The following is a 280,565-nucleotide window of genomic DNA, read 5'->3' as shown; positions in this document are numbered from 1 at the left end:
TAGAAACCAATTCTTTGTACTGCTCCAGCCCCCAATGACAGTCACCACCTCCTTCCCTCCCTTTCATGCGCAAGAGCATTCAGGACAAGACCAAGAGCAGGACCATTTTTTTTCCCTCCTCTTACAAGGTAACACCACCCCAACACACAGGGGTCTAACTTTCAAAGTCAGAACACCGTCAAAATGAAGAGCAGTAGGTGGAGAATCCACAAACCTATCATTAGTACAGATATTGGACCTGGTTGTCCCACATCAGACTCCTGCAGCACAGCTAAACAAGTTTTAAACAAATACCATTTTAAACAGCTATGTAGAGGATAGATTTTACTTTATAAGAGAAATGGTTGTCCCTCAAGTTGGTAAAATTATCTCCACAGGCAGCAATGTCCTTAAATGCTGACTTTTAGTATTTCATCTGTTACCTTATCTCTCCCTTCTCCAATTTTCTGGCAAACATTCTCAACACTATTCCATTTGTCTAATTCTTGGGCCAAATGTTGAAGTCCTGATACAAGCAAAGTCTTTAATCTGCCTTTGACGTTACCAGGAGTTTTGTTCCAGAAAGACGTAGCTTTTAACTTGCAATTTTTCAATTCATCTATTTTTAGATTACATTTAGACTTCCTCCATCTCATCTCAGCACTCCCCAGAGGGGCTATCCCCTTTTTACAGACAGGGGAGGGAGGCAGAGGAAATACTGAGACGTGGACATAGAAATGAAGGCAACACAAGGGCTGAGCAGGGAGCCCCTGCACATCTCCACTTGCTGGGGCTTGATCTCTTTCTGGGTCATGTCTCTCTTGGGAAGCTCCCACCAGCAGCCCTGCCTTCTGAGTCCCAATTCTCTCAGTTTTGAGAAAATTGAGGGACCCCACGCTCAAATGTCAGTTGGACATTTGAAGAGCATCCCGATTTCAGAAGTTGTGTGCTCAACACATTTTAAAAAAGCAGAAGCTGCCAAAAACCACCTGGAAATCATTTGCCACCTTTGAGGAGGACAATGGCAACTTTTTCTGATTTTTAGTGGGAGTTACAGAGTAACGCCTAGGGAGAAAAAGCCCTAAAAGGTTAGGCGCATGGTAAATTGGTTACTTAGAAGCATTGGCAGCAGCAGAGACAGATTGTGGAGCAACGTATCATTTCAGCACTTTGAAGCAGTTATTTCAGAACTTTCCAAGTTATTGACAAAACAGCAGGATCACCTCCAATTTACTCACACCGGTATTACAGCCCAGGCTGTGGAACCGGCGCTCGCAGCAGTGAAGTCACACGCAGGCACACACGCATCCCTTCCCAAACCTTCCCCGCAGAGCCAGAGAAGGAGCCAGGGGGACCTCAGGAGGAGCCGGAGGTCTGCACCCCGAGGAGCTGCATCGTGCTCAGGATTGGCTCCAAAGCTGCTCCCCAAGTCTCACAGTCTTGTTTTCCTCCTTTAGGTCCCACTTCTTGAACTGCTACCCTAGGCATGCTTTCAGGGCAAAAAATGTCCTGAGCAGCCCTTGCCAGCCAGTGGTGATTATCAACTACATCCTGACTAGCAAAGCATCTGATGTAGGACCTCCTCTTTCTCCTCCACTGCCCCCTCCTGCCTGGCCAAGGCAGTCTAGAAGAGGCTACTAGGGCCATCAGAGTGAGAGAGGCAGAGAAAGGCTCCAAACGCATCTTGAGACACGACTGAGAAAACCAGCAATCGCTCGTCCCTGCCGTTTCCCCACGGCAGCCCCACTGCAGTCTGCCAGCCGCTGACACATCGCCTCTTTGCTCGAAAGAGCAACTCACCAAAAGGTGTTTGTTCCAGAAACTAGCAGAAACCTTTGGCGCTTTGCACCGCACCATAATCTTTAGCAGGGTGCCCGCACCCCCAGCCCGCTCCCCCTCCTCGCCCCTTCCCAGGGCAGACCCTTCCCTTCGCACCGCAGCCGCCCGCGGCACTCGCCAAGGAGGGCGTAGGGATCGGCGGCACATGGGGCATGGCTTGGTCCCAGGGAAAGGTGAGGCCAACACTCAGATTTGTCAGCGTTTCTCCCAGAAAATGAGAAGGAATAAGAGAAGCAACCACACACAGAGATCAGAGATGCAAAAAGAGCCAGGCCTGAGAAGATGTCAGTGCTAAAGCACGTTTCCCTGCCACAGTGCTGAGCTTGTTCCTCTGGTAGGGACAGTGAGAGATGACAGCCTCTGGCTACACTCCCCACTACCCTCTCCTCCTCCACCAGTGTGCAATTCTCCTCCACAACATTGGCCACATCCATCTAATATCATCTGGCAAGGAGTTTTAAGATCATGTCTTTGTGCAGATAAGTATAATGATCCCACCTGCAACAAACACTTTGTATCTGCATCTAAAAGGCAGCCACTGTAAGAGAAAAGCAGGGCAGCAGCCTAACTGTGCCTCTGGACTAGGGCAAGGACAGGCAGATAAAAAAAAACACCACTTCCCAGCTAAAGCAGTGGAGGAAAATGCCTGCCTGCCATTTGAAGAGGATGCTGGAGTTAACATCCCTGTCATTCTCTGCCAACGTTCTCATTTTAGACTCCGCGAAGTCAAACTGCACGAGGGTAACCACTCCAGGCAAACAACAAACAGCCAAGGTCTGGGAAAGGTTCCCATGACTTTCAGCTCCAAGGGACAGACCTCAAGGCCACCTCTCCAGTTTGAATCCTGGTTTGGTGAAGGGGTGAATTACGAGATTTCCAGAGAAGCAGCTGCCTTTGCATCACCAGCTTAGAGTTAATAGCAAAGCTAAATAATAAATACAGGGCACCCGCTGTGCTCTGCTACGTGAGCGGCAGGGTTGTAATTACCTAGAACATGGAGCACAGAGGGATGCTGCGTTCACCTAGCGCATTACCCTCTGCTAAGAACGGCTTCCCAGCACTTTGATTTTTGAGCACGAACCCAAGGAACAGCTGCCAGCAATAGAAATACACCTTGGGGTTCGCCAAACAGCAGAACCACACAGACTCCTACAACCCGTACCCATAGACCATCTGGTTGATAGAGGTGCTTGCAAAATACCCAGGGAGTGCAACACAAGGACACTTCCCCACCTTCACACCTGCGCCACCGACCAGTGGGAACAGACACTGGAATTCAAGACATAGGATGAGAGGGAAAAGAGAGAGAAGATTTTTATTCCTAGCCTAACGTCAAGGTTTCTACTCTCAAAGAAGCAAAGGTATTTCAGTCCTCATGGCTCTTTTCATCTTCCCAGTCCCCAAGTTCCTCCTGCCTCCTACTCTCTGAATTCGGGCACGAAAGGGTGGTAAACATAGTTCAAACCCCTTCGTTGTAAAGTAATTTTTGCCTTGCTGAGCTAGCCATCCTCCCAACAGCTTCTGCTTCCTTACAGCTACAAGGTGCATCTCGCTCTCTCTCCTATCTCCCCATGAGAAGCCATAAAATGTGCTTTCTGCCCAGGTGCAGTAATGAATCACAGGTACGACTGAGGTATCAACTCCAGTGCAGCCCAAAATTCCACACAGACAGGGAAGGAAGATGACATTCTTCTTTCATGCAACACAAAGCAGGAAGCCTTAGAAGCCAAGAGAACACTTAAGAGAACAAGGATATTTAGCAACTTGCTGCACTAATTCTTGTGCATGTGAAGATGACTTATCCCAACTCACCCTCACCACAGCTTGCTGGAAATAAATCAAACCAACTTCCTTTACTAAAGTTTCCACCGAGAACATGAGAACTTTTGTCAGCCTGTACATTTACAGCTCTTGCTTTAATGGTTTCTCTTTATTCTACTGGCAGTGTGCTACAATAACAAGCGAGCCTGGTTGATGGACAGCTGTTTATAAAGCAATCTGAATCTGCTACCCCCAAAAGGAGTGGGCTGACTAGAAAAGAGTTTCATAGGTCCTTCAGGGTGGTGAATTGCTGAATAGCTGGTGGATCACGGGCTGGCCCCTGGCTTCTCTCTGCGCAGCACAAGTATGTAATTCTTTTTCTGTTAAGCCCTTTTTCATCTTTAGCGCTGAAAATTCAAGAAAATAAAATAAATCAAGACTATACTGAATAGTTTTGAGTTCTCTCTGGAGATAAAAGTCTCTAAATACCAAGCAGAATTATGGACGATTTGCTTCTCGGAGGAAGCAACTTGCTTCTGAAACTACTTATACATTTTTAATGACTGTGTGAGATGGTACTGTTCTTCGTTGCTATCGCCGCATCTTCCTGATATTTTGAGATATCTGAAGAAAAATTCTTAGACGATACAGTAAAAGCCAAAAGGCAGAATAAAATGATAAATCACAGAATAAAACTTTCCTGAAGCTGTCACACCAATAGCAAAGATATCTCTGAACACCAGCCACCTCACTTCTCACCCTCTTGTTCCCTCTGCCCAACCTGCCAAGAACACTCAAGAAATCCAGGTGCATTGCTATTTCTGTTCACACTTCCAAAGATCCCACCACCCTGCAAAATCTGTTTGCCACCTTCCCTGCCACATCTGGCCCCTGCAAGTTGGGGAGCCCTGGAGATGGGCTGCATCCCAGAAAGAGAGAGCACAGCATCGCCAGCTGCACTGGCACTTTGCTCCACGGTCCTGGAAAGCAGTGCCAGGACCAGGCTGTCGAAAACCCCAATGTGTGCTTTATCCTGATGCAACCTCCATTTACTTCTACTGCAAAACCCCTACGCCATCGTCTGCAAGCTCACTGAGAAACCACAAACACCCTTTAAAAATTGGCAGCAACTTCAATCTTATCCAGGCAATTGGGAGGCAGACTTTTACCCAACTGCTAGTTTGGAGGTGGCTTTGGTGTTGATGGATCTTTCTGTGCATCACCAGAAGCTTGATGAATGGTGAGAAAATGCAGCTCAAGCAAAGCTAGAGTAATCCTCACAGCTGAGACAACAAATTTAACAGCTGCAGAGCAGCAAGGAATTCTGAAAAACTGTCAGGAAATATCAACAAACAACTTAACAGAGCCTTTTTCATTCTTTCGACAAGCAAAGAGAGCTATTTCCTTTTGCAAAGCTTCATCTGCAGAGAGGCTCAAATTTAAATGGAACTGACAAGAGGGAAAGAACCTGAAAAACATTTCAACAGGTGACTGTTGCTGGGCTTGAGAAAGTGCCTGTGTGTCTCAGGGGGAGGGAAGGAACTAAATTGCCAGCCTGCCCCAGGGATACAGAGATGTAAGTTCAATTAAACTGAAAAATCACTCCATTTAAAGCTACGAACAATATGTTTTCCTCTGCAAAATGCATAATTAGCATGGGTAAATCATTACCACTAGGTATTGTTGCAGTCAAAACCTCAGTAAGATTGAGAGAAGGATCAGACATTTATAAAGAGAAGGAATAGCTAGAACTACAATAGTAAAGTTTAATAGAAAAAGAGAAAATAAGATTTTGGATGGCGTGTAAACCCTTCACGCTGCAAGGCACTGGCTAACTCCCTGTGTTTGAGGGTTAGAAGAATCACCCCTTGGGGCAAGCCTCCTCACACTGCTTCTGGAAGCAGCCAGTACTAAAAAAGGATACTTAACAATATGAAGCACAGTTCTGTTCCAGTCTAGCAATTTCTATGTTCCTATAAAAACCACGTCTCCTTTTAGATTTCATCAGCATTAAGGAGCCTGCTTTACTTTCAGCCACCATGCCTTCCCTCTTCTCGCATTGTCCTCACAGTATTTGCACTGTGGCTTGCCAGGGATGAATTCAACTGAGGTGAGAGACAGACCGGTGGTATCTCTCTTCCCCAGGTGTCCCCAGGGGATAAAAGGACCTCCAACTCCATCACACCACAGTGACGGCACAGCTCCGTGAGGGTCATTCAGTTAGCACTGGAGTAGGTGATATTCAAGGGAAGGTGATATTAGTGATAAACACCTGCTCAGCTGATACATAAAATGGATTTTTTTTCTTAATTCTCCTAGCTGTGTTCTTTTATCTCTCTCTTTTTCTTTTTTTCCTCCCCTTTTCATGACTTCCAGAAAAAGAAGCAAGAAACTTCAAGGAGAAAAGAATTCTGGAGGCAGTGAAGCAGAAGGACAAATGTATTCCTGACATTTCTCATTCCTGTGGATTATTTTAACTTTCTCTCTCCACAATCCTGAGTTCTCTCTTGTCTCACCCTCCTCAATCCTCCCCAGCATTAGCAAAGCCTGATCAACTTTTCCTATCATTGTGCAGAGATAAAAGCAATATCTACCCATCCTAATTCCTCATACAAGCTGCATATAGACTCAGCTATCTCAAAGTTAGATTTTCCCCAGCATTATCAACCACAGACCTGTGAACTTCAGCAGTTACAGTTTCAGGCTGAGTCACAGGACATCTTCATTCAATTATCTCTCCTTTGCGGGTTTGTCACGCGACCTATCAGGCCCCCCAGGGCCGGTCAATACTTGAAGGCTTTATTGGCACCACGAAGTGATTTATGAGTGCGAAAACCTCACCTGCCCCCTCACAGTCACGCTTACAAAAGTCCCATTACAGACATCGACTTCATAGCATTAAAACTCATATATTGGGGCAGCTTATTTTATTCTCGGAATGGGTTTAAGCTGAAATTTTGCCAGTACAACCACACTGGCAAACCCCTTCGGGCACAAAAAAGGATCCCGTCTGCATGCTGCTGTCCCCTGTCTTTCTGCCCTGCAAGGCACAGCAAAGCCTTCAAGCAGCACAGCAATGAAGAAAGTCCTACGGCTGTTGAGAGAATAGACACCATGGCGCATAACACGATTGACGCGCGCAGCACCATAAGCAGAACACCCCGATATATGAAAGCGCTAGGACCATTTGACAGGGCTGTTTAGAGTCACCCTGCCTCACCCTCCCCGGCAGAGCCACCTGAGCCACGCTTCTGCAGCAGGGAGCTGTGATGGACGAGCTCTGGGCAGCTTCACGGCATGACAAAGAGGATGCTGCCTTCGGCTGCATCGTCTCTCTGCCAGAAGTTACTGCTCCCGGCAGCAGAGGCAGCAAAAGGCCAGCTTTGCCTGTGCCTCAGCCCCCTCCGGTTCACAGCCCGGCATCGAAGCTTACAGGCGATGATTTACACTGCACACAGAGCGGCCAAGCCAAGGAGATGGGGGGCACACATGCAAGGGGACTAGGGGACAAGTAGCCTTCCAAACCATCCCAGCACGACCCTCCCGAGATCATCTGCCACAAGCCTCCCTGGCTGTGACAATTCACTTCTCACTGGGAAAAAACAACGAAAAGAGAAAACTAACATCACGTGGGATTTTCTCACTCCCCAGTGCCCACAATTTATTTTTATTAACAAACAATAGCAGTTAAAAGCACTGTGGTCTCACACGGCGATGTCTGCTCTACCCACTTCAGACACTCTTAATTGGCTTGAAGCTGTTATCTTAAAGGAAAAAATCACGACAAGCCTGGGGGAAGGGGAGTGTCTGTGGGTGGAAGGAGAAAGGCAGATTTTTTTCCAGCTGAGGACAGCAAGCTGCCATTAAACAGGGGCAGAGCTGTCCACACCAGCACTGCTCCTCTAATCTAAGAGCCGTATGTCGTGACATCACCTCAATTTTTTAACCATTTCAAGCATACTGATAGTGATCATTACAAGACCAAGGGCTGTTTACCTTGGATAAAGTTTCTGGACAGGTTTGACTTGTTATCATCTAAAAAGCAGTAAGAAAAGCTTTGTTTGCCTCCCCACAACTGGCACTCACGAGAGTCTCGGCGTACATCCTTGCACCAGCCGTTTCTCCCGTATAAAGAGGCCAGGGCTCTCGTATCAAGCATTATGCCACATTTATTCAGCAGAAGACTCCTACCTACTCTGCAGGTCATCACTTCTATTAAACCACCTCTGGTGCAGGAGAGAGCGGCTAGTTTGCACTGCATATAGCATGCAGCCAAGTACAAGTGAGTATTTTCGGAAGGGGAAATACAAACTGATCTCTCCAGCTGAGGTGGCACAGGGAAACTCCTAGGTGAGCAGAATCTCAATTGCTCAACAACTATCTTCTTGCAAAGAGGCCTGTGGGACCCTGAATAAATAAAAACAGTCAGAGCCTTGGCTTCATAAAAAGCTTAACCTGGAAAAAGAAAAAGCCTTTAAACTAACAGTTGTTTTACACTAATAAATAGATAAAAATGGAGTTTTGAAATTTCAGTTTTGTTCCAATAGAGAACAAACCCAACACAAACATGTGAACCGGGGACAAGCCACTGTATGAAATTGGGGACATCAGCTCTTTTGCAGAAAATATCCCCCGGTAACTCTCTTGTCCTACAGCAAATGTGGAAACGCAAAGCAAAGAAGTTCCTTTCACTGGAGGGTACACAGAGCCCCAGGTCAAAGCGTTCCTCGAAAGCAGGTGGCAGAATACAAGCTCAGCCCAAATACTGCTTTCTCTTGTGTTGTGTACATGGGGGTGAGAAAAGCCAAGAGTAAAGTAAGACTGAAGAGTCAGAGCAAGTGCAAAAGCAACCTGGTGCCATTTCCTACTGTGCCACTGGCTCTCTTCCTGGTCTGAGGCAAGTCAGCCTCTGTCCGAGCTCTAGTACGGCCAAACATTGACCTGACAGGGGCAGGCCAGAGACACAGACTTCATCTAGCAAATGGTTGGAGATCACAAGGCAGCCAGACAGCAGAAGAGGCAAGCCAGGCGTCTACATTCTGCCAGTGCTATGCTGGGGAAGGACACGTACACACCACAGAATTTTAGCAATACTGTATCTTTCCTGGGCAGTGTAAGACCCAAGAACCCAGCTGGCATTAAACCTTCAGTTCTTCAAACTTGCTTGTCTATTTGTCACTAAGCTGTGATGCAAGTGCACACGCTGGAAGAAAAAAAAACAATCAGCAGGACCCCAGCTTTACAACGTGCCGAGGACTGTGTTCAGAATGAACTGCTTTAAGAAACCCTTTCCATGAGACCTCCTTACACTCAGCGTATACCCTTTCACCACAGAAAACAGAGCTGCTCAGAAAACCATCTTCTCCTCCTCAAAACCGATGATTTTTCCAGTCCTGCCACACTTCTTCACAGTTCTGTTTTGATAAGTATATATGCTTTTGGAAACCTGCTTTCAGCCGTTTGGCTCGCAGCAATTGAACCTTCTTGAAGACACACTGTCTTGCAAAATACCAGCTTTTTCTTTTGAAGCAGATCTTCAGGTTTTGGGTGGGTTTTTTCCCCCCACACATAAAGACTGATATTTTTCCACAAAATTTCCTTTTATCAAAAACGCTTTGATGGAAAATTTTCAGCTCTCTCAGAAGAAAAGAAATCCAACAAGCACTAACCCCTATTTGCTGTTAGTGAAGAATTACTGCTACCACTGAGTCTCTTTACACATGAAGGAAGTTCTAAAATATGAACCGGATCTGTGAACATATCAGGAGTCTAGGGGGAGAAAAAGCTCTTAAATGCATCAATCTGATCTCTGGGCTACAGAAAGAAGATTAATCTATTTATTTCACTTAAAGTCTCTGGCAGATTCAAAAGGGAAAAGAAAGGAAAACAAAGAAGCCTCTCCCCAATCAACCTGCAAGAAGTGGTTTATGGCCAAAAAGCTAGTTTTGCTTCTTTTTATAGCTGCCAAAATTGTAAGTGAAATAAATAGATTAATCTCCCATCTATCACCCAAAGAACATTTTGATACATACAAGCTCAAAACCCCTGTACTTTCAGGCTAGGAGGAGGTAATTTCTGAATGGCTGAAGATGGTGTTTGTAAGACTTTGTGTATTTTAACGGCACAAGAATTTCTGGGTGTGCATTTGGAAGACAGTAAGCATATGCATTTGAAAGGAGGTGGGAAAAAGGACAGATGCCAAGCTAAGAATATGCACAAGAAAGCACAAGGGTGATAGGCTTGAGAGCAGACAGAGGAGGGGCAGAGGAGAAAAGTCTGCACAAGAGAGCAAGGAAACCTGCAAAACTAAAGGTATGCAAGGAAAACACAGGAGTTAGGAGATGCACATACATGCAACAGTAGAGCTGCACGCAACCACCAGAGACAAGAGAGCTGCTGGAGTAATGGAGTGGCTTGTAGCCGTAAATAGTCTTGCACAAGAAAGCAGAACCAAAGTCCAAACTGGTAAGTGATGTTGCATTTAAAAGGCATTAATTTGCATGAGAGAAGCTTTTAATCCTGCTTGTAGGCAAGTGACACAAAAAAGATTTCAAACCAGAAACCTATGTGTTTAATTAACGGTTTAACAGCAAAAAGCATCCAATTAGAGGTGCAGTGCTGCTGTGTTACCAAGATGAAACATCCAAGTCCCAGAGGGATGGAGGAGAACGGGCAGCTCTGGCATTCCTCCTCTGCTTGTTGCAACAACACACCAAATCCCACACCAAGCAGCAGCAGAGAAGTGAGGGGAGTCCTTGCCACAGGCAGAACACCACCCAGACAAGTGCAGGTATACAATGTTTTGGGGCAGCGCTGAATTTGCTGACCTCCCTCACAGGGTCAAGGCAGGGGATGTGAGCCTGAGGGAACAGGCTTTTCATTTAATCCAACAGAGATTTTTAAAAAGAGCTCACTGGGAAATGAGCCCTCAACCTTTCTGGCTCAGCAGGAGGAGCACCCTTGTAGCAGTGATGGTGAAAGGACATGAGAGGCAATGTTTGCTGACAAAAGGAAATTTCTTATTAGGCCTGTCGATACATTACTGGGCGAAAGACCAGAGAAACCCTCACACACACACATCCTTGGCAAAAAGCTGCTCAGCTTTTCCCTTCATGACAGCACAGAAAATTCAGTAAGAGACATGACTTCTCTCCCCAGTCTTGGCTCTGGCATGTCTCTATTTCTCACCATCCTCTTCTCTCTGTCTCATGGCCTTTAATGTATTTATTCTAAGGCTTGAAGAGTCTTCTGCGTAACGGGGAATATGGGCACAAAGCAGCTTACCTGATGATACAAGAAGTGCTTTTGAACAAAGCACCACTCAAGTTGCATAAGCCTCAAGATAACCGCTCTATGTCTGGCTTATCCTTTGTTTCTGGCCACTTCGCTTCAGATATGGCCATAACATACACAATTCCTGGACAGCTCCAGAATTCACATATGGTTTTGCCTAAGTTATTTACCATTTCTCCCTTTAGCAAGCCAAATGCCATTAGCCCTCTCATTTGCAGACACCTTGCCCAGACAGAGTCACTTCTGCAAGAGATCTAAGCTCTTCTACACTAAAGCCCAGCAGAGATCTCAAAGTGCCGATAGGACTTGCACTCCCAAATTGCCATGAAAACTAGCCTTAGGAAAGCCCTGACTAAAACCCCACACCCAGCAACGAATTTCACCATTGATTCAAACGGACCCTGCGTTTTACCGTCACTGTGAAGAATTAAGCATGGGATAAATCACACAGACACTTAACGGGCCTTTAATCCATTCTTACCCAAGCGCAAGAATTCCCTTCCTATCTGCAGTGTGATATAAGCAGAAGAATGATGCCACAGTTGCGGACTTTATCCAGGGGTTCAATGTGCAGCAAGCAAAGATCACTTGACTTCATTAACGAAGGATAACACACAGGCCTACAAAGGCACAGGGCATTGCCTCGGTGTGAAATATAAATTTGTTCACAGAACAAATTCATTCTGATCACCTTGCCTTTCTGTTGCTCCAAGTTAGCTATAATCAGGCTGTCTGTGCTCCTGATTTAGCAGCATTCTCAAAACTGCTCCCAGAGCACCCATCCTCATCAGCGATATCCAATTTCCAAACCGAGCAAGGAACAACCCTTTCCAGAGTTGGCTTTTCAGTTGTTCTCATCACTGGCTTAACATCAATTTCAGTTAACTGAGGAAGGTACAAAGGGACGATAAGCACTCTGAAAACCCTGATCACATCATTCTCTTCCAGCTATAAGCATAAATTGTCCTCATTAACCAGCCTTATCCCAGCTTTCATGTTTGCGTCTTGACCTATAATCCATCCAAAATCCAGCACCATATTCTAATGCAGCCGTTATCCTTAAGTCCAAATTCACAGCCTTCCTGGACAGATCAGCCAACAAGACTCAGACATCTGACATCCTGAATTTGCTCTTTCTGATCCAGACACTTCTGATTTGGTCTCAATACCAGAGAAAGCAAGTCTTACACAGTTGTGCTTTCAGTACCCATTGATGTCCCTAATCAACATGGAATATGATGGCCAGTTTCCATCCAAATTTCATGGGGATGCAGACTCACAAAACTATCAGTTTCTACGTGTTTCACGAAATAATAGTCTAGTAGAGGAGGGAAAGATTTCTCCACAGAGGGAAGAACTGCAAGTTTAGCTCAACTCCCATTAGGCACCAAGGAATCCACAAGGGAAAGATGTTATGCATGCCCCAAATACAGGGAAAATCATCAATTAGAGCTTACTGAACTCAGTCACGAGGCATAAACTGTACGCCAGGCTGCCTGAACTCCCCAGATCACAGGAACCACTTGGGTTTTCTCCCCCCACCCTCTGGGACTCACTTCAGCTCAGATACACTCCAAGCAGAGGAAGTTTTGAGCAGTTGTGAATCAGCGCAACTCATTTTGAACCAGTTTTGAGCCCAGCAGGCTTCCAGCTATTCCAGCTGCCCAGTAGCCATCAGCCCAGCTGATTATTGCTAACTGCTGTCAAATGGCAGCCTGGCAGCCTCTGCACCTTCTCCTGCCCCCAAAAGAAAAGCTATTAATGCGAAACTCCACATCACTCCTTTCCAAAAGTTGCTTAGATACTGCTGGTTGGAGAGGGACAAACACCCAGAGGGACAGATAACACTGAGCATTTTGAAGGTGAACAAAGGCAGTCACTCGTCAGACCTCCAGCCTAAGCTCTTCCCCCAACCCCACCCCATGCAGAGCAGCTCTTCCTCCCCTCCATCTCTCAGCCTGCTTTGCCAGAAGTTAAATCACTAACATTAGGGGGCCATTTTCTCTCTGCCACCCCCAACAAATGCTGTTGCTTAAACAAGAAATCCTCAAAGAGTGCAGTGAGATGGTGACCCCAGTGTGCAGATGCCGTTATTAACCGAACAAGGACAGCCTGGTGTGTGCAAATAGACCCTTAAATTAAAACCAAAACCAACTGCCATCACCTCGGTTGCTTCCTGTTATACGAATAGTCCCTGCCCTGAAGACATGTCACTTAGAAAGCTGTCTGCATCCACCATGCCGCTGTCTGCGCTCTACCAAAGCAGCTCTTCTGCTGAGACAACACGCAAATCGGGAAGGCTATTTCACACCTGGATTTCAGCCACTGATCTGAACGCCGTCTATGGGGGCCCACGGGGTTCATGAGGGACTCTAATTTCACCCAGTGACGCAAGCATGCGTCGGCACAAGCGCCTGCAGAGCGCAGGAGATGCGATGTGGGAGGAAGGTGGTTTGATACCGACACAAGACAGAAACGGTTAACTGCACAGCCCAAACTTCTGCAGTGATACCATGCAGGAGCCTGGCCAAGTGCACAGCACAAACTCCTTTTCCTTCAACAGAAGCTTTAGGGAGGCAATGCAGCAAAGAATGATCAGTGCAGGAAGTCTTTGACACACCAAGGGAAAAAAAAAAAAAACAACCAAACAACATTCTCAGCAATAAGCAGTGCATAATTTCCTATTACTGAAGTGCTGGATTAACTCTGGCCCCTGAACAGCCTCAGACATACCACCCGACAGGACCCCTCCCGAGAGCACTTCCAGGGAGCTGCTCATTAAGGGCTGAACAAACGCAATGCCCCTTCAGATCAAGATTCTCTCTGAAGTTGCAGTGCCTTCTCCCTCTCTCCTCGCAAGCGGGCTGCACAACTGCAGTCACTCAAGCCTCCTACAAACAGAGTTCATTTCTCTAGATAGTTGGTGTGGATGTTTATCCCAATGGCTCTCTCTTTGGGACCGTTTCACCCATGAGCCGTGCGAGCTCAATGGCTCCCCAAGCCCGGCAGCAATCACTCAGGACAACAGGCTGCTGAAAACAGAGGCAGCTCAGTGCCTGTTCTGCCTGATGCAGCCAGTTAGATGTGTGCCTGTCCTTCTTGCCCTGGCTCCTACCTGAACTGAGCAACCTCCTTTTCCCATCCCTATGGCTACCAATGCTGCCTTTTTGCCAGTTAACACCCATCCTCGCAGGCAGGAGAAATGAGCACCTGCCCTCTGCTGCCATATAATGCGGTCCCTGGGGAGAACAGTGGGATCCATTCCCATCTCACCTATTTATCTAAGTTAGTTAGCTCTTTCCCACTCCATTGCTATAAACTTACATGGCCATGTTTATCCTCAGAGCATCCCTGCAGAGGAGGGCAGTGCTATTATCTGATACACAGGTTGGTGTGCCAGAGCAGACACAGCAAGTCTCAGGTAGGGCACACGCAGCCCCCACAAAGCCCCACGCAGTCAAATCAACATCAGGACCACTCGCACCGTCAGAAGGGATGGTGAGAACAGACATAGCAAGGAAAGGCATCCTGAAGTTTAATGGGAAATACCTGGTGCTACACAGCCCTTGGGCTGTAGGTAATCAGGCAAGACTCCCAGTTTCATTGGAACACTGCCATTTCTGACTGCCATCCTCCACCACAGCCCAGGAGCACAGTACATATCTGCAGGAGTGAGAGCAGCTCTGGGCAGCAACCCGAAATCTCTGGGGGCATGGTCCTGCCTCCATGCTGGCTGCAGCTTCCTGCAACACCATCAGGCCACCCTCCTGGAGAGGTGCGTATGGAGGTGGAGAGGGGTATCTCAAAATGGCATTTCTGGGGAAGAGGAGGAGTCAAAAACACTGGGCATTCAGAGCTTGAAGAGGCCACGTTTCTGCCTAAAGGTGAGCAGGCTGGAGACAGGAGAAGAGCATCCAAGTCCCAGGGAAAGAATGGCCGGTCTTCAGATACTTGAATTTATGTCAACCTGGAGACTAGACAAAGACCCATTAATTCCTGGGCTGTCCAAGCAAGACTTGGATGAGTGACAACTTTAGCATTATGACTTCAACAGACCATCTCCCTGGGGTGCCTGGGAGAAGATGCTCTTTCTGGCTCTACTGTCCAAAACGCCAAGAGAGATCCAAATCAACCACAGCCCACCGTCCCCACGTTAACGGCCAGGAGCCCTCTTCATCCTACGTGCCTTGTGAAGGCTGATAAAGAGAGCTGCTTGGCAGCACTGAAGTCTTTGCTCTTCCTTCACCCGCCTCCTCGCAGCTCCCTGGCCTTCTCTTATGAGACTGACTGCCACTCATGCAGGAATTGGTCTCTGGGGAGGATGGGGGGCACAGGATTTTCAAATCCCTCTTTTTGAGCTGACAGCAGCCTTTCAGCCCAACAACAGCTCAAAACGCTTGTGAAGAGAGATATTTTTATGAAAGCTCACCCCCTCCAAATCTTTCCAAGCTCCTTTTCTTAGGCACTTTGAAATAATTAAAGTCTTCCATCAAATTATACTGAAGATCTCTATGAAAAGCCTTTAATTTCCATTCGCTTAATGTAACTCCATCCACCAGATGAACTCTGTGGGGGGCTTTTTTTGTTTTGGGTTTTTCTTTTCCCGTCTCTCTCTTATTTTTTTTTCCCCTCCTAAAATATCATGCTGGGAAACTTTAATTTGATTTTAGCCTGACTAGAATTTTGGGCTGTGCCACATCCTGTCAGCCGATCACAGCTGCAGTGGTAATCTCAAGCTCTCTTTAACTTCGGTGCATCGCATTTAATCAGCTCATGGTCGGCAGCAGCAATCTCTGCACGTACGGTAGGCACGTGAGTAAAGCCTCCAAGTTAGCAAGAAATCTAAAAAGCACCAGAGTATCCCCGATCCATTGCTCTCTCCTACGGGCAGGCTGAAATACCAAAAAGTGGTCCAGCAAGCGTAGGCTTACAGCAGAGAAGGGAAGGTTTTGTATCTTAGCTAAATAGGGGAGATTGCCAAGTTGACCTTTAGCTCACAAAATGAACGGCAGGGATTTTCCACAGGGCAGAAATAGCTCTTTCCACCCCAGTGACTTTTTCAACTGATAAACTCCTTAATGAACAAGAAGTTTCCCCAAAGAGATCCAATATCCCCTTCCAAGTGACTATCAGCAGACGTTGGACAAACCATGACACAACGCCACAGTTCAGAGCAAAACCGCAGGAGCCGCTGCGGTCAGAGGCAGCTCAGGATGCCACTGAGAAAGCGCAAACGTGCAGAGGATTTCCTCGCATGTGCCAAAGCCTCTAGCTGCAACTGAAGGAACCAAGCCTAAGAACGAACCCAAAAAAATCTGAATTCCCCTGTCACTACTGCTGTAGCAGTTTAGTCACTTCAAAGCCTATTTGCCTTTACACAAATGAAGAGAGTCTGCTCCCCAAACTGTTCAGGCCATCTGTGTGCTGCACGTTAACATCTCGGGAGGGTGAGCTCACCGGCACTAAACACAGGGAGCCACGGAGTGCAAAGGAGGGATGCAGAGCCCGCGCTCTCCCACGCGCCTCCGGCTCTGCGCTCCGGCAGAGAGAAGAGGCAGCCACCACCTACACAGCCCGGGCTCTCCGCAGCGGTGGCAGACTGCCTGCGCAGCCGAGAGACGCAACTCTTCCCCGGGGCGAGGAAGAAGCTGAGGGAGCAGAGCCAACCCCTTTGAATTGCACCAGGCAATCGAGGGGAAGCCAAGGAAAACAGCCGATCAGGAGGGGCTGCTCCCGGAGAGGACACTGCCAGGAGGGCAGCACGAGCTCCTTTCCAACGCAGTGGGAGTTTCCCCCCTTTTTGTGGCTTTCTGCAGGGTCCTGCTCCCACTGGTACGGATTCACCCCTCCTTGTTGGGTACCCGGCTGCCTCACGGCCCAACACATTCACCCTGGCACTAGGGTAAAAGCAATGGTATTATATAAAGGACAGAAACCAAGGCTCAAATGAACCCAAGCGAGATGCCCACAGCCAGCCTGCATAGCACACAGCAGAGGAGAGGACCAAGAGAACCGAACCCAGCCTGGGGGATGAGAAAAATGCCCACAGTTAACACATGTGCTTGAGCGAGTGTGGCACAGTGTTAGCTGCAGCCAAAAAGGAGGGAGAGAGCCAGGTACACACTTGGCAGATATCCGCGTTGGTGCAAAATGCCTTATGCAGGAGAAAAAAAAAAAAAAAAGAAAAAAAAGGAAAATCCCACAAGCTGCAAGAAACAGGCTTCAACTGTTAATAGTTGAGAGCCACAGGGCAGGGAACAGAGAAAAGGCAGAGGGTCACAAAGCTGCTCTGCACCCTAGGAGAGGAACCAGAGAGGGAGAAAGGAATACAGATGCATTTCAGGAGCAGCCAGTGTGGTGGACTCCCCACTGATATAATTCAGTCCTTAAACTTGGTTTGACCATACTATTCTGAGGATTATATCCCAGATTACCCCAGAGCCAGAAATAAAAAAAGGGATGCCTGTGTGCCTAGAGTCACTTCCTAGCAAAGAATGGGACCAGACAGCACTGCATACAAAAACGTGACCCTACAGGGAGCACAGGGCCATGTCCCAAAACAGCCACGGGGCTCGTTCTTTTCCAGGGCTTTTCAGAGTGCTGCAGAAGCTCTCGTGTCCCCCAAAAAAGCCCTAAAAAATTTGCAACACCTCTGCCCAGGCTTTGCGAGCAATTTATGAGAGTTGAAGCACAGGCATGCGGTATTCACAGCAGCTGCTCAGCAGAAGGAAGAAGATGATGATAAACTTGTGTTTGATTTTGTCATTGTAAGCACACAGCAGATGCTGGGAGATAGGGTTAAGAGCACTTTACAGGGTCTCACTGAAGCTAACAGACAAGCTAGTAAGTATGCACGAACAAGAGGTATAAGCTTGCTGACCTTCCAAAACAGCAGGACTTGACTTGGTAATCAAAGCACCAGCAAAGTCCAAGAGCTGGAAAATGACTCCTATGAGGCAAAGCATGACACTGTTTCAGGACACCAAGGTTTCATCCGCAGTTTTCCTGCTTGGCTAAACTACTTTATCTCTTAATGCATTAATTTTACCACGTCTGCCTAGTGAGAATAATGTTGCACACCTCTTCAGTGAAGGGCTTTGAGGTCTCAGGATGAAGAGTGTTCTGTAAGACTCATATATCATCATTAGCTCTAGCCAGGAATAACCCAGAGGCTGGAAACCTGGAGCAGCATTTTTCCGGCTGCATTTGGAATGCATTTCCCTCCCTCCAACCTCAGTAAACCCACTCCTCTGCCTAGCTGGACTTTGTCATTTATTTGAACCACAGCAGCACTCCAAACGAAATCCTCGAGGCTCCAGATAAAATCATTGTCCTTAAATACCAAGCTCCTGTCATCCAAACCAAGACAAGCCCTGCTCTGCACAGCAAATCAAAGTCAGGAGGGGAACCCGAAATAGAGCCCAGCCCTCACAATGCAGTGCTGTGCTCACTAGAAGATGCTACCATTAACATTTCACACCTTAAGTTTATCGCCAGCGCTCACAGAAAAGACTAATATTTAGTAAAATGAGAAGATAACATCTTATAACAACATCCTCATCTCCATTGAATTTCATAGAGCTTTTTGTTCTGTGGTACAGTCAGCTCAGCCATTCTTATTCCTCTCCATAGTGGAACACGACATGTGAAAGTTACTCCAATAGTTCATTGTAAACACAAACCAAATAGGTAATGCAAGGCAACTTTCTTCTATAGAGATGCTCTCTCTCACACCAAACCAAAGCAGTCGCCAGTGATTTACCAGTTCAAGCGATTCTAATAATTCTCCCGCTGACAGCTCAGGACAGGCGACACAGCGTTGGTATCGTCAGGTCACTGTTCTGCCTCAGAGCATCGTCCAGAACAGTGCTGTGATGAAGGTAATTAACGAGGTGGTAACTAATCTGTTTAGTCATCTGCTGTGTCTACAATTCACTTCTGTCATGTGTAAGCAGAGGATCAAAGCTTGGCGGTAACGGCTGTCAAGTATCCCACAGCAGGTTTGCTGGGGTTTAGAGAGGGGTCTAAGTAGCCCTCTCTAAACAGCCAGGTCCAAATAAACCCGGTACTTGTCACCAGCAGGTCAGAAGGCAACAGATGCAAGGACCCCTTCTCAGCCCAGCTACACACATACTGCTTCTCCTCACAACCCCTCAGTACAATTATCCATCCGCACTTCGCAGAAGGGAAAACCGAGACCCAAAGAGACAAAACAATTTGTCCAGAATCACAAAGGGAGCCCATGGTTAACAGGATATTGAACTGAAATCACTGGGTAACACTGCAAGCCCTGAAACATCCCATCCTCCCCCTAAAACAAACAAACAAAAGACACTACAGACAAGATTTCATGAAATGCAGCTAGCAAACTTCTTTCAGTTTTGGACCTCCCAGTATCTGGACTCTGTAGGAGTCCAGGAGGTCCAAGGAAAAAAAAAAGAAAAAAAAAAAAAAAAATCAAAGCATTGTCAGTGCATTCAGACATGATTTCAGTTTGGCAGTACCTGATCCACCTGCCAACAAGGCAGGTTTGGGCAAGTACAAAGAGGATCTAGTCTAACCTGAGTGCTCTAGATGGCTCAACAAAATGTGACCCAGATTTTTTGCATGCTCACGGAGAAGAGGCACAAGTTTCATGGTTTCATTCCCATTTTCATCTCTATATGGGACCGGAAGGGACAAAAATCACAGCTCAACAGTCTGCGGGGGAATCCACTTCCCAGGAAATTTGCAGCTAGAAATAACAGATGCTTCTCCAAGGGTTCCCAGCTCAGTTTGGTAGACCCAAGGGGTGGACGTTCTTAGACTAACAGCCAGGGAAATTTTGGCAATGCCTCTAAAATTGCCTCATGGAGTTTTCAGGGTTCACCCATCAGCAATGTCTGACACAGCAACTGAGATTAAAACTGTGTGGGTGGGTACATGTTTGTGCCTGCTAGTGAGCCTGTAAAAGATAACACACACAGCGTGATAGTTTGGTCTATTGAATTGGGACTCCAGAAATCCATTTTTAGCTCTGCAACTGCCCTGTTCCCTATCCTTAAATAACTCACCGTCTCTTCTTCGCACTGTTTCCCCCTCTATAGTACTATTCCCTACTAGGTCTTCTTGCCTTGGTACTGCATGGATCTACCCAAATGAGCTTCAAAAACGCCTTTTCAGTTATGCCATACACTTGCCTGGAAGTCCCAACATGGATTCAAAGGTTGCTTGTAATGACTCCTTACCAGCTACATGGAGAGAAGATGCCTTCAACTCTTTCTCAGAGTGCACAGCAACATATGTATACACTGACAAGGTCATACCTCCCTTTGTAAGAGGATTTGGGAGCTAGAGCCGAGAAGCACCACAGAAAAATGAAATATCACTATTAAAAAAAAAAAAAGCAAGCTTCTCATATATACACACGCACCGAGCTCAGCTTCAAGGTGGAAAACCTATTTGTTTGCAGAACATAAGCTTGTAGAAGCTTGATTCAACAAGATGCAAGGTACGGTGGCCCTGCTCTAGCAAAACATTTAGGCATGCACTCACCAGAGAGCTCACTTCTGTGCCTGGCTTTTAGGCTCGGACAACTCTTACTTTGGAAGCTGGGGGGCATCCAAGCATTTGCCTGGGTGGGAATCACAGAGCTTGACACCAAAATATGCCAAAACCCCAACACTAGATTGACTTCAGCCTGCACAGGCCTTTGCAGCACACAGCCAGAAGACTTGAGAACAGCCAAAAATGCCCTGGGAAGTTACTGGTCTCCTGAGACTAAACTCAGATGCTCTCTCCTTCCCCATCCACCTCCATTTCTATCACCATTTTATTGTGAACATTTGCAGTTTAATTTCTGCCTCCCCCACACCTTTTTGTCTTTTCCAGCCCCACTAAAACCTGGCAGGTTTTAAAATCCCTGTGTATCTTGATGAGAGGAGGGCTGGAACGACTCCTTTGGGGACAATGGATTAGATTCTCCTGCAGTGTGCCTACAAAGTCAAAACCAAATTCTTCCTTTTTATAGGAATTCATTCAAAGCCTATTGATCTGAGCCTTCATCCTGGTCTTAACAGTCTCAGAGTCTGATTTTTTTTTGATCAAGGTTTCTAAAATGACATTCAGGTCTGTGCCCTTATCTGCTCAGTCAGCCAGCCCAGTCCCCTTTGCCTCCTCCTTGCCCCAGTGCTGTTTCCCACATGCTGTGTCTGACTACGGCAAAAACCACATACTGCTCCATCTCCCCGAATGCCGCCCCCAAATTTGTACCTTCGCTGCCCACCAACACCACTGCATTCAGCTTTTCAACAAGGGACAAGATTGCTGATGACACAGGTGTGGTTCCTCCCAGACACTACTATAGAAGGTGGGTACGGCTAGGAGGATTATGGAGGCTGAAATCACTCCCTGGGAGTCATTACAAGCTGTTACTAAGCTGAACCTAGGGACTCCTTATTACCTGAGTTATTGTTCTGGAAGCAGCTCTTGCAGTCTGCTAAAGAGGTTGTACATGAGGACTCACGCTTATGGATTATGACAGTTTGGATTTACTCTGTGCTACTGCATCAAGGTGTGAAAGAGAAACTTCCGTACATGAATAGTTACAAGAGCAGTCACTTATGGCTCCTGCCTGACCATTCCAGCACACTTGAACTGCTGATGTCAGCCATCAGATCATCCCATCTGATCTCAAGATCATTGAGCAATGCCATCAGCAATCCTTACAAGCTTTTCAGAGCTGGCAACCGGGCCAGCACGATAAAGACACTTACAGAGCAGAGAAGGATGGCCACCAATTGTGCCAAAGAAAGAGGGTTGGGAAATCTTTGACCATCAGCAGCTGAGCAATTCAGGACCTTACATCTCCTCCTTTAAAATGGTTTGCCTTATTGGAAATAATCAGCTGCAGCTCCTGCACTATCTCTTGGAGTTTCCTACACCATCTCCTTTTTCCAGTCCACTGTAACGCAGCCTCAGCCAGTCACCCCTCATCCATGTTCCCAGATCCAGCAAGTTTTGTTCAGGCCACATCAGGTTACACACCAGATAGGCTGCTCAAACTGTGAAAGCATAACCCTCTCCCTCATGTGTCTCTCCAGCGCCCTGCAAGCCACAGATAAGCAAGGACACAGCTCCACGACTGCAAAAAAATCGGGATCTGAGCACAATAGGAGAGGCAGGCAGACAGACAGATATGCAACAGCAAGCACAAGGCAGCAGTGAGATCACCAAGATGACTGGGAGAAGCAATAGCCCCAGATTTATGTCCAGGCTCGAATGTCTGCTAGAGCAGAAGGTCAGGGGAACAGCCCTGCCTGCCAGCGAAGAGCAGCAGTAAATCCTGCCTCCTACCACAGCTGGCCTGGAAATTAGAGAATAAGGATAAAATTGTTCTATTACACAATCCTGAAAGATGACATGGTTTTTCTTGGTACCATCACTCTAAATTTGAGATCTTTCTGAAATCTGTAGTTGTATCTTTTGGGCTGCATTACTAATGGAAGATTAATTAGACCCAAACAAGGAAGCTGTTTAAGATACAGCCAAGCCACAGTAGGTTAAGATCATATACACAGCCACAGGATACTGCTCCTAAGGCAGAGAGACAGAGCCAAGCAAATCAGGTAGAACATGCCATCAAGAAGCTCAAGGGCCTTAATTTGAGCCTACTATCATTTCAGGCAAAACACAGAGAGACGGAGCTAGTTTCATGCAAACACATGGCTTAATGACAGATAAAAAGAGTTAAGGGGTAGCAAGAACAGGAAAAATATGTCAAGTTCTGAAAAAAAAAAAAGGCATTTTACATGTTTTAATAAATAAAGCACAATTCCATTCATCACCATTCAGAAAGTCGATAAATACTGAACTTGCAAAGCAGTAATTACTATGGGCTGATTTCCCACCCCTACCCCCCCCCCCCCCCCCCTTTTGAAAAACACATCAGAATTGGGATTCTTTATCACCAAACCGGTGGTAACAGTAGTGCCCGGTGCTCTTGATAAGAAGCTGCCTACAGCTTGGAAGAACTCAGCCATTCTCATCAGGACTTTCTACCCATTCTCAGACTTTAGTTTTCATTCATCAAAAAATAATAAAAAAAGGTTTCAAACACACAGAGTGGATTGATACATACACGTTTCCTCCCTCCTCCCCCCCCTTCCCCTTTAATGACTTTGCCAAAGGAGAAAAATAATTCAATTGTGGCCAAGAACGGCATTTAAAAGGGTTTGTTGTTTTATAGCCATTCATTGTACTTAATTATAGACGTGTTATAGCTCGTGTGATCTCCTTCCCTTCCTGGAGTGAGTTACATAATCAGCCACCACCACATGCTTCCACCTATGACAACAATATTACAGCATAAGGGATGGATCTTGCTAAATAGTAATTTCCCAGAGCTTATTACTGTGAGCAGTCTGAGGGATGCAAACACGCAGATGCTCATCACCTTTCATGGTCCTCAGGAAGTCCATGAGACCACAGGAAGAGGTAAACCACCATGCCTACTCGCAGACAGTGGCTAAAGTGATCTGCGTGACTTGTGAGGCTCTGCTCCCCAGGCTAGCCAGAAGGGCTAAGAGATTTCAGACACTGCTTCAGCTGCCAGCTGGTGCTGAGGTTTTGATCCATCACGTGGTTGTGGACCCGCTGACTCCTCTTGCATCGTCTGATACTCAAGCCCTCCAACACCAACATCCTACCTTCCCACCTGAAGGGCTTAAGAGGCGCTCTCAGGTTACAACTTCACTGACCCCGCAGCTTCATGAGAAGTTCGATGGATGACACACTTCCGTGTGAGCGCAACTCGGCACTGAACTGGACACATACTTCATTATGAAAAAAACACATGCCTTTCCATCATAAATGACCCCAGCCAAAACCACAAGCAGAGCAAACAATTCCAATGTCACTACACAAAAATCCCACTAAAAGTAACAATGCCCCAAACCCATGTTACCATATGAAGTAACATATGAATACCAACATATCTGGCATTCTCAATTTCCTTCTGGTTTCTGACCATGCTTGTTCTGCCTAAGGTTTGTTTCACAAACAAGAGACTTAGTCTGGCTTTGAAAAGGAAAGCAGAAGTTGCATGGAAGATGCAGGACACCAGGAACTGCAACTTTCTTGCAAAACTACAAATCCATTCAAACATCTGCAACAAAAATCAGAAAACTTGGCAACTTTTGAACTCTTCTAGAATGCAAAGTTGCAGAGCGAGCAGGTTATCGCTGCTCGTCCACAGCTCAGCTGAAGCCTCCGCCGAGGCTGCAAGCGGGTTCTAAGTCAGGTGCGCGGTGCCAGCTACACTGACGCCGGTCGTTACTGTGCCAAAGACCGGCTACCTGGCCTGTAATCACTGCTGCAGAGAAAGCCCTGCCCTCTTTAAAGCCCTCCTGGAAGCAAAGAGGTTTTGAAGCGTGGCACAGGCAAGAAGCCAGGAGAATCAGATAGCAAGGCTGGGGCCAAATTCCCTTAACCACAACAGTGTCCAAGTCCCAGCTTAACTCTGGAAGGAGATATGCCTTTGAAGGGTAGACGGGCATGCACAAGGAAGCATGCGCATGGGTGCTCCAGAAGTCACGGGTCACAGCAGCCCAGTTAAGACAGCAGTTGTCATTCCAGTACCGACCAGGGACAGAGGAGACTGACTCTGGTTGTCACATGGATGTGCTCGGTGCATCCAGCTGCCTTACAGATTAATCAAAAGCTTCAGCCTCCAACCATGCCAGAGACTTCATAAGAGCAATTTATCATAATAATTAAAAAAAGTATTACAAGGATTCTGGAGATAGCTATCAGTCAAGGAGCGGAGGAGGGTAAAAAGCTTTCCCTGGTCTCTAACAGGTTATCTTTTGCTAGCCTTCTCTCCAATAACAGATCATTTCCACCAACATCAAGAGGAGACAGCTTCAGGAACCTGTCACATCACTGGCCTTTCACATCATCCTCTTAGCTTTTCTTTCCCCTCCCTGCCTTCCCCACATCTCCATTCACTCCGTGCATTTTGTTTCAGCTGTCCAATCAAAAGGGGAAGGAAGAAAGGATTAAGACATAAAAGTTTATTGATTGATTTAAAATTATGCTTTGAAACAAAACCCTCTGGATTGGAAAGCTTGTATTTCAACGTGAAAAGGGATGGTAGAACATAGGAAACACACTGCGAAATAAACAACCTCATCTCAGAGCATATATTTTGTCTTCATTATGCCCCTGAGAAGGTGTTAATATACAACGTACAATGTATTAATCACCCCTCTAACTTCCAGATGCGAAATGCATCATTAACATTCATGTTGTTTTCAATTAGTTTGCTGTATGGGAAGGAGGGGAACAAAGACAGGTTCCCTCACTAAATTTTGTTTCATTTGCAAAGCATGGGGATCATAAAAAGCAGCCTGGGTGAAACTCCTGCACTCCCTACCGTACACAAGGGCCTGCTGACAGCAAGATGCAGAAAGGCTTTTAATTGATGTGGCTATTAGAAAAAGACAATGCTATGGATAGTGTTTTCAGGCAACCAGGTAATGTAGAAGTGTAAGTTCCATTTTCAGGAGTGATTCAAGTACTTTGAGACAGATTTTCAAAGGGTATCAGCCACCGAAAGAGGCAGACAAGCACCTAGCGGGATTTTTAAGACCCCCTAAACTAATAAGGCTCCTGACTCCTATTGATACTTTCATTTAAAAAGAAGGGCTTTGAAGCTTTTTTGATCCAAAGTCTTAGAAGTTCTCTAGTACAAATACAAGCTCTCCTATGGAGAAAAACTGTTTATCATTTGTGAAGCTCTCATCTTTCACAGACTCTTTTGCCAATGGACCCAAGGTTCAAAGTTACACATTTAGGGTGCCATGCCTTGGTGACTACCTGCCCCTAAAGGCAGCTAAGTGCCTGCCCATTAGGAGATGTTATCACTTAAACTTGAAAGGATTTCATTTCTGTGTGCTGACCGCTTCTGAAAGGAGATGTGCACTCTTGAGAACTGGAAAGGCAACACCACCAATAGATTAGCTGTAAAATTTTCCAGCCAGCCAAACTCTTCCACATCTCGTGGCCATTCTTTCAGGAACTTGGCTTCAGTGGCAGAGCTGGAGCAGTTCAAAAGAGCTTGTTGAAAAACTTTGTGAACACTGGACTCTTGTTAAACCAGTTCCCACTTACAGATCAGCAAGGACCCCTGTGGTTGTCCAGGCCCCCTTCCAAATCAATCAGCCATGGGCCTTCTTGACCTCATTCCAATTTCAACTAAAGCACGTCTTTCAGGAAAAGCATCCAATCGCAATGTAAAGTTGCCATTCATGGACAATTGACCGCAAGCCTTAGGGGAGATATTACAGTTTCTAATTACTCTCACTGTTCAAAAACGTCTGTTTTATTTCTAGACAGAGTTTCTTGAGCTCCAGTTACTTGCAAATGGCTTTTACTGTACTTTCTTAGACAAAAAAAACTGGAGTCACCTTGTCAGTAGGAAGAAAAAGGAGGATTTTTGTAAAGAGAAAAAGTCAGACACCCTGAGCCCAGGAGGATGACTTACAACTGAGATACCACCTCCAGAGGGAACACGGTCCAGTTCCTCTATGTTGACTTAAGAAGGACATGAGACACCTCAGTGAAGGTAAGTGGGATGGATCCAGGGCGAGGTACGTGTATGAGAGTTGAGTTCTCCCCCCAAAAATCTTAACCCCTAGCCAACACAGACATGTCACCACTCAGCCTCCACAGAGCCTAGCTGTTAAAGTAGTCCCATAGAAACTCCTTGGCTTAACACAGAAATTTAAAAGGATGCACCCAAGGTCCAACAATTGAAATAGGATCGAGCCCATGCTTCAATTACAAAGATGCAGGACTGGCTCTGCCACATCCCAAGCTGCCATCCCTACCTGCAGAAAAAGAGTCACTGTGTACTGGTGACTCGATACAGAAGGCAACAGGATTCAGCTGTTGTTCCCCAATGTGAGAAGCAATAATCAAAAAACTCCCACACAGATCAAGGCAAAGACAAATATCGAGCCCTTCCTAACTAACAGGAGTTATGTGCATCTTCCTTTAACTGTGGCAGCAAATTCCACTTAATCCTTCTCATTATATCACGTGAGCTGTTAAACAAAATAGCCTTTTATTTAAAAGTGACAATGCCAGTGACAGACAGCTTCATGCCTGCCATCCTCTATAGATGGTTACTGCACAGCAGCCCATGGGGGATATGCCAAGCCAAAAAGTTCCCATGTTCTCGAGACCTGAAACCACCCAGTGGAATAGGTTGCTATGGTTGCCAAGATTTAATCCAAATTGATACAGGTAAAAAAAAAGAAAAATGTAGTGATTAAAAATAAATAAATAGACAAATCTGGGCCTTGTGCCATGAAAAATGTGAAGTTGTCCTTGACTCCAGTAGCAAATGAGGCATGAAATGTATCAAAATGTGGTATTGAATATAAGGATGTATTTAATATTTTACAACACTGGAGACCTTGTTACAAAAGAGTTAGATAATAAATCAAGCTGAGAGGGGCCAGTTCTTCTCTTCTCTCCCCTCTCTTTACCTCTAATTGTTCTTAGAAAAGTTTGAGCAGCTGAATCATTCACTGGAGAAAAGAAAGCTGAACATCACTCACAAGAAAACTGGAGGTGCTTCATTTGTCCATCAAGAGCAATAAATTCTCATTAATCATCTTTTCTGCTTGAAAGTCGCTGTTAATTTCTGAAGATGTCTATCCTCCACAGCTATTCCCTGCAAGCCTTGAGAAAGGGCATAAAGACTTGAGGCAAACCTCTACATAAAGGAGTTCTCTGCCATCCGTTAATTTAACCAATTGTGTTAATTGTGTACCTGGGCTACCAGTTATCAGCTTGTCACTTGTTATTTGTACAGAAAGATTTGTCACTCTGTTCTCCCATATTGATTTTGCCCCTTGATTTTTACTTTTTCCTTGGATGCTAAACATCAAAGCTGGAGAAGGCCGGCACCACCCCATCAGCTTTAGAGCCAGGGGAATTCATCTGGCAAACCACAGGTTCTGCAGACAGGAACTCGCCTGTATGGCTCCTAGGCGAGAGATGAAATACATATTTCACTCCTCTTCCTTCTCATTGCCCAGATGCACATACACTTTTCATTACTGCTTTTGTTTAAACACACTCCAGAAAATGACTAACACTGAAAAGGTAAAGTGATTTTAGGAAGATTTCATCTACAGTGGAGAAATGGATCATTTTTTAATACACTGCATGCCATTTAACTAACCCTCTGGTAACTGCAGATATGGGACTCGCCAAACACAAAAAACAACGCATTTCAATCCCATCCACTGGTCATGGTTAACTAGCAGTTTTAATTTAAGCACTACACTTGCCCACCCTGCACGCCAAGTCCTGTCTGTCACCGTGTTAATGGACATGTTTATTCACACACTCCCAGAAGAAACCAACTTCCAAATGGAAAAAATGCTCCTTCCTCCTCTCAGAGTCCAGAAACAGCATCACTGACTCCACCAGGGTCATATCAAAGGTACATCTTCCAAACTGATTTTTAACCACCTATATTTCTAACCTGCTTTCCCATGGAAACAAGCTCCCCTGAGCAGCTGTCTATCAGCCTCCCACAACCATAAATGAACCCACTAGCCACCTGCAGCCACATTTGACAGAGCCAGCTCCCTCAAATACTTCAAGTTTCACAAAAATAGCTGACAGACAATAGCCAGTCTCTCAGCATCCTCACGGACAGGCAGGATGCAATGCAAGCTCACTTTTTATTAGAGAATTTACACACAATACAACTTTTCTGAAGCTTTTTCCATGGCCGGGGCATTCAGTCAAAGCTCGCACTTATTTAGTTATCAAAGAATCCAACCATGAGAAAAATCCATAGGAAACCAGGCTTCATTACTTCCACCGCTGATGATACTACCTCGAAGACCAGGAGAAAAAATAAGAACATTGCTACTTCAAGTGATGGAGCTTCCAACACTTACCTTGAAATTTATTGCCCAGAGTAATTGAATTGCTGGACTGCAAACTAACACCTGCTCAAGGCTTAAAAAAGTCCAGCAGAGACCGAGAGAGGCTTTGCTCAAATCACCACCACCGCACGCCAACAAAGCCCTGCGTGCCTTTCCCACCGGGGAGCAGCACAAGCAGTCTCTCCTGGGGAGCCCCTCCAGCTCTCCGGAGACACCCTGCACCACACAGACTGCTCATCAGCTATCGGGGAAAATACAGAATTGTTTGTTTCAGGTTGAATAAAATGCTTTGTTCCAATTTCAATATTTATAACCTTAATAAAAAGATGAAACATTTCAAAACAAAAATATTTCTTAATGGAAAACAACCAAAGCACGTTTTTTATAAGATGCCAAACTAGCATATTTACTCATTTCTAGAATTTTAGCTTTAACATTCGAGCATTTCTAAGCATTTGTTTTGTGATGAATTTACTGAAAACTTCTGACAAGAAGTTGCTCTATTCATCAGACATCAAACAGCACTTGTGGAGCCCATCTGTACTGTAATCACTAAGCCAGAACCCCAAAGTGGTTTACATGGTTAATTCCCACCGTAAGCAATGACAATTAGGGATGGAGGTATCTGGGCTTATTTCCATTTGTTTCCTTCCTTGGGAACAAACCGTGAGCTACACGGGAGGAGGCTGAGATCCGAGGCGAAGCAGCGAGCCCCTCCGCGTCACGCCGCCGCGCAGGTTCTGGTGCCTTCCCGGTGACTCACCTTCCTCCCTCCCACGGCGGCTGTTTTGCAGAACTGCTGCACCTTCACTTCACCGCCACCCACCACAGCCTGCAACAGGCTCCTTTCAGCAACTGTTTCAAACCTCCATGCAATTTCCTGATTTCAGTAACACCTCTGTAAACCTAAACGCCACTTCATGCATAGATAGGGTCGACATTTGCTTGCTCTTCCTTAAACCTCTGTCCTGCATCCCTTCTGACAGCAACAGGCTCCTCTGTCCAGCATCGCTCATTCCCCACTGGCTGGACTCAGCTACTGCCACAACCACTGCCCTTTTTTACTTAAATTAGTCAGAGAAGCCACTGTGCAAGAAAGCTGTAATTTGCAGGGGAGAGCAAACTGTTTGCTGTCTGGCTTTACAGCAAACCCATTCGGCTGTCTGCAGTCTCTCAATGTGATCTTCCGCAAGCACCAGTTCACCACAGTTTTGTCCTCTCTACGGAACAGTATCCTCTCCCCAGAAACCCAGAAGATCCCACGTATCAGATCGACGACTGCTTCTAATCCAGTGTTCATGCAGCTCTTGCTGGAATAAACACAACCCCCTTCTCCTCAAATTCAAAGTGCCATCTGACACCTTTATTTCAATTTTTCTTCTTCCTTCCCATCTCCAGAAGACATTTCCACCCAACATTCTCTGCTTCAGCAACTCTAAGTAAAGCATATGAAACAGTGTCTTTATTCACTTCTCCAAGAAGTAATTAGAAGCAAGAACAGGAGTCAAGAATGTAGACGTTATCTTTCCTAAAGGAAAGCAGATTTCTAATTAGTGAAGGAAGCAGCTTCTGTGGGATTCTTTCTCCAAACAGCTGTTGCCGAGAGATCATCCGTCTTTCTTCTTTTCCCCTTTTGCAGTAAAAGGTTCATTCATTTTAACATATATAATTGTTGCAGTACCCAATTAAGGCAGACATAGCAAGACTAGAATCAAGGGACACCGTAGCAGAATAAAGACGACTCGATGAATCCTAAACCACTGCAGGAAGAAGGCAGCCAGCACCCTAAACTCTGCAAGCTGGGACAGAAAGCCGAACGGCAGTTGCTGCCTCTCGCCTCCACACAAAGCACTGCTGATACCCCCGCTCAGCCCTCCACCAGCCAATTTCTATAGCTGGCCCTCGATCTCGCACATACATAAACCACTTAAACCATCCTATTTTTTCTGTGCCCCGTTAAATGAATACAAAAGATGGGAAAACAGTGCAAGGACTGGCTCAGCTCAAGAAGAAACCAAAGGACAAAAGTACTCACGATGTTGTTGTGGCAAGGGACTTCTTTCACCCATTACTGAGCAAATGCCTATACTGGCATTAATCATACACAGTTAAAATAACTATATAAAAATCCCCATACAACCATGACATAAAAAAAACCCCCAAAACCCACCAAACCAACCCATCAGAGTCATGCTGTCTCCATGGTGAACATCGCACAGCCAGGACAGGTGGGCATTCTGGCCACACTTTGCCATGCCCTAGGGCCAGACCACGCTGTAGCTTGCTGAAGATGTTTTATAAAAGCATTCAAATGAAAAAGTTTCTCAAATATCAGATATAGGAAGATGACATTTTTCCAGCCATCTTTTTTAGGCCTCAGTCTAAAAGCTGCAGGCAGGTGCGTGAGGTGCGTGACTGACTGTCCCTCCTCCGGCCCTCTGACAGAGGTCAGACAACTTCCACCCAAAGCAGCAGACACGCTTCTTTCTACTGGTATCATTTCCTTTCCTCACTTCTAGGACATGACAAAGTTGATTGTTTTTAGACCATGCAAAAATCAAAGCTGTGGTATTATTTCACACACACACAAGCTTGTCACATCAAGAAAGACATTTTCCATTAAAGAACATTTTTCAGAAGATATCTCTTTCTTATCAATTGTATTTGGTTTTCTTCATCATCGTTTTAACCTGGGAAAGTTTGACAAGTTCTTTTGAAGGGGGACTCTATGGAAATGTAAATCATCTCATGCAAAGCTGAAGTGGCAAGGGCACCTTTTTTACTTCCTGCTGAAAGGGACTCTCAAGCAAAACCCAGCCCAAGTAAGCTTGCACACACATGCTACTGTGACGTGCACATTACTGCACAATTAGAGACGAAGATTAGTTCAGTGGACAGCTCCTCTATATGACTATTTATGTCCAAGGATAATAAAGACACAAAAACTAATGGGGCTAAGCAAGTTCTGAATTAATTTAGGCTGGCATTCTGAAGGCGTTCCCATCCATTAGAGCAGCAAGGATCTAGAATAGCTTTCCCAAAAACTAACATGGGGAAAAAACCAATAGTAGCTTTGAGATGGTGCTTGCTATGTTTTACCGAGGCAGGTACCTCGGATTGCAAAGGCTGTGTCTCATAAGGTCCCCGTCCGGGCTTACATCCAATATTCCTTCAACACATCACACAGAGAGAACAGAGCAACGCGTACATATGTGCCACATGCACAGTGTTTTCAGCCAAGCCCTCTACTTCTTCAAGACGAAGGTGGCTGTGGCATACACAGACATATTGTGCACCTAAGATACCATATAAACAAACACACCTACAAAGGCATTTCATGCTGAATGGTTTCTCTCCAATCTGTATGCCACAGCTTCCTAAAGAAGCCCTACAGAACCGGAACAAACAACCCAGCATCAAGTGTTGAAATTCAAATGATCACTTAATAAGCCACTCAAATTCAAGCTGCTTCACTTCTATCGGGACAAACCACTCACTCACTCTTGGTAAGGCTTGGGTCCCTTCATGGACTGCTTTTCCTTGCCTGGGAAGGCAGGTAAGGGAGCTTGCAAGTGTGAAACCAAGGAGAAACACGCCCCCCTGAAGGACGCTTGCTATTGCCGATGCAATGCAGGCCTGCCAAAATAAGCCCCTTTCACCAGCCCAAAGCTAGAGATTCACTCAGACACACAGCTAAGAGAGCTCTCGTATTTGACTGCTGGAAAAGGTTACACAAACCGTATCCAGTGGCTGACCTCAGAAAGCCCATACGTGCCTAAAGGCATCCAAGCTCCATCACACACATGTTCCTGTTTGCAGAGAAATGCTCACGTGCCCACTTGGAGAAGGGAAGGAAAAAAAAAAAAAAAAAGAAAATCAGAAAATCTGTAAGAGTAAATGCAGTCAGAGATAACTCCCAAGCACTCAGTTACACATGAGCTAGTACAGACACACAAATAAAAAGATGAGATCTGTATCAACACTCTGGGACTGCTGCATCACAGGTACCACCTAGAAACTGATAAAGCCAAACAAGGGGGAAAGCAGAGAAAGCCACAAAACAAGAGGACCTAAATGCCAAAGGTAGAGCAGCCTAAAAGGAGCGCAACAGAGATGCTCTTCCTCTGCACAGACACACACACATCACAGACGTCTCCTGCCTTAGCCTCAGAGAAACACTGACACTCTGCAATCATGCAGTATCATTGGCTGAAAGGGTCAAGAGACAGAAGCAGCTAGAAATTTTCCCAATAGCTGAAATGGTGTTTGATCAAAGGAATGTCTTAGAAATCACTGGTGCATTGCTAGGAGAGAGCACAGGAACAGACATTTCAAAAGTAATTCTTCGCTCACATCACACACCTCCTGCAAGAAGCCAGCACCTGGCCTCCCTCCCTCCCTCCCTGTCTTCATGGGCTGCCTCAACTCCACTCCTTGTTATTCAGCATATTCACATCAGGTTTCCTTAGCATTTCAGTGCACATTATACCATCTCATTCCAGTGTTATAAACCAGTCCATCATAAACATCAGCTTGATTACAAAGACTGCTGCATATAATAAATGTGTATAATGTACACGTAGGAAGCAAAAGACACCTCTATATTTTTGGTTTTGTAAAGACAAATAGCCTCAATTGTTTAATCAATAAAAATGCCTCTCCAGCTCCTACTGTTATTACAAAGCAATTTCAGACAGAGTGAGAAAGAACCATTGCATCTATATTCGTGTTAAAGGAGACAGTGGCTGATCGGCCAGCGAATTAACTCCCTGGACACATTCTCTGTGCTACTCTCAAACTCCTGAATTCTAGCACTAAGCAAGCTGGATCACCACTGCATCCCAGTCTCTCCCTAGTACCACGGCTTCATCCAGTTTAAAGCATCCCATTAACCTAACTGGGGATTCTTCCAGGAAAGGACATCCAAAATACAGAATCTGTGAATTATTCAGCAAATGGCAGTTACAGTGAAGGGGGACATGCTGGCTTTGAAGGGTTATATATGTTGACATCAACAGAGGAGCAGCTGGTGGTCCCAGAGAGCTGGGAGATGGGGAGCTAGGGAGGCAGGTGGTGATGCTGTGCAGGCAAGCTCTGCCGCAGGTCCTGGGGAGCACTGCTCCTGCAGCAGAGGCCACCGGGACCCAGCTGCCGGGAAGCCTTTTGAGAGGCAGGGAGTGCTGGAGCAGTTGTTCATAACTGCCAGCAATGCTTTCCTGGTAGGAACAGCAGGGACCAGCATGATGGGAGGTGTGTCACCGTATGCCTCACAACTGGCTCACTCCAACAACTCCAGCTTAGAGCTGTAGGGAACTCGCAACTCAAGGACAAAGAAATTGCATTTCTTACAGCTTGCTCTCCTCTTCCCCCTTGGCACATCTTGTCTTTAGGCTTCTTGCTGCTGGGGACACATGCCACCTTCAGGAAGAATGCAAGGTTCTCCATCACTGGATACACACGACCCATTTTATCCCTCAAAACCTGAACTCAATACACAGGTTAAAAGTCAACCTTAGCTCTGAAGTAAGCAAGCACAACTCCCAGCGGTTCTTTGAGGAACAGACCCTGGAGTGTATTTGGGCAAAGGCTCAGCAAATCCAGAAACTCTATTGTACAGAAAGGCAGCAGGAGAAAACAGCAGCAGGCAAAGCTTGAAGCCACACCAGAGGACAAAGTGCTGTCCCTCTCAGGGGCAGAAGCAGACACAGAAACAAGAAACCACACTTCCCCACACGTACACATGCACACGCTTCGATCTCAGTGCTGGACAAGGGAAATGGGCAGGTGCCCGCTGCGGGGGATGACCCCCTTCAAATCCAATTTGTAGCAAAACCAGATACCCCAAGTCCCAGCTTCGCACTGTAACTGCAAACAGCCTCCTGTTCAGGGCCCAGCTTCAGCTCTTGTATTTCTTCCATCATCTTTGTCTAACCTAGAACCTCCCCGTGGTGGCAGGGGAGAGCTCCTGGACAAGGGTTTCCCTCAGATCCTCAGGAAGATGCGATTTGCCCTGACTAGGACATCTAGGACTACTGCAGTAGAAAGAGGAGAAAACCCAGGAGTCAGGAAGATGCCACATATTTCCACACCATCATGAACTCTCTTCCATATCACTTGCTTCTTTGCAACAAAGACATTTTTTGCCTTTCCTTTTCCCTTGTCTTTCCTGAAGACTGTGAATCAACTGTCAGTTCCCTGGTATTTTGTACACTGCTCTTTCTGGCTCTTTTCCAGATCTCCAGGGTGCCTTTTTTTTTTTCCCTCCTCCTTGCTGCTCTCTTTTCTTCACCTCTCCAGTTCACCCCACTCTCCCCTGAGGTTTCTTTATCTCCACAGCTCCTGGCTGATGGACCCATGACCACCAATGCCCAGCAAGGCTGATCTCACCCATGCCCCGGTCAGGTCAGTGTCTCCCTCCCCTTGCTCTTTGCACTCTGGGAATGGAGCTCGCTTGCCCTTTCTTCTGCAGGTGGCAAACTCCCAGAGGAAGGGAGGGGGAAAGAGGGAAATATATCAACACTGCCCACAATATCCCAAAGATCCCCTGTCAATCACAGCCTGAGCAAAACTACCGTTCAGCCCTGTCCAAGTAAAGCTGTTGCTGGCTGTGGAAAAGAAGATCTCATTTTACTTATCAGCACAGGAAGAGAGATTAGAGATGTTCTGGAGTCTGAAGAGAAAAAAATCAGTGAATGGAGAAAGAAGAGATACTTGCAGAGAGGTAGAGGAGACATTTGGTTGTCAGGTACAAGTAGTAGCTAAGGGGAGAAAATGGGTTGAGAAGTGAAGAAGGGACAGGAGGAGGGGGAAACCAGACTACAAAGAGAAGATACTGCAAACTATTCTGCCCTGTACTTCAAACCGATTTTGAGTAAAGAGAAGAAACCGAAGGCACAAGCTTCTTCCTTCTGATGTGAGCAAACAGAGCTTGAAGCACTCTAACATCAAAAAGAGAGGGGGACGAGGGGAAATTGTATTCTCTCTATCATTTGCACTCCCCATTGCCATGCCCTCACACCACCCATCCACCACAGCCCACCTCCCTCTCCCCATACATACACACATGGGCACACACTTTCTCCATGGCTCCTGGACCACAGTTTGGGCTCAGGAGGTTTTGCAGCTTGCCAAGACGTTGAGCAAGTGACAGACCTAACAGGGACAGGTCTGCCCAAGCCCACCCACCCGGCTCTTGAACAGTCTCCTCTCCATGCCATCCTTCCCAAAGGCTCCCCCAGAGTCCTGCTATTTCTCAGCCCTTCCCTCTCCCCTCCCAAGAAACCTGCAGGGACACACACAGATTCCTACCCCGTTCCTGCCCCCAACATTGTCCCCTCCTCCCCTTCAGCCCACTCACCTCCTCCCAGCTCCCACACCCCAAAAAGCAGCCAGCCTCCTCCCCTACCACATGGGATGCTCGCTGCTGCGGGTCACGGGTACCGGGAGGATGTCCTGGCTGCGGCTGCAGTCTCCAGGGCCGGGGCTGCACATGCTGCCCCATTTCCCAGCAGCTCAGGCCCTGCTCTGGCATAGCTCTCCTTCATTAAGCTCCTGGCTATGCTGAGATACAGGCAGCTACTCATGCCTGGCTAAAAGCTCAGCTGAAGCACAGCCAGAGTGAAGAGGTCTTGCTGACAGGTGAAATACAGCCCCTGGGATGAGCCAGGAGCAGGAGAGCTAAGCCATGCCAAAGAGAGGGGCAGGGGGACGCAGGAGCTGGAGGGAGGAGGGGAAGAAGGGTGGGCAGTTGTGAAAGCAGGGGATGCATTTCTGCCAGATGTTAAGCAGATGAAGACAAATGCCCGCTGAGGAGCACCCTGGTAAATATCTGAGTATTTACCATATCATTCATTCATATAATTTTCCATCTCGCTCTGTTCAGCATCACCCATCTCAGCACCCACAGACTGGGCAGAGGGGTTCCCAGCTCCGCGCACTGCCAGCTCAGACAGCCCTGAGGGAGCAGAGAGGGACACAAAAGCCCCGATGCTGCGCTACGGCCGGGCAGGTGGCCCCAGGACCGCTGCAGCCACATCAGCTGCTGTACTCTGAGCACACCAGCCTTTCACGAGCTCCCCTCCATCCAAGATGGCCCTACAAATTCCCACAAAGGAGTGATCAGGGAGGAAAGGAGCCTACCTCAAAGTACTTCCAATCAACACAGAAAACTCATATAAAAGGAGAGAGGAAAACAGAGAGGTTGGTAGCAAGGCCTGGAAGGGAAGAAAGTGAGCGATGTAGGAGATTTGAGCCACAGTATTTCTGCAGAGGAGAGGGGAAAACAAAAAAATCTAACCTCATGCTTCTAAAAAGGAAGGAGTGGATAACACTTAGCTTATGAAGACTTCTTCTGAAAAATTAATCCTGACAATACAAAGGCATACACAAGAAAGGAACAACTCTCTGCAGACCACCCATGAAAGAGGAGGCCAAGTTTGGTCAGGAAAGATGATTACTTTAACATAATAATGCCCCCCCATGTATTTTGAGAAAACCTGTTCTGTTTTCTTCTACTGCAAGGCTGTAATATCCCCACAAATACTCAGTCAGCTACAGTAAAAGCCACATCAGAACAGACCAGCCAAAAGACCATTATAAGAAACACATTTTCAATAAAATAAAAGAGAGAAAAAAAACAATAAAGCCAACATTTTCAGAGCAAAACCTCAATACTTCTTGTCCATCACTTTCATGGGCACACTTGCAAATTGCCTCAGTTCTTAAAGACTTCTCTGTTTTTCACTTCAGGAATAGTTTTTTGCAGGTCATTAGCAGTCCTCAGGGAAATGCACTTTCCCACAAGCCTGCATTCCCAGGCAGTGTGTCTGGATGATGGTGGGAAAGGGCAAGGCCTTATTTTCTTGACCAATATACTGATATGGATGCAAACCATCCTTAACCAGCACAGCAATGAGAATGGGGCATGTGATTTGTGGCTTGATGGGCATGGTGCTGTGTGGTTGGGTGGGTTGGTTTTTGTGGTGGGTTGTTTTTTTTTGTTTTGTTTTGTTTTTTTTTAGGTTGGACTTGATGATCTTACATGTCTTTTCCAACCTTAGTGATTCTGTGATTTTCCTGATTCTTCCTCGGTTGTACATCCCATCACGGTGGGATGCCTTGAAAGGCAGCATCTTCTGGGGTGGAGGGCCGGCAGATCATTAAGCTGAATGTAACACTTCCCGACACAGACCCAGCCTCCCTTGGGATGGACCAGCGGTCTCTTTGGTCTGGCTGTCAGGGTCTGACAGCAGCCAGCACCGAGTACTTGAGAAGAAAGTGCAAAGGCAGAGGAGAAACAGCTTGTCCTGAGGTTAAGTTTCTGCTCAGCTCTCATTAAGCAGAAGTTAGGTCATATCCTGAAGCGTAAGAATTTATAACTTTCTATTCATTTATGCTTTTACACTTACAACTGCGTAAAAAGTCTGATAAGTCACATAAATATCTACTCTCAGCTTCAATTATACTGTGTGACAATGAATGCCACGGGCTATTTTTCCATGATACTTAGGCATTAACCCACGTCAGCAACTCAAGTTTGACTTTAAATTACCTAGTCTTCCCTGATGGTTTTGCCTGAATGATCCATCCACACGTTTTTGTCTGCTCATCATAGAAGAAACCTTGCACATCAAATGCAGCAAAAGGAATTTTTTTTGTGAACTTGTCTTATCATGTAGGGTTTGGTCTCCAGATCCCATTAGCAAATCTCATTGCTAACACAATCACCCCACACAAGTACCACAACCAGTATGCCACTGCGTGCCGTTTCAGAGCGTGCCTCATGCACACCTGGCTATCTGCAGAGGAGCTAAAGCGCCCAGAGGAGTTTGGTCCACAGCAGACAGGAGCTTCAGCAGCATCGTGCCCCCTCGCACCAAGCAGAGCAAAGTCACGCAGCAGCCAGGTCACCTCCTGCACCAGCACCATCCATCGCAGCACCACCCTCCTGCACTAGGTTTCCTTGCCCAGGTACTGACCCTGCCTGACCTTCCGTAGGTCCAACACAGCCACCGTGGAGAGGGAAAGCATGACGAAGTGAAGACGAGCATTGCACATTGGCAAGCAAGAGTTGCACGCTGCTCCTCCCTCCATGCTGTAGGACTCCTCTCTCTCATGTCATCCCAGCGGCAAGCTCTGCTCTGGCACCTGAGGCTGAGCCCACTGCGGCTATTGCTATTCCAAGCACACCTATTCACATGGCTGCAGAGTGGCAGAGCTGCTCCTTCTCTCCTACGACATTACTCTGATGCTCTCCCTAGCAAGGCCAGAAACTTCACTGTAAACATCCCATCTTCTAGAACAGGGAAGGGCAGTGGAGGAGAAAAGAGGGGATGGGGGACTACAGTTCCCTCGTCTCTCTCTGCAGTGCTCCGTGTGTCAGGAGAAAAACTCATTATGGCCTTTTATTATTCCTTCAGTTTTAAAGTTAATGTCACAAGTTCTTAAGACATCAACAATGAAGAATCCCATTGTTCTCCTAATTAATTCGGCAATCTCAGTGAAATAATACAAGCTGCAATTGTAATTCCAAGCTCACCCCTCGACCACTGGAATCAACTAATTAAATAACAATCAGCACTACCGTTTGCATTTAGAAGATGGACTATTCCTTTTTATTGCTGCAATTAGGTAATGCACTCAATAATCGGAATGAAATACAAATTTACCCAGGAGCCCACTAAATTATGACCATTCATACTTTGTTTTCTTTTCATCCTAGCAAAAAGATGGCAATTTTCCCCCTTCCCTGCCTCCTCAGTTAGAAAGGGCACTCTGGAGATGTAAGGCGGGTTACCAGCTGCAGACAGCCCTGCTGTGCAGGCACCATCTTTTCTTCCTCCCAGTTAGGATAACCTCTGTCTTTTTGATCAAGGTCCCTCATAATCACCTCGGACTGCATCCTTTATTGAATAAATCAGCATGGGGCTGCAGACACATTCACACAGAGATTTCGGCTGAGTAGGGAACTGTCCTAGTGTTACTGGCAGTATGCAGCACATGTGTGCTCGCCACCCTGCTGCAACTACCCTCGCTCAGATCTCGGTAGAGGCAAGGCAAGGCAGAGATCACTAGTACAGTGACAATGGCTGGAGAGACAGGAGTCCTGGATGCTCACCCAGGGTGCCTTCTCCATCCCTGGAGGTGCCACCACCCCTCTATGCCACTGTGTCCTCAGCAGCAAATTACAAGTCCTTGCTGTTCTATCCAGAATGGTACCTCCAAGTGCTGGCCAGATCACATTATTTTATGCAAGTGCTAAATACTATGCACAGAGCAAAAACAGTACTTAGAAAAATAGCTGGGGGATACAGTTACCCATTTTAAAAGGGGACACATGGACATAACTGTCACGCTTTGAGTCGTTTTCCTTCTTCTACACTACACCTGTACCTCAAGGTCAATGGTTATGAGGTCCTGCATATTTCCACAGAGCAGTGCCAACTCTTCCCCTCCCATTTCTTCTAGCCTTGTTCCAGCTGAGTTGGAAAAACCCTCTGTGGAGACAAGGCAGAGTCCTACACAAGTGACTGCATCCTCTCTAGTGTGGCACTGGACACTAAACTGAAAGGGAATAGGTCCCTCATCTAGCGAGGAGCATCCTGTTTGTTATTAACCTCTGGTTGAGGATTTCCGAGCACCTCGCTAAGGTAAAAGAAAGGTGCTCAGAAATCCTCAACCAGAGGTTAATAACAAACAGGGTGCTCCTCACTAGGTGAGGTTGTGCAAAACCCGCTGCCCTTCTGGGCCTTGCTGTTCCGACTCTGCCTTCCCAGCCCTGTTTAAAAGGTAACAGCAGTCTGAAAAATTGGATGGTAGAGCAAGCATCCCTGTCGACACATTAGTTACCCTGATCAAATGAGCCCAGATTTCTCTGTTAAGAGCACATCACTCTCTCTTTCTCTCTCCTCAACTGCCAATTCTGCAAACTCAGAAGGGAGCTGGAGATCCATGCTGGGTCCTTTCCTTTTTGGCCCTTATAAGTCATAAAGATGATGCAAGCCAAATGCAGCCTGTGAGGCCACTGGGCCCAGGAGAATCTGGCTCCATTTCGGGGTTATAGAAGTGCAATTGCCTGGCCCTTCAGCTGAGATTTCATTAGCACTTCTGGTGATGCCCAAGCCAAAGCGATGATGACTTCTCCTCCAGCTGCTGTCCTGTCTCTGCAGGGCTAGCAGGAGCAAGGAGGACAATAAACACAGAGAGGTCTGACTAAAAGCAGACAGGTGACATAAGGATGAAACCACACTAAAGTGACTATGAGATGGTCACTGCCATCAAGAAGAGCTGCACATGTCTAGGAGAATTGTTAGGTACCGTGGTTGAAATGGAAATGGCTATACCCCACTAAGAAACCCCATGCTAACCACTCTCCCCACATTCACAATCAAAGCTTCAGAGAGAGCTGTTAAAGATGTTTTAGCAATAAAGTTTCTTCTTCTTCCCAAACAGGGTAATCGGTACCCAGACGGATGCCTTTGTGACAGCAGCTGCTCGACAGCAGCCACTAGACAAGTCCACAGAGGCAGAGGAGGAATGTGCCGTTCTCCCCACCGTACCCGTGTGGTGGTAACACACAGAAGACCAAACTGATGATGAAGGGACTTGTTTATATTGAAATCAACACGACTTCAACACAAATTTGAAGTTAACCTTATGCTTTAGTACTGTCTTGGTGGGGATCTGAGGTGTTTTGCCCCAGGGCAGAGGGAAGCTGTGGCAGTCAGCTCTGGGACCAGATCTTCTGGGCTCACAGAAGCCGGTTTGGGATGGGATGGGAGTCTTTGAGGCAATCGCTCCAATAAAGGAAAGAGACACCCACTGCAGAACCACAGAGAAAACTGGCACGGACACAGAAGCAGCAGGAGGAGGTGTGAAAATTAAATTGGATAAAAGGCAGGTGTTTGGGGAGGACTGGAGGCTGAGGGGAGGGGGAAGGCAGGAGAGGTGGAGTAAGCAACTAAACAGAACGGTACCAGTATTGTACTGCTGTCACTGGCACTTCAAAACATTTGCAAAATGCTCATGTCTGCTTCAATGAGAAGAAATAGAAGGAGCTTTAAACTGCATCGTCAACCCATCACCAAGAGTCAAAGAAAAACTATGTCTTCGCTCTGCTGTGGCCCTGCTGCAGAGGTCAGGCAGCAAGGAAGGTGGCAGCAAGGTAGGGAAAGACAGTAGCCGTGCTCTACAACAGAGCCAGGTCCAACCAGAGCGCCTTGTTGCTTCACAGCGCAACCTCAATAGTCACACTGCTCTGGCCAGCCCATGCTCTGCTACACCACAATGCAGGTATGACCGGGGGGGTTGATAGCATCCCTGTGACCCTGAAATCTTGCAAAGCCCAATCTCCGCCAGGCAAAGCATGCCGTGTTTTATCGAGCCATCAGATTGTTCCTGGATTGCCTGCAGAGCTGAGATGTCTGGGGTAGAGGGGAGCCATAGCATCTTGCCAGCAGGGTCAGAAGGGGAGAGCAGGTCTCTGCTGCCACCTGACTGAGGCATAATCATTCCTCACGTGGGAAATATTTCAGATGAGGCAGCATCCGTGCTTCAAAAATAATGAACTGTGATTACACAGGATGGTGGCCAAAACACATTATAGCTAGAGCTGGGGAGAATTTCTCAAATAGTTTTTGTCAAAAGAATGGCCTTCTTCCAAAAATTGATAATTTTTGCAATTCAGCCCCCTCACCAAGAAGTTTCCAATTTTTCCCACAAGCCCCTCAAGTAACACACTCAGTTTCTATCTCCTTTATTAGGGGTTACTGGGGAAAAAAGCTCTTACCAAAGGTGGGGAGGGAGAGAAAATAGGGAAAAAAAGAGCCAGGACAAGGCAGAAGAGCAGAAGGGAAAAGAGGCCATGAGAAGGAGGAATGTGACTTTTGTTTTTCATTTCCAAAACTGCAACTATTTTTCCATGTATGTATTTTTGCCATTTTGGAGCCTCCTCCAACTCTCACGGGTTTACTCAAGCCTACACAGAGCAGGAGGCAGATGGGATAATTTAGGTTCCTCTGCATCACATGTGCTTTTCGGCTGGGTCAGCCCCAGGCTGGGGCAGAAGAGGTTCCCCTGCCCACAGGGGCGAGACTGCAGGGTGATGGGGATATACATTTCCAGCACAGCGAGACAGGAGAGCCCCTTCCAAGGAAGGTGCCAAACATGCTCATGGCCAGCATCCATCCCTGCCCTATATTTGCACACAAATTAGAAGAGCAGACGGAGAGCGAGGGGGCTGACAAGCAGCAGGGACATAACCCGCATTTGTGTCCTCTCCCCAGTGCAATTGTTCCCGTGACCTAGAAGGCAAGTGCCTCAATTCAGGGGCACAGCAGTACTTCTAGCCTGCTAATATGAGGTAATACTCCAGATGATAATACTATTCATATATTTTTACATATAAAATTTTACTGCTTTCCCTTCCACTTTAATGGCTTGAAGAAGTTTCCTTTAATAACTGCTCAGAACCTCTCTCCTCTGCCCGGATGCTGATGCTCAGCCTGGCCCTTCTTTGCTACTGGGCTACACACCTCCACATTTTGACCCAGGAAAAGTGTCAACGGGCAGACTCAGGTTTATTCCAGATGCTGTCACTGACTTGCTATATCTTCCTTAGGATATTTTCTTTCCTTTATTATCTATTCACTACTGGCAAAAGGTGCAGCAAACAGCAGAACTGCAAGAAAAAGCCCAGTCCTATGCAAGAAGCAGCCCATCAAGGGTGCTACGTACGTGTGCTCATGTCTCTAACAGCCGCTTCCCTTCTCCAACCCAACGATCACACCGCCAGTCACCCTCCCCCTGCGCCAGGCACTCCGAGCCCGGGCAGACGTACACTTCCTTCAGCTCCAGGACCAGTTTCAACTCACTGGCATGGCCAGCGGCGAGGCAGTGCCACAAGCACAGGCTGCCTCCAGATCAGCCACGCCTGGCCTCTGCATGAATATGGGTGGTTTTTTACTTTGGTTTGTGTCCCCTGTTATGGAGAAAGACTCACAATCTACCCCTGCTCCCTGCCTAGCAGCTCTGAGCTTCAGTAGATTTGAAAGGGCATCTATTAATTACCCAACCATAATGAACTAAAGCAGTTTGTAGCAGAGCTATGTTCAAGTCAGGAGTCTTTTATCTTATGAATCAGTGACCTGAACGTTTTGGCACAGAGCACCAAAACCCAAGGGATGCAACACCAGCATTGTGCTCCCAGCAATCCTCTGCCTATGAAAGAGCCTTCAGATAAATGGGATGTCACCTGTTCACATCACCTTGCTTTTAACAGTAAAGCCACCCAGAAATTCGCTGCAGGCTTTTCCCATAAAAGGAGAACAAGCAGTTAGTCTAATTGGAGACAATTCATCCACTGCACACAGTTTGTTGTAAAGCTGGTTTTATAGCTACCAAAGCTGGAAAGGATTTCAAGATTGTTTCCTTTGCCTGCTGCTTATATGAAGTATAGTGGCCCATGAGTTTGCTGGATCTCAGTTTCTAGAAGCCAAGAGATCACCATCAAAATGTATAAATTGCTCCACAAGATTAGAGCACCGGTAGATCTGGTCTCCAACCAAACCAGAAGATCTGGAAGAAGTTGCAAGGAAAAACAGATTAACCTGGCCTGAGGGAAAATTATGCCTAGCCCTTGCCATGTCCAGCATCAGAAAGATTTCCATCCTTAAAAAAAAAAAAAAAAATCTTGACTGCATAATACTTGCTTTTCTCAGTTTTGATTCTCCCATTATCCCTGCGAGTGCCCAATCTGAATGACTTTGAACTCAAGGATATCTTGTAGTAACCAGGTCTGCAGGCAGACGCTGCGTCACATGGAAAAAGATGAATTCATTGCTCACATGGAGACTCAACAACAGAGCAGAGGAACACACTCCAGCAGAGCCCCCTCCCTCGTTCACAAGACCCCAGCCAAAATCCTCTGAGGGGACAAGCGGGGGATGCTGGTGCTACTCGCCCTGCCCTGCTTCTGCAGAGGATACGTAATCCCTGGCACATCAGCTCAACACATCTCCTCATTGCCAACCGCAGTTTCAACTAATGAAAGTGGAAAGTAAGAGAAGCTCTCAATTCATCTCCAAAATTAGTAAAGACGATACAATTTAGATCAGACTAAGGTTCTTCAGTCCCACAGCAGGACAGGGGAAAAAAACCAAACCAAAACAAACCTTCAACAGTGATTCAAACTGTTGCATCCAAACCCAGGAAATCATGATGTTTCTTCTTTTCCTCTATTTTTTTTTTCCAGAAGGAAAGGACTTTAATTTTTTTTCCTATCAAAAAAATTGAAAACCAAACGTTTTCCAATGCAACATCTTTAAGAAAAAAAAAAAAAGTCATTCTCAGGGGAGGGGAAGCAGGGTACCTCTACAAGGAAACCAGAAGCACAAACCATAGGAAAGGTGCTTCTGCATCAATGTATTGAAAGCTCTAATCACAATCCCATAAAACGGTTAACTTGATTAGCCAATCATGATTTAGGCAAAGTTCCCCCACCACTATTCTTTGTTTCCCTGACAGGGTTTGATCTGTCAAATGCTTTACATTCCCTTTGCCAGCGAGAGGGTGTTTCAGCCGGGCAGGGGTTGTTACAAATTCAGGAGACATTGCACACCACTCACCTCTCATGTTTCACTCACCCTCTCTCCCTAATAAAGTTTGCCACACTAATACAACGCCAGTTTTTAGCAGTTTCTTTCCCCTTTTGCCCCCACTTATGCAGTTGGTAGAACTTGTCCCATTTCCTGCCTACTAATTAAATAAAAGGAAATCTGTAGATGACTGGGGAGATGTTCTCCTTGGGTGCAGCATCAAAATTTTTGCGGTGACGTTGTGCTTACTGTGACATTGCCATAACCCCGTACCATAAACCACACTATTCCAGCCCTAATGAGGGCACATTTATGCTGCTAAAAATCAAACAAATAAGCAAACAAAACCCCAAAACCAAACCATTCCCTCTGGACCTGGGGCAAGGTCCCCCGAGCACCAGGACACCCCGTCTCCAGCCGAGCCCAGCACCATGGACAAAGCTACATCCCTGGCAGGTGGGAACGGGGCTGGAGCTGCCAACAAGCCCCAAAACCTGCTTGGTGGCTGTATTCACAGGGACACATTGGCAACAAGTTTCTTCCCCTGTGTCTACAGTATTTCATCTGGAGGATGGATGTTCTGATGACATACACTGAGCTGTCAGGGAAAACGGGCTTCTCGCCTAATTTTTAACACGTCTCCTGGGATGCTGATGCTGGAGGACAATATCCTCCAAGTCTTGCTGGACAGACCGACATCAGCGCAGAGCCAATAACCTGTTACAAATCAACACCAGTACTTCACCCTTGTTTAGGACAGACTAATTGCACAATGCAGCACAGTCCAGAGGTGCCCAAGCAAGCTCCGCATGAGCTGATTGCCAACAGCCATGCCCTCCACTTCGTGTTTTATATGCCTTTGGTATCATGTTGACAGGCCATCAACTGGGAGGGTACTGCTGTAGGAAGTGACAACCACCCCACAGATAACTAAACCTGTGGAGCTCACCACCACAAGAAGCCAGCAAATGGCAAGAATTGAAAAGACTGACACGTTGCACGGGAAAGACCCAGACATTTGAAGGGACTAGTTAGCAAGTGTGGGAGAAACACGCCTTCCCTGTTTAACCAAGCTCCACCAGGCAGGACCAAAATAAGCATTTTGATCACCCATTACAGACAACTTGAAATAGATTCGACAGTCCCAGAGTATAGGTAACTATCTAAAAACCGGTTGGATTTGGTACTGCAACAACCATATTTTTTTCAGTCCTCTCACACACTTGGTGAGAAATTACCCCTTAACATGCACAAAGAGAAGATATTCTGCATAGACAAAATTAAATACACACGCAAGCCAGGAGGTACATTGAAATCCTGGCCTTTTTGCTCTCCCCTGCATCATTTGGCTATCCTCACAGCCATCACCAGACACCTGCATCATATGCAGCTATCAAGATTATTAATTTTTTACAGTCTTATTTATTTTAGCTGCTTCCCTGAAAGCTAGCCCCAACTTGGAGTCCTTCTGCTGACACAAGGCCTTTAAAAAAAAAAAAGTGCCTTATTGTTGCTGTCGACATTTACAAATTCTGCTGTATCCATCTGTCCAGTTAATTACTTTGTGCAATAGCCTGTTAGCTTCTTAAAAAAATGAAAAAGGACCCAATTATCATTCTGGGCAGCTCCCTCGATCCCAGAGAAGCAGCACATCCCCAGTGCCACAAATGCCTTTGTTACCTTTGTAAGCTGACAAACAGGCAGAGAGAGAAGTGCTTTGCAAGACTTTCTTTATTCTGGCGGGATGAGGGCAGAATTTCCATCTCCTGCTCACGTCGAACCCTCTGTCTTGGTGACAGTTCCCGGTGCTGCCAGCGGGTCTCCCTGCTCTCACCTCTTCCCCAGCATCTCCCCCCTCTATCCATCCCCAGCCTCTCTTGCACTCTTGCCTCCCCAAGCCTTCGTCTCCTTTCCACGTCCCCTGGGGCTTGGCTACCTCCAAATACCAGGGACATGGCACAGGGCGAGCGACTCGGTGGCCCTGATCAGGATGTGGCTGTGCCCACCACTCCCCTCACTGCAGGGCACCTCCTCCCGCACTCCCCACCGCACACGCTAACTAATAAGTGCGCGAATGGATGTCGGTGTCATTCAGCAGAATGAAGGCAGGAGGGTTTTGCTCCGGCTCGGCTTCAATGAGAGCATTTTTCCTGGAACAAGGGGCTGAATTCAGCTGCTTGGTGCTGTCTGATCGCAGTTTGTTGCCAGAGTAACGGAGGCGCTGGAGCTGCCAGGGCCATACTTCAGGGGAAGGAAGGGGCTGCTGCCCGGAACCCCGACTGCCACCACCCTGCCGAGAGCTGGGGACATGGGTAAGGTGTCCCCCAGCCCCTCTGCGAGGCGAGCTCGGCCCCCAAAGCTCCCGCTGAGGAAAAGGGAGAGGCCCCTGGAGATGCAGAATCAGCTCCTGGCATCTCCTGGAGATGTCCTCAAGTGACTCTGGACCGGCTGCTCCATCCCCCTGTGAAATGGGGATACCAATGCTGCCACTTTGTCACCCTGCTCCAAGCCCACCCTTAGGACCCAGACAGAGCTTCACATCTCAGACCAGAGTCTCTGACTGGACCAAATCACCTATCTACCCCTCGCGGCAGTCCCAGAGATTATAACCCAGGTTTTCCAAAGGTTTATCCCCATTTGAGGGCCTGGACATACAACTGAACACGATCGCAGTAAGGATGCTTGACAGATTAATGCGTCAGCTAACTCTCTGAGAATGTACTTCAGTCTGAAATAAAATGCAACGATGTCTTCTGTTTTATATAGCAAAACCTGGCCTTAGGGATCCAACAGACCAGCAAAGGCTGAACAGAAGTGGTTTTCTTAGACAGGGAGGACATAATTTGTGCTTTGTACATTGAGAGTGCGAACACAGCCCTCTAAGACAGAGAACGCAGTCTCTCCAGATCAAATAAAACACCCTGTGATTTTCCTTTTAAAGGGAGGACATGTCAGAAGTTACCCCATTGCACATCTGATCCTTAAGCTCTACAGTATACTCCAGCACTTAGCGGATCACCAGGCAACTCATGCATTTCTCTCCTTTCCCTCTCCCCATGCTTATATATTTGTAAATTGGTTTTTCATCTGTAACCTACTACTCAACTCACTCCACAATTTATCTTTGTAGAGATTTTGTAGATTAAAACAGACAGTGAAAGGACACAAATATATGCCCCCCGGTCTTCTCAGCACTCTCGTATCATAGCACTACAAAGACAAGGGAAAACACTCATAAGTAAGGCAAGTAACTATAGACACAAGCAGGGTCAGCATTGCATGGTAAGAGCTTGCTGTTATCCTACACATGCAAACAAAGACCACAGCCGTGCCATAGCAGAGCTCTTAGACTTCTCCGAATATGAACGAGCTCTGTCTCTCTGCCGATTCCCTCACACGCTCTCTGAAGTCAGGAGACCCAGCCAACCCTACCACGCACGCTGACTTGCTCCCTTGCTGCCTGTTTTGCAATTTCAATTTCTCACCTTCCTAAACAGCAAAAGATTTATCATGCTTTTGACAGAAATATTTAATTTTCCAAATGTTTTTGGTTTTTTTTTCCTTCCAGGGGCCTTGAAAGTCTTGAGGTAAATGTTTTCATATAACACCCATCCCATTTACATAAAAACTGCTTGAAAAGGAAGGACTGCACACCACGGGGAGCAGAACCACTCCCAGCGCGTACAAGAAGGGGTGCAGAGATATTGATACAGAGCAAAACCAGTTTATTACTGTAATGTTTGGCCCTGCTTTTATTCTCAGGAATCATGGGATACAAGTTGAGATCTTTTCCACTTTATCACCACTATCTCAATCATTCATTGACTGTAAAAGACCGTAACTCATCTCAGGTCCCTAACATGGATGCCTCTTCTTGATGCTTAAAGTTTGGCCCGTGTTCAAGAGGTTAATCTGACTTGCCCAAGGTTACGTGAGAGTTCTCTGGCACAGCTATGAGTTAAACCTGAGTTTGCAGTAGCCCAGGGCTGCTACTCATGTATTATTGTCCATACCTGGTATGGACTCCTCAGTGGTCAGAAGGCTAAAAATAAGGTACTAAGGAAGCGCAAGGTAACCCCAAATTCCCTGCCTCCGGGGTCTGTATGCCCCAGAACCCGACTGTGCCCAGCAGAGGTTAAGTTAAGCGCTCGCTGTACAGCCTCAGCCAGGCACGGGGAGAATCGCACCCGCCGCCCTGCCTGCCACTGGGGCGGCTCAGGCTGCCGTGACACTGAGGAAGGAACCGTGGGAAACAGGGAGTAAATGAAGAGCTCTGTTAGTCCTCTGTCCATCCAACAAGCTCAATCCTTCCAAGCCATTTGTCTAATCTGTTCTTTAAAATCTCCAGTGACAGATACTCTGCAAACTCCCTTAGCAATCTATTTCAGTGCTTCACTATTTTTACTGTTCAACAATGTTTCCTGATGTCCAGCCTCAATTTTTCTTGCTGCAATTTATGCTGTTGAGAAGAGTTCATTCCCTTTCTTTGAGACTGTTTCTCTTTGATTCCTGTGGGCATATGTTCAGTGCCGAGATGGCTGCAGGATCTCATGCTTTAATAAATCAAACATTACAGAACAGAATTGATGGGCCATCTTATTTGAACTGCCCTCTGCAAGCCCAGCTCAGAAATTTGCTGTCATTGTATCTCCATCCAAGCCTATGCATATGGCACAGCTAAAGCAACAGCACAAACAGGAGCTCTGTGTATTAGAGTCTCAAACTGGCAACCAAAATTGAAACAGTTAGAAACAGCCACTCTCTAAAGGCACTGGCCTCATTTTCCCTTACGTGCTGGCCACAGAGAAGGCAGACCCCAGCACTCAGACTCAGGCACCCAAAGAATCAGTTTCTGTGTCAGACAAGCTAATTACCTTCAGAGATGCAACAGTTGAAGGGCTATTTTTGTGCTTAAACTGCGGACGTTGGAGTTCAGCCTTAAGTTCCCAACTTGGAAACATTGGCTTGTGGCCTTGGGAAACCAGAAGGAGAGGAAAGCGGTGCCGTGCCAGATAGCCGGGACCTAGCAACCGCCAATCAGGGCCAAGGCAACACAAGCTAGTTTTTAAACAAAGCAATAGATGGAAAAAATCGGAGCATGCTGGGAAGCACATGAAAGAGAAGCAAAGCTCTCTGAGTAACCACAATGCAAATGAGACGGGCACAATCTCACACCTGTTGCTGAAGCAGAATTGCTGAGCAGCCTCTCTGCTCCCAACTCCTCCCTCACGCACGGAGATCTTCCTTGTTGATCCAGCTCTACACCCCCTTCCTCAGCTCTGAAAGGGATGCGACTCTGCCGACCCGGGCTGTACTCCAGCCCCATAGCCAGAGCTGACTTTGACAGTTTTGAGTGTGCTCCTGCACACTTTCTTCTTTCCCAGCTTCTTTCTGCCACCCTTTCTATTTCTCCACAGACCACGAAACAATCATTGTACGAGTCTGCATCTCATCCGTGAAGAAATGGTGGTGCTTCGCTGACCCCATCGTACGCAGACACCCAAAGGCAGCCTGTGGTCCTTGTCCTTCTCCATCAGCCCCTACTGAAGACTGCTGAGGCCACTGTGCCCCAGCGCAGGGCAGAGCTGTGGTCCTCAGCCTTGGCTGGCCCGTAACACTGAGCAACATTGCATTGCGTGTCCTGCAATTTCTTTGTCTGCCTCTGGGCTCCAGCATAGCATCCCACACCAGGTCAATACAACTCCAGGGGCAGACAGGCAACCTAGCCCACACCCAGCTGCACCACGCAACTCGTGCCACAGCTCGGCTGGCTCCGTGGCCCCTGCGCTCAGGTGCATCCACCAACACAGTGCTGCTTGTAGCTTCAGCAGGGCCCAACTGACTCCACAACAGCAACAGGATTTTCCCCTGCACCAGAGCTCCCTTACCAGACACTGGGAGCAAGAACACGTCCTCAGCATGTAATCACACATTCCTGTATTTGCTGTTTGTGCAACCCTCACCACCTCTCTGCAGCACTCTTCTGTTCAATGACATCTTTGCACAAGCCTATAGGATTGCTCTAGCAATTCAGTTTGTCCTGCTCATTTGTAGCACCCTTCCGGCAATCATTTCTGTGCCATGCTTTAAGGTCAGGGAAGACACCCACCAGCTCCCTACAGCAGACACCAGGCACTGTGCTTTTGGACAGCATCTGAATACTGCTCCTAAATCAGTCAGTCCTGGCTTTCCTACGCCCAACACTGCAAGGGCCACGGGACTCAAAAGCTTATCATCTTCATAGACAGAAAAAAAAAAAAACACCAAGGCAACAAACTGTCTTCCCCATTTTACGTGCCGGAGGCTTGCTTTCACACCCATACACTAGACATCTCACCAATAGCTGCTTGACTGCAGGTAGCTAGAATCCAGATAGATGTCTCCATTATAATACTTTCCTCCTCCTTTTCATTCTTCCAGACTGCTCTATAATGCTGTTACACCCTTTGTGTCATTTCTTTATCTCTCTCTAGTTCATGCAACCTTCTTTTTACTTCTTGCAGGCACTTTGCCCAAGAAGAATGGGACAGCAGGCCCTAACTAATCACCCGAGACATTAACAACTGCATATGCAATTATTTGCAAGCCCCGTTTCCCTGATGAATTCCATCCTGTGCCTCTGCAGGCTGTATCCATTTGTTCCCTGCCTTTTGCTCCCAGATCCCATAAAGAACTTTTCCCTGCCATCATTAGGGCTGGTGCCTTTTTGTATTCACTGACTAACTGCTCCCGACGGTTCCATGTTACACTCTGCCTTTTAAAAAAATTCCATGTTACTTCATTTCAGTTGCAAAACAACAATACCCCAAATACAAAACAATTCTGAGCTCTCTTGGACAGGAGCAGATACACAACGTGAAAACATACACACACACAAGTATACCTCATTCTGCTAGACTAGACCAGTAATGGCAGACACACCAATCAAGCCACAGTTACATGCTCCCTGTTGTTTAAATTAAGTAGATACATCCACACCTAGGAAAAAAAAACAAGCCAACACATACACAGCAGCTGGCTTGATAATTCTCATCCACTGAAAGCCATTTCTCCAATAATTAGAGGTTTCAGATGCTCTAACAAGGCTAACACTAGTTCCACCCACAGGGCAAAGTTCAGTAAGAGAATCTGGAAAAAAGTGAACAAAAGATGTGCAGTGAATTAAAACTCAAAAGCTAGTCATCTCAGTGGGAACATCCAAGTACACAAGCCAACAGCTTCCTTTAATTAACAAAAGTAATCTCAATCGGTTTTCCACTGCCTTTGTGGGGTTTTGTTAAGGATAGGAATTGTATTTGAAATTTTTAATGGAAATTAAGTAACACCTGCTTGTCCCAAGCTACCTGTTTCCACATCCCAAATTATTCACAGCTAAGAAGGGTGACATAGGCTCATACGGATCCAAATTCTCACAAAGAAAACATCATTTACGAACATACATAGTCATTGTTCTTTGAAGATGGAGTGAAAGACCATTCAAACAGTATCCACTTGCTGTTCCTAACACTGTCAAGATCCTAAAATGCCATGACCCCAAAGCATACCACAAGTGTTAGAGAACCCAGCTTCTCTATCGTTATAAAACTGAACTTCATAGATGTTTTCTAAACCTGAATTCAATTTTTTCCAACCATTTAATCCTTCATATTAGGATCCCATACAACCAGAGTCCCTTGCTGGTGCTCAGAGCTCTCTGGTTTTATGTGCTCTACAGGTACAGGGCAGCTGCTGCCCAGAAAAACTCATGGATTCATGTCCCAGTTCAGAAGAGCTTCCCTGTTCAGAAAAGATATTCAAAGCATAGCACCTGAACTCACCCGCTCACGCACTTTTCTGAATCAGGGCTTCAGAGACTGCTTGCACAAATAGGAGAGTGCAAGAAGCATGGCTGGGTTTCTTCGCCGAGGACCAGATTATGATCTCATGCACATCCAGCAGGATTCAGAAGCTCCCACAGCCTGGCCATGCATGCTTGGCCTCTGCCCCTAACCAAGCTGATGCTGCAGCAGAATCAAAGTGGTGAAGGGGACCTTCCCGGTCTCCACCAAAGCTGAAGTCTTTATGTAGAGAGACTCTGGCTTTGCTCAGCCCTGTACTGTTGTAGCCCATCTCACTCAGGGTTAGGTCATTCAATCTGGCTGCTAGAGCTGGTACGCATGAAGCAGCTAGTGAGACAGACAACAAGCAGCCAGAAGGCATTTACAGTCGGCCGAGAAGGTCACTCCTATCCAGCAAGCTTCTTCTGGGATGTCACTTCTCTACCTGGATCCAGGTTTTCACAATGACACCCAGGAACTAGCCTTTGTAGACAGCCAAGCCCTACCTGTGGATATTCCTTCTTTTTCCCACCCCCAGGCCTATTTGTCCTGTAAGTGGATACTTGGCTCCATATTTATCAGCATGCCTTGGCCTTGAAAAGCAGCAGAGCTCCTGCTCTCTGGGATGCCTGTGACATCCACAGACCTCTTAATTACAGAAAGGTTTAAAAAGCCAGAATACAGAATGGAGGCACATGGGGCCACCCGGGGTTAGCACGCTACACATGCAAAGCGGTAATTACAGCCCTCCCAGGTACAGTTATCACCTGCTCTCGTGGGGCCCTCCTACCCTCACCTGCACTTAGAGGTTAGACATGAGCCTGGTATCTTCCCTGTCCCTGTGCAAGCTCCTCTCCTTTTGTCTTGCCATGCCTTCTCTGCACTTTTAAGTTTGCATCAGTAAGTGGCCTTTAAAAGTCTATTACACAGTTCTTGTTAGACAGGCTATACATGACATAGAGAGAAGGTGGTACAGGAAAAAAAAATGAAATAAAATTAGCTAAAGGCTGGCAGAAGAAACACGCACAAAAATTTAATTTCAGAGCAGTGACTTCATGTTTACAGCAGGGGGTTGGGAGTTAGCATCGCAGGTTTGTGGGATGAGCAGGGCTAATTTTGACAGATCAAGAGACAAGCATTCAACTCTCAGTTCTGCCCCAGGGTTTTTAATTTTGTCCCAGGCAGATCACTTCCTCCTCCTGCAATGTCTTTGTGAAGAAAAGGGGTAAGGGCAATCCCCTTATCTAAAGGCAGCACATTTTTCGCAGCTCTGCACAGTGGCCAGTGCTGTGGCACCAGCCACGTTCCACACCTCAACGTCTTCTGCTTGCTAGCCTTCCCCAGCCCACAGGCATCAACGCTGAGCAGACAACAGTCCATCTTTTTCTCCTTATGCACTGTCTCCATCATAAATTCAATGACTTCTAACTGGGAGAAAATGCCCAAATTTTAGTCCAGGGCCTACTGTTCAAGGCACCTCCAGTACAAAATGTTCTACTCTGTCATCTGAAGGCACACCACCTCCAGCAAAAAAACAGCTACTGCTGCTTTCTTGCTGCTCAACCAGCTCAACAGGTTGCCATTCTGGGTCACTGGGAAGCACCTTTACTCCAGTTCTCCCATCAGACCAAGAGGGGTTTCCTGCAGAAACAATATCCCCATGACAGGCAAGGCAGAGCTGTCCAGGCAAAGCAGCTGTGTTTTAGGAGCAGGGGAGAATTATTCATATTTAAATTACTGTTAACTTCTCTCCTCTTTTTTTGTTGCTCACATCTTATTCCCCTTCCCCAGGAGAATTCCCAGGGTTAACTGACTTCTGAAATACATGGTGCCAAGAAAGCATCAGTTCTACCAGCAAGAGTTGGGGGCATGGGGACGTGACCCAAACAAATGGCATAACAGACTCCAGGTCATCTGCTGAGCTTCTCAGTGTGGAAGACAAAGCCTTGCATTAGAGAGGCAGAGAAAGACAAAAATCCTGGCACCAACTCAGCAGTGAGGCAGAAATAACTCAACTGTCCCCAACACAGGTGTAGGTTCCTGCATTTGACCTTGCCAAAATGTTCAGGGCCAGTGCTCATGACTGTGGCCACTGCTAAACAGAAAACACCAATAGCGTTTGCATTAAATGATCCCAAATAGGTTATCAGCTATGCTGAGAACAGGGAGAACGTGCAGCGACACCAAAGGCATCCCAACGGCAACAGCTTGGGAGATAATGACCCTCACACTGCAAAGCCAGGTCAGCTGCTGAGAGGTTCAATGCTTCAGATTTTCACTTGAACAAAAGTTCATCCCTTCACCAAGAAAGAGACTAATTTCTTTACCAGATTGGAGCTCTTCATTAAAGCACAAACACTCCAGTAATGGAAATAAAATGAACTAGAAACCCTCTTGCCACTGGTCCAAGAAAAGGTAGCACACTTTCTCAAACCCCTGCCATCCATCATGAGTCCTAACGGTCCCACAAAACACAGCTCTTACTCGGTCAGGGGCTCCCAAGGTATAACACAGGCATGGTACTTTACCAAGGGATGCACGAGTCCTGACTAGAAAGACCAGTCCACAGCATGCCGCATCCAAACTGGGGACACCACACCAGCACTCCTGAACCGTCCCCTCCTGGGCTGGCTGTGGGGGGAGAAAGGAGTCACAACTGCTCAGCTTGCAGCTTCCCACTGAAAGCACCAACTCTTCAGTATTAAATCTTGGGGGTGGGAAAGGAAAAGAAAAGGCATCCCTTAACCCACCTTGAGTCTCCACACCATAAAAGGGCTGCAGCAAAACTCTTCATTAGTCATGGCTGGCAAACTTGAAAGGAATAAAGGCAACCAATGAGTAATGAACAGTATAAAAACATAACAACCTCAATAATGGGAAAATCAAAAGCCAGCACAAAACCTCCACGTAAACAAAGCTACAGAAACAGGAGTGCTTGAGCCAAGGTATATAGCTCAAAAATTTCATCTGTATAACTGCATTTTGAGCATTTCATCTGAAGCGTTGCTATACACACCAGCTTGGAAATGGTGGTTTTCTAGTCCTGACATATGCACAAATGCATAGATATAACCATCGTCTCCATCATCTCGGGAATCCCTTCTAAACATTGCCATTCCAAGAAGCAGCAGGTGAGGGGTAGTGGCTTTATCTAGCATAGGTGACAGCTTTAAAAGCTGCATTTATGCAAGCAAATGGAGCACATCAGCTGCACCCTATTAACACCAGTGTCTGCAAATGGGCCTCAGATATTTTTGTTCCTGAGACTGGAAGTTTGCTCAACATACAGTCAAGGAGAAAACTGCTTTGAGTTGTACTTCCAGAACTGCATTTCTGCCTCCTGTAGCATCGACCCATCTTTACCTGCCACATTGCAGGAGCACAGGCTGGCCCATGCTTTGCACGCAGAGAGAAGTAAGGAGAGACTTTCCAGTACAGTGCCCCCCACCAAACAACCAGCAAATCTACCAGCACAGAGAGGAGAACAACCCAAACTGCTGTAATTTGCAGCAGGATGAACCCTGCAGACCACTCCTAGCAATGCAGAAATTCCATCTATTACCTCAGCTAAGGTCTATAAAGAGCTTTAAGCCAAAGCTGATTTGATCATTCAACTCACGATTTCTGATATATTGCTAAAAGCACCGGATCCCCAGCTCAAGAGTTTGCAAGAGAATTTCCACCTTCATTTTAACAGGCTGGTGGAAAGCAAGTTTCTGATTCTTGTGACCCTGAAGAAAAGTATAAAGCTGCACATTGCCAAAACTGAATAGGCAGAATTAGTAATAAAAAAATAAAATAATAAAAAAAGAGATGGCACTGTTTTCTCTTTGAAGCTTTAACCTCCGTGCCACAGGTTTCTTCCCAGCCTTGCCACGCTGGCCATGCACACACACTGCCATACCTGCCTTCCCCACGCTACCAACTCAGCCCACCTGAGCACCCTGCTGCCACGGCACTTTCCGAAACGAGGCTGGCGTCGGGACATAACCACAGAGAGGGGAGGAGATGGGCACCAGAACACACCCTGGCCATGAAAGATAAACAAGGCTGAATTAATTCCTTGTTTCTAAGCTGATCGGCTCTTTCAGGGCCTTTTTGGGAAGTGGCAGCACTCACATTCTGCAGTCCAGGAAATCTCATACAAAGACCCATTCTCAGAGGACACCAATCAATATTTGGGCTGACCAAGCTCATCATCTTTGCAGCAGTGAAAGACGGTGATGTGAATGCCCCACCTGAACAGTCACTTTGCATCGTTTTCCAGCATCTCTCCCTGCCCTGCAGCCTCTGGAGGAAGACCACAAAAAGGGAGTCAAAAGTTCAGTGCAATGGAAAGAGAAGCTGAAGAAACAACACTGGGATGAGGGATGTAGGAGCCTACGGTCCTGTAAGGAGTCCCCTTTCCTTGCTTGTGTCTGCAGAACGGCTGAAAGCTGGCCCTGCTAGCAGGAGGGCTGACATTAACAGTGCAATAATAAATCGGCAGAGAGGCTGACCAGGTAATCCTCAGTTCCTCTAAGATTTTGACTGCACGGCTATACTAATGAAATCACAGTAGGCTAAACCAAAAAAAGTATTTGAGAACAAATTTTCTTCCCCATGAAAGCTTTTCCATAGAACTTAATGGGTTCTAACTTAGATATTTTAACACCACACATTTAAGTCATTTTCCTATTCCTGAATGCTACCTATAGATATCTCTTAACTTGTGCTTTCCTCCCAACTTTATAACAGATGGAATAATCCCTGCAGGATTTTCCTCTTGACATGATGATGTTCCCAGAGACCTAAGAGGTATAGAGTGAATTCTTATACAATATGATAATTGACTCAGTCTCCAAAGGATAAACACATCAAGATACAAAAATAATTTTTTTCTTACCAATGCAATGAAGATGTGATTGAAAATGTCGTGTTCTGCGTGTATGAGCAATATTCTCATAACTCATCATCTAAAATAAATTGTTCTATCATTTGTACTAGTTAGAAGATATTCCAAGTCAGACAAGCTGAAAGCAGAAGTTTAAACATACTCAGCATGGCAGGAAGAATATTAATTTCTGCCCCCCCACCCCCCAAATGTTAAATCATAGTGTCTCACCTCGGGTTAATTAATCTTTCAAAAGTGCTTGAGTCCACCTAACACACAGCAGAGAGACCTTAAAGACCAGCCCATGGCTTCAGGAAAGCCCACTGCAAATCTTAAAAGATTTTCTGCAAAATCTGGCAGAGAAGAAATAATTGAATATGCAAAACCACACCATGTTATGCCACGAGTCTCATTCTTTGAGAAAAAATGCAATTACTTTGGACACGTTGGATCACACACTGGATACAGAAGAGGAGCATCATTTAGTGCAGGGGATTACTGGAATGTGCTGCCAGCTCCTCGTCTTGTGTTACAGAAGTACTCGGAGGACTCAAGGACTTGTGAATCTGGGTGCTACGTCAAACCCTCCTGCTCTCCTGCCTGCTGCATCTGCCTGGCCTGGCTGCCGACGCACTGCGCCAGGGCTCAGCCAAGCTGCTGCACCAGCCCTTGCCGGTGCTCACCAGTGTGCGTATCCTGCACAGGAACCTTCCCACGCTTGTACACTCACAACCTTCCCAGGGAGCCTGAAGAGCCTCCCTGAAGCACTGGAAAAGGCTTTGACAAGTCTCCAGTGAAAAGCATTACATGAGCACACACACAGTCTCATTGCTACATACCAGTTACCCCAAAGAACTTGTCCGGGATTACCTGACTACGGAGCCATTTACATGAAAGACGCCATAAGAGAGCTAGGTTTTGGGTTTTCTCCCCCGCCCCATTCCCATAAAACACTGTCCACTTCCATAATTGAACCTTCAGCAACAAAGAACCTCTAAAAAATGAAGCAATTTCTAGGGAAACTCGGACCCTAAATCCATGCAAACAACAGCTCTTGGACTGAGTTCAAATGCATCCCCTGCTTAAATTCTTGTCTCAGGCCACTTAAAAACCCTGAAGTATTAGGTGCATTAAAGGTACTTGGGAGACAACAAGGATGGCATGCAGGCTGAGATCACTCCAAAGAGGAGATGATGCTAATTATACTGCTGGTAAAATGGAATCACTGAGGGAGAAAAAAAGAACAGTCAAGACAGTTAAGTGGTGCAAGAGCAGCTATACTATTTAATCAGTGGTAGGCCATCCGCCTGAAAGGAGAATAACAGATTACATCAAGGTAGTGACAGACAATCAATAAACACTCAATTAACAATTACAATATTACCAACCTAAGCAAAATGCGGTTCTGCCAATGGTAATCTCTCCCTCGTACTGATACAACCCTAATTTAATTTTCTTCAATGCACCAACATCGAAAGAAAAAAATGTAGATGCCACCATCTGAAAAGAAACACCCTTCGATTCTGCAAAGAGCTGAGTCAAAGGGGTGGAAGGAGACAAGACAAGGTTGCAGGATGACCACCTGGCAACACTTTCCAACTACAAGGGAGAAGCAGCACAGTCCTACAAGACAGCACTGGCTCAACAGCCTGGAGACACAGACTCAGCCACCCCCATCACAAGCACTTGTGAAACACACTTTGTTCCAAGGTGCAATGTGTCACTGCATTTTCTTGCCATTGCTCCTTTTCCACTTCTGCCTTCCTTTGCAGCTTTAAAGTCGGTGAGGAGCTAGGTATTAGGGGAAAGTAACCTTCCTGAGCATACCGCGTGCCCTAATTAACATGCCAGCCACCAACTGAATGGTAATGATGCCTCTTAATCTCTCTCCCTGAGTTTGCTGAACATGTCTCAGGTGGTGGTATAAGGGGTTTGTGGTTGCAGCACTCTTTGTTTCTGTGCAATCACATGCTGGAGGCTTTGAAGGTTGGTGAGTCTCATGGAAGAGTAAGAGAAAAGTGGGTCTGATGGAAGAAGAACCCCTTCAGCCACCCTGAGCATGTCCGAACACCAGCTTTTTCAGACAGAAGAAAACCAGGGGAAGGGCAAGGGAAGAGGGAGGAAGCTTGGTGGAGAAGTCAGTCGGGGAAGGTAGACAGCATTCCAGGGGTAAAAGAACTGTTTTGAAATTTAGTGCACTGGAAACTCTGGGACTCTGCTCTACATCACTGTCCAAAGGAACAGAACTTCCCTGCCTCATGCAGTAAATATAGGACTCCATTCATCCCAAGTGCCCTACAGTGGTAACTGCAGATTTCTAGCCACCTTCTGCCCTCCATAGGCAGCAATTCTGGCCAAGACATTTCAGGTCCCAGCCATAAAGTCATGGCAGAAGCAGGTCAGGTTTTGGACAAAGCTTATGCTGCCTGTTCCTGTCCTAACAGCAGTGGTAAGAGGGGATTCTTTTATTGTTCAAACAAAGGAGTCGTCCTCACAAACAAAAACTGAGCAAGGGTGACCGTTTCGCACGTACTAGGACCCCCAGCACTGTGCTATTATGCTCTGAGAGCTTCTGGCCAAGACCTAGAAATGGGCTCAGCTGACACCAACCCAATCCCTTCTAAATGACAGCCCAAAGCCCTGCTGGGTTTTGCTTCCCCCCCACCCAAGAAGAAAAAAAAAGAAAGAGAAAAAAAAAAAAAGAGATTCATGACTTAACTGAAAGATTTGAAGGACAATAATGACCATTTTGAAAATCTTGTTTTACTTGTTACTGACTCATGCTGAGTTTTCCCACACCAAGCCTCCATAGACTGCAGTTGACCTAAAGGAACTCCGCAAGATGTATAATTTCAATTTAAAAACAGCAAATGTACCAAGTCCTGGGTAATTTGCTCCTGTGTTTAAATATAAAGGTGTACAAAAATAAAACACACATTTTTCTCATCTGAATTTGTCTAGTTTGAGCATCCACCCACAGAACCATGTCCTGCCTTCGTACCTTTAAGTTATTCTCTTCCCCTGGTTAAGTACTTACAGACAATAATCAAATCACCGTTAACCTTCTCTCCATTAAAAGAAAGATTGAGCTTCAGTCTCTCTCCCTCCAGTACACTTTACAGACCTCACATCATCCCTGTAGCTCTTCTCTTATCTCTTGCCAGTTTGCCAACATCATTTTTAAGGTATAGATACCATGACTGCACACAATGCTCTTCCTACTTGTATTCATTACTCCTTTGCTTAGACAGCCAAAGATAGCATTAACACTCCTGAGAATTCACAACACGGCACAAGACCAGCTAGTTATTGATAAGATAATGAAATAAAGCTCCAACTTCTCACCTTGACGTGGCGACTCCCAGGGGTTCCTCTCTCGAAGTGTGGGTTTTACTCCCTGCTCTCGTTAATGTGGATTAGTAAGTTATCACATGGCAGCCCTGCTGCAAGAGCTGTCTGTACATTTACCCTTTTTCCACTATAAATGCAAGATAACCTGATTAAACTTCACACCTTTCTCAAACCCTCACATTTGTCACAATACAGGAACATGGGTTGCCTCAGCTCAGGTGACACGGGTAGTGGTTATGCTGCAGACACCCCAAAACCAGAGCCTGGTCCACCATCCATGAGTGAACCTGAATGCCCTGTTTCTGCTTGGGATCCTGACAGCACTCATCGCCCAGACGCAGCCACAGGTCCCAAGCCGCGCTTTGTGCTCCTGCAGTAAAACCAGCTCCCAGGAGCCAAACAAGCTCCATCGGTCAAAGCCAAGCAGTGCCAGTGTATCTGTGCTCCAGGCTCCAGCCAGAACAAATCTACCATACAAGGACTACAGCATTTCACAGCCCTTCCAACAGAGCTACCCCTACAACACGGCACTGGTTCAGATGTATCTCAAGACATAGCTCAGATCCTCCTTCCAGAGACACGTTCCTGCTGCTCTGACACGCACGGGACAAGGAGCCAGGGCCTTTGAGAGCCAGCAAAGCCCCTCTCCCCACGCCCACCAGCCACGAGGTGCGTCTGGCACTGGCAGACGCTGGCACCTGACGCCAGATGGAAATCGCGAACGCATCCAGCGTTTGAAGGGATCTGGACCCAGGGGTTTGCTTTAAGAAGCCTTTGCTCTCCCTATCCCCCTACCAGTTGGAAGCTAACGTGTCTGGATTTTTCACCAATAGTCAGAAAAAAATTTGTCACAGAAAATGTGCAAGCACTGACATCTTAAGACAAAAAAGATGCAGATTTCTCAACTGTTCACAGCACATTATGGAAATACATTCTTAGGGACTATTAAATATGGGGATTATTGACTAGATGAGCAGCAGCTCAATGGACTAGCTTGCAAATATGTCTTTAGACAATTCTTAAAATGCAGATTAATTATCTAACAGACCAGAACATTTTTTTTCCTGCAGACTTTCTAATGATCTGTTGCATAAACAAACATCCAGACAGTTTTGTTTGCATTTGTGTTGGCTGTGATGTTCTTCAATAACTAAATAGTGACTGAGGAGACTTAAATCTTATTTAACACTCAGCAGGAACAGAACAAAAGGCATGTCAGTCCAAATCACTGAAAGACATGTCTCTCTAAAGACCCTTGGGAAGTCCAACTACCATAATACCAAAAGGCCCCGTTTCCCAAACACAAAACTTCAGACGTACCACGTAGCATTAAATGCTTTCTATGTTTATGCTGTTAGGTTTCATTAAAGAAACTACAACGTCGACATCCAACATTTAATGACTAGTATTCCCACCAACCCCTTTTTAAATGAGCAGGGCATATTATGCTACAGAGATATTGTTCAGGGCTTTCTGCAGACTCAGGGAAATACCACTGCTGCCCAGCCGTGCTGGAGTTACGTTCGGAAGATTAGTACAGCATGAAAAGGTTGAGGTTGGGGGAACCATTGCACTGAGCTCTGCTGCTGCCTGACACCGGCCCTCACCCACTAATTCCTGCAATATGATTTGAACCCTTAAGTTAGAATTTAAAAATCCCATCTTGATTTTAAATTTGCCATTGATACAGCATCAAGCACAGTTGTCATTTTCTCAGTAAGGGTAATTAACACGTTATTTGTAGACTGTTTTTAGCTTCCAACTACCCAATCTCTTTATGCCTTTTCTGATAGGTTAAAATGCTGTTGGATATCAAAACCAATGTAAAGCAAGTGTGAAACATTATTATTCCAGCTTCACACCCACTTTCCCTTGGTGTGAACAATAATGCAAACTGCAAGACAGTGATGAATTGGACCTGGAGAGGACCAGATGCTCTGTGAACATTAGCACAGTCTCTGCCCCAAACATTTTTCAGTCTAAAAAGAGATGTGATAGCCTGCTTTCAAAGCTGTCCGTGCACACATACAATCTTTTAACACCAGATGTTACCCGATCACACACAAGGTGGAGCAAAAATGGAAAATAAGCAGGGACCAAACAAGAAAAGAGCAAGGGCAAACAATGAGTACGGGTAGAGTTAAATATATTTTGATCAACCTTTTGGGTGAAAAAAGCAGATTTGGCACATGTATCAGTTTGCAGATCAGCACTGGTTTCAATGAACTGCGTACTAGCAGTACTATACTGCACTAGCGTGTTTGCAGCCAGGCTCTGCCCATGGCTCGGTTACTTCCCAGCCTTGCCACTTCACCCGAGGCAAGCCACATTACGAGCAACTCTATCAGACACAGCAATTTGCTGCTTCATCATAGCCTACAAAGAGAAAGCACAGGACTGATGCCCAACATGAATCCCAATACAGACTCCAACATCAGTGACAACTAGCCTTGCAACCCCTCTGTCTCTGAGTGGGGCCAGAGAGCCATTAAAAAAAACCCTCAGCATCAAAATGCAACACATTTTTCAGAAAAACATCAACTTCTGTCATTGAACCAAAAACTCTCTGGTTTTCAGTAAAAAGTTAAAAAAAAAAATGTTAACGCTGAAAAAAATGTTGCAGGGATATTTAACAATCCATCCCCTCCTGATCAGGACCAGACTATCTTTGATATCAGATTCAGATGTCCGTGTAGGAAGGGGAGAGAAGGGTGCAGAGCCACGATCACGTAGAAAGAGCTGATTTTCTGCTGAAACAGCTGAGGTGTGATCACACAGTTCATCAGCCTGCAATGTTAATGACGTAAACCCCTTCAGCAAGAGCCACGGGAAGGACCCACAGTGACTCTCCCAAGGGAGGCGATGCAGGGGAACTGGCGTTAGGCTGCACAGAAAGAGCTGTTCACCACCAGTCATCCTCCCCGCCCTCCCCACACACACACTATGACAGTCCCAGAAAGGAAAAAACTGCTTTTTAAAAATAGCAAAATCTTTAAGGAGCTGAACACATGCCTGAGTGGGCGGGAAATTAGTATTATTATTATTACTTTGTGCTCACAGGGTCTAAGACCTCAGATGACTTGTTTGTGCCCAGAATGAATTTTTGCAGACTCATTATAAATCCTTGCAAAGCAGGGTTTATAAGGTCACAGAAGAATTTCCATTAACTGTAGCCTAGCTAGGGATTGCCAGTATGATCTATTTCTCTCATTTATGCATATGCAATAAGGCCAATATGAAGCTCCTTTGCTTTATTTCCACATCATTGTGCTGATGCTGAGCTAACCAAATAAACAAACCGAAAAGCGAGTGGGGAAGGGGGGGAGGAACAGAGAGACTCAGGAAAAAACGTATGCCTGGCTCTCTCCCTCATGAAGGATGCAAATAAATTCCGCAGACTTTGAAGCCAAGAGATCTCAGCAGAGATGAAAATCCCCTCGTGCTGGATGGCTCACCGGGTGCTCAGTTGAGACATTGCTTGGGTATTGCGTTACGCAGCCGCTTCCATGCAAAGGATGGTCAGAATAAATATTGTTACCCTGCCACCCGACTGAGACCTGACTCAGGGATTTACAATCAAGCAGAAACACAAACCCTCTGGGCTCTCTAATCTCCCTCCCACCACTGAGAGACCACAGCTGCTTCAAAAACTGCACTTCAGACACGTTAACAGTAACGCTCCCCTTCAACCACTGTAAACACTTCCCACGTCTCTGGGTAAGCGGCACTGCGGATCTGGGTAGGAAATCACCCATGCAGATGGACAGTTTTTACATCTTGGCTCCTTCTTCCCTGATAAATCAGTAACGTGGTACCTATCCCCTTGGAAAATCCAGGGGAAGGTCCCGCCAGACAGTCAAGGAGGAGCTCACCAGGACTCAGCAAAGTTCCGCTTGATTCATTTTAAAGCCAGCCAGTCCAGCGGGATGCCGGCACAGGCTGGATGCCGGCACAGGCTGGATGCCGGCAGCCCCTGCTCCAGCCAGAGCAGCACCCTGGCCCCAGCAGCGATGAATCCCTGGTCTGGCATGAGAGGCTTTGGGAAGAGCTGCCTGTCACTGCTACGACACAGCAGACACTGCTCTCCTGGATCACACAGTGCCCACGATGGAGACCACTGTTTGCCAGACCAGAGCATCTCCTGGGGCTCCCCTTCACCATGCCCGCACAGCCACCGGGCCTTGTAAGCAGCGCACACAAACCACACGTCCCACTTCATGCCCCTGCACGTTCTCCTGGTAGAATCCCACAGAAGCACCGCTGGCTACATCGTTAGGAAAAGTCTCACCCAGGTTTTTCCTTTTTTACATGCTTGTAACACTCAGGTCCGAGTTACGCCCTGACTGCTGCTACGCTGGCCGAACCACCGGCACGCTCAAATCCAGCAGCCTTGTCTCTTAATTCCTCCTAACGTTTAGCAGCAAAAGCAAACCCTTTTTGTTGGCACGCTCGCTCTCTGTAACCCAGCTCTGATCCATTTCCACCTCCAAATCATTAAAGATAATAAATAAGCCTAGCCTCCGTGTGAGAAACCTTCACATAATCACCTATCTGTGCTCTGATCAGCACTCCTCCATTACACTTCTATTTTCTACAGCTTAACTGGGAAAGCTGGCACCAAACTCTGCCCTTTACCTTACAGCTATTTATTGCCCACATTCTGCTATTTATTTCCTAAAGTAATCTCTTTTGGGTGGATCTAATGAAAAATCCAAATAAATTAGGTCCATTGGTACATTTTCAGTTCCCATTCTACTAGCCTTCCAAACTGCAAGCAGCATTAGGAAGGTAGGTTTCCCTACTGCACACCCATCCTCTTCATATAAGCTACGGTGATTTGACCCCCAAGGTTAGACCCATCCAAGTATTTGAGTGATAATTAGACCCTCCCAGCTGGCACAGAACAGAAGCAAAACTCACCTGCCCGATAGCCAAGCTCTTCCTCAGGTTTGATTTCTGTAAAGGCATCATGTGGCAAAACCACTCCTGTTTTATCCGGCAGTTCCCTTTGACCGCTTGGGTTCCTGCCTTGGTAAGGTCCCAGCGAGGAGGAAGACTCATCCCTTTCATGTTAACACCTGCTGCTATTTCACACTTTATTTACTTCAGGGCCCTCAGATGAACCATCCCCAGTCCTACTGATTTACGACACCCAGGTTTCTTCCTTTGGTCCATTACTTCCTCTTTAAACAATTCAATCACTGCTAATTTACTGCAAATGGGGTTTTCTTCAACATCCTGGTGCAGGGAAATGACTCCCCTTTTCCCCCAGCCAACTTTTCTCTCTGCCACAGCTCCTTGTACCTCCTGAGGCTCAGGGAGCCTCTGTTCACAACTGCTGCCCTTGGAGGCATTTTGGCACCCTGCAGTTGCTTAGCCCTGTTGGACACCACTTACCCAGCGCTGCTTATGCCACGCCGCACCCAGGAACACAAGGAGACTTTTCCCAGCCCCAGCAAGGTCTCCCACAGAGACAGAGCGATGAGCAAACAAAGCACAGCACATTACTGCTGATGGGTCCCATGTTCAGCTCACCTCATTTGGCATAGTCACGGAGAGAAGCCCAGATCGACAGAGGTGCGTAAATCACAGCTAAGTCTCCTTTCTCATCTCTCTTGTAAGGCACGTGGCTGAAAAGCACCCGAGGAGTCCCATGCTCGCTTCTTTTTTACATTAGCTCCTACTGACACTAGTTGAGCATTTTAAGGTACAGGAAGCATTTCTGGTTTTACTGCCTTGATAGCTTCTGAACTGCTTGAAGCTTGCCAGCTCTGTTATACCCATCAGCCACTCACTGTTGACCCACATGGAAATAACCCTGTTCAAGCCGGTCCTCGCTACATTTTCCTCCACCTTCATTAAAAGTAACTGCCACAGCCACCCCCATCTACTGTAGCACGCTAAGTCTTCCACAGGCACCAGACATGAAAAGCACTGTTATGTTAACACCACAAATTGTTCCTCCAAGCCATGTCCCATAGATCAGATGAGAAGTTATTATGGGGATCCTTAGAACTGCTCCACTACCTCCTCATAGGTTTTACAACTTCTTTTAGCTCTCCAAGTCCCCCATTTCTCTCGTCAGAGAACCCACGACAGCATTAACAGTTCCCCTGAGAGGGTACAGCCAGACAAACCGGAATTTGTCATCTCCTGTGCACAGGAATGACTCCGCAGTAGTACCGCAGTCTCTTTTCTGTATAAATCTGAAAGCTAAATTTTCCATTCCTATACAAAGCTTTCATCATGGAGTCACTAATATCCCATGGATTTCTCCCTATCATTCCCTCAGGTCTAAGAGACACCCTTCAAGCTGTTCTCCTCTTGTTAGACCACAATTTCAGTGTGTTCCTCCTGTTCACACACAGCAAGAGGTTCCTTGTATTAATAGATACCTCAGCCTTGTATAAGCTGCCTTGGAAGCCTCTTGCCCAGAGCAGAAAACACTTCTGAGAAGACCTGCAGAAACTTTTGTCTCACCTTCTGCCTGGCTGCCTAGAAGCATGAAAAATAAATAAATACAATCTGACCCTAACAAGTGCTGCCCATGAAGATCTCCCTCCAAAGTCAGCGAGAATCAATATGCACAACCCAGGCACGTCAGCAAGCCTTTAAAAAGGGCAAGACACTGACCATCTGCACATGCTTAGTCCCGACTGAATACAGAAGAAAGCTTAAACCACCTTCAAGGAAAATGAAGTTTCTTGAAGGGGGGAGTACTCCTCTGTCCATACGGCCCAGCAATATCCGATTCTAAGCATGCATCCACTCCTTCCCAGTCCCTTATCACTTCTGTCATCCCGTGCTCCTCCTCTCCCCTGCTTCCTTCTACCTTGATTTTCCCTCCTTCCTCTTCCTCCGCTGACACGAAAGCCCATCCTTCCACCCACCCATGCAGGCTCGAGCACCCCCCACTCTGCATGCACACCCAGTAAAAACACACAGCTTGCCTCCCAGCCAAAGGGGCCCAAGGCCTTTCCCGGGTCCCCTCTGGCCCTATCGCACATGCAGAACCAGCCGCTTCTCCCACAGAAAGAGGAATCTGAAACAACGTGGTCAAAGAGGCTGTTGTAGCAGGAAGCAGAGATCCTGCAGATGCTTTCTTACCAGAACTCATGCCATCAGCTAGCATCTACCTGAGGATCTTCCCCAAGTCCTGGGTGAGTTTTAAGTTCACTCACTGCTTTTCCATCAAGCAGAGAAGTCAGCGTGAGCGCACACACGCAACGGTGGAAATGGGATTTTCTGACACACTTCAGAATAGTTTGGAGGCAGCACTGCACATACCTGCCTTGCTGTTCCTTTGATGAGCTCTCTGAAGACCAGCTCCCTCAAATCACTTGCCGTTCACCCACAGATTGCTGCATGCTCCTTGGCATCTGGGTATTTAGGCCTTTGCCAGCCCACATCACTCCTTGGCTTATTTTCCTTGCACAGTTTGCAAAAGAAATCTCCAGCAAGAAACTTGCAGGCGGCAGCAGCACTGTCTCTGTGTCTCTCTCGCAGCTGCAGGCAGCGGCTCTAACCCCCCCCTTTAGAGCCAGCCTTTCGCCTTTCACAGGTGACTCTTCTCAGGGAGATGATGATGCCTTTACCAGCCTTGCTCGCTCCCCTTCCCACCCCCCGGGCAGCGCTCTGGGAGCCACACTGGCCTGCACCCACCCACAGCCCTTCATTTCGGGGTTCACCTTCCTCAGGCACCCAGTTCCCACGCCCAAGAGCAGAGGCACCATCCCCACAGGAATCAGCCCACAAAGAGTCAGGAGAAATGGCCATTTAAGGAAGAAAAAAGAATTATTGGCTGTGCTGACACTCTAAAGCCCTCTGTCTGCTCAGCACAGCTGCCAGCTCCCTCTTCCCGCACCCCAGCACAGGTGTCTCTGCTCAGGGCGTTAATTCACGCCAGGCCTGGGGAAAGAAGCACCTGTGAACCGGGAAGACCCACACAGCAACTTTCCCAACTTCTGGCTTTGCTCATCAGGCCCAACCCTGAAATGGAAACCAAGCGGGAAAGGTTCAGCCACTCACCATCTATTCCTCTACCCAGATGGTTCCCTTCGAATACACAGCCTAATGTGCAGAAATACTAAAGCAGACTTGCATGAAGACACTTTAAAAATGCCTTGGCACGGTGGGGGCCTCGCTGCGGATTGCTGTCAGAGAGCGCGTTTCTAACCCTGTGTGCGATGAAGGCTAAAGCAAGCCACGGCAGAGAAGCACCGAGTACAGTTAACATCCCCCTCCTACCTGCGAGCGCACGCGTCCAAACACCCGGGCACTGGTCGCACAAGCAGCCGCTGGCTGCTGCCGGCAGCTCTACAGGAGCACCAGCGACTCCATAGGGATGCTCGCCCTCCGATGCCGTAGACCCCAGCTCCCTGTCCGGGGAAGAAGGCTCTGCTCTCGGCTAACTGCAGCGGTCACATCCAGCCAGGATGTGCCTGCTGAACGTCTTCTCGGAGGAAAGGCTGCCTCGCCTCGGAGAGACAAAGGGACTGGTTCCTGCTGGGGGCAAGCAGGAGACTCTCCAGCTGCCACAGTGTGGGGCAGCCAGAGCCCGCCAGCGCTCCGGCAGGAACGCTGCCGAGGATGCGGTGGCAGAGCGAGTGGTCCCTCAGCATCTCCTGCTAGCGGAAGGCCCCAGGGCGCAGCTCTGGATCTCCAGCAAGCAGCACCTCGCCGCAAAGGTGGGGGAGACGAAGCGACCCTCACGTGTGTTAGATTAACTCTCCTGAGGGTCACAACCTTGAGGGTCGCAGCCTACAGGCTAGGAAAGAAGGAAACCTGATAGATGATGAGAACGGAATAGCACTCGCAGCATCTCTCACCTATGCAGAGCTCCCGGTCTGAGCTGCAGGCTCTGCCATCGGTTATGCATAAATAACACAGAGTAAAGTTGGGCCTAGGAAGAGGGTTCTGCATGGAGTTTTCCCCCACTGCCCAGAATCAACACCGCTTGTTCGTTAAGAGAGAGTGTCAGCATCAAACCCGTACGTATACGCATACAATGAGTACCTCATGTATTGGAAGACAGATTATTCACAAGCAGAACTCCACTGAAACACATTCCAGAACAATGAACCTTTTCTTTCCCATCCAAAGCCTGAGAAAAATATCTGTTGAAGAGCATTTTCCTCCCCGCCTGTGACTGTAGCACGCAGGCTGCGAACACAGCAACGCACAAGTAGACGGGGAGCATCCATTCCAGCCAGCCCCGCTCCCGCACAGACGTCCACCACACACTCTTCCGCGTACCAGAGCCATCCCGGGAATCCTCCCCAGGTAATCCGTAGGAGTTGTAGCCACCCGGCGTGCCCCCCTCCCCGCACTCTTTGAACTTCAGCCACCCTGAAAGCTGGAGCATGACGTTTTGCAACTCTTGCTACGCTAAAAACACTGCGGCCGCCGCCAACCCCCCGGAGGGCTGGTAGGAAAGTCCTTCAGCGAGTGCTGCCCCGAGAGCGGGCTCCGGGGTGGCGGCTGCCGGCCACCATCGAGGGGCTGCCGGATCCCGGCTCCGGCTCGCACCTCGCTCCCGGGCACCCAGGCTGCTCGGGGCCCCGAGCACCCCCCGCCCCGCGGCCCTGCAGCGCCGGGCGAGCGGCTCTCCGCGGGGGCCGGAGCGGGCGGCGGAGCCGGGGCGGGCATCGCGCGGGGGACCCCGGCCGGCGCTCCCGCCCCCGGGGAGCGGTGCCGCCGGGGGGACGCTGCCTCCGAGCGGCGGGGCCCCGCCGCCCCCTCCCTCCCTCCCTCCCTCCCTCCCTCCGGCAGGACGCGGGGACGCCCGACCCCCTCCCCGCGGCGGCCCCCGGGCGGCTCCTACCTGGGCTGGGCGGCGCGGCTCTGCCCGCGGCTGCTCCGGCCCCGCTCCGGCGGCGGCGGGCCCCCGGCGGCGAGCGGGGGAACTGCAGGGGGCGGCCGCCGGGGCACGGCGCCGCGGGAAGGGGCTGCCGGCGCGGGGCCCCCCCGCGGGAGCGCGGCGGGATGCGGGTGGGAGGGGAGGGGAGGGCGGGATGGAGGGCGGGGGGCGAGGGGCAGGGGGCCGGGACGGGGAGAGCGGGAGGGAGGGAGGGGACCGGGGATGGAGGGAGGAAAGGGCAGGGTGGAGGGATGCAGGGAGGGCAGTGGGGCGGGGATGGAGGGAGGAAGGAAGACGGGGCAGGGAGGGCAGGCGACTGGGGATGGAGGGAAGGTAGGGGCTTGAGAAGGGAGAGGGGAAGGAGGGCAAGGGAAGGGTGGGGAGTGGCAGGAGCCGGGGGACAGAGGGAGGGCAGGAGCCAGGCTGGAGGGAGCGCGGGGATGCAGGGAGGGCAGGGGACGGAGGAGGGAGGGAGGGAGGGAGGGAGGGAGGGGAGGGAGGGGAGGGAGCAGTGGGGCACGGGAACTATTGCTTCCGCAAGTGACCGGTTTTCCTAAGCCCAGGCTGAGCACTGCCGGGAGGGACATCTGATTTTTGGAAAGGCTGTGCCTCCTCCCCACACATCCCAAATCCATAACTGCTTTGAGAGTCCCTGCTGTTAGGCAGGGCCCTGCTCTGCCCCTCTGCCCTCTCCTACACTGCCTGAGGAGGACACAGGGTGAGATACTTTTGCCCACAGCTCCTAAAATCTTCATATTGAATGTCAGTCTCCTCCTCGGGCCCTGATGGCAAGAGCTATCCCCTAGCACTGGGAAACTGGCAGGGACGGGCCGGGCAGGACCTGTCCGAGGCTGTAATGCTCCAGCCTTCTCTGCTACACCGCAGTTTTGTTTTCCTGGTTGTTTGTTTGTCTTTAATAGCGAGAAAAGCAAAGCTTTAAAACCATCAATTAACTGGACTCTTGCATTAGGAGCAACGAACTATTATTTGACAGAAATTCGTCTTCCCCTCCTGCTGAGAAGAAATAAGCTGGAGGAAAAGAATCAGCTTCACAGGAGACAAAAAAAACCCGCCTCTGCTTCAGAGACAAATTACTCATAAGATACATAGGTAACAAGCACAGGGTGCTTTGAGCTCATCCCTTTTACACATCATCTCCCTTAGGACAACAGCTACAAGTCAATTGCTTTGTGAATGATCCCTGCGCCTTTGCACCAGTGACCCTGCCCAACGGGCCATTCCAAGCATTTATTATCCTCCATATAGAAGAGCATTTCCCTATGTCTGGGCTGCATTTGCTTTTAATTTATGGTTGTGGCCCTCAAGGTCCAGATTCACAACTGTCTGGGCTGCAGCTGAGTCCTGCACAGAGCGGTGCTTTCTGCTCATCCCTGCGGACGGGCAGAGAGGTGGCAGCGGGGGGCTGGGGGACAAGAACCCGCCGGTCTGGCTGACAGAGCTGGGATTGCTTCCACACCAAGAGCCGCCTCTGTGCAAACTCCAGAAGTGGGAGACAGACAGATCCTTCCTCTTACCTCAGCGCTGACCGCACCTGAGCCAGGCAGGGCTTCCTCTGCACACCCCTCGCAGGCACGGTCCTGCCAGATGTTGCATCCTCCTCATCGCTCCTGCCCTCTCCTGTCTGTGGAGGGGTTCACTTCTGCACCCATACTGCTTTCTTTTAGACATCTTTTGCGTACTTCAGGCACATCTCTGCATAGCCCTAAGTCCTTCTTGCAATTATTGGAGCCTCAGCCTTGTTGTCGTACTCATAGAAGGTAACTTAAGACCTGGAAAGCTAATACAAGGCCTTCGCCTCAAAATCTCCGTGAGCCACCCTCTGGCACGGTATAAATCAGTGCAGAAACACAAAAGTTAGGGCACCCTTGTCAGCCAACAGCAGGTGAGAGCTACCTCAAAGAAAGCAATTCGGAGGAGACAGCTATCCAGATAGTTGTCTGTGGTCTCCAGGGACCTGGTAAGCAGAAGGCAGATGTGCTGCCTGACCCTGCTGTCCAGATGGGCAGCGCGAAGCCTTCCTTTCACCTCACCTGTGATGGGCAAACCTCCAGCCCAACGTAAGGCGGGGGAGCAGCACAGCGTGGCTGCACACCCTCCCTCACCACGTCATCAGGACCGGTCCCAACCCATCAGTCTTGCGAGACAGAGTGAAGGACAGCACGGCTGAGCTCAGTCCTGCTCCCTTTCCTCCCGCTTCTTTCCTTCTCCCCTGCCCTTGAAAAGCTCAGGCTCTCCTGCTGCAAGTCTCACCACTAAGTTTGAGCAAAGATAGCTGGATTCCAATTATTCCCAACTTCATTTGCTCTCCCCAGTTTCTGAGACCGTTGTGTTTTGTTTAAAACCTTTTGGGTCTTTGTGCTTGAGATAATTCAGCAAGGGAATAAATGGGGTAGAAACTATCTGCAAATAAATCTGGTTTGGTTTGGAAATAAAAAGGATTCTAACCATAAGAGAGAGGTTCCAAAACTGCCTTCTGATACAGAGCGTGTGTGGGGAGAGGAGGGGGAGGGAAGCCATCCAACTAGTTTTAAAATAGTTTGGTCGTTTTATGAATGAGGTTATCTGACACAGTTGCCTGCAAAAGCAAGGGGGTTTGATGACCTATAAAATCCTGTTTGTGGAAGGAACTATTGTTGTAAGACTATAAATCCAAAGATTACAGAGGGTTGGGGATCCTGCTTACACTCAGGGGCACAGAAAGACATAGGGAAAAGACACCGATACTCCAGAAAGCCAGAGAGGCAGCGTCTGGCCCAGGGCTCAGAAACAAAGGTCCCTCTGGGGTGTCCAGGGCAGAGCACCGGTCCCCGCTGCACCAGACAGGCCTGAAGCTCCTTCTCTGGGAGTCGCTGCTAAGATGCTCCCTAAGGTCAGCAAGGCACGGGGGTAAACCAGTGGTCTTAGAAAACAAGTTAATTGTCCAAAACAGGAGCTCAAAACAATAGTTGTACTATTGCAGGTCCAGCTCGATCCAGACCAAAACATGCTTTCCCCAGCAGCAGCTTTACTAGCTCTGTCCGTGCCGGGTGTAAGAAAGCCTGCAGGGATGCATACGGATCAGTCTGCCCCTATTTTCACAAACAATAGATAATTCCATGGAAGAAACAGCCTAACGTCCACAGATTCAAACATCTGGGGGAGATAGCCACCATCAGTAATCATACTGCTTACCTCATGGCGTATTATATATCTAAGCAATTAAATTATCTTTTCCCTCTCAGTTGCACTAAGAGGGGCTCTGATCTCAAATTGACATGAAGTTGAGTCGTGAATCATTTAAACAACTGCTACATTTATCTTCATAGGTGGCTATATTTCAGCAGAAGAGTAAATAACAGTACCACCATAAAAAAAAGAGTCAGTCAAATGCATGAAGTACTGAGAGATTTCTGGGAATAAAAGACGTTGCAAAAGGCAAGTTTTCTCATTTGATTGAAATATAAAAAATAGATCTATTATATATGTGCCAGATTTTTTCTTCAAGGCTCATAACAACTTTCTATTGGTAATAGAACATGTCCAAATTAGATAATTTTATAGATAAGAACAGCTTTGAAGGAACCGGTTAGCGGAGTAAGTATCTTGTGGTAGTTACATAAAAAAGCCCATCTAATTATATATATATATTTTGATGGCTCAAAGAAGTTAGTAGGACGAGTTAGATAAATAGGGAACATTTTGTGGAACAGTTTGTTTGCTTTCTTTTTTATGCAAAAGAAAATGTGTGTGAATTTAAGAGAGCTAAAGTCAGAAATGGCATCTGTGATCCTCATGCAAAATTTGGGGGATAACTAGTAAACCCATCTGAAGAGGCTGCTCCACACCCTGTGTTGTATAATTCCCTCCCCCTGACGCACACGAAGGTCCAAAGCTTTTCTCTGGGTGAGGATGTGCCCCCGCCAGATTGCTGACGGCAGTAAAACACAAGAGGTGCATATGAGGTTGCAGGATCCAGGCCATGCGAAATAAGGAATGTGGAGGCCACCACCGGCTTTTCGTTGGTTTGTTGTTCCGCAGCCAGGGATGCGGATTTCCCAGGCACTCTGGGGAGACCTGACTTGCCTTACAGCCTCGTTTCCCAGATGTGCGGAGACCCCGCTACCACACTGGCATTACTAACCTTTGAGCAGCTACTTCTACAGTCACAGTGACCATTTCTGCTTGAAATGCAGTGATACGCCCCCGTTCACTGAAATTCCTGGCTAGCACTGTTAGGCTCCAACCAACAGCTAGGTCACTCGGTCTCAGGTCCTTTCTAGGCCATATCTTACCTATTAACAGACTCCATCCTCACACTTCTACTTATCCCTCATTTTGAAAGCAACCCATTCCATTAACTACCATTTAATCTCATAAATATATATACAGTCATTGCCTATCACTTCCAAAAGGGATCGATTACATACCCTCTCAGGTACTGTACACACAGGGAGACAATCCCGGAAGATCAGAGCATTTAAATGAGGTTCAAAAAAGCCCACGCGGTGCCTTATCATTTTAGAGATGGGAACGGAGGGCTGGAGCAATGACACAATTTCAGTAAGGTCACACAGCCTTGCGTAGCAAATCTCAGAACTAAACCCAGACCACCTTTAGTCGCAGCCCTGTGCTTTCACAAGGAGATCTGTCCTCTTCAGACAATAATAAATATCGGACTGATTATTTGCAAAGTGTTTATCTTCACTTGCATCTTAAGTTTTCCTTGCTTTTTGATGTTCTCTTCCTTGTAATTACTGCCATCAAAGGATGTTTTCTCCTGTATGTATTCCATTCACACACCAAAGAAAAATAAAAGCAGTCATTTAAAAAGCAAGGCAAAAAAAAAAACCAAACAACAAAAACAACCCACAAAACCCACCTGTCTCTGAAATGTGGCGAAAGCAAAAGATTAAGAGACTTTCAGGTGAGAAATAATTAAGAAAAGGGAGTAATGAAGAATGAAACTGACTTCAGAGATCTCAGCAGCAGGTTGGTCCAAGGACTAAGGACACAGCCTGGGGAGGAGGAGACGCGGGTTTGGCTGCTCTAGGCTCTGACATCGACTGACACACCCTCTGAGCCTGGGAAGAGCGCTGCGCCTTCCCCGTCTTTGCGAGGGATCCGGGGAACCCCAGCCCTGGAGTCTCTGCTCCGGCTGTGAGTCACTCCGGGGCAAATTAGTCTGCCCTTAAATCTCCACCAATTTATAAAGCCTCTGATCTTCAGGGAAATAGCATTCCGAGATGCAAAGCCACCTTTTATCTCTCCAGTTTCCGAAGGAACTGTAGATGCCCTGGACTCACTTGTCCCTCAGGGCTGGCCAGCCCATGTACCAAGCTGTCTCGAGCCAGCGAACGCTTTTCCGAGTTGAGCTCTGAGCATCTCGTTCTGATTTTTCTCATCAGCACAGTACACAGTATTTTCCAGCAGTAATACTTCTATGCAGAGTTAAGTAAAGCAGAGAAGACAGAAGGCTCAGGCCTAGGATGGTGTGCCTCAGCATGGTCACCTGAACAGAAGGATTTAGATCTGCTGAGAACCCAACCCCTAAGTCTCTTAAGCATATTCCAAGTGCAGAGCAGAGTCCCAGCGCAGCAGCTGAAGCAAGGCAGCCACCCCAGCACACGCTTCTGATGGGAACGCTGGCGCGGGAACATGCGCCATTGGATGATTGTGTTTACTGAGAAGAAAGACTAGCCAAAGACTGGAGTCTTGCCCTGCTCCTTTGCTAACACTGGCTAAACTGCTATGAGGTCTCCTACCCACGTGACTGACGGGGGACATCCACAGTCACTGCCATTCCAGGTGGGCTGCAGCCGCTACCTGCAACAGCATTAGCAGCATGGAAGAAATACTTTTCGGGCTTTTTTTGTTTGTTTGTTTCTAAGGTGGACTGATACTGTCCTACCTCACATAAGCATTTTCTTTTTGCCAACTCCAGACCAGATGCAGAGTCCATCTTATAGAGAGAGACAGATGAGCAATAGCTCAGCAGTGACAAGGGTAGTTTTATTATAGTGGAATAAAGAAATTGCAGAGGAAAAAAGATGAGTTCAATATAAGATAGAATTGAGCCTATTTGACTTCTGCTGCATGCATCCACTAAAATGATGATGATGAATGGGTCAGAGGGGCTTTCAAAACATTGTGAACCTGTTTCTTCCAGGACAGAAGTTTCCAAAAAAAAAAAAAAAGGCTAAAAATATGTCAGTATTTCGAGTTGAAACACTAGGTAAAGGGCATGCACAGCAGAACACAGAACATAGAACAGGCAGTTCTATAACCAAGTTCTTGTGTTGAATAGTAAACAAACACCAGAACTGCTGGAGAAAAGGGAGGGCATCTCTTCTGCTCAGTGCTGTCTAATTACAATTCAGAGTTTTAAAAGGAGAGAGTAGAAGTCGGAGGAGTGGAAACCTCCAGCAGGATTTAAAAATGCCACGAAGACCCACAGAGTTTCACCACCTTCTCATCACAAAGGTCAAAGGGAAACAGATGGAGCTATATCAAAACACATCTTTATAAAACTAAGGAGAAAGCGTTCTTTCAAACTGGAGCTGACAAGAGGCCAGCACAAAGCCTTCTCCTTTCCATGCTAATTCAGAACTGAGATGTTTTAGCACCAGAAGTGGGATCTGAATTGAAGCTTCAAGCAACAGGAGGAAGGAAGATGTGCTCATTAATATCCTAGTATAACAATAAACTCAGATAATATGAATTATTGCAAAACCTCCAGAGAGCTGATAGAAATGCAGATTTACTCTCCCATCCATGGAGCTCCACTTAATACAGTTTATTCAGCAGCACTGAGTAAATATCAACAAGAAGGTTAAAATATTGATCAGGGAAAATACTTCACACTGAATAAGCTGCAGACATCTGGAAATAAACAAACTGGTGCAAGAAAGCAGCAGAGATATTTTGGGCATTTCATTCTGCCAAAAGCCCGACTGATGATTTGCAGCTGTAAACTCCCATCTGGTGAGGAAGAAGGGGAGAAATGGATGCACCCTGACTGAAGAAGGAAGTCCTGTCAGTTCTTCGGTTTGTGATACGGAGAAACGCAGGCAGGATCTGCACAGTCATCTCAAGCAAGGAAGACACTTCTCCAGAACTATTTTCCAGGAAGCGGTCAAGTCAGTTAATGAGGCTGGAAACCAATTTACAACACTTCCAGCTCTGCAGAATGGCTCTGAAGTCTCTTGCGCAGCAGCAGCCGTATTTTCCTGCTTTGCTGCATCTCTCGCTGTCTGGGCAGCACTGCTCCAACCTTTCCAGTCTAGAGCTGAAAGTTGTATCAAAACTTCTGGGTGCCTAAGCCTCTCCTTCAGAAGCTACCCTGATCCTCCTTTCTAAATAACAGGTGTCTAAAAAGTTTTGAAGATTTGTTAAGCCAACATCTTAACACAGACATGCTAGGTATCAATCCCATACTGTAGCATTACACTCATGTGCTTACCGTCTACATGTTGGATCACACTCAAAGCAAACACATCCAAGCTTTCATTCTGTGTGAACTGTGCCCTGCCTGGGTCCATTGCTCTGGTGATACATTTTACCCTCACGATAATCAGACCGCTGGCAAAAAATACAGGCCAGGGACTGGACAACTTCCATTTTACGCCAACCTTCATAAATATTTTGGGAAAAGAAAAACAACAACAATAATCTAAAATCCATTGACTAGTTGATAAAAAGAAAGGGCAATTTATAGACATTCTTCAGCAAACACCAAGGCCACCCTTGCCAAAAGACGTTTCCTGGAACAAAATGGCATAAATAGTCATCTTTTGCCATTTGGGGTGGTGGGTGGATAGAACTGCCACCCTAATTGCTCAAAAAGACCCTGGAATCACTGGGTGTGCAAGCAACAGTGGAAAATACCTCCAGGTGAATACCCCTAGACCTAGGTAAAGACTAGGAGAGACACTTCACAAAAAAGCCTGGGAGATGGCACAGAAGATGCATTACAAAGTTAGCACTGCTTGCGTCTCAGGCTCCCAAAACACTCTGCAGCTTCACTTAGACTCCAAGCTCTCTGGCCCAGATATTGGTCTTGTGAAGTTCCTAGCACAGTGAAGTCCTCAGCCAGAACTGTCAGGCATTACCACGTAAGATACATTCACAGACAAGTACTACCAAACACACCAATGCTTCTGGGAGCTACGCTGCATGACCGCAATACTTTAAATAACATAACCCAGAAATGACACAAACCCATCTGAAATAAGACTCTTTGAATCCACTCTTGTGTCTTCCTTCCCTATCTACGGCAGGCAGCAAAGAGAGATTAATTCCATGACCATGTATGTGAGAGAGCTCTAAAAGATGCAGTATGGCTCTCTCCCATGCCTAGCTGGGATTCAAGGGCATGGGCTGCAGAAGAAGACACAAAGCTCAGATTTTTCTGAGCTGTTTATTTTGAATCATTTATTTACAGCAGCACAGTAAAGGGAATGTATAAAATAACATGTAAATAGGCAAAACACGAACAGCATCATTAGGAAAGCATAATAGAGCTCAGATTACCAATTATAATAAAATCATCTCTCAAGGAGCTTCACATACATACTGCGAGGTGGGGGGGGGGGGGGGGGAGGAAAAAAAGAGGACTCAACATTCAGAAATAGATCTGATTTAGTTTGTTTTCTGGTTTGGTGCTTGTTTTTTATTAATTTATTTTTATCAGCTTGTCTATCAGAAACATGAGTGCATCACTTTCCAGGGAAGTCAAAAGCTAAAGATAGGAATATCCCTAAATTATAGGGATTCATGTAAAGCATCCTCTGCAGATAATACAACAAAACAGAGGCCTTGGCACAAAACTCTTAGCACAGATGTTCCCTATTAAAAAATTTGCAAGTTCCCTCAACAGCAAGTTTCAATTTCACTTCTCTTTCAAATTTCTGTTTGATCCTAGTGGAGGGGAAAATATCCAGCAAAAGAAGGGAAATGAAAAGCCTCCAGTGCTCCCATGCACTGATACGCAAAGCAGTATAATATAGCTTCTGTTATGTGACTGTCCCCATAGGTGCTCTATCCCACAGCTTGTAAAGGGGAGGCAAGGGCTGCCAAGCACAGGGTGAAGTTTCATTTTCTAGAAACTAACTTGGTAAAACAGAGCAGGCTAGAGAGGAAAAACAAGCGTCTTGTTCTGCTGCACACATCACTTCACACATACGCACCGTCTTTGTGAACACTCTAGAGAAGGCAGTCTCAAAAAGAACTTGCTGGAAGAAACCAAACTTCTTCAAAGGTATGAAGTTTAAAACCAAAAGACATATATAAGGAAGAAGATTCACTTTACAGAACACAATCAAACTATTGTCTAAGCCCAATGGACACTGGCTAACATTTGACACAAAGCTGCAGCCTTTTAGTTGAATAGCAAACGCTTACAGTTATGCTTCAGGTGAAAAATTAGTGCAGCAAGACTTAAATGATAAAAACTTGCAAGAAACTAAGCTTGTATCTTAAGTTTAGTATAGTAAGCTTGTATAAGCTTGTACGTAGTATCATGTTGAAAGGCTACATACCGACCGTTCCTAACCATCAAAACAGATTCCAATTTAAAAATAAGAATAAGCTTCTAAGTTAATAAAGCCAGCTTACTTAATTTCATTGGATTGTGGTTCTGGCTGGATTTAAAACTACAATGCTAGAAACTTTAAAAGTAACGCCTACAGCAGGTAAAGTGCTGGAGCACGGGAACACAAAACTGACTTGAAATAGAAAGCGGAACTCACTGCTCAGATTTAATTGTCAAACATGCTCAGATGAGCCAAAGCATTAACAGTGACAGCTATGCTGGATTTTTTAAAGTGTTCATTAAATTGCTGTTAGTGACACAAGGAGTGAAATATCAGCGAACAAAAAGCATTCCAGTGAATGCAATAGTGGGTGTTGCACCCAAGTAGGAAACCACTATAAAGGGCAAAATTCCATTTCCAAATCACATCTAGCAATCACAGAAACAAACAGAATGGCCACAGGTGCACTACAAGCTATGCAAAACACAACCAAGGCATCACTTACCATGGGGAACATCCTGAAGTACCATCCTCAGCTGTAGGTCAAGTGGCAGATTTGTTTGTTTTCTTGTAGTTGATGTTTTGTGCTAACTCCTCCTTACTGGTCAACACTAAAGGGAAAACATAGGGACATTCTCCCCTGTACAATAAAGTAGCATTTGGCAAGGAACCAACCACCACCATCCTTTAAAAGGCAGCTCCCAAACAAGCACTCTTCTGCTATTTTATTTCGTGAGTTTTCTTTTGCCCTGGTTTAGCATAATGCTTACTATATTATATACCTTATGCAGACACCGTTAGATTATAGCCTTCAGATAAGGCTGCTGTTGACAGCAACACAGAGAAGCAAAGAAGTACAAGTCCAGAATGAGATGGGCGCAGAAGCTCGATTACCTCCTGATCTGGGACTTCAATTCTTCCAGGGGGCACATTTGACTTTAGAATAAGACTAGATATTCACTAACTCACTCTGACCAGCAGAAATTTCATCAAGGTGCTTAAGCATCTGTGAAAACCTGGTGCCTTCAATGTCAAAAATTTTAAGAGTTGATTAAAATTTCTTGACATTCAGTAGATATTTTTTGTTTCCCCCCCCCCGGGTATTTTTTTTTTAAAGGATCATCTTGGGCACAGAGCTTTGGAGAAGACACACAAAATGAGATATGCTGCTAGAAGCAGCTCTTTAAGCAGAGACTGCTGAGTCCAGAAATACTCATTTCTTGCACTGTTTATTCACAAGGCTAGGATGGGGATGAGATATGGATTGTTACAGTGAACTCATCAACTAGAACCAAAGCTGCTCAAGTGGCCCAAGCATTTCCTCTGAAACTAGCAGGAGACAGCACAGCAGGAGGAGAACCAGTCGGTGCTTGGAACTACAGGACCCTTTTCCCTCAACCAGACGATGACAGCAGCATTTTCGCTCCCTTTGCCAGTCAGCTGGTCACAGCCAGTGCCCACAGGAGAGCTTGGCAAAGAAGGGCATCTCCACTGCTGCTGGCAGGAGGCTCTCGCTCTCTCCTCCAGGAAGAACAACTGATTGATAAGAATTGTGTTAACTGTGAGAATTGGGGGTCCTGCATTTGCAACAGCAACAACAGATTCTGAAAGGTCATTTATACCAAACAAAAGCTTCCTTTGCCAATCAAGACAGTTTGTCCTGCCAAATGCTCCAGGCAATTAAAGCAAAACAACCCCCAAAAAATCCAACAGACAAAATTTATTTCCTTTAAGCTTATTTAATGATATTTGAAACGCTTAAATTTTCTATTTTCCAGATCCTGAAAACAGATTTTTTTTAAGTGACCAATATTTAATTCCAGAAACATACAACCTTATCAGCTAAGTCATAAAAGAGCTATTTTACAAACATACATCTGGATAATTAGAACAATAAAGTCTTTTTAGACATTCAAACATGATCAGTAAAAATACAGGATTATTAATAAAGATTTTTGTGTATTTTTTAAAGAATACTTCCAGATTTTTTTCTTCTCTTTAAAGTAAATCTCTGTTAAGAGTACATGATTGTATGTTGTACAAAGAAAATAAAAATATTCTACTATGAAGAGAGCTCCACAAGACTTAATTCAAACTAAAACAGCAGTGTTTTGGCTGCAGTATCCCTTTTGCAGTACATCTGCTTGTCAGCTGGCACCTTTGGGGGGGCGGGGGGGGGGGCAATTAAGGGATTTCTTTGGGCAACAGAGGGAGAAAATACCAGATACCATAATGCACTGAAATTATAATCAAGGGTTACCTCCTGAAGCATCAGACCCCTCTTCTAATAATAGGGACAGTATCTGTAAATCAGAATACTTAAGTTTTATGAAAACACTGGAAACAGGCATAGTGCTGTCTGAAAGCTGACCAAAACCATCTAGACTTCTTAGCTCTTGAGGATTACGTTCCTCATTCTTCTTTCTGATCCCACCTATAGGATGTTACAGAAATCTCCCCTCCCTATAGGCAAGGTATGTTCAAGAAACCAGAGTAATCAAACACCAGTTTAGCATTTGCTCTTCCACCCTTTCACAGGAGAAGGAAATTCCCCTTTCCAGAAAGTACCCATGAGACTTTTTTGCTTGCCCATGAACCATACCCTGTAACAGCAGAAGAGAAATCACTTCTCAGGAGGATATGAAAGAATGGTTGCTATACTACATCTTTGTTCCCAAGGTAAGAAACTCTTGTCCATCTTGTATTTGGGGAAGAAAAAAACCCCAACAAACTATTGGGGAGGAGGGGCTGGGGCAAACAAACCAGAGAACGCCGTCCTGCTCTGCTATCCAGTCTGAATAAGGGAATGTACAATCAATCCATCACCAACCAGGGACAAATTAAAATGCTTCCTTACACTGGAAACTGGAATTTTTAAAAGGGTAATCTTACAGCTTAAAAGGGAAAAAAGTGAGAATCCTGAACAGTGCATTTGAGTTCCAGCTCCTTCCACACAGCGAGACATAGTCTGAGGTCTGCCATACAGTAGATGTGCTACAGAGGGATAAGAAATCCCCCATTATTTCAGGTTACTGCTCTCAGAAGATAATGGATCCCTGACCCCACCATTATTTTTCTAGAGGAGTAATGCCCTATTTGTAAGGATGATCAATGTAGTATAAGGCGGTCAGCTGAAACAAAAACCAAACAGGACAGAGCACAGTGTGCCATTTATATTGCCCATAAAACTGGGTTCAAATGGGTTGGTCTTCTCTAACATCCCTTAAAGTTCTCTGCAATCTCCTGCTCTGGAGACTGTCCATTTCATCCAGCACAAAGGCTTCTCTGCCATCATCGTTAGCCTGGCACAAAGTGTGGATGTTTCCCCTTATACATCTAGAGAGGTGACAGGGACAGAACTGCACTTGACCTCCCAGTGGATTATGTCCCAGGTAGCATTAGGGAATGGTGGGGAAAATTCCACTCCAACAGCTAGAGAGGCAGAAATGTAAGGATGACATGGCAACTTAAAAGACTCTGCATTCCCAGCATTTTCACTGGTGCTACATCTATTAGAGATGAAAAAATGTAGTGGTGGATGATGCTACAAAATGCTTATGCAAAGGTGAAAAAGTCGAGGCAGCACAGGCAGATTGCTCCCCCACTGGCCCATCCAAACAGCTATATGCTTCTCGTGCAGTATGTTGCTCACCATGAACCCTGAAATTCATGCAACTTGGAGGAAACTAGAGAACCAAGGATTTTGTCTTCAACCACAAGGAAGGAGGATTAAGCATCCAGGCCTTCACAGGTCCCATCTTTGCTGGACTTCCAGCATACTCTTGAAAAGCCAGACTAAAGGTCTCTCTGTCAGAGTTCAGTGGTAATTTTCAATCAACCACAGTAGCCTGCTGGAAAGCTTTTAGACAGCTATAGTCATAATAACTGCTCCTGCTTCTGCAGTGTGTAGACTCAGGCAAGTATCATGCCAACTGATGAAGGGGAGTTGGGGGGACAACAAGCATGAGGCAGCATTCTAGTTTTAGGGCTTATCAGAGGATGTCTAGATGTATAACCAAAGGAACCGTATGGCTGAGGGTGAGGAGGGGAGATCCCACCCACTAAGAATGGAAGTGCTCAGCTAATACTGACGGCATACTCATACAGGTGCAACAGGACAGGGCTTAGTGGGTCCCAAGGAAGAGGAAGCTCCTGCCAGCCTGCAACAGATCACTTTGGCTTGTGTTGGCAGTGTAATGCTCTGCTGGTGAAAAACAATACTTTGTGCAATTGGCTCTGAAAACGAGAAACACCTCCCTACTCTATAAGGGCTCATGGCTCCAACTTTCACATCAGGCCCAAAATCATCTCTGCTCAACCTCTGTCAATCTTTATGTGAACTTACCCCTTGCATATATTTCTAACGGAAAGAACAAGAACTGTTTTTTTCCTACGTAAGTAGACAAAGGACAGATCTGATTTCTTGCCAGTAGCTAAAGAGAAAACGTTTGGTTTAAAGGAACAGGGAATATGATCTTTACGCTGACTAAAGACAGATTCTCAGCACTTCATGATGCAAACAATGCTATAGCAGTTCTGATGTGTTAATGGGATTTACAGGTTTGGCGTGCATTAAATACCTAAAAACTTGGGAAGAGGGTGCAAAAAAGACTGCCTTACACACCTTCCACTAGCAGTTGCATTCACGGTATCTGTGATACTGGGGACAGCTTAAGCCAGCCTATGCCAAGCAGGAAGTGCCTGTCTTAGGACCAACTTCAGAGCAAAGGCACTGCCAGCTTAACCTATCCAGTGCTAGCTCTGCTGGTAGCCTGATATTTACCATCTTGTTCCCAGACTGGAAGGAATTCCAACAGCAAAACCCATTAGAACAGGCCTAAGGAAGTACTAGAGAGCTGTTTCAGCCTTCTTGGTTTTGCATATCTCTGTTTCAGTGAGAACACATTGGCACAAATCAGGTTGTTTTTTTAAAAGAAGAAAAAAAAACAACCCAAACCCACCCCCCAAAAAAACCCCAAAACCCACCCCAAGCCCTCAGCAAGACATACTTTCAGGTACTAAAACTTACTGGCCCTATAATCAGCAGTACCTGTGGCTAACTCAAATGGCAGCCCTTATTCATTCAGTAGTGAATCAGGGGCAGATCTGCCCCACATCTTTGAAACACTTCTGGGTTTGCATTTTTTCTTTTTGATCCAGAGAAGAGTTACAAAAGTGCTGCAGGTCCAAGTATTTTTATCACTTTACAAAGGAGACAATGATCAAAGCCAACAAAGTCAAGAAAAATTAAACCTATCTTTCTCCTCTCCCAGTCTCATCTTGCATGTCAACAAAGGAGACCCCTAACAGGAGAGGGGAAAAAAAAAATTTGCCCATCTCAAGTGCCTGGCTATTTAGTGCATGGAAAATTCTTGTTACACATGTGGTGACACGAGCAGTTCCCATGCAATTGTTGAATACAGATAGCTCCAGCCACAAGTCATCCTAACACCTTCATAAGTAGCTCTTCGCATGGCAGTTTGATTGCCAGCAGGGAGTGCAGAGTCCAGTCCAGTGAAGTAAAGATACACTTGCACATAAGCACACCCTCTCCCCTCAGACCCAACTTTTGGTTCAGGAGCAGTGGCAGGTAGGGTGTACTATATGCAGAGGGCTAGAACTGTCACTACCCAATTAAAATAGAACAAAAAAGGCAGATTAAAAAATTAAAATGTGCTTTTGATACACGGAATGAAGTCAAATAAATACATTGATTTTTTTTTAAATGTCTAAATACATTTTTATATCCTACACCCAAAGCTCTGTACATTTGGTTTGGTTTTTCTGTTCTGAAAAAATGAATTTCTGGTAGCAAGGAGAGGAGCAGAATAGAATAGACTCCCTCACTGACAAGATAGTGCAGATGCGCCACAGGAAAAGCACCCCATGCCCACTTTGCTAGAGTATAGTTCATGTTTGGATGGTCCAAACCCTCTTGTCTCGGAGTCCACAAGGAAGACAGCGGGTGCTGTGTCCTGATACTCTTCATCCGATCTTCAGCCACTCCTGAAAACATGACTAGCTTTTGTCTGAAGGAGGAAAGGAGGAAAAAAAAAAAGGTGGTGAGAGAGAGGGTGTGCAATGAGAGAATGAATGCCTAACATTTCTGAACACTAGTACTAGCAGAGAAAGTGTGTTATGTGAGACAGCTCACCCACTTAACCTTAAGACCTTTGTTAGTAATTCCTTTGTTAGTAATTCCAACAATTGCATCTCTAGGATGCCTAAGGCCAATCTAAAGGGACCCATGGCAAACACTTTACATCATATCAGAGATACCCCAGAGAAAGAAAAGACAGATTGTAATCATTTTACACATTCAAAAATCCTCCTTTGGGACTTTACATCAATCCAGGCTTCTTTGAAAGAGAAGTTGTACATCCTGAGAGGCAGGTCTTTGGCAGGTAGGGGTGAGACAGCTTGCAAACAACCTTTTCCGAGGAAAGAACAAGCTCCTCTGCACATGTGAGTCTCAATGGATTCAACTGACCTTTCTTGGAATCAGCATGGTCTCACCCTATGAGAGCTGCTGAAGTAGGTGAAACCTTTTGTGTGTGTGTGAAACATTAATAATTGACTTTGTGCTCTTTGTTTAATGTCTGAAGCCAACGTGGTATAAGCTACCAATTACAGACAGTGTGGTTGCGTACCTGAGTGCTCTCCCGTGGAGGCTGATCCAGCCAGCCCTTGGCGTCGGAGAATGGTGTAGTCTTCCTCAACCTCCTAAGAAACAAAAACACCCCCAAAACTCAAGTGGCTCTTTCTCTATTTAACAAGTGAACAAAGATGGCTTCAAATAAGAAAAGAGAAGTTTCGCTGCATGTGAGTGGACTGGAATCACCCATGTTGCTACAGTGACCCACAATGGATTTCAACTCCTTATCAGCACCTTTATCAGGCCTTCCATGTGCATGCAATATTCCACTTTCTTTTCAGATTTCAGTTAAATTAAAGGCTGGCTACTCACTTCACATGTAGTATGTCTCATACATCAAGATGCTATAAACCTTCTACAGCAATGGCTATTATGTATAGAGAATCCCCATCACATACAAAAAAGTAATTTTGAATATACTGAGGCTAAAAACCTCATTATTGGTCTACTGCAACCTAGCACCTTCATTTGACATTAGCAGCAGTATGCAACAGATTTGATAAGTCTTTTTATGTCAGGAACTCAAATTCCTTAGGTCAGCGGCCCCTTCAAAACTCCATTGTTGCAGACTTGTGTCAATTTTGTTCTACCCCCAGGAATCTCTCCAAATTCAAATCAAACCAATATACATACCCGCTAGCTCTAGCGGAACTATTTGCTTCTCGTAACCCACAACTTAATGCAAGCAAAACAGCACCAAGTTTCTACTTCAAAAAGCTTCCAGAGATAAGAACTAAAGGCAAAAAAAGGCATGGCTGCCCTTCTTCCCCCTCAAAATTATTTTCAAGCTCTTTTCTAAAACTAAACTGAAGGAATATGAAAACCCTGATACTGCAAATAGAAACATAGTATACCTTTAACTTTTCAAGGTCATCCTCTATCTTCTGAATATACTGCATCATCTGCACACGTGACTCTATAGAGAAGTGAGGGCTTGCTACAAATGAGCAGGACTCTTCCACTCCCCCCCAGCGTGAGGCCATCATCTCCTCAGCAAAGGGGGAGCTTCCTCCATCCGACTGGGTGTCCCGCGGGGAAAGTGGCTGCTGCTGTGCAGAGTCCAAAGAGGTGCGGCCACCTGCAGTGCACTGGAGAACTAGAGACGATACCTCCTCATCTGTGGAGCTCTCCTGCACTGTTCCATATCCATCAAGGATCAAATAATTTCCTGTTAAGAGAACAGCTTTTTACTAACACCTCCAGCTCAATAATCACCAAGAACCACTGAACTGTAGACAGTTTAAGGAGACTTTAAGAAAGATAAGTGGTGAGAGGCCCATCTCCTGAGACATTTTAAAATGGATAAGAAAAAGCATTTATGAACACTACACAGAATAGTGATTATATCAGACCAGACTAGTTTGGTTCTGAATTGGGCTTCAGAGATCATGGCTGGTTTGTGGACTGCAGTTCGAGAATTACATTATTAGATGAGCTAATCACCTACCTTTCTGTTTTTCCAAAATCTGTGTTTCTATTACAATGTCTGAAAATCCTGCACTTAACACTAATGGTACCTGACAAATCAGACTGCTAAATTTCTAACCTCCACTAACTAGCTATGGTACTGAGGATGCTTTTAAATGGGTTAGCTTTAAAATTTAGTTTGCTGATGATATGTTAAAGATAAAGCGATTATAGATCCAAATGCTTTCACAACGTGCACCTAGCAATAGGATTATACTAAATAATTTCTCTACAGTATTACAGCAAAGCTAGCATGTGGAGTCAGAATTGACTAAAAACAGGTCAATCTAATTTTGATGTTCCTGCACAGTCAAGAAAGTAAACAGCGTAAGAGGTGACAAATAAATTAGATGCTTCAAGTTGTTGGCGCAGCTTTAATAATTTAAAATGTCTCAGTAATTCAGGAAAATAAAAATTATTTTCAATATGTAGTTGGAAGGCAGCATTCAGAGAGTCACAAATCGGCTTATACACATTGACAGAATCCAATTTTTAAATAAAAGCGTATTTATGGATAAAAGATTTCAAAGACAAGTAGTCATATAGAATCTACCTACTAGTAGCTACTTCTACTACAACAAGCACATGCGATAAACCTCAACTTGTGTGCTAAATTTAGTGCAGTGTCACCATGTTGGCTGATCAGAATTGCAGGACTTTCCAAACATGGAGCTTGCAAAGTCCCATGAAAGTGCTCACAGCTGCTGTCTTAGAGCTAGTTTTCTGCTGAGTTTACAGCTCTACAACCTTCTTGAAGGCTAGAATAGATATACTTTGAGATGCTGCTCAGGTAACTGCCAAATATAGCATATGTAGTAATAATAACAGAAATAACAAAAATAATAAGCTTTTAAGAGCTTCAGACTGGGGTAAGGTCGCAGGAGACAATTAACAATGCAAAGCTAAACTGTAAGTTTCTCTTCTGAAGCTTGATCAGGAGAAGACAATACAGTATCTACAAAATAGCATCAGTCATGGTGGCTCTTCGTGGACAGACTAAGGAAGTGCTTTGCCTTCAGGGAAAACATTTTCCCTACAGGTCCCCAACAGTCAATTGAGAGATAAAGTGGTCCAGTGGCAACCGCAATCAAGAGCTTGCATTGTGTCTGTGCCTCTGTAATTACAGTCTGTCACAGTGTATTAACCCCACAGTACTTCAGCTTCTCCTTTCATAAAATAGAGAATTCATTAGGTACATGTTTTCACAGCTCTTTTCAGGGCTAAAATGACTGTCAAGGACTGAGAGTTAACTTTAAATGTCCTATACCATGTAAGCAAAAGAGAAAAACATACTGTGATTTTCTTTAGTATCTTCTATTTAAAACTGAACTCAAGTCTCTAATACAGAATCTGGACAGACTATCGTGCAATGAGTGAATGAGAAATCCTCACCTGAGATCCGTATTTGCACATCCTCTTCATCCTTCCTTTCCATAAGTTCACTTTCAGACGGATTTTCATCACTGTGAGCTTCTCGAGCATCAAAAAAATGCTCCCCACTTTCATCAGCACCCACCCCTTCCAGCTCTGTGGTTGAGATCTCCAGATTCATACTCATGCGGTCTATTGCTAAGTTACTACTTGATCTGGGGTCTCTCGCTATCAGCTGCATGGCATCCCCTGAAGCTGGCGATTCAGCTGAAGTCCGGAGGCCATAACTAGCTGTGGACTCATTAGTTCTGGTTCTCAGAAGCATTCTGTCTGTTCCAGGCTGGTGAAATTTGTTATTGTCACAGTGCTGTAGTCCAGGCTCACTTCCACTCTCCGTTTGGGCTTCTTGAGAAACGGTCCTAAACCTGGGAAAGCGCTGCCAGTCTTCAAGGGTCCCCTTCTCAGAAAAGCCAAGCTGCTGTACCAACAATTGTTTCAGCAAGCCCACTGCAAGTAGAGATAATGTTCACAAGGCTTCACAGACCATAACCTCCCTAACAGTGATTAAACTAGACATAAAGGCCACCCTTTCAAAAAGGTGTATCTCATAGCAGCCAGCCCTCTCATTGTTCTTGGCAGGAAAAACAGGGATAAAATAAATATATAAGGTCTGAAGCCTTACTCCACATTTTACCCTACCAGCAAGAGCAAACATGTCAGTACAAGTTCCATCTTGCTTCGGGAAAAACAGAGAAATCATCTACTAAAATTATCCAGCAAGTGAGCTGGAGCACAGGTGAGTGCCCAGGTTTTACCCATGCCCTCAAAGGAACTAAAAACTATGGCCGTAATAGGGGATTCCCACCTGAGAAACAAGCATATTGAGAATATTCCATTCAATTTTGAAATGACAGATCAAAAAAATTGAAGACATTTTCCCCAAAAGTTCATGCAAATTTATGCTTGTTTGCACTTCAATCCACATTCCTTTATCTCTCAAATTACCCCAACCAAATACTTCATAATAAGGACACATTGTTCAAAACAAAAATAGGATACTGTCAAGAGCATAGGAACACTGTTCATTCTCACCATATAATGGCTCACATAACACTCAAGTTAAGGTATGATTTCATACAAAAGAGCAGTCACTCGTCTAAGTGGAAGGCTCTTGTCAAAACGTGAGTGACCCACTGCTGCTTTTAGTGGGCTAGTCTTCTACGTCTTTTACGTCTGAATAGTCGTGAGATGCTAGGTCACTAATACTATCTTCACACACCTTGCAGACTAAGATTATCTTATCACTGGTCTCTGAAAACAAGTACCAAGAACATTTGTACAGCATTCAGAATTAGAAAAGCACTTTGAATCCTATAAGAAGGAGAAGCATAAATGGATGAAAAGATCCAAGATAAACTATTAGTTTGCAGAAAACTGTCATTGCTTGTAGAGAGATAGAAGAGGGAATTCAGGCCAAGAATACAAGTGCTCTGCATTTTGGCAAAAGCAAATGACCCACAGAGAAGCAATACAGACTATTCCCTCCAAGTGCAACTGAGGGACTTCGTGTCCATTTCAGAGTTGCCAGGAAGAGATATACGGATTAATGAATTCATCCAAATTTTAGGAAGTTACATTTAGGAATTGCAATGCTGGATCTGATCAAGTAGGTTGCATAGCCCTGCATTCTTCCTCTGAAAGGAGGTATACCAGAGAACAGAGGAAGTGATTAAAAATCTTCTATAAACAATTTTACAGAATAATCTGTCCATCAGCAAAATTTCTTTTCAACACACACAAGTCCTCAGAAAATTTGAACCTAGATTTTGTCAAGTGCACATATATCCAAATCTCATTTGCAGGGTTTTACAAAAAAACATGCAAAATCATATTCTGCAACTCATGCAACCTCTCCTATTCTGCTCCAGTGCTATGAAAATAAGTCCACAGGCTAACTGCATTGTCTTTTAAAAAACTGCTGACTAGCATTGGCACTGTACAGCACTGCACAAAGTTCTGCAATATAATTTCATCAAAGCACTTCATGGACAGGATGTAACAATTCATTACCACAATCATTTTATACATGGGAAAACCACAGAGAAACAATGAGATGCCTAAAGCCAAAGAAAGGGCCAGTATATGAATTCAGAACTTAGAATTCCTTGCTGTCAGATCCACTTTGTTTTGCTATGCTGTGATCTACAGCACAGAGAGAATTGATATTTAAATCAAAATGGGCTTTAGATTTTATTTTAGCTCATTGATGTAGATGGTTGACCTAGCAATTTCCATCTCTACATCACATCCCATCAGACACTGCCCACAGATACTTACAGTTCCTTAATGCATCCAATGCCCACTGCCCTTCTGATACTGAAGGTAAATTGGTGGTTGTGTGTTCATAGCACGCGGAAGAATCTTTAAGTGTCAGGTCTGCCTGCTGCACTTTATCAAACTGTCTTTCTGACACAAGAAGACTTTCTACCTTGGACTTTTCAGACATGATGGGCGAAGACGACTGAGCATTCAGTATTAAGGGAGATTCGAGGCCCAAATCTTTATCTAGTAAACAGAAAACATACATTCAGGTTAAACAACCATGTCAAAATAATGATAAACTGCAGAAAATTCTGCTTCACACAAATCTCTGAAAACACTAAAAAAATACAGTTCTTGAGCATGGGTTTGGTAAAAGGCCAATTCTTTCCAGGGGAAAAAAGAATCTTCCCAGAAATTTATAAAACACACGGAAATAGTAAGAGGTACCAAGAGGTTCGGTATCACTTCTCTACATGACTTGTTAAGAAATCATTCCTTTCCAGAAAAACATCAAAGCTAACAACAAATCCCCAAGCCACAAGGAATATGGCTTGGCACATTTGCACTCCATGTAGCAAATTTACTGATACCATTTACCTGGACCACTGTTTTACCTGGACTTTGCAGACTACTGGCAGGAATGTCATGCTGCTCTTTGAGCTTCTGCTGCTCCTCTTCTTCACGCTCTTCTCTGCAGGGAGGAAAGAATGAAAACATTCTTTTAGTCACATATATCTGAATTGCTGCATGAGAACCAGTGCTTTGGCTGGCAATCTTTGAGCAGAAGAAGGGGTACTGGAAAAAGAAAAATCAGCCCTTCCTCCTCTGGCTACTTTTACTTACTCGCCAGGTCCTGACTGTGGTAATGGAATCACTCTTCTAGTACTCCCCATTTTTACAGTCCCTGCCATCTGAGCTATAAGGTCCTGCCACCTGCAGTAGAAACATCAAATAAAAACATGCAAGGCATGAAGCATAATTAATACCTCTTTATTTAAACACCACTTAAATCCAGCTAATATTATTATTGCTTTTCTTATCAAGAGAAATATCTCATCTTTTTTTTTTTTTCAATTCTGTTACATTCAATGCAATATCTTGCAGCTGCAAGTGAAGCACCACAGCATAATGCTCACCTCACCACTATATTCTTCAGCAGAAGGAAATGAATGACAGGACCTTAGCAGGAGCTGTCAGGTGAGGCAGTTATTTTATACATAAATACATACAAAAGCATTAAGTAACATTTCACATATTACTGAAGAGTTTCATATATGATACACTAGAACAGTTGCTATGTATCATACAAGTAAGTCTATGCGCTGCTTATACTTCAGGAGAAAAACATTTCTACCAAAGAAAAAGTGTTTAGCTAGTCTATGCGCTGCTTATACTTCAGGAGAAAAACATTTCTACCAAAGAAAAAGTGTTTAGCTAGGGAATCAAATTCATGCATTGGGGTGCTTATGATGCTAGTATCAAAGTCTGCAAGGCTAACTGGTTCTGCATAAAGATGCAGAACCAATTTCAGTTACTTATGTGGCAGTCAGTCACGTAAGACCAGAATTGCAAGGGTAAAGAAAAGCATTTTTGAGGTCAGAAAAGGGGTTGGAGTGAGTGAGATAGCAAGCAACAACACTGAGTGTTATGTACAATTTTTTTTTTTAATACATACACTAATGTGTGTATACACCCTCTCCCTGCTTTTAAGAAGTTGGGAGAGACTATCCTTGGATACTTCCTACATAGGTCAACATAGCTATGTTTTCAGCTAAGCTTAGAGAAGGAACTCAAGTAATTCATGGACACCTGCACAGTTACTACAGGCAAGCAAATGTAAAAGATCTCTCAAGTACAACAAATCAAGCAGCAAATGGAGCTGAACAAATTACTTACACATTCTTTTCTGAAACAGTCTGTGCCACCAGTTCATAAATATGAGCGCCATTTTCTGACATGGAGATGACGAAGAAAGCTTTGTTATCTGAAGCAACACAGGGAGAGAAGAATTTAACTAGAAGCCTTGTCCCACATAGCTTTCTGAAAATTCCTAAAAACTGGGCAAAACCCCAACCAGAAGCAATGAAAGAAGAGTTCATGAGATAACCCTCCCACACTATAACACACAAAACAACAATCTTTCCCTATCCAGGAAATTTGACTATTCGTCCTAAAAGAAAAGAGCCATTACCACCCAAACCACTTTGAAACAGATTTATTTCTCCTCTTCTCCCTCCCAATAATTTCTAGAGTACCTTTCATCTCATACAATCGGAGTGCTTTAATTTAGAAATCTAACTCAAGCTATGCCTGTTACAGATGCAAAGAGGTTAAACAGCTCATACATACAAAGCAAGATGTTGGACAACCAAGAATTAAGCCTACACATTTTTCCATGTTCTACTGTGGAACTCTAGACAAAAACAGCTATCCTCAACTGATCTAGTCTTCATTTTTGCCTTCCTCTTTTGCCTTCCCAATTGGTTACACTGACCTGTTGCCACCTGACGAACCAGAACGGTGTTCAATTTGATGATAGGACTGAAGGTGTGTTTACTGTCAGCTGTTGATGCCAAGATTTTACTGTGACACTTCAGTACCAGTTTATCATCTTGTTTCTGCAACAGCACCAGAATGTCCTCCAGAAGCAGAGTGTAGAGATCTGCACAGAGTGCAAAAGAACTCAGAATGAGTTAAAGATTCATAATTTTGTATCACATCCCTGCAGAAAGAAAAAGGCTGCATTTTTGATTACTCATGCAGAGGCAGTAATCAGTGCTATGCCATTCTAGGCAAAGCTTGCAAATCTTCCTCATCAAAACTACAGCAGAAAGCTACAGATGGGATTGGATCATCTCACAACTGACTGCTGTGTCCCTGCATGGCCATAACGATACTTCAGCATATTTCAGAATTTACAAGAATAATTTAATCAGCTCTGAGAAACACATAGGCATTATTATAGGTGGCAGTAAGAATCATAATTGGAAACTGCAGAAATCCTTTCTCTTTCTCTCCTTCTCAGCAAACACACATAAACCCAAATTTAAGTCAGTTGATGGAACAGGACTCACCAATAGTTTTGTCACGATTAACCTTCCAAATTAGAGGTCCTTCATGAAGCATTTTTCTCTTTGTTAGATCCAAGTTCTGTCACCAGGGGAAAGAAAAAAAAAAGTAGTACTATGAAATTTCTGTGGAAGCAAGTAATAGTAAAGCATGGGAATGTCAGAGGGAAGGCTGGAACAGGCACTCCAGTTTGGAGATGAGCAGCTAAACCCAGTCTGGAAAAAGAAATGTGGCACAGGAGCAGGGTATGCTCGTAAACCAAAATCTTGTGAGAGGTGTTTGTTATCACTCTTTCTCATTCACTGCTCTTTTGCAGATGCTGGGGTCACAGGGTAGAGAATTTTTGTACTAAGTCAAGCTACTAAGGCATTAGGACGTCATCTGATTTCTAGGAGTTTTTCCAATATCCCATATAAAGTTTGCATTTCTAGTATTACAACTAATTAATGCTTCAGCACTTGATTTGCAAGTCAAGTGTGCCTACAAATGATATATACTGATGTACAAATCATTCCAATGATCTGATGGACTTTATAATGTCAATGGATTCTTCAGTCATTTCAGTGCTTGTGACATTTAGATCTGCAGGCAAGTAAAAGTGACAATTTTCACAAGTCGTTCCTTCCAAGTCGCAGAGTCTACAATCAATGACAGCAAGATTTCATAACTGCCAGTAAGTTCTCCATCTCCTAACTAAATGCTTGCAAGTTTATTTGTGGAAGGATACATGACAGTTTTATAGAGGAGTCTTCATATAAAAATTTCTTTGGATACACCCTGATGTTGGAGAAGATAGGGCCACCTATTTGGAACATGTGTGAAAGAAAAGAAAATATTTGTTTCAAGTTGCAAGTGCCTATTGGTGCTCATCATTCACTTGAAACATGGAAATTTCATAAAGTTAGTACTGTTCCAAGGATGTTGACAACAAGCAACCAGCTTCACTAACATAACTGCAAGAATTTACAGGGTCCTGAAACACAGTACTTTCAGCACTGGACTTAGAATTTATTTGGCTATACCTGTGGATCTCCTATACAAATCAGCCTGTGTACAAGCTCTTCTTTTAAAGCCAGCTGCATTGCTACAGCTCGTGGCTCTCTGAGGCCTCCCCAGTTCCAACAGCATACCTAAGACATGTGATCATGTGAGATATATATCCATAGTAAGATTTATCGTCCAACAGCTCTCTCTCATGTGATACAGAAGTGCATTAGCTTGCAGACCATTAAGATTTGTTTCGCAGAACTTACAAGCTTCATCAACACTTCTATGTGCAGAACCAAGTTATTACATCCACAGAGATGTTCAGGAAGGCAGCAAAACTCAAATTCCTGAGACTAATGGTTTTAATTTTTGTATAGCAATAGCTATCTCCAAAGACCATTTGATTGTACATCAGAAGACTGTAGTAGAAAGAGCCACAAACTGAACAACAGGGTTGCAATCACAATTTACATAGAAATTGCTTCAGTGTTGTCTCTCACCCTGAACTCATCCATCATGGGATCCTCAGACTGCTTCAAGTAGGACAGGTCAAGACGGCGCTGATAATCTTCCAAATGCTGCAGAAAATGCAATGAAGATGGTCACTTTGATTAGCAAAACTCACTAGCATCAGAGTGCAGGCAGTCATGAATACCTCCACACGTTCCCAAATGCCCAAGATTCCTCCTGTTACAGGAATACTTGTGTCACAAAACATCTTTAAGCGCAGCATAAAGTCATTAGTACAGAGACTCTAGGTGTCTTAAACAGCTTGCTGCCCTTCAATGCTCTTCTCCCCAAACCTTGATGCTCACTTCGTTCACCTCCTACCTGCTTGTTCTCAGACTCTTTGACAGCCTGGTTCACATGGTTAAGGATCTGACGACAATGATCTGCTGCTTTCTTCACCTTCTCTTTTTCTTCAGGCAGTTCTGCAAGAGAAAAAGGATGTGTAATAATGCTTTCCAATGAAGGTTGAAAAAGTCAGACATCTAGTGCAGTTTACTGACTTCAAATTTGAGAAAGAGAACTTAAATTCTCAGAATAGCCTACCAACAAAAGCACTGCATTTCAAAGGTGAAATGACAAAAACAGATTTGTGACAGGAGAGAATTCATTCTGCCCTGCACAAGACACCGGCCTCTGATGATCACCGTACACAGCACAGCACTTGCCACTCTCCCTTTTTTGAGGGGCTTGTGACAACTATTCACTCCAAACATCAATCTGAGAAGTATTCTGAGAAACCTAAAAAGTTTAATAAGACTCCACTGTGGTACAAGGAGAGTCGGCGTAGGTATTTAAGATCGCACACAGCCAGCTAGCCAAAGTCCCGCAATTCGGCAACTGACTACTGGCTTCTGCATTTCTCCCAATCCTTTTTATTTATTTTGGAAGAGGGAAAAACAGACAATGAAACATAACACAAAATATAAAAAAAAAAAAGTGTTTTATAATAACTTTTTTCCATCCAGATACCCTGTATTTATTTTAACAGCTTAGGAAAAAAGTATCTCTGGCTACTTTCATGCAGCCTGATTATAAAAACCACTCTTCCATTACACCAAGAGCAAAGAAGGGTTATCTTTCCAGGCAATGTCACTTGATCCCATGCAGACACAGGTGAACCCCACCAATTCTCACTACCACAAGCCACATTAAGAATTTAATTAACAGACAAATAAACAAGTACATCAAGGATAATGGACTATCACATGCTTTCCTAATTATGATTAGAGTGATCTTGTAAATGCAGTATATTTTTTATGAGTAATGAAATTACACTGCAGCAGGTATCTGCTAGTAAACCTGACAGGGCATTTTGTGGTATTATTAGTCATATTTTTGCCTGTGATGCTGGAAATATCTTTCAGTGTAACACATCCTAGCTAAACTCAACCCTCTGCAAGAACATGAAAACATTCTGTAGTGCCTTAGAGATTCAACAGATGAGGAAGATCAAGAGACTGTTGGTGTCTATTGTGTAGGAAACTATTTATTTCCAAGTTCAATCTGCTTTATATTCTTAGTTGACATTATATTGATAACATCCAAGATGTTTAAATGAAGCTTGTTTTGTATCAGACTTTAGGGGTGTAGGTCAGATTGTGCTCTGAGTGCATATTTTTCCCAGATATTGGGAATTTTGAATAAATAGTACTGAGAATTGATTAAAAAAACAATGACACAAAACCACCCTTGGTCGATAACAAGAAAACCTTGACCTTAAAAAAAAAAATCAATTTGTTCTGTATTATCTGCTTTTTGTTCTCTTCTTAAAGAAACATGCTGATTTGCCATAAGCCTTAACACTACATGATTTTTGCTTAGGTTCTATAATACTTTCCATTTTTGCCTCCTTGTTCAGAAGCATGTCCTATGTCTATCCAAGCCTGTTTAAGCAATGGCATAACTTGATAGGTTTTTATTAGATTCTTCATTCTTCACATTTTTGTGTTAGTAATGGACGATCAGGGATTTCTATTATTGAAGATCTTATTCTTTTTCTCTCTCAAATGCACCTACATGGAAATTGGAATTCGCTTAAATGTGTTTTCTCTTACTAGTTTGATTTAGCTATCTTTATGACCTGAATTCAAGAAAAAATTGTGTTTATCAGAGCATATTTCTTATTGAAAAGTGATTTATTGAAACAAATAGAGTATCATCTTTAGTGACTGAATTCTTTCTAGTTATTTCCTTCTTCAAGATTGCAGAAAGGAGTTAAATATATCTTGAAAGTTACAGAAAGAACAAGCATGCTAATGACTATTCAAAACAATAACACAAATGCAACTTGCCTCTTAGTAAGTTCCTAAAGTTTTGGTTGCTAAGACCATGTACTAAGGAAGAGTTACACAATACCCGCTCTTTTTCCTCTGTTTCTTTTTCTTCTGAACGTAATTCCAGCTATTGACATTATCACATACTCTTATACAATCAGAAATGTAAGGATGCAGACAAAATATTTTCTTCACTTCTGTTTGATTGTCATAATCATTAAAAACCATTAATAACAGTAATAGTGTAAAACTAAGAAACCGGCTAGGAACTGGAGGGTGGAGAGGAGACAGTCAGGAATTCCTGGTTTCCTTCTTCAAAAACTAAGAGCAAATCAAGTTGTTTTGCCAGTAACTTTCATAAGCAGAGTGGTTTGATTTATCTTCAAAACTTCAGCATTCCCCTCCCCTAACTTTTTAAAACTATATTTAAATGATTATATTGCACTCTACACACACTGCAACCCAACGCAGACTGTCATTCACTTTTTTCACATAGAAAAGAAAAAAAAAGAAATTCAAAGAAGGAAAATTAATTTAATTTAGAAACAAAAGACTGGATTTTTTTTTTATTATTATTAAAATTTTTTTCAACCTGCCCTCCTGTGTCAAAGGCAGCAGCGAGGTCACAATGAAAACAGATAGTGACCGATAAAATTGAACTGTTCTTCAACATATGCTTTGAAATCACATTTGCCTAAAAAACCTGCTGAGATGCATACATAAACCCTAGTGGAAAGGCTTTACCTGTGTACTTAGCAATGTTATCCAGCAGAAGGGGGTACTTAGTCAACCTCTGCATCTCTGTGGGAATGATATCCTTCAGCTGCAACCGGCGACACAGTGGATTACTCTCAGCATCCTAAAATTAAACAGCACAATAACTACATTTGTCATTTTTATTAAGACTATAATTACCTGAACATGTAAAATCTATTCATCACATAAACGTCTGTTACTTCACTTTCCAGTAATTAAATACAAGACAAGAAATGCCAAGATCTATCATTCAGACAACACATCCCCTCTCCATTTGCAATTATGTATAGGAAAGGCTCATCACAAAACCAGCAGCTTCCTTCCCTCATTACTTCAGAGACCTGGTACCATCTCCAATCAATCTCAGTCACCATCGTTCAGGGAAGACATCAGTTTAGGCTTCCACGCTGTAGAAAAACTACAGTACATTTTTCACTATAACCTCAACCCTTGTATTACCGGAGTTCTTCCCAGCCTGTGGTAATGATGATAATGTTCTCTCCTCCAAATGCCACGTGTAGTCAAGCCCCTTTCCTGGCAGACAGAATAGGTGTATATCATCTGTCTTCTGCCCGTGGCATGCATCAAAATTGCACTACTGTAAGTAGCTTTCCCCACAGAAGTACTCATCCTTGGGAAAAAGCCACCTCAAGTGAGATGCCATCTCCTGTGCTTTCCTGTATTCTATCAGGACACTGTGTTCCCCAGAATTAAAGGCTCCTCCCTCCAGAAATGATTAGCAGAGATAAATACAGTATTGGAAATTATCCCAATCTGAAGACAATGTTAGACATGATGTCATTAATTATAACAACTTTATCTACAACCATTCATTATGCTATGCTGGCCACCAGCCACATCCTCAGGCAACTCAAACCCTTGCATATAATTCACCTGCACAAAAGTCTGGAATCGAGAGTCCTTCTTCTGGCGTGACTTGATGACCTCTAGAGCAAAGGGCTGGTTACTGCAGAAAGTGGCAGTTGCATGTTTCAGCTTATCCTCTGCTGGTCCACTAAACTGTGCCAGAAAGCCAAGAAAGCCAAATTTAGATAGACTCAAATTCAATACGCATCACTTTCAACAGACATATAGCTGTGTAGCCAAACTGATCTCACCAGGGAAGAAAGGAATTACTAGCGAAGTATGAGAAGTCGTTTCCATCCTGGTTTTAAGGCCTTGTCTTTCCAGCCTACTGAGGAACCCCTTTACATCTCAAACTCTACAGTTCTCCTGTCTGCAGCCCTAGCACATCCAATCCTTTTATAACTGCACTGATGATTCAGAGGGAGAATACGGTGTCATGTCTTCACTGTCAGCCATAAGGAGAGCAGAAAAAACTGTACTCAGATGAATGACAAGGGATTACTTAACCAGCCCATTGGTCAGCAAAGCCAAGACCAAAGGCCATCTTGTTTCTTGGGGACACCCATGCTTAAACACCAGAATATAACATAACACCTTATTTCCTGAACAAAATTATTACAAAAACATGGCTAGGGGGAACTATAGCCATGAGCAGGGCTCAGAAATATGCCGCAGATGACAGATGGTTAATCTGTTACTGCAACTCTTCCCATTTCTGCTACCCAGTCTGTGATGCAGCGTAGTAACTCCCGAAAATACTCACTCTGGAGAATGAGATCCTGGTTTTTTTTTTTTGTTTTAGCCACTTAGCCCGAACACTATGCAAGGACATAAAACTATAAGCTTAAGGTCTAGCTCGCTCTAGCTAGTATTCTCTTGCTTTTCCTAATACACAGGAGAACTGAAAGGTGTTTCTTTACCAGCCTCATCTGATTTTCATTTGCTTCCTTTTTCATGGAACAGTAGACAAACAGTGGGATATAAAAACAACACCACAAGAGATGACTGCATGAAGAGTTGAAAAGAATAAGCAGATCAATCTTCAATCCTAAATTAAGTAGGCTTGAAAACAAAAAGCAAACTGGGAGATTCCAGAGAGAGAATTTTTTTTTTTTTTTAAAGAATCTACATCACTCCTGCTCCTGTCATTTGGATCTCAGAAAGGAAGCCTACAACAGTGCTATAAATTTGAGAAGGTTCAGCTATGTAAATTCTAGGATTGGAAACCAGTATTTTTAACTATCTTTTAACTGCACCACAGGCAACATGATTTATATTTCAGTGTTACTGAAATAAATTGTGCTATTACATTTTTCAAAATCCTACTCTCACCTTCATGTCTCCAAAACTACCTTTCTACTCTACCTACACATTGTAAGGAAATTATTTTTTCTTCCTTAAATTACTCTTATCTCTAGCCAAATGAAAAGCCTATGAATTCTTCCTGCTTTCCTTCAACTCTCATTCTCTAGCTCTGTATTGGCTCCATAGAAATGACAACTCTAAGACCTTCAGTTCCTATTAGCTGGGAATTACCTTCACTAACCTCTGACTCTGTCATTCTATGAAACATTATTTTCAAGTACAAGAAAGCAAAAAAAGATTTTACTTACCCAAGAAAGCAAGTCTTCCCCAATTTGACCAATAACAGAAGTCTCGTTCCTTTTTCGGACAGCTTTCATCTGATCGTTCAAAGCAACTTAAAAAAAAAGTAAATTTTATTAATACTGCTTAATTTGTTTGCTTAATTTTTGGCATTTATTTTAAAATAAAAGCAATGTAATCAATTTAGCAGAATATCTAAGAAAATGTTACATAACTCCTTTGCACTTCTGTCTCACCTGTCTTCAAATGACCCCTAAGAATCTTTCCAGTCTTATCTTTTCTGAGGCTCAATATCACTGCCCTTTTAAAAACATAGGAATAATGTAGAACACACTTTAAGCCACCTGCATAAAATTACACAACTGATATTCAGCGGCAGAACTGAAATGCTGATTCTGAACAGTCCTTTCTCTAAACAATTAGGAAGGGCCACCCTTCAAAACCACCTGCAAGACATCAAGTCTTTTCAGATTTGTTTTCATATTCTCTTCAACAACAGTTGTAATGTTTTGAACATTGACCCATGAAGACCATTCATCAAAGCATTGCTCCTTTTATCAAAGCATGAATCAGCACAAGACAGTCTGTGTACACAGGTAAGAAAACACAAGTATCTGAAACACTGGACGCACACATTCTTTATCAAAATATCTTTGTAAATCAGAAATCTAAAAACTGTGTGCAAAAGGAAGAACAGCTGTAGTATGCTTTTTCATCTGAAGTGTTGTATGAGGTTGCCTCTTGTTTCAGAGTCACTTGCTTAAATTTTTCAGATATTTGTATCCAGAATTCCAGCTGAGACTACAAAGCTGAAAGGCACCTCAGCTGCTCTTACCATGAAGCCCAAGGATATCCTCCAGATTTGAAAAGATTTTCCGTTTGTCACTGGAGTTCAGGATCCCTTCCCGAGTGACACGCTGGTAGAAGACATTATGCAGAACCTTCAGCGTGCGGACATGAGCTCTCTCGGTGTAAAACAATTCTGAAGAGAGAGGGGAAAGCACAATTGTAACGTAACTACCTACTTAAAGAGGTGTAGCAACGTGGATCCAAATGTGAAGCAAGCAGAAGTATAAACTTACAAAAGTCTACCTCACCACCAACACTTCCTTTGTTAGCCCGTACTCCAGCTTGCTCCAGAATGGAGCCACGCTCTGCTATGCTTCCATGTTTGAAAGAACAGAGAAGCCAGTTGATTCGTGACTCATAATTTACCCCAAAACAAACAGTGAGCTCTTAGCCGCTCCTATAGCTACGCAGAGTGTTCTGCAGGATTGCAAGACCTGAAATTGAGACGAAGCTTTTAAGACGAAGTTTGGCAGTAGCTTTCCATTTACATCCTGTGCTTTCCAAAGGTCCATACAGTGCCTCTTGCTTTCTTTTGTAGAACATGATATTGCGAACTGGCCTTTCAGTGTCAAACCACTTAATATTGTTTATTTCTTCTCTAAGGACTGGATAAGTTTCATCTCAGGATACTTTTCAGTAACAAGTTTCACACACACGAACTCTGCAAACCAGAAGTAATAGATGGCCACTACCTTGAGCAGATCAGTGAAGAAAGACCTAGTTTTAAAATTTAAGAACTTCAGAGCTCCAGAGGACAGATTTCAACTTTGTGCTTGGTAAGCTGGGAAAAAATATCCATCTCACCATTAATCACTTCTTGGCGCTTGATTTCATAGGGTTTCAGCCCCATCAACACTTCTCGGCTCACAAGTTGCTGCCAGTTGGGAGGGTCCATGTCCATGTCAAAATCATATAGCTCATCTTCACTTTGTACATCTGCGAAACCAACGCTGTCCATCCTAACATGAAAAAATATGTCAGATACTTCTCATTTTAGGCATGGATGTAAGGAAAAAAGAAGAGAAAATCTAAGTATATATATCAGTTGCAAAACATTATGCATATGCTCTCCATAACAGCTGGAGGCTGTTAGATATCTGAACCTATAAGGCATGTTTTCTAATTTTGCCCTTTACAGAACAACTAAGAGTGAATATCTGTTCTTACAATATTTCCATAACCCTCCTTTTAATGATACAGATAAAATAATTTGCCTGAATTCAAATATCAAGTCGGTGAAAGGGCAGGTTACAATTTCTTTCCTCCATCTATCTGCAGATACAGCAATACACAGATTTAAAACAAAAATGTGGAAATCTCAACTCCCTAACCTATCAATTCAAATCAGTAGATATAACAATCACTATACTTCACTTATAGATCAAAGGGCTTATCTGCATATGATTCACTCTACCTGTCCTATATTTGGATGTCAGTGTCTCATTTCATACATGCGTTATTTAAGAAAAGGAAAGATCATGCAGACAATTGTACTGGCTCAGAACAAGGAACACTACTGCATTCTACTTCATAACCTATTACAATCTAAACAAATTCAGTGAAGTTCAAACATTCATAAGCATACTCACTTGCGAAAAGGCTTTGGTGTTCCCATGTCAACCATTCTGCAAAGAATGAAAGGAATTATTCGGGAAGCTTATGCAAGAATTTCACTCCACTCAGACATTCAGCATAACTTCAGAGTAAAGGCCTAACCTCCTAACTAGAACGTTTTGTCCATCTGTCAGCCTCACCCTCCTGATGCATAGTTTTCTAGTACTACCATAGTAGCAGACACAGACCAGCATTTCCTACTTCTACCAATAATGTTTAATACAAATGATGTCACTAACAGTTTTACGGACTAAGCTTCAACAGCCACTGTCACATCAACCGTCTTCCAAGGCTCAAGCAACCAGGACACCACAGTTACCTCTCTGATTCTCCTTCCTCCTCCTGCAAGTTTTCCAAAGGAGATGGGAATTCAAAGGTATTATTAGGTGTGCGGGGTGTGCCATCCATACAGTCATTAGCAGGTGGAGCTTCTCCAGTCTGCTTCAAACCTGGACAGAGAATAAGTATGAAATGTCAAGAACTGTACCAAATTAGAGTACATTAGAGAACTTCACAGCTTCTTCATAGCCTCTTGATTCACAGCCTCATTTCAGCTTAGAGCTGAAGGAACTGAATTCCTAGGTTGGTAAAAAAATCTCAGTGACAAATGTTTCCAGATGACACTGACTTGTGCTTACAAAAGCAGGCACCTGAGAATGTTTTTTTTTCTCCTGTTAGATGATCCAATGCCACAATGATAGAACCCACCTAGCAACAATTTCTGGCCATGATAAGATTTCCTAATTTGAACCAGAGACTAAGTCACAAAAGATGACTAAGGTGAGGAAGATCATGTCTAATGACATAAAAACATTTCCTAATTTGTCAAGTTTGTTGCATCAGAACTGTGCTTTGCATATACTGTTCACAACACAATCTTCAGTCATTCCTCTTTGCTAGTATCATCCTACCTGTTTCGCTGTCCTTGCTTCCCTCTGGAGATGAAAAGGGACCCACTGCCAAAGGAGACATTGGGTTGGTAGGTGGGTATGGCGCTTCTGTTCCATCACTGGAGGACCCACTCTGGCGCATCTTGCTAGAATCTGGTGGCTCTGGGCTAACAGAAGATGCTGTAGGTAAGTGCTTTGGATGGCGGGGCTTCTGCATTTCCATGGCTCTGCCAACTAAACAAACACAGAGCCATTATATTGCTGAAAGAGCTTTTACCTGTTTTTAGTGATGAAGAGAGGAAGCATTTCAGGACAAAATTAGGTTTGTGTGTCTTCAAAAAACATGTTTTAAAACCAAAAAGTTTACTGAGTCTTTTTAGCACAGATTTTTAAAAGACAGCAGAGACTATCTGGCTTTCAGACTAATAGTTAGGGAACATATATTTCTTTGTCTGACATACTTGCACTGCTATCATGTCGACTCGGTCTCCTTGGTGGGCCCAGAATATTAGGAAAGCCTCTTCTCTTTCCTTTTTCCTCTCCTTCTTTCTCTTTCTTGATACTTTGCTGCAGTTGATATACAACAAAGAAGAGCAAAGCAAACAGATCACTCATTTCTTCGAATTCGGTTATTTACTGAGATATTGACTAATTCTTTAAAACTGCAGGAGTTTGGTATAAGAGAATTTTATTTCTAGCAAGTTATTGAGATGTCAACATCCTGCAGCATCATAGGCAAAGAGCCTACAGACAGACTATGAGTGGTGCGTAACAGGGTTAGCAGCCAGGAGCCACAGCATCTTAAGAGATACATCTGTTATAAGCAAAAACTCACACACCCTGTTTTTAACTGAGCAGGAGCTAGAAACCACTCTCCTCCCTAGGGTCAGAGACCAATTTACAGCAACCAGTAGCACCTTGTTTCTCTAAGGCACAACATCTTGTGACTCCAAACCTCCACAAGCATACAGACTCTAATCTGGGAGAGAGAAATACAACTTATCTTACCACTTCAGGAAGGTTGCAAACGCTTGATCTAACCTTTTCACAACCTCAGTACAGAACTGCTAGTAACGGTTAACATTTCAAAGGAAGCTGATGAAAATAAGTAGCTACTGTGACCAGATACACCCCCATACTGTGGGAGACAACCGAACACACCCACAGAGATGGGAGTTTTGGTGGAAAATTTCATTATATAACTGGGAAAGTGTGGGTGGCACAAAAAGTAGCTTTCCTGCATCATGAAGCATGAGTTTTTGGGCAAGTTTCTCAAGAAGAAAACTAAAGTCTACAGGCCAACAGGCTGATTAGCCTTAATGAGATCCTCAAGTGATTCAAGGTTGTATTATATGAAACATTTCTCACCCAAAATTTTAATAAGGCTAGAACTGTGCAAAACAAGCAGAATTCAGGCATACATGTAAAGGAAGAAAGAAGGCAACTCATTTCTAATTCATGTGTCTGAAAACATATGTAGAACCCAATTTCATCTGTTAGGTTTTATGTGCAGCTCAGTAACCCCGTATCTTTTTTGATGCAGCAATGAAGACTGTAAAATAATACCAACTTCTAACGTGTCATGCAAAAGTGGATTTTCAATTCTAACAAAGCACCCATCCTGGGCAGCTTTAAACAAACGCACTCTGGCCACAACACTACTACCTTGATCTTTGGCAAGAAACCAATACGGCCACGCTTCTGCTCCAGGTTCCGAGGTTCTTTAACTTTGACTCCCAGGTGTTTCATGTAAGTAAGAATCACATACTGCATTGTGGAACTGCCAAGTATATACAAAAACAATAAGATGGAGGATAAGGAAAAAGGTATCGGGGAAAATATATTTTGTCAAGAAAATTAAAAAGGTCAAATGCAAAAGTTCTATTGAGAAATTAACCATTTTTAGAGTAAAAGAACTTGGCATCTTTTTTTTTTTAATACGAAACAAACTATCACAGACAATGGGAAAGATTCAGTCAATATCAGAATTTGTCCTCTTGTAAACAAAAGATGGAGCATATAAAAAGGCATACCAGCCTACAAGGTAAAAATGTAATTTTGAGAATTACACAGAAGGTCCTAAAATGATATACTAAATACATATTTGAAGTCACAGTATAGTTTTGACTTATGATAAAAATAAGTAACAGTAAAAAGTATGGTTGCTGTAAAGAGTATAGTAAAAGCTACCCAGACAGTTGTATACATACATACTGAACAAGGCAAGGCACATACAGAAAATAAATGTTAGACCAGATTGAAAATAGCTACAAAACAAAACCAAAAGAAACACGAAGTCTCAGCAACAGTCATTTTTTCAGATCTGAAACAAAGGCAACAAACTTCAGAATAAGAAGTGTCTGAGAGCAAGAGGCTGATGCTCTGAATTCAAACCAATTGTGCCAGGGGATTTAGAAACTGAGAGTTCGCGGCTGCAGCCAGCAGAGGGCTGTCTTGCTCTGCTCAGCAGAACACAGAGCCAGCAGTGGGGTTCTTACTTCACAGACCAAGCCCACACAACTTCCATTACCTCTTGTCTTCTTCCAAAGGCTGAGATGTCATCCTAAAAACAAAAAAGAATTTAAAAACGAAACTCAAAAACTATTTAACACCCAGTCACATCCACCCAAACATCAGCAGTTGTGTTCAAAGTGTCCTTTAGAATGTTAGAAAGTCGGGGCGGGGGGGAGTAGTAAACAAAAATGAAGGTTCAGCTGGGAAAACTGGATTCAGCTCACATTAAAAACAAAAATGGGTTCTGAAGCTATAGGTTTCTACAATGCAAAACCACGACTCTGACCTAATAACACACAAGCTGACAACAGAAGCATTACCTCTGCTATTTGAACAGTAGCTTCCTGGAAAAGATATATGGACTTGAACTATTAGCTTACTTTTGGCTGTCATTACTCAAACATATGCTGACAGCAAACAGGGGAAGCAATGTAAATGTAGTGATGTCAAATTGCTTCTAGTTCCTAATTCCTTGCTCTGCTGTTGTCAGGTTCAGGGTAGAACTTTTTTTACCCCCACAATTATACTTTCTGTTACTCACAAGACTTCCTCAATTTTAGCAATAATCTGTTCTGCACATGCTCTTTCCTTCTCCACTGCATTCCGATCACGAACTCTTTCTGCATCCAGCTTGGTTAGCTCTCCTTCTGCCAGAGTCAATCCCATACTACGTTTCTGCCTGAAAAATGGGGAGAGGGAAGCATCACTTGGAATTGAATACTGACCTGTAACAAGGAAAAGCAACCTCTTGACATTCAGAAGGTCAAACAGGTTTCATTATTGGTTTCTATATGAAAATCGAGAGGTCATGACATTTCTCCATAACATTTGCACTCCCTGTAAAACATACCTAAGATAGCCTTCAGAGGGATAAAGTTGTATGATATTTACCAAGAGAGGCAGCCATTGCAAGGGTCAAGAAGTAGTTACTCTTTTTGCAGCAACTCGGGTTGTATATTTGAAGCATATACTTGAATTAAGACATTTTTAGGTATGAAAAAGTCCATTATTGAACACTTATCTGGGTATAATGTCTCATGGTGGCACAGAGCTCTTTATGACTCCACATGGAAAGGCATATTAATTATCAAATTCTACTACATGCTCATGACAGCCTTCTAAAGCGGATTATTCCATGCCCAAAGGGGAGAGGGAAGGAAAAAAGGAGAAGAAGAAAAAAAAAAAGATGTAAGCTGATTATAAACACAATTAGTAAGAAGGATTTATATAACAGCACCTAAGTAACAATATTCTGAAATTGCCTCAAATAGCTTCAGGGAATGAAGAATCCAAGCTCTAAAATTGATCTTGCAAATTGATTACTTGCAACACAGTGTCAAAAAACATTCAAGGATAGGTCACAGGGTGACCCTGGAGGCTCTCTCCAGTGGTATCTTCCTATTCAGTCCAAGATGAATTACTATGTCCCTTGAATTTGGACTTCCCCTGTATTGGACATGTTGACTGAGGACAGGTATGAATTAAATGAAAACTACACTGACAACTGTTGTTACCTGAAATCTTCCAGATTTCTTTGAACTTCTGGACAGACTTTATCTTGCATAGTTTGTATAAATTGCCGATGAAGCTCTTCAGGAAGGAGTTCTGGCCTTCTTCTGTCTGTATGTCAGAAGAGAAAAGTTAATAGATTATTCTTTTGAGAACAGTCCTCTCCACCTCAGAATAGTCACTCACACATACACTTTGACTCATCCAAGAGTACCCTTTTGCCTTTCACTTGCTGATAATACGAACTTCAGTGCAGTAAGTGTAAGCAGCCTTGGCCACTATCATACTAAAAAATGTACATGTCAATGCGGCCAATGTTTCCCACCACTTACGCATGTATCGGAGCACGCATTATGCCCTCCCTAAGAAACATAAGTAGTATTTATTTGTCTCTCCCTGTAACACATGAGACTATATGTTTGAAGTAATCCCAAATGCATTTCAGAAACTTGCTTGGATTGCCTCAGACAATAGAAACTGCAGAAATAGATACCTGAGGCAAGAGCACCTTACCTAGTTCCAAGGAGATTTCATCTGGAACTGGAACTTTTAGATTCTGCAAAAGAAAAGGAAGGCTGGGAGAACATACACAACAAACACCACACCAATAAAACACACAGCACGAAACATACAAGAAAAACCCCTCAAAAGCCAAAATCATATAACCTGAACACCTGATGGTATTAAGGGGGAAGACTCTTATCCTGAATACGTATCATATTACACAAGGATTATTTCATCTAAACATGCAGTACTAGCCTCTGCTACACTAGCCAGTAGTCCAATTCATGACAGTAAAGAAGTTTCTCAGGCTTTCCAACAGACACATAAGATTTCCCAATCCTTGCAATAGCCACATCAATATATGCAGCAATTATTAACTAAAAGGCAATGTATAATAGCTAGAGCTTGCTTACATATCACAAAATTATTTCTCCTATCAGACAATGCATTCCCCATGATTTATTGAGTTAACAGGCATCTGAAGCTACACACCATTCATTTTGCCATATTCACTGGTAACATTTAAACAACGAAACTTTTTATTTTGGAGGACTTAAATAACTCCTTAGTTTTTTTCCAGTTCAGGAGAGTGGAGAAAGGTAGAAGTCAGCTTGTTAGATATGCTTGAAAATGAGAGAAATGACTAGAACCTACTGCAGCTCGGTCCAAGAAGAACTGGTAAAACTCGAGGAAGACACGCCGGGTCTCTTTGGAGTTGGTCTGCTTGTACAAGTCTGTGTAAAGGTAGCACAACTGTGGGAAACAGGAGGGGAAGAAATCAAGCGATACCATGAGAACTCTTCTAAACACCCCTAATTCCAAGTTTTCTTTCAAATATTTCAAGGAATTCAGCATCGCTGGATTGAAACTCTTCCTAGCTACCTTCAGCCTTCTAGATTGCAAGGAGATCCTGATAAACTCTGGTTAAGACTATTAATTTGGGCCAGGGAAACAATTCCAGAACATCTTACCAATGCTGCAGGGTCAAACTGGGACACCACATGATGCAGAAGAACAGCCAGGTGAGCTGGGCGAGATTTCAGGAGCTCAATGTTTTGGAAACAGCTGCATTGTCCGTTAATCTGTAGAGATACATATAAACTATTTGAATTATTTAAGAAAGCTACTGTGAGAAAAACCAAACAGCTTAGCTCCTCATTTGTTTAACTAAAATAAAAACTGATCAATTCCAGAACATTTGCAATGCCATTCTAACATCCCAGGAAGAGCTTACAATAGGAACACTTATTTTAATTACTCTCCTGAACATTGAGTACAATATACTGAAATACAATTCAGAGCAAAGGACAGCTAAAATAACTCAGAATAAATACATCAAAAGCCACGGCAGCTCTACTGCTGTGACAATAATGCAGAACTTAATAGAAACTAAGCAAGCAAAAGAAATTCAAACAAGGCAAATGAATTTCTAGAAAGCTTGAAGTTATGAGAAGACAGAAAGAATAACAGAAAGAATCAAAGATGGCATATTGTCATAAACTCCCCAAGCTGCTCAATAAAGACAAGTCATAGAGCACTTGTAGTTTAGGCACAAAGGAACAGAATTTTGGTTGAGGGGGGAAAAGGGGTAGCTGAGGCTAAAAGTCATTCCCACCTGCTCCTGCTCAGTGTCAAAGTCATCATCCTCTGCTCCAATGATCTGAGGCCCCACTCGGGATAAAGGACTTCCAACACTAGGCTGGGAATCCTGGGATGAGTCGGGAGTGAGGGAAGAGAAGGAAGAAATGTACAGTGTTATTACTCTCTTGGCACAGTAAACCTTCTTTACCAAACTAGAGATGTTACTATAATTTTTATTCTCCTCAAAACTCAGTGGAAACCCATGTGCCTTTACTCAACCTTGTCCAAGTTTGCAGTTGTGAGATACCCTTACGAATGCTCCTCCCAAGTTGCAAGCACTCAGAAACATTAAATCAGATGATTCAAAACCAACTGCATCATCTACAGACATGAGCACACTAAGCATGTGGCATATGACAAATGCCATCTTAGTAAAACTGGAGAAATATGTCTTTGGGAAGTCAAGCGGATGAGGGGAAAAATACTTCAGAAGTCATCCTAAGGAAGATAATAATATGTTCAGATAGGTCTGCACTTTCTGCTATGTTTCACTTTTACCTACTCTTGAGGCCATCCCTGATAATGCCAGCCTTGTAATGACTAAATATCCTAAAGAAAAAACTGTTTCATTTACTCCTGGACTCACGGAATAAAATATGTACAACTGCTCTACCTATTCTAGGTCCAGCTATTTTACTGCTGAGTATATATTTCTCGCCTCTAAATGGGCCTGCTATTAAGCTCCATAAACATTTACTCAGCTAATTAACTTCCTCTGCACAATTTTAATTGCATTTTTTTTTTTCTAAAGCAAAGTTTATGCATGCTCCATCTAGAAAGCAGGGGAAAATCAGCAAGGTTTTAAATAGGCCCATTACAAGTGACACTATGTTTTGTACTCACAGCATCTTGAACCTCAGTCTTTTCTGGGCTCTCATCCTGATAAATCCGCTCCTTCAAGCCACTGCGAGGACTCTGGGAAAGAAGGAAGTTCAGTTCTAGTGAGTACCAGTAAATTCAGGAAAATGAGAAATACACAGTGCGTTTTTCAGCCACAACAGCCACAAATTCTCCTTTCTCACAGAGTAAGCTGTTAAAACAGCTGAGGTATGAACCACCAAACTAAAATGTCTGACCTACATGCACAGTTTTTTTAAAAAAAAAAAAAAATCAAAAACCAACCAAATGCAGAAGCAGTTTTGGTAAGAAAGCTAGTGACACTGAGTAACAGCAGAGCTGTAAAATCTACTAGTGCCCCTGTCCTTAGCTTTCTCTTTGCCCTCTCCACCTCTTCTGACAGTTTATGTAGTACCCATGTTGCTAGGACTCTGACTAGGCCCTTTTCTCAACATCCCCTCTGAAGAGGGGCTTCCCAGTAATGAGCTCAGTATTTCAGGTGTAGTATCACAGTGCCCAGCAGAAGGGGCTAGTACTTCTCTCCACTTGCTGCCAATCCTCTCTCTCATGTAGCCCAGCAGACACCTGGCTTTATTTGCAAAAAGCATGTCCTGTTGGCTCATCTTCAGTGTGTCCACAGTAACAGCCAGCTAGGCTACTACTCAGCCTGTTGGTTTCCAGGCTGTATTGATGCATGGAGTTATTTCACCCCAGGTGTAGAACTCTGGGTTTCTTGTTAAACTTCAAGATGTTTCTATTGCCCCCAATCCTTAAGTTCCTCAGGGTCACTTTGGATTGAAAAATCTTGAATGTTTCGTGTGTCAATCACCTCCAGTGATCAAATACCATCCACAATACTGACAGGACTAAGTTTATTAGGAAGACAACTATGAATTTTGTTCTGCATATATTATCATAAACATGAGTGGTATCTAGTCAGATTTGGAGTTGGAGGAGGAATGTTTCAGAATAGAGTCATGTATGTTCACATTTGGGAGGTATATCTTACCCATCTTCCTTTCACTTCCAAATGCTAGTACAAAATTTAGCTCCCACATCCTTAAGTTAAACAACAAACTTAGGCCAAAACCCAAGTACAGAGTCTCAATTCCTCTGCACTTATCAGATAGAGACTTAATTAAGGATTAGGTACCAAGGCATTCCTATAGGGAGACCATACGAGCACACAGATTGATAACTAATGAGTGAACAGACTAAGAGCCTTTATTGCTGGCAATAATTGAAGCTTATTTGGTAGAAGTGAGGCTCTTCCCCCTTTCATGGCAATCTGCCCACTGATTGGATCTGAGTCACAGCTACCGCAATTAAACATTACCATACTCTTAAAAGATGCTCTAATTGGTATTTCCGAGTTCTGAGAAAGATGCTGGCATCTATCTTTCTTTGTCTGGTTACAGGGATTGTGCCAGGAAAATCTAACCCTGGATAAAAACCCAAAACCCACACTATTTCTTTCCCAGTCCCTAATGGAAGTCCAATATAGTATGCTTCCTCAGGGAAGTACTTTTGGTGTGTACTGAGAAGCCTATTCTAATAATACACAGCATTACTGAGACAGAGTACATATGTGTGATACACAGGACAACACAAACATAAAGAATCTGCACAAGAAAACCAAATCCAAAAGGTATAGAAGCAAAGTCAGGGAGCTGTTTAAAACTCACATCAGCAATGTCACTGTTTGGTCGGGAGGGGCTGTCACCACTGTAATCCAGTTTGGTCACACAATCCCCGCTCTCTGCCTCCACTTCACTGATCTGCAGCGATTCCATCACAGACCTGGAGGACAAGACTCCATCCTAAAAAGATAAAGTGAGTTGGGAGACAGCACAGAGCAAGTAGAATATTTCAAGAGACAATCCTTAAACATTAGCTGTTTCAAAACCCAGTTACTTCACATTATTTATAAAACTTTCTTCATGTATCTAGAAAAAGCTGCAATGCTTTTCTAAGAGAAGACAGAAAAACACACTAAGTTTTCAGGATTTATAACATTATAGGCAGTGGGAAAGGGGGAAAAAATAATACCACCACTGTTTTTTTTTTTTCCAAAAGCAAAGCTGTTTTACACTTCCAGTTATTCATTCTTCACTGTAAGAATTAAGTTGTATTGACAGACAGACTAAAAGACACATCATAGTTTGCGCTTACTGTTTTAAAAGCAGTTTTTCACAGATGATTTGAAAGTACATTGTAAAGTCTACTTCATATACTGACCTTGCACTGTATTGCTTGACAGGTTCTGCAAGCCTAATTACAAGTCTCAACTCTAGAGGGTGCAATTTGCCTGTACAAGCACAGAAGAGCATGGCAGGGAACTCCTGCTTGCCCAGAACACCACCATCCCCCAAGAATTTTCACCCGGAACACACCACAGAGAAGCCTGACACATTCCGTTACCTGAGTACAGCCTGTGGCTTTGGACAACTGCTCTTGCAGCTGAGGAATGTGCTTCTTTGTTTCCTGTATCTCTTTGAGCAGTCGTGTGGTGGGTGATCGGCTATACTCTTCTTGCAGAGACTGAAATAATTTTATGAGCTTTCATTCAGTATTTCCTCAATATCAAAGCCTAGAACTACAACCTACTACTAATCTTCATTCCATTTACATATTTTAAATAATAAACAGCACATCTGCACACCTACCAAATAGATGCTACAGAATGTCCATTTTATATAGCTCTCCTCTGTCTCCTGTGCCATATGAAAAATTGATTGAAAAAAGACTGAAATCTCTCAGTAGGAGTCAAAGATGCTTACTTGCCCAAGGATTAGATCAGATTGATGGATATGTACATTTCCGCTTAGGAAAGCTCCCACGAATTTTTTCTTACTCTGTCAAGGATTAAAAACTCAAGAGCTAATAAGTAAGAATGACTAGATCTCTGGTGTTAGGCCAGTATGCAGAAAAGCTAAGCTGAAACACAAGCTATGCAAGGGAATATTGAAGATGCTACTAAGTAGTGATTCAACAACTGATCTTTGTATTTGCACCATACTTCCCTCCAGCCCTCTCAAACTCATGCAACTCCAGTACCTGCAGCCGCTCCTGCTCTTTCTGTAGCATCTTCCTCAGAATCTCCACCTTCTGGTTGTGGACAATATTATTCTCCTCCTAGAAAACACGGAGAGATTAAGGGTCAGATTTTTTGATGGAGCTGGGAAGAAAGATAAGGAAAATGGATATGCCCACTTTTCATCTACTTCCTAAACATGAGCTCCAAAAAGCTCTACAAGAAGCAATTCAAGTTTCTAAATCCTATCCTAGGCATTCTTTCCTACTTTTGAACATAGCTATCAACATTTAAAAAAAAAAAACACAAAAAAACCCAGACTAGAAGTGTTTGCTTATTTGCTTTCCCTACTCTTCTTTGCCACATGTCTGCACATCTTATAACCCACTTTTTAATAGAGGTTACAGCATGACTGGCTTGGACCAAACAATGTATAAACTCACATCATGCAAATTCCAGTGTATCTCAAAGACAGACTGTGAATAACTCTCAACTGTATTTGTATTATCTCAGATAGGACTGGATATTTTTACTTGCAGAATGTTCTTCCCCATGTCATCAAATGCCCACTGGGTGGCAGGATAAATATTCCAATTCGCGATATGTGCAAGATGCACAAACCAATTCAAGAAAAAAATACTTGACCACATTTCTTTCACTGTTACACTGGTTCTTTGGAAAGAGATCTTTAAATCTTACCCCCACAAGCACTGGGCTGGTAATCCTTTCTGCATTTCCTGATGTGCCAGGCGAATGGGGAGATGTCATGATGGGAGACATATGCCCAAATGCTGCCAGATCCACTTCAGAATCAGCTAATGGAATCTGGGGTGACCCCGGTGGGCGCCCCTGAACAGTGAGAGCTACATAGGAACCCGCTGCAGGGAGAACAAGAACAATTCACATTTCAGACACACTTGCAGATTTCCGTGGTTGCTGTTTCTCTGGTTGCCATTTCGCTCTAGAGACAAAAAACTCAGAACATTCTTCACCCATTCATTCTTCAAACCAGAGAACCTGAGAGCACTGTCAACTCTGTTTTAGAGATCTCTGTTTAAGTTTCAGGTAATCCAAAAACTTTCATGGTTATTATCCTTAATAAAGGCACGCAATCCAATTTCTAGTGTATCAGGTTCCATTTACCAGGTTGCATTTACAGTATACATATGCTCATGCCACAAAATAAACTGTGCTAGGGTGGAAGGAACCACTACACCTCCTTCCTCGTACAAGAAAATCAACCAAGAATGCACTTCCTTTAGAAACAGCAGTACTTTGCAAGCATCATACAGTAATCTACATTAAGAGTGCCTGAATAGCTATGGTATTTAAGGTGGAATCAAAAGATGGGAAGACACGTAGGCAAGGTTTCATGGTAACTTTGAACATCAAGCTAAGGAGAAACCAGAGAAGCGTGTATCAGCTCAAGTCCAAGATGTCAAAACGACCCCAATTTCACTTCACTGTTTCATACACATCCTTTATCTCCCAGCACAGGGCATGGTTAGACCTCGTCCTTGTCACTTGAGAGCTTAATCCATCATTGGGCCTTTAAAATTATGCCTTTCATCCTTTAAAGGAGCACAGTGATGAAAATAGTAACCTGCCTTTACTTACACTTGATCAGCTTTACCACCTCCAAATGGTTTGAGTGTGTTACAAGAGTGCCATTCACCTGGGGGTAGGGAGGAAGAGAAAGTTAACAGTGTTTAGCTACTGATTTCCAACCAAAGGTACCCACACACTACATAATAAGCATGTACAATGAAGAACAATATTTTGGTTTGCCCTCTCATCTCCATTACTATGTTTTTCAAGACACTAACAGATAAGCATTTTATCCTGCTAACAGTTTATCTCAGTAAGCAGAGCTCTGCAAAAAGAAAACTATACACATGTACCGAAGAAAACCAAGCAACCAAACAAAAAAAGCAATGCACCTCTGACTGGGCAGAAAAAAAAATTAGGGTAGCTAATTTAATTCATCAATTTAAATGCCTAGTTGAAATCCCAGCTCTATCTGTGTCCGTAGCTGCTGTAGCACAACCATCATTTTTCAGCAATAGTTTCAATAGTCTTTTTAGTTACTGACTTGATTTCTTAGTTGTTTGGGTCTAAAAGAGAACACTGATCTGGGGGCAGTTAGGGGACAAACAATAATCCAAGAAGACTATTTATTTACAGGTAATAATTAATAACTTTCTGTTCCTTCTTTCCCCTCACACTTCTTTTCTTTATCTTATCTGTGATACTTAAACTTTGCAGGATGCTGAACTCACCCATAAAGTTCTGAAACAAAAGTGATCTCCACAACAAAACCAAGTGGGCTTCCAGTGGTTACTGTTCTGGTATCCCCAGAACACAGAAACTGAGACCATTCCTCTATCCCACAGGCAAATGCAAACATCACAGCAGACATATCAATGACATTCTTTCTATTAAATGAGCTCTTTCCCTGAAAGGATCCATTTCTCTGATGATTTGAATGCTCTTACCTTGATAATTCTATCACCTGTTTGCACTCCAGCCCGCATGGCTGCTCCATCTAGAGAGGCAAGAAATTATTTAGTTCCAATTTCAGTAGAAACATTCAAAGCAAAAATGGTTTAAGCACTTCTGTAGTTCCACACAAAGCTACCTCCCATCCTCACCCAAGCTTTCTCTGTCTCTATCAGATTAAAATCTCTGAGTATCTAGACTAGAGCAGTTCTATGCTCGTTTTGTAATGGATACATCAAGCCACAATCCCACCACATTTCAGTAAGTCATTTACTTCCTCTCAGATACAAGAATCAGTTTCCAAATACATCAGACACTGAGGAGGCAATTCACTGCATCCCAACAGTGCAACGCTCTTTGTCCTTGCACATCCACTCCAAAGCTACAGCCATCCCACCTGTGAGGAAGGCATTTGGGGTTTTCTCCTCCAGCTCACGCACATGTTTCTTTGATTCACATGAAAACCCTCTAGGCTGCTCTCTGGCTAGCACATTTCGCAAATCTGCTTACCTTCTTTGACGGACTGCACGAAGACTGGATTGTCTCCGCTGACTGTCAGCCCAAATCCGTTTTCATCCCGTTGGATAACAACACACCGTTGAACAAGACCTGCATAAGAAAGGTGGGGAAAGGGCAGAAGAAAGAGAAGGAGAGAAATACAAAGAGACACAAGCTAGGCATCAGTCCAAAACCTTATCCTCCTAGATAATCACAGAGCACTGAAAGAAACTGGTACAATACAACAGAGGGAGAAATATATGAGAGACAGAAACAGGGCATCAGTCCAGAAACAGATAGGAATGTCAAGACTGGTCAAGCTTTTTGCTTCAGTTACACAAAACAGAGATATACAACAGCAGAGATGCAGACAGCTCTGGCACATCAGACACAACTTGAGGTAAAAGCAGCTTTTAAAGAAAAGCAGCTATGTACACAAACCAATGAGCACAATTTCCCTTTGTCTGTATTAATAGCTCTTCAAAGTACGGCAGAGGGCTGTCATGTTCCAGTACACCATCAAAAACACCAAACAACTTTTACAAGCTACTCTAAAAAATAAGCCATAAATCTCTCGGACTACCATCAGTGGGCTGGACTAAACAGATTTATTGATCAGGAAAAGTTCTCCCAATTCTCAGCAAAAATTTCATCTCGGGGCACCTTCTGTTCTAGATGAGAATATTGCACAGAACCCCAACAGCAGCAGTAAAGAAGTACAAGCCACAATTACTACACTGAACAAGATTTCTGAAATCAAAACCATGCTACTGAAGTACAGGGCCAAAATCCCAGGAGATGTGAGTTTGAATCTGCTCCTCCTTCAACTTGCTGTGTGACATTCAAAGGGAACTTGTTTTGCTTCCCGGTGTTAGGATAACTCAGTACAATGTGAACATAAATACTGTTGCAGAGATAAATGTACTTAGTAGGTGCAGTATTTTGAAAAGGTAAAATGCTTCATGGATGTTCTTTCATTTACCCAGCAGAAACTACTAGCTACTAAACAGCATCCTTATTTCTAACAGCTTGCTTTGCTTCTTCATTTCTAAAGCCACATCAGGCAAAATTCTTACACCAGCATCTTGAAAAAGAATTGGAGTTCTCCATGATAAGATACCAAAATTGTGGCAGTTTAATTTAGTATGGAGGGAAAGGGAATTGTGACGATGCTGTCCCAGCAAGACTGTCTTTTCTGGAATCATTTTAAGGAATGAATGGTAACAGAGTGTGGAGTCATACTCATGTCTTAAATTACTCTCACACCACTACAGCTCCTTTCACTTCTCTGGAGCAACTCCTAATGGAAATAAGGAGCCTGAAGTGGAAATACTGTCTGCCCAGTCAGCCCTGTTCTCCTCGAGTGTGGCACATATGAAAAATGGGTGTGGGAGTAGTGGAAAAGGTTGCATTCCAGCACTTCTGCAGCAGTCTGGTCACAGTATCATATCCCAGTAACTCCCCTTCTGCTGATAAAGTAGAAGCAAATTATGCTATACATAGCAGTCTGCAGTGAGCTGATGGAATGGATGCAAGGTGAAAGCAGACAAGAGGAAAAAACCCACCACCTTTCACACCCACTTCATATGGTTAAGTGAAAGAACATGCCTCTCCCTTTTGTACCTCCCATTTTTCTATATGACCAAGCTTCTTTAAGTCTCACTTCGCAAGAATGATGCCCCAGGGTGGGGTGTGGGAAAGAGAACATATGCTATTTCATAAAAACAGCTCGTTTTAAACCCTGCTGCCAGACGTACAGGTTTTATGAGTAACACAGTAACTAATCTTTTGACTCATAAGAACTGTCCTTGTTTAAAGACACAGTATAGCTCTATGTACTTGTTTCTCTTTCACTGAATTTCTTTCTTTTCCAGAACCAATAACTCTTGGATCTACTGATAAGCTTCCTCCTTGAATGAACCTGATGCCAAAGCAGAGTCAATGCAGTAACAGATGCAACATAAACCCTCCTTACAGAGTATAATTTAAGCTCCAAGAATAATCAAGTTAAACTGTTTCACACCACAAGTCTCAATTTCACCCAAGACCACCTTTTGATTTTTAGAATGGGGAGTCAATTGAAATTGGGACAACTCAAACCCAAATTAGTCCATTATTGCTTTTTCCCTGTATTTGTTCACTTCAGACAAGAAGCAGGCACTTAATCCTTCTCCCAACACAATATAAAAGGCTGGAACGAGGTCTAGGTAGGTCGTGATTGATGGAGATACACAGCAGCTTTCTAGTGATTTTAATGAAGTTATTTGAAAGTTTTACGAAAGTAACACTATTACCTGCAGAACTAGATGGGCTTTGATAGCACTCCTTCTCTGAACCAGGTAGACTAAAAAGAGCAACCTTCAAGTGTTCCCTTTTACTCTGCTGTGAGGAAAAATTAGCAAAGAAACCCCCCAAATCTGTTATTTGCTCACTTTTGTTCTTTAAATAAAATACATTCAATTTGAAATCTGCTTAGTGGCGGAATTTTAAGACCGGAGCAGCAGTGTTTTCATTACCCACGTCTTGTACCTTGAACACCTCATTAGACACTCTGGAATGGACTGAAAGGAAAGCCACAAACCACTGAGAGCCCAATGACACGCAATGTGAAGTTTTCAATAGCTGTTACTGTCACACCTGGATATCACAAGTACATACAGGAACTCTTACATTAAATTACTAAAGCAACTTCACCCACTTTAATTAAAGTCTATGAACTTGGGGCAACACTGAAGAGTCCATGTTAGCAAGTGGCAATCAGCTTTTCATTAACCTTTTTGGCTTTCGTGTTCCAATTCTTAGTGTTTCCTGGATGGAAATCATGAGTCATTCATTTTGAAATATCTTACCGTGATATTTCACTTTTTCCAGCTGAAGTTTAGTAAAGATTACAAAGTCAACAGAACCCATCATTGATAGTATTCCAAATCAGTAATAATCTTACTGCCACATTCACTTTCACGTGACAGGATCTTGATGGCATGAAATGAGGAGACATCACTGTAACTATGCTTTAAGTAAACAAAAATCAAACTATGTGTTCATATCTTGAGCGCATTCATAAAATTCTGTGAAGAAAAAAACCAAATCTTAAACATCCTTTTTCATCCTCATGCCTATTATAATTCCCCAAACTCATTGGTATAGCCTCAAGCCAAGAGTACAGTAAAGCAGACTAACCATGTGCTGTAGGTAAAGAGGTTTAAGATCAGAAATGAAAGCAGTTAGAAATTACCAGTCTCAGAAAAAAGGAACTGCAAGAAAAGCTAAGACCATCAACTCTTCAGCAGGTGGCACTATTCCCTCTGCGACATCGTGGCTCTGTTCTCCAGCCCCGTTAAAAGTGTGCCTTTTGGATAACAGGGAAGGGTGAAGTCCAAACTTCTCAAGGTCATGGACACACCACGGTAAAAATGATTGCTTCAAACAGTTTTGCCAGATCCATTTCGATTGTCCCAGAGCTTCTCTAGTAAAGAGATCATTCACCTTCTTCTCTTCTACAGATCCTAAATACTGGGAAGTCACTCAATAAAATAGGAAATTTCATTTCCCTAGCAGTGCACAACAAATAGAGCAGGGGTTCAGTCTAAAAACCTGACTCACTAGAGAGAATGGAGACATGAATTACATCTCCCATAATACAATGTAGCTTTTCCTCTGATTAAACTGTGTGGGACATGGCATGGGAGGAGACTGGTGAACTATAACCTCCCTGGAGGCATGAGGCCACAATGGGAAAATGCAATTTAATATAGTGATTTGAAATGAATCATTCAATAAACAAGAACAAACTCCTTAGGGTTTAGAGAATGTCCAAATTTTTCACTTCATTTGGGAAGCTTTATTTCTATAAAATATTTTCAGAAAGCCCACTCCACAAAATAAATAAAACATAGGATGAAATTCAGATGTTCACTTAATTCTAGTTATTACCATGATCTTCATACCAAATGCCATATTAGCAGCATTCTTCAGATTCTTCCACTAACCTGGTAACAGAAGTCACGTAAAGTCAGAGCAAAAACTGTATTGTTTGAAATTAGTGCAGCATATAGTGTCTTGATGAAACTGCTAATAACAACAGCACTGAATACCATTCATAAAACAAGGCTTGGTAACCTTTCTAGAAAAAAAGCACCATGTATTTTAACCATGATAAATAGAACTATCTGCTCCCATGGCAACGACACATTCAACCCCTGTGGTCGAGTGCCCCTTGCACTCGCAGCCGTTTCTGGCTATTACAAGGGCAGTGATGAGGGGCTCCCAAGAGTCCTTTCAACAGTCTGGAAAAATGGTGGCCACAACATAAAGACACAAAGCTGACAAGAACTGCAAGAAACAAACCGGGAAGAGTAAGTTGGATTTAAAAACTTCTCATCAGGGGTAAAATGTGGGGTTTCAAAACAAAAGGATTTAAAAACCTGTCCCAAAGTTGAAGAGAATATGTCAAAGAATATGTATATGGTCTAGGCTAATATTTGGGCCAGAAAATGATCATTACTAAATAAAAAGGAAGGTATCTTTGGAGAGTAACAAAGTCATAGGGAAAAGGGAAGAGTAACTGATATCCCACCTACCACCCTGAAAGCTAATTTCAATTTGAAGTTCATTTAATAAACAAGAATTCTACTTTGAGAAACAGGTATCAAGTATTGTGGGAGGTTATGGCACAAATTAGTAAATTACAGCATATCTGAAACTACACTCAAACTCTCTCCTGATCATCTAAATTTTGTTCCATACACAGATATGAAATAGTTGGATTTATGGAAGAAAATATCACACTCACTATAAATCAATTTCTGTGTATCAGAACAATTTCCCTACCTAACCACTCTGCCCCCCCCTCAAGCCACTCATATGCTTCAAGAAATTCTGGTCTCTCACTCCTTAATTAAGAATTTCAAGAGGCAGCAACAAGCATACACAAAAGCCACACCTCCTTTTCCTGTTGTCATTCAAGACTTTTTTATTATTCACTTTCCAATGGCTAGCCAAAGAAAGACATCCAGTCACCAGCGAGAAAAATATCAGTACAGTATTTCTACTTGTAGGTTTTTTAAATAGTTTGGTCCCATTCAAAGCAAACAGCAGACTTCTCTACACATACCAGAGAACCTGGGAAAAGTAGAGGGTAGAGACAAAAGGCAGGGCAAGGTCCAACATTGCAAAAGCCACTGGAAAGGAAGGATGAGTGAAAACTGCTCCCATAGATACTGGACATGGATAGAGCATCTGCAGGAAGCTTTGGGGGAAGTAAAGGCTTACGTTAGGAAGTCATGTTTCTTTCTGCCATACATGAAAAACCAGGACACTGTACAGACTGAGGGAGAAGTATAAACACAGATACATTCCATCAAGCATACCAAATGTTTCCTGTAATTAACCTACAATAGTTTGACAGCACCTTCAGTGTATTATGGGTAAGCAGCATTACACAAAAATTAATGCCGGTTCAAGACGTAGGGATCTAGTCAACCTGACTGTGCTGTCACTAACCAGCATCTACCTGGCAAGGGGAAGAACTGGTCAAGGCTTCAACACAAGCTCATCAGAAGCATCATCCCAAAATACATGTTTTTCAAGCAGGCCATTTCCCTGTTCGTTCTCTCTGAGCACGGGAGGGGAACATACAAGCTGCAGCAAGCCAGCTCTCCCTAAGACAGGTTTCCAGCTCCACTGAAGCGAATCAAGGCACTCTCAAAACCTGTTTACAGTTTCTGAGGAACAGTCTCACACCCTGAGGAACATGACTGCCATATTACCTTTTTTTCTTAGGGGGAAAAAAAAAAAAAAAGTGTGTGATTCAAAATTCCAGGGAAAGTTAAGAGATCTCATTTTCACAGATGGAACAGATCACACCTCCCTAAACTGCACCAACTAAAGGGCTTTTGCCAACATGCCTACGTTGGTTTAGAAGGAACTCTTCAGGGTTGGTGTTTTTAGGTTTTAGGGGGGGGGTGCTTTTATTTTTTTAATGTTCCTTACAACCAGAGCTATGACAGCATCATTTTGTATTACACAGGTGGTTTAAGAAGTTGCATTACAGCCATTAACACCTGGCAGTTTTATTTTAGTGGAATGATAAAGCTGACACTGGAGGAGTCATTGCATCTGTTCGGAAGCCCACAGCAGCTTACACAGCAAGCAATTTTCTCTACAAAGAAAAATCAGAAAGTACCACAGACTGTTCTAAATATCAAGGAAAAAAAGCAGGAAAGGAAGAGAAAGGCAACTTGTGGCTAGAGTCAAGACAGAGCTGGACATGTACACTTAGAAACATGAAATGTAGCGGTACTAGCCAGATTCAACCTAGGTCCAAGGGTCTTCAGAAGCTGGTAGAGGCCAAAAGACCACCCACCAACTTGTGAAAACTTACTACCTTTTAGTTTCTAAAGATAGGAGTGCAAATCTCTTTAGAGACTGGAAATTCAACAAGTCATTAACATGAAGGTAGGATGGGGAGAGTGTCACAGCCCAAAGAATGACATATCTGACGTAAGCTGAAGGAGGAGGATGAGCAAACAGGCTGTATTTGGTAGACATTGTCTCCAACAGTACCCGTCAGGGTATACTGACAACACAATGATGTGTGGGGCTACTCCTATCCCAAACTGTTACACGCCAATTTGTTCCAGTCTACAAGCCCACAACACAGTAGTGATACACAACAAGAAAGGACTGCCAAGAAGTTACTCCCTCTTCAGAACAGAGAATGGTGAAGTTCATATTGTTACATTTTTTAAAATCGTTTACAGATACATTTTTCCACTTCTGTGAAACATGAAAAGGAACTGACACAAGATCCTCTACAAATAATGCAAAAAAGATTAATTGCTGGTTCATCCAGATTAACCTCCACAGTTAGAGCAAGACACAGACTTTTCTACAACCACAAAACCTCTTATGGAGTCCAGCATGAGCTGTGTCCTCGTACAATGCCAAAAAAACCCAGTGGCACAAGATCTCCAAGAAGCTCAGCCCCAGCAAGATTTCCCAACTATTAATAGGTAACAGGAGAATCCAGGTGACAGCCTACGCTTGCCAGGTATGGGTTAGTTTCCAGCCACTACAAAAACTACAAGCTGATACACTGAAGCAACATTTAAACCCAGTTTCCCACTCCCTTCTGCAGAGCCAACCATGCGGATCACATAAAGGATAAAAGCCTTGGGTGCACAGACAGAAAGCATAGAGCAGACTGCAAAGGTGCAAGGCTGCAGCAGCTGCTTTAGCTTACCATATGTCTCGGATCTACTCTCCTCCGAACTAGACTTTGTCTTCTTGGAGGAGCTATCTGCACAAGAGCAGGAGAAAAGGAGAGAGAGATATAGAAAATATGGAGACCAAACATGAGAAAAAAAACTTCATGAAAAACACAGACTGATTTATTAGGTTAAATCGTGCAAAACACAAATAAGATGTGAACAAAACATAGGTGAAACACTTGGAATAAGGGGTGAATAATTTGAGCATGAAGACACAGGTAACAACACAAAGAATCTGTTACAGAATCTAAGACACAGTAAGAGAAGTTCTCTGCAATGAACTACAGAAAGTGTTCTGGATAAAAAACAGTCCAAGCATAGAAACTCTGGTAATGTCCGTCTTCAGAGTAAGTAATGGACATATGCAGAGTAGTTCAGCATTCTGAATTCACCCCTTAAAATGAAAGGGATTTTATGAAGGCTACAGTACAGAGTTCATCTATAAGACCAGATCATAAGCATTGTAACAGTGGTGCCAGGTAACAGCTCTCAAAATTGGAATGACTTCCATCAGATTAAGATTAGAGGATTCCTGAAGTTTGCTTCTGAAGAAACAAATTCCTTCTACAAAACAGGTTCGTAGCCTGAGACCTCCCTGGCCTACCCCCAAGCTGAAGTAATTTTACGTTACCTATTCCCAAGGACAAAGGCAAAGACGACCAGCACTAATTCAGGTTTTCTCCCTTATGGGTTGTTGGTTGTTTTTTTTTTTTTATTTTAAACAGACCTTAAAAGCCCATTTTAATTTATTTTGTGCACCCTAGGAAGGAGTCATGCAGCTAGTGGTACAAAGCATTAATGAACAGGACAGTTTATAAACATCAGCTTCAAATGCCTTGTACAAAAACACATTCTACAAGTTCTACCACCTCTACATTCAAAACTCATCTCTTCCACAAGCCCCGGGGGAAGAGTGGACTAAACAGCAGAATGCACAGACATGAAAAACGCACGTTGCATGGGGCCAGGAGGCTCAGACAAGAGCCTGTCATGCATTTCATGAACGCACACAGTAGTCGCTGGGTTAGCGTTTCAGAGAGAGAATGAAGAATCCCTGCGTGCATCCTAATGTCCAAGACAGCACTGGACAGGCTTACCAAATTGACCCAGATTTAGCCGTTTGGAAGGTTAAAAAAATAGGATAGCATATCCTTTAAAAATAGACCTTTATCTTAAAATGCATCATGTTGGAAAGTATAAATTCACTTTACAAGTGACAGAGATGGATCAAAATCCACTAAGGCTCACAAAAACCACCCCAACAAGGAATACCAGCCCTAGTCAAGCCTATATTATCTCCAATTTCACACTTCAACTAAACTACTCACAACTAATTACAGTATTTGCCTACTGAAACTTCAGATTGACTTTTCTGAAAGAGGAAGTTATAATTATTCACTGATACCACTAATCTAGGTTTATTCTTGCACAGTTAACAGCTGCTTTGTAGATGAGCATGTTTAAAAGCAAGGCCATATTCATTTCAATGCCCACGTGCTTCAAAAATGCTTTGCAATCACAGAACAACACAATTCTGAAAACCACATTTGCTGACACATTAAAATCATTTTTATTCTGATCCCCAGTACTTTTCAAACTGAAGACTAGATTTTCACCTGTGAAGTTTTAGGACTTTACCTGTCGGATCAAAGTCGTGCGTACTACTGCAGCGTTCAACCTTCTGTTTCTTGTCAGCTGGAGACTCTCTGCTCAGAATGCTGCCGTGTCTGCGTCAAACCAAAGCAGAGGATCCTGACTACCGTACCACAGAAGCATTGCCTACCTGGTGAGGCTCTTGGAAATAACCTTAGCTAGTAGTACTTGTTTGCTAACAAGGAAGTTAGATTAAAATGTCCACATTAAGTTCACCTAAGAAATTTATTCCCAGACTGAATTCAAGTGGAAAAATGATCTCTCTCAGAATCTTTGGGAGTGCATCTAAGGTTCTAGAAACAGTCTCATTAACCTTTGAAATTATTAACAGCAAGTGCATTCTCCTTATTTAACACCAGGCCGTATTTTATTTTAAAAACAAAATAAATTTAGGTTATATAAAACTGAAAGAACTCCTGAAATCTTAACTCTACCTCCTCTCCCAGCAATCCTTAAATATCTTTGTATGCAAAAATTAAAGATTTATAATACCCCACCACCCCCCCAAAGGAAGTGTCTGTACATCATGCATCAACAAACAGCGTCACTTTCGCCGACCATCTCAAATCTCAGGTAAGACAACCCGCCAGTGTACGTAACAGAAATGCAAATGGTAACACAATGCCATGCACTTTAAGTACACCACCAACGATATTTTTGGCACCCTGTCCTGATCTGGATATTAATTTCCTCACATCTGTAATGGGTACTCCTATCTGCGGCTGTACGTATTTTTTCCTCTTAAAAGCATTCCTCCTTCAAAAATGTTGTATCATAATTTGCAATACAGATAAACAGTCAAAGTTCAGTAACTCACCTTGTAGGTTTTTTGAGAGGAAACCTGAAAAGAAAGAACATAAGTTTAATGAACTTTCTTTGTTTCTCAATATTACGTTTGCTATCAACACTAATGCTTAAATACAAAGTTATTTTACACTTCTGTAACGCCTTCACAAAAGAACAAGTCTTTTTTGTTCTTCTACTTCAGCCAATTATTAGTCCATTTACAATTGATTCAACTAGGTAAAGAATTATTATCAGTATGCTTAGGCTTCAAACAGAACTAAGAACAGAAGCAGAATCTGTGCTCTCAAATCCAGCATCTATCTTTCTTAGTAGAGTATAATAGCTCATGGATCATCTTCCTCCCATAACAACTAGTTCCATACACTAAAAATTAATGTAGCTTGATTGTTTTGTCCTGCTAATGGACTGAGTACCTGGTACCTAATGAAGGTCCAAGCTCTAACTGAAAAATCTCCTATTAGCTGATACATTCCAGTTATCTCCATCCTGCATGGGTGCTGTGGTACCTAGTAATACAGGAGCACATGCTGACATCTCCTCCTAACAAGATTTCTAATTATTTTCATGAAACTGTATGAACTTGCCATCTTTGAGACAAGCACAACAGACTAAAGTTAAGCTGAAATTATATTAACTATTCCAATTATTACTGGGACATACAGATAAAATAGGCAACACAAACCCAGTTAAAGGGAGGAAGAAGTGTATACACATTTTTTAAGTAAGGAAGAGATGTGGGACTTATGAAATCGGAATTTTTCTTCTTTGAATTACTACAGAAAAATGACAGAGCAAGGTGTATGCCACCCAGCTTAAGGTACCAACTTCTACTTTCACAAAGCAGAACAAGTTTTTTCTCAGAACTTTTCAAAAGTTTAGCTCCATTCCTACTTGTCAAATGTTTTTAGATCCTTTGGCTGGAAAGCAATAGAAACATTTAGAGCTGTGTGTGTATGTATAAGAAAAGAATAGATAATTTAAAACAAAAAGGTGACTTAAGACATCTACAGTGATTATAGCTGATAATTTCCTCCATATACATAATAGTTATCCTTATTGCATTCAGTTTCTCCTACTTATACAGGTTTTCCAAGAGTAATGGGGTGAGGGTTAGAGGGAGGCAGGGAAGAGATTCAAGTAAAAGGAAATCTAATACCACAAAAGTTAACAGGGCATCAAACAATTCCAATTTTTTTTCTCATTTTCCCTTTTTTTAAAAAAAAACTCAGCTTAAACAGACCTATTTGGTAAAGATCAATAGTCCTGTGGTAAAACTGCATTAGAAAAAGACAGCATCAGTGCAGGATAGTCCCAAAGACACCACCTCCAAACCCAGACTCAACGGAGCTGAGCGATGGCCCTGTCCAGCCAAACTGGTCCAACACACAGAATCAAATGATTCTCTGAGAGCATTTCAGAGCATTGCAACAAAAGATTCCTTGAGCACCGCCAAGAAGACTGCACAAGACGCACATGTTGTGTTTTAAGCTCCTTTCTCCAAGGGAGGGACACCTTGTCACCTATTCTCTTTTCCTTGATAACTATACACAGACTTGCCCTGAAGAAATACCGCAATCTTAGAGCTACAGTAACTCCCTCCCCATTACCTAAAAAACATAACTGGATACACAGCAGAAGTACTCAACCTAATCCCTCTCTTTGAATAACAGGTATTCCATTAAATGCGTATACACCCAAAACGCTGGCCAGCTCACACACGTCAATCCCCTATGCAAGCATGCACTAATATGGCAACTCCAAAACGAACATCTGATGACATGTTATGCAAGCGAAATTAAAATGTTGTCTATTACTGAAAATAATTACACACATCAAGACACTTGCCATCTTTTAGATAACAGCCTCAAATTCAGTTGAAATGCAACAACGGCTTCAAAATTAAGGGGATAGATAGGGCCTTTGATTGCATAAGCCTTAGGAACCTATGGGTAAAGCAGCACAGAAGTTAATTAATTAAGAAAAAAGGTTGCATACAGACTCCACAAGAAGTGGTAGTCCTCTTTCCTCCTCCCCCCAAAAAGCACTATTTTCATCCCAGAAGTCTGGGAAACCCACTCTGATTCAAATAAGAAACGTGTAACTCATCGAGCCTCTCCTCATTCTGCTCTACTCGCAAAGCCAGATCTCTTCAGCATTCAGTCCTCCCATTTACAAATTTTAGCCAGTAAAGAACTACTTTGTGCAAGACAGACAACCTGAACCCCAAAGCAAAGAAAAATGTCATCTCAGGCCAACCTAACCCTGTCCGAACACTGTATGGTAAACAGATGCAGTAGTAATCAAGTGTTTCATTCAAAAGCAGAAAAGGAGACAAAGGAATCCTGGGAAAGACAATAAAGGCAGGAAAACATGCTTAAGATGAATGATACCACACTTTTTATCTAATGCATTTGAACTTCTGAGCTAATCCTAACACTACTAACAAATATTTTAATGAAGCATTTAAATGAAAACCTTTATCCCATAGTGTTTCTTACCAGGCACCCAGAACCCCCGGGTTATGCTCCTGCAGCAAAAGAAACCATTTATGAAGAAAATAAAGTTAGTTCACTGTTGTACCGTTTTGGTTGGTTCAGAGCTATTTATTGTCTGTTCAAGGCTGAAGTGCAAATGTTCTATTTTAGAGGTCTAGAAAGTTGTGTAAAACCTTTCTACTTATTATATGGAAACCACTGACATTAATTGTTTAGAAAGAGAACCCTAAAGATTTTATATATAAAATGGCACTGAAATCATCAGGAATTTTTTCTGTGCTTTGACGTTAACGGTGAACATCAAAGTCGCTCTGAGGAACTGCCAAAATCCCCCAGCTTCCTAGTCTAAAGCCGCAACTGTGCTCGCAGTTGTAGGCATGGCACTTCAGTACAGTCAGGACTTGCAAGGAGCAGGCTAGCTCCAAAGAATCCCCACCACATTGATGCTGACACCCATGGGAAGAGACGCGCAAGCCCAGGTCCAGGATGGCACAAGCGCAGCGCTCGCTCCCCTTGGGCTCCGTCGCCCCTGCGCCCACAGGCGTGCAGCTGCGGAGCACGGCTGCGGAGCACGCCGGGAGTGGCTCCCGGAAGCTCTGGAGCCCCTTGGCCACCCGCCAGCTTCCTGCGTTTCTTTCTTCTCCAAAGCACAGAGGGAGGGACATGGTGGGGAAGCCGGCCAGGCAGCAGGTCACCATCACAGCAAAGCCTCTCGGGCACACACAGCAGGTTCACTAGAGGCCGTGAGGCTGAGTGAGCTCCAGGCCCTCTCCTGCACTAGCTTTACTTCAGAGGTATTCCGTAAAACCCACGGAGTAGGAAGGGGGTGGGCTGTGTTCAGCTAGGCTGGAGGTGAAGCTCCCCAGCCCCCCCCAGAAAAAACCCCCTCCCAGACCTGAAATCGTTCCAGGCCACTGAGTTACGAAATCACAGAAATTAGAGATGGAAGAGTTGGCTGAGCTAAGACTGCAACTGTGATTTAACGTTCTTGCTAGCCAGACTGTGGGGAGCACTCAGTATAAAGTTCCTCCTCTTTTCCCAGTTTCCTACCTGAATAGTACCTAGCATTTCTTGATTTGCTGAAGATGTTCTTCAGTTCCCAAACGCTATGTCAACTTGTATACTACAGCAGAAAGCAGAGTATAAGTGGATAAACGGCGTACAATCAAAGAACACAGAAGAGCTCCCATGAGTTTATCCAACAACTATTTGTATTTCAGTGCAACTTATCTTCAATTTGAAATAGTATTAAGCTTGAAAGTAATACTGAAACTCCCCTCACTGTGTTACAGCATCCAGCACTATATATAACATATAAAATGTATTTCACCTACTACTGTAAACACCACGCAAGCTGAAGGCACAGCAGGGTGCGGTTAACAGCTGGAGACTTAATTCCAAATCTAGCTGGCAAGTTTAGGCTACATGATAAAACCCTGTAGACATTTTGTCTGATAACTGATGAACATCAGCACATTTTCAAACAAGTTGTTCCACTCTCCCAAATACCAGGAACAATTAAAAGCCAAGTCACATTTTGTTTTTAAAATACTGGGTCAAATAATTTAAGTACTTTAAATGCATCAAATTACTAAAAGTATGTCTCATTAGTCATGCTGCATTTGGAAAATCTATTTACTGTAAAGCCAAGTGAGTAAAATACACCTACAACTAGTAACACTGTAGATTAGAAATTATACTTCTCCAAATTAGCTCACACATGCATGCACCATTCAGTACTGGACCAGCGCCTAATAACTACCTTAAAGCCAAGACAGAAGAAGATAGTTTTAAGACCTGATGTGTCAAAAAACACCAGAGCAAAGAAGGATTCCCAGCTTCCAACAGTACAAAGCATTCCATTCTAGCCTGGGAGGTTGAAAATACATCTGACCATAAATAGCACAGCATTCAGATAACCATGTTGGGTTTTTTTTCCTCCCATACTAAAATATTACCAGAATTCAAGTATCTGCTATCTCAAAAACTGATCAAAGACAAAAATATTTAGATTCAGACAAGGGCCCCAACTTTGGAAATATTTATTCATGTGCCTAACTTTAGTTCCATTTATTTCAGCAGGACTACTCACAAGCCTGAAATTAAGCTTGTGTGTGTTTGCACGATGCAAGTATAAATTATTACAACTTGTGCCGAGATGAGTAAGAAATATTGTGAAACCCATACAAAAGAGAACAGCCAAAAACTGCTTGCTTGACAGAACTAATCTTTAATTAGGAGATGAACAGCTGCAATAGAAGCTTCTTCATTGCTTTATTAGTTTCATTTAAGTAAGACATTGCTTGCTACAGACAAACCTTCTTACAGAATTCTAAATTGGAAAGAAAAGCAGCAAAAACACCTGATCACCCCAAAACCAGGAGAGATGAGAAATATTACGGGTTCACTCATTCGTCTTTTTCACACACTTAGAAAGAGAAGAGGAAAACCAAAGGTTAGCTCAAAGTCCAATCTGCCCCCCCAATAAAAACCCCAATCCATGTCTATCTAAAATGACATCATCCTACTTCAGGAGGTTTTCACCTAGTAATTAGTCAATGAGAGGCCTTTTGCCAGCACCACTTCCATGGATTTTGGTGAAAAAGCAAGTTGTGTAACTGGCAGCTACCCTTCTGGAAAGCTGAGCTGGATTGTACTCTCCTCTTGCTCATACATACCCAAACAGATCCTGTAACTGGAAGAACTGAAGTCTGTTCTTAGGTGACAATTAAAAAAATCACTGAACAATTTCATGACTACTAGGGCATACAACTCCTTTGGTACCTATTAGCCTTCATTTTCAACACCCTGATTGGACCCTGCACTGACAGTAGTCAGAAAAAAAAGCTACATTTTCTGTTTAAATCTAGCAGGTTTAAGTAGTAAGTGCCTTGAAAGCACAGTAAGCACGGATGTCTTAAATGCCGTTCTGCAGATAATTCCCAGAATTTCATCTTGAAAGAGACGGGAAGAAACAAAAAAAAGAAAGTCTGTTTGTTTTCCCAGTTTGCAGATGTAGATATCCACCAGAACAGTTTTTTGCAGGGCTTAAAAGCCCTGAGAAAGGCATTATGGGAGAGTGCTGACATGACCTGAACAAAAGCAGCACCAATGTGACCTTAATATAGAGCTAAAGGCAGTCTTCTGTCACAACAAAAAGGGGTAGACATGTTCTGTATAGGACAGCGGGTGAGTAAAAGGAACTGATGAGATAGCAAATGACAGGCGGATAGAGAGAAACACAGATGCAGCAAGTAGGCAACTATTAGCAACCAAGAAAAAACGCAGACAGAAGTCTGCCATTTCACTGTACTGCCCACAAACTACCGCTGTAACCACATCAGCTATTCTGTGGACAACACCGATTCAATGCATCAAGTCTATTTACCTTAGCATTAACCCACTTGAAGAGCATTTTTATGCAGTGTCATCTTTTCCCCTATCAAAATACGGAAGCCCAGGAAACCACAGAGTTTTCTTCCTCAGAAAAGCCCCACTGCATACTGCTGACAACAGATTGTAACACAAGGTGGAGGGAACAGCCAGGCTGAGGAAGGGACCCAAATGGCATGGATTCCTGGGAGCTGTCAGAGCCTACAAACAGATCTTACGAACTTGTAGCAAGTGCACAAGAAGGCAAAACCGAGCAAGGCAATAAAAGTTTCCACGTTATTTTTGTAGGAGTCCAAGGCAGCAACCACAGCTGACGCAATGACTCATGGAAGAATCGTTCATGGCATTATTAGCTTTCAATTACCGGCAGCTTTGTGAACAGGCCTTCTGAGAAGGAACATAGGAAGTTTAGTGAAGTGACTGGAGAGCCCATATAGCTAATATCTTCTTGTGTCGACTCCACACAGTCCTCCCATCTTCTAAACATTCCCAGCAACTTCAGTGTTGGATTTGCCCTAATAAAGCATCAGTGAATACCTCCAACTCAGTCAATGTTATACTGTTTTCTGGCTCACCAGCATTTCTATACATAACTAGAATATGCCATTCAATTTTCCTTTTAGGTTAGAAAATGGAGAGTAGCCAATGTAGCCCATCAACATACTTCTTGATGGATCAGTACAAGGATAAATGCAAGGGACCAGCGCTATGGCAACCGAAAGTGCTGAGTTAAGCACTTAACGCAAACTAGGTTAAGATAAATTTGATAAAAATCAAGGAAAAAAAATTATGCTTTTTCATATGTCTGGAAAGCTAGCAGGTTTCTGATGGTCTTTAAGAAGAGAAGGTCAGGACTCCAGGAGGAAGGTATTTCTACAGGGAAAGAGCATTCCACTGGTGCTAATGAGAGCACCTTCCCATCACAGGGATGCTTCCTCTTCAAGCTTTAAAAATAATATATCTCTCTCTCTTTCATTCTTGCATTAACCGGATATTTATTCCGGGTGAGGGTTTCGTCAAGAGGGGTGAAAAGAAGACAGCAGCATGAGAAGGAAGCAAGAAAAAAAAATGAGATTATAAAGATGAAAGAAAAACAGGACACAAAGATAAGTCTTCTTCATAAAATGGATTACAAGAACATGGAGATTTTGCCTCCACACAAGAAAGTACATGGAATTTGCTGATGATACAGGTAGTATGTCCATCCAAATGAACATTGCTCCCTCTGGGAAATACTCCTTTGCAGATAGATGTGACCAGCTCTAAAAGGAGCTTGCAACCGTGTCTGTTAAACAGACAAAATAAAAAAAAAAAAGAAAAAAGAAAAATGACAAGCAGGATACTTTGAATATACCATAGCCAAGTAGTTCTTTCCTTAGCACCCTTTCGCTGTAAAACTTTCAGATGGGAAGGGTTTATATTTCTCTATGAACAGTAACGTTTGGAAAGGGTAGAAGAAAAGCATCTCTACAGAAGTTTCATCCACAGTTCAGTCATTCAGTCCCAGCCCAAGCAAGTGCCTCAGCTATTTTCCATGACACAAGCACTTGGATTTTTCCAAGAGCTGATGTCAGGGCTTTTCATGGAGAAAGAACTGCATTTACAGGGCAGGCAAGGAAGGAGGGCTTCCCCAGCAGCTATTCTCAATGTGGCCTTTGTGCTGCTCTGCTGCTGAAGCCAGGACCCTGCAAGAACTCTTAGTCCCCACAGAAACTCTACAAAGGGGAGGGGACAGAGACATTTTCAGCAACCAGTACTGTTCTTCCACTCCTGACTGACTTCCAAGGCTCAGAAGCATCAGCCTTCCATCTACAGGGCCTGAAGTTACAGCCTTTTAAGACAAGGACACCTATTGTTTAATATCTGTACAATGGGGTAGAAGCAGACAAACAAACTAAAACTGGGGAGGGGGCAATGGAAGAGAACATATATAAACTAAGTTGCTCATGTTTCCCTAACGCTACTTTTAGATTCAGCCTAAAAGCAAGATCTGAGCAATAGGGATGCAGTTTGCCCACAGAACGTAGTTCAGAGCAGGAATAAACTCTGCTCAGAAACTGATGAAGAACAGAGGTCGACAAATCACAGGTGATTTCCTACTAGTTTCCCAACCTGACTGGTTACAAGTTACTAAATCCATCAGTTTCCACCTCTGGGAAAGAAAAATTGACAACTTTGAAATGGAAAAAATTAAATGAAGTAAACACCAGAAATACTGGAAAAGGCCAAGTATTTTTCTAAGATGACCTTCAGAAAACGTTATCATAACAAAAATTTAAGCAAAACCCTAGTGCACTGCAGAGAGGAAATGTCCATGATTTGTGCATTTGCTGCAAGCTCTTATTGCATGACCCACTTAACAGAATTGACCAGGTACAGGAGAAAGGTCAAGCCTTGTGATCTAAGAAATTATGACCCAGTTTTCTTGCTTATTTATTTATTTTTTAAGTAGGCTATAGACAAATATTTCCAGGCATGGAGAGCTCAAGCTTCCCTGAAGCAAGGAAAAGCAACTAATATGCACAGTTGGGCCATACTAGAGGAGCTCCAAAATAGCCTTTTTCTCCACATTTTCCTATCATCTTGGCAACCTGAGCTTCAGCTCTTTGAGGGAAAAGAAAAAAAAAAAAGTAGAACATAGGTGTTCTGATTCTTTTCTCCAGATTTCATTTCTGAAAATAATTTTAAATCCCTTTCCCCACAGACAGATCCTCTATGAAAGAATCAAATAAAGCAACAAGGTTTCTTGCGCAGACAGGGCGTGGCAGTCAAAATTAACCTGCCTCCCTAAACTGGAGCTAATTACGGGGAAATGAAATGTTTGCTTTGCTTGCCAATAATTGCAGTACAGAACTGGCTCAATGGAAGCAGCCCTACTCCCCGCCTCCCTACCACCACTCCTCCTACACGGCGTCTGGAGAAGCTTTCTAGTTAGATGCACACAAAAATCAAAGCAAGAGACAAAGGAACAAGAGCGCTGCGCCAGACAATTTTATTTTCCTAAACCAACCATAGAAACCTAAAGCCATCAACTGCCACGGGATTTGCTTTCACCTGACACACACATAGGGCTTGGAGATCACTCGTTGTGCCCCAGCGCGTCAAGCAGTTTTTGCATTTCATTAGGCACACAGCCTAGTTCCTTATTAATGCCATACCTAGCTTGTGGTTGTTATGAACCAGCAACGAGGCTACTGTGGAAACAGTTCTTAAAAACAGCAAAAGACAGCAATTAGAAAGGGAGGAGAAAAAACACAGTGCACGTAATACAACTGGAAATGTAGCTTTCAAAATACCGTAACACTAACTCCAATTATCCAGCTTTAAGTTTTGCAAATACATGTACAAGGTTCAGAGCCGCATTTGAATATTTGGCCCAGCACTCACATTTCTGGTGAGTAAGTGAGTACAGTTGCCTGGCACAGGAACACCACACCTCTGTAGCTTGTAACTAATAAATGTAGCTCGGGTGCTAGATACCAGTATGAAAGTATCCTTGTTAAGACACATTTACTGTTCCTCCAACATGTCTTTCAAAAGATGTTTTAAAGAACCAACAAGGCTAAGTTGCTCTTCCGCTCCTTAGCATTATGAACTCTCGCCTGACTTAGTATCTCACTGTAGATTTACCTTGATACAGATGTTACTACAATTTGAAAACATTAGCAGAAGTACATAGCTCAGCAACACCTTCACCAATGGATTTATATATTCAAAAGGTATTATCAGTTTGTCTGACCTACTGTACAATGCAAAATTTCGTTAAGTTACCCCTATGATAAATAAGGTCAGCATGACTAAAATACTTAGCTCCAAGAAAGGCATCTTGTCTTAATTTAAGTTTTCCTTCAATTCTCTCGTTAACTTGTTTTAAAGGTTAATGCGCATTTACTGGTCTAGAAATGTAATGCCAACACTTCAAACCCAAGACTTGCCTGCTCATCAGAACTACGAGCTTATCAGTTCAAAGCTAAGCAGACACTCAAGCAAAAAGCATTTTCAGCCCTGCCTTTCCTTCTCCCACCCAGTCACGACCCTCTGGTCAAACTACAGGCATTCTTCATGGGATGTGCAGAAAACATCCACCCTTACGACCTTTGCAAAGCTTCTAAATATTTGCCAGCTGCAATAAACTAATTTACAGCTAATGTGTCTTAAACTACCCAAAGGCAAAGTGCTCCCAGTGGCCTAATTTACACCAGAGAAAAATTGGATACACAGTTTTACCAACGAAAGCTGTAGCATAGAGAGGACCAAGAAATCATTACCACATTGTTGCTTAACCTGTATAGTGTATTATTAGCTCTCAGCCCTTCACAGCTTCCAATCTAGCTAATTCTGCTGGTGAAGTTTTACTCATGTAGATGCAAACACCAAGGGCAACAGAAATCTAAACTATTTAAGACTAAATTAAAAACATGCAACTAATTGAACATTTCACCTTACTTGCTTCAAAGCCTCCCAAGAGGGTTTCTATCCTAGCATTGACTCCTATTTTAGAAGTATCCATGGAAAGTTTCTCAACCATACATCTCAGTTTGTCAGAATTTACAAAAAAGAAAATATGTGGTGTAAACTGAACTATAAAGAGATTAACAACACTACATGCTGAAGTTAAAGCTATCTTAGTTATTTACATGGCCTAAGAAAAATAGACTTCTGTGACATGGAAACCTATTATTTCTCCACTGAAATGCAGGTCTCACCTATAAAACACAAGACAAAAGATGCATATAGCATATATTGCACGAGAAATGAAAAAATTTACACAGGCTTTCATGACATGCTTTGCACCTTCGCATTTCATCTTCCCCTTCATCTAAATTACAGGATAAATCCAGAAAGACCAACTGTAAAGAACTGGAGCAGAACACAGGATTAGGATTTCACAGCAACACCAAGTCCTGTTTCTTGTACTATAAAATGGAAGAGAAAAAACAGTAGCAAAGCCATGGTACTTGTAAAATGGCTCAAGATCCTGAGAACAGCATGTGAGTCAAATACATTGCTATTAATAGGCCTCCGAATATGTTTGTATTAGTATTTTCCTCTTGGGTCTCTTAAAATAAATAAAAATACAAGAAAAGAAAACACATTTACTCAGGAAACCTACCAGCTGCTAAGAGGTGATGGCAGCAAAATTCCGCAAGACATGCGGCAGCAGTATAGAGATAACCAAGCTATCAGAAATATCAATACCAGTTTTAAGTTGTTTTTCCACCCCCTTCACTTACACCGGTTCTTGGTACCTTCTCCTCATACAGGCACAACGCTGAGAACTGCCAGCTCTCACTGACTTTGGTGAGAGCAGAGCTGGCAATAACTTGCAGATTGTCGCTCAGTATTTTAGACAGTTATCTCTTCATGTCAGAGCCACCTACAGTGTGGAAATGAGCATCTGGCCACAAAGGGAAGTAACCACTTTATAGCATATCCACTCAAACAGAAGAAAAAAACAAAAAGGCTTTTACATATCTACTGTTATATATATGTACATATGTAAAAACCAAGTCCCCCCAGCAGCAACTAGCATCTCACTGCCCTTCTACATCAAATCCTCATACCCATATATAAGCAGAAATTATTGCAAATGGAGAGAAGTCTCTCAATGCTCTGACGGCTGTCACTGTATTAACACTGCTTCTGCATTCTGCACCAACAGTACTGTCCAGACCATCATTGTGACTATCCTCTACTGATGCAATTTGCTTAATTTTTAGAACACTTTACAATAAAATCAAAAAAAATAGGAAACGTCAGTGAAAACTGTATTCAGAAAAAACCACACACAAACCACTCAAAGATGGTTTCTTGAACACCAATAGCTAATTTAACATCAACATGCATAAAAGATCAGCTTATCAAAAAACACATTCATTTAGAATGGAAAAGCTGGTGAGAAGGTTCTGCTAACATGCTGGTATGTAATTCAGCATTGGGAAATGGAAAGAAGGTAGTGCTGCCAGCATCTACATCTGAAGCATCCTCCTTAGCTGTCAAAACCTTTGTTCTTGAGCTGAGACACTGAGGCACAGATTTTCACAGCAAGCCTATTTAATTGGCCATTTTCACAATGAAAATACAAAAGAGTAACTAAGGTTTACATAGCAGCTATTAAAAGAAAAGAGCAAAAAAAAAAAACCCTAAAAGAGGAAAACCTCCCCTCCCGCCCTTTTTTCCAACAGATATTAAAGGAAAAATCCTTTCTCTCTCCTCTGCATTCAAGGAAGCTATTTTCTCATCTTTCAGTATATTCACATATCACAGAATAGGAACAAAGACTCTCAGATATTACCTGTTTCACAGGGCAAAGTCAGCTGAACAGGGAGATCCCAAAGGCCCATTTCCAGAGGGAGTACACCGAGACCAAGTCCTCTCCAAGGAGCGCAAGCTACCCCTCTTGGAAGCTTTCTGGTTTTTTTACGCTTATCCGATATCCTTGAAAGGCATCTGCCTGATTGTTTCACTGACCACTTGAGGGAAGGGAAGAAACTCCACCTCTTCTCTCCCACCTCCTCCCAACCACCATCCGCCGTGGCCCAATGCTGCACTGCCAATGGACACAGAGAGAACAGCATCCATGTACATCCCCCAGAGACTGCACACAACAAGAAAGCAGAAGAGAGCTAGGATTTTAAAATTTAGCTTTGCCAGCTGTCCTGAGGGACAGAACAATATATACCTATATACATATTTATGTATATACAATATATAGATACGTATATTTTATATGTATTTATGCACGTATGCATGTATGTGTATGTGCATGCATGTCATTAAATCACATCACTGATCAAAGAAACTGCATCACATGAGGCACATGAACAAAGGCTTGGCATAGGGCAGCGAGATTTTTCCTTCAATCCACTTTCAGCCTTTTACAGGGTCACACTGTGCCACGTAATGTATTTTGTTTTCAGGCATTTTGAAAACACCCGACCACCGTGGCACCTGAAAAGCACACAGTCTCAGAAAAACAGAGCCTCTGTATTGTTTTACAAGAGAAGAGGGCAGGGAAGAGGGCGAGAATGAAAGCATGCCTCTTTCTGTCATCCAGGGAAAGAAACTGGGAGGTCAAAACAGGGGGGCAATAAGCTTACTGCTCTTATAGCTTATATGACTGGTCAAGCCCTGGGGAAGAAGGATTGGAGGGTGAAGGGGCTGTTTTCTTTTTCTGCCCCAATAACCTAATTAAGTTTGTGAGCACTGCTAGCGGGATAGAAATTTCTTCACGCTACACTGTCTGTTTGTGTTTGATGAATGTAAGTCTTCCCAGGGCTCTAACCATGCCCCAGGCAGTGCAATGCCTGGCTCTCCATTAACAAGCATCCAAGCTGCCACGTACAGCAGGATGAGAGAGAAAGCAAGATCTCTATTTTAGCATTTGCCACAAAACCAGCTAACTCAATCAAAATAAGTTTTGGTGATTTGAATTACCATTCCTAATTAAATTCCACCTTTTTCCCAAATCATGGAGCCTATTAAAAAGATGAAACTGAAGCAAACCACTTAATATATTAATAGTAGTCACTTACTTCTGCATTTCCTCAGTTCTCATGACAAAATTTTTTAGACTACACTCACCACAACTTCTGTGCTGCCCAGTCCAGTGTGTGCTGGTACCAAATATAATCTCCAAGCCACAACTACATCAAGGCTACAATTACACAGCAGACAGGAAGCCAAAGAAATCAGCTTCTACCCCTACATCTATCTGCTCCATGGTTCTAAGCATGCAATAAGATCCCAGCCAGAGCTTGTATTTTCCATGCTTCTATCTTTTCCAGTGGCATGCATTATAATTTTCTAAATAGTAGTAAGCTGTATTTCATTGGTTCGTATTTTGAAACATTTGCCCAGCTCCTCATTTTCTAGGAATTTCACAAATCAGAAAAGAAAATGTCAGCTCTCAAAAAGAAAATGGTAACCAGAAGAAAGCAAAAAACCCAGTACATAGCCAGCTGCTCAGATATTCACTGGCTAGCACCCCTTCCTTTCAGAGTCCTGGTATATGTCCCGAAGCACAGAGCAAAAGATGAACAGTATGTTTTTTTAAGCAAACATGAATTTACAAAGAGTTAAGGAAGCGAGGGAAAAGTTGTTGCAAATCTCAGAGCAGAGCTTCATATCCAGTTTATTCATGCCTGAGTGAGAATCACGTGCACCAAACAGCTACTGCTAAGGCATAAAGAAGGCGTCAAAACAGAGATACTTTTAGACCTGGATAACATTTTAAAATCAAGTATTCCCTAATTCTTCTCCCTAATACTCCTCATCATTAAGTGAAACATAGACGAAACAATGTGAGCAGGCCAATATGCCTTACTTCGCTAAACTACGTTTTGCTTAAAAACACTGTTGTTTCCCCGTTTCCTTCACTGTGCCAAGTACTCTTTTTACCGACTGCAGCAGTCCAAACAATGCACTCCAACAAGAAGAGCTCAGAATGGATGGTCAGAAGCAGATCTGCTCCCTTCCACAGAAATTCACATTCCCTAGCTGCGTGCCTCAGTTTACCCTTCAGTAAAACTGCATATTACCCTACTCCAGGGAAATACCACAAGTTTAAGATTTGTAACTTGCTGTACAATCATAAGAACAAATATGTACAACATTGTAGAGTATTTTATTTATTATATTCTTGCAAAACTCAAATTCCTCTGAGCAGAGCTTGCTTTTTGAAATTTGCATGTAAAATATTTAATTTGAAACCATTCAGGTCAGTGAACAAATGGAGGAATACAACAGGAGTATGTTTCAAGGCTGTGTTATGCCTTTACCTCAGAAGGGACATTTTCAATCCCCTTAAACATAAAAACTCTTACTGGCATCAACACTTGGGAAAAGAAACGCGTTTGTACCATGAAACAATCTTAAAAGCTTCAGAAATAGATATTGCAGCCTTCTCTTTATTATGACAAAGTCAAAAATGCTTTGAAGAAACCAAATGAAATTTCAGCCTATCGGGAAAAGTATCAAGTAGAAAAAGGATTTAAGCACAGGGCACAGCAACAGCACTTCTGGAAAACTATTACAAGAATGAACTCTTCAGCCCAACATTGAATTTGTTCATTTCTTGCTCTAAGGTTTCTTTTACACTGCAAAAACAATATAGAAAGAACTGGTGTAAGTAAACAGGGCTAGTCTTGTAGATTCCTTCTTTCCCAAAATACTGAATTTCTAAAAGAACATTGCTTTCTAAAGCACCAAACACCTTTTGAAGCCTCTTATGTCCAGACTCAAAATATCACAAAGGTGGCATGCATCACGACTTGAGATAAAGTTCTCTTTCTTTCTTACAATGGGGAAGGGCATACGAATAACTGATTTAAGAGCATTATTACCCACTATGATCATTGCAGAACTACACAGACCAGTCACATAAGACTTAACTGCAGTTTTTTTGCTTATGCACATAATAAACTTACAATTTTACGAAATTAATTTTTAATTTATATTTTATCTCCAGCTTTTGGGAAAAAGCAACACAATGCATTCCTTTCAAGTACAAACCAATGCAGCTGCCAGGAAACAGTGTAAAAACAAGAAAGATTCAGGAATGGAAGCTTATATCTTGCTTCCTACTCTGATTTCCCAGATTTCCTTCCCTTGGTACTCTCTCAGCCACAGGACATAAGAAGAAAACAATTTGGAGGGGAAAAAAAATAAATAAATCTTTGACAAAAAAAAAAAGCAAGAAAAAGTCTGGTGCAACCAAGATTTTAGAAGAAATTAGAGATAGCTAAGATATGGCTAGGACTGTAAATGCAGCATCACTATTTTATATCAACCAGGATTTCTACAGTCCTGGACAACAGCAGGGAAGGAGGATAAGGAAAGAAAGCATGGAAAATTGATACCACTTTCCACATCATAAAAAAAAGAAATCTCTCCTAAGAACATAGGAAAGATGGTAAAAGATTAAGTAGGTAACACCTCCACATTTAGCCAGATTTCTTTGTCCTTTCAGAAGAAGTGTAATAAAACATAAGACAAGTTAAATAAGTGCTTCCAAAACATCACACTACAAGTTACAAGCCTGTAAATTTCAGGTTTCACTTTCCAGAATTTTCAGATCTCTTTGTTCCATCATTCATTGTCAAGTAACCTCAATTTTGGTCCCTACTGCCTTCCTTAAGACTCTCTATTGATTAAGGCATGCTTTACTTCTTGCCTATATACAAACCACACACCCTGCAAGCAACATCAGCAAAGCTCTTCTTGTTCAATAACAGTATGTAGTAGCCCTCAGCTGGTTAGGCTGGGATATGGTAAATATTTATGCAGAATTCACAGACCTTTACCCCAATAAGGACCCAAGCATGGGAAAAGAACAGCTTCCCAGAGCTCCATACAGCGGAAGCAAAGTGGTCCCCAAGGAACGGAGTCCACACCCCTACAAGAAAAATCCATGGAGCAGCAAGAAGAGCTCCGCACATGATTGCTACCACTGCTGGTTGAGTTTCTACAACAGAAACTTAAGGCCTCAACAGACCAAGCGCTAAGCATCCTGTTTGTGGCTTAGCTGAAGAGGCCAAACCTCGCTCACAATTTTTGGGAATTTCAAAGAGGCACAGATGAAGAAATCTATTCTTGAAAAAGGATTTAGTTCAGGTGCTATCAGTATATGGGATAGATGGATACATGCATTTTTAATCAATGAATCCCTAACATTATAACACATCACATCAACATACAAAAAGCTTGCCAATGCACTTCCTTAGCCCCTAAAATGATCAGTGATAGGCAGACAGGCTATCCAGCTCCCCCATCAGAGTATCTCAATAATTGATAGAGCCATATGTTATAAGCACTGACCCTCATTCTCTCGATTTCATTTGATGGGCTCAGGATGTTAATTTCTCCTGTCTTTCATATAAAGCAACAAAATCCATCCAGCACATCTTAAATAAACAGGAACTAGCAAAAGGCTACTATGCTTTTCTTTTTTTTTTGAGAAAGAGAGAGAGAGAGAGAAAGAGTATAAATATAAAAGTACAGCCAAGAAGATATGAATCACAGAATCATTAAGGTTGGAAAAGACCTGGAAGATCATCAAGCCCAACCATCAAGCCAACCCCACCATGCCCACTAAACCATGTCCCACAATGTCACGTCCACACGTTCCTTGAACACCTCCAGTGATGGTGACTCCACCACCTCCCTGGGCAGCCTCTTCCAGTGCTTCACCACTCTCTCAGGAAAGACATTTTTCCTAATATCCAGCCTAAACCTCCCCTGGCGCAACTTGAGGCCATTTCCTCTTGCCCTGTTGCTAGTCACTTGGGAGACGAGACCAACACCCACCTCACTGCAACCCCCTTTCAGGTAGCTGTAGAGAGCGATGAGGTCTCCCCTCAGCCTCCTCTTCTCCAGACTGAACACCCCCAGCTCCCTCAGCCGCTCCTCATCAGACTTGTGCTCCAGACCCCTCACCAGCTCCGTCGCCCTTCTCTGGACAGATTGGATATTAGGAAAAATTTCTTTACTGAGAGAGTGGTGAGACACTGGAATAAACTGCCCAGGGAAGTGGTGGAGTCACCATCCCTGGAGGTGTTCAAGGAATGTGTGGATTGTGGGACACGGTTTAATGGGCATGGTGGTGTTTGCTGGTTGATGGTTGGACTCGATGATCTTACAGGTCTTTTCCAACCTTAATGATTCTGTGATTCTGTGTGATCTGAGAAACATCCGAGTGTTTTCAAGCACAAAAATAGTGGACCACTATTTAGAATATAGATACCTACTGAGAAGTCAAAGATGTTAGAGGCACTGAACTTCACTTTAGTGGAGGAAAGTATGGCAAATGTCTTTTTTTATTTTCCATACAAAGAAAGAGGTCAGAACTCTCATACTTCATTCACAATGGCACTTCTTTCCTGTCACCAAGAAAACTATAAACTATACCTTTTTTTTTTCCTCTATGCCTATGCTGCCTTATTTTCAAGTCATGTACATTTTACTTTTGCTTTGGACTCATCTTGGTCTTTGACCTTCTGTCTTTACAGAACTGATATTGATCCTTCAATGCAGTTTCTGACAGCAGCAGCACACAAACGTTGCCCAACCTGCAGCTGTTGTCCACACACTTGTTCCATCGCCTACAGACAATTCCTTTCTGCCATGTGCAGAACTCCACAGACGTGACACGCGCGGAGTGGGTAAGTTCACCCTCTCCGCCTTCACAGCATAGATCGCGTTCTTTCATAAACTTTTATTGGCCTGAAATATCAACAACTCACAAGCAGAGTACGACTAAGAAAATCTTCTGTTTGGCTACTTTCAGCATGCTTTATGGAAAACAGAAGACAACTTGATGAACAAACAAGTTAATATTTCATTTGAGTATCTGAAGTATGTTGCATTATACAACAGGCAGTGGAAGTTGAAGAGACAGAAACTTCCTCTTAGGAATTTCTGCAAGTCAGAGTGGGCAATTTAAGGAGAGCTTACGTCAGATAAAGTAATAATTTTACAAAACCACCACTTCACATATACAAACCCTTCATTATTTCAGCCCCTTAGAAACATGCCTTAAATTACTGGAACTTAGTTTGAAAAATAGGAAACTGAGGTACAGAAACAGGAAATTATTTTTGCAGTAAGAAAGCAGATCAACAATTGCTGAAGTAGAAATACTATCCAGATTATTTGACCAGTACTCAGCCATTCTATCTTAAATCAGTACCATAATTCCTCTTTTAAAAGATTGGTAGGAGAAGTCTGTGTGGCACCCTGTGAGGTACAGAAACCAAGCCACAGATACGTGGGATATACAACATATTTGGGAAGGAAAGTTAAACTGAGTGCTAGCAATGCACATGCAAGTAAGCCAAAAGACCTGCAACCTTTCAGGTTTCAGAGCATTTTGCTACATACATGAGAGTTAACCAAATGCTTTTAGGATCCTAGGTACCAGACGAGAACCTCTTAAGAAATACCCCCAACTTTCCAAGTACATTAGTGCACACAGCTTCAGCAGTCACTAAGTGAAACTCAAGGGACGGCATCTGTAGAATGTCAGGCAAAATTCAAATTAAAAACTGGCATAGTAGAAACAAGAGGAGATCAAATCAAATGTAGAACAAACTTCAGAGAAGTACTGCCCACAAAGGAAAAAGCAACCATGATTTAGACATAAGAGAAATTAATAAACTGAGCAGGGTGGGAATATACAAAAGCAGGGGTAGAGGATAAGAAAATATAACAGCGCTCTATTGCTTGAGATACAACCCAATTTATTATTACACACCTCACTGAATGATTCACCATACAAATCCTCTAGCTCTGCTCTGAATAGAACCCACCTTCTGGGCTCCAGCCAGCTGACTAAAAAGCATGTATCAGCACAAGTTAGGATTAGACTGGCAACCTATTTTACAGAGTCAATCATTACAAGACTGAACCACATCTGTCTGTTTTTAATGCATGGCTGCATTAACCCCAAGCAAAATGCAGTACTTAAAAAAATCATCTTCAAAAAAGAAAACACTGAAGTAATTAAAACTTTAAAAGCAATTGTAAATTGCAAGCATTTGCTAATAATAGATGTTACTGAAGTAAAGAATCTGCTAACCAAAGAAAAAATTACAGAAGGACCCACCATTTTCTACTGTGACACACAACATGCTACTGGACAGTCTTCTACAGACAGTAATTAAAATAAGAAAGATCTGGTACAAATATGGAAACCGATTAAAAGACAGCTGTAAAGTCTGCTAAATCTGTGATGCAATAAAAGAAATACCTATCTGTAAAAGCAAAAAGTGAAAGATCCTTTATGAAAGGGAACCCTAATTCTTTCAGTCTCTCATTGTCTGGGCTGACTTCTGGCATAGGAAAATGGGATATATGGAGCTTCATTTAAAAGGTCATACTGTTTCCTTCCTTGATCTTTTACCACGAACAATTTTAGAAGGCATTAAACATTTCAGAACAGCCTATCTAAACAAATTTTTGCTTATCCTGTCATTGAATTAAGTTCAACCAATTCCAGTAAGTCTGCTATGAAAAAAAAAGCCCCCAAGACAGTTCCAAACTATGATATTTATGCCAGTCACTAAACTCAAATTTGAATCAATGCCAAAAAACAGCATACTAAACTAAAGAGAGAGACAAGTAATTACTGTCTAGTTGACAATTTGAAAAGAGAGAAAAACAAGAACAGGGATACACCATTTTCTAAGACAAAAATCTACTTAATTCATAGCAAACTGCTGAACATAGTTCCTAAAATTGTGTTATAATTCAAAGAGATAAAAACACAATATCAATAACATGGATTTAGGACTCAAAACCTTGCTATGGTACACTCTAGAGCTGGAAATTTTCAGCAATTAAAAAACCTCAGGCTTAAAAAAACTCTACCAACTGCTCACTATATATCGAGAACCAGGGGGAAGGGGGGAAGCTTGACTTATTCTTTCCAAAGGATTTTGCAGGTCATTCTCAACCTACTGTAGACTTTATCACACCCCAGCTTTACAGTACCATACATATAAAAAAATTAAGAGACATGAACTGGATCAAAACATTGACTGCATAAGCAAGTCAGCACTGGCTTTATCACTACTATATTCTGCATCTGTAGCCTTACACTCCCAAGTTCTAAAAGCAGGGAAAAAAACCCAAAATGCAAGGTAGCAATACCTGTATTCATAGCTCCAGCCTCTGAAAATGCAGAAATCCATTTCTTTAACGCACTAGAACATACTTTCATTCTCTCATCGCTTCAGTGTGACAAGGAACATACAACCATTGATATTCAGAGTTTGCAGCGTTTCCAGACATTGTCTATGAGCCAAATACCAGTTTGAGCTACCTCCCCTAGAATTAATTTTATTTCTGAGTCTGTCCTATTGACAATTCTCCTTTGCCCTCAAGCCAATGCATAATCAACAGTCTTTTCCAGGGCTCTCCATTTCCCCCTTCCCAGAAATCATAATGCCTAAAGCGCACCACCGAAGCCATGCAAGGGGTCAGGGGATGGGCAGGGAGAAAAAGAAGATTTTAGATCTTGCCAGAAAGCTTTACCATTGTAACTACAACCGTGCATCTGCCTTTTACTTTGATATTCCAAAGCAAGAGCATTGACATAGCTAGTTATACCAGTGTAATTATGACGATACATTTCCTCAACGAGGCAGACCAGCACTTTAGTGGGGCCTAGTAGCTGATTCATCTGAATTTTTGAGTGTTTCCTCACAAGCTGAGTACTGCTGTGGCCTCACGAGACACTTCCTGCTTTAGCCTCTGGAGAGGCAATAGTGCTAAAACCAGGCAAATTTTAACACAGTAACTGTAGCTGCTTTTCAGATAACATTTGATCATCAAATATACAAAATCAGCTATTATGATTTCCATTTAAGCAGAGCATGTATGCAGCCTACCTATATAAACTTTAATATACTTGTTGTTCTGATCAGCTAGATCTGAGAGTCATCCATGCTTGCAAGAATCCACAACTCCCTCGGTGTTGTATCAAAGCATGCTCCAAATGCCAATATACAGACATCCCTATCTAATTTCCACTATACTGTATTAACTGAACACATTCACTACCCATCAGCAGTTGTCCACAGTCAAACATCCTCACAGGATTAAACAAAACATTGTGTTATCACCATAACCAACAGCTGAGTTTAAGTAACTGAGATGATTCAAGTCACCACACATGCAAGAAACTTGCAAACATAAAAATTAAGCACTGGTCACCAGCAAAACATCAGTACTCAGTGCATTAAATCAGTAAGGGTAATATAGTTTTCTTTAAATTTGTGAACAGCCTGCAGTAAGGCAATTTCTCCCAAGGTATTTTCTGCCCCAGGGTTCTGAAATGGAATATATGTAATCAGACCCACTGCGGCATGGAAACCACCAGGATGCCAACAGAAGTGCTTTAATCTAAAGCAAACATCCCCATGTGATGGAAGACAGAAGAGGGGGAGAGTAGAGGCAGCTCGCAATCCTACAAGACAAAATTCATTTGCTACTGGGCATTTCTTCCTGCACGTTATCATGCAAGTGAATTGGGGTGACTGCCATTGAGAAACAGATCCTGGGGCCACGGTGACAGCCAAAGTATGACAAAAAGGCTGCCCCACAGATCTGTTATTCCTGTGCCAGATTCATGCAGCTTGACATCTATATCCAGTGTGCACACAGCTGGAGAGATGACAGAGACAAAGGGAGGATGCAGCACTCATGGATTCTCAGAGCATGCAACCACCTTCAGGAATGCTACCAGCTTTAGCATGACTGAGAAAGTATTTCTTTAAAATCCCACAGGAAACAAGCTTTCTGGTTTGGGGTCCCAGATATTTTGAGTAGGCTTCTCATTGCCATACAGCTAATAATTGTATTTCAAATTTACTACCACAGCAAACTGATCCAAATACAGCTTTAGGAAGAAGATGAAGAGATTTCACATGGGGATTTAAATAAACAAGGTCCCCTTGTTGGAAGTGTCCAGAGTCCTTTTGTGCCTGTCCTGACAACCAATTACAATTTTTTTTGTTTTAAACAAACAAAAAAAACCCAAACCCCACCTCATTATTTGTATGTTCTTTGTTATTTTTTTCCTCTTTACCTAGCTGTTGAAATGCTCTTCTGGAGCCAACTGCAGTTTTAATCTAAAAGACATCTCATTTAAAAAAAGAAAAAAAGAAAAAAAAAGAAAAACCCTAAATCCCTCCATACACTCTAAATGAACATTTATTTTTGGGAAAATATATTCCCACTTCCCAATGAAAGCAGAGGAACCAACTTATTTTGGTGGAGTAAACTTCGGCAAGTTTCTGAAGCCATTTGCTGATCCAACAACTGATCGAACCCCATGAATATTCCAAGAACCATGTTATAGATCTGAAGGAGCCATTTTCTCCCTATATGAAGAACAACAGACGGAGCAAGGTTTTCAGCACACTCCGAGCCACTGTGATGTTCTTGTCATTGCAGTAAGTAAGCAGGCTCAGTGAGGCTGCCTCCCAGCAGCCGCAGAGCCACGATGATGGAAAAATTTAAAATAAAAAGGGGGGAAAGGAGGAAAGGGGCAGGTTCTCTCCACCTGGCTGAATTCCAGCAAGAGCACTTAGATTTGCAGGCTGCCCAAAACTCAAACCTGTTGCAAGGCTATTTCCTCTCCCCCTTCCAGCTTAAGCTTAATTATCTGCTTCTGCTTTACACGTGACCCAGGAGCTCTGCTGAGAGAGAGAGCCTCCTCCAGCAAGGCTGGTGCCAACTGTCAAAACAAGCGCTGATCAGCACACAGCGATGCTTTCCCTTCGCCTGGCACCCTCCAGGCAGCATTACTGTGTCTCACAACCGAGCAAGCATGTTTCACACTACCAGGAAAGAAGTGTTTTTCTGGCCTAAACCAGGGGCTGCACATCTGGATTACTAGGGCCAGAGCACAGCCAGATACCCCATCTATGGAGGGGGAGTCAAAGGCACGGGTGAACAGGTGCAGACACCAAAAAACATAGTTAATGTCTCACTGACGAGGGCAAAACCTGATAATAAGTCTACTAAAAGGAAAAGGGAGAGGAGGTCAAGGTTTGCTATGCAATACATAGAGCTGCAGTTGCACTGGTTAACATCCAAAGTAAACAACACTCTAGTGTTTAAAGCTATCACCAACATTCCTACATCTTTCCACACTGGAAGAACAGAAAAGTATGCTTGCCTTTTCCACACCCCTTCCCCCCCACCCAGTATTACAATATTTTATTCTCACAACAATTTCCATAATGTGAGTGGGCTTAACATTTTACATAACTTCACAGACCTGACATATCCGAGTGTAAAACTTGGAGCTTTCAATACTACTCAAAGTGCTGCAGCGCTTGACAACATTATACTTCCCAACCGTTGAGTAAGTATTATCAAACTTGTACACGAAGGCACCCGCCACTGAAGCGACTAGACCAGACACAGAGCAAAGTTCTTTTAGATCATGTGCTCATTTCCAGACTATTACAAGATATTTTCTTTTACTGCTGAAGGTTCTGTTATAACTCAAGGGTAGAGAAGAAGTCTGCAACAAAGGTATTCATTTTACCAGTGCCCTACAGACTTTGACGCAAATCCCACAACAATTGCAAACGGCTCTCTCTGCAGTATTCCCATACCACCTTCCCCAGCCAAAATGATTGAGCTTGTTGGTTTGCTAAGATCAGATCTGCACCCACATGAACCACTTCCGCTATAGAAACCGCAGGGACTACGCAGGGCAAACCACAACCTATCATTTTGTGTCTCTCAACAGACAGCAAGAACAAATTGCCAACTTAAGAGCTGCAGTTCATCATTATGAGATCTCTAAGCTAAGAACTTTTATCCTTGACACAGAAGTATTTCTGATTAACCACCATTCCCCCCCACCCTTACATTTAGGGAGTTCACATCATGTAAAGTCATCCCCGTCTCTCTATTACAGTTGCCCCGGAATATTTTTTCAAAGTTGTTATGATGCTGCCTACCTAAGTCAGGTTAGATGGCTATACAGCAGTCCACTGCAGTGGGGAAAAATCACTCTTTCAAAACCAGAAACGATCCAAGAAGAACAGCTTACTTTTGGCTGAAGTTGCTGCCTAATTTGGGACATCACATAATCATAATTTTTCAGAAGGTGGAAAAAGCTATCCTATCAACACAGATCAGAAAACCGCATTATTTTTTTACTTGCAAGCATCAACTCTGAAAGCCACTTAACGAAAGAACAGGAATTATCACCATCATGCTGCCAATACTGTCATATAGGACTTGCCGTCACTCAAACCAGAGCAAAATTTTAGAAGACATTACAACGGCTGAAAGAGTTCTCTGGTCCCAAACAGTATCCGCACAGCCTCCTCAAGAAATAGATGGGTACTCTCAGACGCCAAACACGTCTCTTCAGTCCTCCACAGATAACTCAACATAGTTGTCAGGGTTTGTTGCCTTACACCAGCAGGTCTTAGTCCTTTACGGCTGACGTGTGCCTTCAGAATGCACTGGCAGACAGGAAACCTCTCTCCTATCTGGCAGCTGCCACCACCTCTCCCATTTCTCTCCCTGTCACTCATTTCCTATTGACTTTCTCATGTCTTACACTGCAGCTTTTTCCTATTTCCTTTTTCTCTTAACTCATTATAGCTTCCCTCCATCAATTCTCTTCTTTTCCCCCTTTTCCAACACTTTTCTGGTAGTTTTGATGTCAGTCCCTACTCATCAGAATATTCTTTTGCAGCTGGGCATGACAGAGGCATGCAATGGTGCCTCTGTGCCACAGGAGTACTGAGAGGAGACGCCTTGTCTGATGTGCTGCCAATAAGCTACACTAACAGCCACTATCGTAACAGGGTAAAAAGACTTTCAAGCAGCCATCAGATACTTTAGGTAAGCTTGCAGGTTGAAGCTTGTATGTTTATGGGAGTGGTGGACTCAGGATCCTGTACCTGTCTCAGATCAGTCTAGTGCTTTATTAAATAGATGGGTCTTCTCCTCCAGACTGGGAAATGCTTGCTCAGGTCAATTCAGGTCCCACCTAAGCTTTCCAACCCCCTTCCAGCACTACAGCTCACTCAGGACTCCATAAAAGAGTATCCGACTCTTCACAGGTTACTGGTTCATCCTGAGAAGTCACCCAAGCTCTTGGTAAAATGATTGCCTGTGATACCACAAACCAGGATTCACAGTATGCAAATAAATTCAAGATCAGCTTCTCATATAAACAAGAATAGTTGTGCTGCTACTCACAGTTTCAAGGAAGAACAGCACTTGGATAAAATTAAGATTTCCACCAATATCTCTGAGGACTTCCAATATATATTTCAAGAGCTCAGGAGCAGATGCAAACCAGTTCGAGTCTTGCCCTTGCGTACGCATTTCTTGTGCCAGCTGAGAGCAACCAAGAACTCCCATAACTGTGGGGATTCTCCCTTAGGTTTCTAGCATCAACACTGCAACTTCTTTATAACCACCAAAAGAGGCTTTTTTGCTCAATTCACACGGTTCAGTCCATCTTTTACATAGCGCTGCTCCCTGATTGTAAAAGGTTTAGTTTTTCTGAACCCTTAAATGAACTGAGGCCCAAGTGCCGCTTCCAGGACAGTACACACTGTTAGCATACCAGTCCTGCAAGGGACACTGCCTATCTTCAGCAGGACATTTGAACTATCCAAGTAACTAATACGACAATGATCCAGACAGAGTACAACTAAATTATTTCAAGTACAGGAACTCATGTGCTATGCCTCAGGTATTAAGCCTCAGAAAGGACACCACTCATTTGCATCGCCAGTGCCAGAGCAATTTAGTGAAGTACCTTACCAACTGACATCACAGAGCGCAGAAGTTTCAGTGTTGTCAAAACAAAGCTTAAAATAGCCATGTAGATAATATTTAAGCATTTGCCAACAAACGTAAACAGCAACATTTCTTATTTAGCATCAGACTTTGCTAAATGGTTTGACTATGCAAGAAAGGGTTCTTGCCCATTCGTCTTAGAAGTCAAACAGACACAATACTGAAAATACTCAAGGAAAGGATGCAGAGTAATAACAAAGCATAAGTGATGTTTAGTAGACGATTTGTGAATGTCACAGTCTGAACATTGTTTGTTTTGTTTTTACTATTTATACTTATGCTTACATTTTAAAAATAAGGACATTGCTTTTTCCTGTCATTTTTAATATATTTATTTTTAAATGTTTTCTTTTAAAAGAGAAATAAGTAAACTTTGTTTCTTCCTGTCTTTTTCTAAGTGTGCTGTTCCTATTTTGTATGTATCCTGCCTTGTATTTTATCCCTTGTACATTCTTAATCAAACACTGCAGGTTTTACATCCCTTTTCATTTTACTAATTACTTTGCTACTGCTTCCCCTGTCCTTATTTTGAGCCCTGTCTTCTGACGTTAAGACATTATCTACATCCAGGCTCCTGACCCTAGTTTAATCAAGCTGAGACATGAACTAACGCTTCTTTTCTTTAAACCTAGTAATTATCCAGAACAGGGCCACAGAACAGAACATGGCATCACCTACCAGAAAGTATGCATTCAAGTCTATTTTCTCTTAGTGCTATTGACAACTACATCTTTCTTGTGCAAGATATATCTCAAAGTAGATAAAATATCAGGACTAGAGCAAAAGAAGGGAGAGTGCTTAGGCGGAGGAATATTTGCAGAGCCTTAGGAATGCTACAAGAAGCATTTTTGTTAGCATCTCAGATCACCCAGTGTAGAAACCCAAGGATAATACAAATGGGATTCATTAACAAGCCTCCTACTGCTAATTTTCAGAGGGAAGGAAGAGATATTCAATGAGAAACCTGGTGGATAAAGCTTTGAAAGCAAGGGCCTAAGCTTATCTTTCAAGCAGCACAGCCAACATACTTCCCCGGTGACCCCGAAGGACCACCTACAGATTTAAGTGGAGAATTCAGTCTCCAGAACACAGCAAACACTGCTCCTCTTTGAGACACTTTGCATAACTACAAGCTGTAGCACTGGGCTGGCCAGGGTGGGGGTTGACGGTTGTAACCATGAAAGGCAAACAATGCCACCCAGAACACTGTGGAAAAAATGGGGAAAAAAACCAGTTAATGTCAAAAATCCTATTGATTATACTCCAAAGCTTCTTGGGAAAGCAGGAAAACAGAAGCAGGCACTGAAGCTACTCACTGAACAGGATTCACACAAAATACTTAAGGCACAAATTCACTAGGAGACCTCACTTCTTGAAATAATCAAAAGATCTTGGGATATAGTCATGAAATGTGTAAAATAACTGCTACAGGTGTCTGCTCCGCTCTCCCCAGGCAAATACATGAATGCTCTACACTACCTTCAGATGGACTGCCAAATAATCTTCAATGCCTAAATCACTACTTTTACAATACGATACAGAATAGTTCTGAGAGCAACCAGAAGACTACTTTGCTTTCCAGTAAAAAGACTGTGATCAGTGCTGCCACCCTCAAGGACCAAGAAGCTCTTCTCCCACATGGGTCACACTCATCAATACAGAAGTCAGTTTTATAAAGATTGGTCTGAGAAGATCACGAATGAACACCCACAAAGTTCACCAGTGACCTCAGCAACTTCTGCTCCAAGGGTAAGATGCACGTTTCTTCTCAGGCATCTCTAAATAGGACAGCAGCAGGCATTAACAAAACAGAACAGTGATCTTTAAGCATTCCAATGTGCAAACAATTTTCCAGAGGAAGAAAGGGGAGGGGCACAACATGGAGAAGGACAACCCACACATGACAGTCATTAGTTGTGTCAACACACTACCAGCAGTCAGACACTACCATGATAAGTCAGTCTAAGAGTTCTCTGTGGAACAGACTACATCAGGCTGGAAAAGTCAAAAAGGTCCCTCCATCTCGCAGCAGGGTTTATATGTTTCACATTTACCTAGGCCCCCATCACTTTGACAGGAATGGTATCTGAAGAGCTCAGATTATCACCAGACCATTTCTCCAGACTTTTCATGCAATCCCTCATGCCCTGTAGGCTCTCCATAATTAGCTCCGGCGAGTATTTTTTGGCTGCCAAATGTATCGCGCCCTGATTCCTGTGAATCTGGACAAGATTTTTAAAAGTCTAAAACTGAAGTAGCCTACATCCCAGTACCGTTCCTAATCTATCCATTCAAAACACTAATAAATGCCATAATAGGAGTTATATGCACAGGGAGAATTATACAATTGGGCTAACAGATGAAATATCATTCCTGCCTCCACCCAAATAATCATGACGCCCACAGCTCTATTCAAAACTAGAAAATCAAGCTCACCTCCACTTCTGTCTCCAGTAAAAACCCTAATAAACTATGCAGCATGAACTGGTAGCATTTGCTTCCTAGCCAACAGTAAACATCACAGACAGTACTCTCTTCTGACAGCTTCAATAAAAGCAAAATAAAAAATGAATTTATGTACAGACTATGTCAACTACTAATTTGCAAACATAGTGAAGGCACAATGATGGAAAGCACAAGATGACTTGCCTCAATGGCTATTACACTTTTTAGTCCATAGAAACAGATATTGTGCTGCAGCTTTCCATAAGTATTAGATCTTACAGACTCTACTAATTAAATAAATGCATGATAATAACATCTAGCTACTCAATAACACTAAGGTGTAACTTTGCATGATGTTCTTACCCTTACCCTGCTGGAAAAAATAAAACCCTTTTTCCCCACCATACCGTTAAAGAAGCCCCAGTTACTAGGGGACTTACAAACAGCCAAAGACAGGGAAAGTGCATCTAAGCAGATAAGAAACAATTAGGGTCTATTTTCGTACCAAGTCAGGAGCAAATCAGCAATTAAAACCTCTCAAGGGTAATTATGTGTAAATTCTACCTCTCTTATTTTCCAATCATAGCAACAGAAACTACAGCACTGTTATAAATAAAACTCATTTGCAAGCAACTGCGTATGGAGAGTCATCAGTTCCTCAACAAGGTACTGCAAAAGCAGCGAGAGCCTCCATTCTTTTATTGTGCTTTAATAAACAGAAAGAAACATAAAGCAAGTTCTGCGGCCATGCAATTGCTCAACTCTGCAGCGTGTTTGGAACGGTTACAGGAAGAAAAATACAGTTAACTATGAGACACACAAAAAAAATTAATCGCATACAAATGTTTCTTTAGTGTCATAACAGGATACAGCAGAGTTCTGATCATCCTTTAGTGGCCAACCCGAGCCTGCAAATGGCCGAATTTCATCCCGGCCCCAGTATGTCCTTGCAAAGAATAAAACCCTTATCTCGCTCAGCCATGTGTCGCCTGCCACAAACAGCAGAACAGAGCAACGCCCAAAGCCAGCCGGTCTGCCCTCGTGCATCTGGGCCAGAAGAGCTCTGAAGGGAGAGAATGTGGGCACGCTCATACGCAGTCTCACAGAAGCAAGAGGAAAACACCTCCTCTAACACACCCTACCCGGAGTGAGTTCCCAAAGCTAGCCTTAGATCATCATCCCTGTAGTCCAATCTCCCCTTCCAAAATCCTCACACCGACAGCCCAAAACAGCATCCAGCAACAAAAATCCAACGTGGCACTAGTTACGAGACAGCAATTTGTGAAGAAAAAAATAGAAATTTTCAGACTAAAAGGTATGGCAAATCTCACCTAAATCCAGAGCTGGATGAAAACAAGCAGGCATTTCATCATTCACCTGACCAATTTTAGATACCTACTTTAGGATAAGAAATGGTCCCCTAGATGTGCCTATTTTCTTCCACTAAGTATAAAGGCAATCTAGACAAACAGCTCAGACAGAGATGTCTACCTCAAAGACTTATTAAGTTAAGCAAGATAAATGCCACCTTAGGAGGCCTCTGAACAAACACAGCATAGCTAAGGGAGGATTAAATTAAGAGGGTGTAAATGTTTACAAACATAAAGTGGCAGAGCAATAAGGCTGAAGATGAATTGTTTGATATGGTCCACTGGGCAACAGGATTATGAAAAGAAGCAGCTGACAAAGTAAAAGAACATCCTGAAAGAAAGAAAGAAAGGGAAGTAAATGTCACTGCTTAACTTTCTGACTCTCTCATACCATCAGAAGCCACACAGGACACCGTGGCTATCCTGGACCATTTTTTGCTTATGTATTTCTAAACATCAAGTACTATGTTACAAGATAATCTTTTTTCTGCTAGCATCGTTTACCCGTTTCTCCAAATGCTGAGTAGCTGACCATGAACAGCATGTGTCAGAGCTTCTTGAGTAACTTTGCTGAACAGTCATTACATCCCCAGAAATCTTAACACCTCTTATGTCTTTTTGTTCAATACCTGATATTCCCCCAGGCACTCACCTCCCTCCAGTCTTAAGACACTGGCGGGAAAAGACGCAAGAAAATTATGTTGCTTCATGAGCCAGTTGGATAACAGAATCCAACCAAGGGATGAAGCACAACCATTATCAAAATGAACTGGGTTAAGGTTTAGTCCACAGAGAAAATTATCCCAGACATGTGAGATGTGAACTGGCAAGACTGTATTTCAGCATAGTCTCAGACACTAAAATCCATTGAATTTTCTTGGGAAAAAGAAGAAAACACTACGAGGCAAAAAAAAGAAGGGGCTTAATGAAAAAATCTAGAAATGACCATTCATACATTCCTTCTAATTTACATATACTTTAATGCCATACATGACATCATCAACAAAGAAGGTAAAAGACATAAACCACGTAAAGGATGGGACAAGTGCAACCTGGACAAGGGAAACATCAAACAGCTATCAAAACACATGGTATGATTGCCATCTTATACTGAAGGAATACAAAAGGAAATATTTTCTGTCTGTAACAGGGATTTAAGCAGCTATACAGACGTAAAATGCAAACACATAAAGCTAATACAGAGAAAAATGCAGGCCCATGCTATCCTATCATATTCATAGTATCATTTGGCACAGATGCAAGCTGGGTTTTTCTGTTTTAAGGCAGTTCCCAACTCGATCCCACTAAGGAAGGTCACTGATAAATATGGAGAGAATTTAACATGTCCTATGACTTACACCGTGTAGATCTAAGGACACTAAAAGCCTCGAATTTATTTATATTGCACCTGCTTTACGTTCCAAGCTTAAGAGCTGGATTTAAAGAGGCAGTAGAAAGGCTTCTCGGGCCTAATGGGAAAGCAAGCTTTTCATCAACGTACTGCTAGGACAGCAGTGACCAAAAACCACCCCCCTCCAGATCCTGCACAATGCTGTAGATAGAATGGAGCAGTAAGCCAGAAAGCAGACGTCCACATGATGAGAACACACACCACCATCACATCCAGCGCTCTGCTGAAAGGTTCAGCCAGGGAATAAACGGGCCACGATGACTGAATTCCCTTCGCACCCCCAGAGCTGGGGTTCCTTCAGGTCAGAGGTGAAGAGTGATGGCAAGGCCAGGCCCAGCTTCCCTGCATTCCCCCAACCACCACACAACCCTGCTGCCAGAAAGCTCTGACTGCCAGGGCTGTGGAGACAGCTCCTTACCTGACATCAAAAGTCTTTTGAACCAGAACCTTAATGGAACACCAAACAGAAACATCCTCTTGACATGACTGAAAGCAAAAGGAAATGAGACATTTTTTGTCTCTACTACATTTTCAATTTGGCTGTTCCAATTCAATAATGGAAAGTATTTTGGTTTTTTAACAAGCAAATTAAATTCCCTGTCCTCATGCTTTTCCTTCCCATGCATCACTCAACTGCTTCTTGGTACAAAAATCCTGTCATTCCTTTTGATATCTTACAACCTGCCATAAGACATACACTCTTAAGTACGTGACAAAATTCTCACAAAGCCTCTGAAACACCACCTTCTTTTTACTGTTGCTGTCTTGCCTGGTACAGAACAAAAATGTCCTGCAACTCAAGAGTATCTCATGTACATGCACTGCAAAAGAGAGTCGTATTTTCTTTTGTCATCTATTCTGTTAGTACAAACATACAACACAATTCATTTCAAAGATTTAGTACTCTATGAACAGCACAGTCATGAACACAGACTTTCACACTGCTAGGGCACTGTACTGTCTGTTAAGACCTGTGGAGTCACGACAAGGCCTAACTGGAAGTGAGAACTACACTCGCTCTCTTTCCTGCCCACACCTGGAGTCTGAAAGGTGATCTCAGGCACCCAAAAGCATCATCTCTCTGTCCCAGCCCTGGTTTCTCTCCTGTGCCAGAAGTGCTTGTATTGGTCACGGAACACCTAAGCAGCGAGGCCTTTGTCACACACGTTCACACCTTAACCACCAAATACACACAATAAAGAAGAATATAATAAAAAACACAATAAAAGGGAAGTTTTTTCAGCTTACAAGCATCAAAAAAGTATCTTTTCCTTTAGTCAAAAAAACCTGAAGACACTCATTCCATCCTTGTCTCAAAAGCACATAAGAGGTTTCCTACTTGATTTTTTTCTCACAAAATACATTTTTTTCCCCTGCCTCTGAAGCATCCCAGTAGAAGCAAGAGAATCCTAGACTGCTAATGAAATGCACACAGCAGCACCTGCAGAGAAGCCCAGAGGCCTGAGCAGGTATCTAAAGTAAGGAAGAGATTACTGCTAAGGTAGTGTAGACACCAGCAGACATTCCTGCTCATCAACTATCCTTCCTGCCCTCACCTGAAGTGACCTCTCTTTGGAAGCCTACAATGCTTGACCTAACGAGAAGCAAGTCCATCCTCTACGTGGTTTTTGAGTTCAGACTCGAGCTGTATCCTAAACTCTTGTCACTTAGCCTGCTTTAACTTCACATAGAAACAGTTCCTTCTGGTATTCCTTCCAGTACCAACCCATCCTGGAAGCTGAATTACAATCCCTGTTCTTACAAAGTCAGCCTGGCAGGGTTGAAAGCAGTTGGACTTGAAATACTCCAGTTTCAAAGTTAAACCAGTTGCCTTGACAGTCAGCCACCCCAGGTACGTGCTGATTCCCAGAAACTCAGATTTAATCCCACTTTTCTGATCCCGTCTGTCACGCTGTCACCGAAGTCAGAACGCAAAGTAACAAGCTCTGGGAAAAGCCTAGACTTTGGGGGGGAGAGGGGGGGAAATCTCATTTAATACTGACCTGTCCGTGATTGTGGACTGTGTGCCACTCATTGGAGCCTTTGGCAAGAAGTCGTATTATCCAATTTACATTTTACGATTACTGCAGGAATATTAATGAGGCCTTGCCCCCCACATGCACTGAGGTTCAGGATCCAGCCTTGCTCCAGAAGAGGCATGCACAGAGGACAAATTCAGTTCAAGGGCAGGGGGAAAAAAAAAAAAAATCCAAAACAACTCCAAAACTCTTCTTGCCGTCACCCAGAATATCCAGACCACGGAAGTGAGGTGTGGGGGATGTTCAAGAAAAAAAAAAAAAAACACCACAACAAAACAAGCTGTTCCCCTCGATGCTTCCTCGGCCCCAAGGAAGAGGGGAAAAGTAATGCGTGCCGAGAAAGTCTTCCGAAGCAACCAATCCTCACCGGTCCGGAGCTTCAGCGCGGAGGGGAAGCCCGGGTGTCCTGGCAGGCGGCAGGCCAGCGGGGAGAACCTGCGGAGCGCCGCAGCGGGGCCGGCTGCTCGCGGGGCTCCCCACGCCGCCGGGGCCGCCCGCCCGCCTCCCCGGCTCGCTCTCGGCAGGAGGGGGTGCCCGCCCGCCGCGGGGTCCCCCCTCCCCGCCGCTGTTTACGGCCTCTCGCCCGCGGGGGGCGGGCGGCGCGCCCCGCCAGCTGCCGGTGTCCTGAGGGCCGCCGCGCAGGGGCCCATGTCCCGCTGCCGGCCCGCCCCGACCCCCCGCCCGCCGGCTCGCCCCTAGGGGGGCCGGGAAGGGCGGCCGCCGCGCCGCCGCCTTTAGGCCCGCAGGTCCATGCCCCACCGCTCCGCCTGTCCCGCCTCGGCCCGAGCTAGAGCGGGGCGCGGCGGCCCGGCCTGCCGGCGAGGCCCCAGGCGGGCTCGCTCCGCTCAGCCGCGGAGCCGGCGGACGTCGGCCTGCGCGCCCCTCGGTCCCGGCCCGGTTCGGGGCAAAGTCCCGCGGCGAGCGCTGGCGGCGCGGCCCGCTCCTGCCGCCGCTCCGCTCCTCCCGGCCCGGTTCCGGCCCAGCTGCGCTGCTGCGAGGCGGGAGCTGCGCGTCCCGGCGGAGCCTGCGCCGAGCCGGGCCGGGCCGGGCCGCCTCCGCGCTCGCCCCTCCCCCGCGCTGTCGGGGGGCTTGTACCGCCGGCCGCCTCACACCCGCCCCCGCCCTCCTGCCGTATCCTTCCGCCGGCGCTCCGCCCGCCCGACCCCTCCGCCGGCAGCGGGCCGCCCCTGCTCCCTCCCTCCCTCCCTCGCGGCCGCGGCGGCGCCGTCGCTCCTTTGCCCCGGGTTTTCTGTGTGGGTGCGCGGGTGCCGGGGCTCCTCCTTTCCCCTTCGCTACAGGAGCGGGGCGGGAAGGGGTTTCTCCTCGCGGGACATTCCTCCTCCTCCTCCAGCCGCTGCCCTACGGGCCGAGCCCCGCCGTTTTCCCCCCTGCCGCCCGGGGCTGCCCCCGAGCTCGTCTCCGGCCGGCGCACGTCAGCCCCGCGGGCCGCTCCGGCCCCCTCCTTCAGGGCTCCCGGCTGCGGGGGGGACGCGGGTGCCAGGCCGGGCTCCCTGGCCCGGGCCGGGGCAGCCGCGGCCTTTACCAGGCCGGGGGGGTGTTTCCTTCGCTTGCCATCACAACTTATTAACAGTTACTCCTCCTTTGGCCTGCCCTATCGCCGCCGAAGAGGTTTCCCTCTCCCTCTCCCGTCCCTCCCGGAGCTCCATCTCCAGCCACCCGCCTCCCTCCCTCCCTTCTCTGTTCCGTCTTGTCACAAGCTCTCAGGGGCAGGGAGTGTCCGTGCCTCCACCGGCACGGTATGCGGTGTGGAAAATATGACACCGAAGAAACTTGTAACAGAAAGAAAACAAACAGCAAATTTAAGGTGCCAGGAGCTGCGCAGCTCTGGAGCCTCAGATTGTCAGCGGCTGCGCTGTTCACTCCCAGACCTTTCATAGCTCCGTAGTGAATCCCGCCTTCCCTGCTTTTCCACAACACATTTCATTAGGAGTTTTTCTCACAGGTGAAGGTCAACAAAAATCCGAAATCGGAACAAGAACCGATTCCTCCCTGCACGTACCTCAGCCTTCCAGAAACACTCCAGCCAAGGGCCTGTTCCTGCTCCCCTTCTCTTAACGCAAAAAACTCCCTCCGATATGAAAAGGGGAGCGACAGACTGTATATTACCGTATCTACTAAATACAGAATATTTAGGCATTCAAATTTCAAAATGTGTGGATTTCCCTCTCCTCAGCCACAGCTCTCAAGAAACACATACATCATTGCTGGTGCATTGCTGTAACTCCCCGCCATTTATGCCACGTACAACACAGCTTTGGGAGAAGCATCTGTCTCAGCTCCACGTGCGTTGAAACAGCAGAGCCTCTTTCTGTCAGCACATCAACAGCACGAAGCAAACTGTAACAGACCAGAAGCCGAGTTCTAGATACATTACCTAATCCCAAGATCTCGTCGTCAACACAAGGGGATAAATAAGATTCCAGCCAGGCACTCTTGTTCTCAAACACCTAGGAATAACACCTATATACTAGAAGTTCAGGAACCTTCCATGCTACTGCGCCTCATGGAGTTAAAGCTCATGAGCACCACCAAAGTGGAATGGAAAGCAGGACGGCTCCGCTGCCAGGGAGGGTGGGCATTAATACCTGGCCTCCCAGCGCAGAGGAACTTGTGGAACATCAGTCTTTCCTACCAAACGCCAACAGACCAAAAGCAATCTTATTAGCTAATCCCAATCATACAGGACACCATCCTTCTTCCCTCAATTAATCTTATCTTGATACACTTCTTCAAAGCCACAACACTGGACTTGGAAAGAGTCTGGAAAACAGGCTGCTGGAAACTCAGGACCAGATACATTATTAAACATAGAGGACCATACCTTGCTTGAAGCTGTGTTCAGGACCCTGCTGCTATGTAGCTTTTTCCTCCTTGGAGCAAAGTGAGCACGATCAGGAAGCCAGGAGGCTCTTTGATAGTCTGAAGAATTTGTTGTTTTGAAGAAGTTCAGTGCAAAGAGGGGAAGCGTGGGATGAAATCATTTTCTAGATGATACTTGGCATATATATACAGGACATTTACACTTCCTCTTTTGGTTTCCTTTTGAGGACGATAGAGGCTTGAAAGAAAAAAAAACCAGGGGGGGTGCAGGACATGCAGCCACGACTGCCTCTCTCATTCTGCAGCAGTAGGCAATACGTTGGTCAGGGGTAATGGAGTGACTGAATACTTCTATCTATATTTATTTTGTATCTCTTTATTGCATCTTCTCTGCAATAAATCCCTCCCTGCTTTTAACTTAGGGAACATCAAGTACTGTGCCTTGAGAGAGGAAGGCTCCTGGGAGACCTTCTGTTTCATGACAGGCCTAGCAGTTGCATATTAGGCCTCAATTATTTTTTATTACTTTAATTGTGTTTTATTGTGCATGACAACATCATGACAATAACAATTAGCTGGAGGAAATTATATTAAAAAAAATAGGAACAAGAAGGAAACTTATCCTCTGCTGCAGTAAATGGATGTAAAATGCAGTGAAGTGACAGTGATTAATATTTGCCAAAAATTTGCTCAGCATTGTCAAAAGAAGCATCACACAAAACTACACCAGTGACAGAAAGGAAGCATAAAACCCTTATGCCACACAGTTCAGTAGATTAACTCTTGCTCATAATGGGCTGCATTCACATTTCAATGTTTAATGCAACAATTGAAAAGAAAAAGCACTAATAAAACAATTCAAAGGTAGGCTCTGAAACCACAGCTGCTTCTCTTTTCTGCAAATGCTGTCGTTTTTGTGGGAGCTGATTACGTACTTACGTTAATATAGATGCCTATTTATGATACTTCTGCTGCCTGGGCAGTTTCACAGTGTGAAATCCAGGGTCAGGGGTGGGGAAATCAATAAGCAATTACACTGTGCAGTACCAATTAAAATAGATCATTTTGTTTTGGTAGCTATAAAGCCCTCACTTAGCCTGAATTGACAGTACCGTCACACAGACACAGATGCTAGAAGTGGAAACTGCGCGTTAACCTCATCAGTCCGTGTCTCCAGGGCAAAGCACCCATGTCCCCAGCAGTTTGGTTTTTACACTCCGGAGCAGAGCGAAGTGGCTCAAGTAAGGAGGACCCTGAAGCGAAGAAGGCCGAGTCCTACGAAGGATAACTTCTTACTTTGCCTTAAAGTAACGGATGGCACAAGCAGGACGGATCCTTGGAGATGCCTTGCAGGGGACTCCCGAAAAGGCAGGCTGACGGGGGAAGGTTTCACTGAGCTTCCTTTTGCAAAGACGCGGGTTTCCAGCCTCGCACCCGGAGCTCATTGAGGAGCTGTTGCCATCTGCGGGAAAATCCTGGAATGGCACCTCTCGTCCGAACCCATCCCCGCCGGCGGGGCGCGGCCGGGCCCTGCTCACGGCCGTGGCCGTCCGGTCAGGGTTTGCACCGCTACGGGCTCAGCGTGAACACAGGTGGGAATCGGCGTACGATACCTTTTTTTCTTCCCTGACACCAGATGTATCACACCTTGCCTCTGATAGCTGGGATACTTTAAATTTTAAGTATGAACAAACAGTGAATGTCGTAATTTTTCTTTCAGGAAGATTTTCCTTCACAACATTTCAGCTAGGATAATCAACCGTTAGAGCAACTTACCTGTGGCTGCAATGGATCTCCTGCAGACCTCAAGTAAAGAATAGACAGCTTTGTAAAATTGTGTGCTGTGAGTAGACGTGATGGGCTATTAGCTGAGTTTCACTCACACAGAATCACAGAATCACTAAGGTTGGAAAAGACCTGTAAGATCATCAAGTCCAACCATTAACAAAAAAAAAACCCCAAAAAACCCCAAAAAACCCCCACAACAACACACACAGCACCATGCCCATCAAGCCACGTCCCACAATGCCACATCCACACGTTCCTTGAATACCTCCAGGGAGGGTGACTCCACCACCTCCCTGGGCAGCCTCTTCCAGTGCTTCACCACTCTCTCAGTAAGGAATTTTTTCCTAATATCCAGCCTAAACCTCCCCTGGCGCAACTTGAGGCCATTTCCTCTTGTCCTGTCACTCATCACTTGGGAGAAGAGGCCAACACCCACCTCTCTGCAACCCTCTTAACTCCATCATAAAAATTAAATGTATAAAGAGCCTTTTAACTTTTGCTACTTACAAGTAATCAATTTAAAACCAGTGACAGAATGCACCAGTATTTTGGAGTGTTATTTAAACTTACCATAATTTGCTAGGCCAGGTGCTGTTCTGGCAAAAAAACGGTCAGCTACCTTTGGAAGGCAACAGCCAACCTGTATGCCTTGCACAGCTGGAGAAGAAAGGCACAGTGGAAATGATTCCCAAGGCTAACAGAGAAGACAGCTTATTTCCCACATGTGCATATGAATTTGTGACTCCTGAAGAACAGACCTTGACCTTGTGTCAGGACTGGGGTAAGCCTGGCTCTGCTCTCAGGCTTAGCACAACTTAAACCTTCCTGTCTTACTGATTTTTTGTAGTGCCCTGCAATTCAATCCAAACTTACCTAAGCACTAACGGCTGCTGCTTAGTTCAGCATCCTTCGATCCCGGGGAAACTGCTCTGGCGTGAGTTTCTTCTGAGCCAGCTGAGAATGTGTGTGGGATTTCGTTATTTGCTGGGATTCTACTTTTGAGAAAGTTGAAGATAGTAATGATAACCCGAATCAAATCGAGACACGTGTCTATCTCCTTGCCCATTCACTGAATTTTCTAGCCAGGTGCTGATGCTAACAAGCTTCACTGTGACATGGATGCAACCTGCTTCAGAAACTGGTATGACTGATCCAACGGCCACTAATGGCCATCTGGATGCAACTCTAATCTGAAAAAAAAAGAATTTATGCTCCACATGGCTGTTCAAAGCCTTTTACCATCTCATACCCTAAAATAAGCACATGATTTGGTACCTACAGCTTGTTCTGCATCCAGTTCACTGTAAATGCTGGAAATGCATACAGGGCTGGTCTATGCTTTTAAGTCACTTGGACACAAATGCAATACTTCGCTGACTTTGTTGAGACACAGTTAGCCTAATCTAGCAGAGCTTCTACTGGGACAGCTTATTACAGTTCCTAAACCTGGATAATCCACATCGCAGTAAGCATTTTCATAGCACTAAGCTTTCTTTCCATATCAGCATAATTAAAGCAGCAACCTTTGTAAGGACAGATGAAGCTGCTGTACATTCTGTCACATGTCTGTCTTCTTGCTCTCTGCTAGACTCAACGTCCTCAGATTGGAGGGGAGGATAAAAAAAAAAAAGAGGTGTCTGTTATTAGGGTAAAATCTAAAGAGATGTAGAATAAAATTATTTCTCATCACATTTGAGGATTATCAGTTACACTGAACAAATCTTAACCTTCTAACATGATACACAATTCAAACAACAACATAATACAAACATTGCGGAAAACTTGTACCTTGTAACATTTGAGAAGCCACAGAAACCGACACTTTCTCCTTCCCATATGAAATTAACTACTAGTAAACCATTCTTACTTTGCAAAAGCTTTTCCACACAGCTTGATCTGTTCAGTTCCTTCTTAAAGTCAGTTTCTGCAGATGCCTTATGTTCCCAACTTATCAGCTGTCAAACTCTCCCTGGAATTTGAGGGAAACAGGACAAAGCCAGCAAAAGCTAACACCTTCTCTTACATGGACTTCCTAGAGCACATACTGAAGCTGACTTGGAAAAAGAAAAGTGCTGGTACAATGGTATAATGAAAAAAGAGTTGCTCCTTGCCCAGAAATTGCTTATGCAACACAAGGCTAATGCTGACTGATTCTCTCTTGGTCTCTGAAATTTGACTTCTTTGGAAATGGCAGCAGATGTGTTATCTTACTTCCAACCAAGCTATACAAAGTCTACAAGTATTGGGAACATACCCACGACTTCCATGAAGCTTAAAACTTTCTCTCATCTTTTTTGTCCAAGCAACAGACCTGCTGACAGCACTGGTATTAGTCTAAAAGCAGACTCCAAAGATTTAAAATGCTATGCTCTTACCTCAGTGCTTGGACTACTGTTGCAAGGGAATAAAGCTTCGACTGTCATAAAAATTGCAATTTCTTCAAATACAAATAAGGAGTTCAGCTAGAAAAAGAGGGCAGAGAACTGAAAGAGGAGGTTAATTTTATAAAGCTCTACTGCAGGGGCAGCAGTAGAAGTAAAAGGCAGGCAGCAGGGAAGGAATGGCTTCAAAAGTAATAGTAGGAAGATAAAAAATGAAACGGCGGGGGGGGGGGGGGGCAGATTTCACCCTTTATAGTCAAAGCACATTTGCCCATTGACTTAAGGCTAGATTCTGCCATGTCATTCCTGAAGACATGAAACTTGGAAGATGCTTGCAGCTCTAAAGCAAAGCTTCAGAATGACACTGTAGTTTGTTTTCTGTTTCTGGACTACCTCAGAGGTTAAACAAACTCCCAGGATAAATGACTGCAGTCCCCAAGAGCCCTTCATCATGCAGCCGGGCTGCCTGTAAACAGGCCAGCATCTCTAGAGGGCTCACACTACACAGCTGCTCCCCAGTGCTGAAGGATTTGGGGATAGATTTAAGGGTTACATCCAAACAACTAAATTGGCTTAACTATTTATAGAAAACAGACTTTTGGCATGCTGGACCTCTGGCAAAATGCTGTGACCATAAGCAAGGCAGAGTAGCTATTCTTTACCAGCACAACACTGCATTCAGGTCTTTCCTGAGTGTGGCTTGGCTACACACAGTTTCAGAGTTGCTGGTACCAGCCATGCAGGGCAGGGCCGTTCCTCTGTTCTGGGTCTGTTCAGTGCCTGGTTCACAGAAATTCCTGTTGGTGCCTGGGTCTTTTACTGCAATCACTGAAAGCATCACTGAAGTAAATGTTTTCCTCTCCTCTTATTTTAGGAGCATCCTTTGAAGCAAAGCTTTTTAAAAGAGTGCACAACTTTCTAAATCACTTGGCAAAGCTGTTCTGTGTGATGGTGGCTTTCCCTGTGCTAAGCTATTGCATCAAGGGCAAAGGAAGCCCCTGTGCAAACAGACCTGAGAGCCCTGCACAACATCCTCCTGGCAGCTCACACCTCCCACAGCAGATTACATGGCACAGTCAGTCCTGCCTAGGGAGCTTTGGGGCATGAACAGAACATGATATACGCAGCTCCCAGCAGCTGCACAGCCCTGCAGTTTCTCTCTAGCTCTGAATGAAAGCAGCCCCCAGTATGCAAGCAATAACATCACAGCAGGTACATGGCGAGACAGACTAGCACCACTTGGACCCCAGATTAAATCTGCATCTTTGCACAGTGCTGACTTTGGCTCACCTCTACAGCTGCAAGTACCCCCACACAAGGCAACATTAAATAACGCTGAAACATACTCTCTTCCTATCAGACTTTCCAATGAAGCAATTCCTAGGCAACAATGTTTAGTTTATGAACACCAAGAGTTCATGGTTCGTGGCGTGGAAACACAGGAGAACCTTCTCCTTTAGCATATAGGGCATGGAAAACAAAGGAAACATTTTTGCTCCATGAATTGCCTGAGAATGGGCGCATGAAAGGCCTGGGAACAAACGCTATGGCAGAAATGCACCCTGTTCAGCCCATCAACAACATGAAAGCACCTATTAGCAAACACCAAACTACTAAGTTTGCAAGGAGAACTTCGCAAGGAAGAGTAGTTTCTCTGCCTCTTAACGTGTCTAAGAAGCAATAATGGTGAAAGCTGTACAAATTGTTGGCTCAGTCCCTAAAAAGCACCCACCAACCACCACTTTGTTGGCAATGCTGATTCATCCAGCAATACACAATACAATTTAAGAACTGCACCCAAGAGAGAAAAATAATTCCTCATGTAATTAAATAATCTTTATTTTATAAAACATAATACAAAGCATCTACACCATTCACTGGTGGAATATTAGTTGCTATTACACAGTAATTCAAACACAAGTTATTATTTCACACTAGTTCTGCAGTTTCCTTTTACAATTCATTCTAGCCACTATGGACAAGCCTGAGGACAGGTCCCACCATGTGCTCCATAGCTTGAAAGTTACACTTCTTCTTCCTGGGTCTGTGATTCTATGCTAAAGCCCACTAGACAGACTACGAGGCCTTGCTCTGAGACATCGGTGCTAGCTCTACCTCATAAAGCCATTCATAATTGCTCTTTTGTTTTCTCGTGCCCTTGTTTAACTTCTAAAGCCTCCACATTGATCACAGTGCTCTACTTCTTCCAACCGAATTTCCCCCCAGTTCAAAGGAAGGGACCGCTCGGCTATTAAGTGCATTCTCTTTCAAAACATCTTCACACAAGGTGTTTCACAGATACCTGCAGTCACTAACTGACATCCTTATTCACTTGGGCAGGTATGGGCTGTACAGCCCCCACAGAAGGGCTGTAACCATGCATTAAGCTGCATACCAAACCTCACCAAACCTCACCAGAGGTCAGAGTCCAAATCATCAGGACCGGTCAGGAAAATTCTTGGTGGGAAGTCAACAGCTGCACTGAGAAATGAACAGGCTGTTTTCACCTACACTTCTTCAGGACTTGCTGCTGAAAGCCCTTATGCCCTGGTCAGGCTGGCTGCTGAAACTCTTTCGGCTCTGGATTTACTGCAATCCTTACTAGGCAAAACCCACCACTCTTCAACTTGGGAGTCCAGCTGAACAAGCAGCAGAATGGCTGATCTTTATGCATGTGTCTAGCTTACTCCTTTTGACTCCTACCCACAAGCACCACTGCAAAACACCTTGGATTTCTGCTTTTGTGAGGCAAGCCAGATGCTGGGAAGTGCCATGTTCAGGTGACAAAGTACTGATGATGCATCATAGTGAGAAGTTCTTCACTCAAAGCAACAGCATCTTGCCTTTATACAGCAAGCTTGACACAGACCACTAAGCATTACTCGAAGGTGGCTTAGTGTTAACAAATGAAAACACCCCACGAGGTAGGTAATACTGTAGCCACTTAATGAAGTGGGTAAGCTGAGGCAAAAAGGCTCCTTGACATGCCCCACAGCAGAGCTGGGAAAGAACCAGCAAGCCCCAACTAGCCCTTCTTGTCTCCCTTCAAGGCTCAATAGTCGTATCACTGCACTGTGCTACATGAGTCAAGTTTCCTTTTCAGGACCAGCTCACCCATCAGTTGGCTCTGCTAATCTGAAGTGCTTTGGGCTCTTCAGGTCTTTGGCTGCAACAGGCAAGGCTCGCAGCAGAACTGGCACCTGAGCTGCACTGGAGGCCTGGTGCTGAGGCTCAGAATAAATGATCATAATAATGACAGCAATAACAAAGGAACAGCGCTTGAGGAACATACAGTGAAATAAACACCAGAAGCTGCCAACTGGGGGATAGTTTTTCCCTGCAAATGGGACCAGATAACTAACACTTATTCTTCCTCCCAGTTAGGTTCACTTTTTTGCTTAAAAAAGGCCAGATTCTGTGCCTCTCGCTTCTTTAATTATTAGGCTGTAAAATAAGTCTCTCTCACCCTATAAATGCTCACTTTTATAAAGTGACACAGATCCAGTCAGGGAGACAGAAGTGAATCCAAAGCCCAGGGGTCAAGGCATCAACTCAGATGAAGGAGAGCTGACGTTAGGTGTCTGGCTTAAACAGGGCAGAGTAGCCGGGTAGCTCTTCCACCTTACCCACCAAGTTTTGAAGATGCATGTTGGCCACTCTTCAACCAGAAATCCCAATTTGAATCTGAGGAAACACTCTTGTCGAAACTGGTATTTATGGTCCTGGGGAAAAACATCAATGCTACTTTCAAGTGTTTATCAATCTTTTTTCCACAGAACTCCCAGACATTCATCTACAGTACCCCACTACCCCCAAACACTGTGGCAGCCTCTGGGTTCATGTACACTGATCTGAATCTGGGATGACGCTTCAAGGGCAACAGAAATACACAGCCTTCAATACAAATCAGGTTCTGACCGCTGTTCCCTTTAGATTGCCAAAAATGGCAAGTACAGATTGTTTGCAGATTGCTGCAGTAAAACACTGCATTTGCTGTTCTTATTTTTAAAAGTTACTTACAGTTTGGGGAAGGTATTTGTCTGACTATCTCAAGGCATGCTGTTTAGTCTCGGGCTGGATCCACACTATGCCTGTGTTTGGGCCAAAGCACAGCAGAGGGAATTTCGGCATTCTGCAGACAAATCGGGGCTTGGTCCATCAGCCAGAAAACCACTTACTGGCAAGTCCTGATGGGGCTTCCCATAACAGAGAGCATTGGTCACTCAAGAAGCTAAAAGCTGTATTTGGAGGGGGTGGTTTTAACAGTCAGGGATGAAGAAGAGGGAAAAAGTCAGAAAAGAATTTCACATCGTGGGCTGTGTCTTTGGGTGTATTCACAGAGCACCTAGTCCTGCAAGGCGCCAGTGCTGATTAGAGCTTCTGGATACTACTGAAAAATAAGTTACCAATATGTTATTAAATAAGTTATTACAAGGAATTAGAAAGGGTAGTAAACAATGACCTACCTAAAATACTGTTCTTTCTAGAGTCACACTCTAGCTCCACCACCAAAATCGTTTCTCCCAAAGGAAACACAGGGATAATGAACAAAGTGCAGATAACAACCATCATTTTGCATTTATATAGCACCTCTCAAGTCAAGATCTGAAAGTGCATAACACAGATGGATCAGCTCCATCACCCCCAGTTCACAGATGGGGAAATTAGGCACAGAGTTACAGTTACGTGACTTGCCCAAGGTCACGTAATGAGTTGGTGGAAGAGCCAGGAATCCCAACTCTGACAAAACACTAGAACGTGCTTCTTCCTAACAGTATGGAGAGTCACTCTAGCTGTCTAGACTGTACAGGACATTCTACCAGTGCTGAAGGAGTTAGCTCCCAGTGCTGAAGGAGTTAGCTACTAACATTACTATTTACACCTGCACTGCTGGACTAGTTATGTTTAGTCTGTAAAATTAGCCCTTCTTTCACTCATATCATTTAGCGCATGCTTACGTACACACTGAGCCAGCCCCTGCCAGGCCAAACACTGCAGGTCCAATGAATCCATGGCATAGCTCCATGGATTTCAGTGGAGTTATGCCAGGGATAAATTTGGCTCCAGAATTGCTAACGTGTGTTGGCTTCTCTCCCACCAGTGGCATTTCAGGCACGAGCCCCTTCTTGCCAGATTGTGAACTCGAGGAATTCTTTACTCAGCATCCAGTCAGTGGTTTTTCAGATGTCCATTAGTTTTCAAGTATAACTCATCACTCCTCCAACTCCTCCAAGCGTGGTACTTCTTCATGCTCTTCCTCCTAGCGAAGCGACAGATGCTCACCATGAAAACCCAGGAGACAGCGTACATGATGACGCCACCCAGCTTAATGTACCACCTGGGTTTGGGAGAAGCAAGCTCACAGTACATCAGCCAGGCCCCCACTCCAATCCGCACCCCAGTGAAGAGGACCACAAAGAAGAAATCCACCACATCACCCGTGAAACTGTGGTAACATCCCACCTCCTTCAGGAACCAGCGGGCCTGCAGCAGTGGGTTAGTGATCTCACTACCAAAGATGACGGCATTGACCTCCGCAGCTGACTCCCCAAGTGCCAATGACGCTGTGATGCCCAGGATGCTCACCAGATGGTGGGCCAGCATCAGGGCACCCTCTGTCTGGAAGTACACACACCAACAAAGGTCGAAGAGGAAGTAGCCCAAGCTAAGGCACAGCCCATGTACCTGAAGAGTTGTGTTTGGTGATCCTGAAACATAAAGACACCAGACAGAGCTTTAAAGCATGGAGGCAACAAGCAGGCAGGATCCAAGACAAGGAAAGGGTATTCACCTTCAGCATTGTCAGGCTGATATCAGCTTGTACTGATCACAGCTTAGCTGGAGAAATCGGACAAGTCACAATACTAGAGTTGTTAGTCTAACAGCTGCACATTCGTAATGGCCACACAATGTGACCATACACTCTGCCAGATTGCAGCTGGGGAGGGTCGTTACACTAGCAAAATACAGTACCAGTCTCTCCATTTCTCTAATGCTTTCCACCACAAAGCAGCTCAGATATCGTTACAATCATCATTCGTCAAGTGGGCTGGATACCAAGGTGGTAGGAGAACACCACTTTGTGCCATCACCCATTGGGGGACTTGGGACCACAACTTTCATTACTTACCTGGGTTACTCAAAGGCCAGGGACCATCAATAAAGCCAATGTAAGCAGAGAGACAGGTAGCAAGGATGCCATGGGTCAGCGTGACCAGCCTGCAGCTCCATTCATAATTCCGGTGCTTGTAGCGATGGCAGAACCAAGCGTAGAGAGAGAACCAGGCAAGCAGGCTGCAGGCTATTCGCAGAGGCAGGGAGAACAGCATCCTGTCACAGGAACAGAAAGACAAAATGCATCAGAAGGTCTAGCCTTCAGCAATATTAGCACGACTCACTGCAGCACTTCACCCATAACCATCCCAGCACTGAGTGTACTGTACTGTTTCTTGATGGTGTTGCTTGCTCCTGACAAATTTTCTCTGCAGAAGAACTGCGGTTCCTCTGGGGAAAGGCCTACATCAAAGAAGGGTATCCTTGAGAATTAGGGCAGATTCACCATGTGGCCACCAGCACACAGACCCCCACCAGTGTCACCTCAGCTGTGAGAAGATGCACTGAAAGCAATGACATTGTAATGCAGTGAGTTCCCAGCCTAGTTGAACAGAAAACATAATACTACTTGGTAATGCACCTTGCAGGACTTCCCCAACCAGTCTATGATGCAGGATCTGCTGGGATACGTTAGTGCTCACCTGCACTGCCTGAGGGACAGGCTGAGGAGTGCCACATCCAGCACTAAGGCTTTGATCCAGAGCTACTCCTGCCCCTTTGTTTTTCTTCCCTGCCCATATATCTGCATTTGACTGGTCTGCTTGTGTTGCCCCACCTGACCTACTCATCCTGTCATGCTGTTTGCTAGCTTGGTCCCTCCTCTCCTGAACCAAAAAAACCAAGAAAACCCAAAAAACACACAGCCTCTTGATAATCTTCCCAGGGCAGTGACATCAACTGCAAATAGGTCAAGAGAAACACAAAGGCATCGCCATCTCCTCCTGCTACTGAATTTTAACCTTCTAGCACTAACACATTTCCAGGACAGTTTGGGAAAAAATGCTTTAAAATCCCCTTATCTTCCCAAGGAAAACCTCCAGTGGAACAACATACAGTTCAAGCTTCTTCATGAGCACGCGAGGACAAAGCTCAGATTAGAACAAAGCATCCCCCAGCAAACGGTGATCGGATAAAGGGGCCTACCACCTTCGGGAGCAGCCAAGCACTCACACAGCCAGTCCCTTTCCTACCCCCGGCTGCACACCACGAGTGCCCCCCACCTCTCCTGGGCAAGGCGCTGGGCGCTGCCTCCTCTGCAGTTTGAGAGGAGTGAGACAAGGTGAAAACTACTCAACTCTCCCAACTGCAGACTTCATTTCATCTTTTCTGGCACCAAGACCTCCAAATCTTTTTGATGCAAAAGGATGAGAATCTATGCCCAGGAAGATTTTTTTCAGCAGTATTTCTTTTATACACCTTCCCTCACTCACTGTGCAACACAGAATCTCTCAAACAAGCAAATGACATACTGCCAGAACAAAATTACGGTGCATAAACACCTATAGAGGACGCTGCTCTTGTTGCTAAAAGCCCCCCAAATACATAATACTCTAATATCTACATCTCGTTCATATTTATAATACCTTTCCATGAAATATAAGATGTGTCTGACTACTCCTGAGCATTCAGGGAAGTGCATCAAAAGAAGTTGAGTCACGCTCTGGGATACGCGATTTTCCAGTTGTGTAATAGCAAAAGCGCCAGTGGTCCTGCTGGCACCTGCTGAGCAGCGCGCTGGATTCACACCCAGGGCTGGGGAACACCAAAAGGACTACACGTGACGAGGAGTCAGAGTTGCAATGCCCAACCTTCCTGTTTGGCCTGTTGCAAGTATGACCAGGAATGACTTAGGAGGCTGGGTAAACAAAACCATTAGGGCACAATGAGCCTCGGGAACGTGGGGAGATCAAATAAGGATGTGATTAACTGCTCTGACCCGCTGTTTCCATTGACATCCCTGGTACTTGAGGTCTGTATGCATTTAGAGTCAGGGCAGATAAGGCAGGAAGAATTCTGATGTGACAAAAGGGATTGACCAGCTGGGGAAGCCTGGTAGAAGGAAGAGGAATGACCTTTTAAACATTTTGAGGTGTTTTCCACACCTACTCGTGAAAAAGATGTTTCTCCATTCCTTGGAAAGAAATATGGGGGCTACCTTCCAATTGCACATCAAAGCTCAATGTTTGTCATTAGCGTATACAAAACATATTGCACCTGTGAATTATGCCTGTCCCCACGCACTGGAAAGGGCAATAGCCGTAAAAACATCAGTAATTACAATCGCTTTGTACCACCAGTAGCAATGGGATCATGAACGAAAGCAGGCTCTACAATAATCGTATGTGCCTAAAAACCTAATCCGGAACAGCCCTGCTCGCCCCCAAAGAGCTTAAAAACCAGATGGGCACCTCCAGCAAAGCACCGTTATTTCCTTTTTTTTTTTTTTGTACAAATGAGAAAATGGAGGAGCCCAGAGAGCCTAAACAGCACGCCCCAAACCACGGACACAGCCTGCCCAGCCGAGCGAGCCCGCCCGCAGCCACCACCTCCCCCCTCGGGATGCAGCCGCCCGCGCACCCACCCCGGGGCCTCCCGCCCCGCTCGCCCCACCTGCCCGGCGGCAGCCGCTGCCCGCGGCCCTCCCGGCGAACCAGCCGCTCTCCCGCCGCGCCGCCCGGCCCCGCTCTTCTCCAGCGGCTTCCGCGGGGGCCGGGCCCCCGCCGGCCGGCGCCCTCAGCGCGGCGCGGGCACGGCCGGCGAGCGCCGGGCGGCTGCAGCCCGCGAGCCGCAGGGGAAGGCCGCAGGGCCAGGCCCTTCCCCGCGCACCCACCTGCAGGGACGCGGCTGCTGGGGCCGGCCCGGCGCCGCGCCTCCGCCGCCCGGGAAGAGGAAGCGGAGGCGGCCGAGGGGCACCTGCTGGCGGGGAGGAGGGACGGCAAGGGCCGCGGGCGGGAGGGGGCCCCGGCGCGCCCGGCCGGCCCCGCACGGAGCGCAGCGCCCGGCGCTGCCCCGCAGGCCCGTTGCATCGCCCCGAAACCCAGCCAAGAGGCCGGTGACCTGCGGGGCTGGCCCCGCCGCGCAGGGTTGCAGCCCGCTCTGCCTGGCGGGGAGGACCTCGGCGCGATGCCCAAGGGGTTGCTGCTCGCAGAACGAGGGGCGGGTCGCCTTCCCGCCGGGCACCCACACACGCAGCATTGCTTTAGCCTGTGGGCTCAGGAAATCAGTCCCAGGCACCCACGACCCGCTTCAATCATCTCACGTGTCCCAGAGATAACAGGCATGAGCACAGGGCTGCAGGCAGACGCGGGCTTGCTTTACCCACACCCAGGCAGCACCTGATGTGAACCGACTCTTCTGCAGAACTTGCAAAACTGCATCAATATAGCACCAGCTTCAAGGTAACACACCCCGCGGGGTCTATCATCCAGGCACAGCACCGAGCGTGCCGCTTCAGCAGGCTGGGAAAGCACACAGCCCAGCCCTAAACATGCCCTCTCATCCGATGCTTATGCAGCAGTTACAAAGCCTAGCAATTTCTTCTCGCTGCAAGCATTCAGCGCCAAACCCCATCTTTTCTCTCTCCCGCCTTCATCTACGTCCACCGAGTAGCAGAATCCAGGGCTTATGCAGGACCCCTAAAGCAGCTTACAGAAATGTTCCTCCAACCAGCACACTTACTCCTTTCGTAAGTTGCATTCAAAACAATCTCTCACACCCAGAAATAAGGTTGTTTTTTTTCCTTCATCCTGTCAGGTTTTACCTTTTGAAATACAGATGGTGGGAGTGGCTTGTCCTGCCTCTTACAGCACTTGTAATGAGCCTGTTTTCAACCGGGTATCTCTCTATCTTACCTACCCAGTTCAGGCCAGGCACAGGTTCCCATTGCTACAAGATGCTCATCCTTCAGCTATTTCAGCACTACATCCTTACTAGCATTAATAGCACATTTGCTTCTCCAACAAATCTTAGGTCTCATCTTGCTTTCCTCCACCTTTGCTGGACCAGGCACCAAGCCCCCTCCCATAGCCTCAAAAAACACCAAGATAGAGCTGTTCTAATATTTAGCTTAGGATACGGAATAGTGTTGACAGACAGAAAACTATAGGGTGAATGTTGACTCATAGCACAGAAACTGTGCTGCCAGGAAGAACAGAGATGATCGCAGAAGAGCACTCTGGAAGTCCTAACAAGGCAAGGACCATTTAATGCCTGCGGTAGAATACAGAGAAGGAGTTGTGGGGTTTTTTTGTTCTAGATCATACAATGTGCAAAATTTGCATCTAGTGAGATGCAAGGTGGCAAGTTAAATCATCTCCCAGTGGATCGTACCAGAAGTTAGGTGCAGCTTATGCACTAATTTTGTTTGCTTTGTGCCAAGTCAGCCATTTCAATAGGCAGGCTGAGTTGCACTGGCTCATTTTGCCTGCAGATGAATAGCATTCAGCAAAACAGTCCAGGACAGGAACCGCTGCTAACAGTTATTTGCCCACTGCTACCCATTTTAGTATAGCTACACCCTCCCTCAGCAGTACATTCTTTCTTCTTGTATTCTGTCTGTACCTATTCTACTGAGAGCTTACAAATCGAAGGGTCACAGAACACACCAGCTTGCCAACACTGGGAAACTTGTTGTCCAGAAATAAACTGGAAATATACAAGAACTGGAAATACACAGAGCCCAAAAGCCTTCTTCAGTGATAGGCCAAGGCTGACGCTCTCTTTTTGTGACTGTAAAAGCCCTCAAGGCTATTTGACAGATAAAAATCAAGCACCTGTATTAAAAACTACATTCTTTGAAATGTTGGCAAATAAGAAATTCAATGGGATACCGAGGGTGGAGCCAGATGCTTTTCCAGCATCACATTAGAGGGTTTAACACTAAAACTATCCTTAGATGAGACACGGTGCATGACCACCTAAGGGCACTTACTTTGCTTCAAATCTCACCGGGTAACTACCATCAGTTCTGTTTCGCATGCAAGCAAGCTGGGTGCACTGGGTTACTGTCCCTCAGCTGAAGGAAGAGAGTTTTCTTGTTGGCAGCCAAGCCCAGGCGCACCCCCACTCCAGACAGCAGAGTCCTGGCCCAGCAGTAGCCCGTTCTCAGCTGGAAGCAGCCATTCAGCAGTGGCTTAGGACATCTGACACCAAAGGTGTTCTCAGGCTTTCAACTGCTTCTCCAAAGGTAGTGTAGACAAATCATCTTGCCACGCAAGCCTTCTGAATTGGTCATTCCTAGGATGAAATGCAGCAACAGAGAGGCATCGGTGCTGCAGAGAAAAAGGCAACCTGGGACATAAGCCGTGGCCTGAATTTAAGTACCCTGTGACCTTGTGTCCATCAAGAGCAAACACCTCAGTTTAATGGCCCATTCTTAAGTTCCCTGCGATACTGAGTGTGACTCAATGGCAAGGCAGGTTATGGGTACATTAGTCACAAATCTGAGCTTCAGCTGACCTTCGTCTATCCTTCACACCTCAAGCCTGAGCTCCAGAGCACATGGCTCAGTCTGTGCTTGTTTCCCCACCAGCTCACTCCTTCCTGAACTGCATGAGCCAGAGCTGCGTCAGTGATGACGAGCCTTAGACTGCTTAGGTTACCCTCAAGCATGATTTCCTCAGCATTAACTTCAGTTGCCTCCTTAAGACCCAGAACAAAAGAACATTACAGCAATTATTTCTTTTTAAAAAGAGAACATAACTTTATTAGAAGTCTCATCACTCATAGGAGTTTTCAGAAGAGCACAGCGACTCTGGCAAGAGTTCATACCTCACGAGGCCAGGCCCCCAGAGCCATGCTGGCAAGGTATCAGGAGTGCAAGGCTCCTGTTTTTCTAAACACAGTAACCTGCTAACTCGCCTGGATTCACAGCTGCAATGCGTTCAGAGGGCATGTCAAACTTCATGTCATTTTTTAATCTCTCCAGACACCTTATTCTAACCCCCAGCCAAGGCAGATATCTGCCCTGGACAGTGCTGAAGTTAGTGAGATAAAAGGCATGGAGGAGCTAGTAAGGCTGCATCCCCACAGCAGCTGTATTCCCACTGCTCCCCTCCTTCACCTCTGCAGCAGGGGTGACGCCTCACTCAAGCAAGAGCCACACAGGCTGTTTCAGGGGCCCTTCAGCTCCACGAAGCAGCTCTGCTAAACAAGGTCTTTGAAAGCAGGAAGGAAGGCAACCAACCTTGCTAAGCCTGAGGGCAACACAAGGCCATTTGTTCCTCAGCTGTAAGCAAGGCTTTTATGGAAGAGTAAATCTGAACTGCAGCCTTAAACAGAGGGAAATTCACATTAAAACCCCAGGGGAAATGTCACAATTCTGAAAGGTAAAGAAAACAAGAGAACTGGTCCATATTCGAGACGTGCTGGTATGGAGCAGATGTTACACTGAGATCTGTCTAAACATTACTGTCACCCCTGAAAATATAGTCACTTATTAGACTCATTAGCCATGCATTCAGCTTAAGTGGCTTGTAAATGAGCCAACCCCAGAACAAAAAGAGCATCCAGAGAGGGCTCTTCTCTATCATCTCACCCACAAAATGCCTGATTTTTTTTTTTAAAGCAATCCAAGGCTAGGTCAACATCTGCTTAGGGAGTTTATTGGCACAAGTCTAATTCCTGACTCTTGTTTGCAAGGGCCTGAGTCAATCCCAGTGAAGTCACACTGCTCTAAGATCAGTATCTGCTTGAACACAAGTATTAAAAAAGTATAATTAAAAACAATGAGGTAAAACATTGCCTCACCTCAAGTATCATCACTTCACACACTCAAAGGACAACTCCACTACACCCCTGCAGGCACCCGAATCCTGTTCGCAGGCTTTCATCCAAGTACTTTGTCAAACATGTTGTCCAACTCCAGGATTAAGGGAGAGCGAGGCTGAGGAAATCTTTGCTAGGTCAGACCCCTATCCGGTCCCACCGGCAGGAAAATGGGATTTTTCAGATTTGATTTTCTGGTCCTACACTGTAAAATAATTCTACCTCCAAAATGATTACAGAACATACAGACTGTGCAATCATTGGCTGCAGACGGAATAGGTCTGGCATTGCCACCCTCCTTGAGACTGTACCATTGCTGGAGAAATTGGGGAATCAGACTTCAGTAGACATGCCAGGTTCCTCAGATTTCCACTGAAACCCCTCTTCTGTCAGCTTTCCCGTGTTCCTAGCACCCATTCACCTCCTCCTGGGGTAGCAGACCAGTGCCAGAAAGTCAATTCCACATCGCTTTTAGTTCTTTTCACAGGAACAGGCTTCAGTAGCCAGGACCCTAGCCTCAGGGGTCATCATCCACAACCTGTTAATGAGCTGTCAAGTGCCCATTACTTTTCACAGGTGCATTTGTACTCCTCAGGGTTGTCCAGGAACAGTATTTTTTCAACATCTTCCTCCTGACGAAGTGGCAGATTTCAACCATGAACCCCAAAGATACAACGTACATGGCCAGGCCTCCAGCCTTGAGGAGCCAGCTGGGATCAGGGGATGTCATCATCGCATACATGATCAAAGCTCCTCCCCCGATTCGCAGCACCAGGAAGAGGAACACAAAGAAGAAATCCACCACCTCTCCCAGGAAAGTGTGGTAACACCCCATCTCCCGCAGAAACCAGCGGGTCTGGAGCAGTGGGTTGGTGATCTCGCTAACAAATACAACAGCATTGACTTCTGTAGCAGACTTCCCAAGTCCCAGCACCATGATCATGCCACAGATGCTCAGCACGTGATGGAACAGCATTAGGTCCCCCTCTGTCTGGAAATATAGGCACCAGCCCAGGTCAAATATAAAGTAACCCAAGGTCAGGGACAGCACATGGATCTGAAGAGGTGTGTTTGGTGAACCTGAAATGAAAAATGTGCATAAGCCTGGGGTCTTATTTAAGACATTCTTCTACAATACGGAGCAATACAGGTTGTGAGTATGCCTCTTTCCTACTTAGTTTCCAGCCTTATCCTATGGGCCAAGTGGCAGGCTGGAAGCCTGGATGTCTGGTCCTGCTCTCCCTCCACACTTCAGCCTGCCCAGCAGACCCAGGCAGGCCATCCCATCCTGCCACGCTTTTTTCTCTTTTTCTCTCCACCCTTTTAGAAAGCAGTGATAGAAAGCCTGATGCCCATCAGTGGAACTATTTGAGATTTAATGATACAAAACAGCAAACAAAACCCCATAGCCAAGTGCCAGGAGTTACTACACCCTTCAAGATGTGAACAGCACTTAGTCTATTCTCAATGCATTGCTACACCTAATGCTGCAATAAACTCAAGCTGCCAACCTGAAAACTTTCAATACGTACATGGATTAAACAAAAAACCAAACAAATTAAGAGTAAGAAGTGCTAAGGGATGGAAAAGAAGCAGGGGAGCTAAACAAAATCCTGCCCCAAACATTCCCCAAAAACATACACAAAAGAGAAGAGGCAGCAAAAGCAACCAGCCCCCCACTCCACCTGTAACAGAACCAGAGGTGTCCACACTGCACGACAAGGACATGCATCAAGGTAAGACTCCAAACATACCTGCGTGGGTCAGAGGCCAGGGGCCATCCAAGAGAGCAACGTAACCCGAGAGGCAGGTGACAATCACCCCATGCAGCAGGGTGACCCAGCGGCAGCTCCACTCGTAGGAACGGTGCTTGTTCCAGTAGCAGAAGCAGACGTACAGAAACAACCAGGCAACAAGGCTGCAGCTCACCTCGAGAACGACGGAAACCATCCTGCTGAACACAGCGTGAGGACGTTACAAGCACAGCAGCCCTCTCAGCAAGGGGTGTTCATCCAGACCATCTGCCTCAGTATCCACCCCAGCCCATTCCTGGAAGCCCCAGGGGAAAAAAACCCAAACCAACGAACAAACCCAAAACACGGACGAGCAAACCAAGCCAAACAAACCAAACAACCCCATCAAAACATGCCTCGTACCCTTCCCGTGAGCACGGTGCTCCCCTGAGGCCCTCCTCAGCACCATCTCCCTGCCAGCCCCGCTCCTTACCAACGCCCGGACGGGTGTGGGGAAAAAGGAGCTCCCAGCACCCCCGAGCCCTCCCCGACCGCCGCTCGCCCTCGGGGGCCGCCGGACGGAGCGGCAGGGACACCCGGGGGGCCGGGGCCCCCTTCCCCGGCACGGCACGGCACGGGGGCAGCGGTTACCCCGCAGCCCGGCGCCCTCCCGCCCGCTCCTTACCCCGGGCTCGCCGCTGCCGCCTGCCCCGCCGGGACCTGCCCCGCTCCGGCTCTGCGCGCCCGGGACCTGCCGCCCGGCTGCGGGCTGCGGGAGTCCCCGGGAGGAGAAGCGCTGCGCTCCGAGAGGCTGTTATCCTCCCCTCCCTCCTCTCCCCGCCCCCGGCCGGGGCAGCGCCTGCCGGGGAGGGTCCTTCCCCGCCCCAGCTCCCCGCGCCCCCGGAGGGTCCCCCCGGCCCCGCTGCCTGCCGCGGAGGCGGAGGGGGATCCGAGCAGCAGAGCTGCGTGCCGCGGGGCAGGGAGGGGGCCGTGCTGCCGGGGGACAGGGCGGGGAAGGGGGGACAGGGCAGGAGGAGCAAGGACAGGGCGGGGAAGGGGGGACAGGGCAGGAGGAGCAAGGACAGCGCGCCAGCCGGGCTGGCACCTCCAGCCAGCCTCAGCCCTCCCGCTGTGAGAGTCCCGTAGGGTCCCCAGGCTTTGATTTGGCTGAATGTTCTTCTCTCTGATGGAGGAGAATGAAGTGGAGGATAAAGCTAGCTCAGGCAAGAGGGGAGATCCTTTTGTCCTTTTGTTGTTGCAGGTGTTTTATAAAGTCCCCTGGAGTCCTCTTCCAAGTTTTGTACCTGGTCGGGAAGCAGAGGCTGGGTGGGTGGGCTCAGGGTGACCGCCTTGGTGTGGTCCTGTGCCGACTGCAAGGAGGGGAGGCTGAGGCAGGAGTCGGTGAGTTTGGGACTGCTTGGGTCCGAGGCTGGGGAGTGGTGCAGGATGCGCAGGGAGATGTGACACAGAACACAAAGAACAGGATGAGTGAGCGAGGAGCTGAGCTGGGGCTGAGCACCAGGACCAGGCAGAGGCAGGAGTGAGTAACCAGGAACAGGCTGTGCTTCCTCCAAGCCCTGACACCGAACTCAGTGTCAGTACTGTGTAATTTCTGCTTATTCCATTTGCTTTAAAAACTGTCTAAAGGAGATTGTGTCTCCCAAACAACCCAAACCTTCCCTACAGCCAAAGAGCTCTACACTGGGAGTGAAACCAATCACTCAGAGCTTGAGAGGCCTCATCTGTGGTCACTTAGGTCTGTTGTGTGTGCGCTGCGCTCCATAGGATGTTTCTCTGTGTTACAAAAGCGCTGGTAACTTGTTAAAATATGCTTCTAGTTGGATTGTAGATTGTAGGTTGCTCTTATATTTGAGCTAAAGCTCCCTGATTTTCCTCTCCTTTGCCAGCATTTTGGCCCCCCCACTCTGAAGCAAGCCCCCAGGCTGTGCAGGCAGGGACCCCCGACAGAGAACGGGGGTCTCACTGCAGCTCGGGCACTAGGCTCTGCCGGCATCTGTAAAGGTGAGCCCGAATTTAAGCTCAGCTACTGAAGGCTTTGTATTGGAGTGTTAGGATCCATGCTAATTCTACCAGGACTGTAAGTCCCAAGGCTGTGAGCATCAGGAATGATGAGGGCACTTGATGGGATCATTTGGACACTTAGGAATGCTCAAAGTCTCCCTTCAGGCCACAGGAAAAACAGGGAAGGGCAAGGAACAGAGCCCTGTTCTCCCAGCTTGTACTCACTCTCCTCACAGGTGGAAAGCAGAGGAAGAAGGAAAGGACAATGAACAATAAGCATTGCAAACAGCAAATTGTTAATTTTCCAGCCCTTCCCAGTCTTACTTGAACTTGGGCACTGCTAAACATCATGGATGTATCAGGTACCCCACCTCCTACCTGGTCTGCACACTCGCTTAGAGCTCTGCAGTTACTACAGCAGTTAAGTGGAAAAGTCACCCTTGTTGTCAGTCATTAATAGGGGTGCATCTCCTATATGCACTCCAGTGTCTGTCAACAGAGAGGAAAGTCAGCAGCAGTTGTCCATTTTTATGTTCTGAGGATGTCAGTTCAGTTGTCCCTGGCTGAGAAGAGCAGGAACTAGAGAGAGAGGTCTACCTACAGACAGACCGCAACTTCTAAAGGGATGCCGTGTGCTTGGTTTGATTTTGGAGCTGAGTGGATCTGGCTCATTTCTCCAGAGAGCTTGTGAGTGACCAGACCACATACGAAAAAAGATGAATGGGGTTGCACCCCTTATACTCAGAAGTGATAGGCATAGGTTTTTAGACAGGGACTCAGGCGACAGCTGGCTCTTCACTCACACCTGGGGTTCACGTCACCGGTGCTTGAGTCCTAACAGTGGAGGAGCTCTTCAAGAGAAGAGTAGGGACAGAGAACGTGGAGACTGCTCAGGCACAAGGGCTGCTTTGGTAGCAGATCAGGTTGTTCGGGATATTGTGTGAGTTCTTATAGCCACCGTGAGGCACATCTGCTTGTGAGCAATTGTTCCCTGTGCTGTTTATCTATGGCTGTGGGAGGTGACTTAGTCTTGGAAAGCTCGAATTTCCTGCACTGTATAGTTTTAATCCCTTAGATGCTCCTGTAAGACTGGAAGTATTCCTAGAAGACAGGGGAATGAAGACCTTTCCCTTCCAACTGTAGCTGTTTGTGAAACAAACGAGCTGCTAGTGTTTTCCTACTCAGGACCAGTTTATCAATAAATCCCAGAGATTGTTATTGTGTTTACAAACTTTTCAGTGGAGATCAACTCCCATGATATGTTTGCACAACACCTGGCACAGCTTGGCTTTGATCTCAGCTGCAATCCTAATGTGCACTTACCGTTATTCAGTATTTGATCCATTTGTAATTTCCCTCTCACCTTTCAGAAATAAGATTCCAAAATTTATGCAGTGCTGCTTTTGTGGGAGCAAATGACTTAGAGGAATTTTTGAAAATCAAATGGAATAGTCCTTGTCAGTTAAGAGCCAGATTTTGATCTTGATGTATTTTCTCTATACTATAAGAGTGTACACACGTAGAGTAACTTGTAAATACATTATTGTAAATAGTTTGCTGCCTTTCACAACCTTATTTTTGGTGTCTTTTGACAAAGAGGCTCACAAACCCCTGGGAGCCTTTACCAAGCCTTTAAGTAGACTGGCAAATGACTGAAATCGGTAACCAAGTTACAGCTCAGCTACCAGGTATAGGATTAATGCAGGAATTACAGGGTAAGATGTGCAGGCTAGGGTTATGAAGGCACTCAGAATGGTCACTTCTGAGCTTTTAAATAATTGCTTATAATCGATGAAATAACTCTAGATTTTTCACAATAGAAACAAGCTGGAAACTAGAGCTTTGCTGAGTGTCAGTATAATAAATGTCTTCTGTGATGGCTGGCAGCAGAATCAGCTGTGATGTTCATCATTTGTGAGCTATGCTATTTATCACAAGTTGAGGACTGGGAGAAGGGAAAGATTGTCATCACCAGCGCCTAATGGGGATTAAGTCATTTGTCCAAGGTCATACAGGAAGTAAAATAAGATAGGGTCTCCCAAAGGTACAGATCAGTGGTTTAAATTCATTCCTCCTGTCTGGTAATCTTTAAATATTCGTAATAGCCAAAATTAAACAAAAAAAAAAGGAAAAAGAAAAAAAATAAAAGAGAGCACGCGTCATTGTCTTAGCAGCATGCCATCGGTGATGCACTTGTTTCCATTATGTAGAGTATTAATTTTAAGAAGGTCTATATCTTAGAAGGGAGAGGCTGGAGTGAGATCCCTTCATGCCACTTGAACATCTTTTTCATATGGAACTGGCTTTGAATAAGGATTGTAAAATGACTGCTTAGAAAGCTGGAAGCTTCTTAAGGGGTCTTTATAATTACAGAGCGACAGCCAGCCACCCCTCTTTTTCATCCCTGGCCAGGGCCATTGTTTGGTCACAATCCAAATCCTGCTGACTTTATTCACAGAGTTGCAGCACACTCAGTGAACAGTCACATGCAAATCACTTCTCAGGCTGGCATGAAAAAAGATTGTCTCACCCTCCACTCTCCTCTCATAGTGTTGGCCAGCCCTCACAGGAGCTCGGGCGAGGTGTTTCAATGCCTGAGAGGACAGGCAGCTCCTTGAGGGAGGGCTTATGAATTTGCCAGTTATCACCCGCACCTCTCCCTTAGGACCTGCGGCATCTCCTCTCCAAGGGCCCAAGCCCATAGCAGTGCACCTGGCAGGGTTCGGCCGTGGCAGGTACGCTCGAGCCCTCAATGCGCATTGGCTCATCTTAGTGCTCCGGGGGGTTTATGCCATCCCAGCCAGAGACAGGAGAGGAAAATTCTCCTCCCACACTACTTCATCTGCATACAAGTACAGGTCAATGATTTGTTTTCTGAAGGGATTTTTTTTCTTGAACTATGACTGAATTGAAATTTTCATGTAAAAGCACTCTTTTTTCTAATATTTTAGACCAGATAAGAGAGAAACACAACTCTGGAAAGGTTTCGTTCCAACAAAACCAACAAAACACTGGCATGTTTTAGTTAAAAAGCAAAACAAATTCCCGATGATGTGTTCATTCCTGTTTCTCCTACCCTCCACCATTTTAGTACAGATCCCTTAGTGTCACCCCACCAGCCTCCCAGCCAGTTTAACTCAGCTGCTTACGTGAAATTAATGGAAATGAATCAGGCAAAATACTCAAATACAGTATCAACCCCAATTCTCTATCCAGTAACAAAGACCCTGCGTGCGATCAAAACTGTTACCAGTCCCTAGTTGTGTATATGAGTGCCTTCATTTCTACAGATCTTCCACTGTTAGTGTATCGTGCAGCGATCACGTAGGCTTTTCCAGCAGGACAGAGCCAGCGCTGGAGGGGAGCTGAGCAGGTATCGCTCTGTCTGCAGAGCTTGCCGTGGCTCATTTTGAGAGCCCACCATTACAAGCAATCCCACGGAGGCAAATGGCAGGGGTAAGTTCGCGCAGGGAGGGCATGGTGGCATGATCCGTCCCTGCAGCTGGCCCAGCGAACAACTAGCTGAGTTTAAATGCAGTTGTCGTGGCACAGTTGTTTTAAGATACTGTTGTAGTATCATTCTCTTGGCTGGAGGAGAATTTGTTTTTTCCTCAAGAATCCTGTGGTTAAGGCACACCACAGAAGCAGCTCTCTCACTCTAGCTGGAGAAGACAGTTCTCGCAGGGAAGTCCCCGTTAGAGACAGTAATGGGAACCGTGAGAAATCTGCCAAGAAAACCCACCCGCGCAGCTGTACCAAACCTGTCACAGCTTAGCTTTAGAATGATTATAGTCAAATAATTCATTTCACAGCTCTAAATATAGTTGGAAAGCAATGGAGAACAAGGCTTGAAATCAACCCTCCAAGCATGTAAGAAAATTTAATTAATGGCAGAAAGAGGGCCATAGCAATCAGGAGAGTTAGATTAATACTTCCCATCTACATTTCTTGCTTTCCCAACATAAAATGTTTTTTAAATCACAACAGATTTTGTTGAAAAAAAAAGTTTCATTTAATTTTAATGTTTCCACTGAAAAACAGGTATGATGAAAGTGTTCCAGTTAGAGGTAAATGAGTGGTGGTGGGGAATCCAGGAACAGAAATACAGTTTCTCTTTTTTGTGTGTTAGAATATTTTGAAAAAACTTACTTTAATATTTTAAAAAAAGAAAATTTTTTTCTTAATTTCCATTTTTTCAGTAAATGTTACCTCATCTTTTACAGTCCTCTCTCATTATTATCAGTGTCTGCTTCTATAACAAAACCTCATTTGAAGCAACAAATGCAGTTCTATATACAATGTGCACGTAGGGCTCAATACTTTATGTGAAGGTAGCTGATAAACTCTTAAGGTCCACAGACTCCCTATAGCAATAATTCATCACACAGGACTGGATGAGTTAGATAAGAAACAACAGATCAAATATTTTTTTCCCCAGAAGTACAAAGAATAATTTTTACTAAAAAAAAAAAAAAAAGCTCATGTTTACCTAAAAAAAAAAGCCATCAAAAAAAGACTACTATTCAAAAATGTCTATTTACAATCTGTGAACCAGATACTCATTTACTCTAGTTCCACTGAATTAATTACTTGTACCCATTGACACCCTCACCAGGAATTTGTATTACTCAAGTCTACTTTAAGAAAATTAAATATCTACCTCTTTTCAAGCAGTGAGTTGCAAAGTAACAATTTCCCTGGTGATATGCTGTGAAAGTTGACGTTTCCTACACTTTGGCATCTCATGAAATTAAGAAACACTTGCACACACAGACCTCAAGATTCACACCTGAGCGATACAACTTGTCCTCCCAGGAAGAGAAGAGCATGCTGCAGAGAACAGGCAGGCTACGTCACTTACAATTCAGGAAAGACCACAACACATGCACACCTCTACTTCAGAGAGGTTGTTTTCGTTTGGTATCAGATAAAACCCAAAAGGATGAATAAAAGAAAGAAGGGAAGGTCAAGACTAATCCTTGTCCCATCAAATCAACACAAACTGCTTTTGTGTTCAATGGAGTCAGAAGTTCACCCAAGGTTTTCAAACAGTGACGTCCTCCAGTGGGGCAGTGAGGCCAGCTGTGAACAATAACAAGACCTGGACACAAATTTTGCAAAAGACAACAATTTTTTTTAAAAGGAAAAAATAAGAAGGCTCTAAAATACTTAATTAAAAAAAAAAAAAAGAAAGAAAAGAGAAAAAAAAAAGCACCTTTAGAAACAGAGCAGAATGGCTCAAAGCAAAGCAAGTTTGGCAGTGGATAAAGCACAGTGCCATTGACCTTGGAAGTCTATTCAAAACCAAGGCTCACATCTAGACACAGGTCTCTGGTGAAATGAACTGGGTAACCTCGGCTCAGTTTGGGGGTTTATGGTATGTGTGCGTGAGAGTAACAGCATGATAGACCCTTCTTATGGGAAGCTCTGAAATGAGTGAGGGGAAAAGAGGGTCCTGACAGAAATCCTTCCAGATCAGAGATTGCCAGGCAATCCAGTGTGAATGCAGAGATTTGCAAGCAGAGGGCAGTGTTTCATGCTGATAGTGCTAAGCAAGGGCTCATTCTTGAAGTGAATGCCTGGAAGAGTATTATAATGTCACTGTTGGCATCGAGAATCCTTGGGGAAGGTCAGCTGCAGTTTGAGTCCCTGGAGAGTTCTGCTGCTATGGGTTCCCTTAAACAAGACCTTCATTTGGCAGCATTGTGAAGGCACTGGAACACCAGGTGTTGCCCCAAGCATTGTTCCTAGAGAAGTTGGTCCATAGCTAGAAGTCAGAGCTCCTTTTACACATGATGGAGGAGTCGTCTCAGTGGAGGTAGGTAGGTTGATTCCATCGGTACCAAGATCTGTTTGCAACACAGGGAATAAGAGCTACAATTGCCATGTTGTTAACAATTTCCCCTTGAAATAAAAATCATTATTCTATCTGTAACCTAAATTCAATTTGGCAGCCAGCAAATGATCCTTTGCTCCTATAGGAAGCTTATGCAAAATCCCTGTCTTTCTAAGTAACATCTTCCATTGTGCTCGTGATCTCACACACTACCTGGCTGTTGGACTTCCTCCATGTAAGAGGAGGTCTGATTCACGGCACAGGATGATCCATGTCTCAGAAAGCCCAGCAGCTACGGGTAACGCCCTCTGCTCTCTGTTGCCTTCCTACTAACACAGCATCCTTGATGCAATGTGCAACAAGTAGCAGAAACTGCAAGCGCGGAGCAGCCTGAGCAGCACAGACTGTGGCAGAGGCATGTTCAGTGAAATAACCAGAAGGGCTCTGAGCCCAGATGTGTGGCTTAATTGCTTTTGTAGCATCTAAAGGAAGGGCAGAGGAAAATCTTTGTTCTTGTTTCGTCTGCCACTGTGGAATAGTCACTCTGCAGCGGAGCTCTCTGGGTGGCACTGCAGGAGAGAAAACTGGCTGTGGAGGGGCTTAGCCAAGCAGAAACAGCAAAACAAGCCTTCCTCTGCTTCCTCCACACGAGGAGTTAGTTTAGAACAGTCCTTATGGCCAGTGTTTCTATTCAGGTTTTTGGTTGTTTTATTTTTTTTTTCCTCCTTTTTTTAACCAGCACAGCTTCTCAGGCAAAACTTGATTTACTCTTTGTCTTCAAGCAGAAAAATAGCCATATCCCAAGAAGCTTCAGGTTAGATGTGAAGCTTCATGTAAGAACATGCCACCACGTAGCTCCACGCTGCTGGAGTCTCTAAAGGCTTGCACGTTCTTCTCTAAGGTCCCATTGCTTTTTTCCCAAGCTCTCCAATGCCCTTGCCAAGGAGCAAGCTGTGGGCCCCTGCTGCCTTACCCTGAAGAGTTGAAACCAGATGAGTTCATTGCAGCTTTGGAGTTGCTCTGGGCTGTGCCGGGGCTGCTGGCATGGAGTGCACTGCCAGGGGACGAGGGCCTGCTGGAGTTCCCTGGGGAACACGATGATGTTACTGTGTGGCAGAGAAAGCAGAATAAGGCTGGGATCTCCTTTTCCTGCCAAGGACAACCCAAACCCAGACACTTCCACCACATCTTGTACCCCTCCTGTTGTTATCTGATTCACTGTCTGCCCTGCAGCAGCAAGGCAGAATCTGTGCCTCAGCCCTGGAGAAGATGGGGGTCTCTGGGACTGCTCTCTCTGTAGTGCTTGGTTTCTATTCATGTGAATCTCACTTCTCAAGGGAGATCTAACAATGTTCTGCTGAAGAAATGCAGTAATCTACCCCCAAGCACTCCTCTTGTTTGGCTTCTAGGTGTGCCTGGCTCCCAAACCTAAACACCCCAGTAAAATTTTCCTAGGATTATCCTGGGAATGTTACCATGCCCAGGAAGCTTTCCATGTCTGTTCCAGCCAAGAGAAAGACTCTACTGTTCTTCTCCCTTGTACACTAGTTACGTGGGGATACTTTCCCTGGCCAAACCCAAAGGTCTTACTAATAGTGGCCTGCAAATGTGACCTAGAAACCAAGTAGTCAGAGAGCAAAAGGAGAGGAAGGGGGGAAGGAATGGTGAGTGAGGCAGGTTTCTCAAGGCTTACCAGTCCCAGGCATGGTGCTATGCACCGGATTGACGGAGAGGGGCCCCAAGGACCCTGAGGTAGAGACCTAGAGAGGAACAGAAACAAACAGTAAGCAGCTGGCACTATGAGGGTATAGATCACAAAATGCCACTCCTTTCACATTCCCTTTAGAATGTGCTGGCTCGCAGGCAGACTTCTTCTCTACATCTGAGGCTTCCACATATATTTCTATTCATACTCTGGGGTACAAGAACCATTCCCATATCCAGGGCCATGGAAAGAAACCAGAATGATTATTACATGTGCCTGCCACTCTCTACACAGGTCTAAATTTAGGGATCAGCTATGGAAAAGCCTGAAATTATCAAATGCAAGCCAAACTTTCTGAAAGTCCCGAGATCCAGTTGGTAGGAGCCACTGCCCTTTGGATGTTTCAGACTGGATGTTCTTAGTCTGAAACTTCCCAGCTCACTCTGGTCTTGGGCGGAAATAATCCCTCTTTCTTTAGGGAGCTCCTGATGGGTGAGAATTCTCAGGTGACAATTAGTAATTTGTCAAATTAGTCAAAGCGAGCCTGGGGCATTCATCGTTCAACCGTGATACTTTAACTATAGGCAACACATTGTTCAGAATGACTGATGAGCAAAGGCATACTTTGCACAATGCTTTCACAGGAAAACTATTCACGAAAGCTGCTGCTTTAAAAATTCATGGCTTGCAAGCAGCATTTTGCATTTCTGACTGTAGACCAAATGAGTTGTGCAACAAGTGACCAAACTTCTTGTGATGCTTTCCTGCCTTCTGATGGATAATTCCAAAACCCAGAAGATTTCAAGATAATATTGCTTGCAAATACATACTCTCTCTCCCACTCACGTGTGTTCCAGCACTAATAACACCGTAGGGAGGTTCCTGCCACTTTTATATGTGGAAGCAACCAAGCAACTATTAACCAGCAGAAATGCAATAGTAGCTTTTTATCCACAGTAGCCACTGACAGTAGGACACGCTTTCACCAACTCTCAGGGTGAAAAGTTTGGGGATAGCACCCCTATTTGGATAAATTCTCCTACAACTAAACTGACCTGTACCTTCCAGAAAACTTGTATTTTCTTTCTATTGATTTCTTTAATAGAATAAAAACAAATGTTCTGTAAGTGTGGGCATGAGATTCCATTCCAGTTGGGATGTTGAGTATATGACCAATCCGTGGCTAGCCCAGCTGCCTCTCTGCACACTCTTGCAGGTGTAATCCCCCACTGGACTGTGGACTGAGCTTGCCAGCAACTCAGGGACTTGTGCGTACAAGGAAATGTCCCGTCCTGTTCCCTTTTCCAGCAAACCCGGCTGCATCCCCCCACCCTTTTCCCTTTTTGTCCGGCGTAGCATGTAGAACTCCTTCATCCAAAGTCTCTCACCAGTCTAGAATTGTAGATAGGTGATTTGATGGGGGATGGCATAGGGCAGCTGATCCGCTTTTCCTTCTGGCGCCGGTTGCAGAACCAGACCCGAACCACCTCCTTTTCCATGGAGAGCTGCTCTGCTATCAAGGATATCTCCTCTGAACTGGGCTTGGGGTTCTGCTGAGAAAGGGCAGGAGATTAAAGAAAGCCCTGAAGAGCTGTAACTTACAGCATCAATGTGAGCTTCTGCTGCTGGAAAGGCAGAGGGCAAGGGTGCGGTTGGCTGTAAACTGGGAAGGGGAGAAAATTTTCTTCTAAGACAAAGGGTAAACATTTGGGTGAGAGATTACGTTCTGTGAACCAGAAAGTGCCTCTGATTCAACATCAAGTCTCATGGAATCAGTGGGGGATGAGTCACAGTACCTGGCCCTGTTATTGTATAAAGCACCACGCTCTTCAATCTTAACAGCACCCTAAATCATTGCTTGGGGGGAAGCTAATGACCGGTGGTGGTCTTATCACTACACAGGACACACAAGCTCTGAGTGCTGTTTGTACGCCTACCTGCACCATCTCAGAAGAGCCATTTCTTCTCTTTCTTCCTCCATCCCTCATTTATAAGGGAAAATAATAGTACCTATCTTTTCTTCTGAGTCACTTATTTTCTGGTGCATTTGACAGCATTTAGCTCTGTGGGTTTTGATCTGAGTTGGAGACTTGAGGGTCAAAAATACCTAACACGGAGATGCCAAGACAGTTTTCCTGTTACAAAGAATGTCTCATACTAGCTAAAAATGAGGTGCCCATAATAACCTGTCAGTGATTGTCCTTCGTTGTCATTAACAGTCGTAGGAGGAAATTTTGATATGATCAGATATGAGGGAGAAACCAAGAAAAAATGAGGGCTGGTCAAAACCAGTTTTGACGAAAATTTTTCAATGGACAAGTTAGTTCTACTGATTTAAAGCTCTGCTCTCTGTAGTGATTTTTCTTGAAAATCTTGATGCTTAAAAAGTAAAAGGCTCCACTTCTGAAATCGTTCAGCAGCAATATCTGGAGCTTCTAGCTCTGTGGTCTCACAAGACCTGCTTAACGGGGCATTGATTCCGTGCTGCACCACGGCCACCCAGTTCCCGTGACATATGCCCACAACTCGCAAAGAGAAGAGGCGGGTGCAGGAGATTAGCTCTGGCTAGGACACTGATCAGTGGAAGATAGTGGGGAGGTGTGGTGATGAAATTGTAATTCCTTTAAAACAACATTTACCAAGGAAATAATTGGGTCCGATTTCTTTGGTTTTGACACTTTTCCTGTTAACCCCTTCAAGCATATTCTAACCTGCTATCAAAACAAACAAAAAAAGCGATCTCTTTTTTTGAGGAATTCAGTGCTGCTATGACCTAGCAAACGCCAAACTCGGAGAGAGTTCACAACACATCGAAAGATTTTCCCCTCACATCTTGAAATCTTTTCTCCAGCGTGGAGCGAATGTTGGTCTCAATGCTGGTTCGCTTCTTTCTTTTCCGTCCAAACATCTCATTCACTGAGGGGTAGGAATTGGGAGTGCTCATGGAAGAATCCAAAGGAGCAGATTCTGGGGAAAGAGGGAGGGGAAGAGAGATATTAAAGAAGATAATGAGTTATTTTCATACCCAGATCCTTTCTGGGAACTACGGCACCTCCTAAAATAAGTTAAATGTTCCTACATTGTGGATCCTTCCAATGATGATGATTAAAATTGCTCCAACAGTCCCAAATCCATCAATGATCTTGCCCAAATCAGGAAAGAAATATGAGTGCTAATTTTAGTCGACACACTGTTTTTCCTTTTTCCAGCTTGATTTCCAGCCTGCTCTGATGGGGACCACGCATTTTCCAATGATTTAATTTCACACAGTTAAAGATGTTGACTTACACCACTGGGGTCAGGCCTCACATAGCTGATACACGCCCTGACATAAATTGGTCAGACACGCAACCCCTGAAGGGCTGGGTGAAGCACATGAGACTAATGCCACTCCTACAGTGGCTTGCAGCCAGCAGAGGACACCAGCCCAATACTGCTGCTACTGGGGATTCACCTTGCAGTCACATACCTTCCTTTTCTAATTACCACTCATGGGTTGATCTCTGAGCACTTTAGGAGGAGTCCCTTCCTACTCTTTCCAGTTTACATGGGGAGGGACTGAATGGACTAGCCCCAGCGATTTGCCCCAGGCCATGCAACAGAGCAAGAAGCGATTCAGGAAGGGACTGTCCCAGGCACCAACTGCAACGTGAATCCCCTATTGCCAGAGAGAAAGGACAGACGTGGTTTGATATCTAGGCTGCTATGCAACTCACTGTGTGATCCACAGAGGAAAGCAGCCTATTACCAGCCCAGCAACATATCTGAGAGGTCTTAGCTCCAGCTCTGATTTTCCTGGATTTTATTGGAGTTTCCTGGCCAAGACTGGTGGCATTTCTGCATGCAATGTCACCTACCTGCATCACTCAGCCACTTCTCCAGCAGAGGTTTGAGCTTGCACATATTCTTAAAGCTCAGGTTGAGAGCCTCGAAGCGGGAAATGGTGGTCTGGCTGAAATCATTGCCATAGAGCTTCCCCATGGCAAGTCCAACATCACCCTGCCAGAGAAGATCCGAATCACAACATGAGCTCAGAAAAAACCCTCACAGCTTCCTGCTGTCAGACTACCTCCCAGGCTGCTTCCAGAATAGGTGCAGCCTAGTTTCCATGACCTGCCTTCCTGAGAAAGTGGCTTCTCTTTCCATGGGAGTCTGCCCCACAACCCTGAGCCTTTATGTATTGAAGAAGGTGCAGATAATGAGGTCATGGTAAGGAAGGATTTGTCTCTTCATGTGTTTGGAAGGGGATGCTCCAAAGAAAGCCAAACTGTATCTAATCCATCCCTTCCTCCATCCACTCCTCTGCCACAGACTCCCCCAGCCCAACATGTGGACATCACAAGTGACACCACCCTAAGCATTGACGAGGCTGCTCACCTGCGTGAACCCCAATTTGATTCGTCTTTGTTTGAAAGTCTTAGCAAACTTTTCCAGCTCCTCCAGGTCACTGGGTTCCTCAGATGCTCCTGATGGAGTTAGGTGCTTTGCCACTTGCAAATGCTGGGGGACGTCCAGGTGAGGTTCAACTGATGAGCCAGGGAGTCCAGAACGGCCCACAGCCTGGTAAAACAACAAAAAAGATGCATAGAGTCACAACAACAGAAAAGCACATAATTTTCTCTGCTGTTTGCCCTTAATGAAGCAGCACTTTTTGTAGATGGGTGCTTTTTAGGGTGGGACTGTATGTTGGACTGTACATTGGCGCAAGTTACCTGTGATGCCAGGCTGGGTCCCGGTTGGGAGAGGAGAAGGCTGCCCTGCTGCTGAGGGAAGGAGAGGATATTTGGCTGCAAAGCTGAGGAGAGAAAAAGAGATGTATCTGATCAGACCAGCTCCTTCATCAGCACCTAGGCAGCTGAACATCCTCTGCACAGGAAAGACTCATGAAGCTCTGAATGGAAAATGTCAGCTAGCTCTTGTTCAAAATATGAGAATTTCAGCCATTATGAAATGGCTCCGAGTTGGATTATGAGAATGGAAAGGTTCTTTTCATGGCTTTTTAGCCTGAAAGGGGTTATTACAATAATGATATAGGTAAAATATCTCACCCACTGATCTCTGCGTGTAGCTCATTAACCTAAGGCTGAACTAGGGCATAGACATTTTACATAGACATCTAACTTTGATTTTTAGATGCCAAGCAGCAGAGAATTTACCACATCCTTAGTGGTGATCTCTCCCAGTGCTTAATCATTGTAGCTGTTAAAAAAGTGTGCATCTTATTTCCAATAGTAGCTTTTCTTACTCCAATTTTCAGCCACTTGATCTTGTTAAAAATATCCTGATCCTACAGTTAATCTCATGAGCCTACCCACTCTGCTTTCTACTATACACTTCATTTTGAAGTGTCATTTTGAAGCCATCTGACCCTTTCTTTTCTACCCTACTGTATTTCAAATAAATTGAATTTCTTTGGAATATATAAACTGACACAAAATGATGAAAGGAAAAAAGAAGGGAAATCTATAAAACTAACAAAAACTAGTATTTATGGAGACTGAGTAATTGTTTAGTTGACAAACCGCCAAGTACAAGACTATATCTCTTACAGGGAAGGTCCTAAAGGATTAAGTAGCAACCAAGGCAGTGTAGTTCCCTAGAAATTTAGTTAGATTCTTCAAGTCTGTTGTGGGTGAAGCCTATAGAATTTAGCAAGGATTTATAACCTTTCTTGAAACACTCAATATATTCTATTGATTGTAACTGACAATTATAGGGAAAACTATAGAAATTTATGGACTTCTGCTAAAAAAAAAAAAAAAAAGGAAAAAAGATCATCTCCAGAATCAATCACTCCCCTCCTCCCCCTTTCTGTCTTTCCTTTTTTAAATTTAGATTAAAAGGAATGTGCAGGATCCCATTTATTTATTTAGATTGGTGTTTCAATAAGGCTTCTGTAATGCTGGAACAACTTTGAATTTCAAATGCAGGCTGGTAATGAGGTGCACATTTTTAACAGTGAAGGTAATTAATCACCGGAATGGCTTGCCTAGGGACATGGCGGATGCTCTGTCATTTGGAGTCTTTAAAATCATGATTGAACACCTTTGCGAAAGCTAAGCTCTAGCTCAAATGAAAATTATGGACTGGATTCAGGAATCACCGGTTTGACAGCTGATGAGACAGAGGCTGTGTTTTCGTAAGATGAAGACTTCAGCAGCAATATTTTGGCTGACAGTATTCCCAGCGTCTACCTGGTTGCTTGTTTCCACCTTTACGGCACAGAGCTCTCACCCCCTTATTCAAGTGTGCCAGCATTAGCTGTTTGAAGGGCTGCCTAATGAATTGCATCAGGGCATAATGAATCAGACCTGGGAACTTATCTGGCCTAAAACCAGCTTTAAAACACTAAAACCAAACCAAAACACGTGTCCTCTTGGAAAGATTAAGTCCACAGCCAAGTCCCTGAAATCCATGGCCATGAAATCCATGAACTGATGTACCCATCAGTCAGAACTCAGGAAACATTGAGGGTGTTCCCATAATGGCCCGAGGGACAACTTTGGGAACATTTTGTGCATCTCTTCAGTATGAAGAATGCTCCACCTGTATCTGTACCAAACAACTCATTCCACGAAGCCAGTCTGTGCCTTCGCTTTCACTCCCCAGTGGCTGTGCAAGCACACGGCAAAGGATCATTAAAACTCTGCAATCATCTATTCAAATGGAAGTGCTCTTGCATAAAAAGCCGGCTACTGGCCAGAATATCCAGTCTTTATCAAGTCTGGAACCAAAAGGGGTCATGGCCAAAGAAGTGGCCCATCTGTTGGAAGGGTTATAGCTGCCAAAGGAAGTCACTTAACAGAAGAAACTCTGACTCTATAAAAGGAAACAAGTTCTGTTTTCCAGTATAATGTGTTTCCTATTATACATTAATAAAAGCAGACAGTAGATAGATAGATTATCCCGAGCCTGCTATTTCAAACAAACTAAATTCTAGATTATTGTTAAATATACATAAAGTGATTTCTTTATACATCACTCAGCAACCTTTGGCAGTGAGAAGAGCTTATATACTGTCAATGAGAAGTAGGTTTCCCACTTGCCTACAATATAGTAGTTTTCTTTACGAGCTTATGTACCATTGCATTCAAGCTGCAGAGATTTTAAGGTTTTAATTCTGAATTTCCGTTCATACGGAGGGACCTCTGTGATGGAATAAATCAAGAATATGAGCAAAGGACCCAAGTCCCTTTGCATCTGTCAGGTTATGGATCAAAGACTACGTTTGTCTATCCACAAGCAGCGTAAAACTTCATCAATGGCATGCCTGTATCCCTGTTGCTGGAGAAATGCCATAAAAAGTATCGGCAGTAAAAATAGAAAGGGACTTTCTCAAGCACTGGCTTCAGTTCTCAGTCCTTTCATCCCTTTCATGAAGCTGATTACACTCTGTTTCAGAAGCAGTCAGACCTCCCGTCCTCTCCTGCCCCATGGCTTGGAGCGAGATTCGGGAACAACCACTGGCAACTCCAAACCTTTCGGCTCTCATCCCGGGGTTGCTCCTGGCTAGGTTAGACCTGTTTGTTCTGGCGCCAGCACCATCCTTCCACCAGAGCAGCTCCGCTCCCTCCCTGGATTTGCTCTCCCTCTAAGGTACTTCGAGAGATCAGCTCAACCTCTCCTCAGTTTTCTGGAAGGAGTGAAGAGAGCTAACCCAGCCGGGCTGGAAGCCCGGGCAGGCTGCAACTGCTCCCCAAGGAGCAGGCTCCTGGCTGGTTTGCTGGGAGCCGACCGGGCGCTGTCCTGCTCTTGAGCGGTGGGATCCCTCCCGGGTCTGCGAAGAGCGGCCCCAAGGTGGCACTCTCGGCGCACACACGCCCGGGGGGCCGGGGGCACCTCCGGACCGGGCCCTCCCCGGGGCAACTACGGGACATCCCGGGGCTGGGGACCGCGCAGGGGGAAGGGGAGGGGAAAATGCATCTGGTAACACGGCGGGGAAGCAGACACCATCATGCTGGGAGAACGCCACAGCCCAGATTAAAAGCAACGGTCCTGAGGAGGGAGGTTTTTCCTGGATATCTATCTGCTTATAACAATGCCCTTCAGCTTTTATTGCTCTTACCTTGTTGCCCAGCCTGAGACTGAGACAGAAGAAACTGGGGAACCGACTGCATGTGACCAGGAAGCAATACAAGCTGCTGCAGGGTGTGAAGAGAGCTCATATCCTACGGGAAAAAGCAGAGGGAACAACAAAACTCAGAGATGTCTGCTCTTCACACAGCATCACCTCTTCTCTAGAGCTTCCCTGGTCTTTGATACTGCCCTTGACCCCATTCACACTTTTCCTTTAACTGCCAACACACCGGATTTGTGTAATTCATGCACTGGAGAGCTACAGATCCAGAGGTACACCAAAGAGGTACTCCTGGATCTGAAGTTTTCAGCTGTATAAGAAGTCTGTGCACCCATGGACATCCACATGGACAATTGTCTACTTTTATCTGAAAAAGTCAATTCTTGAAAAATGAGATTTTTGAGGCACTGGCAATCAAAACCTGGTTGCTAGAAGTAACAGTGAAACCTCTTGGATTTCAGTTTCTTCCAGGTAATGTATTTTCGGAGAGTCAGCTCCCTAAAATTACACAGGAAAGTGCAGCTGACTGTCCCATTTCACAAACACTGAGAGCCTGCTTTCCACAGAAGGTTGATTTCCCAGCCAGCCGTGTGCTGAAACGGGAAAGAAGCAATGCCCAGCAGCACCTGATTCTCCACACCAACAACAAATGCATTGCAATGGACAGAGCCACCAGATCCAAAAATGTTTCCTGTTCTTTGCCAGGAATTCCCCACCCTGCATTGAGCAGAGCAGGCAATAGGTACTGAGAGATGAGGATTACCTCCTAGCACTCTTTCACATTTCACATTCCCACCCCCAGGTCCTTTGTTGGGATTAGGGGATAAGAGTTTGCATTTGCTTGAAGTAGACACCAAAAAAAAAAAAAAGCAAGCCCCAGTAAGACCAATTCTCTTTAGAGGTACATTTTTAAATAAACTCATTACTCAATAAGATGAGCTCTTTGAGCTTCTCAAGAACTGTTTTGAAGCCTTGGGAAAATTGAACAGTCCTGGAATTGTGTAAACGATCTGAATACCCTGCAAAAGAATGAGGGAATTGATTACTGAGCAGCTGTGTGGCCTTCTGGCATCTAACTCCCACTAGAATTTAGCAAGAGTTAAGTGCTGAATTCCAATTTTTTACCTTAGGGAAAAAAAAAAAATCCCTCAAGGAATTAATTTATTCTCTGGTGTGAATCAATTTGAGGTGACATATTCAAGGATGGCTATACTGGTTCAGATCAAGAGTTAATCTAACCTAGAATCCTGTCTCCAACAATGGCATTAACCAGATGTTCATGAAAGAGGAAGACCAGGGCAAGCATATCTAACACTTCCCCATGGTGTTGCCTCAGCCTCCGATTATTTTCAATTCAAGGGATTTCCTGAGCATGGTGTGGTTTGCCTACTTAGTAAACCCTCAAAGGAAATCTCTTCCGAGTACATGTCCAGTCTACCTTTGAACCCATGTAAAACTTTCTGCAGAGAAGAAAGAGGCTGAGGAGGAAGCTGACTTTTGCCAACACAGATTCACTTTTCCAATTTAGTGTCCGTCATACTAAGTCTCCTTTTGCCACTGTCAAAAGGCATACATAATTTGGCAAGTGTCTCAAAACTAGCCTCTTCTTTGGAGGTTCACTAACCAGTGCACTTTCAGACTTCTGGATCCCTGAAGCAGCGAAGTCACTTACCCCCGCGATTTGGCTTCCAGGCATCATTGAAGATCCCTGCACAAGGTGACCTGACCTAGGGGGGATTGTAGATTGCAAGGAGTCGCTGAGGTCTTCGGTTTTAATCTGGAAAAGAGCAAAGTAATTGTAGCATTAGAGAGCAGAGGCAAGGGGATGCAGGAGGTGGCGGGGGCTAGGAGTCTGAGAGGCTGGAAGAAATCAGGAAGGGGCTCCTTTCAGAGAAAAGTTAGGGGTCAAGACTCACTGCTTCCGTCCCTGGCTTTGCAGAATGGCATGGCTGTTCCCCACTTCTGCTCTCCAGTTTATACCATGGACATAGTTCTCCTGCTCTGCCAAGCCAAGGGGAGGCTTGCAGTTCACTCAATTAAAATGCATTAATTAAAACACTTTAGGAAGTAATCAAGTTCCAGTGACTTAGCAAGGTTTAAAGCATGCAAGTGCTTTCCTTGGACAAACACTGAGGCATTTTGTGGAGTTGTAAGGAAGACACGAAGCAATTCTCCTTTATAGATCACGACTCACAACCCGATGGCAGGGTTGGCTATAGATAGCCTCTCATTTGGTTCTGCAGGTAGCAGAGAATGGTACAAGGGAATGTGAAAGGAAAGGTCATGAAGTAAAAGACCTCAAAAAGCAGTGTAATCTTTCAGACTTGAAAATGCAGCACCCCAGGCATCAAACGTATTTTCTCAGCTTCTACCAGAAAGCAACAAGAAATTGTACTTGTCTGGCAAGGAAAAATCTGCTTCCTTAGCTAGAACAAGCTGTGGGAAAAGAACTGGAAAACTTCACAGGTGTCTGCCCTTTGTCCAGTGGTCATTTTGACCTACTTTAATGTTCAAGGAAGATTCCTGTCTACAAAAAAATCATGATTTCTGAGTCCACATTCTTAAGAGAAGACTTTACCCAGGGACCAGAACTGAATTCTTGCATCTGGTTTATTCCATAGCCTCCGTGTTAATTTCTAACATTGCTACTACATTAAAAAAAGCAAAAAACTGTTACATCACTTTGTACTAGCTGAAATCCTTTGGTAAGGCTGACTGGGATGGGAGAGAGGGGAACCTGGTGGGGAGATTTTAGAAGTTTTTAGGTTAATTCCTGAAAGCTGTCTGAGGGGTGTCTATGTGCAGATGCCATGCACAGGAGACAGAAAAGTCATAGAGAGCTCTTATAGCACATTTTCTCTAAGAAAAGATCCAAGCAAACAATTTCCAGACTTTGGCTCAAGTTTTTCCTAAGCATGAGAATGCCTGAAACAAGGCTCACATCATGAGTCCCATTCCTCGTCTAAGCCTTTCCAGTGCAAGAAGAGGCTCCAGTTTCCACAAACTGGAAAAACCAGGACACCAGAAAGGACAGGTCTTGAAAACCGTATCGACGGGCTCAGCATTGCAGATTCACTCTTACTGCTGGGGCTGAGCCTCACCATCTCCCACGAAATCACTCCCGAGCCCAACATCCCCCAGAAGACAAGCGGGGTCGCGTTTCCCCGGGTTTTGCAGTGCTGATGCGGCCTTTAGGTCATACAACCTCCTGCCAGCAGAGGGGGACAAGAAATTCAGCTTTTAAAAACAATGGCCCAAGCGAATATTTTTGGTTGAGGGAGGTTTTATTCCAATTTGACTAAAGCAGACAAATACACAAATCTCCACAGGAGCAAAGGAGAAAATGTGGTCACAAGAGGCTCGCAGCTGCAGTGCCGGGAGCTGGCCCTGTAACATTAACCTCTGCATTTTGGAAGGTGCTATGCAGAGGGAAGAGAATTACAACATCTCCTTTCATTACGACTACAGCTCTGGACACTGCCGAAACTAGTTTTGCAATAGTACTAGCTCCTTGCAACAAGAGTTATACATGCTATGAATTCCAGTTCTTTCCTACCTTTCAGGTTGGCATGATCATCCCTCAGCCTGGCGAAAAAAATCAGATGGAAAGATCTTCTTGATCACTATCAATGCGGATAGTGTCTAAGTTACTAAATGTTAGACAAAAAGCTCAGGAGAATACACCGTTACCCTTGAGCCACCCGGTCATTGCAGGCAAATGGTTTTATGCACGTTTTTCTTTCTGAGGGTGCATTAAAAAAATGTCATCTGAGCCAAAAAGTAAAAATAAATTAAAAAAATAAATAAATTACCCCTGCTTGCAATTCATGTGTGTCTGCCTCACACAACGCAGTCATCCAAGTCTGAACAGTCCCAAAAAGAAGTTATCCACGTCTTAGAGAACAAGGCACTTCATCCCGCCTAAGTTATGATCCCAATAGGAGTGGAGTGTTGAAGAAGCACAAGCCATTTCCAAACTGAAATCAATTTTTACAGCTGCCAAACGGAATGATTTGGAAGCGTTCCAGCGTGAAAGGGGTGTGTAGCTGCATCCCGGCATCGCACAATATGAGAACGGGAGGTGGGTTTGGCAAAGGACCGGTTCCCGATTTAAAAACAACAACATCTCCCACTGCTCCTTCCCCCGTCCCTGGAATTCTCTGGCTCCCTCCTGCGCAGTGGGCGGGAACCTGGGTGTTCTTGACAAATCCTTCTCCCCTGCACCTATTTTCATTGGGTTTAGGCTCAAATTTACCTCTCCCTCCTCTTCCTCTCCCCAACAGGCCTGCAGCTGGCTAATTGTTCATTAGTGAGAGTTCAGGGTATATCCAAAACTTTTGGGATGGTTTATGCAAATCCTGCACCTTCATTTTTTCCCTGGCTAAACCGGCAGTATTACCAACTGTACATTAAAAAAACCAAAACCAAAAACCCCAAAAAACCACACACATTGTGGGCGAGGCCACTCAATATCATGAGACTCCCTTAAAATAATGTAAATTTCAAATTAATAAAACAAGGGGAGGAGTTGCCTTCTCCTTTCCCACTGCATCTGACTCATATTTGCAAGCATTTTCTACAAATATGAGAAAAGTTTTCTTTAAGGAACCAAAAAAGGTTGAGATTATTGCAGGACCACCTCACGTAGGCATTTGATGAGAACCCTGCTAAAACATGGCAAGTGAGCAACAGTGATTTAGTTAAAACCAGGACCAGATCCCACTGTGTTTCCTCAGGACCTTGGTTTTACATGACAGTCAGGCCAGATGGGGAACAAGAAGTCACCGAGAGCAAACCCAAGTTTCTTCCCATTGAATTCGATTTGGGGAAATAACACTCGCTAAGGAAAAACGAACTTGGAAAACAGCGGGACCCAAGCAATGCAGTGCAAACACACCCTGCTCACTGACAGCTAGGGAGAGGTGCGGAGCCTGGGTTGCTGGCTGGGAATCTACAGGCACCTTCTTCCCCTTGGCTCGAGGGGAGTCTCCGGGCAGGGCTGGGAGCACCTTCCAGCTCCTCCCGAGGAGGTAACGGCAGATGGCGGCACTGGAACGCAGAGCTACCTAGGGCTTCTCCGGGATCGGAAAGGAATCACGCTTGCAAATCTCAAGTGGATGTTTTCACAGCCTTAAAATAGGGTCAGCTGCCCCCAAGCAATCAGAGTGAAAAACACAGGAAGGGTGACTGGATGGAAAGAGAGTCCTTTCCTTAGTTGGCTAGCACATCTGCTGGGCCTGGCCAAGGATGGATTGTTTCTTACCTATCTCTGGCCTAAAAACAAAAACAAAAAGCAAAACAAACTAAGAAACATATTGAGGGCGATGGAAAATGATCAAAGCTCTTCAGCTTGCTTGCGTAACCGATTTGTGGAAGGTGTTTCATAAACATTTCATAAGAAGGAGAATTATGAAGAAAACATCTCCCAACCTGCCTGCAATTACTGCACAAACTCTTCCTTACCAGTAGGAAGAAGAGGAGAAAAAAAAAAAGTACATCTGTTTTGTAACTGATCTCTGAACTTTTGGCAAACATTCGGCTCTTGAAAACATCCTGCAGACATATTGCAAAGCTGTAAAAAGCCAGCCTTACATGAGGAAGTTGGAAAGATTCACCTTAGCAGCTCCGATTTCACCACGTGGAAGGCCATACCCGACAGACAGACAGACTGACCGACTGACCCACATTTGACTCAATGGACGGACAGTCGGATCCCATTGGTTGGGCACGACTCTGGCTGCAGCCCTCCTCATACAAGCCCAGCTTAGGGTCACTGCTCACTGGTAATCTGAATTGGTCTTCCTCATCTATTAGAAACCAAAGCAGGCAGCCTGAATGCAGCCCCAAGCCACCTCCTTTTGATGAGCACTTCTGATGTAATGTAAGCACCGCTCCGTCATCCTCTTCACAAAGGTGGGACCTATCGACTGATTCAGCACCCAGAGCCTGGGATGCTTTCCCCAAACGTAGTTAAGAGATCCCCATACCCTGCCAGAGCGAGGCCGTTAAAGCCATGTCAGCCTTCTCCAGTACCAGTTATTAGGCAGGAACTGCGGTCGTTACTGTAAGATAGAAGACAATCATATTTGTCGTGTAGTTTCTATTTAGACGGTAACCTCTTTGAAACAGATATTTATCTGCCTTCGTATCTGGCTTATCTCATAGTCAGCAACTCACAACTGTTTAAGAGTTTGACTTACTCATATCCCTCCCTCCCTCCATTGCAGAGTGGTAAGGCTGTTTCACGGGATATAGAAGAGGATCAGGTGCACACAGACTTAAGAGGGTCTGAACTAATTGCCCCTCTCTTAAAATGAACAGCATGGTTCTTCCAGGGCTGAATCACTCCCAAAGCGCTATTCAATACAACAGGGCTGTCTGAAACTGCCCCAAAAGTGATTTGCCTGAAGTCAAGGGAGGAAATTTTATAATAGAAACAGGTATCAAAACTGGATCCAAGGCTATTGCAGTTAACTAAGCCTTCCCACCTTCCAATGGCGCAAGTGTACTTCTCTGTGAATTACCGGTGCACGTGGGCACCATAAAATAAAAAACACACTAATAATAAATTATAGCAATAATAATAATGGGCTTGCAATTACTATTTCCACATGTACTATCCTGCACATACGGCAAGGCTTAACAGACACCCAGGAAGAAAGCAGAAATCCCTTATGTCAATGCAACGATATTCACCCTATAACATTTGATATCCTTTCACAGCAAAGGGTGGGATTTTTCAGAAGCTGTCAAGCATGACAAAAGGGGAGTTAATCCCGTGCTGAACGCCTAACAGCCTATATCGTAAAACTCAGTAATGACAGCACACTGAAAAATTAAAATGTAATCCCTAACCTCAACACACCTGCATCACAGCTATATGAGGCCTTTGAGTTTATTAATTGAGGCCTGATCTGATATGCTTTATCCTCTGAGCTTCAGCCCGGGATGTTAATAGTTGTGCCTTAGCTGTAGTAAAAGTGGGGGTGGGAAATCAAAACTTTTAGAGTAACTGAGCTACATGCTTCACAAAAGAAAACAAACAGAACCACACTCAGCTTTGCATTCACGGGCTTTCTGATACAACATTTCCCTAGCATTTGTGCTTTTAAACAGACAACAGGAAAAAGAAAGAAGTCACCCCTCTCCTCTGTGCTGAACAGTAAACATCTAAATGATCATGTGTAGCACAGTAGGCTTCCAAAGCAGGTGCTGGGCAAGGGAGTGGAGAACCAAAACCAGAGGTGGGAAGAGCACCTGTCCTGAATGGCCACACTCATATCAGCGCCTGCTCAGGTAAGCGCATCCTGACGAAGCACTGCTCTCCACATTAGAGACTGCAGCCTCTGCAAGAGCCTCAGGAGCACAGAAGCTAGCTAGTGCTTTCGGAAGGTCATCTGTGTTCACGGAGCACAGAACTGGCAAAAAGATGCTGAAAAGCAACCACTTGCAGCATCTTCGCTCTTACCGTTGGTACTCAGGCATGTGGTACCTCTCTGCCAAGGCCTGTGGACATGCCAAATTGGAAGTATTTTTAAAAAGGGGAGGGGAAGATGCCATTTTCTTGGTCAGAATGATGAGAACCTCCAAACAAAGCATGCAAAACAATTTTACCGCCGTTAAGACTGTGATTTCTCTCATGTCTCCATTCCAGGACTCTCCCTGCCCCTTCCATCCTAGCCATCCTCAGCCCAGAGGTCGTTCCCTTCTGCCCCAACCTTCTCATGCGTTGCAGCATGGCTCCCTACATCTCTCTCAATTTCACTTACCCAACTTCCAAAGCTCTCCAGAACTCCACCTCTGCCTACACCTTTGTGCTTATCTTCTCTGCTCCCACCCTGGGCTGCATCCCTGCCCCTTTCCTTATCAATCCGATTTCACACACACCAGGCTTCATGGCTTCTCCCATGCCCTCTTGCATGCTCACACAGGTTCCCTGGAGCCTAATCATCTTCTTGTTGAAGTCAGCAGCAAAGTTGCCTTATTGGGCTTTTCTGGGGCCAGAACCAGACCCTTAACGGTTCTCCAAATTCCCTGCATGAAAAAATTCCCCTTTCCATGGATCTCTTGTCCAGGGGGGAGCAAACTGTGATTGTTCTGGATTCTCTGTGCCCTCTGGCTGCCTATCAGTCACAAACCATCTAAGAACCTGGCGCTGCCTCCCTGCTGTACAGTACTGGTGTCCCCAGATCAGTCATCCACGAGGAGGGCAGAGCAGTGTCCACCAAGCGAGTCGTGGCGCAGGTAGCCCTTGGTAGCAAGGCACTTTCCACCACATCCCACATTTCAAAGGAATTAAGTTGGAATCAGACGGCTCCCGTGACTGGGGCTGGCTCCATCCCAGCTCCGCAGATTTCTCTGATTGGTTCATGGTAGTTTTGGCACCAGTTGCCATGCCCCAGGGAACTGGGACACAAGAAGAGCAGCTAGAGGGATTGCATTAAATACACTCAAGTAATATAATTAAAAAAGAAAGGGAGAGTGAGAAAGATCAACTTCACTGGAGAGTATAACATAGTTTTTCATTTTGAGTGGAGGGAATGAAGTGTAGTGTATGAGGGGGAGAGGGAGCTCAGAGCCAGTTCTCTGCTCCCAACTCAGTGGCTCTGAACAATTTCTATCTGTTGGGGAAGCAGGGCAAGAGGGTTTTCTTGCTAGCGTAAACCCAACGTCTGACTCCTAAGGGGCTGAGCAGCCCCGGTTCAGCCCACTGATTTCACATGGAGTGCTAGCAGATCAGCACCTCTGGGAAGAGAGAAAGTGCACTCTGATGTCAGGCTTCCAAAATTAGAGGCCTTGCTTGAAACCCCATCGCCTTCACCTTTTTATGCTATGACTTGCCCTTCTGCAAAATGGGTGTAGGGCCCCACCCTTGCTGGGCGGTGCAGGCTTTTGATTGAATTCTTGGAGCTCACCAGATGAAAGGCCTTCAAGAATTCGGAGTCCTCTCCTTAATACCGATGAGCCATTCTCTAGTAGGCAGAAAAGTCATATCCATGCACAGTAGTTCGTGCAACTCACCGCTTAAAAAGGTGCCGGGCAATGTAAATAGTGGTTTGACAGTGACAAGCATGCCTTGAGCTTAGTTTCTATTGTGGAAACAATTGTTATGTCCCTTTAGACAGGTCCATGAAACTAGGGCTTGTTCCCTGCGAGCCTAGAAAATATTTCCCAAAGGATGATAGGAGCCCAGTTGGAGCAGGGAATTTGCACGAAGAGAAGACCTATCTATCTCTCCCTCATCTCTAAGACAGCTTTGAAATAGCTGTAGAAGATATATTGCCAGCAGACCAAGGCAATAAGTATAGGAAATACCTTATAAATATAGGTTGCTCTTCAGAAGCCTGGAGTAGGAAAGCAGGCGTTTGTGAATGGACTGCAGCTGGATCTTAAGGAACAGATACAATCCAGCCAACTCTGAAGTGATGCTGAGTTGTTGTTGACTGTTATTGGCTAACAGAAAATTAATTCAGTGGTTTCAGTCCACCACTTCAGAAAAAATTTTAAAAGGCCAAATCCTTCCTCCTACTTCCATCCCCCTTTTCCTCATAAGCTTCCCCAGAGACTCAGTGGCCTGTTTTGGAGTTCATTCCCAGCAATCTCATCTGAGGCCCTCTGCAAGGCGCCAGAACAAAACTAGCTTGAAGAAGGGGTTCCTCCACATATTTGTCCTAAGCAAAACAGTGCCATATATAGAAACAGAGGACTTTCCCTCAAGCCAGGGCTTTCTCTGATGCTTTCCCAAAGGGCTGCATTTCAATGAAGAAACAGCACACATACAAATTTATGCAATCAGTCTATCCCTAGGACAGAGCAAGGAAACTTCAAAAGGGAAAGGCCAAGGTAGTGTTCAGCTTAGATCCAGTGTCAGTCAAGGCAGATACGGACAGCCGGGCTGATTTCCAGTTAGTGAAGGCTCAAGAGATGAAAAGCAGATGCAAGACTTAGGCTGATACCCTGGGGCAATGCAGAGAAGAAGAGAGAGTGAAATCTGAATTGATCCCCAGAGGGGAGAAGGAAGCAGGATGTGAACCTCCCCTTGAGAGGAGGGCAAAACAGGACTGGGATGGAAATCTGGAGGGCAGACTGAAACCTGAACTACCCACAAGGAAAAGCCAAGCAGGAACAGAAATGACATATAGGGAACACATGAGATTAGGGGGAGGTGGGAACACAAAGTGGAATGAAAAACTATGAGAGAGATCCCTGGGGGGAGGGAAGCCCTGATTGAGCAAAATTAAATCCGCAGGGAGTTTTGCATCCCAGATATTAATAACAAACTACCTAGCAAGTTAGGCCCTTCTTTCCACCTTCAAAAGGATGGAGGGGAGGAAGAACTTGTCTGTGGTTGAGCACAAGACTATGAATCAGAGAATCGGAGTCCGTATCCCGGCTCTGCCAGGGAGCAGCTCTCTGGATTACAATATGCTTCAATGTCCACAGGCAACTGTCCCATGAAGCATCCACTGATTTCAACTGCAATCACGGTGCTCAGCATCTTTGGGAAAAGCCAGGTAGTCAGTCTGTGTCTGCCTCATCTGTAAGACAGGGTTAAACACCTCCCTACCTTCCAGAGGCACCAGGATGCTAAATTCATTAGCAAAGTACCTTCAGACGTGTGGGTGGAAAGTACCAAACAAGGTCAGAGTGTTATTAATGGCACTGAAAAAGAGCTACCAGTGATTTTAGATCTCAGATGCAGTTTGCCCACTTTAATTGCTTATATCATGTGTCTACAGGGCATCAGCTGTGAAGACCTGAGACAACTTACTCTATTACCTCAAAACAGCAGTTGAAAACCCCACATAAACCTCAAAAATTAAAGTTCCCTTGGACAACAACTCTGTCAGATATGAACAGGACAGGGAGATGAGTTAGATAAGGAGGTCCTGAGGGAGGGGAACCCCTTTGACACCTCTTGCAGAGAGCAGGGCAGAAACACACAGGATCCTTCACTTGGTTTTGGAAGGGAGGAATTTTTCAAAGAACCCAGTCCCTCACCACTCTTTTCTGAGGTACTAGCAGACACACTCAATTGGCCAAAAAAAGTCTATTCGGGTCCTACTCACTGGGAATGTTAAGCAGCTCAATTATTTGATGCTGACTGACCACTGGAAGAGAGGGATTTATATATCCCTATTACATCCCCTTATTGGTGTAAACCAAAGAAAATAAAGTAATAGGAGTAAAGAACGAACAGGAAAATTAAAGCTGTGCTGAGCCCTGGGCTGGTCAAGCACACTAGTGCCTGCTTGTCTGCCTTAAATATTGTAAAGTCTCATGGCAGGATCACCTTTACATCGATACAAATATCAAACCTGTCATTATCATTAAACAAATGACAGCCTCTCTGCAAGGGTTAGCCTTTTGCTGGAATGAAACTGCATGACATACTTGGATGCAGAGCACATGCAGATCCTGCTAAGCCTTTCCTGCACTGGTAACACATGACTTTTCAGCTTTATTTTGAAAGAGACATATTCTCTCCCAGCACTGGAGTGCAACTTAGCGTTTGAGAGCATGAAGGAGTTTGGAGAAGACCTCTCATTCCCTCTTCCGGAAGGAGAGGAGATGTGAACCTTCATTCCTTCCTGGCACTCAGAGACTGCATTGCTGCAAGGACCAACAGATGACACTGTCCTATACATCACTTTCCTGATGGAAAAGAAATCAGTGATTCAGCATCTGGGTATTTTCCTCCTCCAGTTGTGGATCGATGCACAGCACTGTGCTGGGCTACAACAGTCACACCATGCACACAAACCCTGCCATCTCCCAAAATCAGCAGCCCTAGCTCCATGTGTGTACTCCAGAAGGCAATATTATCTCAGGGATTAACTCCAGACAAAGGGTGAATTACCTGGCTCTCCAGAACAGCTCTCTTCAGAGCCATCTACAAAAACAAACAATGCAGTATTTCCTTAAAGGCTGAATGCTGCGTATACCAAGGGGGAAATAAACCAGACAAGACCTGGTAAGACTGCTGCAGCATCACCTGGTGAGGATTATCACATTATAGCAAGGAAAAATTTTGATTTCAACACTTTCAGTCAGATCTTTTCCTGGTCCCACTCGATGACCTTCCAGGGCAAGACTCTGAAGCCGTGTTTGCCGAGTTACTCAGTTCTGTCCCTGACATACTCTGGACATGATCCCAAACCGTCAAGAAGCAGAAGTCCCTATTCAGGTTGCCAGCACTGAAGGTGAAAGTTTATTATGGTCTCTTTGCATTTCCCTTGATATAAACAGGAAACAACCAGCATTAGACTCACTAAATAAAAAGCCAAACCAGATAGGCAAGGCAGAAGATGCTTCTTTTTCGATACACACCCTTTTCCCTCTCATTCACATACAAATTACTGTTGCATCCAGGTGGGAGGAGAGTTTGAAGAGGGGAGGGGGGAAGAAATGTTTGCCAAATAGGCTGAGGGATCAGAAGGCAGCTTTCTCATAAAGCGCAGGGCTGACCCACAAACTGCGAGAAAACCTCAAACTCCGCAAGAGTTTCCCTCCTCCCCATTTTCAGGGTGAGAGCAGCCACAGCAGGGAATTGGTAGGCAAGCAAGGGGTCTAACCAGGTCACTCCACCCTTCTCTTCCCGCCTGGAGCATAACATGGGAGGGAAACAGACCTGAAATGTAGGCCATCTACAAAGACTGGGGGAGAGGCTTATATGATGTGAGATTTACGATCTTCAAAGTGATTAGCGCCCAGCACTCCAAATAAAGTCAAAGAGAGCTCAGCAGCTCTTGCATTCAGTTTGGAGTTGGGTTTCAAACCAGTTTGGGCTTCAGTTTGAAAACTTGAATTGCAAGGTAACAAAACAAAAAAAAAAAAAAAAAAAGCCACCCTAAAGCAACCTCAACCCCCAAACCAAAATTAAAAAACCCACCAACCTCCACTCCTAATGAAAGAGCTCGGCACCTGATTTTACATGAAAACACTTTGATATTTCCATATCTCCCTTCTTCCTTTTTCTCGTCATTTGAAATCTATTTGCTGAATTGAAGATGAATTCACCAATAGCTGAGGTCAACCTGAAACGTGAGTGTATAACCCGTGTGCATTTGGGCTCATGCTCATTTAAAATAATAACAACAATAACAATAATGGCTCAAGTCTAGACATGGCCTTGAGAGGGCCAAGAGGGGGAGACAAAGAGCCAGTTGCACACGCCTGTGTCCGCTCAGGTGGACTGTTACAACCCCATCCCTGACATCACTGCAAAACCCCTGCTGCGGACGCTATCTATATTCCGGGGAATCGCACCAGATTGGAAAAAAAAGCAGCGCATTAAAATGAGCTTGTTCACAGGCTTTTGCTTTTTAAACCTTGAGAAGTCCCCAGTCAGGTTTGCTACGCAGTTACACAAACAGATGTGCTGGCACAAACGAAAGGGATTTTGCGGTACCCCTTTCGTGGAAGGAGAAAAACAAAAGTGGGAAATGAATGCTACAAAAGACTGCCATAAAACCACAATCTCTTTTTGGGAGGGGGATGTTGCTATCAAGAAGACTCTGGCCCAAATCCTACTAACTGCAAGGCTGTCTGCCCCTACAACTTTACATCCGCTCATTCAGTGGCACGCAGAGGACTAGGATCTTAAAGATAATGGGTCAAATCATCAGTGGGTGCAAATCAGCACTGCTTCACCACAGTCAATAACGTTTCCTTGATTAACCTCAGCCCAGCTTCCAGCTCTAACATCTTTGTGGTGTTGCCATAGGAAAAGTTTGCAACATGTAACTATCTTGTACTTTCATAGCTTATTTCTATCTTGAGGGAATTTTCTTTTCTCACTAGTTATAAGCAGATTGGATTCTTCTCTTGGCGTGTAGAAAGCCTGTGCTTTGGGCTCTGCAATCCACAGAGCTGGAGACACAAGACACTTTGTTTTCAGCTGGGTATTCCAAAAACCTGGAAGATGGCTGAACGTGTTAAGACACCTTTGATAGGAAGTTTCGACCCACCCAAAACCAGAGCAGCCAAACCAACCAAACAAACAGCAGCTTGCTGACATCTGTCAGACCAGAGCCACCAAGGCAAGCTTGAAGGACAGAAAAAAGCTTCAGCTGCCCACCTGCTGCTAGCAGGAATCCTTTGCAAAGGATTGCAGCCCTTGAACTCGGGGAATGCACGGTTGGAAGCAGGTAGGTTGCTGTACTGTTAAGAGTGCCAACATCTGCTTCAAATGCTAGTGACTGCCCCTGTTGCTTTCCTTGCGCCAGCTCCCCGGCCAGCCCCTGGAGTCCTGCAGCAGATCAGCGGGTCAGCTCTCCAGACCTCCTCTTTTTCTGTACAAGGTCTGAGTCCAGCTCCACTGACGGCCACAGGAGTCCTTAGCTGTGAACTCAGAGAGCATTTTCTCATGTGTCTGCACAGATTCAAGATCTATACTCTCCAGAGGGCTGTCACCTTCCTCCCCTTGCAATTCTGATGTGAGATTCGGGGATTTCTTAGAGCCACATATGAAAATCTCCAGGCACTCAGTGAGACAGGGGTTGCTTTTAGCCGCATGAAGCAGGAGGATAACAGCAAACATAGCAAAGACAATGGTCCCTCACATGTTCATTTGCAATTAGGGCTTGCTTGCCCTGCACGAAGCACTTGCTTTTATCTGCTGTCCCTTTCCTCACTGTCTTGCAAAGAGGAATCTGCCATTGTAGGCAGGCCTAGTCTTGACCTACGCACTCCAAGACCTCAAACCACCTCATCTTCAGTCCTTGCTGATATTCCTGTGAGTCAGCCCTGCGCTCTTAGACTTGCATACCACAGTGCTTTCAGAACCAATGTCACAAGCAGTAGAAATGCATGGGGCTTTGGGGCTGGATTTGCACATTTGCCAGTGTAACTGAGGTCCCTTTTGTTTCTAAATGACAATGGAAAAAAATTAAAAAGCCAGAAAAAGCCTCCAGCAAATGGTGATTTAAGAAACTCTATAATTAACTGAACTTCTATGAAATAGGGAGGCCTGGAAACCAGAAGCTTAATCTGTCATTCTATCCCACACGGGGAATTAGGAAGAACTTATGTGGTCTGTTTAATGGTAGCTTCTGACCTAACAGTTTTTATCTCTTAGCAGTAGCTGCCTGGGACTCAGCAAGATGAGCAATTAAAAAACAGTAATTCAAGAAAGCAGGAGAATAACTGGTAACCCAGAGAGCGTCTTACCTGCCTGTTAAAGTCCAGCCCATTCTGTTCACTGCCTACAATGAAACAAACAGAAAAATATCTCAGTATTAATGACAGTCAGCATTGATGTAAACTTTCCAGAACTTAGAACACACATAACGAAAGACATGCTGCTAGCCCAGCTCAGTTTACTGTAAGAGCAAGGAGAGGAGGGGGAAGGTGGAGTCAATGCGAATGCAGCAATGGAAGTATGAAGGCAGTTTTTGCAACATTTGGTGGTATCAGCCTTTGCTGAAGTAGAACAGAAGTGCTTCTGCCTGGGAGATACCTGGCCAAGCAGCAGGGGTGGGGAAAGCTCACTGACTGCAAGGGAGATTCCAGCAGAGGTGAGCTAGAGGACGTTACAGATCTCCAGGGAAATCCAGGACCAAGACACTGTACATAAAGCAAGAACTAACTGTGGGAGAGGCTAGCAAACAGGTGGCCAAGGCTGTTAACCAGACATCTTCAGGAACCCGTGTGGCACTGAGTAATTACGGGATATCTAAAGGAACAGAGGGTGCCGTGGGGTTGTGCTCAAGAGGCGTCTCCTTGATTCCAAAAGAGATTGGCAGGCACAGGGGGAAAAAAAATCAGACAGGTTTCAGCCTGAAGGTACCGCACAGGCCCTCACTCATTCCCCTTTGATGATAAACATTCCCCCCCCCCCCATCACACCTGCCAAATTCATCAAGAACATCACAGAGGAAAGGTTGTATGCTCCACAGATATGAATGCTTTAAGGGATTCCACGAAGCCTCTTCAGTTGCAAAGGCAACCCCAAGAAACCCCTTCCCTTCCCTTTGCAATCCATTCCCTAAGTCATTCTCTTCCAGTCCAACTGAGTTTGTGATAGTCTTAAATTGTTCACATCCCACCGGCACAAGCCCCCAGGGCCTCCTCCTCCTCTTTTTTCCAGTATAACATTCCCCATAAAGCATAGCCTGTGCCCTGTGATCTGATCAAGCTTCAACACATCATGCTTTCAGTAGTTAATGTCTCTCTTGCAAAAAGTTGGAAAGCGATTAAGAAAGGCTGTGCAGGCAGGAGTGCAAATCCAACTCTCCCATTGACTTGCTTTCTTCAACCAAACAAGCCTCTACCCTAATCTAGCACGCGGTTTTTCAGCTTGCACTATACACATAATATTCCCTGGTGAATCAGCATGGTTCTTTGAGATCCTCAGGGGGAGCGTGCTTCATACAATTATTCATAGATGGCAAAATATTTTAGTCAATGATAACAATTTCACGGCACCCTGTTCTCTGCTATCTAGAAACAGCTCTGGAGATTTAATCTGAAACATGTTAACAGCATTGACTGTGAAAACTGAGCTGCCTTTGTTGCTCTTGTTAGGCTGAGCTGTAGGTCTTCACTATCAAACAATGCCAGAACACTATTTCACAGCAGAACAAGCTGTTGCCCCCCCCCCCCCATCTGAAATCTCCTCTATCTTCTTACCACCTGCAACTCAGCCTAGATCCAGCTCTGCACCTTCTCCCCCAGCCTGTCTGCATTTCTGCTGTGCTAGAGCCTGCCCTCGCTTCTTGTCTTCCTCCTGACCTGCTTCTCAAAGCTTTTGCTCTTCCCAATCTCAGGTCTTTATCTTCTTCCACGTAATTCCTTACTCTACTACAACCTCCAACTTGCCACGTGCTTTCGTGCTCCCGTGCCTCTCACTGTAACCGTTTGCTCCCTGACCACCTCTCTCCAGCTGCTCCTGCCCGAGGAATTTGTTCATTCATTGCGTTCCAGCTCTACGCCCCAAGAGCCAACAACTGCACATCTAACGATGGGAATGCTGATAGTGTTAATAGATGATCGCAATCAGCATCCACACACCTGAGCAGGACTGTGTGAGGATCTTCAAGGCCTGCAGTTTCTACCTTTGAAACCCACGGGGGGTTGATGCAATCTAAAGGCAGCAGCTAAAGGGAAGAAAGGCAAGGAGGAGAGAAGGAGGAAGTAAAGTTCCCAGTTGCTAAAATAGAACAGGAAGGAAAAGGTAATCTTCTGGTTTCTTGGATACAAGAGTTTCGCTCACGTTCAAATGCAGCATGTTGATGAGGCAAGATTCAAAGACCTTGAGGGAAATCCCTAGGTCCCAGTGATGATGGCTCTGAGTCACTATCATATACCCCAAAACTTGAAACTTGAGATGCACAGCTGGAACGGAGTTTCACTCCACATCACTACCACCAGGTCCAAGTTCTCCAGCATATTCTCTCCTCCTCTTCCAAGCTCACCTCTTACTTTTTCCTCCCTTCACAAGCACGTGCAGCCAACAGACTTCTACCTTTCTTTTTCCCTTCCCCTCTTACAAGGCCAGACACAGCTTCCTCCAAGTCCTACCCTCTGTTCTCTTGCACTTCCCACTGCAGATCAACAGGGGTGTTCGGGAGCATCTCAGCCAGGTATTTTGTGACAGTGGAGCATACTGCAAACATGCATGGAGATTGACATTAACTCAGTCGTAGCTTGGGCGTCTAAGTCTGAGATAACTGCCCCAGGCTGTCTTGGTAGACAGCGAGGAGAAATAGGCACCTCCAGAGGCCATTCATCTGACCTATCTTAGACGCCTATCTTAAGTTGAGATGAATGGCCCTCTGGAGACGACTATTTCTCTTTATTGACTACAAAGGGACCCAGGGGCAACTAGTTCAGACTTAGATGTCCAATAGTGAGATATTTAAAACTGGGCGAGGTGATTTCTGCTCCCAGTGGTTATGTAAATAGGAGCTGGATACACAAATCTCTTCAGCGTTGCAGCAGGTCCAGTGAGTGTTTGTGCACAGATTTATTTGCAAACAAATCTCATATTTTTCTATTTCAGTAAAAGCTTGAGTTCGAGTAAAATTCAAATGATTCCAGCTGCAAGCCAAGGTTTGGGTGTGATAGGGATAACAACTCTCCTCTTTCAGTTAAATCAGTAACTTTCCTACAAATATTTTAAAAACAGACTCAGTTTCCTCCCAGTTTCTATCAACATCAGGACTCACACTGAAATAGTCATTTCTCCCCTTAGAGGAACGGGCTGTTGAAACAACATCTGCACTTAAGATTTAATCTTTTCTAGCTCCAGGAGATAAAAAGAAAGAAAAGTGTAAGTGGCAGCAGATTCTCGGCTGCTGTAAACTGCCAGAACTCCACTAATTTTAATGGAGCTTTGCACCAGCCAACAACTTGCCTCTTGCTACACCAACCAGACACAATGGGATCCAAAGTCTCCAGCGTCTGCTAGACACAGTCCTCCCCTCCTTAAACTGCATCAAATGGGGGAAGCCCTGGGATTTAAGTGGAGAAAGATTGCTTTGAGCCCCTTGCACAACGGTTCCCGGGAGCTTACCCATCAAACAAGCCTTCATTCCCCTCTTTATGGGTGTTCTGGACGGGGGAAAAAGGCAGCGATAAGCTCAGCTGGCTCCCCGCAGCACGGCAGACAAGGACTGTGCTGCTCTCCTTGGTTCACCTGGCAGCTGTTTTGCATAGCACTGGCATCAGATCTGGTGCGAGTTTGCCTGGGGAGGTTTCTCTGGAGATGGGAGCAGCAGAACAGTTCCGGACTCTTCCCCCCACCCGCTGCTGTTCCCCCCACCTGGAACGTGGCGTTTGCTCTGAAAACCAAAGACAAGTGCTCTATCAGAACCGACACGATTCCCACTGGAAGCCACCGAGCCAGCCCGGCACTTGAGGATAAAAGCCGCATAATGGGAGAAAAGTAAAATCAAGATTGCAGCTTGCCTTCATCTTTGCAAGGCAAACACATGCAGCAACATGCAGATGTCACCTATGGGGAGTGACAGCTGCCTGTGGCTCTTTGCCCGATGACAAAAACAGGGCTGCAACCAGAAGGCTAACCTTATCCCCCTTCCCACCCAACTACACACTTAATTCGCCTCACAGTTTGATCTCAGCTGCACAGGAGGGACAGGGAATGAGAAGGTGATTTCAATCTTTAACAGGTGTTGGGGAATTCCCACAGGGAATCAGTTTTCTGCTGCGTGCATTTGAGAGGGAAATTCAGAACAGCTGAACGGTGATGGAGGAACAGTGCCAGGCAGACACCAGGCAGGGGATTCAGCTGCCTGGGCTTAGATGTCTAACTTTTAGGTGTCTAATTCTGAGCCAATTGCTCTAGGCTCCCTTTACAGCCACGGAGAGGAAGCGGGCGCTTCCAGAGGGCAATTCGTCTCGCCCCCGAGATAGATGGCAGAGAGATGAATCACCTTCTGGAGATACCTATTTTCATCATTGACTGTACAAGGAGCCCGGGGTGAGTAGGTCAGACTTCAGCCTCAAAGTATTGAATATCTAAAATTAAGATTAATCTCACCTATCCTGAAGATTTTAGCACTCTGGCTGATAAAGCACAATGCCATCAGAGATTGACAAAGCAGGCCAGATGCAGAATGCCTTTCAAGGTACATCTTCTAGAAGCTGAGAAATTAACTTGTTCATATTAACTGAGACAAGAATCAGATCTCTCACCTCAAACAACATGTGAAGTTAAAAGATTACCCAAGAGCGGGTAAAGAAAAGAGTGGCAACAGTTATTATAACAATAAACAATACTTGACCCACATGCTGTAAATGAAGCAAAATGCTCACCTGCACTGAGAAGGATGTGGTTTTGTTAAGCAAAAAATATATTCAGCATCAAATACACTTCTCAGGATTCCAATTCACTTTGGAAGCTCAAGCAAATACCAAGTCATAGCCCCCAAACTACCGTTCCCAGCAGTCAGACCAGCAACTTCTCCAGAACTAGCAGGAAAAGCCCTGGGTGGTAAGAACTCACTTAAATCACTTTCTCTCCACTTTAGTGGCTACCCCTGATCCCCTCCAGCTGTGTCCAGTGGCACTGGGGAGTAGAAACTGAAGCTGAGCAGACGCCAGTCAGTTCCCTGGATCCTTGTGTGTGCTGCGGGGATGCTCGCTGTTCCCAAGGCTTACCTTAAGTGCTTTTTAAAGGGAGCAGGGGAAAGTGTGAACAGGATGGGGAGTTTTCGAGGCAGCCAGCTAGGGCTGCAGTTTTCATGTTAACCGTTTGCTCTAAAGACACAAACGGACCAAACTGGGGCATCGGAGCATCTCCATGGGAAAGTTCAGGCTGATTAGCAAGAAAAGTGAATCTGTGCTGACTCAGTCAGATGGTTACAGACTCCAGAGGAAGCTTTCACTGAAGACTCAAATGTTTCATTTGGGTGGAAACCCCTGGGTTATAAAAACATCTTTCCTTTGTCAGCAATGCCTCAAAGAAATCCCATCTTCTAGCCCCACTGCAGCTCTGAGAGCAATATACCCTTCATGTGGGGCAGGAACTGGGGGGAGAAAGCAGGACAGCGAGTGTGGGAGACTCGGGCACTTTCCAGAAGGAAACCCGAGGGCAGCAGTTGTTCCCACGGAAAACATTTCACCTGCAGGTGCTGGGAGAGGGCAAGTCTCTTCTCTTAGACCAGAGGCAAGAGGCAGATCAGACCAGCTCTTCCTTTGCCCCTCTAATTCAAGTCAAACCAGCCTTTTGTTCCCCTTTCCCCTCCCCATCCTTTTTTATCCTCTTCCATAATGGGATGTTTAAGAAAAAAAATAAAATAACCCAACCTCAAACCCTAATCACCTTCATTTGAATTTCAAATATCCCCCTCCTGGCCTCCCCCACGCCCCAACTGACTCGGAGCTGGGAATATGGAAATTTCTCCTGCTTGCCTTAAATGTGGCTGTGCTATGAAAATCATCAGCCTTATGCAAATCCTGAGCAGGCCCAATTGCCATAGCAACCAGCTGTTTCCAGCCCGACCGCTGCTGCTTTCATTTATTCGGGACTTGTCCTGGGGCTGTGCATGGCTGCGGGGGGAAGAGACAAGAGAAATCCTGGAGGCTTTGAGGAAAGTTTCACGAGGGAGAGCTAGCCTTGGAGAGCAAAGGCGTAGCCAAGGACTAGGCTCAGCGTGGGGCCAGGGAAGGCCAAGTTTCCTCAAAAGACTTTGGCCTGGCAATCTGTTTCCAGCCTGATCTGAAGAGGTAACAACAAAAAGCAAAAGAAAAAAGCTCAGACTGGGCAGCCCTTAGCTTGTCTGCTGCGTGCAACAAGGAGTGGCCCCGTGCACCGAGCAGTACACCCTGAGCACCCACCAACTCATCTCACACAAGCCATTGCACTGCTCAGTCTGACATCTCTCGCTCAGGCATATTTCCTTTTGCCTGAGTTAGAAGCTGACATAGAGGTCAAAGCCACCATACCCTATTCCAGCGTGAGCCATCAAGTTTAAAAGAGACCCTACCCTGACACCTGTGATTAGAATACAATAAACCACAGCCTTCCCAGCCCAGCAGAGAACAGGGCTCCGTTCTGCCCAGAGCTGTACCCATCCCTGGGGAGAGCGGCACCTGCATTCAAAGAGCTTATGCCCTGGCAAAAAGGTGGGAGGAGAGATCGGGACCCTCACTTTGGAGCTGAGGAACAGAGATAGACTTAATTACGTTTGAGCAGGGAGTGTGTGGTGGAGACACAGACTGAGACAAGGTCCCTGTTTTTCCATCTGCCCTGATATGGATTTAACGCAAAATGTACTGACGTAGAAGCTGGGGTACTGGGAGGAGTTTTTGCTTGGGTGGAAGTTTTGGTGTCCAGTTTCAGAGCTGCCCTTGCTTCCGCTCCTCCACTGCCAGGGGACCTTAGGGGTCTTGTGGCAGCAGTGGAGGAAGGTGTCTCATGTTGACATCCTTCTACAGGCACAAGCTGGCTGAAGCTGAGGATGCAGGGGGAGAAGAATGACATTCACAGGAGTGTCTCCTCAAAAAGGGCACTTTGCAAGACCATAGAAGCAGACGCATCATAGCTCTTTACCATTTTCATTTTCTTGGGGTTTAAAGGAAAGGATCTTCCTCACCTTCAGAGAGAAGATGTCTGCTTTATTGCTTCCTAATGGACCCGGATATGTTACCCAAGCTGTGAGGGTTAGATAACCCCCTGCCATTGCCACCAGAGTCAGAAGCAGGCCAAGAGCCCAGCTTTCTGGCTCCATGTGCCCTCCCCATGAAACCGCACTCCTCTGCCTGGCTGCTGCTTTTCCAGGTCCCAGACCCGACACAGCCGGATGAAGCTGCCAGGTCAACCAACACCACTGTTCCAGGGAGCCATACCAGCTGCTCCCGAGGCAGCGATGATGCTGTAGGGCTGTCCTATATTGCACCCACACGTACACACCCCAGCTCCTCTCCCCGTGTGCTGGGATGCCCATCGTGCACCCCGCCCTGGGCTCCTGGCAGGCTGGCCAGTTCCCCGTGTTACAGGGTGGGGAGGGAAGATGTTCAGAGCGCCTGCAGCTATTCAGTTACCGATGGTTGTGTTTGAAGAGCTTCCCTATCGCCCTTTTGTTAAAGCTTTGGCTTCCCCCCCATAGCCTCAACAGATGAAATCAAAGGGAAGTAGCTTTGCTTGGTGTAACCTGTTTTGATCAAGCAGATAAACAGGGAACAAGTGTCTGACACAAACAAACAGACAGACAGAGGCAAGTCCCACCTCAGCATTTTGTTGCATCAGATACAGAGGGCTTAGATAAACCACAAGAAGGGGGAGATCTCTGCCTCTCGGCTTGAAGACCAGGGGCGACACTCTGCAGTGCCAAGCCCCCACAGTTCCCATAAAAAAAATCAACCCAGAACTTGCTGGCATGGCTTTCATCAGTTTAAAAAGATGAAAAGAGCTTACAGCCAAGCATAAAACTCACGCTTGTCATTACCCCCCATGGAGTCAGCGGGACTGCCTGCGAGCCCAGCCACAGCTGCCGCACGCCAAGCGTTAAACCACGCTGGCATCACACAGGAAAGGGTAAAGAGGACCCTCAGACCAGAGAGATGACCCGGTGCTCCGTCTGGGGCTGACCTACAGAGCTCTTGGGTGATGGGGAAGGCAATCCAACCCACTGCCCTCGGGGGAGAAACTCCTGCCTATTCCCCTCTTCCCCCTCACACACATACTGTGATAAAAAAGTAGAGTTAAAGTAAAGGAGGGCTTAAGATTCACAGGACTGGGTAGGGTAGGTGATATTCCTTGGATTTTTTTTTTTTTTTTAAGTCATGGCTTTTTGTAAAACGGCAAAATTTCACTACAACTGGTAGACATGAGGGGTGGAATCAAACATGGTGTTTTGGAGAACATCTTACTGAAAGTTTTGAAGCATTTTTTATTAAATTGATGTGGATGAAGAAGGAAAAAAAAGCTTAGCTTTCCTACCCACCTATGAAAGAGGAACAATTTTAGCAATTTTCTCAAAAAAGAAAAAGCCCCACGATTATTTTAAACACTTTCAAAGTAAAAACAATGCCCCAAATTACCCTTTTTTCCCCTCTAAGCCTAGAACTGGCGGAGATATGAAAGGATGAGATTATGCTTCTGCTACTGACACTTCCCATCAGATCTTTAGGCATCAGTTTTAGATCAAGGGCTTGGTTTACAAAAGCATTTTGGCAACCAACTCCCTTCAGTATTTTTTTTTTTTTTTAATTCTTCTTGGAGCCAGTCTGCATCTTTTGGTGATGAAAGGCCTTTGTAAATCTTCACCTAGAAGGATTTCCATTCTTTATAAGCTACAATATTGTTAGTTTGATAACTGCCCTCTCCTTTGGGGGTAAAAAGATTCCTGGGGAGCTGTGTGGATTGGTACAATTCATTAGGAAATCGGTCTTCAATTAATGAGTCATTGGAAAACAGATTTTCCCACATGAAGCTAGTAAACAAAACACTATACTATTAGGTGTTGCAGTAAATATTCCTCTAACAATGTGTATAAGGGAAAATAAAAACTTCCAGGGAAGTTCAGTACAAAGAGCTTTGTTGTTTATAAACAGAATGGTCGGAAAGAGGAGGAAAAAAAAAAGCCCGACAAAGACGCGTAGAGGTTTTAGGTAAAGCATCAAGGCAGGCCCTCCGTGGGCTTGGCGGGTCGCGACTGCCAGTGGGGCTGATGTGCCAGGTTACACCACCTGAAGCATAACATACACAGCTGAGCAGTAGCGTGCGATCCTGCCCTGGCCACCCTCTCCTCCAAGTCCTGCAAGGGACCCATCACCCCACGGAGGGGTCGTGGCTGTTTGCTGGAGTCCCGCAAGGAGCTCCTAACTCTCTGTAGTGTCTCTCCTCACAACTAAGTGTGATGTGGTGGTCTCTGAAGATCCTGAACAGATCCGCAAGTCACAGGGACTGTATTAGAAAAAAGAATAATTTAAACAGGTTCCTTGTGTCAGTCCACAGGGAAGTGTCAGTCTTTTGCAAATGAAGGAGATTTACTTGTTCTGATTTCCCTGCTTGATTTGAAGGCTCCTAGAGCAAAGCTAATGCTGCTGCGAACATTTTTATTATTTTAAAACAAATTGACTTCACTTCTCTGCTTTCTTTTCTCAATTACCACTAGAAAGAGGTGCTACAGCTAACACTAATGGTTGTCTGGGAAGCTTAAGCTGAAGAACATATTTTTTCCAATCAAGTGTGGTGCCAGCTTCTCGCCTGTTTAACTCTATTGACTGCAACATCAGCAGCGAGAGTCTCCCACTACATATAGTAACAGCCAATACCAAATACCGACTCTCCTAATAATGCAGCCTTTCTAATCTTGATTCAGCAATGCTATCCATCAGCTCTGTGTGCCAAGATGCATGAAACATTTCAGGAGACTCTGGTTCCCAATTTAAGGCCCTGTAACAGCTACCAGGGTTTTCTGAAAGAGCTTGGGAAGTTGGGAACATGTTTGTTGCCATAGACAGCTTGGAAACATTTATCTCAAAGAACAAGTTGGGGTCATCTGAAAGCCCTGAGCAGAAGCTGACCTGACCAAAGTCAATCAGAGTTCACCGACATGAATAGAAACAGATTTTATCTCTAGCTTAGATTATGTCAAATAACCCAGCTTAATAGCTAAGAGCACAGAGGATTGCTAGTCCTCAATGTACGGTGTAAATAAAGGGGTAGATTTAGTCCCATTAAAACATGCCTAGGTTTCTCTGGCTTTACCAAGGTCTCATTTTTTCCAAGTAAGTCCTCTCCAATGACAAAAGCAAGAGAGAAACAGTAAAATCACTCCATGTAAAGTTTTCATCTCCTGCTACATCCCACTCCCCCACCCCAAGCTAAGGCTCTTCATTACCCAAAGAACAATGATTCTTCCACAGTCTCCATGAGTTTTAGTTTTACAAGGTGTTTATTTCTAAGTCTATAGAAGAACCTCACTGTTTCTTATAATAATCTTTGGTTTTTATACATAGTGGGTGCTAAAAATATTTCTTATTGCTGTTTATTTGCCTAAAACAAAATCTGACCACGAGCCTTTGTGAAATTACAGCCTCGAAGTCTTGCAGTCAAAGCCCACTGCAGGCAGTGGCAGTCAGAAGTGATGCCAGAAAACACAAAACTGATTTTTATGGTGTATATCACACCTTGTGGCAGTGCAGAAGTTGGTAGATAACTTGGCAGAAATCAGTGCTAACACTGGTGCTATCATCTTCAAAGGATCACCCTGTTCTTCAGGTTTCCATATTCAAGGAAAACTGGGGCTTCTAGCCATGGAGCAGCAAGAGTCTGAGCAGCCGTCTGGTGGGAGTAGTGGAGATGAGAAACCCAATCATGCTTCAAGATGAAGAGCGATATATTTTTGCTGGAACTACCTAGCTGGATTTGGTTATTCCCAAAGTCCCTCCCATTTTTCTACATATACGTGGCCAAAAAAGGCTTAGTGCCCGGGAGTTTTGTCTAAGGAAACGTTCCTGACACGAACCCTGCGTAAAGCGAAGAGCCGTTTCTGCTAAACTGAGCGGACCAAGACTATTTCAATGGCATTATTCCTTTGGCAAGACGTGAGCATACTTCCATGCTAAAACCGCAGAGGACAGTACTGAGACACACACTGATTCACTGCTGTTACAGAAGGATCTTGCATGCTGATCAAGATACGAACGCAATCCTAGCCCAGAGCGCATTCTTGATCAACTCCCAGGCTGGTTGGAAGAGTGCAATGTAGCAGCAACAGGAGTCAAGCAAAGCACGGACAGAAACTTCCAGCACCCATGTCCCCCCTTTTCTTTTCTATCCCCTCCTTCCTCGGGCTCGCTCGCCTGCCCCCCACATCCCGGACCCTCCTTACCTGGCTCCACCTGGTCGGGTTCATGCCGAGTATCTGTGGAATCTGCCGCATCACCGCTCATCTTGATCTCTGGAAAAGGAGGCACAACTGATTTTAATAACAGGTCACAGTCCCAGGCAACAGGCACATGTGGCTTCCACTAAACAGCACAAATGAATGTGTAATTATAATAAACCATCAGACTTTCAAATTTCTGATTCCTCAACATACAGTCACTAGAATATTCATCAGCTCCGAGGATGCACTTTCCCTCCTGTTGCTCTTTGCATCCCCCTCATTCCTTTCCCCCTCCCCAATTTGCTGCTGCGTTCTCACCTTTCGCATCATTCCTCTCCCGCACAGAGGATGAGGGGTTGTTTAACCAGCAGGAGCCATCCCAGCCTCTCCCCCGAGCTTTACGTAGGCTTCCCAAACCAACTGGTGTGGCTCTCAGGTTGACACCCCCCTCCAGCACACCTGTGGAGGCAGGGAATCCCCCCCAGCTTTCCCCTCCTCTCCCACATCCTTTCCCGGTCCCTCGAGGTGGCTCAGCCGGGCCAGTGCTTGGTGCTGTACAAAGTGCACGCAGGGAGGACCAGCCTCAGAAAGGCAGGCACGGAGCAAGATGCTTTCAGAGAGGGGAGCGAAGCCTGCCTTCCCCTCCCAGTCCCTCGCAAATTCAGCTTGTTTCTCTCAATACATCTGATCCTAGTTGCAAACTATTTTCCCTGCTTTCTCCCACACGCACGTGCTCACGCCCCTGGCAAACGGCGAAGAAGCTGCCTTGCTCCAAAGCTCTGTCCCCAACCCAGGAGCAAGAAGCCTGCTTTGCCATCAAGCTCCCGCATATTTCCCCCCAGCCTTATCAATGCCAATAAATTTGTCATTTACCCTTGAAGTGATGGCTGCCACCACACCCCGGGCCACGTTCTCCTTCGGGGACAGCTGAAAGAAGAGGTGGGAATAGTCAACTTTACACTGGATCGCTCATCTCCTCCTTAAAAGAGGCAAAGTACAGGCCAGTGAAAGAAGGAAGAATATCTATTCAAATTCAGATGGACACCCCCCACACTCTTCTACCCTTTGCATGGGAATTTTAACTCTTTCCAGGCTAGTTGGGGAAAAAAGATAATAATAATTTTTTATAAAGAACCAACTGATTTGCATGTGCTTCCTGCAGCCAATCCCGGCCACAGAAGTCATCCGATTTGCATCGGGTAATAACAACAGTGTGGAAGCTGGGCCAGTGTTTGCTGTGGTAGAAAAGGCAGGTGGAAGCCTTCTTAAAGGCATCACGCAAACCTTTTCCTCTTTCCTATATATGCCTTGTATTATTTCCAAACAGCCAAAAGGGTGAGAAGAACCCTATAGGTTTTTATACCTATTATTTCCCTCTATTACTCACACTAAAGCAGACAGGCCTTTTTGTGTGTTTGTTCAGGTTTTCTCTCCCCTATTCAAACTTCCAGTGTGCAAATGGCAAACGATCTGCTTTTTGGCCAAAATTGAATTGCTTTTTTTAGGTTAAAGTTTGAAGCTCTTTCTTCAGCAGATGAATAAAGGAAGAAAAAATTGACGAGATTTTATATCAGAGATGGAGCACAGAAACATTCACATACTTCAGAAACTTCCTTTCTTTAAATTGTATTAAGGAGTGAAGGGAAAAAGGAGAGAGAAGAGAGTTGTGGGATTTTTTTTTTTTCCCCCCTTCAAATAAACCCACTGCAATTAAGACATGAACATTTAGTGGGGCTTCTAAGCATTTCCACTGCAGGATGAGTAATTATCATCAGCTATAAACATCTTATCTTGTAATACTGCCAAGGGACCCTAACTTAGGCAATCTACAAAGCACAAAGTTTTGCTTGCTGCCAAAAAGTATCTTAAAAAAAAGCCAAGTACTCATAAAATAGAGTAAGAAAAATCATAAACTCTACAGAAGTTTGGTGCTTGCTTTAGGGAGAAAGTCTGCAAGTTTGCAAAAAAAGTAACGCAGGTTTCATTGTGAACACACAAATAATAAGTGAATGCATGTTAGCAAAAGAAAATTATGAAATCCGCAAGACCAAGGAGCCCGTTATGGGCACAGCGCAAGAGACAGCAGTTCAGACAGAGCTGAGGAAGGGAAGATGCAAAAACAAACCACAAGCAGCTCTCTCCCTCTTACAGGAGCGAGCCCTCAGCCCCTCTGCATTTATAACCTGGGGTGGGCGGGGAGGAAAGGAGGAATTGCAGCTGCAACTTGATTACATATCACATGCTACCCATCAGTTAAATTCCGTGCTCCTGGAGCTAGGAGATAACAAGATACCCTGTGATTCTCTCAAACACAGAGCAGAAGAATTTTATTTATTTTCACAAAGATTCAAATTCCTGTCATAAATGTACACATATTTATTACATTATTATTACATAAATGTAGTAAAAGTTTAAATATCTCATGGGAAAAAAAAACACCCAATAGCCCAGGAAGAAAAAGGAAACCCTTTTGATCAAAGCCTATTGATCTGAGTGGTTTGGGGCTGTCCAGCTTTTGTATACCTACGGACAGCAGTGCAGCACCAGTCATCCTCCAAGGGGTCCTTGAGAACAAGAAGCAGGCGTTCAGAGGAATTACTTTCTAATATCATGTAAGCGTGGCCAAGGCAAAGGCAACACCTTTTTATTGACACCCAAGAGTCTTCCCCTATAAACCAGGACAGAGTGATGCATCTGGATTTGACCCCCCCTCCATCTGAAAAAATATCTCAAGACAGGACAGGCTGTGAGACTTTGAGTCCAACTAAATGCAGGCTCCTTCCATACAGCTTTGCCAGGTTGGCAATATACAGGGAATAAGCAGGCTAGTAAAAAAATCTCTGGGAAAAATAATGCAACTTAGGACTGCCTGACTCCTAACCACAGACCTATTAGGAGCCGCCACTGCGGCCTGGGCCATATTAAAAGTGTGCTGCTATACCTCAGCTAGCAAACATACCTGGAGTAGGGGTAGTCTGGTTTGTTCACCCAGACCAAAGAAACTGTACCAGTGCAGACACTTCTCCGGGGATATATCTGCATCTATATTTTTGCTGAAACAAACGGTGTCAGCAAATAAAGCTTTCCCAAGCCCTTATTCCTAGTAGTTGTTCAGACATGGGCACGAGGGTAAACCAGCCTGCTGACTTTAAAAGGAAAAACGAAAGCCAGCGGTGGGGGGGTGGGGTGCAGAATGCAGCTTGCATGGACCATTACTTGGAGCCTATTGAATTTTAAGCGCTTTAGGTGCCTGAGCCCCTCTGGAGGCTTCAGAAAGGTGAAATATCCAAATGCCTGGGGAGGAGGCGGTGGTACACGCCAGGGAACACGCTGCTGCAGGGAAACCCTCTCGGCAGGCAGGAGGGCGTGCGGAGCCCGAGCAGCCCACCTTCACCTTGCATGCTGCGTCTTCTCTGCACAGCCAGGGAAGAAACAGAGCACACCTCTGCAAGCAGCTTACTGCAAGGCCTTAGTCTTCGGGGACCCCAAGACTGAAAATGCTGAACTGCCTTTGCACGAGGGTGAAGAAACACCCTCCCACCACCGCTGGGCTCTGGCACGTGAAAGTGGTTGGGCCCCGGCTGATCTCCCTCCCTGCAAAAAGATTGCTTAAACCTTAGGCCCTTCTGAGGGACGGCAGGGTGGGATGATTTGGTAGAATGGAAGTTCAGCACGCACCCAGCTCTGCGCAGCTCCTGGCCAAATCCACCCTGGGAGTGATGCCACTGGCTTTGACAGAGGGCAGAGTATCGATTTCGGGAATCTTCTCATGAAGAAAGAGTCGCCCACAAGCAAAGCAGATGGGTGGATAGGAGCCTGCGGGGGATGCGTCCCCGAGAGACACCACACACAAGCACACCCATCGCAGGTGCTCAGACTAGTCAGGCTCACACGCCGAGCCAAGACCACGAGCCTCCCGCCTCCCGCAGCCTCTCCTCGTGGCCGGCTGCACAGTGCCGAGGGCTCCCCAGCTGCCCTCCCCGTGGCTGGCACAGGGAGCCAGCCTGCTCGGCGGGGTGCCGACCAGCCGTGGAGGAGCTGCTGGCATCCCAGAGCCGTGGGGAGGTTGCAACGCAGCCATGGAGCAGAGGCTTTGGCCATCTCTGCCAGCCCGCTGCAGGCTGACACTGTGTTAGGTGATGGCGTTGCTGCAGCATCTGCCTTGCCCTGCAGGCCTGCCTGTGAGCCCACACGCAGGCAGGGCCTGTTGAGGGGCTACAAGCACTGGGCACGGACCCCTCGGTCTTCCCCACACAGCAGGGCCACCAAACACCTGAGCTTCGCTGCAGTGTGCCCATAGGTATGCAAAGAGAATGAGCCTGGGAAAGACTGATGGATGTATCCACCTCCTCCCCTCCAAACCTGGGGACAACACGCAGTGTCTCCTGCTGCACAAAGCACCGGACACAGGTCACTAGCAGGGCACATGGCTCCCGTATCGCCAACACCCTGCAGCCTGCCCCTGCCACAGAAAGGGCTGTCAGGATCTGGCCTTCACTGCTACTGCTGCTCTGCTCCTACCCCAGCATCACCCTCAGCTCCGGCATGCCCAAGGATGCAGACCTTCCCCTCAAGCACGGGGGCCTGAGCTGAGGGCAGAAGCTAAACTTACTCTGTTGGGGCGAGCTGGAGCTCAGCACAGCTCCAAGGGATTTTGCAGTGATTGTTCTTTTTCCCCAGCTAATTGAAGAGGGGACATCTGCTCAGAGAAGATGTGAGACTACCTACACTGTACCTCTGGTTCAGACCCCCTGGAAGGAGTCTCTCCCTTTCTGAGTATCCCTGTTCATTCATTCCTCACTCAACCCAGCCTCCTACAGCTCCCTCCTCATTCATTTCTCCCTCCTTTCCCCTCTTTGTCATTAACTTTCTCCTTCCAACCCACGTCCCATCTCACTCACACACACACACACCCCCCTCCACCCTTGCCACATCCCTCCATGAATTTATCCCCTCTCACTCCTCCCAGCTTTATCCCAATGGCTGGACCCACAGGTCAGGCACTAAATGCTCATTTTCTAGGTACCCAACAGACCTCTGCGCTCTGCTCCCTGACCCACGTTAGGGCTGGCAGCTTGAGCGGTGCGCCCACGTTGTGGGCATGGCTTGGCAGCCCCCTAAATAGGATCAGGGCAGCATCCATCCCCACATAGGAATGTGGGCACTTAACCAGGCACTGGCTGTGATAGCTGACTCCAGCAGGAGAAAAGAGGAGGGAAAGGAGGGAGGAAAGGTCACAGGAATCAGAGCAATCCCATTTCCTGCCCAAGTCCACGGTCTCAGCTACGTGGTGAGCTCCAGCCCGATCCTTCCTCAAGTGCTCTTTACCTGCGTGCACAGACTCCAGGTTCACCATCCTGCTGGTGGAGGGAAATCCGCGGTGCGCCCAGCCTCCTGCCGTCAGCCCCAGGTTGCCAGGGGCTGCCAGTTTGCCCTCCCTCCTCTGCCACCCGCTGCCTCTCAAACCGGGCGTGGGTCCGCTCCCGAAGGGACCTAGAGCTCCATTGCCTGTTGCCATGCAGGGCCAGGTGAGCATGCGGCGCGGCGCCACGCCTCGCCCCACCTCCGGCTCCCTCGGGTGCCCTGACACCCAGCAGCCTGGCGCCCGGCCCATGCAAAAGCGCCCATTTGCATATTAGTAACTCGGGAATGGATGAGTCCCTGCAGCGCTACCAGGGCGTGGGGTGGGGTGGGAAGGAGGGAGGAAGGAAGGCGGTTTGCCCGCCCTCAGCGGCGCAGATACACCCCACAGCACCTGCCTGCTGGGCTGCAAGCGAGGGGCTGTGTGGGGGCTCCGCCGTCAGCCCCAGATCCGAGTTGTCCCCTCGAGGATAGGCTTTTGGCTCTGCCCCTTGCAATGCGCGGGTAAGGGAGGCCAAGGCATCGAGCCAGGCTGGGCAGCAGCCGCCAGCACCCAGAAGGGAAGGCATCCAAGCTGCGGGAACAGCCCCTCCAGTAAGCAGCCCTTTCACTTCAGTTCTGGCCACTCTGATAAACCCTGGGGTCTGCTCAGAGTGAGCCGTGAGAGCAGCCTGTGCGGTTGAGTCTTTGCGTCCCCTAGGTCTGGGCTGAACTTGAATGATGCCATATGAAACGATCAGCACAAAAAGGAAAGTTGAGAGCAGCAAGGTAACTTGACTTGGCTAAAGACACAGGACGGGACTAGGATCAGCACACGGAGACTCCTCTTTCCTCACTTGTGCTCTGTGCGGTACATCAGTCCCCCAAGAAGAGGAGAGAAGCGGCAGACAGCCTCTTCCTCCTCCTCCATGTTGTTCAAAGCTGCGGTATTTAACTGACTTCCAGGGAAGCCAGGAAAAAAATCCCCTGATGTTGGCTTCTTCCCAGAGGCCAGAGCCTCAGCCTATGCTCTGTGCTGTGACGGGGACCAACAGTCACCCTGACGGCCCCAGGCACTGCGGTTGCTCCCAGTCCCTGCCGGGCACTACCTTGATGATCCCCTACCACAGCCCGGGGTAGCAGGATGCCTGTGTTAAACGCCTGAGCTCCAGCGCTACTCAAACCCCTCCTGAAAGCGTTAACACACTCAATTGGTAGCTGCCAGGTACAAGCTATCACACATTCATCTCTCCCTGGCTAATTCACGTTCCAGGGCTCTCGGCTTTCCCACATACTGCTCTCCCTCCCTGGAAAGACAGGTTTCTCTGAAGAGATGGGTGGGCGGGCAGGCAGGCGCTCGGAGCCTCACCTCCAACCCAGTCCACGCTATGGGGCTGGAGTGCCTGCCCTCGGCTTGCGTGGTCAGAGAGGACATCCTCAGGAGAGGGCAACACGCCGGGAGGAAAGGGTGGATGCGTTAGACGAAACTCTACCAAGGAAAATGAGGAGGAAGACGGGGGGAGAGATGGAAGGGGGAAAGCAGGGAGGAGGGGAAGTTCCCGGGTCAGACTAATGTTTGCAGGCCAGGGTGCAAGGGGAGATTTCTGCGGGCTGCGTTTCGCGTTGCTCCAGGAAGCAGAACGGTGACATGGGGTGGTTTGCGCAGGCAGCTTGTTTCGAGCTGCTGGCGGGGCTGGACTGCTGCCACCGATGCCGAGCCTGTGCGGAGCCCCAGCCATTCAGGCCCCGATCCTCGGGGCGTTCTGGGCAGCTGCTGGTCTGTCTTCTGCTCTTTTCGGCATCGCCCCCACGTCTGGGTTTTCCCCATCTTGAAGACTGACGCGATCGGGTGTCTTCACTGCTTCAAACGTGGATTTGCTGCTGGCTTCCAGCCAGCTTGAAGGGCCTCTGGGGCACGGCAGAGAGGCCCTGGGAGGGCTGGGGGCCACGAGAGCTCCCCTTGCCCCCCGCATCAGAGCGCCTTTTGCACCCCCGTTGGCAGCTTCACCTGACACCCATCTTTCCTGCCCGCTTCCTGGTGCCTTTGCCCTGCTCCCGAGCCGAGCGGCCCGGCCCGGCGCCCCGGGGAGGCGGCGGCACCTCCCGCCGGCGGAGTCCGGGCAGCCCCGGCCGCGGCAGGGCCGCAGTGCCCTCTCCCGGCCCGCGGGCGCTGCCGAGCGCAGCCGGCACCCTCCGCAGCTGGGGGAGCTGCTTCTGCTGGCTATTCTTTTGTGGTCAATGGAACAGCAGGGGAAAAAAAAAAAAAAAAAAAAAAAAAAAAGTATTTCGGCGCTTTTCTCCCCAAACAGCCGTGGGAGCAAAGCCCTTCACCTGGTACCCTTGGCTTCAGTGATGTGCCATGCAGGTGAGAGAGAATACAGCCTCCTTGTTGGGCTGCCTGAAACACCTCTGCTACCCAGAGAGAGAGAAAAAACAGGGGAGGGATCACAGCGTCATCACTCCTTTCTGCTGCGGAAATAAGACCACCTTCTCCGGGCAAAGGCAGGTTTCCTTCAACTCTGTCCTGAGATGGTCACTCCCAGACGCCAGCAGACACGCTGCTCTTTTTTTCCACGGCCATCAAAGAATGATCCATCTGCTCTCATCCTCGCTGTATGCATATGTTCCTCCACTCCTGCCACCAATGTTTATTCCCCTCTTGGAGGAAGATAAGCTCTGCCGATAGCACTTGTTTTATGGAGCGTGGCCTTTGGACAGGCCCTGAAAGCAGGAGCCACAGAAAGATGTTACAAAATCCCCCACTGCTTTTCTCTAGCAGCCAGGATTTATAGCAGTGCTCCTGGCCAACCGCGCCTTCTCTCCGTGCCAGGGAGGTCTCCTGTCTCCACCTGCAACAGCTGCTTTTCAAGGGTGTTTTTTACGTGCGTCAGGAAGAAGGATTTTTCTTTGGAAAGGCCAAGGCACTGCAGTGCAGCTCTCTTCTGGCAAGGCTGGGGAGACCGCGGGATCTTGCAGGGACCACGATGCACAGCCGGGATGTGGGGCGTGGACCACACGCATCCCCCGCTCCGGCCCGGGAGGGCGCTGCCGCCAACCTCCCCCCGGGCACCCTTCACCTCCGCAGAGCAGAGCGCGCTCCGCCAGCACCCACTTGTGGAGGCCGGGAAAGCTGCACCGCAAGCCGTGCCCGCCGGGGCCCGGGCCGGGCTGCCCCGGGCAGGACCCCCATCCCCGGGCAGGACCCCCATCCCCGGGCCGGACCCCCATCCCCGGGCAGGACCCCCACCCCCGGGCAGGACCCCCATCCCGGAACAGGACCCCCATCCCCGGGCCGGACCCCCATCCCCGGGCAGGACCCCCATCCCGGAACAGGACCCCCACCCCCGGGCAGGACCCCCATCCCGGAACAGGACCCCCATCCCCGGGCAGGACCCCCATCCCCGGGCCGGACCCCCATCCCCGGGCAGGACCCCCATCCCGGAACAGGACCCCCATCCCCGGGCAGGACCCCCATCCCCGGGCAGGACCCTCACCCCCGGGCCGGGCATCCTCGGGCAGGACCCCCATCCCTGAGCCGGACCCCCACCCCGGGCAGGACCCCCATCCCCGGCCCCGGGCAGCCCTGGGCTCCGCCGCACACAGCACAAGCAGCCGGCGCCCCCCTCGATTCCCGAGCCCCCGGCCGACCTTCCGGACCCCTTCGAGGCCGCGGCAGCCTCGGGGCTGGCGGGTGGTGATGGCTTCGGGGGAGCGGGGGCACCCGCTCCCTCCCAGGCTTTGGCGAGAGTGGTGGGTTGTGGCACACCTGAGGGACGTGCCCCGGGTGCTCGCCTCCCCTCAAAGCCCGGCTCCGCTGCAGCGCACACAAATCCAGACATTACTTTTGGGTTGAGCCCAGCGTATTCTGCCCATCGTTATCTGGAGTTCATGTCCTTCACTTATCTGCTACTCCCAGAGCTCCCACGACACAGCGCTGGCCCTGCTGCGCACAGAAGCTCAAAACACCCTCTGACCTGCGCTGCTGAGCACAGGTCCAGCCGTAAAACACTTCTCCATCACCCCACAGAGCTGAGGTGATGGTTTGGTACTGCTGTACCCCATGCTGCTTTCCCGAGGTGGCCTGGGAATACCTCAGCTTGCTGCTGCCAAAAGAACCAGGGAAGGGCTAAGATGTCCCTGTGATCCAGGCACCCCAGGGCCTCACCGCTACAAAATTAGCAGATTCAGGCTCACAGGGATACGACCCAATGCTCCCAGAGCGAGCTCATGTCCCCTCCCAGCAGCCCTGTACAGGAGGTAACAGTGGACGTGGGCTACGCGGGGCTCCCAGCCAAATGGCACGCAGCCGCCCGGCAATCCTCTCCCGCTCTGCTCCCAGCCCACCTCGCCCCACAGCTGGATGTAACTCCGGCAAGCAGGGACAAAGTCCCCCTGCTGCAGCGGGAGCCGAGGCAGCAGCGAGCACACCCCTGTAGATGCTGACCACGTAAGTGAAAAAGAAACAATTTCAGCTCCCAGAAATCCCAGTAAGGGGGAAAGTTGCCTCAGCGGCTCAAGCGGAGAAGGGCCGAAGTTGCTAAAGTCCTTGTCCCATCTCTGCGTTCACCACACTAGGGGGAATCAGCACTCCACATTTCTCCCTTGAGCAGCTGCTGAGCTAAGAGCTCTGAGCAGGCCCAGAACTCTCACCCCTCCTCATCTCCCCTCAGCTATAGCTGCCGAGGAATAGACAAAGAATACTTTATTGAGGCTGCTGGACTCAGACGAGCCTCCAGCCACATCTGCATAAAACCCCCTCATGGGACCCCACCATCACGGGGAGAGAAGAGCAGGCACCAGCCTGCCTAACCCAAGGACCTGCCTCTACCGCTGGTCTTCCACTTCACCAGAGCTTGGGCTTGAAGATTCCACAGTTGCTTGAGATGGGTCAAAGCTGTCTCCCTACCGAGGGGCCGGGTGGATGGTGTGCTTGAGATGCAGGACCACACTGCTAGATGCTGTAGTCATGCTGAACAGCAGGGTTGTCCCCTCCTCCCCATCCACAGGTCTTCAATGTCCTAGGCGTAGGCTTGAGACCTACCCAAGCAGGAACGACTCAATCAAGAACCCAAACAACTGGATCACACACAGATCATGACACACAGAGAATCTTATAGGCCAGGGATGCTTTAAAAAAATCAGTTTATTTTACCTTACAAATGATAAATAATTTGTTTTAAAAAAAAATCATTTCAAGTGTGTTTTACTTCATGTTGCAATATTAAAATACCTTTCCCTTCTCCCCCCTTAAGTGATCAATACAAAAATAATTGTGACCAAATTCTTTTTTTTGTCAAAAATTCCTGTATTTTAGGCAAAAAGGCACATTGTGAAGGCTTTTCACCAGGAGGTACAGGGGTTCACAATGACAGGAACAGCCTCTCTCCCCTCCCTGCCTGTTCTAACTTGAGTGGAAGAGGACAGACGAACCAAGCAGTACTCCTGCAGTGCTTTTTGTCTGATGCCCTCCAGGTACATACCAGGGCCAAGGTCAGCTTCAGTGTCGTCCCTGTTTTACATATAGGACAAACCAAGGCACAGCAAAGCAGTACAATTATCTAAGAGCTTCTTGTGAGTATCTGGCAGAGTAGGACATAAAACTGGACGTAGATATAGAATCTTGTCTTCTTCAAAACGACAGTGCGAACCCACCTGGGATCATCCTCCCCCCTTGCAACCACAACGTTAGGATGGTAGTCACAAGTCTCTAGATGTTTCTTTTTTAGCAGGAGAGTCACAGGACCAACGCAGAAAGTTGGGCCTTCACTAGTCTAAACAGGGATTAATTAGAGCCCTAATTACCAGCCCTTTAGGGGCAAAAGTCATTGCTGGGATATATCCCCCCATTATATCTTCTAGCCACAGGAAGTCGGACACTAGAAAAAGCTACAGGCAGGCTCTTGCTTTGGGTAGGCTTCGTACCCTCCTTGTTCAGGGTATGTGGTCCCATAAATCAGCTGTTTTCCCATTGGGAAATGCTGTTGTGTCACCAGGAGGTGGTGAAGTCAGTGAAGGGGCTTCTTCAGTGGCAGAGATGTTTCACAACCCAGGTCATCAAGACCATTTCTCTCCCTGCCCTGACCACTCATCAGGATACTCGAGGCTGATAACTGATCAGAGCTGCCCCCTTTCACATCTGCTAACTCCACAGTGGGGCAAAACACACCCCTCCCGGTGCTTCACCCCAGAAACCTGCATCTCCTGCTTCTTCCAGGAAGCCGGATCTCCCGGCCGCTGGCAGGAGAGCATCAACACGCAGTGAGCTGAGCCCGCTTATCACAGTGTGAGGCAGCGTCAGGTGGGGAGGGAGTCACAGGGGGCCAGAAGGAAAGGCACACACACAGAGCTCTCCTGGTACAAGGCACCTCTGTGAACTGTATTCCTTCTTTGGAGCAGCCAGCTCCAGGAGGCCCTTAGCATCATAAATGGTGGCAGGAGGCAGATGAGCTGCCCCTTGAAAAGGTCTGGCCTGGCTCTGCTAGGTCTCCTCGTCCCAGAGACATAGCTGCTTCTGTGGCACATAGTAATCGAAGGTGTAGCCCTTCTGGCAGCTGCGGATGCCACATTTGTAAGAAGAAACCTTGCCCCCAGCATCACGACTCTTGCAGTACTTCAGCATGCACGGGTACCACTCGATGCTCAGTGAGTAGCTGCAAATGCAGGGTTTCCAGCGGTCTGCACACAGCTTGCAACGCTGCAGGTCAGGGAGGTCAGATGTCTGTGGCAGGACCTCGAACATAGAGCCGTCCACCCCTGAGGGAGAAAGCAGAGTGACATTGCTCAGTGCGCTGCCAAAAGGCAAGGCCAAAGGAGAGAGCCACCAAAGCGAGCATTGCTCTCTCTGCACAGTCTCCAGGACAGTCAAGGAGAATGAGGTTAGACAGAGTGCATTTCCAGGGGCTGTTTGGACAGGAGTCCAAATAGGAACCATGGGAGAAGAAAGGGCCCTGGGGAAAATAAGCCAAAAGATACAGAGTGTGTAAAGAACATATTTCTTTTGGGTGATGGACCAGGTGAAAGGTTACCTTGAAAATACCTGCCTAATTAGGTTCACTAGGAGAGCACCACCAAAAGAAGTCACGTACGCTAAGAAATAAGACTACTGCAACATGATGTGCAAGTAACACATGCCTTATCCACCGTAAAGACAGCAAAAGAGAAGCCAAAATGATCTATGCTGATCACCAGAAACCTGGCAGGAGAGACCACAGCAGAGTGCCAACTTGCTGACAGGAGCAGTTCCAACCAAACCAAAGGAAACTTACCTTTCTCCAGCCAAAATTTGACATCTTCTTCTCGGGTGTAAATTGCTTCTTTGGCCTCTGCGCAGACATTGTGGATGTGAGAGCTCAGCTGGGCCCCCTTACTGAAGTTGACAGCTACATCCATGCTGAGATGCTCCAGGCCCCGCACCTCCTCGGCCTGCCGCACTGTCCTGGGATTTTTCTGGGGAGGATGAAATCATGAAAATCTGAATCCTGGTTGCAACAAATTATCCCTTAGCACATGCCGTGATTTCATGCCAACATAAGAAGATGTGCAAATGGATGTTCCTCTGTAAATGCACCTGCATCCTATCTGGATGGACGGCACTTAAAAACTTCTGGTTGATGCTAAAACTGATGATAGTTCATCACTGCTCTGATTGGCCTGTGATTGTTTATCAGTGCTTTGTCGTGATGGATGGTCCCAAATCAGTATTTACTTCATTGGGTAATGTGGGGCAGGGATTTTCATGGTGATTCCTCTAGCCATCCACTTAACCCTTTGATATAGACTAGGCTGAACTAAATCATGTCTCCTTCTAGTTTATTAGTAGGCCAGGATCAGTACTATTGATGAACTTAGTTTAATACCTAGTTCCTCAAGCAGGAGGGGTGGTCAAAAGTGGGTCTAATAACTGAACAATCGGGCAGCTGCCTGGGAAACATATCCAGGCAGGACAGCTCTAAGAAACCCTGGACGGACTGGAGGATGGAGCTGGCACTGAAGCCAGCTGCAGGGTGCCTCTTACCTGCCGCAGCTTTGCCATAGACTCGCTGGGGATGATCTCGTTGCGGTGAAGCCGCGTGACGAAGCAGAGCGCTTGGAACTGGCTCTGGCCCCTCTCCAGCTCCCCTAGGATTAAGGCACGGAAGATCTTCACCTCCTGAAAAAGAGATAAATAAACAGAGTGAGAGTCACAGATCTTTGGCATCAGTGGGGTGAACTGAGAAGTCAGGGTCAAAGAGAAAGGCTCCAGCCAAAACAACGAAGTCAAAGGTCTCATACTTCTGCTACCTGAGCAAAGGTGTGTAGTCACAGATTCAATCCCACCCAAAAGCCTGCAGTATAATAACTGGTGTCTGTAAAGAAGTAAGGGGTTTTGCAATCCCACTGTGGCAAGGACAAATTGCTGCCAGGTCACACCCCACATCCACGGCTTGCTCAAACAACAGCTGGGGGTTTCTGTCCTTTACCAAGAAGGGAGGCAAGCCTCTGAGGACCCTCATTTTGTTTTGTTAAACAAGTATCACATAGACATTATCTCCATGCGTTACTTAAGGTGAGCAGTCCCAAATTTCCTCTGCTGCCTTCCCTCACTTGCTTCTGAGCAACTGGTATCCTGGAGAACCAATTATTCATTTCTGAACTCAATGGCATGTGGAACAGAAATGAAAGTCAAATTGTTAAGGCCAGAAGGAACCCATTATGATCAGCTGAAGCTGACCTTCTTTTCTGCCCGGGTCAATAATTTTGGCATTTTCTATATAGAGCTTCTGACATGGATCGTAGCCCATCTCCAAAACCAGTTTGGAAACCAGTCATAGTTACCTTCACATAGACTCACAGAATACCTTGTTCAATAGCAAAACCTCCCTATATCCCTGTTCTGGTGTAAATCAACACTGATTTCTATGCAGGTATCAATTCATCTGGCTTCTGGCTTCAGAGGCATTTGTACGCTCTGTGGGAGACCACCATCCCCTGTCTTGGTGTCAGACCATGCTACTACAAGGGCTAAGCAGATGGATCGGAACGGTGCCTCCTCCTCAGTATGAAGAGCAATTATTGCCTTTTGGCACCCAGCTGCAGCCATCACTCTTAACAACGTCCTCCACAGAGAACTGGACAGATATTGGTGGCTAGGGACCAGCAAACAGAGGCTATGCCAAGCTGCTAAGATCATCCCTCTCCTCCTGAGCTATTCCTGTTGTCTGGCTCATAAGCTCGGCTTCTTCCAAACCTCTTTCCGCCCCAAGAAAAGGGAGCCTTTCTCTTTTCTACAAACTCTATGCAGTGTCTGCACTGAGTTTTTCTGCAGACTAGCTTATACAGCTTGCTATTTATGTCCAGAAGAGAAAAGGGTATGGAATTCAGTGCACATCTGGACAGCTGAAAGAACAGCTGCAATCTGGGATGTGTTTCCCTCCCCAGGATAGGAGAAAGGATTTTGCTGGGTGCATTTGTTGACTGAAAACTCACCACAAGAGCAGGACGTGAAGGAGGTTTGGGAAGAAAGAGATACCAAAAATGCTTGTGAAATTGCTATGGAATCCTTATTTTTTGACAGCTTTAATAGGGAGAATTCCCACTGAGACACCGGCACCACTGGAACACCCACACTCCCACCTACATTTAGTCCCATTGTCTTCCAGCTGAGCATTTCTGCTGTGAGCTCCTATACAGTGCAAGGCCCAAGGATGAGCAGACTAAAACTAGTAGCTGACCCTGACATATTCTTCAGCTGCAGATTTTATTTTAATTCACTTTGAACAATCAGCATTCAGTCTAGAAAAAGCAAACAGGAATAGCCATGTTTTGCACTCAGGTCAAAAACCTCTACAGGCAGGAGACTGAAAACAGTGCAGTACTTCCCAGGTTGGCGGCAATTTTTGTGAAATGAGAACATGCGGAGCCACTGATTAATCCTTCAGATATGCCTATCTAAGAATTAGCCTTCAGACACCCAACTGTCTTTCCTCCTCATGGCTAATATGCACGAGACATTCACAGTTCTCACTGCTCCCAGCAAACGGTCCAGAGTTCCTGACCGATCACACACAGCTGTAGGTCCCTCGTGCTGCTTCCGAAGTCCAGAGCCCAGCTGCCCCGCAGAGTCAAGCTCCCTGCCAGGTGGGCTCAGGTCCCAAGGTGCCACTTCCACAGTATACAGAGTTCCTGGATTCAATGACCCTGTTCAGTGATGAATTCGGACAAAGGTTTTAAGCATTTGTTTTAAGTGTTTCTGAGTTCCAAGCACACAGGAGAGGAAGGACCAAATTTGTGTCATGACAGTGCACCAGTGGAGCAAATGAACAGCTCTCAGGCATCAAGACAAGCATCTACTCCCCCTCCAACCCAAGGCAGACACCAGGAGCAAGCTCAGAGTGCACAGGGTCACCAGCCACTGCTGTATTGCCCTCTCAAAGCACCTTATTGTACTACCTCCAGCTCCAGCCTTGCTCCCATCACACCAGCGAGCAAGTGACCCAGGGCTGCTGCTCAGCTAATCTAAATACTTATCTGCCTATCTCTGTGTACTTACTTATTTAGGTCGACAAGTCCATGTAACCTCAGGTAAAGATCCCTGCAAAAACCATCATTGAAAGAGCTCACTGGTAGGGGATGGAAGGAGGGAAAGAAAAAGGCAGGGAAAGGTGGTCTTGCAGTGGGGCACGTACAGCTGCAAGAGAAAAGAACAAGGGGGAAGACAGTAAAGGTCAACGGGGTGGCGTCCCACTGCACGACCCATCCTTTCCTCCACCCCCAGATTCTCCTTTCTCTGAAAGGCAGGGCTGATGTCCCTCACATCTCCCTGCTCCTGCCCTCGGGCACACACCCAAGCAGCTCTTTGCTCCCCACCTGCCTGCTGCAGCCCCTTCCAGCTGAATCGGAGAGGCTCTGCGCCTGGCTGCCTGGACGGTACATTAAGCAGCAAAGCCAGATCTTTATCTAAGTCAGCCTTTCCATCAGCCCTGCTGATGCTGCTGCCTGCGACAGCGACTGCCCCGAGCTGCCACTCGCAACGCCTGCAACATCCCCATACACTGGGCTTGGGTCTCCCAGAGAGGAGGTCGCTGCTTCTCCTCCTCCCTGCATCCCCAGTGCTTCTAGCCCATGTCCCTTTCCCAGCTCTGCCTCGCTCCACAGCATCTAAAGGAAGCAGCTCTGGTGCTGCCTGAACTCCAGGTGTCAGAGATTTCCAGCACATTCGTTGATACTGAGGGAAGCGCACTATGAAAGACAGGAATGGTCCGGGTTTGCCAGCACTGAAGTAGCCAGTGAGCCAACGAACAGCTTTAATCAAGCCACTTTGTTCAAGCAGCTGACTCCTATGGCATGCATTGTTCTGAATAGAGAAAACCCACCTTTACCTGGCTCCAGGCAAACCCAAAGCTGTGGATTTCAGAGCAAGGCTAAAATCGTGCTGTGCGCTGGCCCATTTTCTAGGAGACACACACCCTGCAGTGACCACTCTCCCCTGAGCAAGAAGTCAGTCTCTTCTTTTCCCCAGCCCTGCTTCACCTCTCTGTCTCAAAGCCTTGCTTGGCTTTCCCTAGCTTCCTGGCTCTCCTTGCCCTGGCTATGCAACCTCAGGTGGAGCAAGAACCGAAGCTTGTCACGTCAAAAATATGTCATGCTTCTCACATGAAAAAAGCCACCGAAGCCACCTACTCAGAGAGAGCCTTTCCCTCCCCAGCCACCTCACCTCTTTCCCACCAGCAGCAGTAGGGTGTATCAGCCCCAAGGTGGGTACCCGGCCAAGGCAACAAACGGCACCTTTAATTCTGTGTTTCTGCAAAACTTCCCAGCAGTGAACAAGTCCCAGCAGAACGTTGCGTTGCGATGTGGGGACTCTCCGGATGAACTCACCACGGGGGTGTTGAGAATCCTTGGCCCTGACCCACACTCGTGTGGCGGGTACAGTTACAGCTATTGTTTAGGTTTGGACGACAAACGCTTGCTGTAACAGAGAACAACCAGTTCTGCAGCCACACTCTAACCATGGCACTGGAGGTAACCGCAGCCTTGGCTTTCACAGCAAGGGGAGAGCAGCTCCCCTTTCCTAAAGGCAGAAAGGAGATCAGTGCAGCGAGCTCCCAAGAGCCCAGGTTGCCTGCACCTACCAAAGGGACTTCCAGCAAAGACTAGCCTGGAAGGAGGAGCAGGGAAATCATCGAACTTCTTCCCTCTTTGCACTGTCCTCAGCCAGCTCCTCCAGGGACTGTCATCTGGGGTGTGAGAACAATTCAACCTCCACTTCTAGGGTTTATCCAGCAGAGACTTACAAGCCTGTGTGGTCTAGATCTGAGCCCAGCATCTCGACTTCACGTTGAGTGGAGCAAACCAGTTCCCAGGGAGATAAATTATGTCAATACCTTCCTCCCCGCAACTCATTCAGCTTTCCTGCCAAATTTCTCTCCCCCAAGGACATCAGCGCTGCTGCGGGACCCACTTTTGTCTGTGTTGTCGCAGGCCTGCTCAGAGCAGGGGGTAGATGCAAAGGGGACGTGCTGCCTGGGGCACTGGGTAACACCGGCACTGCTGGGCCCAATTCCGTACCCTGTCAGCAGCCTTTGCTGTGCTCTGCCCGCATCCCCCGGGGGAACTGCCTCAGCTGGCCAGAAACTCCTTGTGCTGGTACAACACAGAGAATGTGTTATTGCGCTGGGGGTCCAGCCAGCTGAGTCACCCTGACTGAGTGGAGATTATGCTTTTTAACTCCTTCCTCCTGGAAACGGCTAGAATGAAGATAATTTGGTGCATTGCCGCTTATACTCAGATATCTATAAAGGTGAATTAAGGATGTGCTGGGAGAGGGGGAAAAAAAAAGCACATTTTCAGGAGCAATAAGGTTTAACCCCGATTCTTACAAGCACTAAGCAGCCAGAAATCCCCACAATGCTCTGAGATGCTTGGAAAAACATCCTCTGGTTAAACGTCCCCATGCTCAGCACCCACAACCTGAGGGATACCTAAAAGGAACTGTCAGAGGCCACTTTTGAAACTGGATCCTAGCGAGCAACTGATGTCCCCAAAGCCGTGGAGCGAGCGAAGGGCAGCTCTGGGAGTTCAGCCCTCCCTGTGCTCAGCTCAGCAGCCATCGCGCTGCCTTTGCGTGTGGTACAGCTGCCATCTACCCACACTTGAGTGATCCCTTCAATCAAGAGAGAGCATTTTCAGCTACCTCAGGGTAACAAACACCACCGTATTTTAACCAGCCCATCACATCTCTCCTGCCCTCCCAGAGGGTGCTGAATGACCTTCCTTTTGTATTTTTGGTATGTCTACAGAGGAGGAGAGACTGCTTTACAAATTACATAGATACTATCTTTGGACAGATGCTTTCCTATATCACCTGGTCATTTAGCACCTAACATGATAGACCCCTAGCACAAGGAAATTCTGAAAACACCACACCAGAATATCCTGTAACATCAGCTTTATTAACAAGGAAACTGAAAGGACTGGCAGTGCAAGCATTAAAATACCATTACCCATGCTTTCTTCCTTGCGGTTCCAACACAACTTTTCCAGCAATCAAAAGGAAAAAGAAACTTTTCTGTATCTTTGTGCTGACCTTGGAATAAAACCACCCACTTTTTTCTCAGGCCACTGTTTAAGAACTAGCAAGATCACGCTATTCAAATTAGACACGGCATTTAGGGTTGCTGTCCCCCCCCACTCTTTTTTGCAATACATTTTGTGCCTGACGGTACTACACAGGACAAGCCAAGTGTTTTCATCACGTTCTTTCCAACGGCAAGAAAAGAAATGGTCTTCACTACTGCACTGCCCAGAAAACATCAAGTCCCAGTTTGGACTCCCACTGACCACTTTGTGCTGCACTAGAGAATGAGAAAAAAACCTAGTGTGTTCTGAGGACATGACTCCTTCAGGTTCAGCTCTGGAGGGGAGGCAGGGGTGGAAAAGAAGTGAAAATCCCACCTCTGTGGAAGACCCAACCACTGCTCAAGCGCCATCCAGCTTCCACCAGTGTCAGAGCAATGAACTGTGATGTTGTTATAACCCCCTTCTCCTCCAGCCCCTAGTCTAGCAGCAACTCCTTGTCAGAAAAGAAAAGAAAAATAAATCTGCCTTTGGACTAACCCCCCGCAGTTTAAGCCAGAGAAGTGGAAAAATCATTCGTGTGAAACCCAGCATCCTGGCCACAGCATGACCGCACAACCTAGCTTGGGAAAGCCAGATCAACAACCCCAGCTGCTTTTACCAAGGCTAAGAGCCTCGAGACCTTCTCTCTCTGGAGAGGAGAAGTTGTGTAATGTTAGAGAGATGAGCACCAGAGCAGAACAGGGAAATGCCTGTGTGCAGCCAGGAGAACGGGTCAGAATGGGAAGCCTGGCCAGGCAGCTGCCTGCTCACATCATTACTCACTGCCCTGCAAATTCATCTCCTTGGTCTTTTATGTTTTTCTGGCTTTTTTCATCTATTTTCCAGTAAAGCCACGAAACAGAGAAAGCCAGTACCCAACTGTTCTAAAACAGAAAGCCTTCCAGGGACCATCTCCTGTGTATTTCCAGCAGGAGCTGGGGGGATGCATGGAGCTAAGGATTTAACATGCTGAAGTCAAGATACCTTCAGAGAACCTGTCCCCAGAAGCAGCTCAACTATAGCAAGGACGAGAGCGAGAGAAGGGCTAATATACCCTTTATCGTACTAAATCTACTGTTTCTAGATGAGATTTGAGAGCAAGGTCCCCTCAAGATGAGCTGAAGCGAGTGAAAAATGCTGAAATGATCAACAGTTCAGGACACCAGAAGTCCCCAAGTCACATCCCAGGCTCCCACAGGACCTACCTAGAGGATCTGTAATGAGCTTGGATTTTCCTTGGCCAGGAATACGCTGTGGTTGCAAGTTTGCAAACTGCAGGCTTAAGAGTCCTCCCTCCCTCCTTTAACTTCACTAGTATGCTGTGTCTTCTTGGAAATTTTTTTTTATGGGACTGCTTCCCTGCATGTGTGCTGCAGTACCCTAAGCGTGGCATCACGTCCAAAATTACCATGGTTTCCTTTAGCACCTCAGAAAGAGGTGGGCTTGACCCTGCACCCTCGAGATGGAAGAGGGCCATCTGAGAGGCTTGCAAGGAGACCAGGACCAAAGAGCGCAGCTGAAAGGGGAAGAGGCACCAGAACAGTCCCTGGCAGAAGGCTCCCAGGTTCACAACAGGTTGGGACACAACACCTTCCTATCTCATGGGTTTGAGCTTCCTCCTGCCACAAACCAAAGTCCACGTGAGGAAACAGCCTGAACGGAGGGTTGGAAGAAGGTAACGCTGCTGTGCCACCCGGACAGCCATACCACCCACATGGCAGCAAACAGCTCTTCCCTGTGCGATAGAAAGTTTGCTGCATCCAGCCAGGCTTGGCATGCTCTGAAGAATGCCACGCTGGCCCAGAAGCTACCATCTCCCGCTGAGAAGCGTGGGACCTTGGGCTTCAGCTCAGCAAGTATCACCTCCCTGCACAGAGGCCAGCTCTCCCGCGCTGGGCCGGGAGGAAAGGCTCCCCTTACAGGAGGGCTCTCGTCAGTCCCACAGACAGCTGTCAGTCAGACACTTCCCACGCCACAAACTCACACAGGCGCTCCCAAAGCCAGCAGCAGTCCACGTGAGAAACTAACTGTGCCCCACCTGCATCCTGGAGAGAGATGTCCTAGAGACAGAGCAGAGCATGAAGACCTGCATCCAGAGGTCAGCAACCTGAGCTCTCCCCACCGCACAGAGACTCTCCTGCCCCGGCCCTGCTCCATGCCCAGTTACTGCTGAGCCTGCCGTGCAAAACTACGCTACTCGCAGCTCAGCAAAGAGAGACAGAGCTGCTAGGGCCGGCCGGGCGTGGGGAAGGCTTGGCCAGCCATCCCACTGGGATCTTCACTACGTGTTTTCACCCCAGAGGCAGCCCAGGTTACAGGTGTAACACCACTGGGGACAGCAGCCTGCCCAAACGGCTTGGAGCTATATATACGAGAATTGCTCCGCTAAGCCTACAAACAAAGACCCTGACAGTGCGTGAGGGGGGATGGAGGTTTCCCCCACGCGTGCAAAAGGACCCTCCGTTCCTCAGAGACACTTCTGGCTCCTAGATCCTCAGCCAGGGTTTTCCCAGGCTCCAAGTCAGTCCCAGGTCCAGAAGGACCTCGCGTACCAACGCCTCCAGCGCTCATCCCACAAAAAACTCGCGCCAGAGCCCTGACCTGACCCCCCCGCTGACCCGCGAGGCGTGACGGGCCGGAGTTCCCCCGCTGCAGTCTTTGATCCCCTCCAGCTCGGCCGGGAATCCCGGTGGGAGGCCGGACCCGCAAGACACGCCGCGGGTCGTCCCACCGCTGCCCTGCTCGGGGCTGGGGTCCCCGGGAGGGGACGGGCTTCCAGCGCACACCTCCTCCTCGGGGAGAGCAGCGCGGCCCCCCCCGCCCCGCTGGGAACCCCCCGGGCGGGCTGGGGACGGCTCTCCCGCGGGGCGGGCGGGCGCTGCCCGGCGCGGGGACGCGGTGCCGGGGCAGGAGCCCGGGGCGCCCCGAGCCCTACCTGTCTGAAGTCGGCGGTGAGGGTGACGAGGGCGCCGTCGGCCGTGCGCAGCTCCAGGCTGATGCAGTCGGAGCCGCTGTCGGCCTGCAGGCTCTCCTCCGTCACCTGCCCGCCGGGCAGCCGCACCCGCACCCGCAGCTCGGCCCGCGCCGCGGGGCCGGGCGCGCCGGGCAGCGGGGCCAGCGCCAGCCAGAGCAGCGCGGGCAGCGCCGGCAGCCGGCGCCGCGGGCCGCGCATCCCCCCGCGCCCGCCCCGCCGGGGCGCGGAGCCGGGGCCGGCCGCCGCGGGCTCAGGGCAGGGCCGGCATGGGGCGGGGGGCGCGGGCGGAGCGGCGCGGCGCGGCGGGCGGGCGCGGGCAGCGCGGAGCGGCGGCGTGGGAAGGCGGCCCGCCGCGCCCCCGGCCCCGGCCCCGCTGGGGTGGCTCGGCGCGCCGCCCGCTCGCCCTTTTCATTCAAGCCCTCGGCGGGCTCTTCCCTCGCCCCCCGCCCGTCACTTCCTTCCCCGGGCCCAGGGACCGGCCCTACGGAGGCAGCGCGCCGCCCCGCCGTTAAAGGGCCAGCGCCGGCCCGCGGCTGCTGCCGGCTGCGCCGCGGCGGAAGGGCGGGCGGCGGCCGCCGAGGGGGCAGAAGGGTGGGCGCTGGCCTAAGCGGCGTCCCCTCACCCCCCCGCTCCCTCCCGCCAGCTGCCTGCCGGGGGAGGGCGAGAGGCCTCTTCTCCCGCCAGCCTCGGGGCTCTCCCGCGCTTCCTTCGCGCGGTTTTGGCTTCTTTTCCTCGGGATACCCAGCTTTCTGCTTCTTTTCCCCGGGATACCCAGCTTTCTGCTTCTTTTCCTCGGGATACCCAGCTAGCTGCTTCTTTTCCCCGGGATACCCAGCTTTCTGCTTCTTTTCCCCGGGATACCCAGCTTTCTGCTTCTTTTCCCCGGGATACCCAGCTAGCTGCTTCTTTTCCCCGGGATACCCAGCTAGCTGCTTCTTTTCCTCGGGATACCCAGCTAGCTGCTTCTTTTCCCCGGGATACCCAGCTAGCTGCTTCTTTTCCCCGGGATACCCAGCTTTCTGCTTCTTTTCCTCGGGATACCCAGCTAGCTGCTTCTTTTCCCCGGGATACCCAGCTTTCTGCTTCTTTTCCCCGGGATACCCAGCTTTCTGCTTCTTTTCCCCGGGATACCCAGCTAGCTGCTTCTTTTCCCCGGGATACCCAGCTAGCTGCTTCTTTTCCTCGGGATACCCAGCTAGCTGCTTCTTTTCCTTGGGATACCCAGCTAGCTGCTTCTTCTTTTCCCCGGGATACCCAGCTTTCTGCTTCTTTTCCCCGGGATACCCAGCTAGCTGCTTCTTTTCCCCGGGATACCCAGCTTTCTGCTTCTTTTCCCCGGGATACCCAGCTTTCTGCTTCTTTTCCTCGGGATACCCAGCTATCTGCTTCTTTTCCCCGGGATACCCAGCTATCTGCTTCTTTTCCCCGGGATACCCAGCTAGCTGCTTCTTTTTCTCGGGATACCCAGCTATCTGCAAACCACAGTTGGAAAGGGGAAGGGAGGGCAGCGTTAACAGCAAAGCCAGCTCTCCTGCCTGCACAAACACACACTGAGTCCTCTAAACATGTGCTTGCTGCGAATCAAGCGACAGTTACACGATTGCTCAGGCTCTCACAGCGCACCGTTACAGGGCCGTTGCACGCTGGACACACTCCTGCCCCTGAGGATGTAATACGGACCGCTTCAGATTTTCTTTCGCAGGCATGCGGACCTGGGTCACTTCAGACTCTGCAGTTCACACTCAAAAAGCTCCCAATCTGCCCTTCACCCACCCCGTCCTGCAATCACTTCCAGATGGGCAGATGCTCATGAAGGGCCCCTTTGATTTCAAAAGGTCTCTCTGCAAACACAAAGGTCACTGTGGCAGCAGGATCAGGGCCTCAGAGAAAGAGCTTCACAAGGAGAAGCGCAGAAATAAATAGAAACAACCATTAAAATCCATACTTCCAGGCAAAGAAATCACTCTTGTCCAAGTAGGACTTCTTGGGGCACCTCACACAAGTTTTAACCCTAAAATTTCACAGCCTCCCTCAAACAAATTGTCTCCTTGAAATACTTCTCAGGACAATAGCAGTGCTGAAAATAAGAGCAGAGAAGAAAAAGTTAAGAGGTGCAAACAGGAGGGAAAAGAAATGGCTCAGCTCAGATACAAAAAGAGAGGGAGGGCCCACAAGGTAGAAACATACAGGAAGACAGTTCCTCATGACAAAAGCTGCAAAGGAGGCCCCACTCACAGTGTCTTTATTCAGAGGAGATTATGCAAAAAGACAGGAGGACCCCAGCAGGGGCTGGAAGGAAAGATGCCATGAGGTCAGTGGGCACAAATAACCCTCGGAAGTCCAACACTTCCAACCCTCGGAAGGCCACACTCACTTCTTGGCCCAAATCTGGAATCCATTCCCTGTTGCGCTAGGGTAACTTCAGGTCCATCAGCTTGCAACTGAGCCCCAAGCACCAGCACGGTCCTGTGTCTGTGCTGGAGGATAAAGGGAGATAGGGCCGCACTCCCTGCAGCTCTACACGTGCGCGGGAGCGCGCCCTCCCAGCTGCAGGTTTTAGCAGTGCCCACTGCGTACCTGGATCCTGGGGCGCGAGAGGTAATTCAGGACTGCCCTTCACTGTGTTGCCAAGCTAGCAAAGTTGGCTTGGAGTAAGTAGTATCATTTTTCTCCTGGTACCTGCTAGAGCAAAGGAAATCAGAAAGCAGGCTGCCTCAGAAAGCTCTTTCCGAGGCTCAGCACCTTGCCAGGAATGCTGTAGTCCTGCAGATTGCAATTTGAGCAGGGCACAACTGAACCTTGAGTCTGACCTGGGAAAGGTAGATTTGGTCCCAGGCCCAAAATGAATGGATACACAGATGAGAAATACTGGAGGATGGTGAGGGGATTCAAAACACTGGCAGGCAACAGAATTAAAGAGCAAGTAGCTCTTTAATAGCAGATAACCGAAAAGTAACCAGGGAGCACAGGAGAGATTTGAAAGAGACTCAAAGCTGATGAGCAAAAGGGACAGACACTGCTGGGCAGCATCGCAGCAAGACACACTTCAACAGGTTAGGGGTGGGTGGAGAATTACTGGCCATTAAGGGTAGCTGGAGAAGAGTAAGTACCACTTAAAGACTTCGTGACAGGTCTGAATGGCAAACCAGTGCTTTACTGGTGTCAGTCAGCCTCTTCCACCTTTGCTGTTTGCTAATATGGGACAGCTCTTCATACATGTAATCTCTTTTCTGAACTATAGGAAAGTTGAAACATGCCTTACAGTTCAATGTTCCCATTGCGGGATCAGTTGCTGAATTACATTTAGTTTTACTGGATGTTAATGGTCTGGGTCAAGAGTTTCTGGTATGCGTGCACGCTGCAGTCATTTTACTGGGAGGAAACTTCCATTAAAATACCTCAGCCATGTTTGAGAACAAGGTTAAGGAAAAAAAATATGCTGTTAAAAGAAAACACTCTCCGCTGTGCTTTGTTGTTAAGTTCCAGCAGGGCAGTGCGTGGGAGCAGGGGATTACAATCTGACATGGGGTTTGCCTTCGTGCCTTAGATGCATCCTTTGTCATCCCTGGGGAAAAACCACTAATATTTGGCCAAGCTACAAATCTTCATTCCTTCTTCCTCACCTCAAAACTTCATTTACAGAAGCTCAGCATCACCATCGGCACCTTGGAAAACCAGGAAGGGACCAATGCCCACAAAGACCTGGACTCAAAGACAGCCCTTGCTGTAAAAGCTTAGAGCCTTAGCAGGTCAGGGAAAAACAGAAGCAGAGAGTGTGAGAAGTCATATAGCATCCCACGCAAGGCTCTGTGGCTAAACTGCTTGCAAGAGCCCTGCCTTCCCTGCATGCAAATTTACCAGGCAAACAAAAATGTTTGCAGCCACCCTGTCTTCACCACTTACCACCCACTTGCTGTTGCGTACATGCTGTCAAGCTGGATGATGCATAAATACCTACACCATCCTCTCTCTTCATCCATTCCGGGAAAACATCTATCCCGTCCCTCCCTGCCCCCCCTCCCCCCCCCCCAAAGAAATCCTTTCCCCTCTTAGTCCAAAATCAGACTACTGCAACTATCTCTTACGCAATCTAGGATGCTTCCTGCCCAACCCCCTGAACACAGGAGCATTTAAGACCAAAGAGAATGAAGGCCCTTTCCCTCTGCAGTTTCACCCCAACGTGAGTAATCACTCAATACTCTAGGGGCCATTAGCATCCGAAGTTTACCTTCCATAGAGGAGAGAGCAATAATTACTGCTACTTTCTCATCAACTTCCAGTAAGGCTCTGTGGCCAGTTTTCTCATTATGAGCATGAAACCAAGGTATTTAAAACACCACAACAACAGTACCACCAACACATCAAAGAGTGAGGATGTTTATTATGAATGAGCTGCTTATTCTAAGAAACAATCTTGGTAACTCAGTGGGGAGCTGGGCTGTGCAAGGCTGGGCAGCGGGGAACAGCAGCTTGCTGAAAACTGCTCTGCTGTCAGCAACTCCTCTGCATCCCTCACCTTTGGAGGGGCAAGAGACACACCTCCCACCCTCTGCCGCAGAGCAGCAGGGAGAGAGCGAGCCCTGCCAGTGTCCGGTAACTGGAGGGCTGCAGGGGGCTTTCATGCAGGTGCAGCAGTACCTCTTCCACATCTCAGCTGATCTCAGTCCCACACAGCTCCACTGTTGCAGAACCAAGCTATATCACTGCCAGTGTGGTTCCCCTCAGGCTGCTGAATGAACAACCGCAGTGGTTCCCAAGAAGCTCTAGGTCCTCCAAACTGTTAATGTTTCTTCAAAAAGGCCTTGTTTGCCATTTCAGGTTGTCTTTGCCACTAGCATCATGCGCCCTGTTGAACAGAAATTCAGTGCAGAAGCCACAGAGCAGCTAGGAAGCCCTGGTTGTCAGGGAAGGCACACATCCAGGCACGGCACCCTCAGAAGGTCTGTTCCACACCTAACTGCTGGGGCCCTAAAAGCAACAAGCAGCCTTAAATGTCCAGTCTCAGCTTTCCCCACTGCACCCCCTCTGCCCTGGCACCACTGCCCCTTTTAAGCAAGGACCCTGGCCCCCAGCCCTTACCTGAGCTCCCCTGCAGGTAGGACCTCTTCAGCTTGACTTGTGTCCTCAACATCACCCTGGACCTGGCTTATCATCTCACACTGGCCTGCTGATCACTGGACGGCTAGCTGAACCAGTTATCCCTGCTAAGCCTGCTCCGCTCACCCTGCCCAGGACCATGCCTGTGCTGGCAAAGATGCAGCCTTGTCCCACTCTGCTCATCTTCTCTTGTGGGGCAGCCTCCCACCCTACCCCAGTGCTCCACGCAGCCAGCTCAGGGGAGGGCTGTGGGGCCAGTGGGAAGAGAGTGTGTGGGCTGAGGCCCAGGTGAGGTTCGCTGGGGCAATTAGTGCCTGCTGGTGTGCTCAGGGCCCCGATACCAAGTCTTTTCCAATCCAAAGCTCAAACAAAGCACTGATGTCAAGCCATATTTCTTTCAAGGTGATTTATTGGGCTGTGTCAAATGAACTGTACAAAACACCCTTGCCCTTGCTTGGTTAAGGCATGGAGTAGATGGATGGAGCGAGCATCAAAGCTTGTGCATACACCTGTTTTGTCAATGCAAGAGGTTTAAGACTAGATCACGCTCACTTATAATAGACCAGGATCGCCCACAAACTGCAATGGGAAGAAGCAAGATCCTGACCCTGCTGAAGCTGGGAAGCATGATGTGCTTTTGGATGGAGGTAGAACAGGGGCTTGAGAAGGCTTCCCTGTGCTCCGGGCAATGCATTTCTCCGAGAGCTACTCACAGCAGACTCTCGGCTCTGCAGGTCCTTTCTGCAGCACTTTCAGCCAGCAAAACACTGTATAGCTAGCTCATCTCAGAAGCTGCAGAGCTGACCAGAACCCCAGGAAACATCCTGTCACTGCAGCCTCAGGTCTTGGGCCCTGACCAGACTATTAATCCAGCTAGCAGATCCTGAGAGCCATCCTCTCTCCCAGCCTTCGCTGGGCAGCTTGCCTGCAGTTTACCAAGGCTTTCTGTCCCCTGCCCTGGCCTCATCAGGTTTGTTTCCCTTGCTGGACTGAGGAGAGCTCTGTGTGCACACACTGAGAGCCAGGCAGACCTCTCCTTCCAGCACTTTGGCTAGTTTGTTGGACAGAAAAGAGTTCAGGACAGTAATGTGAAACCAAGGGGAAGGAAAACCAGACTTTTGGTTGTGCTCTGAAAACCCACTCAGCAGTTGTCCAGAACAGCCTGAGAGATCCGAGTCTTCAAAATGAAAATCAACCAAGAATAAGCTTTTACTGCCTGTTCAGTCCCCGAGTTTCTCATCTTATTTACACTGGTGTTAATCTCAACTAAAGTTGGTGTAACTGAGGTCAGGGATCAGACCCAAATGTTCTCTTTAATCTTCCATCCTTCATTTTCATGCCAAACTCTACTTTTAAAGCTACATGAAAGAATCATCAGTGCTTTTTGACAGATTCAATCAGGGCAACTATTTTGGGGATGTAAACACATAAAAATCAGCTTTTTACTATTGTTCACAGCACTGCAGAACTAATAGAGCTCTGGGAGAGTGAATTGGATTTTTTTTATTCTCCCAGTCCCCCCAACTTGTTGACTAAATCCCAGCTATTATCAGGAATATTACTACAGAGTACCTATGGCTTGATCTGCAGCTCTGGGAAAGGATTTGTGCTGTGCTGTTCAGTAGAGATCTTACTGTTACAGAAGGGAATCAGGTTTCAAGTCATTTTTCATTAATTAAAAACTATTCAGCATCCCTTTTGAGTGTTCCCTGCTGCCCCTCCTGAATGCCCTCCTTTTCTCAGCAATTACATAAAACAAGCTTCTGAATGGTGTTTAAAAACAGCTTTACTGTCTTAAAACAATGCCTAGCATCTTCTATCTCTGACCTGTTTACCACTCTATTCTCTGTCCTGGGCAATTAAAAGGTTGAGGAACACAGCAGCCTGGGTGTAATTAAATGAACAGGCCCCAGTGGCAAAGCACTGGGAGGTTAACTGAGTGCTCAACCTCTATAGCCAATGCAGACTCTCTTCCAGAGATGCTGATGTCCTGATTAGATGCACATTAATTGAGATACCATGCTCATTTATGTAGAGGCTGGATGCAGCTGCATGGAGGATGAGAAAGACAGAGGAAGGGGGGAGGAGAGCAGTTGAAGTGGTTGTTGGCATGTGCAGGAGGGGTTCTGCCCCTTTTCTCCTGGGTAAATTCACGGGAAGAGACTCAACAGCATGAGCCTGCTCCTGCCGTGGTCCGTGTGACCTGGTTCACAGCTAGGGTGGAATAGGGAAATGCCCCGAAAATAATACCCTTGAAGCCACACCACGCAATACAGATGAGGATCCCTCACAGGGAGAGAGAAATCCTGAACCGTGGGAGCCGGTGGGGACCATCCACTAACTGTAGTCAAGATCTGGGCTGCCATTCCTTAGAAAGGCGATGACGGCTGGAAGGATCACGTGGAAAAGTCTGGTCTGTCTGAAGGAGAGACTTCAGAGTTCATGCTGACGGTGTAGATTTGGGAGCTACTAGGAAATGCTTGGAAAATCTTCCTTGTAGCCAACGTTGTCCTACAGCTCCTTACATGAGTAATAGCTGCTTTTGTGAAGCAGGCTCACGACTAAGCGTTGGCTGTGCATGCCTTCTGCAGAAGATGCCTCTTGGTGTGGGCCAAAATACCTAACACTGGAATAGGAGAGTAGGATTTAGTAGTTTTTGCGGGTCAGCCCTTCTCTTATGCTGAAGATCTGGGCAGGCTTCACTTTTGGTCCAGCTTCTGTCCTCTGCTGAGGGCAGAATAGAAATTGTACCTGAAGAGTCAAATTCATATCCCTTCTGTGTTTAACTGGTCTAACTGGCATGGCAGACTTGATGCCCCTTACTTTCTCCTGCTTCAGCCTTTTTCTGTCCCACTCACACAACTCTGCTCCTTCCCTTAACATCTGGATTCAACTATCAAACAACAGGCTTTCTGTAACACATTCCTCGCCTCCCTCACTGCTTCATGCCTCATAGGGTTTGTCCTGTTCACAGAGGGAATAAACACAAGAAGGGGGAGGTCAGAGAGAGACAAAGACAGGGCAGGACGAAGGCATTGGTAGGTGAAAAACTTTTTTCTTTTCCTTTCCTGAACCCAGCTTTTGGCCTGTTTGACACGGGCTCCCAAAAGCCGCACAAATACAGGAATCCCATTTAAACCCATTGCAAAAGCCTTCTGAAACTGTCCCATGAAAGCTGTCCTGCAGTATCACAGTGAGCAGAATGGAAACCTTCCTGCCATTTCCAGGGATGGGGAGGATGTGCAACCCTCTGCAGTGCTGACAGGCTGTTCTTTGGTTGGCAGGTACCTCGTGTAGCCAAGCCCCAGGTACCCTAATGCTACAGCTGTATGAGTGACACATCTCATAAGCTTTTAATATTCCTGGACACACAGTAAGCTCCAATGTCATGTTGTGTTTTGGGAAAGAAGATACTGAGGAGGTTGATTTTGTCTGCATGAGACCTCTGAGTGAGTGCAGCCACCCCTGCCAAACTGAGTGCTGATGGCTGAAGATCTTAATAGAAATTAAAGTCCATCAGCTCAGGCCCTCAGTGGGTTTAGAGATAAAACTGGGTAAGGTCTGGGAGCAGTGGTTCACTTGGCCCACTGTCCTGCCCTCCAAAAGAGCCCCAAATCACATGTTTCCAAATATCCTGCTGTGAACATCTGAAATAACAGCCCTCAGGGATGTCTACTGACCCATCTCAATCAGAAGTTGGTTTTCGCCCTGAAGCACATGGATTTAGATCCCTTCTAGCTGATTTCTTACGCTGATGTGATCAGAGCTGGGCAGGAAATACAAAGCCAGGTCCCCAGTGGCTGTTAACTGGAAGAGCAGCTTTTCAGAGCACTGCTGCTTTCCTTCTGCTGTGCTCTTGGCCAGGGTGTCAAGGGACAGGCTCTTGCACTGGAATTTCATGTCCTGCAAGACCTCAGCTCAAAACAAGGAGTGAGGGGGCATGGCCTCGACGTAGACAGGGCATAGGTGCCTGCGCCCTTCACACAATTTTGGTCTTGGGGATGCCAGCAAGAAGGAAATGCTGAGGAGAGAGATGCCACTATGCCTGGGATTGCCAGCTCTGAGCTCTCCTTATTTATTTTCCTGGAAAAAGGCAGGTGGAGAAGGAAATGCTATTGCTCCCTCAACACCCAGTTGCTTCATGTTTAGGGCACTTGCTTGCACAGGGAAAACCCAGTTTGGAGCCTACATCACCCAACTGCACGCTGATCCCTGAGTCTTGCATCCTGGGAGAGCACAGTCCTGGTCCCCTGCCATTGGGACAGTGTGCTCAGCTTCCCTATGATGGGGTGATATTTAGTGCACAGGAAAGAAAGGAATAAAAGTAGTATCTCACTAATTGGACTCCCACTGGGTATTCTGATGAATCCAGTTAGTGAGATGATCTCCACTACATTCCTGCTGGTGCTGACTTGGAAGAGGTTAATTTAAATCAGCACAGTTTATGCTGGAATGATCCCAGTGGAAATGGGAGGGGGGGAAACAGGTGGTGAGTTCTTGCTTCATATTTCTAATTGGGAGGCTGACCAAAGTCTAGATAAAGCAACATCAGTGTTGAGTTAAGCAATATCCTTTAAAACAAAAAGGATGTGAATCTCCTATACGAGACAAGCCTAGTAAAAGAGATATTATAAATCTAAGTGAAGCTCTCAAATTCTAAAGGGATATAAATCTAATTAAAGTGATATAAATCTAACTGAAGAAATACACTGTAAATCCAGCCAAAATGATATCCATTCTAAGGAAAGCAATGCAAATACACTAGAAACACCATAAATAAAATCAAAGCAATATATAAGATGTAATGGAAGCAATCTGAAACCTAAATCAAGTAATATAAATATAACAGAATGATATAAAACTAATTAAAGTGATTTATAAAATGGACATTTCGAAAAGAATCATGGCCCACAGAAGATGAGAATAGCTGAAGAGAGGGACCAGGATAGGTTTATGAGCAATAAAAACACCTGCAGCTACAATGAATAAAACAAGGTTAATTAGGTGCTGTGCTTCAGGGCAATCTCCAGTTGCAGGAGGGGTCAGGAAAGCTGCTTTTCTTTCAGCACAACACTGACTCACAGTCGCTTCTGACCCATGTTACATGAATGGCAAAAAAGCAAAATGGGGACGATTGCATGGGGTAAATGTAGCGTAGTGAAGATAACGACAGTGCTGCTCAGGGGAACCCCAGAGTCTTCCAGCCTCGGGTCCTGGGAGCTTTGGGGGATACTCAGTTAAGTAGGAGAGTTTGTGGGAATGAGCGTAATCCCCTGCACGGCTGAATGCACTCATCCGACTCTATCGGACCTGACACAGCAATGTGGGCTGGGAGAGTCAGCCCCATGTTGAGGGTCGACTCTCAAAGCAGTTAAGAGAGATCAGAATCAATTTAAGCCCGAAGCAAAAGGTTAGGCACATTTTAGCCATACTTTGCAGGCTGTGGTGATGCTGGCTGCACAGTGCCAGCAGCGGTGGGGCCAACACTTAGGAACTGTTGGTGTAGCGGGAAGGACAAGCTGTTGGGTGGCTCGTTAGTGGCTTCCCCCTCTCCCCTAACCTCCAGTTGGGTCCCGCTCCCCTACAGTCAAGGGGACAAGAACAGAGGCAGCCAACACGGTCCTGTCTGAAATGTCTCCCCCAGGGAGGCTCATTTCCATTTCAAACTCTCTTGTATACAGTGAAGCAACAAAAAGAAAATGACGTATTTGGGATTTTTTTCCACTTCAGTTATGAGCCATGAACCCCTCTCCTTCCCCCTTTGCCTCCCATGTTTAAAGGCAGAACTGTCCCAAACCTTCTGTTTGCCGAGGGAGACAGCGGTTAACATTTTTCTCTTAAACTGGAAAAATCTTCTTGGTAGTTTCCATTTTCATCCACTTTCACGTAAAATAAATGCCTAAGAATCTTTTAGTTTTCACTTAAGTGATTTAATAATTGACCTAATACGACCACAATATAAATAATTAATAAGGCTGTTGCTTGTCTTTGGAAAAAAATCAATTTTAGAAAATAGTCAGAGCCGCTCAAAATTCTATCTTCCTTTAGCTAAAAGAAAGCTCTTTCTTTTCATTTTGAATAATAAAATGACCTCAGTTCAGCTTTACAACTGAGCTTTTCCCTTCCAATCCTATTCCAAAGCAAAATGTCGTACGTTTTATACTTACAAATTCAAAATTTTCTCGTGCTTGAAAGTCTTGGCATGTGAGCATCTGCAGTGGTCTGAATTTCATTTTTCCAGAGTAAAGGAAAATATCTATTTTGTGGAAACTTACTGAAAAGCAGCAACCCCCTCCCCCAAAACCCCCAACCCCAACAATCTAGGTTAGAAATCAGCCTGGAGGGAAATGCAAATATTTTTCTTGCAGATTTAGCTGGAAATCTTTCCTATGCTTTCCTGGAACATTAATGCAAAATCAGACAGTCTGTTGGACTGACAGGCCCAGTGAGTCAAATAGCTTTAAAAAAACCCCAAGCTAACCAAAATGTCTATTCACTTCATCTATGGACAGATGCATTAAATTCTGTGTCACTTAACCTTATGTGGTCTTAAAAGTCCATTGGAAATAGTCTTGTAAAATAATGTATTATATTATATTTCATTATATTATATTCTTCTCATCAAAGCCATGTGGGGGGTCTAACCATGGGGATCGGCTTGAAACTGGGTTAAACAGCTGGGGATGACCAGGGGAGAGTGACCGAATAAGCCACCCTTACCAGAACTGTTTGTACCGCACCTCTGTTTTAAGGTGCCTCCAGCAAAACCCCACAGAGCTCGTTACCTGGAATTGAGGAGGTGGGCAGACATTCAGCATCAGCAAAATTCAAGCCTGATTTAGCCCGAGCTGGAAGGAATGAGATGTGACACTTGGAATTAACGAATGAGCTAGAAACTGGAAAATAGGTCTGGTGACTAACAGCTGGAAGTCACACACCAAATCCAGAATGAACTCCGAGAGCCCTGGTTCCTACAGCAGCACATCAATGCCTTCTACTTTCCTTTGGCTTTCTGTAACCCTTCCAATTATTTGGAAACAGCAGTAAGCCTCAACTACAGTCTGTCGTGATGGAGTAAATCATACAGGTCATTAGAGTTATTCTTCTGTGCTATATTTGTATAGTTTTACACTGAGAAAGATTTTGTCTCTGCAGCTAGTCCTACCCTGAAATCAGATGTGAGGGACAGTGATAGTCCCTGTGAGCATGGGGGCCAGGATCTGGCTCTAGGGATTTCGCATAGTGCAAACGCAAGCTGGATCCAGCTCTGGGACTTAGTGGGGATTCACAGGCTGTTTCTCATCCTGTTCTTTTATCGAGGTGGTTGCAATGAGTATCGAATACAGACACTGAAATAATTGTGGCGATAGAATCAGCAAACAAAAGCCCTGAAGCCATGCAACAGTCACTTTATATTGTCACTAAAACTTTTCCAGTGGCTACAGGAGAACACGTGCTGTCCAGACCAGCCTGAAACACAGTGAAAGCACCTCAGTGCATCGTGCACCATGTGTACAGGCATCAAAAAGCATATGATAACCTAGCATGCTTTGAAAACTCATGGGGACTGATTCAAGATAGGGGACATCGCTAGTTATTATAGCAGGGTAGAAAATGGTCTTGCAATAATGTTTGAAGAATGACAGACAAGATTTTACTCATGGTTGAGTACTTCTGAGGTTGAGGCTCTGTCTTTGTGCTGCCTGTTGACAGCACCTGGCCAGTGAGATGCCAGCACTTACCTGAGAAGCCCAGGTCTTGCTGTAATAAACGTAGGAAGTGATGAAATGATTATCCAACCTGGAGAGATGGATTTAACAAGGCAAGGCTAAAGCAGAGAAACTTCATAGCCTGTCAAGAAATGAAAACAAAACTCGAAAGCCAGGCTTGATGAATCTAGAGTGGACTAGTTACAACGTCCAAGCCAGGAGTCTATTCCTGTGAAGGACCTGGGGTGGTGGCTGGCTCTGGGAGTCAGAGTAGCACAGCTTATACAGGCACCTCTTGAACTCAGAGGTGAGGGATACAGTCAAAGAAAGGGAATAAATGACCTTGGCTACACAAGGAGTCTAGCAGTGATATCTATCACATTTAAAAGTGTGGGGACCTCCTTTGGGTGACATCTTCTGCCTGCACAGCCTGTGCTGCTTGTGGTGAAAAGGCTCTGCAGCCACCCTGCTTCCAGCCCAGCATGCCAAAGGACAGGGCTGCAGTGCTCCCTCCTGGAGCCACACTGTTCACCTTTGAGTCTGGGGGCAACACGATGGTTGAGTGTAAGTTAGAGCAATGCAGAGGCTGCTCTACCTTACACGGGAGCGAGGGGCTGCTCTGTGTCTGCTTGGGAAGGCAGGTGAAGGTGAACCTTACCTTTCCTTCCTCCCCAGGGAAGGCTGCAAGCTCCTGTGCAGCAAGGCTGTGGCGACGGGCCTGCCAGTGCCCAGGAGGGATATCACCTCCCCCCAGCTTTCTGAAGCGAAGCCAGTGGCAGTCACCCCACGCTGTAGGCTTCAGTGGAGGAGAGGGAGGAGTAGAGCTGGTTCAGGTCCAGGTCGTGGTGCTAGCTTCACCAATTGATCACAGCTCTTGACTAACGCTTGTTGTAAATCTTTGCTGGGTGCTGCCAGCAAGCCATCAAACTAGAGATGACGGAAAGAAATCCCCCCTGTGCCAGTTCCTGCCATCCCTCCTGAGCTCCCAAACCCTGCTGCTGCTTTGGCTCCAGCTCCTGGGTGCTGTTATCCCGACGCGTGGCTCCTGGAAACAGTCCACCCTCCCTTGTCTCTATCTTCCTAGCTCAAGGTCCTCCTGCCTGATATCCCTGCAGGCAGCGAGATGGAGGCAGGCCAAGGGACAATCTGTTCCTCATTGAGGTCATCCTGCAGCTTGCTGCTGATGTGGCGTTTGGGGGATGGTGGTAAAAAAAAAATAATAAAAAATCTCTTCCTTGCCTGGCCTCAGTTCCAGCACTGCTGGGGGACTGATAAAGCGTGAGAAGCACAAGGCCAGCAAAGGAAACCCAACTCTTCCAGGTAACCCTTTACACCCCCACCACCCTGCTCCCAGACCAGTGGCTAAAAACCACAGCAACTCACCAGCTGGGCACAGTACCAGGACTTTAGAGGAATATTTTCCATCTCCCTAGGAGGTCTTTCCAACGCCCTTTTCTGTTTTTATCTCTCCCCCCCCAGTTATTTCAGAAAAGGGACTTCACCCACCCCTGCTCCCAGAGCCCCCCCATGCTGGGAAGCTCTCTTTCCCTACAGCCCAGCCAAGCTGCTGTATAATTTTCATGACCCAGCTTTAAGCGCAGCTGCTGAGCTCAGACAGTTTCTCAGTTTCTGGTGAAAAATCACAGCTATCCGAGAGTTTCCTGTTGCTTTGCCTCCCCTCCCCATTCGGCCTCCCATTAAGGAGGAGGGGAAAGCAGGAATGCAAAAGCTGAGAAGCCTTCAGAGCTGGGAAGTTTTCTCATGCCTCCAGTGGATCAAAGACAAGACATTTCTGCCTTCCCTTTCTATGGCATGTGGGAGAAATCAACAGCATCTTTTGAGAAGCTACCTGTTCCCAAATCCCAGAGCTCCCAACCCTCCTTCATGAAAGAACTGGACTCTGAATTTCAAATACTCCAAAGTCCAAACGGGTTTGACTCAAGCTGTTACTCTGGTGTTCGGGATGTGTCTTTCACTCATGCTTTGAAGTAAAACCAGAGCCCAGCCTATTAGATAGCGCTTCATAGAAGCAGAAAAGCATGAAAGAAAACAGAAAGGGGGCACGAGAGTTGGAGTAAGGCAGAGCTACCAATGGGAAGACTGGGAAGTCCCCTTTGTTCGCCCAAGGCACTGTGACATGAAGCTCAAAGCTTGGCTAAGGACAAAACAAGATGGTCCCGCTTGCAGCTGCTCTGCCAACCACTTCCAGGCTGGGCAGCCTGCGAGTCAGCGAGCGTGCCAGGCCTGAGAGAATACATCATGCTGCTTGTGGGGCACTGCTGCAAGAAGTCTGCAGCCCAGAATTAATTGAGCGGCTCTTAGCGCTGCAGGAGAAATCACATTATATTCCCTTCACAGCTCTTGGAGCAGGATTGCAAGAAAACAAGAATCCCTGACTAGGATGGAACCACAGAAGGGTCAGGGCAGTCTTGTCTGTATTAGCGAGAAAAGAGATACCTTTTGCTTGAGATAAGAGGCACTAACCACAGCAGGAGGGAGGCAGAGCCTGGCACTTCGTGCTCTGCCTGTTCAGAGCAGAGGCAGGAGAGCAGAAGCTCACTAAGAACATGCTGTACCCTGACAGAGGGCACAGAGGGGGCCCACTCCCTGCAAGCATGCTCAGAAAAGGCTTTTGCAACAGGGGGCTGGATTAGTGGGGAAAGCTGCATTCTCAGTGATGCCAAGCAGGTTTGTGGCACCATCGGCAGCAAAGCCTGGGTTGTGGAAAAGAAATCTCTCCTTCCTTCTCAGTGACACTGCCACTAGCTGCCCCGGGGAGCAGCTGGGGGGTCTGCCCCAGCCAACCAGTGCTGGGGTTTCCCTGATCCTGACCAAAAGCAGCTCCTGTGGGAAGAGGCCAGTGCAGCTGTACCAGGAGATGAGGAATGACCCCTGTTCCCCAGCTCCAGGAAACCATCCCACCGGTTTATGATTCATGGTTACGGGAGTGTGGAGGCTGGTACGTGCATGTAGCCTCTTGCGTGCTAATCACAGCTGAAGATGGAGATGGGGGAGGTGGGAAGTGTAGGGGGATGAATTCCTAGTCCCTGGTGTGAAGAGATCCAGACAGCCTGCTGACTCAGCACGGGGTCAGCAGGGTGAGGCCAGACAGGCTTTGATTCCACCAGCAACTGGCTTTCAGCGGGTGCCTTCACCCAGCTCAGCCCCTGACATAGGAACCACATGTACAAGGGGAGCTAGCTTATCCCTTTGCTTCTCTTTCTCGCCGTAACCTTAGCTGGAGCCCTTCCCCACAATCACGTGGTGGACATGGCTCCGTTTCAAGGGACAAAGTGCAGGAGTTTCTCATTAACAGAGAATGAAAACGGCCTGCTGTGATCCAGCTGCAGTAACTCAGTTGGAGGAGGGAGAAAAAGTGCTGTGGGGGAAGGAGGAGGTAGAAAAGGAAATCAGACAAGCACAACCGCCTCGCAAAGCCTGAACCGAGAGCTCTGAGCCTTACGGTGTTGCCCCTGCACTCCTTTCCCCGTGCACCCTGCCAAACCCACATTGACCCCAGCATGTCATGCTGGAGAAGACCTTGTTATACTCCCTGAGGCTCTTTGGGGGAATCACAGCTGCAGTGACCTTGACTTCAGTGTAATACCCAGCAAAACTGCTCTGGACACACAACATCTGTCTGGGGCTTCCCTGTCTTGCTCAGACACTTGCAGCCCATCCCAGGAGCACGAAGAGCACTGCCTTCCCAGGGTATTTAGGAGCAGGGAACCAAATGAAGAGGAGGAGCAGGAGAAAGGCAAGTGGTTGCTGCAGCGTTTACATCTCCCCCTGTTCTCCCCCCAAAAAGAATAAACTGAGATTTGATTTCCCTGAGGCAGCTCCCAAAGAAATTACCCGGCATTCAAAGGAAAAGGCCTCTTTTTTCCCACCTACAGATTTGGCTGCAAAACCAGCCTCTCACTCTACAAGAGGGAAAAAACCCATATTGTTAGTGAGAGCCCGCTACTGCCAAACAGATGGACCCACGTGGGCCAGGGCTGGGAGTAGGAGTGAGACAGGGAGGGAATAAAGTGGCCCTTTATCTGGTGCCTGGGTTGGCTGGCCTGGGGGGGATGCATAGCTAGCATAACTGGAAAGGTCAACTTTTGTAACAGCCTGGAGAGGGGGATCTTCCTTCTGGGGGAACTAGAGGCGGAATAAAGAGGAGTGTCTGATGAGCAAACAGCCAGATAGTTGTCATTGAGGTGGGAACTGTGGGGCAGTGGCAGCAGGGGAGCATTGAGGGGTATTCAAGTCCAGCTTCATACCAGTGGGGCCATTGACTTGCACATGGCTTTTTCATACTGCAGGGGAAAGGAGGTATTATGGTAGGACATGCTATGTGCATTGCATAACCTGCTGAGAGGATGGGAGAGCGACCCAGCCAACCTCCTTTGGCAGCAGCGGACTCCCAAGCCATGGAGATGAAGGAGCAGACAGGGCAGAGATGGAGGTGGGGAACTGGGTGGCTGTGGGAGAGATGGGGTGACAGTATGGGGCAGAAGGGAAAATACTGAGTTTGGATAAAGCAGGAGCACTGTTTTCCTTCCACTGCATTAGCTCAGCACCAGAGAAATCCAGTCCCAGGGAAACTGTGTTTGTTTGTGATTGTTTACGGCGAAGTGAAAAAAGCTGCTTTCCTTTCACCCCCAACACACACATTGACTCACTGGCACTTTATGCAGAAAGCTATTCTAAACTGAGCAAGGACCTGCCAGCATCTGCTGCAGCTTCCCCTGTCCTCCCCTCGGGAAGTTACAGACAGTAGAATCATCGTTGCGCTGTCCTCCCAACAAACACCTCTGCTTTGCCCCAGAAAAACGTGGTGGCTTGGCCAGGGTGGCATGCTGTTCCCTTCCCACCTCCTGGTAGAACCTCTCCTTGAGGGTGAAGGGCAGGTTGCAAGAAACAAAGCCCTGATCCTATTGCCATGGAGATGTTAATTCAAGCTGAGTTCAAAGGAAATTGTTCCAGCTACTAAAGCTAACAAGCCTGGCAGGAAAGCCCTGCTGTCAGTTGAAAGAGGCCAGCTTCTCCTAAAAGGGGAAAGGAGGTGGGGTCAGAAAGAGGGGCCCCATTCAAAACACAAGCTCCAAATAGACACACTCCGATTCCCTGCCTTTGAGCAAAGCCTCCCCCCACCACCAAAGCCACCAGCTGCGAAGCAAGACAGGAGAAGATGCCAGGCAGTCTTCCCATGCCTAGACCCTTACGGAACAGCGACAGGGCATGGAGGAGCTAGGAGAGCAGCCTCTCCCACCCAGGGCAGACGCAGCGGGCACGCACTCAGGCTGTTGCAGCTCTGCAGCTGGCTGCTGAGCTCTCCCTGGTCAGGTCGCTCTGCTGTGGTATATGCTGATGACGAGAACAAGCCCAGGTCCCAAGCCAGGCTGGCTGCTTCCTGCCACGCACCAGCAAACACTGGAGGTGGGGGGGAGAGGGAACCCTTGACACCGGTGGCAGAGCTCCTGCCTTGCTGCCATGCAAGCATTAAATGCACCATGTGATAACCAACACCTTCCTCGTTGAGGCTGGAAGGGACTGCTCGAGGGCAGGACAGCTCTTGTTTAGCTTGTCACTGAAGTCACTCAGGTTTTCATATAGCCAATGCAGTCTCAGGTTTTAGTGGAAGTATTACATTTGGTGTAAAGATTAATCCTGGCAGGTAAGACTTGTTGGCTGGTATAAAACATTGTGTTCATGCCTAGTGTTTAAGGGAATGCTTTGCCTCTGAGAGCTGGGGATGAATATTCAGAGCCCTTCTGAGGGTGGGTGGGACTGACCTAGTCATTATTTGGCGTAAGGGCCCATATAGAGCATCTGGAGAGAAGGCAGGTGTGCTCTCCCACACAGAAACATCCTTCAGCTGACACTGAGGAAGTGACTCGTGGGGGTGCGAGAAAGGCAGAGGCCACAGTCCGGGGTGGACAGGGAAGAGTGCAGAGCTGCAAGGTCAATAAACAGCTTTGAAAGAGATGATGAAGCAACCAGCTGCCAACCCCCTCCCCTGCCCTGCAGGAGCACTTTGAACATCTCCTACCCTGAGTCAGAGCAGGAGTGGGCCTGCTTAGCACAAGATTTGGAGGAGAATTATGAGCAGCCCGGCTTAGCATTAGAGGCATTAACTGTGGTTTTTAAAAAAAAAGAAAGAACAAAAACCTCAAACTCAAAACAGACTCTTCCAATTGAGCTAGAATATCTTCCCATCTGCTCCTCTGGTGCCAAGAGGCGAAGCAGGCACTGGAGTAGAACTGCTCCCTGCCAGCCAGAGCCGGGAGAGGAAGAGAAGAAGCTTTTGTCTGTACCAGGCAGCCCTGGAGAAACTCCTGGCTGGCAAAGAAAGGCCCTGAGGGAGTCCTCTGCAGTCCCTGGGCACTGCTGGACCTTGAGGTGCCTGCAGGAAACTGCTAGCAGCACAGTTCCCCTCCCATTCCCCCATCTCCCTTTCCCTCCTTCCCATCTCCATTGCCTCCCTTGCTGCTTCTCTGCAGCCCCGTCTTCTCTTGCAAGCTCACCCTGCTGCTGGGCTCAGAACTACTGCCAGGAAGGTGGCAGGGAGCAGTAAGAAAGCGCTGACAGCCAGTTAGTACTGCGGGTTTCACATCCCGCTGGTTTAGCAAGGCTTGGGCCTTCTCCCGCCTCTTCCTTTTCTTTCATCTTCCCTTGCTTCCAGGCCGTAGCTCGAGGCTGCAGCTGCTACAAAAACAGGAGAAATTTGCTAACGGACAGTAGAGGAGAGATTTCCCACAAATCAGAGGAAGGAATGTTTTCTCTCTCTTCTTAACTTTTCCTCTCCTCTCCTCATGCCTTCTCACTTTTCCTGCCACCTTTCCCTCTCGCAGGCTCCTTTCCTTGCCAGCTGGCTCCTCTCCTCCCGTGCCACTGCTGAGAGCACGAGGGGCTCCCTCCTGAAGCAATACTGACTTTTGGCCTGCTCAGCAACGTGCCTGAGCAAGAGGAGAGAAAGTAAGGAAAAGGGGAAGGACAGACTCGGGTTACTGTGAGCTATCAGGGCAGCGAGAGAGAGAGCGCGCGCAACGAAGTGGAGGAGGTGGCCTGAATATGCTAGGGTCAGAAATAACAGCAGTGACACTTGGCATCTCTCTAGCCTCATTCGTCTCTGCACTGGAATCTCAGAGTCGGGGTCGCAGCATGCCCACGGCCGCACAGCCCAGCAGTGGGAGCGCCAAGAGGAGGACCCAGAGACCTGACTCTGGTCTGAACTGCCTCTTCGCTGTGCGGTTAGGAAGCCTCCAGCCACTGAAGGGCATTGCTGCCTCAGGTGAGCCCCACCGCCCCCCCCACCTGCTCACCCTGCCACGGACAAGACAGCCAGGGCACTGCTGAAGAAATGGGCTGCGCAGCAAACTCCCCAGTGACTCAGCTGCAAACCTGCGCAGTTAAATCGCAGGGTAAAGCACCTCCATGGCCACTGCTCCCAGCACAGGCATCCGTGTGAGCTGATCAGCAGCAGTACTTCTCAGCAGTCCTGTCTCCTCCTCCAGGAATGGGAAAGGATCTGCTGGAGTAGTATTAGGAAAAAATGTATCACACACTCCCTTCCTTGAAATAGCTCAAGCTTCATCCTAAAGCAAGCTTGAGAGGTTTTTTTTCCCCATGATCTATCTACAAGTTGAATTATTTTAGAAAAGAAAAACAACTAGTTCATCCTAGGCAGCCACAGCTGATTTAATTTTCCATTTATATGTCGCCTTAACACTTCTCTCCTGCAAAATTTGCTCTGACATCCCGCTGAGGACTGAGGTAACATTTCTGTAGTCATCTACAATAATGTCTCCCCACCCCATCCCCTTTTTAATTGTAGGTGTTGAATTAGGTGCTCTGGTCCTGTGATAATGTTGAGATGACACAGACACGTTAAAAACCCTGATGAAGGATCTGTGATTTCCTCCACTCTTCTACACCAGAAAGGAGAAGCCTACATCACCCAAAAGCAAGCTCTACATCATTCAAAGGAAGCTCTGAATTTTGTTTCTACCAGGAACTTCGCAATTTCCCTTTGAATACCTTTGCCTTCACTTGTCCCACATTTAGCCCTTTTTCCCACTGATGATTAAGTCCTTCTGAGGCAATATTGAGACCCGCCTTAATCTCTACCCCATGCTGATTGCAGAGCATCACCATTTCTTCCTTCCTTCCTTGCTTTTTTTGTTCTGCACCCGAAGAACTTAGGGCTGGTTATTTTAATGCCCATTGTGAGGTTAGTCATCTCTGCTTTTGACAGCTCTCATTGATTCCTCCACACGCCGACCTCTAAGCTGCTGCTTTCTCTGCTGATCTGGCCTGTTTCTACATCCCTTGCAGGCATTCTGATTACTGTTAGCATCCTTTTGAGGTGGTTATTCATCTAGCTGGAACTGGAAACCTTCCTTGTAAGGTGTCCCCACAGCCCCCCCAAACATTTTGAACTTGTTTTTTTTTGACTTAGAAAAATCGCAAGCCTCCTCTGAGCTCCTGAGTCCAATTTTCATTCCTGTGGATTTCTCTTAGCCAACAAGGATTTGCCTATTTGAAATCAAGAACCTTATTTGCAGGCTTTGTTTGTTTTTCCATTTCATTTTAATTGAATCAGCAGTTAATCTCTGAATCCAAGGTTACTTTCTCAGTACGGTGCCCTCATCGCTTATCAAAACCCAGTCCAGGGCAATACCTTTCCTCACTGGTTCAGTGAACACTGGTGAAGAAATTCACCCACTATCACATGCCAGAATATATTCCCTACTGTTATTATTAACATTGATTCTTCATCCTAATAAGAGACTTTCACTTCCTGAGTAAGAACACATTTTCTCAGTCTGTATCGAGCGAATAATTGTGCAGGACTCTCTGTCTATGTCCCAGTCTGACCCTAGAAATCTACAGCACATCCCCCTTACAATGCCAGGACCAGCCTATCTTTCTTTCCCCACCGATCTTAAGTCTAATAGATTCCTTTTATGGCATGTCAAGACTTGGAAGGTTCTTGCTATAAAGCTCTGCATTGCCTCTTCTACCATATATACCTTCAGGGAATCGTAGTTATTTCAGATCTCGTCTCAGAGCAAGGTTTCCAGCTAGCCTGCTGATTCTGCATCTCATCAGACACATGTTGCATTACATGGTGCAATACATCCTCTGCCTGGAAAGCTGGGCACCTGCAAATCGTAATGAAATGCAGTTTCCTGAACTAAGGATCCACTGAAACTGGGATTCAGCACAGAATGGACAAGGCTTTACCTTCTCTCTCACTTCTAATGTCTCCAGCTCCAAAAAGCAGAGTTAAAAACCAAGGGTCTATGCTTACATCTTAGTTTTTGTTAAATCTTCCTCTCAGTCACCATAACACCAACTACTATATATATAGATGCAAAGAGCTAATGCGGACACAGGGCAATAGTACAAAGCATGCTATGCACCAGTACCTTGCTCTAACGTGTGGCAGCGGTCATGAAGCAGTACAGAGATTTGCTTCAGCGTCATTATATCACTGCAAGAAACAAACCAAAGCAATCAATGCAGAACACCAAGGGGATTTTCTTTTCTCTCTCTTTAATCTTAACCCTTTTCACCTTCTGATGTTTCTGCCCCCTCCCTGATCTTTAAAGCATCACTTCAGCCTGCTAAGGTAGTCATGGGGCCAGGCTGCTGAATGATACTGTTTGCTTAGTTTAGCACTGGCTCCTGTCAGGAGGAGTCCTGATGGCTGAACACACCGTTTGTGGCCATATGTAGTGTTATTTACATGGGGAAGGGAACAAAAAATATACCTTTGTGAAATAAGAGCTGAGAGAAAAGAGAGACGCGGGCAGAGTGGAATGGGAATGTGCCCATCTGAGAAAGCCATCCCAGCCTAGACCATGGGAGGAATTAGCACCGTGCTCACAGAGAGGAATGCTGCTTTTAAAGCAAGCTGTGAAGGTCTGCAACAAAGCCTCGTAATGGGAGAAGAAATTGGACAGACTTCTGGAATTGCTGCACGGAAGCTATGCTACCAGCTGGGAGACTAATTTAGTTTCTGTTTTTTTCCCCTTCTCCCCATCCTCCCTCTTTCTCTCTTTGAATAGGAGAGCAACGCAGCCAAGGGCTCAGCTCCAGCCAGATTGTACAGGCTCAGACGGGGCAGGCTGGGTCACTCAGTGGAGGAGTAAACATCAGGGAAAGCTGAAAGGGCTTTCTTAGGCTCTGCTTGAGCTAAAATGCTGAAGAAGGGCACAGGAAGCACTTGAAATCCCCAACAGGTCCGAGCCTGTCTGCATCCAGCTGCATTACCTGTTGTGAAGTAGAGCAGCCCAAGGACTGCTCTAAATCCCACAGCAGCTGTGGCAGGTAATGAAAGCAGAGACAGGCAGGGGCTGAAGCTGGCGCGTGCTCTGTCGTGTTCCTGCTGCTTAGCACAGCAGTACTCCGCTGTTTGACTGGTGCCCAGCAGCAGCATTGCAATTTTGTCATCCCCAGCACAACCAGTCTCTTCCCAACACAGCCCGTGTCAGTATCCTGATGCGCTTGATGAGAGATGCTGTGCCAGTGGAGGTGCCATCTTTTGGAATAAGATGTAAAACCAACTGTCTGACAGCCTGGACTATAAAAGTTCCCTTGGCAGCTTCTGCCAGTGTTATCTTCCTCCCTCAGCCAAATTCCAGGTTAGAAACTGAACAAAGCAGCAGTGATGAGCTGCCAGTATTTTAATGAGCAGTTCCCACAGACACCTTCCTACCTCTGCCTGTGATGAAACTCCGCAGAGCAGGTGCACGTGCATGCTCCCAGAAAGGGAGCTGTATTTACTTCTCACTTGTTCAAACAGCAGCAGTTACAAAAATCCTCTCTCATAACCATCACTCAAGCAGGGAAGTGGCTTATTTGGCAAGGAAATTGTCATCAAGAGCAGTTTGCTGGAGATGTTTACACTGTGTTTCTGAGGGTATAATGAGTGTGCTGATAAGATAGTGCGGGAACTAGCTGACTTGAATGAGGGGGGAATATGTTGAGGTGGAAGCTGCTAGCTGTATTCAGCAAAGCGTTTGGGAAATACCCTCCTAGCACCCTACAGAGGCAATGGCATTTACCTTTGAGCATTTATTTCAGGCCGCTTAGGGAAAAGGTCTTTCTAGGACAGAAAAGCAGTACTGGGAGAGCTGGGATTTCCAGGATGATGTTTTTCTTCCCCAGGAATGATTCAGGGGTGCTTTCCCTGGTGTAACCCCAACTACTCCTTCCCAGCATCTGGGGCATTCCAGCAGGGAGGAGGAGAGGAAGAGGTACTGTCAAATCCTCGAGGAGCCTTGGGTACCTGCTGAAAATGAATCATGAAGGCCCTCACCCCACTAGTGACCCTGCAGGACAGGCATGGACCAGGGGAGCCGCGCAAGGAGAGGCTGGCTCCAGCACAGGCGGATTATCCTTGCTGCTGCTGTGCTTCGGGGCCTGGCTCAGCACCTCTCTTGCTTCCCGCAGGCTGGCTGCGTTTCAACGGCAGTGGATTTACCTTTCTAGCAGAGCACAGAAAATCCAGGAAGACTATACCTAGTAAAACTCCGGTCCTGTCCTCTGCCCCTGAACTCAGAATGGGCATGGGGAAGGCCCTTCCTCCCACCAACACCTCTGGGGACACCAGGGACGGACATGTCCCTCCGGGACGTGGCCCTGGGCAGGCCCAGGCGTCCACCCTACCGCCAAAGACATGGGCTTGAGATAACTATCCCCCTACCCCAGGCACTCGCTCCGACCCCTGCCAGGAATGGAGCTCTGCCGGGAAAGGCGAGCGGAGGCGGCCCGGCCTGGCCTGGCCTGGCGGGATTTTCCAGCCTGCCCACGTTTTCGGAGGCCCCTTTCCCCGCGGGGCTCCGACACCCGTGTGCGGGCCACGGAGGACACCTAGCGGCTGGGAGGCCGTGCCGGGGTGCTCTCACCCCACAGCACCCCGTCTGCTGGGAACGGGGCGGGCAGGCTGCCCGAAAGATGCTCGCCCCATCGCTCACCCGGGGTGGGAGCGTCAGGGCGGAGGGCCGCTGGCAGCTCCTCTCTCCCACATCTCTCCCTGAACTCCCCTCTCCATCTTCAGTGCTCGCACACAAGCCCCAGGCCCGGGGAGATCACGCAGTCCCGTAGCATGGAGGGGGAAAGTGGGGCTCAGTACCTGTGGCACCCTCCTGGCCCGTGTCCTCGCACAAGCAGGCTGTGTGGGAGATTATTTGAACGCTACATGGTGTGGGCACATGGGAGTAGAAGGTCACAGAATTGCAGAATCACCACGGTTGGAAAAGACCTGTAAGATCATCAAGTCCAACCATCAACTAACACCACGATGCCCACTAAACCATGTCCCACAATGCCTCGTCCACACGTTCCTTGAACACCTCCAGTGATGGTGGCTCCACCATCCAGGAGAGGTCAGTGAGGAGGAGTAAGCACCTCCTGTGTACTCCCAAGCTGGACTCCCATGTGTCCCCAGCACGGTGCAGGGCACAGGGATAGGCAGGATAAGGGGAGCTGGGATGGGCCAGAGGATGCTGGGGGAGGCTTGTAGATGTGGATTTGGGTGGCCAGTAAGGCTGCACTGGCTAGCCTGGGCTCTGCCCCCCACCATTGGGATGCTCAGGGAGCCCCGCTCTATAAAAGTCACTAAAAGTGCACTGGGAGGGACCTCCCCACTCACTGTTTCATTTTCCCTTGCTGGATGGGCACAATGTGAACACTGAGCTCAGGAAAAGCTGAGGGCTAAAGACCTCCAGGTGAGAGACATGGGAACCTTCCAGCAATGTCCAACAGACCTTCATCCATCAGAAACACCCTTTCACAAATCAGCTGCTCTTCAACTGGGTGGTGAGCAGCGTGCGCTTTCCTCAGCGAGAGTGAAGGTGTCCTTCCTGTGTGTCCACACGTACACACTGCCTCTCTCTCCCCTTCCTGCTGTCACGGGGCCAGGACCTCCAGGAGAGGGACAAGCAAGCGGGTGAGTGCAGACCCATCCCTCTCCTGTAGTGGCAGAGGTGGCCCTGGGTGGCAATGTGTCCCCCTGACATGGGGAGCTCGCCCCAAAAGGCTGTCCCAGCCAGCCCAGAGGGCAGGATCGTTGCTGCCAGGGCCCAGGGAGATGGGCAGGGAGTGCAAGGCAAGGGCAAGCGCGCCCTTCCCTGTACCAGAAGAGAGCTGCAGCTCCCCCAGGCCTGCAGCTTTCTCACCCAATCTTCCTCCACTCCCTTGGCTTTCCTTCCTGGGTGCCAGCCAGCCCCATGACGCTACGTTAGGCTGCGTTTGGACTTGGTGGAGCCTCAAACTTAAATGCAATTAATGTAAAAAAGGCCAGTAGCTACTGCATGCATGGAGCCTACCGGAGCAGCAGGGACAGCTCCCCGAGTTGCCCAAGCTCCAGGTGTTCCCTGCCCGTGCACAAGCAACATCCTTTCTCCACTCCCTGGCATTCCTGCGGCCTGCAGAGCTGCAGTGCCAGCACACAGCTCAGCTGCCTGGGAATCTCCCCCATTATTTTACCCTCTTTCACAACTATACCACCAACGAGGAGGCCAAATCCTGCCTTTCTGCCAGCAGCTCGCTGCTGGAGAAGCAGGCTCTGCCAGGAGGTAGCGAGGTGGGGAGGCAGGAATGCACGAGCTTTTGGGCCCTCTGGGTGCTGGGCACTTTCCAAAGCTCACATGCAGCTGCAAAAGAGTTCTCCAACCTGACCAGTCATCCTGTTCTGTGGGGCCGGCAGGCAGTTGTAGTGACAGTGCTGGGGAGTGTGGCAGATGTCTGGCCTGAGGCTGTGCCCCTTGCTCCTGCAGTGCTGAGTCTGCTACCCTGCACCTTATTATGGGCACGTAACTCACCACGGACAGCTGCTACCACAGTGACAGAGCTGCCACCAAGTCCGGAGGAGAGCTCCACGTGCTAGCCACACAGAAAGTCCTGCCCTGGGGGGTAGGTGAGAGGACGGGATGGACAGGCAGGCATCCGTGAGCAAGGATGGAGCGGGTGGCCAAGCCTGTGCCACCAAGAAGCCCATTCTCTCCCCAACTTTGAGTTAGGTCCTGCAGCAGGGGTTTCCTGAGCTGGAGAACCCTTCAGAGGTTTGTTTTGCTGGGTGGAGAGGGGAACAGCTTTTTCTGCCACCAGGCCATGTAGGAGTGAAGCAAAGAGGCCCTAATGCAGTTGGCAGGAAGATGGGGGCTGGTTACCGGGAGGCTGTGAGGGAAATTCAGGGTGCAGGTGACCCTCTGGGCTGCCCAGAGCAGGACAGATGCATCTGGAGAGAGGCAAGAGCTAGGACACAGAGTTGGGATAGCAGGATCAGAGGTGAAATCTGAGCTCCTGCCATTTACCAGTGGGGCTTGGAAGAAGGTATAAACAGGTGCTGAAGGACTGACTGTGAGCTCAGTGCCAGTGATGTAAGAGCTACCATGATCAGCCTGTCCCCAGATCCTTTCCAAGGCAAACATCAGACATTTTCCATCAGACACTGCTCTCCTTGGATGCCAAATTTCACTCCCATTTGTGCAAGCCAGGGCCGGTGTCCACATGCTCCCACTGAATTGCAGATCCCTTCCCAAGCCCCAAACAGTGAGTGGCCCCTGACAGGAGCAGATAAGGGCCCTAGGAAGGCAAGCCTAGGACTGCCTGCCCCCTGCTCCCATCTCCATCTGAATGCCAGCAACCAAAATACAGTCTCTGCGCTGCTGCCTGGAGAAAAGCAGCCTTGCTGGCCTTCCCTGCAGCTTGCTGATCCTGTTGTTTTCACCTGGAGAAGAGGATGGTATGACACAGTTGTTTCCCAGGCAGTTGCCACCACCCTAAAACCAGAGGGTGGGATTTGGCTGCAGAGGGATAATGCTGACCAAGGACAGGCAAGTCCAGGCAAGGCATGCAGCAGAGCACCACTCCTGATGAGTAAGAGTGGTGGATGCTAACCCTCCTCGAGCTCTGGTCCTGACCCTTGCCCTGCCTCAGCTTCTGTCAAGTTATCCTGTATTTATGATAGTAAGAGAGGCTCAGGCCCCAAGTTCACTCTCTTATCTAGGTTCTGTATTTCTCTCCCAGAATTGTTCTGATTTTTTTCTCCTTCTCCCTTCTTTTCCCTCTTCTTTGCCTCTCCCCCTTCACCTCCATCTCATTTTTTCTTTTGCTGTCCTACTTTTTTCTTCTGTATTTACAGAGGAAGGGAAGAGGGGAGTAAATCAAGAGACACACACACACGCTGGATATTTGTCTTGCTCAGTCACAGAGTGAATAAGCGTCCTTGTTTCAACATGTTTTCCCATTTAACTTCCCAGGGGCTTTTTAGAATGAGAATTCCTCTGAACAATGAGACACAAGAGCTGAGCTCACATTCATTTGCTGTGTGTGGTGGCCTCATTCCTCAGGCTTCCCCCCGTCCTGCGCTGAAATTTCCAGGAATCCAACAACGACACAGACCAGGGCCCACCCACCGCCTCGCCGGCAGGCAGGGAAGCCCAGCGAGGTCAGGCTGCAGCTCCCCAAGTGCTGAGCTGTCCCCTGGCAGGATGGAGCAGCAGCCCTCGAACGGAGGTTTCTGTGCAGGGCAGAAGCCATGGGCCGCTGAGACCTTGCCTGCTGGGGTTCTTCCACATCTGTGGGACTGATCAGACCAGCCCTGTTGCCCCGGGTGGGTGATGGCTCCCCATCCCTCTAAGCAACTTCCCTGCAGGGGGGCCCCGTCTCAGGAGGATTCAAGACACTGAGGCTCTTGCGAGAGGCAAAGAAAGATTTGGGGGAGATGGCACTTGCTCTTAGCAAGGAAGACACCGACCTGATCCCACAAGCTCACGAGCTTGCCGTCAGCTCCAGCCCCTCACCAGCACCTGGACCGTGAACAAGCACAGCATAAGGGGAGGAAGCATCTACCCCCTCCTCTGCCCCACCTGCAGCATGCTTTCAGGGCAGAGGTTGCCCCATCCTGCTCTCCCTCCCACCGTGCTAGGTTGCTCAGTGGTGACACCAGCCTCGGGAGGGACAGAACCACAGTTTCAGTCTCCAGGGCAGGTCAGGGCAAGGAGTGCTCCTCCATGCACAGCTAGCCATGTTACCCTTACTAGAAACAACCACTGCCTGGAGGGAAGCTTGGCTTGATATTGCCAAATACAGAGGATTTCAGAGTAGTTCATGTGTTAAGGAGACTCTCTCAATAGCTCTCTGTCCTTTTCCTTCTTTCCCTGCCTGTCCTTGTTCTGCTCTTCTTTATCTATCCATGTTTTCCCTCCTTCTCTCCACCTGCCTCCTCCATGCTCAGCACCATGAGTCACACCTCGTCCCATCAGCTTCACTTGTTTTCACACCCAGACCTCACCAGAGAGCTGGGACTTTGATCTCACGACAGCAAAGACTCTGCACTGAGAGGGAAGCTGGGGAACAGCTGCCAAAATGGGAGAGCACAGATGCTTGGAGGGGAGGGACAGGGAACCATGGGATCGCAGGGAAGGGGACAACTTTTTGAAAGAGACTAAGGAGAAGCAAGTAGTGGTGTTCCTTATAACCACTTTTTGTCACCCATCACCAAACGTAGAGCTTCTTCCAGCTCCATTAGCCCAAAGCCTCTGGATGTCAAGCCTGCTTATAGCCCATGACGTGGACTTGTCAAGTCTTTCCCATCACAAAATAAAACTCTTACCAGTGGTTCTCTCAACCCTTTCCCAGCTTGGGCCCCACCCCACAGCACCTCTCTCCCAGTCTAGGACCGCAGATATTGCTGTATGACAAGCTTAATCAGCACAGCTCTTCAGAGGGAGAGAAACTGGCCCTCTGCTCAGGGAGGAAAGGACCGTAGAGGAGCCCTGCCCCAGATACACCCTAGTAGCCTTTCCCATCTCCTGACACACTGTGCCAGAAACCTCCTCAGTAGCTCAGCTGCTGGAACTGTATCTCGTGGATCAGCAAAATAGGCTCTAGAGGGGAAACAAGTTTTTAAGCAATGGGACAGGGACAAAAAGGTGTTTCTTTGGGGATTTCTAGTCTCTGCCTTTGGCTTGCTGGAAAACCAACGTTTTTCAACTTTGGCAGGCCTTAGTTTCCTGAGGCATGAGATAGAGATGGCATTCCCCTGCCTTGCAGAGTTTGGTGCAGGGCATTTTTTGCTGAAATGCAAACCCATAGAGAAATAGACCTAACCTGCTGCTGGGGAAAATAGCAAATTATGCTGAAAGTTGTAATTTCCAAGCATAAGAGAAAAAAGAGCATCGTCACAGAAGAGTACACGAAGAGATCCTGGGGGCTATAGACCCATGCTGGCACCTATACCCCAGGACCAAATCTTTTTCTGGGAAGAGTACAATCTATTGCAGCTATCCAGATACCAATAATTTCAGTTCTGCCAGCTGCAAATCAGGGAATGTTTTGTAACTACTTCTACAGCCTCCAAAACCATAAGATTATACGAACTGTCAATTTTACATGAATAATGTCTATCTCTTTTGGTATGCTTTGTTCCTGAAGATCCCTGAGCACTTTAGAAGATTATCAACAGGTTGGACCAGAACAGAATCACACTCTCCCAAGTCTGCATGTGGAACCATCCACGAAATCACATCTGCATGGTTACTGGGGCTGACATGAAAACTGCCACTGACCACACTCCAAAGAAGCCAAAAGAGAATATGCCATCCTACAGCAGAAGGTAAAAAAGCTCCAGTGGTCCTTTCCAATCCAAGTAATGACTATTCCTGATCCCAAATTTGGAGATCGTGTTTTAGTGCTAAGCAGACACCTGAGAGGTGCAACCAGCTCCACCCAACTTCCCCATCTCAGGTTGTGCCAATCTCCAGTGCCTTAAAAGGAGGTGGAAAAGAAAACAAAAACTGAAAACCAATGACACAGAAACCAAGTTAATCATCAAAGAGGAGGGAAAAAAACCAAACCTTCCTGGCCTCTACAGGCAACCAGCAGAAGCCTTGAAACATAGGCTTAATTAATTAATTAAAACCAATATGAACAT

The 280,565-nt window shown here is 46.0% G+C and overlaps 5 protein-coding genes across 8 annotated transcripts; all 5 read right to left on the bottom strand.

Annotated features, from left to right (window-relative positions):
* Window positions 1–85,849: 85,849 nt before the first annotated feature.
* On the bottom strand, window positions 85,850–162,588 carry ARHGEF12 (Rho guanine nucleotide exchange factor 12). Of its 3 annotated transcripts, none has more exons than XM_059829623.1 (41): window positions 162,311–162,588; window positions 128,858–128,881; window positions 128,026–128,114; window positions 126,360–126,416; window positions 119,129–119,227; window positions 118,615–118,664; window positions 117,737–117,794; window positions 116,819–116,997; window positions 116,143–116,220; window positions 115,507–115,626; window positions 114,771–114,905; window positions 113,092–113,163; window positions 112,223–112,315; window positions 111,579–111,689; window positions 111,262–111,360; window positions 110,617–110,659; window positions 110,109–110,214; window positions 109,136–109,273; window positions 108,611–108,643; window positions 107,743–107,860; window positions 106,542–106,647; window positions 106,102–106,314; window positions 105,510–105,639; window positions 105,166–105,201; window positions 104,381–104,535; window positions 103,563–103,709; window positions 102,736–102,821; window positions 101,150–101,275; window positions 100,244–100,358; window positions 97,548–97,648; window positions 97,217–97,294; window positions 95,735–95,810; window positions 95,155–95,322; window positions 94,557–94,644; window positions 93,504–93,593; window positions 93,275–93,351; window positions 92,676–92,903; window positions 90,360–90,845; window positions 88,355–88,668; window positions 87,496–87,568; window positions 85,850–86,874 (listed from the first exon to the last, which is right to left on the bottom strand). In XM_059829623.1, the coding sequence occupies exons 1-41, from the start codon at window positions 162,340–162,342 to the stop codon at window positions 86,864–86,866; spliced, it is 4,638 nt and encodes a 1,545-aa protein (XP_059685606.1). In that variant the 5' UTR covers window positions 162,343–162,588; the 3' UTR covers window positions 85,850–86,863. The 3 variants fall into 3 exon arrangements, with proteins under 3 accessions (XP_059685606.1, XP_059685607.1, XP_059685608.1); XM_059829624.1 differs by having other exon boundaries at window positions 107,746–107,860; XM_059829625.1 differs by lacking the exon at window positions 126,360–126,416 and having other exon boundaries at window positions 107,746–107,860.
* Window positions 162,589–174,525: 11,937 nt separating this feature from the next.
* TLCD5 (TLC domain containing 5) lies at window positions 174,526–175,685 on the bottom strand. Of its 2 annotated transcripts, XM_059829770.1 has the most exons (3): window positions 175,487–175,685; window positions 174,992–175,064; window positions 174,526–174,634 (listed from the first exon to the last, which is right to left on the bottom strand). In XM_059829770.1, the coding sequence occupies exons 1-3, from the start codon at window positions 175,683–175,685 to the stop codon at window positions 174,526–174,528; spliced, it is 381 nt and encodes a 126-aa protein (XP_059685753.1). The 2 variants fall into 2 exon arrangements, with proteins under 2 accessions (XP_059685753.1, XP_009818468.2); XM_009820166.2 differs by having other exon boundaries at window positions 174,526–175,064.
* A 7,091-nt stretch (window positions 175,686–182,776) lies between these two features.
* LOC104261562 (TLC domain-containing protein 5) lies at window positions 182,777–190,460 on the bottom strand. The gene is made up of 3 exons (XM_059829773.1): window positions 190,435–190,460; window positions 183,990–184,186; window positions 182,777–183,315 (listed from the first exon to the last, which is right to left on the bottom strand). The coding sequence occupies exons 2-3, from the start codon at window positions 184,183–184,185 to the stop codon at window positions 182,777–182,779; spliced, it is 735 nt and encodes a 244-aa protein (XP_059685756.1). The 5' UTR covers window position 184,186; window positions 190,435–190,460.
* A 1,339-nt stretch (window positions 190,461–191,799) lies between these two features.
* POU2F3 (POU class 2 homeobox 3) lies at window positions 191,800–233,525 on the bottom strand. The gene is made up of 14 exons (XM_059829737.1): window positions 233,240–233,525; window positions 228,785–228,838; window positions 227,915–227,983; window positions 216,780–216,814; window positions 203,281–203,385; window positions 201,597–201,699; window positions 198,244–198,326; window positions 197,909–198,091; window positions 197,389–197,530; window positions 196,362–196,498; window positions 194,920–195,081; window positions 193,520–193,586; window positions 192,800–192,932; window positions 191,800–191,839 (listed from the first exon to the last, which is right to left on the bottom strand). The coding sequence occupies exons 1-14, from the start codon at window positions 233,523–233,525 to the stop codon at window positions 191,800–191,802; spliced, it is 1,599 nt and encodes a 532-aa protein (XP_059685720.1).
* A 4,857-nt stretch (window positions 233,526–238,382) lies between these two features.
* OAF (out at first homolog) lies at window positions 238,383–250,019 on the bottom strand. The gene is made up of 4 exons (XM_059829735.1): window positions 249,783–250,019; window positions 241,266–241,400; window positions 240,517–240,697; window positions 238,383–240,004 (listed from the first exon to the last, which is right to left on the bottom strand). The coding sequence occupies exons 1-4, from the start codon at window positions 250,017–250,019 to the stop codon at window positions 239,730–239,732; spliced, it is 828 nt and encodes a 275-aa protein (XP_059685718.1). The 3' UTR covers window positions 238,383–239,729.
* Window positions 250,020–280,565: the final 30,546 nt, after the last annotated feature.

Source organism: Gavia stellata, chromosome 26 (genome assembly GCF_030936135.1).
Source record: "Gavia stellata isolate bGavSte3 chromosome 26, bGavSte3.hap2, whole genome shotgun sequence".
Taxonomy (NCBI): domain Eukaryota; kingdom Metazoa; phylum Chordata; class Aves; order Gaviiformes; family Gaviidae; genus Gavia; species Gavia stellata.
This window is presented reverse-complemented; position numbering and strand designations above follow the sequence as displayed.

Coding starts and splice junctions, on each gene's coding strand:
- POU2F3 (XM_059829737.1), bottom strand. CDS start 233,525: ATGGGCCGGGCGCCAGGCTGCTGGGTGTCAGGGCACCCGAGGGAGCCG. Junction 203,386..216,779: donor GGCTGGACTTTAACAGGCAG/GTAAGACGCTCT, acceptor GCTCTTTTCCAG/ATTAAAACCGAAGACCTCAG. Junction 197,531..197,908: donor TCAAATTGGGGTTCACGCAG/GTGAGCAGCCTC, acceptor CTTCTCTGGCAG/GGTGATGTTGGACTTGCCAT.
- OAF (XM_059829735.1), bottom strand. CDS start 250,019: ATGCGCGGCCCGCGGCGCCGGCTGCCGGCGCTGCCCGCGCTGCTCTGG. Junction 241,401..249,782: donor TCACCGCCGACTTCAGACAG/GTAGGGCTCGGG, acceptor TCTCTTTTTCAG/GAGGTGAAGATCTTCCGTGC. Junction 240,698..241,265: donor CTATGGCAAAGCTGCGGCAG/GTAAGAGGCACC, acceptor CATCCTCCCCAG/AAAAATCCCAGGACAGTGCG.
- TLCD5 (XM_009820166.2), bottom strand. CDS start 175,685: ATGCTGTTCTCCCTGCCTCTGCGAATAGCCTGCAGCCTGCTTGCCTGG. Junction 175,065..175,486: donor CTGGCCTTTGAGTAACCCAG/GTAAGTAATGAA, acceptor TTTATGTTTCAG/GATCACCAAACACAACTCTT.
- LOC104261562 (XM_059829773.1), bottom strand. CDS start 184,185: ATGGTTTCCGTCGTTCTCGAGGTGAGCTGCAGCCTTGTTGCCTGGTTG. Junction 183,316..183,989: donor CTGGCCTCTGACCCACGCAG/GTATGTTTGGAG, acceptor TTTTCATTTCAG/GTTCACCAAACACACCTCTT.
- ARHGEF12 (XM_059829623.1), bottom strand. CDS start 162,342: ATGAGTGGCACACAGTCCACAATCACGGACAG. Junction 126,417..128,025: donor GCACGACTTTGATCCGACAG/GTAAAGTCCTAA, acceptor GCTCTTGTGCAG/ATAGCTCCTCCAAGAAGACA. Junction 90,846..92,675: donor ATTGGATGCATTAAGGAACT/GTAAGTATCTGT, acceptor CTCTACTTGCAG/TGGGCTTGCTGAAACAATTG.